At 35.9% G+C, this 288358-nt stretch overlaps 1 protein-coding gene across 2 annotated transcripts; it reads right to left on the bottom strand.

Annotated features, from left to right (window-relative positions):
• Window positions 1–127209: 127209 nt before the first annotated feature.
• Window positions 127210–286875, bottom strand: KCNJ3 (potassium inwardly rectifying channel subfamily J member 3). 2 transcript variants are annotated; one of them, XM_004276799.3, is made up of 3 exons: window positions 286173–286875; window positions 275517–275733; window positions 127210–130820 (listed from the first exon to the last, which is right to left on the bottom strand). In XM_004276799.3, the coding sequence occupies exons 1-3, from the start codon at window positions 286872–286874 to the stop codon at window positions 130234–130236; spliced, it is 1506 nt and encodes a 501-aa protein (XP_004276847.1). In that variant the 5' UTR covers window position 286875; the 3' UTR covers window positions 127210–130233. The 2 variants fall into 2 exon arrangements, with proteins under 2 accessions (XP_004276847.1, XP_004276848.1); XM_004276800.3 differs by lacking the exon at window positions 275517–275733.
• Window positions 286876–288358: the final 1483 nt, after the last annotated feature.

The raw sequence follows: 288358 nt of genomic DNA, 5'->3' as shown, positions 1-288358 counted from the left end.
TTGAAAGGACTGATAAAAGTGAAATTTTTTCCTAGTGACCACATCACCTGACCTATCAATGAGTACAAATCCAGCTTTACCTCCTCTTTTACCAATCAACACTTCACCTGATCGATTACCTCATCTTGCACCAATTAACTAATCTTCCCCTCTTTTATCCATAAAAACTCTGAGCCCCTCTCCTGTAGTCAGGGGACATATTTGTATTTCTACCCGAATCTGTGTACTCCAAATTGCAATTCTTTGGTTCCAAATAAACAGTCTGCCTCTTTAACTGGTTTCTTGTTTTTAGATTGTCAGATTAGAGGATGAAACTTTTGGTTATATAAAAAGACCCCCCAAATAGTATTCCACTTACCAATCTGAATCTTGTACCCACTGAATAAGATAAAGGAGATTAAATAAGAGATCAAAATATAGTTGTCGTTCCAATTAAAAGCTAGATATTAGAGAACATTAATTATTTCCAGGACAAATAAATTTACCCACCCACCCAGTCCTAAGTAGTACTGGGTAGGGGTATGCCTCTCAAGATGAGACCTGCCCCAAGAGTTGTAGAGAAGGATGGCTGTGTCCTGCAAGCAGCTTGATCCCCAGAGAAGAGGAAATGCTGGCCTGTGCATGATGAGTTTCAGCTGATCAGAAAAGCCATTCTTTTCCTCCAAGGAAAAATAAGAGTCATAAAGGGAATAGTTATTATTACAGACACTTGCTCCATTTTTAAGGAAACATTTGAGAAATGGAACAAACATTATCTCTTAGAGAAAAAAACATAACATCTATATGTATGTATACAGATATATGCATGCAAATACACACATGTGCATACACACACGTATACAGGCAGTTACAATATATTGTAATAAAGACTCCTACAGTGAAGTATATGCATATCATTTCACCAATACCATAACTGTTTTAACTATTGTAGCTTTATAGTAAGTTCTGAAATTAGGTTAATGAAAGTCCAGACTTTTTCTTCCATTTTAAAATGTTTTGACTATTCTAGCTTCTTTGCTTTTCTCTAGATGATAGATTGACAGATAGAAGATAGGTAGAAGATAGATAGATAGATGAGAGATAGATAGATAAACAGATAGATAGGAATATGATATATGTAGATGATAGAATGATCTATATATATTTATCTATCAATAATCAACTTGTTATGCAGAAATTTCTGGAATGTAATTTTTATAACTGTATTGTGATACATTTGATATGGAATAAATTGCCCATATCTAAAGTTACAATTTGATACATTTTATAAAACTGTAACCACAATAAAGATAATGGAATTATCCAACACTGCCAAAAGTTTACACATGATTCATGTTAATTCCAACAACACATACCTCCCGGTACTACCATATTTTCCAAATATAAGGAAAAGTCCTTGAGCTGTAAAAACTCAGCATTAATTTCATTTGTATAAATGAAATTCCTAAAGGTTTGAAGGCAAAGACATGGAGACTTTCATGTGGAATTTGGAAAGACTGAGAAAAGTCAGCAAAGGTGTATTTCTAACAGACTGGGCAGTATCGTCAGCACACATACCAAAGGGTAGCCATCATATACCTGCAAAAAAACAAAAAGACTGAACCAAGGTATCTAATTCCACAGGATTGAATGGGTTCATTTGTTTACTTATTATTGTTGAAACCATGTTATAATTATCTTTGAATCTGAAGGGCTTTCTCATAGTACCTACCACAATTCAGGTTCTCAAGAGGCAACTAACTACTACTAACTAACTACTGAATTTAATTGTCATCATACAAAACATTTTATGACTAAAATCAAATAGGATTTATAAATATGATGGTAGTATTCCCTGGAAGTTTTATAATTACAGACCCTGATTTTTCTCCAGATTTTAGGTATAATTAGACTAAGGTGGGAAAAATTTATCATAAAATGACTAAAATTAATTGCTTACATAACATAGAATCTCTCATAAGTCAAGTTTCCATCTTTGTCCTCAAGGGGCTTTTGAATGAAACATTGAATAACTTAGACCCAAAATAATATAATATAGTGAGCTTTGGCTAAATCATCTTATAATAAAAGAAACACATATAAATAATAGTTAGATCATAAGGCAAACATACAAATAAATATAGACGGGGAAAAATATATCAACTATTTAAGTTAATAAGATTGCTATGAGTCAAAGAAGAAATGGAAACAACAGGGCATACAACTTTTATGCTAAAACAAAAAGAAGTATCTCAGTTTTGTTAAAATATATTTTCCTGAAATTAAGTGTTTAAGAAATTTGATTGCATAATACTTACACAAAGGCCTTGATTAAATGCACAAATACTGCTTTGAGTAATAATTGGATGCTGCTAAAGCATATGTCCCTCAGCTTTGTAAGGCAAGTGATTTTACTGAACCTGAGGCCTAGTAAGAATTCGTATTAGCAGTGTGAGTGTGTATAACTGAAGACCCATCTATTTTTTCATATATTCTTTTTCCATCAATACATTTTTTCAATAGTTATTTCTTATGTTCCTATTCTAAGACTGGCATTATAATAAGAACTTAAAATCACCCTAGTTTTATAGTATAGAGTAGAAAACCTTTCTGATCTTGACAAGGGGAGGTAAATTTTTGTCTAAGATGTTTATTTGATACTGTTTTTAAATACTGTCATCAGTTTTAAGCTCAATCTATTGAAAGCATATTTACCTTCTCATTTATCCAAAATAGCATTCAGAAACAGTTGGAAAACCCCAGAATCTTGGACAGTTTTTCATTTTTCCTCACACCATTTCAAGTAATTGGAATTAATACAAATGTTTACTGCTGAGTACAGTGTGTTGCTGGGCAAGTTAGTGAGCCATGGCTACATATTACAACTTCTCAAAAATTAAATCAGATTATTATTTCCTTGAGAAATCAATAGTGTTTAGGATGATTATAATTCTTTTTAGTAGTGATGCTACATATATATATACACTACTGGCTACACAGAGACACAAAAAACAAAATACTTGTAGGGGAGGTGAAGTTTTCATTGTGTCAAAGGCAATTGGTAGCACACAAAAAGCTAGGCTAGAGAGGACCTTTAAGACGGTGGAGGAGTAAGATGTGGAGATCACCTTCTTCCCAACAAATACATCAAAAATACATCCACATGTGTAACAACTCCTACAGAACACTTACTGAACGCTGGCAGAAGATGACAGACTTCCCAAAAGGCGAGAAACTCCCCATGTACCTGGGTAGGGCAAAAGAAAAAAGAAAAAACAGAGACAAAAGAATACAGATGGGACCTGCACCAGTGGGAGGGAGCTGTGAAGGAGGAAAGGTTTCCACACACTAGGAAGCCCCTTCACTGGCAGAGATGGGAGGTAGTTGGGGGAAAGCTTTGGAGCCACGGAGGAGAGCACAGCAACAGGGGTGCAGAGGGCAAAGGGAGGGATTCCCGCACAGAGGACTGGTGCTGACCAGTACTCACCAGCCGGAGAGGCTAGTCTGCTCACCTGCAGGGACGGGTGGGGGATGGGAGCTTAGGCTCGAGCTTTGGAGGTCAGATCCCTGGGGTTGGCTGTGTGAACACAGCCTGAAGGGGGCTAGTGAGCCGCAGCTAGCCGGGAGGGAGTCTGGGAAAAAGTCTGGAACTTCCTAAGAGGCAAGAGACCATCGTTTCGGGGTGCACAAGGAGAGGGGATTCAGAGCACTGCCTAAATGAGCTCCAGAGATGGGTGGCTATCAGCGTGGACACCAGAGACAGGCATAAAACGCTAAGGCTGCTGCTGCAGCCACCAAAAAGCCTGTGTGCAAGCACAGGTCACTATCCAAACCTCCCCTCCCGGAGCCTGTTCAGCCTGCCACTGCCAGGGTCCAGTGATCCAGGAACAACTTCCCTGGGGAAACAAACAACGCGCCTCAGGTTGTTGCAATGTCACACCAGCCTCTGCCACCACAGGCTCGCACCGCATTCCGTACCCCTCCCTCTCCCCGGCCTGCGCAAGGCAGAGCCCCCTAATCAGCTGCTACTTTAACCACCTCTGGTCTGGGTGAAGAACAGACGCCCTCAGGTGAACTACACGTAGAGGTGGAGCCAAATCCAAAGCTGAACCCCAGGAGCTGTGGAACAAAAAAGAGAAAGGGAAATTTCTCCCAGTAGCCTCAGGAGCAGATTAAATCTCCATAATCAGCTTGATGTACCCTGAATCTCTGGAATACCTGAATAGACAACGAATCATTGCAAAATTAAGACAGTGGACTTCAGGAGCAACTGTAGACTTGAGGTTTCTGCTTCTAATTTTTATGCTTATCTTAGCTTAGTTTTTAGCACTTGTTATCATTCATGGATTAGGTTATTGGTTTGGTTGCTGTCTTTTTTATTCTTTTTGCTTTATTATTCTTTTTTAATTTTTTTATTTTAATAATATATTTTTTCATTTTAATATTTTTTTATTTTATTTTACTTTCTTTTTTTATTTATTTCTTTTTTTTTTTTCCTCCCTTTTCTTATGAGCCGTGTGGCTGACAGTGTCTTACTGCTCTGGCCAGGTGTCAGGCCTGAGCCTCTGAGGTGGGAGAGCTGAGTTCAGGACATTGGACCACCAGAGGCCTCCCAGCCCCACCTAATATTAATTGGCAAGAGCTGTTCCAGAGATCTCTTTCTCAATGCTAAGACCCAGCTCCACTCAATGACCAGCAAGCTCTAGTGTTGGATACCCCATGCCAAACAATTAGCAAGACAGGAACACAACCTAACCCATTAACAGAGAGGTTGCCTACAACCATAAGTTCACAGACAACCCAAAACACACCACGAAAAATGGTCCTGCTCACCAGAAAGACGAGATACAGCCTCATCAACCAGAACACAGGCACCAGTCCCCTCCACCAGGAAGCCTACGCAACCCACTGAACCAACCTTACCCACTGGGGGCAGACACCAAAAACAACGGGAAATACGAACCAGCAGCCTACAAAAAGGAGACCCCAAACACAGTAAGTTAAGCAAAATGAGAAGACAGACAAATATGCAGCAGATGAAGGAGCAAGGTAAAAACCCACCAGACAAAACAAAGGAAGAGGAAATAGGCAGTCTACCTGAAAAAGAATTCATAATAAGGATAGTAAAGATGATTCAAAATCTTGGAAATAGAATGAAGAAAATACAAGAAATGTATAACAAGGATCTACAAGAAAAAAAAAGAGCAAACAAACAATGATGAACAACACAATAAATGAAATTAAAAATTCTCTAGAAGGAATCAATAGCAGAATATGAGGCAGAGGAACGGATAAGTGACCTGGAAAACAAAATAGTGCAAATAACTACCACAGAGAAAAATAAACAAAAAAGAATGAAAAGAATTGAGGACAGTCTCAGAGACTTCTGGGACAACATTAAATGCACCAACATTCGAATTATAGGGGTTCCAGAAGAAGAGGAGAAAAAGAAAAGGACTGAAAAAATATTTGAAGAGATTATAGTTGAAAACTTCCCTAATATGGGAATGGAAATAGTCAATCAAGCCAGGAAGTGCAGAGACTCACATACAGGATAAATCCAAGGAGAAACATGCCAAGACACATATTACCAAAGTATCAAAAATTAAATACAAAGAAAAAACATTGAAAGCAGCAAGGGGAAAGAAACACATAACATACAAGGAGTCCCCATACAGTTAACAGCTGAACTCACAACAGAAATTCTACAAGCCAGAGGGAGTGGCAGGACATATGTAAACTAATGAAAGGGAAAAATCTAAAACCAAGATTACTCTACCCTGCAAGGATCTGATTCACATTCAGTGGAGAAATTAAAACCTTTACAGACAAGCAAAAGCTAAGAGAATTCAGCACCACCAAACCAGATTTACAACAAAGGCTAAAGGAACTTCTCTAGGCAGGAAACACAAAGGAAGGAAAAGACCTACAATAACAAACCAACAGCAATTAAGAAAATCATAGCAGGAACACACATATCGATAATTACCTTTAATGTAAATGGATTAAATGACCCAACCAAGGGACATAGACTGACTGAAAGGATACAGGAACAAGACTGATATATATGCTATCTACAAGTGATCACTTCAGACCTAGGGACACATACAGACTGAGAGGATGGAAAAAGATATTCCATGAAAACGGAAATCAAAAGAAAGCAGACTAGCAATTCTCATATCAGACAAAATAGAATTTAAAATAAAGACTGGGGCTTCCCTGGTGGTGCAGTGGTTGAGAGTCTGCCTGCCGATGCAGGAGACGTGGGTTCCTGCCCCGGTCTGGGAAGATCCCACATGCCGCGGAGCAGCTGGGCCCGTGAGCCATGGCTGCTGAGCCTGCGCGTCCAGAGCCTGTGTTCTACAATGGGAGAGGCCACAATGGTGAGAGGCCTGTGTACCTCAAAAATAAATAAATAAAGACTGTTACAAGAGACAAAGAAGGACACTACATAATGATCAAGAGATCAATCCAAGAAGATATAACAACTGTAAATATTTCTGCACCCAACAAAAGAGCACCTCAATGTATAAGGCAAATGCTAACAGCCATAAAAGGGGAAATTGACAGTAACGCAATAATAGTAGGGGCCATTAACACCCCACTTTCAGCACTGGGCAGATCAACCAAAATGAAAATAAATAAACACAAGCTTTAAATGACACATTAAACAAGATGGACTTAATGGATATTTATAGGACTTCCATCCAAAAATAACATAATACACTTTCTTCTCAAGTACTCATGGAACATTCTCCAGGATAGATCATATCCTGGGGCACAAATCAAGCTTTGGTAAATGTAAGAAAATTGAAATCATATCAAGCATCTTTTCCAACCACAATGCTATGAGACTAGACATCAATGACATGAAAACAACTGTAAAAAATACAAACACATGGAGGCTAAGCAATACAATACTAAATGACCAAGAGATCACTAGAAGAAATCAAAGAGGAAATCAAAAAATACCTAGAAACAAATAACAATGAAAACGTGACACCCAAAACCTATGAGATGCAGCAAAAGCAGTTCTAAGAGGGAAGTTTATAGCACTAAATTCCTACCTCAAGATAGAAGAAACATCTCAAAAAAACCTCTAAACTTACACCTAAAGCAATTAGAGAAACAAGAAGAAAAAAATCCAAAGTTAGCAGAAGGATAGAAATCATAAAGATAAGATCAGAAATAAATGAAAACCTCATGAAGCAAATGATAGCAAAGATCAAGAAAACTAAAAGCTGTTTTTTGAGAAGATAAATAAAATTGATAAACCATTAGCTAGATTCATCAAAAAAAGAAACAGAGAGAAGACTCAAGTCAATAGAATTAGAAATGAAAAAGGAGAGGTAACAACTGACACTGCAGAAATACAAAGGATCATGAGAGATTACTACACACAATCATATACCAATAAAATGGACAACATAGAAAATATGGACAAATTCTTCAAAAAGCACAACCTTCCAAGACTGAACCAGGAAGAAATAGAAAATATAAACAGACCAATCACAAGCACTGAAATTGAAACTGTGATTAAAAATCTTCCAACAAACAAAAGCCCAGGACCAGAAGGCTTCACAGGCAAATTCTATCAAACATTTAGAGAAAAATTAACACCTATCCTTCTCAAACTCTTCCAAAATATCGCACAGGGAGGACACTCCCAAACTCATTCTAGAAGGCCACCATCACCCTGACACGAAAACCAGACAAAGATGTCACAAAGAAAGAAAACTACAAGCCAATATCACTGATGAACATAGATGCAAAAATTCTCAACAAAATACTAGCAAACAGAATCCAACAGCACATTAAAAGGTTCATACACCATGAGAAAGTGGTGTTTATCCCAGGAATGCAACGATTCTTCAACATATGCAAATCAATCAATGTGATACTCCATACTAACAAATCGAAGGAGAAAAACCATATGATCATCTAAATAGGTGCAGAAAAAGCTTTTGACAAAATTCAACACCCATTATAGATAAAAACCCTCCAGAAAGTAGCCAAAGAGGGAACTTACCTCAACATAAAAAAGGCCATTTATGACAGACCCACAGCCAACATCCTTCTCAATGGTGAAAAACTGAAAATATTTCCACTAAGTTCAGGAACCAGACAAGGTTGTCCACTCTCACCATTATTATTCAACATAGTTTTGGAAGTTTTAGCCACAGCAGTCAGAGAAGAAAAAGAAATAAAAGGAATCCAAATCAGAAAAGAAGAATTAAAGCTGTCACTGCAGATAACATGATACTATATATAGAGTATCCTAAAGATGTTACCTGAAAACTACTAGAGCTAATGAATGAATTTGGTAAACTAGCAGGATACAAAGTTAATGCACAGAAATCTCTTGCATTCCTACACACTAATGATGAGAAATCTAAAAGAGAAATTAAGAAAAGTGTCACATTTATCATTGCAACAAAAAGAATAAAATACCTAGGAATAAACCGACCTAAGGAGACAAAAGACCTATATACAGAAAACTATAAGACACTGATGGGGCTTCCCTGGTGGCGCAGTGGTTGAGAGTCAGCCAGCTGATGCAGGGGACATGGGTTCATGCCCCGGTCCGGGAAGATCCCACATGCCGTGGAGCAGCTAGGCCCGTGAGCCATGGCCGCTGAGCCTGCGCGTCCGGAGCCTGTGCTCCGCAACAGGAGAGACCACAACAGTGAAAGGCCCGTATATCGAAAAAAAAAAAAAAAGACACTAATGAAAGAAATTAAAGATGATACAAACAGATATAGAGATATACCATGTTCTTGGATTGGAAGAATCGACATTGTGAAAATGACTATACTATCCAAAGCAATCTACAGATTCAATGCAATCCCTATCAAACTACCAATGGCATTTTTCACAGAACTAGAACAAAAAACTTCACAAGTTGTATGGAGACACAAAAGATGCTGAATAGCCAAAGGAATCTTAAGAAAGGAAAATGGAGCTGGAGGAATCAGGCTCCCTGACTTCAGACTGCAAGGTATACAATGGAGAAAAGACAGCCTCTTCAATAAGTGCTGCTGGGAAAACTGGACAGCTACATGGAAAAGAATGAAATTAGAACACTCCCTAACACCATACACAAAAATAAACTCAAAATGGATTAAAGACCTAAATGTAAGGCCAGACACTATAAAACTCTTAGAGGAAAATATAGGCAGAACACTCTGTGACATAAATCACAGCAAGATCATTTTGACCCACTTCCTAGAGAAATGGAAATAAAAACAACAATAAACAAATGGGACCTAATGACACTTAAAAGCTTTTGCACAGCAAAGGAAACCATAAACAAGATGAAAAGCCAACCTCAGAATGAGAGAAAATATTTGCAAATGAACCATCTGACAAAAGATTAATCTCCAAAATTTACAAGCAGCTCATGCAGCTCAATATCAAAATACCAAAAAACCCAATCCAAAAATGGGAAGAAGACCTAAATAGACATTTCTCCAGAGATGATATACAGATTGCCAACAAACACATGAAAGGAAGCTCAACATCACTAATCATTAGAGAAATGCAAATCAAAACTACAATGAGGTATTACCTCACACCAGGCAGAATGTCCATCATCAAAATATCTACAGACAATAAATACTGGAAAGTGTGTGGAGAAAAGGGAACCCTCTTGCACTGTTGGTGGGAATGTAAATTGATGCAGCCACTATGGAGAATACTATGGAGTTTCCTTAAAAAACTAAGAATAGAACTACCATACAACCCAGCAATCCCACTACTCAGCATATGCCCTGAGAAAACCATAATTCAAAAAGTGTCATGTACCACAATGTTCATTGCAGCTCTATTTACAATAGCCAGGACATGGAAGCAACCTCAGTGTCCATCAACAGATGAATTGATAAAGAAGATGTGGCACATATATACAATGGAATATTACCAGCCATAAAAAGAAACAAAATTGAGTTATTTGTAGTGAGGTGGAGGGACCTAGAGTCTGTCATACGGAGTGAAGTAAGTCAGAAAGAGAAAAACAAATACCGTATGCTAACACATATATATGGAATCTAAAAAAAGTATGGTTCTGAAGAACCTAGGGGCAGGACAGGAATAAAGACTCAGACGTGGAGAATGGACTTGAGGACACCGGGAGGGGGAAGGGTAAGCTGGGACGAAGTGAGAGAGTGGCATGGACATATATACACTACCAAATGTAAAACAGATAGCTAGTGGGACGCAGCCGCATAGCACAGGGAAATCAGCTTGGTGCTTTGTGACCACCTAGAGGGGTGGGATAGGGAGGGTGGCAGGGAGACACAAGAGCGAAGGGATATGGGGAATATGTATACGTATAGCTGATTCACTTTGTTATACTGCAGAAACTAACACAACAAAATAAAGCAATTATACTCTAATAAAGATGTTAAAAAAAAAGAAAAGCTAGGTTAAAGTCGGGTATATACCTATTACGAATAAATCAATGTCATATGTATTAGCAGTGTTTTCCTCATGCTGGTTTTAGAGCACTAAAGCAAAATTAAAGCTCTTAAATTATTGCTGCTGGAGAGCAACAACAACATTGAAAGCATCTCTTCCCTATGAAAGCCTAGTTTCTCCAAGGCAGATTTTTTGGTTTAGCCTTAAAATAAATAATTTCGATTCTTCAGGCAATGACCTCTGAAAAGCCATACTGGAGTCACAGAAGGTAACTCTATTAAAATTGCCAATTGGGCTAATAGCCTGCTCTGTGTCATATGAAACAGTGCTTTGTGAATTAAATTTCTCTGCTGATATTTTTAGCTGAGTCCATCACTGAAGGAGGATCATTCATCTCTTATACCAACACAGTTTCCGTTTTCTATCTTAGCCTAGAAATCAACTGAAAGTGATTGAAGGAAATAGAAATTCTATTTGTGCCTATAGAAGCCTCTCAGCAGTTTTGGCAAACAATAGAGAAGGCCTTCAACAGTCTGATCTTATCCTACCTAGCCAATAGTTCCCAACAAGTCCACACTGCAATCATTTATTACCATCAGAGTGATTTCTTTGCTGTCCTCCAACTGACAGATGAATTTCCATTCCTGTACTTTTGCTCAGTGTTACATTACCTTTGTTTGACATTCAGTCTAATGAGGCAGTGTAATGAAGTACTTAAGAGAATTCACCCTTAATCCAGACAGTCTGAATTTGAACCCTAAGGCTACTCAGTATGCTTTGACAATCACCCATTTTGAGACTTTTTCCACATCTGCAACACAGAGATAATAATATTACCTTCTCATAAGTTTAGGGTGAAAATTAAATCACATAATATATGTGAACATTTACAAGTAAGGCCTAGCACACTGTAAATGTTATGAGTGTTTATTCAATTATTAGTTCAAATTTTCCATCTTCCAAGTGCCAACTACCAAATATTTTTTTCTAAATACAGTAGTCCATTCAGACTTTGACTTCTGAATTTCTAAAGCACTCTGACAATACCACATGCATGTACTTAGTTATTTGCTAATTGTTTCATATATTTCATCACTATTTATGCAAAGAAATTATTAGCACTTTAAGTTGATAAATTTTCTTTTATTTGTTTAACTAAAATTAGCCCAGTGCTAGAAAAATAATAGACCTAAATTATTTTGTATTAGTCGATTGATTTATAAAGCCAGATTTATGAAATTGAAATCTACATTCCATTGCTAATGACTAGAAAATGTCAGCTTGCTGACTTTTGATGCCCCAATATCCTGTTAAGCCCATTGGTACTTTTATTGCAAAAGCTCTATTTTGAATTCAATAATTCCATTTTTCAATATTTATATTTCTGGGCTTGTATTCTCCATGTGCTCACTCAATATGTACATTATTTCCTTTAAATAATGTTAATAATAGCTGTTTCAATATTCTTTTATGCTAATTTCCACACTGCATCATTTCCTAAACTATTTTTATGATTACTACACCTAGTTATGGGTTATGTCATTATGCTTCTTGAAATAGTAGTAAGAAGTTGTGGATATTACGTTGTTAGCTAATAAACTAATATCTATTCTCATTTAAAGAATGTTGTTACTTGTGGTTTCTCCTCAGACTACAGGAAGCTAGCAAAAGCATTGCTTGCATTCTTACAGCCAAACCAACCAACAACGTGGGACAATCTTGGACTCCCACAAATTTTCTACAACTGGTCATAAGTTGGAGGTCACAGGGAAAACAACTAACCTGAAATCCAAGGGATGGCAAGTGTCTGCAGTGAAAGACAAGAGATGAGCATTTACATACCTGGGACAGATATATCCAGATAGTAGTAAGAATTCAGGTAAAAACATTAATGAGTTGGTAAGTGTAGTGTGCAGGCCAGCAAAAGAATATAGAAACCATAAAGGCCACAGATATAAGGAAAATACATATCCACTTACAGATTCTACTCACAGGAGCTCACAAGAAAACATTGGTGACAGGAGAGATATAGAACCATTTGTGGTTCATGCCTTGGGAGAGGAATACCTGCAGCCATGGGAAAACAATACCACTCAACCACATTCTTTCTCCCTTTTCTCCCCTAGAGAAAAATATCTAACCTGAGGAAAGGGGAAAGGAAAAAAACACTTTTTCCTATAGGTACTGGTAAAAATCCTATGCATCTGCGAAAAGTGAACAGAAAAACATTCTCTATATCTGGTGAATGTGAAGCCTGTATGCTGTCAACTACAGCTGAGGGATTGGCAAAACCACTGAAATGACCACACTTATGAGGTCCAGAAACACAGCGTTTGCCTTAGACTGAAACTTATCCACAACAATAGAGAATACTTCCCATCCCCACCACTAGGGTAAAAACACTGAGTAACAAGCAACAATGTAATATTGCAGGGATATTTATTAGAGCATGTAGATTTTTCTAAAGTGTGCCACAAAGGAAAAATCTGAAGCTTAGTATAAAGCAGATGTTGAGAAAAATCCTGTCAAACTAATACACGTTACAAACAGAGGTACTGCAAAAATAATTTGAGGCTTGAAATATACTATAAGAAACCATACCAACAACAAACCCTAAACTCGGCTCAACCCTTGGCTAGATTGTGCCAAATTTAACACCAAACGTCTAGTAGAAGGAAAAGTTTGTCCATTTCATGAAACAAAATATAGTTAGGTCCTACAAAAAAGGCATATCCTATGCCTTTTCACTGTCTTGCAATAGATGCTTTACATAAGGTGTCCAATTTCTAGCAAAATTTTGAATAATAGAAAAAAAACTAGAACAAAACAAACCACAATACCAAGAGACAAAGCAACCAACATAACTAAACTCAGATATGACATACATGTTGGAACTATCAAGAAGAGGAATCCTGAAATAACTGTAACAATACGTTAAAGATTCTAACGTTTAAACTGAGCAACATGCAAAGCCAGATGTATTATTTCAGGAGAGAGATGGAAAATATAAGAAAGAATCAAAGGGAAATGCTACAAATAAAACACATAGAAACAGAGATGTTAAATGCATTCAATGGGCTTATCATAGACCAACACAGCCAAGAGAAAACAAGTGAACTTGAAGACAGGAAATATAAATTTCCCAAACTGATACACGAAGAAAAAAATAAAGCATTGAACAAAGCACTCATTCATGATCTCTAGAGCCATGTGATGATAAAGAGACCAGTTCTCCAAGAAGAAAAAACAATCCTGAAGTACCTGAATCTTTTTTTTTAATTTACTTTATTTATTTATTATCTTTGGCTGTGTTGGGTTTTCATTGCTGCGCATGGGCTTTCTCTAGTCGCGGTGAGTGGGGGCTACTCTTTGTTGTGCTGCACGGGTTTCTCATTGCAGTGGCTTCTCTTGTTGTGGAGCATGGGCTCTAGGGCACAGGTTCAGTAGTTGTGGCTCACAGGCTTAGCTGCTCTGCGGCATGTGGGATCTTCCCAGACCAGGGCTTGAACCCATGTCCCCTGTATTGGAAGGAGGATTCTTAACCACTGCACCACCAGGGAAGCCCAGTACCTGAATTTTAAAAAAGAGCATATACATCTCTGAAATAAAAACTGAAAGAACCAATAGGAGAATCAGAAAAAGACACAAACAACTATGGAGATTCCAACACTCTACTCTCTGTAATGATAGAGCAAGTAGACAAAAATCAGCAAGGTTATAATGCACTTGAACAACTCTTTCCAACCAATGTGACCTAAGTTAAATTTATAGATTTATACATTTATAAAACACTGGATTCCAAAACACCATATTCATATTCTTTTCAAGTGAAAATGTTGAACATTCACCAAGGAAAATCATATTATTGGCCATAAAATAAACCTTAACACATCTAAAAGGAACTTATTCAATGGTATGTTCTAGTTTCATAATGGAATAAAACCAGAAATAAATAACAAAAGCATAACAAAAAATTTCTTTTATTGTGGTGTATCACATTTAATAATTTGAGTTATGTTGAACCATCCTTGCATTCCAGAGAAAATTCTAACCTGCTTATGGTTTATGATCCTTTTAATGTGCTGTTGAGTTTGGTTTTCTAATATTTTGTTTAGAATATCTGCATCTATTATTTATTAAAGATATTGGTCTGTGGTTTTCTTTTCTTGTAGTGGCCTTATCTGGCCTTGATACCAGAGTATTGCTGGTCTTGTTAAATGACTTTGGGAGTGTTCCCTCCTCTTCAATTTTTTGGAAGAGTTTGAGAAGGACTGGCATTAAGTCTTCTTTAAATGTTTGGTAGAATTCACCAGTGAAATCATCTGATCCTGTGGCTCTCTTATGTTAAGATTAAAGACTCCAAGTCTCATTGCGCTCCAGTAGCTGTACCACCTTTCCTTATCCTTATTATATAAGGGAGGTAACAACCTTCCCTCTTTTGCTTGCCTTTGTGGGTGTCAACAACCTAACACTCTGTAAATAGTCTCTTCGTTAAAATTTCTTTATTTAAGCTATCTCAGTGACCTTTTCTTTATTGTCAGAATCCTGACTGGTTTACTTGCTAACTTCTTCTATGCCTCAAGAAATCTGCTTGTTTTCTGCCCAAATTATATAGCCCCAGATATTCAGTTGACTGAATCTTTTTCAAGTCACACTCAAAAATGAACTTCTAATAAAACTTTTGTTTAAGGAACTCTTACAAAATACCTACAATTATTATTTTCTATAGGAGCATACTTGTTACTTTCTTTACAACTCTTATTTTTATCAGGAATTACCTTATTTTCTTGATCGTCTGTTCCCTTACTCTTTACTAGTATGCACATTTTCTTAAAACTGGAATCTTATCTCTCATATTTATTTCTGGCTCTGGAGTTCCAGTACTTAGAACAGTTACTGACACAAAGCAGGCACTCAGTAATATAAATGAATGAATGAATAAATACTTTACTAAATGTATTCTTTATGGTGATATGCTTCAGCTTTGGATTGATTTTTTGTTATTCTTATTTTATTTAAATTTCTTTGACAATTCTTAATTGGGGCAACTCTTTCCTTCCTTTTTAACATATTATATTCATGAGTATTTAAAAGTTTAGAAATTTTCTTTCTGTTAAAATCAATACATATCAGGTATGAAAGAAACTTGGGCAAGTCAGCTGTTTGAAGATATCTATAATAACATGGATCTCTTTATGGGGTTTTATGAATTTTCTTTAACCAAAGAGTTCTTGGGATTTCAATAGTTCTGATGCTATATAAATATTCCCTAGGTCAATACAAATGACATTTATTATAAATTGTGGGATCTTTGTTGTCAGCTAAACCAAGATGATAAATAAAACTTTTTATGGCCTATTTAGAGCTTTTTTATTTTTTAAAGTTTTTATATTTAAATAATTTAAAATTAATGGAAGAGTTGTAAAGATAGTGCAGAGTTCCTGTAAGCCCTTTTCATAGTGTCTTTTAATGTTAGCATCTTACATAGCCATGGTACATTTATTAAAACAAAAAGTTTGACATTGGTATATTACAACTAACTAAATAATCAGACCGAATGAAGATATCATAAGGGTTTTTTTCAATCTTTATTTTCTTAGAGCAGTTTTAGGTTCATAGTAAAATTGAGAGGAAGATACAGACTTCCCATATGTCCCCTGCTACACATGTGTAGTTTCCCCAATTATTAACATCCCCCACCAGAGTGATCCTTTTATTTTTTTTTCAATCAATGAATCTACCTTCACACATTATAATCACACGAAGTCCATAGTTTGTATTAGGTTTCACTCTTGTGCATTCTACAGCTTTTGACAAAAGTATAATGACATATTCACCATTGTAGTATCATACAGAGAAGTTTCATTTTTCTAAAAATTCTCTGTGCTATGCCTAGTCAATCCTTCCTCCATGCTAACCCATGTCAACCACTGATATTTGTACTATCTCAATAGGTTTGCCTTTTCCAGAATGTCATTTAACTGGAATCATACAGGGTGTAGCCTTTTCAGATTGGTTTCTTTCACTTAGTAATATGCATTTAAGTTTCCTCCATATTGTTTTCAAGTCTTAATAGCTCATTTCTTTTTAGTGCTGAATAACATTCCATTGTTTGGATATCCAGTTTATCCATTCACCTGCAGAAGGACATCTTTGTTGCTTCCAAGTTTTAGCAATTATGAATAAAGTTCTTAAAACATCCATGTGCAAGTTTTTATGTGGACATTAGTTTTATTGCTCTTTGGGTAAATGCCAAGAAGCATAATTGCTAGAGTGTATGGCAACTGCCAAACTGTCTTCCAAAGTGGCTGTATCGTTTCTCATTCCCACCAATGAATGCGAATGATAGCAACAGTTTTTACACTATTGTTTTTTCTATCTCAGGATCCAATGCCAGATATGGCATTGCTTTTTGCTGTCATTTTTCTCTTTGTGACATGTTCTTAGTTGTGTCTTGTCTTTTATGACCTTAAAAATTTTGAAGAGTACTGGTCAGGTATTTCATAGACTCTCCCTCAATTCCAGTTTCTCTGATTGTTTCTCATGATTGAATTGGGGATAATATGATAGAGATGAAGAGCCCTTTTCATCCCATATCAGGAATGCATACTTTCAACATAACTTACTTTTGGTGATTTTAACCTTAATTACTTTGCTAAGGTGATAGCTGCCAGATTTCTCCATTATGGTTACAGTAAATAAAACTTTTAATCATAACAGGTGCTTACTTTCGGATAGGCAACGTGAAGTATGTAACAAATAAAATAAATTTTTATTCTTGAACCAATATGTTGATATTGTTTTATTTTTTAGTATAACCATGAGTGACTATTAATTTCATTGTAATTCCTCCTATAGCTTTCCTGAATAATTTTATGGGCTGAACTCATAATGCAAAAAAATAGACTAGAGGAACTCTTAAAGTCCTACTGCTCATCTCATATTCTACTACTACAGTGGGGAGATGGATGAAAAGGAAGGAGTAGAACAATTCAGTTTTTTATTTAGTTTTGAAAAAGTGAAAGTCAATAAAACCACTAGGGTAATTTTAGCACAATGTTTAATCAATGTTATTAACATTTATGTATTTTGTTAACTTTGTGTTAAGAAAATTTTGAACAAAGAAAATGTTTTCTTTGATGCTTTTTACTCTCATTCAGTCTCTTTTTCAAAGTATCTCATGCCACTGAGTTGCCACTGGCCTGGCCAAGAGCACTCACTCTTTGTGGCAGACATTTCCCAACACCATAATCATCCCTCAATTTATCCAAAAACATTCATATACATATGGATACATAGCCAGGCTGAGCTCAGAGGTGTAATGAAAATTATATAATATGTAATCAATATTTCCTAAGAACTCACAATCTAACTCAAAAAACAATGGCTATTCAAGAAAGGAATCAGTAAAACCACAATAAAGAAGATGGAAATTAAGATATGTCTTTTACCTAAGTGGAGAAAATGATATTTAGGAAGCATGGTTAAAACAAACAGGATGTAGAGTAGAGGAGGGAGTGTAGCGTTGAAAAGCCAACAGAAATAATAGAGACTTGTTACATTAAGTACAGAATTAAAAGTATGAGATTTTTCGGAATCATTAATCAGTATTGTATGGAGCAAAAATTAAGTTCTTAGTGATTTTATTTCCAAAGGATCTTCATTTTTGTAGCTAGTTAATATGATTAATAAGGTTTGTCAATGGGTGCTAATAGCTATTCTATGATGTGTTTGTACTTTTAGACAGTGATCTAAATAAGTAGACGTAATGAATGGAATTGAATATCTGAGAAAATATCCTGGATTTTGTTGTATCCATCAACAGACTTTAAGGAATATCCATTTTATCCAGTAAATTGACTAGCCTCATCCATTAAATGTAAATCAATTCTCACTAATTATTAGGTACCTCCAAACACCAGAGATGTAAGACACTGATCCTATATGTCTAAAATTTTATCTCACTTCATATTAAAAACTTCTAATCCAATACAGAATTCAGAATTGTTCATGTTGGAAACTTTTCAAATATTCATTAAAAATGAAAAATAGATATTTCAACGTGAGGTACATGATTATAATCTCATTAAAATTGGAGATTCTTATCCTTTCCCCCAACATTCAATTAATTAAATTATTTTAATGGCTCTCTTTTTGCAGTCAAGAGCTGAATCACCATACTGCCTGATAAAAAATGTATTAGGTATAAAAGTTTTATGCTCAAAGTTCAACGTGAACATGTTACAAAGTTACTAATTAATATACAATATTCTGATTGACAAGATTTCCTCCTATGATGTCAACTAATCTGTCCACATTAGTTTCTAAATGTCTAGTTAAAATATTTTTAGATGCTGCACTTAAATTACCTCTTTAAAACTAACAGACTGTGAGATTTAACAATTTCTTTTTTTTTTTTTTGTGGTACGCGGGCCTCTCACTTTTGTGGCCTCTCCCATTGCAGAGCACAGGCTCCGGACACGCAGGCTCAGCGGCCATGGCTCACCGGCCTAGCCGCTCCACGGCATGTGGGATCTTCCTGGACTGGGGCATGAACCCGTGTCCCCTGCATCGGCAGGCGGACTCTCAAGCACTGCGCCACCAGGGAAGCCCAGATTTAGCAATTTGTGATGTAAAAATCTTCCAAGGTCCATAGAAAAATTTATTTATAAAGCATCTTCATAATGTTATCAAAATGCTTTCAATAAAAATTGTTCAGCCATTGGATCATTGCCCACAACCTTTCACATAGGGCATTTAGATGTTTATTTTCAGTTTATTTATAATTATTCTAAACACTGGGTTAAGTGAAGTTTTCTTCTTTACTGATTCATTTGTTTATTGATTGATTCATTCATTCATTCTGTGTCTATTTTTGATGTTGAGTATAGAGAAGCTCTCATGAAAGAACCACTTCAGACCTAGAGACACATAAAGACTGAAAGTCAAGAGATTGAAAAAATATTCCCTGCAAATAGAAATCAAAAGAAAGCTGGAGTAGCAATTCTCATATCAGACAAAATAGACTTTAAAATAAAGACTATTACAAGAGACAAAGAAGGACACTACATAATGATCTAGGGATCAATCCAAGAAGTACATATAACAATTGTAAATATTTATGCACCCAACATAGGAGCACCTCAATACATAAGGCAAATGCTAACAGCCATAAACGGAGAAATCACCAGTAACACAATCATAGTAGGGGAGTTTAACACCTCACTTTCACCAATGGACAGATCATCCAAAGTGAAAATAAATAAGGAAACACAAGCTTTAAATGACTCATTAAACAAGATGGACTTAATTGATATTTACAGGACATTCCATCCAAAAACAACAGAATACACTTTCTTCTCAAGTGTTCATGGAACATTCTCCAAGATAGATCATATCTTGGGTAACAAATCAAGCCTTGGTAAATTTACGAAAATTGGAATTGCATCAAGTATCTTTTCCAAGCACAACGCTATGAGACTAGATATCAATTACAGGAAAAAATTGGTATAAAATACAAACACATTGAGGCAAAACAATAAACTACTAAATAACCAACAGATCACTGAAGGAATCAAAGAGGAAATTAAAAAATACCTAGAAACAAATGACAATGAAAACACGACGACCCAAAACCTATGGGATGAAGCAAAATCAGTTCTAAGAAGGACGTTTATAGCAATACAATCCTACCTCAAGAAACAAGTAACGTTTCAAATAAACAACATAACCTTACACCTAAAGCAATTAGAGAAAAAAGAAGAACAACAACAACAAAAAAAAACCCCAAAGTTAGCAGGAGGAAAGAAATCATAAAGATCATCTCATAAGTAAATGAAAAAGAAATGGAGGAAACAACAGCAATGATCAATAAAACTAAAAGCTGGTTCTTTGAGAAGATAAACAAAATTGATAAACCATTAGGCAGACTCAAGAAAAAAAGGGAGAAGACTCAAATAAAAAGAAATAGAAATGAAAAAGAAGTAACAACTGACACGGCAGAAATGCAAAGGATCATGAGAGATTATTACAAGCAAATCTATGCCAATAAAATGGACTACCTGGATGAAATGAACAAATTCTTAGAAAAGTACAACCTTGCAAGACTGAACCAGGAAGAAACAGAAAATATAAACAGACCAATCACAAGCACTGAAATTGAAACTGTGATTAAAAATCTTCCAACAAAAAAGCCCAGAACCAGATGGCTTCACAGGTGAATTCTATCCAACATTTAGAGAAGAGCTAACACCTATCCTTCTCAAACTCTTCCAAAATATAGCAGAGGGAGGAACACTCCCAAACTCATTCTACGAGGCCACCATCACCCTGATATCAAAACCAGACAAAGATGTGACAAAAAAAGAAACCTACAGGGCAGTGTCACTGATGAACACAGATGAAAAAACAGAATACTAGCAAACAGAACCCAACAGCACATTAAAAGGATCATACACCATGATCAAGTAGGGTTTATCACAGGAATGAAAGGATTCTTCAATATACACAAATCTATCAATGTGATACACCATATTAACAAACTGAAGGAGAAAAACCATATGATCATCTCAAAAGATACAGAGAAAGCTTTTGACAAAATTCAACACACATTACGATAAAAACCCTCCAGAAAGTAGGCACAGAGGAAACTTACCTCAACATAATAAAAGCCATGTATGACAAACCCACAGCCAGCATCATTCTCAATGGTGAAAAACTGAAACCATTTCCTCTAAGATCAGGAACAAGGCAAGGTTGTCCACTCTCAGCACTATTATTCACCATAATTTTGGAAGTTTTAGCCACATCAATCAGAGAAGAAAAAGAAATAAAACAATCCAAATCAGAAAAGAAGAAGTAAAGCTGTCACTGTTTGCAGATGACATGATACTATACATAGAGAATCCTAAAGATCCTACCAGAAAACTACTAGAGCTAATCAATGAATTTGGTAAAGTAGCAGGACACAAAATTAATGCACAGAAATCTCTTGCATTCCTATACAGTAATGATGAAAAATCTGAAAGAGAAATTAAGGAAACATTCCCATTTACCATTGAAACAAGAAGAATAAAATACCTAGGAATAAACGTAGCTAAGGACACAAAAGACCTGTATGCAAAAACTATAAGGCACTGATGAAAGAAATTAAAGATGATACAAACGGAGAGATATACCATGTTCTTGGATTGGAAGAATCAACATTGTGAAAATTACTATACTGTCCAAAGCAATCTACACATTCAATGCAATCCCTACCAAACTACCAATGGCATTTTTCACAGAACTAGAACAAAAAATTTCAAAATGTGTATGGAAACACAAAAGACCCCGAATAGCCAAAGCAATCTTGAGAAAGGAAAACGGAGTTGGAGGAATCAGGCGCCCAGACTTCAGACTATACTACAAAGCTACAGTAATCAAGACAGTATGGTACAGGCACAAAAACAGAAATATACGTCAGTGGAACAGGATAGAAAGCCCAGAGATAAACCCACGCACATATGGTCACCTTATTTTTGTTAATGGAGGCAAAATATACAATAGAGAAAAGACAGTCTCTTCAATAAGTGGTGTTGGGAAAACTGGACAGCTATATTTAAAAGAATGAAATTAGAACACTTCCTAACACCATACACAAAAATAAACTCCAAATGGATTAAGGACCTAAACGTAAGGCCAGACACTATAAAACTCTTAGAGGAAAACATAGGCAGAACATTCTATGACATAAATCACAGCAAGATCCTTCTTGACCCACCTCCTAGAGAAATGGAAAAGAAACCAACAATAAACAAATGGGACCTAATGAAACTTAAAAGTTTTTGCACAGCAAAGGGAACAACAAACAAGAGAAAAAGACAACCCTCAGAATAGGAGATAATATTTGCCAATGAAACAACTGACAAAGGATTAATCTCCAAAATTTACAAGCAGCTCATGCAGCTCAATATCCAAAAAACAACAACTGAATCCAAAAATGGGCAGAAAACCTAAACAGACATTTGTCCAAAGAAGATATACAGATTGGTAACAAACACATGAAAGGAGGCTCAACATCACCAATCATTAGAGAAATGCAAATCAAAACTACAATGAGATATCATGTCACACCAGTCAGAATGGCCATCACCACAAAATCTAACCAAAATAAATGCTGGAGAGGGTGCGGAGAAAAGTGAACCCTCTTGCACTGTCAGTGGGAATGTAAATTGATACAGCCACTATGGAGAACAGTATGGAGGTTCCTTAGAAAGCTAAAAACAGAACTACCGTATGATCCAGCAATCTCACCACTGGGCATATACCCTGAGAAAACCATAATTGCAAAAGAGTCATGTACCACAATTTTCACTGCAGCACTATTTACAATCACCAGGACATGGAAGCAACCTAAGTGTCCATCAACAGATGAATGGATAAAGAAGATGTGGCACATATATAAAATGGAATATTACTCAGCCATAAAAAGAAATGAAAATCAGTTTTTTGTAGTGAGGTGGATGGACCTAGAGTCTGTCATACAAAGTGAAGTAAGTCAGAAGGAGAAAAACAAATGCCGTATGCTAACACATATATATGGAATCTAAAAAAAAAAAAAAAGGTTCTGAAGTACCTAGGGGTGGGACAGGAATAAAGACGCAGGCATAGAGAATGGACTTGAGTATATGGGGAGGGGGAAGGGTAAGCTGGGACGAAGTGAGAGAGTGTCATGGACATATTTACACTACCAAATGTAAAATAGATAGCTTTTGGGAAGCAGTCGCATAGCACAGGGAGATCAGCTCCGTGTTTTGTGACCACCTAGAGGGGTGGGATAGGGAAGGTGGGAGGGAGACGTAAGCAGGGGGAGATATGGGGATATATGTATATGTATAGCTGATTCACTTTGTTATAAAGCAGAAACTAACACACCATTGTAAAGTAATTATACTCCAATAAAGACGTGAAAAAAAAAAAAACAGGGTCTCATCATATGCTTCTTGAAGCTATATATATATAGTGTGTGTGTGTGTGTGTGTGTGAATTTTGATACTGATGTATTTTGTCTTCGTGGATGTACACATATGCTTTCAGATGAAAGGTTACAATCCAATATATTTTCTCTTTTCCTTTTTTTCAAGAAAAATAATAATAAATTTCAGTGCCACGTGTAGCTATCAATTTATTGCAAGTGCTTCAAAACATTTACTGTCCCTGTGTTTTATAAATGTATTCCATTTTGGTTAAACTCTTAATTGTTTCTCAAAACGTATTTTAACATATGCGTTCCTCAAAGTCTCCTTGGAATTGAATCAATTTTAAACCACACAAACACAAATACTTAAGAAATTAAAGCACTACTTATAGATAATAGTGACATAAATTGGAATTGATACATACTTTTTTGTATGTGAAAAGGGGAAGTAATATCCCTTTCACACATAAAACAGTAGTATTAGGTAAAAATTAAATTTCAGATAGTTAATTATAAATAGAGACTAATGGTTAGATAATATGAAAATCAATTTCAGTGCATTAGGACAGTAGCATTATGGAAATCAAATCAAAGAAAAAGTAAGAAAAGTATGGATCAATTTATAATAGAAAAAAGTAATAATTAGGAAGTTTTAAACTACACACATTTTATTAGAAAAAAATAATTTAGAGGACTTTTAAATTTTTCACTGCAACTTTTTATTCTTTTTCTTTTTCTCTCACTAAAGGATAGTACCAATGCAGCTGTGAGATAAATTTGAAAATTTCTTGTTTAAAGCAAGAAATTGGACAGGAACATTTTGTGAACCCAGACATGAAAGCCATCAAAGAAAACTCTAGTGGAAAAGTATAAGATACTAGTTTCTCAAGCTCTGTGAAACCCAAAGAATTTTCATAGGCTTTATGACCTGTAGGGATCAAAGCTAGAATTAATTTTTAAAATTCTAAAAGAAGAAACCCTGGGTCTTGTGATCTTCACCCTAATATGACCTACTTAAATCAATATGTTACTAGACATAACCAAGTACACCAAAACACCATATGATTTTAATTTACAGATGCATCCATTTACATATGTGTGCTCACGTTTTAGTAGGAAGTATGTGAAAAGAGAAGAAATCCATAATTATGCATTATCTGAATCAAGATAAACAGAACATGGTTATCAGGGACACAGATAACATGGTTGTTTTTCTATTTATTAATTCCCTGCCAAGAATTTAGACTTTAATCCTCTCCATGGGCCCACAATTAACTGACTTTTTCTATTACTCTGATGCTTCATTTTCCCTTCCCACCAGAATGATGCATTGGTGAGTACTGTTCTTAGTCCCCAGGAGATTAACATGATAAGACTTCCATGCTTACATCATGGATCAAAACGTCAGGAGCCAGAAATTGATAAATCAACTTACTAACGGTTGTTAGTTTCTCTAAAGCAAAACCATGCCAGCTTTATTCAATTAGCCCCATGCAAAACATCACTAAAGATATGAGTCCATTATCATTATTAAGCATACCTTAAACATAGTTTTACTAATATTTGGGATCCACAGGCAGATTAAAAGGGTACATAATTTAGAATATTCACAGTTGCAAATTGAAATTAAAAATGGAAATGTGAATAATTATATTGTCCATATGGCACAGCTGAAGTATGATTTTATAAGATTAAATCTTGTATAGGGATGAAAAATGATAAGCCAGTGTTATTATTATGAGCCACACAATAACATATGGGATGTAGGCCAATAGCATCACTCTAAATCAGCCTTAGAATTTTATAAGCCACTGAATGTCACAGATGGAAGCTGTTATTCATTCCACCTGCTTGACATGATAAGCTATAATGATAAAAGTTCAGAAGTAGAATTAAAATGAAGACAGATAAGCCTGCTTTGACTCTACTGACTACAATTTTTGCTGATGCAGTGGTTACAGAGGCCAGAGGCTCCCACTGATCATCAGGCTATGACAAGATGACAGTGCATTAATTTTAACAAAAATTTCATGGGAATCTACTTTCATAATTTACATGAATAAACATGATGCTCATATAATCCTCTTTGACGCAAAGATCCTAAAAATAAGAAAGCATGTCTGGTTATCTCATCTCTATCTGTCTATCTATGTATCTATCTATATTTAAGATTAAAACAACTGGAGGAAGGGACTAGCAGTTTCTTGTTAGTTGTTTCATTTAGGATATTCTTTTTCATTTTTCTTAAACTTTTATACTGTGAATCCATGCTTATTATAAAATATTGCAATAATGCAAAAATTTACAGAGAGAAAAAGCAAACGTGTACCTTCTTTCCCTTTCACATGACATAAATCCAAGCCTCACCCCTCTCCTTAAGTAATCTATATATACATAAAAATACATACTATACATATACTTTTGCTTAAGTACACATGTTATTTCCCCTCACATAAATAGAATTGCATTTTATTTGTGCATTAATAGACACAAACATAATTTTGTACTTATACAAATGATGTTGTATTATATATACTTGTCTTTAACTTGCTCTTTTTATTCAACAATATAAGCACATAAAGATGATATTTGTTAAAGCTCTGTATAGTATTTCTTATGAAAGAGTTAAGAGCGTTAATTTAACCATTGCTTTACTGAATAACTTTACTTTTATTTTAATTATTCACTATCATAAACAAGTTTTGGAAGAAAATTATATATACATATAGATACAGATAGATATAGAGATGTATGATGACTACACATATGAATGTGCATACACAAAACACACACACAGTCAAAAGATGTTTCCTCACTTGCTTAAAGAACACAGAAAATTCCCATTGATATATAAGCTGTTTTTTCCCTCATTTTCTCTTCTAGTCCGACTTTCTATATGCATATTGATACACCAGTAGTACATACCTTAGATTTTTGTATATTTATAATGTTCTAGTATATAGATAAGAAAATCTATAGTTTTCTATTTTCAAAATTGTAGTGGTTATCATTGCATTTTTATTCCTCAAGATGAACTTTGGAGTTTTGCTTGAGATTACATCTTTATGTTACATTAAAGATCTGAGTGTTCTACTATGTTGATATTTGTCATCCAGATATGTTTTTCAATCATATTTTAATTTTTTCACAAAATTGTATATATTTCTTCATTTATTCTTATATATTTTTGTGAGGTCATGAAAGTGATGATTTTTCCTGTTATAAATTTTTTTTTCTGTTATAAATTTTTACTTGAGCTTTGATCGTGAATAAGACTTGTTTATTTTTATTGATCTTGAAACTAACCAATTCCCCAAATTCTCATATTTGCTTTAAAGATAGCTAAAAAATAAAAAAGCTACCAGAACTAATAAGTAACTTAAGCAAGATTGCAGGATACAAGGTCAACACACATAAATTATATTTCCTTATGCTGACAATGAAAAACTTGTAAATGGATCAAATGACTCAGCATGTTAAACCCGTCAATTCTCTCCAAACTGATTATCACAATTATGATCAATTCCCTCCTAGCAGGATTTTGATACGTATAGATAGGTTCACTTGAACATTTATATGGGACAAGAATGAACTAGAATAAGATGTCAAGTGGACAAAACAATTTTAATAAAAGAAGATCAAGTTGGAGACATCATGCTACCTGAATTTAGTACTTACTGTAAAACTATAGTAAATATGAAAGTATGGAATTGGTAAAGGGATAGACATGTAGATGAATAGAGAAGAATAGAGTCCGGAAACATACCTAAACAAATATGGCCAATATTTTTTTTAACTACAAAAGCAAATAAATAGAAAAAAGATTGTCTTTTCAACAATAATGTTGGAACAGTCTTATAGTTGGATAAATGCCAAAAAAAACTCAACCTAAACCTCCTACCTTATACAAAAATTAACTCAAAATAAATCATAAGTCTTATAATAAAATGTAAAACTAAAGAACAATATGTAAAAGAAGAAACTTTATGCCCTTCGATTAATCGAAGACTTCTTCGACAAGACAAAGTAAAAAAAAAAAAAAAAAAATTGCTTTGCTAAATATGGTGTAAATAGAAAAGAAAAGAATAAGTCACAGACTGGGAGAAAATATTTGCAAATTACATATCTGACAAAGAATTTGTACCTAGTATATATAAAAAGCACTCAAAACTCCAGGGGAAGAATATAAACAACTATTAAAAAATGGAGAAAATCTTAAACATACACTTGACCAAGGAGTATAAATGAATGTAAAATAGCACTTAAAATTATATTCACTATCATTATATATTCAAGAAATGCAAATTCAAACCATGATGAGATGCTGCCATTTACCTAATAGAATTATTTAAAATATATATTATTGACAATAGGAAATGCTGGTGAGGATTCAGAACAGTGAGAACTCATATACTGTGAGTAAGAATGAGAGTGATACAGCCACCCTGGAAAGGAGATTGGTAATGTCTTAGGAATTTAGAGGTATACTTACCCCATGACCCAGCAATCTCACTCTTAGGAATTTACTCAAAAGGAATAAAAAATTATATGCTTACCAAAACCTGTATATTCATGCTCAAGGCCACTCTATTCATAATTGTCAAAAACTGGAAACGGTACATATATCTTTTACTAGCAAGGGGATAAACTGTGGTACATTCATGATAGACTATGATCCTGTAATAAAAAGTAATGGACTATGGATACAGCAACAACTTGGATAGATATTAAGGGAATTAATGTGAAAAATGTCAATCTCAAAAGGTTGTACACCATATGCTTCCATTTATTTGACATCCTGAAAAAGAGAAAACTATAGTGATGGAGAAGAAATTAGGGCTTGCCAACATTGAGGGGTTGAGGGAGAACATGACTGCAAAGGGGTAGGTAGCATGAGAGAGGTTTTTGAAGAGACCATAGAATTGTTCTGAATTCTGATTGTGGTAGTCCTGAGCACACGGACTTATGCATGTGTTAGAATTCATAAAAGTCTACACTAAAAAATATGTTAATGTAAAAAAATTAATTCAATTATAATAAGCTCTAAGGGGAAAGGAAATTAAAATTCTTCTCTCTTCCATTCAAAAGATTTCCTCCTGCATAAGGTCTCATGGGATACTTATTTCATATGTTGTGAACAGTTTGACTTCCTTCCTTTGATATGCTCATACGTTGGTAACTAAAGGGATAACGAAATCATTTTAACACTGTGAAAGGAATAAATGGAAGTGTGAATGGCAGGGAAGAATAGGTAACATCCTCTGAGTGCCTACATACCAGGAACTTAAAATGAAAATATTTCTCAGTTTCAATTAATGCCCCAAGATTATAGGCAGCAAGTACTCTGTGGCAGACTATTTTCAAAAATATATATGGCTATAAAGATATTTCCCATGTCATTTGCTCTTTATTAAGGTCACCTTGCCACTCCCGCATCAAGAGATGGTGTTTTTCTCTCCACCACCTTTATCAAGCCTGAACAGGCCATATTACTGCTATAACCAGTAAAATATCACCCAAGATTCTGTGCCAGTTCCAGATATGGTCCCTAACAGCCCTGGCACCTTCTGCTTCCTGTCCACTGGAGCCCTCAGACAACTCTGGCCTGAGCTGCTACTTGACACAAACCCATGAGCCACTGCAAAAAATAATCCTCTAGCTAAGTCAAATAAACCGCAGAATCCTAAGAGAGAATAATAAATTGTTTCTGCCACTAAGTTTTGTTAAATTGTATTAGGGAACTAGAACATACTCCCTTCCTCCAAACTGGGACTAGATTATCTCTTCAAATATGTACAACTAACTGTGTGACCTGCAGCTAACTACCCAATTCCAGCCTATAAAAGAACTTGGGGGCTTCCCTGGTGGCGCAGTGGTTAAGAATCCGCCTGCCAATGCAGGGGACGCAGGTTCGAGCCCTGGTCCGGGAAGATCCCACACGCCACAGAGCAACTAAGCCTGTGCACCACAACTACTGAAGCCCACATGCCTAGAGCTCGTGCTCTGCAACAAGAGAAGCCACTGCAATGAGAAGCCCGCACACCACAACGAAGAGTAGCCCCCACTCACCACAACTAGAGAAAGCCCACAAGCAGCAACAAAGACCCAACACAACCAAAAATAAATAAATAAATTAAAAAAAAAGAACTTGGAAAGATTAAGAAGTAAGGGACAAGGGAGGGAATTTCAGTAGAGAGAGTTGTCAATGGGCTTCCTCCTAAGCTCAGGCCTAATCAAGGAGATTCCCAAAAGGCCAAGAAGAGGACGTTATAAGTATTCTCATGAGTTTGCAGGGAGCAGTAAGAAGGTCACGGTAGATATGTGTCTACCTCAATCCTGAGCAAAAATTCTAAAGGGAAAGAAGTTTGAAGTTGGCCTATAGCAGCAGCATGAAGGACTGTGAAAAGGACATAATTCTATCCCATTAACAGAAAGTGAAATATTTGTTTCATATGGACTAGGTGTCTGAATGTCTGGAGGGAAAGCGGGAGGGAGAAAGAGACATTTTCAAAGCATGAACCATGTCCCATAAATGCCTGTCATGCCCAGAGTGTATCTCAGCTAACCACAACAAATAATATATTTTATGTCTTTTTTCCTGAGCCTTTCCTTCACTTTGGCCATGGAGGAGTGAAGAGTAATAGTTAATGGAAGGTGAGAGAAGAGCTTGCAGATTAGAGATGAAACCTATTGTACTCTTTCTCCACCTCCCGCCCCTATTTCCATGTTTCCATTTCAAGTTCCTGCCTTAAGTAAGTCTGAGCTAGGAGAGAAAGAAGATGCTACAGTAACATAAACTTTGGAAGTTTGATTATTAGGTGGAACATATATTTTAATTATGGAAATGAGAGTAGCTTTTCATCTTGAAATTCTGAAGGGGATTTTTTTTTTCATTATCTGAGAGTGACCAGAAAAGACAGGAGTCTTTCCTAGATTCCACCCAAGGATCAGGATATATTGTGTCAGCATGGACAGAGAATAAAGTTGTTTACTGTTCATCTTATGAGTCTCACTTGTTTATGAGTTTGGTTATAGCTAGGATGTTTTAGGTATAGTGATACTTTATTTATTTGATTCTCAGAAACACTCAGTAATGTAGTCATTAAAATCTTCATGAGAAAATCTGAAGATTGGGGAATTCAACGGCCAAAATGTTATAGTTAAAAGATAGCAAAGGCAAAGTCCAAGCATGCCTTTCTGAGTCATGTAGTAGGACAGCTCATTAGCTGTGGCTCCTGGCACATCCTCTCTAAGCATTATATAGCAGGAGAGGACAGACAGTGGGAACAGCCTCTTGTTTAAATTAAGCCTATTCGGAATTAAGATCCTTAGTAAGCTAAATACTGTTGCTCTCAACTGGAAAAGGCTTTTCTTTCAGCTTTGCATGTATAAGAATGGTGACTCTTTCTTGAAATCTAGACCTTGAAAATTTTTTTAAATAACAAAAAAATTAAAAATTTTTATTGTGTATTTCTTTCCTTAACGATAGTTATTTGGTTTGAGATATTTCACTTTCTTCTTGCCTATTTAGTATTAGTTAATGTTGCCTTTTTTTAATTCAATTTATTTAAACTAAAAAAGAAGTTACTTTTTGAACTATACTTGCTTTATTTTTAGAAATTCCTTTCCCTTTTGTTTAGCATATATAATAACTTTATATTTTAAAAAAAGCTTCTCCTCATTTATAACTTCCCATGAAATACTTTTTATTGAAGATCATGTACATCTAAGAGATATGTGATTCCCATATGATATTTAACCTAAAATTCTTACATACTTTGTAGTCAGAGTGGCTTTAATGGTGCAATTTCTTGTCACCCGGCAAAGCCCTCAGGCTGATTTTGTTCTCCTTTCCAAACTGGAAAGATTATTTTGGTAGATGGCTTTCATTCAAAATGAGTGACAAAAGATGAAATGCAGATATTCCTAGAGCATTCCCATTTGCCCTTATCCATACAAGGTACACTTGACTTCTATAAAATGCTTTCTTGAGAACAGAGACTTGGAAACGGGCACATAGGTGAAAGGCAAAGTTCTGGGTACTGAAAAGTAAGGTAATTTCTAGGGACCAATAGAACTCAGGAAGGGGAAGCTAGGTTTTGAAAAATTAACTTCAATTCAAAATATTGCTAAAATTTTGGAAACTTTTGGTGGCTAACATTAAACTTCTTTTAAAAATCTTCTTCTTCTTCCTTTTAGCTCTATTTCTCTAATGTTTTCCCTTTTCTTCGTGTTATTTCTGTTTCTTATCTATGCCTTAGGTCTGTCATTAATATTAAGCAGCATCCACAGTCATTGAATTTCAGGAATTCTGCATTAAACACATGACTAAAGCTGCCCTACAAGTTTTAATTTTCTTTTTTCATGAAAAGTTAGTACTTGAAATTGATTTTGAAACATTTCTAAAGGAGCTTTATGGAGTTTGGTTTCTCAATTATAAAATGAACTTAATTTTATGTACATGCTTAATTTACCCAGTAATTGTAGGTGGGTTATTTGTAATAATAAGAGAGAAGAAAAATAAATCATCTTTGTGACACCTTTTGTTCTGTAAACTAATCCTGACATTTACTTGAAAAGGCTTCTCTGTGGGATAAGTTTTGCAAAATCATCTTCTTCATTGACTTATTTTGATTTTCTCTTGAAATGTCTCATAGATTTTCTTCTAAACAGACTAAATACACCTTGTCTCCAAAGTGGATAAATCTAAAACATTTCTGAACTCGTTTTACATAAACTAATATGTTGGACTAATTTAATTTTGTTAAACACAAAGGACGAAAATAAAGAGTACTTTTACAATTAAAATTTTTAAGAACAAATGTCAAAAAGCTCTTAATCACCATCTAAAAATAGAATAAGTTATCTTTAAACATCTTGCACATTCCTAAACTATGACTGGTAGGATATTAGCATTAAGTCTTGAGACAGGAAAAAAAAAATCTTTGAAAAGGGGCTATATGTCATTCTTCAAACAATTATATAAAAATAATAATAAAATGTTCTATTTCACTTCTAATGGTAAGTGCTAGGAAAAAATAAAAGGAAAAATATTTGCTCTTTTACATGAGAAATTTAAGTCTAAAAGCCATGCTATAATTTTATCCCTAAACTTATAGGGATAAAATGAATAAATAAAAGTCATGACATTGGTTCAGCTCTCAGTTAGTGGGCATCAATGAAACAGATTTAGCCAAAAGGAAAGCTGAAAATCCTTTGCATACCACAGCAAAACATTTGGAAAAACAGCACTTAGATCAAAGGCTTACAAAGTCCCTACTGAGTGTGAAATTGTAGAAGTGGTTGGAAAAAGAGTTACTCTGTTGGAGAATGTTGGCTTCTCCTTGCTACTTTTAACAAGGTATTTCAGAAAGCAGTGAGGTGATGGAATAAATTAGCAGGTCTGCAAACAAATTGAGGACAACATAGAGGATGCAGACATTAAGCACTTCCCAGGCTTGGAAAAGCCAATCGTTCCTGCACCCCAAACAGCAGAAAAAAAAGAATGAAAAAGACTTTGAACAATAAACACTCTTATGGGACAGTCAAATGAGACTAAAGAAAGGCACTCAGCTTTGTGGCAAGAAGAAAATCAAAAGGGTAGCATTTAGGTTGCTTCCATGTCCTGGCTATTGTAAATAGTCCTTCTATGAACATTGGGGTGCATGTGTCTTTTTGAATTCTGGTTTTCTCAGGGTACATGCCCAGAATTAGGATTGATGGATCATATGGTAGTTCTATTTTTAGTTTTTTTAAGGAACCTCCAAACTCTTCTCCATAGTGGCTGTATCAATTTACATTTCCACCAACAGTGCAAGAGGGTCCCCTTTTCTCCACACCCTCTCCAGCATTTATTTTTTGTAGATTTTTTGATGTGTGTGGTGATACCTCATTGTGGTTTTGATTTGCATTTCTCTAATGATTAGTGATGTTGAGCATCTTTTCATGTGCCTCTTGGCCATCTGTATGTCTTCTTTGGAGAAATGTCTATTTAGGTCTTCTGCCCATTTTTTGATTAGGTTGTTTGTTTTTTTGATATTGAGCTGCATGAGCTGTTTGTATATTTTGGAGATTAATCCCTTGTCAGTTGCTTCATTTGTAAATATTTTCTCCCATTCTGAGGGTTGTCTTTTCATCTTGTTTATGTTTTCCTTTGCTGTTCAAAAGCTTTTAAGTTTAATTAGGTCCTATTGGTTTATTTTTGTTTTTATTTTCATTACTCTAGGACGTGGGTCAAAAAAGGTCTTGCTGTGATTTGTCAAAGAGTGTTCTGCCTATGTTTTCCTCTAAGAGTTTTATAGTGTCCAGCCTCACATTTAAGTCTTTAATCCATTTTGAGTATATTTTTGTGTATGGTGTTAAGGAGTGTTCTAATTTCATTCTTTTACATGTAGCTGTCTAGTTTTCCCAGCACCACTTATTGAAGAGACTGTCTTTTCTCCATTGTATATTCTTGCCTCACTTTGTCATAGATTAGGTGACCATAGGTGCATGAGATTATCTCTGGGCTTTCTATCCCGTTCCACTGTTCTATATTTCTGTTTTTGTGCCAGTACTATACTGTCTTGATGGCTGTAGCTTTGTAGTATAGTCTGAAGTCAGGGAGCCTGGTTCCTCCAGCTCCATTTTTCTTTCTCAAGATTTCTTTGGCTATTTGGGGTCTTTTGTGTTTCCATACAAATTGTAAAATTTTTTGTTCTAATTCTCTGAAAAAGTCTTTGGAATGGATAAAGAAGATGTGGTACATTTATACAATGGAATATTACTCACCCATTAAAAGGAACGAAATTGGGTCATTTGTAGAGATATGGATGGACCTAGAGACTGCCATACAGAGTGAAGTAAGCCAGAAAGAGAAAAGCATTATCGTATATTAACACATATATGTGGAATGTTGAAAAATGGTACAGATGAACTTATTTGCAAAGCAAAAAATAGAGACACAGATGTAGAGAACAAATGTGTGAACACCAAGGGGGGAAGGGGGTGGGATGAACTGGGAGATTGGGACTGACATACATACGCCACTGGGTATGGAATAGATATCTAGTGAGGACCTGCTATATAGCACGGGAAACTCTACTCAGTGCTCTGTGGTGACCTGGATGGGAAGGAAATCCAAAAGAGAGGGGATATGTGTATACATATGGCTGGTTCACTTTACTGTGCAGCAGGAACTAGCACAACATTGTAAAGCAACTATACCCCAATTTAAAAAAAAATAAATATATTTTTAAGTGTAGCCTTTCCTGTCAATCCTATGGTTTCAGATGGCTTCAAAGTATGTGCCATTAAGCAAACAGAGAGAGGCAATGGCAGAAAATAAGCAAAGAAATAAAGCAAGCTTAAGAACTATCTCTAGAAAATAACTAGATGTAGGGTTAGAATCACATAGAAATATGTAAGAAGCAGAGAAGTAGAACACTATTAAGATTTAAAAAAATAAACTATTAAAATATACCTACATGTAGAAAAAATGCACAAATTATAATTGTAAGCTTGATGAATTTTATCAAAGTTAAAAAAATTTCCTATATAAACAGCACCCAGAGGAAGAAACAAAATGTTACCTGCACCATCAGAGTCTCTGTGCTCATATTTATATAAATAAAAGAAATAAATATTATAAAATATATCTTGGGACTTTTTTTAATAGAATAATTTAATATGGAGTTACTTATATCTTTTTATATTTATTTTCTAATACATATCCTTTTTTCTCCTTTTTTTATTGAAATATAGTTGACTTACCATATTATGTTAGTTTCAGGTGTACTACATAGGGATTTGACATTTGCATACCTTATAAAATGATCACCACAATAAATCTAGTAACTGTCTAGCCTCACAGAGGTTATTACAATATTATTGACTGTATTCCTTAGCTGTATATTACATTCCCATGGCTTATTTATTTTATACCTGGAGGTTTGTACCTCTTAATCCCCTTCACCTATTTCTCAACACCACCCCTCTCCTCTCTGACCACCACCTATTTGTTGTTTGTATCTACAAGTCTGTTTTCCTTTCGTATTCTTCATTTGTTTAGTTTCTTTAGATCCCACATATAAGTGAGATCATATGGCAGTTGCCTTTCTCTGTCTGACTTATTTCACTTAGTGGAATACCCTCTGAATCCATCCATGTTGTAGCAAATGGCAATATTTCATTTTTTATGGCTGAGTAATATTCCATTGTGTGTGTGTGTGCATGTGTGTGTGTGTGTGTATACACCACATCTTTATCCATTCACCTGTTGATGAACACTTAGGTTGTTTTTATATCTTGGCTACTGTAAATGAACATAGGGATGCATATATCTTCCTGAATTAGTATTTTTGTTTTCTTCTGGTAAATACCCAGAAATGGGATTGCTAGATTATATGGCAGTTCTATTTTTAAATTTCTGAGGAATCTCCACACTGTTTTCCATAGTGGCTTCACCAGTTTACATTCCCACCAGCAGTGCAGGAGGGTTCCCTTTTCTCTACATCCTAACCAACACTTGTTCTCCTCCACCACCTTGGCCACCTCCCTCTAATATGTATGTTAAAGTCTTCTCTGGTTTGCCTTTTTGTATATAAAGACAATGATGTTTATATATATATATATATATATATATATATATATATATATATATATATAATTTCTTTGACTAGGATAAGACCAGTTAGACAGAATTTGTAGATATATATCCTTTCCAGTAGATCATAAGTTAATCTTATTTAATATGAAGCAAATATGTCTTAATTGATTCTTCCTTGTTAAACAACAATGAAAGAGTGAAAAAGCAAGCCTGTTCATTTTCAGGAATTGTAGTAAGTGACCATGACCAGAGCAGGATTTATACCCTCCTGGTTGCATCATGAGCTTTGGGCAATAGTCCCTCATATCCCTTAAACGTAGAAGAGTGTTACTCCCCAAGACGGCCATAAATTACACCTGGAATGAATTCTGAATTTCAATTCTGAAATTGAAGTAGGAATTAATAAAATACCCTTTAGGATCCCATAAATACACTTAGATTCCATATCTGTGTATTCAAGATATGGAATCTAAGATATTCCATATCTGTGTATTTTTTTTCTATATTTTGCTTTAAAGTTTTATATTTATCTCATACTATATAATAAAGTAACAACAAAAATCAAAGAAGAAATCCATTTTACTGTCATCCTACCAATCTATTTAGTCAATTCCTTATTTTTTCCATCTTTCCTCCCATGAGTTGTGTTAGTTTTTATGAGAAAATATTGAGAAAATATGTCTCCCATACATTTAAACTTAATAAAACTAGAAGGACCAAATCAAGAAATTTAATTTTAAAATCAAAATTTTAAATTAAAATTAAATCCATTTTATTTCTACATTTTTTTTTAGTTGACTCAGTGAATATTATAATAGATTAGATAATCGACCATCTTCTTAATAAAAGTGGTAACCCTGGAACAGGTTAACATGCAAGTTCTTGAAGGTTTTTAGACAACTGTCTTTCATAGTTTAGGTAAACCCTTTGTTGAAATCAGGGAACTGGATCAGATAATAACTAGTTAGAAATCATGTGATGCCTACTACAAGCAGAGAATACTTTTGATGCGATATAAAAATTAGGGGTTAAAAGCTTTGACTCCAGTTGTATTCATATCTTGTCCACTTTTCTAATCTTCTAAATGTAAAATTCTAGGTATGAAAAAAGTGTAAAACTTTTATAAATGCAAACCTGGATATTTTAAAACAGCTACCACATGCTAAAATGATAACAATTAGCAGTTGTCACATTCAAAGTGTTGGAGAAATATTAAGAAGTTAGTGTATCTCTTTAGTGCACTTTGATGAAACGCATATCAAATAATATCAATAGGATTTTTCACTCCTTCAAACTACAAAGAAAATTTGTCGCCAGACAATTTTCACAGCTCTAATTACAGCACTCCTTTTGCAACTCTATAATTAAGAGTGAACTACAATTTTCCTTCCTACTCTCAGCTGCAAAAAATATATAAAATAAAATTAAAATTTTAAGTAAAAAAAAACTTGTTCTGAATTTAACAGGGTATTTATTTCTTCAGTTTTCAGCCTATTTGCCACCAAAATTTTGCTGAAATCAAATTTAAATCATTCATATATGGTTCTAATTAGCAGCAAACGTCAGTCTTTAAAAAATGTAGGTTTATCCCAAAATGTCAACTTCTGGTAATGTCTATGGTATTTTCCAGATTTCTATGTAATTATTTTCCACAGTTTATCTGCATGAATCAATGTGCCTACAAATAAAATACTTGATCTCTTTTCATTCACTTTTTCAAAGGTTTGTGAATGTTCTCCTATTTTACAGTGTTATGTATTTATAATTCAGATTAATTGCAATTATTTAAAAATTCTATGATGCTTCAGACATTTCTCCAGCTAATATCTTGATTCATTTTGCAAGTGGCTCCTAGAACTATGGCTCCAGGTATTCTGGAGCACAATCTCTGATGCACATTTTTCCCCACATACTGAATAAATTTGCAAATTTTGATATATTTCCAATAAGCGGTACTCATTTATCATGCTTTGCAAAATGTTTAACCATGCAGTGTGATCCATTGGTACTGTGTATGTATGTATCTATACGTACATGTGTGTATGTATATGTGTGTGTGTATGTGTGTGTGTGTATGTGTGTGTGTGTATATATATATTTACATACTTCACTGTCCAGGCTGACATTCATTTAAGACATCAGAGGGAAGTACCTGTAGCCTCATTTGTAGTCCTGGGAAGTGACAGTTTTGTATCACTTCCTCCAGGGATGAAAAACTGGAAGACTTTGCAGCCCATTGTTTAAAGATACAATTGTGAGAATCACAACTAGCTGACAATCATCAACAGGAAGACACTGGAACTCACCAAAAAAGATACCCCACATCCAAAGACAGAGGAGAAGCCACAATAAGACAGTAGAAGGGGCACAATCACAGTAAAATCAAATCCCATAACTGCTGGGTGGGTGACTCACAGACTGGAGAACACTAATACCACAGAAGTCCACCCACTGGAGTGAAGGTTCTGAGCCCCACGTCAGGCTTCCCAACCTGGGGGTCCGGCAACGGGAGAAGGAATTCCTAGAGAATCAGACTTTGAAGGCTACTGGGATTTGATTGCAGGACTTCAACAGAAATGGGGGAAACAGAGACTACACTCTTCGAGGGCACACACAAAGTTGTATGTGCATTGGGACCCAGGGGAAGGAGCAGTGACCCCAGAGGAGACTGAACCAGACCTACCTGCTAGTGTTGGAGGGTCTCCTGCAGAGGTGGTGGGTGGCTGTGGCTCACCATGGGGACGAGGACACTGGCAGCAGAAGTTCTGGGAAGTACTCCTTGGCTTGAGCCCTCACAGAGTCCGCCATTAGCCCCACAAAAGACCCCAGGTAGGCCCCAGTGTTGGGTTGCCTCAGGCCAAACAACCAACGGGGAGGGAACCCAGCCCCACCCATCAGAAGTCAAGCGGATTAAAGTTTTACTGAGCTCTGCCCACCAAAGCAACAGTCAGCTCTACCCACCACCAGTCCCTCCCATCAGGAAACTTGCACAAGCCTCTTAGATAGCCTCATCCACCAGAAGGCAGAGAGCAGAAGCAAGAAGAACTACAATCCTGCAGCCTGTGGAACAAAACCCCACATTCACAGAAAGATAGACAAGATGAAAGGGCAGAGGGCTATGTACCAGATGAAGGAACAAGATAAAATCCCAGTAAAACAACTAAATGAAGTGGAGATAGACAACATTCCAGTAAAAGAATTCAGAATAATGATAGTGAAGATGATCCAGGACCTCGGAAAAAGAATGGAGGCAAAGATCGAGAAGATGCAAGAAATGTTTAACAAAGACCTAGAAGAATTAAAGAACAAACAAAAATCCATGAACAATACAATAACTGAAATGAAAACTACATGAGAAGGAATCAATAGCAGAATAACTGAGGCAGAAGAATGGATAAGTGACCTGGAAGACAGAATGGTAGAATTCACTGCTGCAGAACAGAATAAAGAAAAAAGAATGAAAAAAAATGAAAACAGCCTAAGAGACCTCTGGGACAACATTAAACACAACAACATTCACATTATAGGGGTCTCAGAAGGAGAAGACAGACAGAAATGACCTGAGAAAATATTTCAAGAGATTATAGTCGAAAATTTCCCTCACATGGGAAAGGAAATAGCCATCCAAGTCCAGGAAGAGCAGAGAGTCCCATACAGGATAAACCCAAGGATAAACAAACCGAGGCAATAGTAATCAAATAGGCAAAAATTAAAGACAAAGAAAAATTATTGAAAGCAGCAAGGGAAAAAAGACAAATAATATACAAGGGAACTCCCATAAGGTTAATAGCTGATTTCTCAGCAGAAATGCTACAAGCCAGAAGGGAGTGGCATGATATACTTAAAGTGATGAAAGGGAAAAACCAACAACCAAGATTACTCTATCTGGCAAGGATCTCATTCAGATTCGATGGAGAAATCAAAAGCTTTACAGAAAAGCAAAAGCGAACAGAATTCAGCACCACCAAACCATCTCTACAAAAAATGCTAAAGGAACTTCTCTAAGTGGGAAACACAAGAGAAGAAAAGGACCTACAAAAACAAACCCAAAACAATTAAGAAAATGGTCATAGGAACATACATATCGATAATTACCTTAAAAGTGAATGGATTAAATGCTCCAACCAAAAGATACACGCTTGCTGAATGGATACAAAAACAAGACCCATCTATATGATGTCTACAAGAGACCTACTTCAGATCTAGGGACACATACAGACTGAAAATGAGGGGATGGAAAAAGCTATTCCATGCAAATGGAAATCAAAAGACAGCTGGAGTAGCAATACTCATATCAGATAAAATAGACTTTAAAATAAAGAATATTACAAGAGACAAGGAAGGACACTACATAATGATCAATGGATCAATCCAAGAAGAAGATATAACAATTATAAGTATATATGCACCCAACATAGGAGCACCTCAATACATAAGGCAACTGCTAACAGCTATAAAAGAGGAAATCGACAGTAACACAATAATAGTGGGGGACTTTAACACCTCACTTACACCAATGGACAGATCATCCAAAACGAAAATAAATAAGGAGAAAGAAGCTTTAAATGACACAATAGACCAGATAGATTTAATTGATATTTATAGGACATTCCATCAAAAAACAGCAGATTACACTTTCTTCTCAAGTGCGCATGGAACATTCTCCAGCATACATCATAACTTGGGTCACAAATCAAGCCTCAGTATATTTAAGAAAATTAAAATCATATCAAGCATCTTTTTTGAACACAATGCTAGGAGATTAGAAATCAATTACAAGGGGAAAAAACCGTAAAATACACAAACACATGGAGGCTAAGCAATACCTTACTAAATAATGAAGAGATCACTGAAGAAATCAAAAAGGAAATCAAAAAACACCTGGAGACAAATGACAATGAAAATGCAACGATCCAAAACCTATGGGATGCAACAAAAGAAGTTTTAAGAGGGAAGTTTATAGCTCTACAAGCCTACCTCAAGAAACAAGAAAAATCTCAAACAAACAATCTAACTTTACACCTAAAGAAACTAGAGAAAGAAGAACAAACAAAACCCAAAGTTAGCAGAAGGAAAGAAATCATAAAGATCAGAGCAGAAATAAATGAAAGACAAACAAAGAAAACAATAGCCAAGATCAATAAAACTAAAAGCTGGTTCTTTGAGAAGATAAACAATATTGATAAACCATTAGCCAGACTCATCAAGAAAAAGAGGGAGAAGACTCAAATCAATAAAATTAGAAATGAAAAAGGAGAAGTTACAACAGACACCACAGAAATACAAAGCATCCTAAGAGACTACTACAAGCAACTCAATGCGAACAAAATGGACAACCTGAAAGAAACCGACAAATTCTTAGAAAGGTATAACCTTCCAAGACTGAATCAGGAAGAAACAGAAAATATGAACAGACCAATCACAAGTAATGAAATTGAAACTATGATTAAAAATCTTCCAACAAACAAAAGTCCAGGACTAGATGGCTTCACAGGTGAACCCTCTCAAACATTCAGAGAAGAGCTAACACCCATCCTTCTCAAACTCTTCCAAAAAATTGTGGAGGAAGGGACACTCCCAAACTCATTCTATGAGGCCACCATCACCCTGATACCAAAACCAGACAAAGATACTACAAAAAAAGAAACTTACAGACCAATATCACTGATGAATATAGATGCAAAAATCCTCAACAAAATACTAGCAAACAGAATCCAACAACACATTAAAAGGATCATAAAACATGATCAAGTGGGATTTATCCCAGGGATGCAAAGGTTCTTCAATATATGCAAATCAATCAATGTGATACACCATATAATTGAAGAATAAAAACCACATGATCATCTTAATAGATGCAGAAAAAGCTTTTGACAAAATTCAACACCCATTTATGATAAAAACTCTGCAGAAAATGGGCACAGAGGGAAGCTACCTCAACATAATAAAGGCCATATACAACAAAACCACAGCAAACATCATTCTCAATGGTGAAAAACTGAAAGCATTTCCTCTAAGATCAGGAACAAGACAAGGATGTCCACTCTCACCAATATTATTCAACATAGTTTTGCAAGTCCTAGCCATGGCAATCAGAGAAAAAAAAGAAATAAAAGGAATACAAATTGTAAAAGAAGAAGTAAAACTGTCACTGTTTGCAGATGACATGATATTATACATAGAGAATCCTAAAGATGCCACCAGAAAACTATTAGAGCTAATCAATGAACTTGGTAAAGTTGCAGGATACAAAATTACTGCACAGAAATCTCTTTCATTCCTATACACTAATGATGAAAAATCTGAAAGAGAAATTAAGGAAACACTCCCATTTACCACTGCAACAAATTGAATAAAATACCTAGGAATAAACCTGCCTACATAGACAAAACACCTGTATGCAGAAAACTATAAGACACTGATTGACAGAAATTAAAGATGATACCAACAGATGGAGAAACATATCATATTCTTGGATTGGAAGAATCAATATTGTGAAAATGACTATACTACCCAAAGCAATCTACAGATTCAATGCAATCCCTGTCAAATTACCAATGGCATTTTTTACAGAACTAGAACAAAAAATTTCACAATTTGTATGGAAACACAAAAGACCCCGAACAGCCAAAGCAATCTTGAGAAAGAAAAATGGAGCTGGAGGAATCAGGCTCCCTGACTTCAGACTATACTACAAAGCTACAGTAATCAAGACAGTATGGTACTGGCACAAAAACAGAAATATAGATCAATGGAACAGGATAGAAAGCCCAGAGATAAACCCATGCACCGATGGTCAACTAATCTATGACAAAGGAGGCAAGGATATACAATGGAGAAAAGACAGTCTCTTCAATAAGTGGTGTTGGGAAAACTGAACAGCTACATGTAAAAGAATGAAATTAGAACACTCCTTAACACCATACACAAAAATAAACTCAAAATCGATTAGAGACCCAAATGTAAGACCGGACACTATAAAACTCTTAGAGGAAAACATAGGAAGAACACTCTTTGACAAAAATCACAGCAAGATCTTTTTTGATCCACCTCCTGGAGTAATGGAAATAAAAACAAAAGTAAAAAAATGGGTCCTAATGAAACTTCAAAGCTTTTGCACAGCAAAGGAAACCATAAACAAGACGAAAAGACAACTCTCAGAATGGGAGAAAATATTTGCAAACAAATCAATAGCCAAGGACTAATCTCCAAAATATATAAACAGCTCATGCAGCTCAATATTAAAAAAAAACAACCCAATCCAAAAATGGGCAGAAGACCTAAATAGACATTTCTCCAAAGAAGACATACAGATGGCCAAGAAGCACATGAAAAGCTGCTCAACATCACTAATTATTAGAGAAATGCAAATCAAAACTACAATGAGGTATCACCTCTCACCAGTTAGAATGGGCATCATCAGAAAATCTACAAACAACAAATGCTGGAGAGGATGTGGAGAAAAGGGAATCTTCTTGCACCGTTGGTGGGAATGTAAATTGATACAGCCACTATGGAGAACAGTCTGGAGGTTCCTTAAAAAACTAAAAATAGAATTACCATATGATCCAGCAATCCCACTACTGGGCAAATACCCTGAGAAAACCATAATTCAAAAAGACACGTGCGGGCTTCCCTGGTGGCACAGTGGTTGAGAGTCTGCCTGCTGATGCAGGGAACACGGGTTCGTGCCCCGGTCTGGAAAGATCCCACATGCCACAGAGCGGCTAGGCCCGTGAGCCATGGCGGCTGAGCCTGCACGTCTGGAGCCTGCACTCCGCAACGGGAGAGGCCACAACAGTGAGAGGCCCGCGTACCACACACACACACACAAAAAAAATAAAAAGACACGTGCACCCCAATGTTCATTGCTGCGCTATTTACAATAGCCAGGTCATGGAAGCAACCTAAATGCCCATCGACAGATGAAGGGATAAAGAAGATGTGGTACATATATACAATGGAATATTACTCAGCCATAAAAAGGAATGAAATTGGGTCATTTGTTGAGACGTGGATGGATCTAGAGACTGTCATACAGAGTGAAGTAAGTCAGAAAGAGAAAAACAAATATCGTATATTAATGCATATATGTGGAACCTAGAAAAATGGTACAGATGAACCAGTTTGCAGGGCAGAAATTGAGACACAGATATAGAGAACAAACGTATGGACACCAAGGGGGAAAATCCATGGGAGGAGTGGGGATGTTGGTGTGATGAATTGGGAGATTGGGACTGACATGTATACATGGATTTGTATAAAATTGATGACTAATAAGGACCTGCTGTATAAAAAAATTAAATAAAATTTAAAAATTAAAGAAAAAAGAAGCTTTTGCTTACACACACAAGTTATTTTTTTCCTTAGAATTTGAATCTCTAAAACATTATGGTGATGATTATTATATAACAACCCCAAATAGTTAAAAGCCTTCCTAAAGTGGCTTATCATAATTCTTTCACATATTCTAGTGAGGGAATTTATTTTTAAAATATCTTAATAATAAAATCAAGCATGCAGTTGTTATAAATGAGATCAAGATAGGTTGATAAGTTGCAACAAATATATTTATTCTGTGTAATGCATTTGCATTTATAGATATGAACTAAAATAGCCATTCCCTTATTAGAACTTAAGATTGAAATAAGAAATGAGGTTTATTTTCTTAACTTTCAGAATTTATTTTCTTACTATAACTATGTGAGCATGATTGCAACATTATCCCAAATGAATTGTTCAGTACTTTCACTGATGTAGTAGTTATGTGCTTTAAATATTTTGCAAAAATTCTTGTTAACAACTCTCTTATTTTTGCTCCTTTTACTTATTTTCAGCCAATAAAGCCAGGTGAAGCACTAATAATAATAAAAAGAACAATAGTTCGATGTTAACTTCCTGAATTTGATGGTTGTATTACAGCTATCTGTGAGAATGTTCTTGACCGTGGGATTTATATACTAAGATGTTCTGTGGTGATGAAGCGTCAGGTTGGCAACTTATCCTTGAATGGTTCTGCAAAAAAAAGTTTATTTTACTGTCCTTGGATCCTTTTGGTAAGTTCGAGGATGTTTTCAAATAAAATTACTAATAAAAAAAATATAATTGTGAGCCCAGAAGGATCATCTGCAAGCTAAAACAGAGAACCTCTTTTTAACACTGAATAATATTCCTTTGCCTGGATATATCACAGTCTATTTATCCATTCACCTATTGAAGGACATCTTGGTTGCTTTCAAGTCTTGGAGATTATGGATAAAGCTGCTACAAACATCCATATGTAGGTTTATGGGTGGACATAAGTTTCCAACTCATCCCAAAAAATATCAAAGAGCCAGTTTGCTGAATCCTATGGTAAGAGTATGTTTAATTTTGACTGCTAAACTAGCTTCCAAAGTGGTTGAATCATTTTGCATTCCCACTAACAATGAATGAGAGTTTCTATTGTTCCACATCCTTACAAGCTTTTGCTATTTTCAGCATTGCACAATTTGGTCATTCTGATAAGTGTGTAATAGTATCTCTTTGTTGTTTTAATTTACAATTCCCTGATGACATATGATGTGAAGCATCTTTTCATATGCTTATTTGCTATCTGTATATCTTCTTTGGTGAGGTATCCATTTACGTCTTTAGCCCATTGTTCAACCAGGTTGTTTGTTTTCTTATTGCTGAGTTTTAAGAGTTCTTTGTACATTTTGGATAACCATCCTTTATCAGATACCTTTTGTAAATATTTTTGTCCAGTCTATGGCTTGTCTTCTCATTTTCTTGACACTGTGTTTCGTAGAGCAGGAGTTTTTAATTTTAATAAAGCTCAGCTTACCAATTATTTTTTTCATGGATCAAGTCTTTGATGTTGTATCTAAAAAGGCATCACCATACCCAAGATCATCTAGGGTTTCTCCTATGTTATCTTCTAAGAGTTTGATAGTTTTGATTTTTGCATTTAGGTCTATGATCCTTTTTGAGATAATTTTTTTGCAGGTGAATATCCAGTTGTTCCAGCATATTAACATATTTTTAATGGGTTTTTTTGTCATAGTTTCAACTAAGATCTGTTCATTTAATTAGCAATACTTTAGGTAAGCTAATATGTATTGTCATTTTTAGTAGGAGAATAATTTGATACAGACTATATGAACTAAAACATATTTATGGCATATATATATACATAAATACATATATATTATCTATTATATATATACATGTATATACATTGGTATACACACAGATTCACTGCTTAGAAATATTTAAATATACTTGTGTGTCTACCAAGTCCATACTGAAAGATTTTTGCATGTTTTAAAACTTCGCTTATTTCTCCACGCAGTCCTTTTTCTTCTTAAGATACCTCACACAAAGCTCTAAACACAGTGTAGCTCAATTAAGGTAAATGATTAGCAGCTAATCACATGCTTCTGAATATCTGGGTGACACATTCACTCTCAGCGTTGTTCAAATGGGAAGTATCTTACTGAATATTTTACCTACAAACAATTCATATGTCACTCAGAATATCTTTAACCTAATCTCAGATTCTTTTCTTTCACAATTAGTAATAGAAACTAAGTCAAAAGGAGGATGGCAAGTTTTCTACCTATCAATCATTTCCCAATCATAGTGTGCTTATTAAATGAGATTATAAACCTGAAAGTATTTTGAAAAGTGCTAAACAAATGTTAATTATCATTTTCAGAAATTTCTGCTAAATTTCAGCTCTGCTACCTAATTAGATGCATGACTTTGAAACATCCCTAAAATGATTGCCTAGATCTGGAAACTGTTTCTCAAACTTTTCCTATGTCCGGATCCTTCTTATTCTTCAAGTTTCACTTTTATGATCACCTCAGGGAGGGCTTCCATGACTCTCCAAAATAAATTTGTTCCCTCGTATTATTCTCTCCTATGGAAACTTATTCTTTTCTTTACATGCCTTATTGTACTTTGATAGTATATAATTTTTTTAGTTTTCTTATGGGATTATAATGTCCATGAGTCTTTTTTTTCACTACTGTATCCACAACACTAATCACAAGGCCTGGCTCAGAACATTTGCCATTAAACATTGCTATGACGACCAAATGAGATTGTTTATGTTAGAATGATTCTTAAACTTACAGAAACAGACAAATTTAGGGTGCAATGATTACCTTGAGGAATTAGGTTCAAGACGTTAGTTATCTCCACCCTACTCTCCACTGACCACCCTCGTTATGAGGTACAAAGTGCACCTAGGACCCGAACCAATAAATGAATGTGTTTTATCATTCTGCTCTTTGGCTTAATATTCCAATGTGCAATCACAGGAGAATACCAGGATCATGTTAGGAATACCTTTCCTAACATGAGAGGTAGGGAGATGAAAGAGAAGTGAGACCTGGATTCAAAGCAAGACTACTGGCCACCATTGCTTATCCCCCTTGAGCTCTCATAACTCAGAGAGGGGAAAAAAATACCTAGAGTACAAACACCAGTTAATCTGAGCTTTTATGCACAAATGAAATTCATTCTGGTTTCTTATAATCTCTTCTACTTTGGAAATGGCTTATTATACTCCTATTCAGATATGAATACCATACATGTTTCCATTCTGATCTTGTCTGGATCATCTTCTTTGGTGGCTGCTTCGGATACTTTTGTGTATTTCATACTAGTACAAAGATATAAAAATTGAAAATTTTCAATATCTCTCTATAATTGCTCAAGTCTTGGCTTTATTACTGAGTCTCCATCAAAGATATATACACATAGTATGGTTTTTCCTGTTAGCTATCATACAGTTTGATATCAGTGCTGCAAGTTGAGGAATCTCAACTCTCCTTTATTTCTGCAAATTAACTGCTACTGCTATCTGCTAGCACCAGAAATGGATTTTTCTCTATTTTACATTATGTAGCAGAAAAAGGGAAATTACATAAACTACTGTGGGTTTTGGAGGTCAGGGGACTATTTACCAGATCAGGACTACAACATTAATCAAGGCTGCACCGTTTTAGGGTAACTTCCTCTGTTATAATCACAGGCACCATTCACTATCCCTAGCTGAACATACAGGAAATTGTGTTTAAATTTTTATTCCTATTTATATGTTGGCAGATGTAGATCTTTTAGTCAAAATTAAATGCATAATTTAAGGCAAGGAAACATAATTGAATCCAAGAAAAGGAGATATCACTTGTGGTTTGTAGGAACAGGCAATGCTTGTTAGAAATGGTGGATGGTGATATTTAATCTGGAATGTCAAGACTTATGAGATCACAACAAGTGTACATCAAGATGAGGAATATTCTAAACATATGAAATAAATGTCTCGTGCTTTCCTTTGGGGAAATACAATATCCAATTTAAAATATAAAGAAGAGCAAGAATAAAGAAGGACATAATGGTACTTTGAGTAGTGACATTTAAAATAAAAAAAAAACAATGGATCCCTGCTACGTTTTGAGCAAGAGATTGGAACAATTAAAGCTTTAGCAAAATCGATCACACAGCTATGAATTAAAGTGAGAAGCAACCAGAAACAGAGAATTGAAATTTTTCGATAGTCAAGAAGTTAAGTAATAGGGCCAGATTAGAATGGCTAAACCGGGAATTGTGGTTGTCCAAAAAGTCTAAGTCAGAAGAACTCCAAAAAGATTTTTCACTAGGAAGGTGAAGCTCAAGTTCAAATAAAAGTAAAGATCAAATTTCATAATTTTGATGAAATTTTTATGTTCCCACAAAATGAAGCATTTAAATTTCCCATCAGTTGACAAATGACAGTAATTCAACAATTTTTATTAATGGAGACACAATGCCAAAGTATACTATTGTGTTCTGAGGAAAATATAATTGAATGCACAAAAGAATGATACACAAATTAATTGAGACAAGATGACAGAAATGGAAAAAGCTGTAGACTGAGAATCTGGAGATATTTTTTCACAAATCAGTATAAGCTTTCATGGACTTTGATTCCTTATCTATATCATAATAAGTGTGGATATGCTATCCCACATAGCTTGTTTCAGCTTTCTTAAATTCTGTAATCCATGACTCAAGAATTGTGGATTTCAAACTAAGTACTCTCTAAGATTGTTCCCAGCTATAATTAATTATATTTTCTATACATCTAGATTTTTACATGTTTTGAAATTTTAAAAATCTCCAGTTTTCTTAATTATAGTTAAATTTACTGATAGTTGGATGAAGTTTCATTGGTAGTACACACATATGGGAAAAATGCTTTGAGTTGATTTTTTCTACTATTAAGTTCAATCATGCGCCCCTCCCTTAACTTTATTACATTACAGTTGACATGCAATGAACTGTGCATATTTAAACTATACAGTTTGATATGTATTTACAAATCTACACATCTGTAAAATAATTATCACAATCAAGATAATGAAATATCCATCACCTTAAAGTTTCCTTGGGTCCCTTTCAATGGCTTCCTCCTGTCTACCCCCCACTCTATCCCTAGGCAACCATTAAATGCCTTTCTGTCACTAGAGATGTATTTCTATTTCTAGAAATTATATAAATAAAAGCAGAAAGGATATGCTTAATTTTGGTCTGACTTCTCCACTCAGGATAATTATTTTGAGATTCATCTATGTTGTACAATGTATCAAAAGCCAGTTCCTTTTTGTTGCTGAGTAGTATTTCACTGTGTGCATATACCACAGATTGGTATCTATTCAACTTTTTAAGGACTTTTGAGTTGTTTCCAGTTTGGGGATACTGTAAAGTTTCTGTGAATATGTGCGTACAAGTATTGGTAGTGACATATACTTGTAGTTGCATTGTTCTCAACAAGTAATCTGTCAATCTTATTTTTGTTCCTCTATATGTAACATATTTACATATGACTGCTTTTAACATGTTCTCTTTATTAATTACTGAGTATGTGCAATTTTAATATAATGTACCTTAATTTAGTTTCTATCATATTTCTTGTGTTTGGCATTCATTGAGAGTTTTGGATCTGTGGGTTTATAGTTGGCATCAAATTTGGGAAAATTTTGGTTACTACTTTTTCATATATTTTGTTTCCTGACCCTTCTCTCTCTCTTCTCCTTCCTTTGTATTCCTCTGAGAGCTTCAAATGCACCTATGTTAGGCAGCTCAAAGTTATCCCAAAGGTCACTGGCACTATTCATTTTGTTTGTTTTTATTCTCTCTCATTCTCTCCCAGTTTGGATCATTTCTATTGCTATATCATCAATTCCACTAACCTTTCCTACACTATGTAATCTACTATTAATGCAGACTATTTTCCACCTCACACTGTATAGTTTTCAATTCTAAAAGTTGAATTTGGGTTGTTTTCTTTTTAATATCTTTTCTATAGATCCTTAAGTTTTGGAAGAAATGGATAGCCGTTATAATGTTGTTTTAATGCCATTGTCTGCTAATTCTAACATCTTTGTCAGTTATGGGTCAGTTTTCATCCACATTATGATTAGCATTTTCCTGTTTCCTTTTATTTTTGGTAATTTTTGAGTGGATGTCAGAAACTGTTAAGCTTACCTTGTTGGGTTTTGAATATTTTTGTATTTCTATAAATCTTCTTGATCTTTTTGAGACAAAATTAAGTTTTTTGGAATAAGTTTAAACCTTTTGTGTTTTGCTTTTAAGGTCTATTGGTCAGAATCAGAGCAGTGCTGTCTTTAAACCATGCTGCCTTTACTTACTCTCCCCAGGTATCCTTGTCACCGTGAAAAAATGGGGTGTATCACCTAAGAAAAGCATGCCTAGCAGCCAAACATTTATATGTAGAAAGTCAAAATCAGTTCATTGGAATGCACTTACCATGATAATGTCCATTATCATGTGGAAATATGTGAAAAACATATTTCCAAATAGAATTAGTGCAGAATATGAATTTGAGCTTATAAAGATAGATTCAAATGTTGCCTTAAGTTGTTAAACTTTCCACTATGTCTTAAACATGACTCAATTTTTTTTTTCAATTTGCAAGCATTTCTTTATTCTCTGAACTTCAAACTGGTTTATTTTCATGCACATTTACCACAGATTTTTTTTTTAAACATCTTTATTGGAGGATAATTGCTTTACAATGCTGTGGTAGTTTCTGCTTTATAACAAAGTGAATCAGCTATACATATACATATATCCCCATATCTCCTCCCTCTTGCGTCTGCCTCTCACCCTCCCTATCCCACCTCTCTAGGCGGTCACAAAGCACCGAGCTGATCTCCCTGTGCTATGCGGCTGCTTCACACTAGCTATTTTACATTTGGTAGTGTATATGTGTCCATGCCACTCTCTCACTTCATCCCAGCTTAACATTCCCACTCCCAGTGTCCTCAAGTTCATTCTTTATGTCTGTGTTTTTATTCCTGTCCTGCCCTAGGTTCTTCAGGTTTTTCTTCTTTTTCTTCTTTTTTAGGTTACATATATATGTGTTAGCATATGGTATTTGTTTTTCTCTTTCTGACTTACTTCACTCTGTGTGACAGTCACTAGGTGCATCCACCTCACTACAAATAACTCAATTTCGTTTCTTTTTATGGCTGAGTAATATTCCATTGTATATATGTGCCACATCTTCTTTATCCATTCATCTGTCAGTGGACACTTAGGTTGCTTCCATGTCCTGGCTATTGTAAATAGAGCTGTAATGAACATTGTGGTACATGACTCTTTTGGAACTATGGTTTTCTCAGGGTATATGTCCAGTAGTGGGATTGCAGGGTCATATGGTAATTCTATTTTTAGTTTTTTAAGGAATCTCCATACTGTTCTCCATAGTGGCTGTATCAATTTACATTCCCACCAACAGTGCCAGAGGGTTCCCTTTTCTCCACACCCTCTCCAGCATTTATTGTTTGTAGATTTTTTGATGATGGCCATTCTGACTGGTGTGAGGTGATGCCTCATTGTAGTTTTGATTTGCATTTCTCTAATGATTAGTGATGTTGAGCATCCTTTCATGTGTTTGTTAGCAATCTGTATATCTTCTTTGGAGAAATGTCTATTTAGGTCTTCTGCTCATTTTTAAACATGACTCAATTTGAAAACCACTTTCTTTTCTACATTAGATTGAGTCAAATTTGCTTTTGTTAAGGTGAAGATCACTGCATCTACTGTGGGCTTGGAAATAATGTTAAATTCCAAATACCAAACTGACTTCTTCAACACATTTATAAATGTTTTACAAACCATATAAGCAATCTCAAACATTTTTGTTTGGTTGAGTCCTTACTGTGCACTTATGATTTTTGTGACACAAAGAGAACTTTGGATGACAGATATTACTATCGGATTTTAGTTCAGTGTTATAATTTGTAAAGCCCATTCATGCTTTTCTGTATTTGATTCTACAACATTAGGAAACGCCATAATTTTCTTAGAGAGGTTGCAGACATCTGCATTCCATGGTATTTTCATGATACTAGATTGTCCTTCTTGTATTTAGAGATAATGTTACTGGCTACTAACAAGGCTTCAAAGAATCTTGTGTCCAGAAGTTCCCTTTATATCACTCAGAACTCGCTAGTGCTTTTCTAATAACAATGCAACAGTGACTAAGTAGATTGTTTTGCTTGGGGTATTTGCCTCTATGTTTCTTGGAAAAAGTTTCTCTTATCCATTTCTTTTTTGAAAACTAATGTCCATTCAAATTGTTATACTATAAAAAGATTACCTGTGTACTTTGAAACTGATTTTTTAAAGTTTAAACATTTACTTGATGAGGGGGGAAAAAGAAAATGCATATTGTTTAGGAGAATTGAGTTTACAAATGTTTCATATAGTTTTCTGAGTGTTGGAATTTTTATGAATAATTAGTTGCCCCTGTTGTCATTTGTGATGTTTTTGTGTGATCGTTATTAGATAATACTTCTTTCTATATTATTTATATATTTTTTCAAGGAAATTAACTTTCCATACTTAATGTAAACAATAATAGCATAGTAATTTATATTAATGTTATTGAATTAACATTTGTTCTTTTTAAATTGAAATTCTCATAAGGATGTCTGATAAATTTGGAAGCCCGTATAAAATATACATATAGTGTTTGACTTGATTATGTTTTCATCTATAACTTATTTTCTTATACTGTTATTATAAAAACTTGAGTTTTAAAATGTATATAATTTTAATCATTTATTTAAGGTAACAGAAGCCATTGTGTTCTTTACAAGGGGTAAGCAAATTAGTTCTTAGAGACTATTCTTTGCATCAGGTTGAATTGGTATGAATAGAATTAGACAATTTATTATCAATGAAGACACAGTGGATCATTTTTTAAATGTTGTGGTTCTGACGAGAACTGACCACCCCGTTTCTTTGAAGCATTTAAGATTGCTTAATTCCACTGTGAGAGCTCCTGTGGATGTCCAGGGCAGCATTTTTTTTCTTTAAACATAGGTTTAAAATAACAGATGATATTGAGAGAATTGAAGAAATAATACAATCATAGAGACAAGCTTTGAACTTTGCCTTGTGGGTTGGACCTGAGGAGACATTAACAGTATATACAGGTAATTCAGGAGTGTAGAATGAAGAACAATATCAATGGAATGCACACCCTTTAAGAGACTACATTAGAAAAGCACTGGTATTGGAACCAACAGGGAAGTAGTGTCTCGCAAGCGTCCATAATGAAACATATCACAACTATCCCTGAAAAACCTGTAAGGTAAATGGAAAAAGAATACCTGCTGAAATTTAGAACTGCTACTAAGTACAAGAAGTCTTTTCCACTAACTACAAAAATATCAGATTCAGTTAAGAAAAACAACTCCACCAGATATGAAAATGGAGAGCAATTCTTTGACGCTAAGGATTATAACCCTTAGGTGATCAGAGCATTGATTTCCAGATTCCAAACCGAACTCAGTACTTCTGTTTGTAGACTGATTGATTCTAAAACCTGAGGTGGCCAGGGTCGGGGAGGGCACATACGTGTGTAGGTATGTAGGTGTATGTTGGGAGGTAGACTTCTGATATCTTTAAGTGCTCCAGCATTTCAAAGTGGTGGAGTACAAAATTGTAGGTACAGAAAAAGCACTTCAGAGGAACAGAGGGAAATTAGATAAATGCCTTCTGAGACCTGAAAATTTTTCTGGGAGATCTGCACATCAACCTTCCCTCTACCACCCCCAGCTATATTTCTAGGAAGAGGATTTAACTAGCACATGCATGGATAGTAAGTGAGGCCACAAAAAATCAATAAGAAATGCTGGAAGACAATGAAGAAATATCAGTTGAAATATTTGTTCTATGTACATACAATTTTATATCCTTCCTAGTTGCTTTTCTAGTGTGAAAGCAGTACTTGGACATTTCCAGGAATGCAAAGACTTAGGGAATACATATTCTCTAAGAGAATAACGTATGTCTCTCAGGGTCAGGGCATGAGGAAACTCAGGATTTTCACTTCATCAAAGCAAAAAAATTCTCAGACTTAAGTAAAAAAAAATGCAGACAGTGATCTTTAAAAGCCATCAAATATTTCTTTTTCAGTAAATCTGCAAATATGACTAAAATGGAAAACAAAAGTAAACAATTATATTTGAAGAGAAGAAATGTCATAGAAAAAGTTGTGATCACAATAATTTGGATATCAACTTTCAAAGTATGTTAACAAATACTGAATAGAAAGATAAAACCAAACTTAATACATTTACACACCTTCAAAATCATAGGTGAAGATAAATGACAGGTAGAATAAGTGATGGTGAAGAAAGAGGGAGAAAAATTGTATCAGAAAGCAAGAAAGAAAAGTTCCAATAACCTATCCTCCCTCCTCAAATCCATGGGACAGTACACAATAAATATGCTTTTAAAGTAAAATCAGAAGTACATAATACCACTATCAAAGTAAGAGAGTTGAGGGTATTCTAGATGGAGTACAGCAGATGACTGTAGACTGAGAGCAAAGTCTACTCAACAGAACACAGCATACTACCCTAAACAGAAACCAGAAGCCAGAGGCATTTAAATAAAAGAAGAAAGAAACAAAAGAAAGAAAACATGAATAGTAACGAAACACATTTCTCTCCTAACAGAACTCTCAAGAGAACCAGGAAGAGAGGAAATAAAGGCTGGCAAACATGAGATATGGTCAAAATAAACTTAATTGAATATGACTCTCCCTACTCTCAGTAGCAGCAGACTGGAGAACAGGGACCCAAGCTAAAGAAGTCAGCACTGCTCTCTGAGGTGGGAGTTCTGACCCTACACTCTCAGAGTAAGCATGGGAGCTGGCGCCTGAGAATCAGAGCAGTGCCCGTGATAAGTCATCCAGTATACTCTGTCTCCTATCCGACCCTCTCTCAAATAATCACCTGAGAGCTTTATTATAATCAAAAGCCACGGGGGATAAAGAGCGTGACTCCGGGCTTCCCTGGTGGCGCAGTGGTTGAGAGTCTGCCTGCCGATGCAGGGGACACGGGTTTGTGCCCCGCTCCGGGAGGATCCCACATGCCGCGGAGCGGCTGGGCCCATGAACCATGGCCGCTGAGCCTGCGCGTCCGGAGCCTGTGCTCCGCAACGGGAGAGGCCACAACAGTGAGAGGCCCGCGTACCGCAAAAAAAAAAAAAAAAAAAAAAAAAAAAAAAAAAGACCGTGACTCCTTAGAGCTTAAGAAATAGAGTCCATTTTCCAAGTCTATGATTCACTCCCCTCTCTGCAAGTACAGGCAAAGGCAACCACTCGTCTTTTCAGAGATGTTGCAACCGAATCAAAGAGACTAATCAATATGAACAAATTGAAAAACTAAATCCACAGGAACAGAATTAATAGAAGAAAAGCCTATATTAAAATTAGTAAAATGAATATTTCAGGAGTGATTCAAGGAAAAAAAAATCACATTCTGAAATTAAAGCCAGATCCCAAAATCCAAGAAGAGCAAAACGAAACAAAACAATCTTAAGCACATAAAACTGAACCACTTGTTATTCTTGTTACTGCTGTTTTTAGGATATTAGATCCCCATCTCATACCTTACAAAACAACCACCTTAACAGATAGAATGTTGATGAATTTTTTTTAAGTAAACTATACAATAGGGAACTTTCAGTTAAAGGTTTCTGTGTCGTGATTATGTTGCAGGAGATGTTACGTTTTATGAAATGTCCGGAGCATCCAAAATCCAAATCCAAAAGTTAAGCTGTGTCCACCATCAGCCCTCACTGCGCAAAGGCAGTGACCCTCTAGTGGAGAAGCCTATTCAGTTTCTGCTGTTTAATCCATAGCCATCTTTATTTGTTGGGGTTTCTCCCTCCCCCATTTCCTGAGGTTTCTCATGATCATTTATTATACGGAGAGTGAGGGTGGGTGGAAGATGGCCATTCCCACTGAGCCATTTTACAAATGAGGTATCTCCTTGATTAAGCCTGCAAAATGTTCTGCTAATGAAAGAGGAATCTCTCAGGAAAGAGATTAGGTTTTGCTTAATTCTCAGGAGTCATTTCTTTGGAATTTTGAATGAGAATTTGGGGTTGACAATCATAGCGGAAAAATAACTTGGCCTAGGAAGGTTCTAAAATTCCTCTATCTTGACAAATTATGTTAGGGCTCCTGGGCATGCATTTTAAAGATGAAAATAACCACTCAAACTATCCTAACTTCAACTTCAAAGAGGGCCAAGTGAGGACAGTTTGTGTTTGGACTGAACTGGTCCCGTTCCTCCTACTCACCATGTGCATTGTCTTCCCTGCATACCTGATTTTTTGAGGAAAAAAAATCGTTCTAAGGAGGAATGGCTAGAGAAGAATAAAACTTTGTCACTGATAGTTAATGTACTCTGAATAAATATCTATTTCTGTATTTTTAAAATATCCACATGACGTGGGTTTGTAATGAAAAATCTTTAGGAACTAAAAAGTGAATAAAAGTATCCATCTGTTTAATGATTGCTTGTATTATTTTTGGTTAAGTAATATATATATATACTTATCCATATTCATGCTCCTCTGATGATGTCTTCAGAAAAAATTTAGACTCTTCTGTGTCTAGAAACTTAATCAATCAGTAAAGCTAAATTGATATATTTCTTAAAAGTAGGTATGAAAGAATATATATGTATTAATTTTGTTTATTTATGGAGGTTTTAATTACTTCCTCCTTTAAAAATTTACCAATTAAAATATTTCTATTTCATTTTTTATTTGTTTTCTAGTTCTTAGTTTAAAAATATAATAATAATTTTGCATTTCCACGTACAGCTTTCAGCATATCTGAGATCTTTTTACTGAACCAGGGAAAAAGACAATTCTATGGTTTGTAGGTGGGTATATGGAGCATTGGGAAGGCCCTTTATGAGTCTTCAAAGGGGTTATTATTCAGAACTTACCCTTGTTAGTTATTATTCTTATGAGTTGCATGTTGCCCCATAGGGATGAGCATTAAAGAACTTTTTTTTTCTTCTTCTTTTTTAATGAAGGAAACCTGGAATACATGGCAGGGGGGTGGGGGTGGGGAAGAAACAGACCTAGAATGGAAAAGAATTCCAAGTGAAAGAATGTGGTAGAACATATAGAGAAGAAAGGAGAACATGTTTAGCCATTAGACTAACTGCAAAAAAAAAAAAAAAGAAAAGAAAAGAAAAGAAAAGAAGAAAGAAAAAAGTTCAAAACAAAACTACAGTAGAGAGAACTAATCTGACAGTAGATAATCTCCTGGAATATCCTCATATGTCACTGGTAAAGAGCAGGGAGGCAGGAAACCAGTTTGGATATCCAAATCACTTTTAGCATACTTTCTTTTGTTTCTACGTGTAAAAGCAGAGAGTCAAAGAGAGCATCTGTCTTTCAATGCTGCCAGTTAATAAGAGCATGGTGATGGTAGGCAGACCCAAGGAAGATGATGGAAGTGGTCTTCCCATCACTCACTTTGTTTGCTGGCACCTTTCAGTTTCACTCTTACCAACATTTCCTTCCTGTGGCTGAAGGAAAAGCTAATCTCCCCCCAAAAAGAGAATGAACATTTTAAGTCTCATCAAAAATATAAACCCTAATGTGAAGGAGTTTACCCACTGCCTTCTTGAAAGAAATCTTTGGCAGACTGAGGATGGAGAAAATAAGAAAGGAGTATAATGCAGAGTGTCTGGAGGGGTTGGAGTGGGAGGGCAGCCAGTGTGACTGGGGAGAAAGGCAGAGAAAATGCAAATTTGAATGCCAAAGATAAACTTGGCTTATATCTAATTCTGCCTAAAGTGAAATAAACAACCTCATTCCGAGCACATGAAACATCTGATCACCTTGAGTTGAGAAACTGCCTAAAAAAGGCACATGGTCCATGCATTTACAGAATGTTAGAAAAACATTTCTATCATCCTACATTTGTTTTTTCTCTTTACCCTAGAAAACTGTGGGATCCTCAATTCAACCATCTCTAGGCTCTGTTTTACAAAAATGCATATTACATGGCATGCTTCCAGGGTCACAATTTCCTTACAAAAATTCTCTGATCTTGATTGTCTGTAGAGATTTGGAGATTACAATACTATTGTAAATTCATTCAATTTACTCACCTACTCAGAGAGACATAATGCACTGGCATTAATTCATTCCCATCCCAGAAGGAAGGAAGAACTACGGAAAATAACATCTAAACCAGCTGGACCCAATGACTAGGCTATCTACTGTTTCAGTGGTTTTATCAATTTCTGATTGAGTCTTTGAGTATTGCAGTTTAAAATCTAGTTAGTACTTTGTCGCCTATGGTGTAATAGATTTTGGAAGCCTATAATAGAGGGTCTCTAGAATGAATTGCTATCACGTTCATTGTCCCACAGACCTTCTCTAATTCTGTCAAATCACCTGCTGGATTCCAATTTTCTATTATTCATTTTTTCTCACTACTTCTTCAGTGAGATATCTGACTTCAGTCCAAATGTTTTGCAATTCCAACAAAAAGAGCTTGAACCTACGATAAATCATGGGAGGTTAGCAGAGGAAGAAAGGACCTGCAGCCTTGAACCGAGACTACTTTAGAAGTACACTCAGCAATACCATAGAATAATACAGGAGAATAAAAGGAGTAGATTGTTCCTAGAACTAAGAAGTTTTTAGTTCTAGGATCCTTTATGAATTCTTACGAGTGCAGGCCTCCGTTTCCTCATGCCATAAGCCTTAGACAACAAGTAGAATATAAACTATAGCAACCACCCCACATCTTGAACTTGCCTCTATTCCTATACACTAGGTTTTTGGTTTGGAGAATGAACATCCATCCAGTTGTCCAGTCTTCAAATTATAGGAATTATCTTTAATTTCTTGGCTTCTTTCAATTTCCATGTCCATTCAGACATCGTTTTGTCAATTCCCACTCCCACATATCTCTATAATCCAGCTCTTTTCCATTTTTACTTCCACTTCCTTAGTTTGTGCCCACCTCATCCATTACTTTGATTATTATAATAGCTTTCTACCTGGACTCCCCTCAAAGTCTCATTCTATGCCTACAGAACCTTCAGGCAGAGTGTTTTTTCAAGGAAAGAAGTTAATTGTAATAATCTCCTATTTTAGATGAGCCACAAAGCAACAATTTCAAATATAGCAAGCAAACCTAGTCTTTTCAGGATCTGGCTTGTACCTATTTCCTATAAACATCCTTACATATCCCCATGTATGCCTTAACATCCCACATTTTGCTAAATGAGTCATGTTCTCTTTTGCTGGCTCTTCTGCCTGGAATATTTTTCATCCTCTTGTCAATTTAGCAAACATATACTCATCCTTCCAGCTTCATCCAGGTATCACTTCTTCAGTCAAGCCCCACTGGAACCCTTCTCCTCAATCAGGGAAAAATAACCCCACCTCTTGGCCTTCCAAGAATTACAGACATAATTCTACTAAATAGTTCTTATGTATTTCAGTAGTCACTCCGCCTCCCCAATCTTATCCATGGTTTTAATTTTCTCAGTTTCAGTTACCCACAGTCAACCTAGGTCTGAAAATATTAAATAGAAAATGCCAGAAAAACCAACTTATAAGTTTTAAGTTGCTTGCTGTTCTGAGAAGTGTGATGAAATCCTGCACCATCCTACTCCATCCCACTTGGGATCCCCACCCATCGTCTGCTCCTGACATCCAACCACTGCCGTCATCATGGCTCAATGATTCAAGATCACCCGAAGCAAATGATCCTCCTTATGACATATTGTCAGAAGGTCACAACAGCTTAACACTATATCACAATGCCTATGTCACTCATCTCACTTCATCCCATCACATAGGAATTTTATTGTTCTACATTATCACAAGAAGAAATGTGAGTACAGTACAATAAGACGTTTTGAAAGAGAGAGACAGAGACCACATTCACATAACTTATATTACAGTATATTGTTATAAGTGTTCTATTTTATTATTAGTCATTGTTATTAATCTCTTAGTATGCCTACTTTCTGAATTAAACTTCATCATAGATATGTACGTATAGGAAAAAAACATAGTATATATAGGGTTTGGTACTATAAGTGGTTTCAGGCATCTACTGGGGGTCTTAGAAAGTATCCCATGTGGACCAGGGAGGACTACTGTACTAAAATTATTCACATGTGACTTTCTCTCCACCAGACTCGAGCTATATGAATTTAGGAACTACATCTTACTCTTCTTGGGTTTTGACACAGTCTTCCTTGATATTAAGAATGCCATAACTACACTTGTTAAGAGTAATATCTGAATTCTGTACAAACTTAAGGTATTTTTGCAGATACAGTCAGCCTTCTTATTCATGGGTTCCATGTTGCCAGATTCAACCAACCACTGATCAAATATATTTGAAAAATAAGATTCCAGAAAGTTCCAAAAAGCATAACTTGAATTCGCCACGTGATGACAACTATTTACATAGCATTTATATTGTATTCAGTATTATAAATCATCTAGAGATGATTTAAAATATATGGAAGAATGTGCATAGGTTATATACAATTACTATGCTATTTTATATAAGGGATTTAAGCATCTGTGGATTTTGGTATCTGCAGGGGTCCTGGAACAAATCCCCTACAGATACCAAGTGACAACTGTGCTATGGCTTTTAAAGCTAGTTTCTCTTAATCATGTATGTTGTTTCAAATATTTTTTGGATCTCTCTTATGAATCCCTATATTTTGATTTCTTATTTTTATAAGCTTCTTAAGAATGACAGTCCTTTAAGGTGCACTGTTTTGTTCACACAAATCCCACCATAGCATCAGATTTTTGTTGACTCTCGGAAGATGCTTGCTGAGGTACCTGAATGGGACGGTGTTAATAATCAACACTTCCAACCACCCTAAATTAGAACTGGCTCATGAGAGAGAAAGTGAACTTTAAAAAGATGTTTGCCATTGAATCATCTGGTAAGGAGCCATTTCTGGAAAATAATCTGTGCTAATGAGAAAAAGAAGTGAAGAAAAAGTGGGATGTGGGCTTTGATATTTTCAGCTTTTTGTTTTGCTTTCAACAAGGTGTCTCTAATCCTTGTTGTGAATATTGTATATGCTGTCTGGGTCTCATACCCTGAGAAGTGCAAACAAAATCATGCCAAGCCATGGCATGTGACATATGTGGGAAGAATAACCTAAATCATTAACTTAAAGGAAATTACCTCTGGAGACAGGTCTGCTGAAAACAAAAGATACATTAATTTGTTTTACTACTTTGGACATGCAAAGCTCCAAAAAGAACATTGCAGACTGAATAAACAAGCAAAAATAAGGTAAGCCATGAACACATAATTTCAATTATTAGCCATCTGTGTGTTCAGGCCGTAGAAAGAAAGGGTTAGAGAATACCAACTCCTGTCTCTCAAAAAAAAAAACAAAATCAGAAACATTAGCCTGCACCAACAAATAATAGGGAATTTTTTAAGCCAAAAATGCCATGAATTTCAGCAGACTGAGTGTAAGAAAACTTGTCATTTATAGCTTTAGCTTCAAAAATTTTCACCCTAATCAAAGTAAGAAAACCCAAGCCTTTCTGTCTCTCCCCACTCATCTTTCCCTTTACATTTTACAAATAAATAAATAAATTAGTAGTTATTAAACCTGCTTTAATATTTAACGTTGTACAATTTTTGCTTCACTGTACTTATTCCCTATAGATAAATAAATAAAACACATTAGAATCCATTCTTCTCTCCTTACATGAACTATCTAAATAAAAGTAAGTATCCCTTTTACCCCTTTGTCATTTCATTTTGTGCCACAAACTGTGCTATAAATCATATAATCCCAGAACACACTGAAGCATAGCTAATACTTTTGTATTCAGAAACAGCCTCACCTTTTAAAGTAAAAATAAAATGAAATAGTCTCAGATGTGTCTTTTAGAATGCCAATACTTTTCCATACTTGTTATAGACCTCTAAGGTAGTTTGGTGAACTTCTTTTAGTGTTATGTAGCACAAATACAAGACAGTTTAGGTAATGTTTTTTCCTGATGAGGTGATCTGTTAAGATATAACCATTTCAATTTATAGATCTGGGATGTTGATGGATAACTAAGCTGCACAATAAGTCACTAAAATCAGGTTGTTCTTAGCTGTCCTTATCTGCCTTTATGAACAAAAGCACAGGTTGATGGTATATTGTTGTGCAGCAGATACTGTGGTTTTGTCATCTACACCCCATCTCTGTGAGAATAAAGGACCTTCATGAACAAAAAAACAAAATTGTAATTCAGTTATTAGGCCCATAACCTTTATCTCTGTACCCTCCAAACAACATTTCTGTGCCCTTAACTTCCTGGACAATCTTAACCTCATCTTTTTATTAAACTTGAAGATGACGGAGATTTCCTTTTGTTAGTCATTCCTAATACCATCACACCAGCACATATCAATACATGCACAGAGATAACTGGTACCTTGTGCTTACACAGTAACTGACATGGAGGTCTTGTAAGATATATATTACGTATTGTTCCCAATTTACATTTGTTCAGATGAGAAAACTACCGCTCTAAAAGTTATGTAACTTGACAGACATCACCAGGTATAGAAGTGGTAATCACAAGATTTGAAAAAAAACTCTTCTTTTTCTTTTAGACCTGCACAGTCTGATATGATAGCCACCAGCCACATGTGACTATGGAACACTTGATATACTGCTAGTTTGAATTGAAATGTGATATAAGTGCCAAATACGTATCAGATTTTGAAAACTTGAGATGAAATAGAAGATGTAAATTATCTCATTAATAATTTGTATACTGCATGTTGAAATTAAATTTTTGTATATTGGTTAAAATAAAATATAGTATTAAAATTTATATCACCTGTTTATTTTTCCTTTTTTATGATGTGGCTACCAGAAAAATTTGAAATTCCATATGTGGCTCACATTTTGCCTCATGTTATATTAGCATTGGGCAACGTTGTATTAGATAGACCATATAGACAATTTCTCAGTTGATTACTGCCTTTTTAAGAGAAGTTAAACACATTTTTAAAAAGCAGATTGTGATTCCAGACTCAAACTTACAAATATACTCCTTTTTCCATACAATAAAGCTGATCACACTTAAAAGAAATTCACTTTCCCAAGAATATGCTTCCCTGTTTCAAGCCGCAGAGACATCACATTCTGTGCTCTGTGTGGATTTCTTTTTTCTCTGAAAGGACTGTACTGTGCTATACTATCGAGTATCATCTGCATGCCTGGACGACTTCTCCAGATAATCGAAGGTGTCTGGAAATACATTCTCATCTTGGGGGAACAGCACAATAGTTTAGTGGCTGTTCTCACACTTTAGTATACATAACAATGATGAGAGAATCTTGTTAAAATGATAAATTCCCAGGTTCCTACTCCCATTGAGTTTGATCCAGGTAGTTTAGGCGGTAGGTGATATTCATTTTTTCAGACTTCCCAGGTGATTCTGATGGATAGAGCCTGTAGACTACCCTTTGGGAAGCCCTTCTGTAGAGAAAGGGCCATGTGTGCATTTGAAAGCAAGAATATAAATGTCTCAACAAATGGTGTTGATGTTGGTCAGCAAAATCCACGTCTTATTTTTCTGTATTTTTTGTAAGACTACCTACACATTTATATAGCCTCAACAAAAATCAGTAATGTTAGGAAATAGAAACTAAGCAGAGTTGGAATGATTTTGTATACAAAGGTTTCGAAGCCCTGAATTTGTTGTAAAGGACAAGTCTTTTATAATTCCTTAAATTCCAATTTCATCATCTGTAAAATGAAATCAAATTACTTGCATCACTATAAAGTGTGTAAAATATGTTATAAATTATTGATATTTAAACTTTATACACCAATGATAATTTAATTGGATGAGCATCTGGTAAGAACCAGTATATAACTTTCACTGTAGCTTGAAGAAAAAATGCAATCTAAGTTAAACATCCATCAGCATTCCGATATTTATTCTCTGACTATATTCAGACTATACATAAGGACACCTTTCAAAAAATGAAACGGGCGCTTCCCTGGTGGCACAGTGGTTAAGAATCTGCCTGCCAATGTAGGGGACACGGGTTCGAGCCCTGGTCCAGGAAGATCCCACATGCCGCGGTGCAACTAAGCCCATGTGCCACAACTACTGAGCCTGCACTCTAGAGACCACGAGCCACAACAACTGAGGCCAACGCACCTAGAGCCCATGCTCCACAACAAGAGAAGCCACTGCAATGAGAAACCCATGCACAGCAACGAAGACCCAACGCAGCCATTAATTAATTAATTAATTAATTAATTTAAAAAAATAAAAAGGGAAATCTCTTTTTAAAAAAAATGAAATGGGAGGGCTTCCAGGAAGATGGCAGAAGAGTAAGATGCGGAGATCACCTTCCTCCCCACAGATACACCAGAAATACATCTACACGTGGAACAACTCCTACAGAACACCTACTGAACGCTGGCAGAAGACCTCAGACCTCCCAAAAGGCAAGAAACCCCCCACGTACCTGGGTAGGGCAAAAGAAAAAAGAATAAACAGAGACAAAAGGATAGGGATGGGACCTGCACCAGTGGGAGGGAGCTGTGAAGGAGGAAAGGTATCCACACACTAGGAAGCCCTTTCGCGGGCGGAGACTGCGAGTGGAGGAGGGGGAAAGCTTCGGAGCCTCGGAGCCTCGGAGGAGAACAGAGAAACAGGGGTGCGGAGGGCAAAGCGGAGAGATTCCCGCACAGAGGATCAGGGCCGACCGGCACTCACCTCACAAGTCCGAGAGGCTTGTCTGCTCACCCGCCGCGGCGGGCGCGGCTGCGAGCTGAGGCTCGGGCTTCGGTCGGAGCGCCGGGAGAGGACGGGGGTTGGCTGCATGAACACAGCCTGCAGGGAGTTAGTGCGCCACGGCTAGTCGGGAGGGAGTCCGGGGAAAAGTCTGGACCTGCCGCAGAGGCAAGAGACTTTTTTTTCCCTCTTTGTTTCCTGGTGCGTGAGGAGAAGGGATTAAGAGCACTGCTTAAAGGAGCTCCAGAGATGGGCGCGAGCCGCGGCTAAAAGCGCGGACCCCAGAGACGGGCATGAGACGCTAAGGCTGCTGCTGCCGCCACCAAGAAGCCTGTGTGCGAGCACAGGTCACTGTCCACACCCCGCTTCCGGGGAGCCTGTGCAGCCAGCCTCTGCCAGGGTCCCGGGATCCAGGAACAACTCCCCCGGGAGAACGCACGGCGCGCCTCAGGCTGCTGCAACGTCACGGCTGCGTCTGCCGCCGCAGGCCCGCCCCGCACGCCGTGCCCCTCCCTCCTCCCGGCCTGAGTGAGCCAGAGCCCCCGAATCAGCGGCTCCTTTAACCCCGTCCTGTCTGAGCGAAGAACAGACGCCCTCTGGCGGCCTACACGCAGAGGTGGGGCCAGATCCAAAGCTGAGCCCCAGGAGCTGCGAGAACAAAGAAGAGAAAGGGAAATCTCTCCCAGCAGCCTCAGAAGCAGCGGATTAAAGCTCCACAAACAACTTAATGTACCCTGCATCTGTGGAATACATGAATAGACAATGAATCATCCCGAATTAAGGAGGTGGGCTTTGAGAGCAAGATTTATGATTTTTTCCCCTTTTCCTCTTTTTGTGAGTGTGTATGTGTATGCTTCTGTGTGAGATTTTGTCTGTATACCTTTGCTTCCACCATTTGTCCTAGGGTTCTATCCGTCCGTTTTTTTGTTTGTTTGTTTTAAATTTTTTTTCTTTCTCTTAATAATTTTTTTATTTTAATAACTTTATTATATTTTATCTTACTTTATTTTATTTTATCTTCTTTCTTTTTTTTCCTTCCCTCCTTCCTTCCTTCCTTCCTGCCTCCCTCCCTCCCTTCTTTCTTTCTTTCTTTCTTTCTACTTCTACTAATTCTTTCTTTCTACTTTTTCCTCCCTTTTATTCTGAGCCGTGTGGATGAAAGGCTCTTGGTGCTGCAGCCAGGAGTGAGTGCTGTGCCTCTGAGGTGGGAGAACCAACTTCAGGACACTGGTCCACAAGAGACCTCCCAGTTCCACATAATATCAAACGGTGAAAATCTCCCAGAGATCTCCATCTCAACACCAGCACCCAGCTTCACTCAACGAACAGCAAGCTACAATACTGGACATCCTATGCCAAACAACTAGCAAGACAGGAACACAACCCCACCCATTAGCAGAGAGGCTGCCTAAAATCATAAGTCCACAGACACCCGAAAACTCACCACCAGACGTGGACCTGCCCACCAGAAAGACAAGATCCAGCCTCATCCACCAGAACACAGGCACTAGTCCCCTCCACCAGGAAGCCTACACAACCCACTGAACCAACCTTAGCCACTGGGGACAGACACCATAAACAACGGGAACTACGAGCCTGCAGCCTGCAAAAAGGAGACTCCAAACACAGTAAGATAAGCAAAATGAGAACACAGAAAAACACACCACAGATGAAGGAGCAAGGTAAAAACCCACCAGACCTAACAAATGAAGAGGAAATAGGCAGTTTACCTGAAAAAGAATTCAGAATAATGATAGTAAAGATGATCCAAAATCTTGGAAATAGAATAGACAAAATGCAAGAAACATTTAACAAGGATCTAGAAGAACTAAACATGAAACAAACAACGATGAACAACACAATAAATGAAACTAAAAATACTCTAGATGGGATCAATAGCAGAATAAGTGAGGCAGAAGAACGGATAAGTGACCTGGATGACAAAATAGTGGAAATAACTACTGCAGAGCAGAATAAAGAAAAAAGAATGAAAAGAACTGAGGACAGTCTCAGAGACCTCTGGGACAACACTAAACGCAACAACATTCGAATTATAGGGGTTCCAGAAGAAGAAGAGAAAAAGAAAGGGACTGAGAAAATATTTGAAGAGATTATAGTTGAAAACTTCCCTAATATGGGCAAGGAAATAGTTAATCAAGTCCAGGAAGAACAGAGAGTCCCATACAGGATAAATCCAAGGAGAAATATGCCAAGACACATATTAATCAAACTGTCAAAAATTAAATACAAAGAAAACATAATAAAGACAGCAAGGGAAAAACAACAAATAACACACAAGGGAATCCCCATAAGGTTAACAGCTGATCTTTCAGCAGAAACTCTGCAAGCCAGAAGGGACTGGCAGGACATATTTAAAGTGATGATGGAGAAAAACCTGCAACCAAGATTACTGTACCCAGCAAGGATCTCATTCAGAATTAAAACCTTTACAGACAAGCAAAAGCTGAGAGAGTTCAGCACCACCAAACCAGCTTTACAACAACTGCTAAAGGAACTTCTCTTGGCAAGAAACACAAGGGAAGGAAAAGACCTACAATAACGAACCCAAAACAATTAAGAAAATGGGAATAGGAACATACATATTGATAATTACCCTAAATGTAAATGGACTAAATGCTCCCACCAAAAGACGCAAATTGGCTGAATGGATACAAAAACAAGACCCATATATTTGCTGTCTACAAGAGACCCACTTCAGACCTAGAGACACATACAGACTGAAAGTAAGGGGATGGAAAAAGGTATTTCATGCAAATGGAAACCAAAAAAAGCTGGAGTAGCAATTCTCATATCAGACAAAATAGACTTTAAAATAAAGCCTATTAGAAGAGACAAAGAAGGACACTACATAATGATCAAGGGATCGATACAAGAAGAAGATATAACAATTGTAATTATTTATGCACCCAACATAGGAGCACCTCAATACATAAGGCAAACACTAACAGCCATAAAAGTGGAAATCAACAGTAACACATCCATAGTAGGGGACTTTAACACCCCACTTTCACCAATGGACAAAACATCCAAAATAAAAATAAATAAGGAAACACAAGCTTTAAATGATACATTAAACAAGATGGACTTAATTGATATTTATAGGATATTCCATCCAAAAACAACAGAATACACATTTTTCTCAAGTGCTCATGGAACATTCTCCAGGATAGATCATACCTTGGGTCACAAATCAAGCCTTGGTAAATTTAAGAAAATTGAAATTGTATCAAGTATCTTTTCCAACAAAAACGCTGTGAGACTAGATATCAATTACAGGAAAAGATCTGTAAAAAATACAAACACATAGAGGCTAAACAATACACTACTTAGTAACGAAGTGATCACTGAATAAATCAAAGAGGAAATAAAAAAATACCTAGAAACAAATGACAATGGAGACACGACGACCCAAAACCTATGGGATGCAGAAAAAGCAGTTCTAAGAGGGAAGTTTATAGCAATACAATCCTACCTTAAGAAACAGGAAACATCTCGAATAAACAACCTAACCTTGCACCTAAAGCAATTAGAGAAAGAAGCACAAAAAGAATCCAAAGTTAGCAGAAGGAACGAAATCATAAAAATCAGATCAGAAATAAATGAAAAAGAATTGAAGGAAATGGTAGCAAACATCAATAAAACTAAAAGCTGTTTCTTTGAGAAGATAAACAAAATTGATCAACCATTAGCCAGACTCATCAAGAAAAAAAGGGAGAAGACTCAAATCAATAGAATTAGAAATGAAAAAGGAGAAGTAAGAGCTGACACTGCAGAAATACAAAAGATAATGAGAGATTACTACAAGCAACTCTATGACAATAAAATGGACAACGTGGAAGAAATGGACAAATTCTTAGAAATGCACAAGCTGCCAAGACAGAATAAGGAAGAAATAGAAAATATGGACAGACCAATCACAAGCACTGAAATTGAAACTGTGATTAAAAATCTTCCAACAAACAAAAGCCCAGGACCAGATGGCTTCACAGGCGAATTCTATCAAACATTTAGAGAAGAACTAACACTTATCCTTCTCAAACTCTTCCAAAATATAGCAGAGGGAGGAACACTCCCAAACTCATTCTACGAGGCCACCATCACCCTGATACCAAAACCAGACAAGGATGTCACAAAGAAAGAAAACTACAGGCCAATATCACTGATGAACATAGATGCAAAAATCCTCAACAAAATACTAGCAAACAGAATCCAACAGCACATTAAAAGGATCATACACCATGATCAAGTGGGGTTTATTCCAGGAATGCAAGGATTCTTTAATACATGCAAATCAATCATTGTGATACACCATATTAACAAATTGAATGAGGAAAACCATATGATCATCTCAATAGATGCAGAGAAAGCTTTCGACAAAATTCAACACCTATTTATGATAAAAACCCTGCAGAAAGTAGGCATAGAGGGAACTTTCCTCAACATAATGAAGGCCATATATGACAAACCCACAGCCAACATCGTCCTCAATGGTGAAAAACTGTAAGCATTTCCACTAAGATCAGGAACAAGACAAGTTTGCCCACTCTCACCACTCTTATTCAACATAGTTTTGGAAGTTTTAACCACAGCAATCAGAGAAGAAAAGGAAATAAAAGAAATTCAAATCGGAAAAGAACAAGTAAAGCTGCCACTGTTTGCAGATGACATGATACTATACATAGAGAATCCTAAAGTTGTTGCCAGAAAACTACTAGAGCTAATCAATGAATTTGGTAAAGTAGCAGGATATAAAATTAATGCACAGAAATCTCTGGCATTCCTATACACTAATGATGAAAAATCTGAAAGTGAAATCAAGAAAACACTCCCATTTACCACTGCAACAAAAAGAATAAAATATCTAGGAATAAACCTACCTAAGGAGACAAAAGACCTGTATGCAGAAAATTATAAGACACTGATGAAAGAAATTAAAGATGATACAAATAGATGGAGAGATATACCATGTTCTTGGATTGGAAGAATCAACATTGTGAAAATGACTCTACTACCCAAAGCAATCTACAGATTCAATGCAATCCCTATCAAACTACCACTGGCATTTTTCACAGAACTAGAACAAAAAATTTCACAATTTGTATGGAAACACAAAAGACCCCGAATAGCCAAAGCAATCTTGAGAACAAAAAGCAGAGCTGGAGGAATCAGGCTCCCTGACTTCAGACTATACTACAAAGCTACAGTAATCAAGAGAGTATGGTACTGGCACAAAAACAGAAATATAGATCAATGGAACAGGATAGAAAGCCCAGAGATAAACCCACGCACATATGGTCACCTTACCTTTTATAAAGGAGGCAGGAATGTACAGTGGAGAAAGGACAGCCTCTTCAATAAGTGGTGCTGGGAAAACTGGACAGGTACATGTAAAAGTATGAGATTAGATCACGCCCTAACACCATACACAAAAATAAGCTCAAAATGGATTAAAGACCTAAATGTAAGGCCAGAAACTATCAAACTCTTAGAGGAAAACGTAGGCAGAACACTCTATGACATAAATCACAGCAAGGTCCTTTTTGACCCACCTCCTAGAGAAATGGAAATAAAAACAAAAATAAACAAATGAGACCTAATGAAACTTCAAAGCTTTTGCACAGCAAAGGAAACCATAAACAAGACCAAAAGACAACCCTCAGAATGGGAGAAAATATTTGCAAATGAAGCAACTGACAAAGGATTAATATCAACAATTTATAAGCAGCACATGTATCTCAATAACAAAAAAATAAACAACCCAATCCAAAAATGGGCAGAAGACCTAAATAGACATTTCTCCAAAGAAGATATACAGACTGCCAACAAACACATGAAAGAATGCTCAACATCATTAATCATTAGAGAAATGCAAATCAAAACTACAATGAGATATCATCTCACACCAGTCAGAATGGCCATCATCAAAAAATCTAGAAACAATAAATGCTGGAGAGGGTGTGGAGAAAAGGGAACCCTCTTGCACTGTTGGTGGGAATGTAAATTGATACAGCCACTGTGGAGAACAGTATGGAAGTTCATTAAAAAACTAAAAATAGAACTACCATAAACCCTGCAATCCCACTACTGGGCATATACCCTGAGAACACCATAATTCAAAAAGAGTCATGTACCAAAATGTTCATTGCAGCTCTATTTACAATAGCCCAGAGATGGAAACAACCTAAGTGCCCATCATCAGATGAATGGATAAAGAAGATGTGGCACATATATATATAATGGAATATTACTCAGCTATATAAAAGAAACGAAATTGAGCTATTTGTAATGAGGTGGATAGACCTAGAGTCTGTCATACAGAGTGAAGTAAGTCAGAAAGAGAAAGAGAAATACCGTATGGTAACACATATATATGGAATTTAAGAAAAAAAATGTCATGAAGAACCTAGGGGTAAGACAGGAATAAAGACACAGACCTACTAGAGAATGGGCTTGAGGATATGGGGAGGGGGAAGGGTGAGCTGTGACAAAGTGAGAGAGTGGCATGGACATATATACACTACCAAATGTAAGGTAGATAGCTAGTGGGAAACAGCCTCATAGCACAGGGAGATCAGCTCGGTGTTTTGTGACCGCCTGGAGGGGTGGGATAGGGAGGGTGGGAGGGCGGAAGACGCAAGAGGAAAGAGATATGGGAACATATGTATATGTATAACTGATTCACTTTGTTTTAAAGCAGAAACTAACACACCATTGTAAAGCAATTTTACTCCAATAAAGATGTAAAAGAAAATGAAATGGAATGGATATTTTGAAAATATATCACTTAGTTAAAATCTCCCTCTCTTTCTCAATAGAGAGAGAGAGAGAGAGAGAGAGTGGAAGGGGAGATAGACAGAGATAGAGAGAGAGAGTCATTATATTACATTATATTGGCCCTAAGATGGTCAATTATTGATCTTTCTGTCCTTTGGCATTTACTGATATCATCTGTAAAATTCATACGAGGGTATTTCCAGATCCCAAAGAAATCTGACCTTTGCATTATTCTATAGTCAATTACTAAATTTTTCTATTTATTAAAAAATGTCAGTGGAATACTGAATTGACAAAGATGTGGCATGAGTATGATGCAATATACCTGACCAATTTCCGATAATGAAAGATCAGTACACATAACATAGAAAATGTAAAAGTTACTCCCTTTATGTTAATAAAAGCCACTAATCCATCTCCTTTCGTGTGTTATCCATCAGATCATAGGGAGCCAGAAAATGGTAAATTATTAAAGCAATTCTTTCTCAAGCATCATTTTCAGGATAATTGAGAGATATTAATGTGTAAGACATTTTACTAAGTACATTACTATGAGAAAGCAAAAGTCACAGTCTATGCCTTACAGCATAAAGCCTGGCAAATGCAAGGCCTTTGTAATATAATCAGCATTTATTAAACGATTGATGAACAAGTAAGTAATAAATGAACAAATACAAATGTAGCGAAATATCTCTGTCAAAATTTGGGAGAGGACAGACCCCTAACTACCAATGCTCTCTTATCAGTGTATATGAAACATTTCTTCTCAGGTGTCAAGAGCTCTCCCTATGTAGCTGGAGGAAGAATTCCGAAGGCCAAGTTTAATTGTCATAGATACCACTATGTGTAAATATCATGGCAAAGGCTGAAGATTTTTGTAAATTCCAGAAAAAACTCCACTTGCCAGCTATGCAAGTGGGGCCTGAAAATTAAGGAGAATGCACTTGGAATGTCAGGTTAACAATAAAAAAACTAGACGACACAAAATTTAGAAGGATGGGATGCAAATCTTTCAGCAGGTAGTTTTTCACTAGAGCAGAGGTGCAACAATATTCAGTGCTTAAATTCACACATTAACAGTAATTAATAGATATGCCACCAAAGTCTTGTCCAGGAAAAAGACTGATAGCATCAGGATAAAGCAAAAGGGAAACTAACGAAAGGGGGTCCAACATTTGTTGAGCACTTATGTGACCTTTTGTTCTGCTTATCTCAATTAATCCTGATACCAACAGAGGGAATTCCCTGGCAGTCCAGTGGTTAAGACCCCGCGCTTCCACTGCAGGGGGCATGGGTTCGATCCCTGGTTGGGGAACTAAGATCCCGCATGCTGCGGGCAGCCAAAAAAAATGCATCCTCTGATACCAACACAGAGAACTATGTGTTACTCTAATTTTTCAGCAAAGGAAACTGAGCTCCTAGATTCTCAACTACCTAACAAACCCATATGATAAATAAATGATGGAGTCAAAACACCATTTTAAATCTGCAGTTTCCTGTGCATTTTCTTCTCACCCTGCTATCCCTCATGGAAGAATATTGCTTCAGAGCTAAATGAATAATTCTTAATGTCACTGATCATAGTTTAACTTCCACCCAATTCAAGGAGCCTCTGGTGCCTTCTAATATTATATGCCATACTGAAAGAAGAAACCATTAGGAATAGGAAAATATCCTAATGTTCAATCCAAACGAACTCTGCATTCCTAAACAATGTGGAAGATGGAGGTTCAAGCAGGATGAGTCTATGAAATGTGGAGATTTTAATGATGTGGGCAGAACAATCTATCAGAGGAGCCACCTACCTGCCATGAATCCCTATGCTGATCACATGCCTTTCACCACAATAAATTAAAGAGGTGAGAGGAAAATAAATAATTAGCACTTTGGCCAGTTCCAGTAGTTTTTTCTAGCTTTATGCTTGTTTTCATTTCACAGCAAGTTTGAAACTATGAAAACAATCATAAAATGAAAAAGAACATTTAGTTGAGTGCCCATAAGCTGTTCACATTCTGTGTTACTTTTGTGCAGTCTTTAAAGAAAGAACCTACTTTATTAAAATGAAAGAGAACTTTGGAAAAGAATACTGGCATTTATCTTCAAGAGGGAGAAAAGCCAACTGCTCTGAGAGGGTAAGCCTTAGAGGAGTTCTAATTTGGACAGGTGAGAAAAGGTACATAATGATAGAAACTGATAGGACTCTAGGAACTGTGGGAAGCCGTGTCTTTGGAAAGTAGATACCGCTGTGCAGTGGATACTGAATCTCTGTGAAGAGATACCTGGAAATCCCTTACCATCATGCTGAATTGAACTATTCTGGAACTGACAGAAAGTGCTGTCTATGTAAGCAAATCGTACTCTGACTACACCTCCCGTCTGCAGTGTTATTCCCCCTTAATTCCCTTTTATTCTGCAACGTACCTTGGGAATATCTCTGTTCTTGAGCTTGCCATACTTTATAGGAATCATTCATTTATGTGCTCATCTTCTCCCATTAACTCCTGAGAGCAATGACCATATTTTATTTATTCATTCACTTGATCTTCAAAACCTGGAACACAACGCCTGGCACAACTGGAACATAGTACTTTCAGCCACCAACTTGCCCCCTCCCCATACCCACATAGACAGTCCCCACTAAAAATCCATGGTCTGGGTCCTCAACCACATCCCTCATTCCACTTTACACTGTCTTCATGCTTCCATGAACAACTTGGCTCCTGTTCTATTGTCTTTCTCTTTTGTCTGTTGTCTCACATGCTCTCCCCTTACACTTCATACTGCATTAAAAATGATCTTTTTCAATTATGTTCCACTCAGGTTGGTACTTATGATTTGAATTAGTTTTAGTTTGCCTACTTGGGAGGGCATTCCAGCTTCATCCACCCTGAAACTATACATGAATTGGCCCACAGATTTAGCATCAGTGACCAGGCTTGCATTATTCATGAGGCAACCAGACATATAGTTGGCACTCAAAAAATATTGCTAGCTAAGTAAATATTTTAAATGCAGGGGACCTTACAAGGACCAATGATGATATCATACAAGGAATAGAAATTAAGATTGACCCAGTTCAATAATGTGCACCTGACATCTATAAAGAAAAAAAAGCTTAACTTACAGTCTCAAAATAATTTTAAAATATATTGGTCTTTCTTAATATACTAATTTCAGAGAGAAATTTAAAACACACACACATAAAGCAAGACAACAAACTCTGACATCATTTTTGAAGATTGCTATGTTCAAACACAGCGAATTATGATATGAATTAAAATCTAAATTAGTTGTAATTTGCATGGTTTCACAAAGCCTCACGTGTAATTCCCAGAGCTGTAAACAACAGCATTCTCAATAAGGGTGCATCAAGCCCATTTGGTTTCTAGGCTGTCCCAGTGCTTGTTTTGGATTTGTTCACACACAGATTCAGATGCATTTTAATCTCCATCTCAGCCCATATGGTCATCCCTTGAGCATTCAGAATAATTCTCAGGTACACAGTCACTCAGCTCTAAAACAAAAGTAAGAGCATGTCAGGCATGTAACTTATTCATCATCTTCAGTATAGTAATTCATGGACCTCAAAGAAAATGGTACAAACTCTAGTGAAGCCTATTAATTTCCAATTCCATCTAATTGCAGGATCAAAAGGTGCCTCTTCTCCCAGTGTCAGGGTCATGCACGGTGAGAGAATGGATACTAAGAAATGCTTTCACCACGGAGCTGGGGTAGGAAGCTTCCATCTGAGTAGGAGTTCAGGATCTGTTCTGTGATTTCTGTTGCTAGGCGACTGCTTCCTTTGTCTGCTTTGTTCAGAACAGTTGCTTTATTTATACTTCGTTTAAATGATGCAGATCATAATGTGAAATTATAAAAGAAAATAGGGGAAAAATTTATATTAAAATTGTTCCAGGGAATTTGTAATTCTGTATGAAAACTAATGAATGTTGATGCAACTAGAGTTCCCACGAAAAAACCGAAGGACCCATAGGTCCTTCTACCAGATACTTTTGGAACAGGCTATATAATAACCTAAAGTTAACTTTTGGTATCACCTATGATTGACCAAATTAAAACCATGAACCTAGGCAATAGTTAAATAATATAAAATACATCATGAGGGCAGTCTTTGGGGAAAAATAACATTTTAGTGTGCGATGTTGAAATAATTTGGAGATTAAAGTGTGCTCAAAATCAAAAAATAAACTGAGAAGCATAGAAGACAAGTAAAAAGGCTAAGGGATACAGGAGAGGAAAGGTATATTCATAAACTTTCCAAAATTTGATAAACCTTGAAATATGTTTGTAATAAATTTTCCTGTAACTCTGATCTGCACATGCTATAAGAATTGAACTAAATATATTGATTGACAAAAATATCACCTTTAATCTATCCTACATAAATTTTTTAGATTGTTCTGAATCTATTATTTTAAATGTGATTTTTTAAATGAAGCAAAAACAATGGACATGCTCTGATCATGTTGTTACTTAAAATTTGCCAGCGGCTTACATATTCATTCCTCTTCTCATTAGATAGTTCTTCATTTTTTTCTTCACTCATTAATAGCAATAAACCATCGAATACCTACAAGGATCAGATATTTTAACACTTTACAGATCTTTTTTTTTTTTTTTTTTTTTTTTTGCAATACGCAGGCCTCTCGCTGTTGTGGCCTCTCCCGTTGGGAGCACAGGCTCCAGACGCGCAGGCTTAGTGGCCATGGTTCATGGGCCCAGCCGCTCCATGGCATGTGGGATCTTCCCGGACCGGGGCACGAACCCACGTCCCCTGCATCGGCAGGCGGACTCTCAACCACTGCGCCACCAGGGAAGCCCTACAGTTCTTACTTCATTTGATCTTCGAATGGTCCTATAAGAAAGTACTGCTACTATTATCATCACCATTGTATAGATGAGAAAAATGAAACATAGAGGTGTGAAATGACTTTCCTGGAGGTATCCAACTAGCAGGTGGAAGATCAAGGATTCAAACCCGCATACTCTAATGTGGATTCCACCTGCTGAGCCACCAATTTATGAATTGTGATTTTTTTCCACCTGTGACATGATTTTGTGATTGACTACTTTCTCTCTAGATAAGCTCCTTGATTTGGGTTTTCGTAAAATAACCAGCTAAAGGAATATTGTCTATCTCCAATTACTTTTGTTCTCAAGTCTACGCACCATGGGTTGTAAACATTTGAACTGCTGCATTCTGGTTATAATAAGCCTCATCTAAAATGACCATACGTGGCATTAATTTTCATGCCTTTCCCACTGTTGACTACAGTCTTGAGTTTTCCTATTCTTACTGTAGACTAAATTGCTTGCATATTTATGAAAGTCTTCAGGCCCTTGGTTTCTCCATTATATAGAAAAGTGTTAAATAAATACTAAGAATTTAAGACAAAATACATAGGTGCAGACTATGTGCAAAGTGTATGGATATCGTGGCTAATGAAATTTGGGCTTTTTCTAACTTAAACTGAGGTCCCAGGATGATTTTTTTAATGCCCCCATACTTACAACTTCTTTGTTTTGTTTTGTTTTGTTTTGTTTTTAAAATTCTACCTCATTATTATTTCCTAAGAAAATAGGAAACATTTTTGAAGCAATAATAACTCCGGTGTCATAGCGGTATTTGTTACTCTGATGACTAATAGGCCTTGAAACTGAGAGGAGCACTTCACTCTTGCCCTAAGCAGAGGCATTTTACTGAAAAGGGAAACAAGAATGGGAAGAGCAGAGACATTTTGATGCCACTGAGATTTGTTTTTTTGAGACTAAACTTCAATAGAGGTCCATCTTGCTTTACTCTATATGCAGTTGGAACCTGATAAGATTTTCATCTCAATAGTTCTCAAACCTTGGGTCCCAGACAAATAGAGAACAGAGTCTCGAGGTACACTGTTACCACTTGTTTCTTCATTGAATAGAAACAGAAAAGACAAAACAAACCAAGATGTACTGGCGAAGATGAGGGGACATTAAATATCCTTAAGGCTTGTAATTTTCATGTGATTCCATCCAATGTTATTTTAAACCACACAAAGGTCATTTCAATCCATTTACAAATTATACTTGTTAGAGTACAAATTCTTTTCTCTATCAATAAGATACTTAAAATAAAGTAATAATTATTATTGTATATATTGTAAGAAAATTATTATTATTCCTTAAGACTGCTCTTTGGAATAATGCACTTAGACAATAGACTGTGTTTTATATAAAGTAATCATTTTAATATTTTCATAGTTCCTAAATAACAATATTCTAAAAATATTACTGTTTTTAAATTGAAGTATAGTTGCTGTACAATATGATATGTTACTGGTGTACAATATAGCGATTCACAATTTTTAAAGGTTATACTCCACTTATAGTTGTTATAAAATATTGGCTATATTCCCCGTGTTGTACAACATATCCTTGTAGCTTATTTTATACCTATTGGTTTGTACCTCTTATTCCCCTACACCTCTGTTAACCCTCCCCCCTTCCCTCTCTCCACTGGTAACCACTAGTTTGTTCTCTATATCTGTAGGTCTGCTTCTTTTTTGTTATATTCACTAGTTTGCTATGTTTTTTAGATTCCACATATAAGTGAGATCACACAGTATTTGTCCTCCTCTGTCTGACTTATTTCACTTAGCATAATGCCCTCCAAGTCCATCCATGTTGCTGCAAATGGCAGAATTTCATTCTTTTTAATGGCTGAATAGAATTCCATTATATATATATATATATATACCACATCTTTACCCATTCATCAGTTGATGGACACTTAGGTTGTGTCTGTATCTTTGCAAATCATGCTGCTATGGACATTGAGATGCATGTGTCTTTTCAAATTAGTGGGGTTTTTTGTTTGTTTGTTTGTTTCAGATATATACCCAGGAGTGGAATTGCTGGATCACAGTTTCGTTTTTAGTTTTTTGAGAAACCTCCATACTGTGGAGGTTGGAAAAGACAAATTACATTCCAACCAACAGTGTACAAGGTTTCCCGTTTCTCCACACCCTCACCATTTCTTGTTTGTGTTGTTTTTGATGATGGCCATTCTGACAAATGTGAGGGAAAGGCAGCAGAGCTTATCTTCAGGAGCCCCACAGGGCTGGGGGAAAGGAAGACATCCCTCTTAAAGGACGCACACAAAATCTCACATTCATGGAGACCCAGGGCAAAAGCAGTAATTTGATAGGAGCCTGGGTCAGACCTACCTGCGGGTCTTGGAGGGTCTCCTGGAGAGGCAAGGGGCTGGCTGCAGCTCGCGTTGGGGACATACACACAGGCGGCCGCCTCACTTGGGAGCTCCTTTCAGCTGAGACACTGGAGCAGCCGTCATCGTGGGCGCCTCCTTGTCGCTCATTAGCACCGAGACCTAGCCCTGTCCAACAGCCTGTAGGGCCAGTGCTGAAACGCCTCAGGCCAAATAACCAGTAGGGTGGGAATACAGCCCCACCCACCAGCAGACAGGCTGCCTAAAGACTTCCTGAGCCCACGGCTGCCTCTAGACACGCCCCTAGACACAGCCCTGTCCACCAGAGAGCCAAGACCCAGCTCCACCCGCCAGTGGGCAGGCACCAGCCCTTCCTGACAGGTAGCCTGTACAAGCCTCTAGACCAGCCTCAGCCACTAGGAGGCCGGCACCAGATGCAAGAAAACCACAATCTTGCAGCCTGCAGATCTAACCACAGAAGGTCAGGCCCTATCCTGGGACCAGCTGGGCCCAGTCCTTGCCCACTAGCAGGCCAATGCAAGCGTTAGGACACCTGGGACCCCAAACCCAACTGTCAGAAATTGGTGTCCCCACCAGCAATCTGATACCAGCTTTTGATCTTTGGGCTCTGCAGCCAGACTCCAGGATCCTGCTCTGCCTGCCAGGAGTAACCTCAGGACTTGGCTTCACCCACCTGCGGGCGGGCAACAGGCCCAGAGGCTTCTGAACCCTGACTCCACCCACTAGTGAGCCAGCACCAGCTCCAGGGGCCCCTGGGCTTCTGCAGACAGCTGCCTTGTGATCAGGCCCTGCTAACCAGCAGCCAGCAGCATAGGCACAAAGTGGAGATAGGCAATCTTCCCGAGAAAGATATTAACTTCTAATACATCGAAGTATCTCTTTCTGAAATAAAATGTGTAATATATGTTATAAAATAACAACTCCAACAATAAATGTATTTTTTAGTTCACTATGGCACAGAGAACACATAGGGTTCAATCAAAGAATAGAGGAGTGTACTACAAAAGCCTGTTATCAGATAAACAGAGTCTCAGTGTTTATTGACAAGGAGAGGCATGGGTAAATTAGAGGGCATGCAGGAAAGGAGGAATGAGATTTGAAATTTCTCATGTTTTATAAAGACATTAGAGTTTTGATCCTAATACTTTAGAAGATTGATTTGGGTAGAAGTTTCTCTCCATTGTATCACATCATAATATTAAATGACTGCAAGGGCCATACAGCGTATCAAAAACATTTGGATTAGGCTAGGTATTAAATAATACAAAGTGCTAATCCTTTGCATAAAGACTTTCACATCTGTTATCTGCACTTAGATTCATAGTCAGCCCACTGAACATGAACTAGGGGGTCATTTTATATAGCAATATGGAAAAAATAGTTCATTTAAATAAATAATAATAACAATAAGAAGGAATACTCATATAATACTAATTTATATCAAGTACTACTCTAAGATCTTTTCTATACATTGACAAATTCAATTTGTAAAATAACCTACAAAGTAGATACTCTTTTATCCCCATTTTAGAGATGAGCACAGAGCAGATGCGTAATTGGTCCCAGGTCACATAGCTATTAAGTAGTGTAGTCAGGATTGGATTAGAACCCATACAGCCTGGTTCAAAGGTCCAATTCCATTTATATTGATCTTACTCATTGATTTTGACTTTATAATAGTTTTCCCTTCAAATAATTAATGAGTTGTCCTTTTTTAAAAAAATATTAATTTAAATAAAATTTTATTTATGTCTGACTCTTACCAACTTTTTCTTAGAGACTCAGTAGCAGAACCAAAACATGATTGCTAAGACTTGTATTCCTTAAGTGTAACTTGATATCACAAATGAAATCACTAGAATGTAGGCAGCCACCTCTGTTCAAAAGACAGATCTACTGAACTTAATAAAATATGTTTCTGTATTATCATACATCTTCTTGTTAAATATCAAATTATCTTTAATTTTATAAGACCAATTGTAGGCAAATAATAGCTTAACTTCAAATTATAATGTTAAGAAAAGGAAAAAAAGCAGAAGATTATGACACAGATATTTCAGCAAAACAGATTATTTATATAACACTATCTCTTCTATGTCTCAATTAAGTGCCCCACTTATGATGTGTGTGATTAGATATTTAAGCAATGAAAACTGATTATGGAAATGCAGTGCTTCCTCATACCTGTCAAAACGTAACCATTCAAGATTCATAGGCAATATCTGAGTTTATATCTTTATTCTATATTTAATTTTTTTGGATTTTTGCTTAATTCATCCCATATTTGCCTTTTCCCCACCTTAGCACAGAGTTATAGTGAGAGCTAACAGCACCTTGAGCAGCTGATGATAGAATAGCTCAAGCTGCTTTTTGATCTCTGATTAGTATAGGATCCCTAGATGAGAAATTAAATTAGAGTTAGACTAAAAGAAATTGTATTCTAGGTAAATAAAAGCTTACACTATACCACAATATTGCAACCTGTCTATACCTCGGAAAACAGAAGAACTAGAAACAATTCCAAATGACCAATAAGTTGAGAATTTACCATTTGTTAGTTAAAATTACCAAAGAATTGTACTTTGTACTCAAGAGACTTTGTGCTAAATATAGTAGCTGTGAATATCAAATCAAGTAAAGATGCATTGCTTATTTATATTTGGACCCATCAACTGGCACAGGATTACATGTGATCCATCATCATTTAAAACCATTGTTTTATTATATAAGTTTCAGGTTTACAGCATTAAAATTCAACATCTGTACACACTACAAAATGATCACCACTCCAAGTCCAGTTACCAAACCATTTTAAGTGTTAGATAATCAATAGTATTTTTATCATATTGAAATGCAACGTCTGTCTAATTCTAAAAAGAGGCAGTCATACACCTGTAAGTGTTTAAACTGATAGTGTTTACTGGTCTATAATGAGGCTGTGCAAATAGAAAGTGTCACCTGTGATAAATAATAAATTCATATTAGTTGAAATATAAGAAAACACTCTATGCTGGTAAGAATGATTAAATTTGAAATACTGGGGTGACTATGAAATGTGAATTCTCTATCCATTTTTGCAACCCATATTATCCCTAATTTTGACTTTTTGTCTAACTGGGAAAATTAGAGTTTCTATCATTTTTTAAATTTCTGGCAGTTTTCTATAGGACAAATATGCGAATTTCATAGTAATTTAAGTACATATCACCAATGTTAATAAAAACAAAAAATTAAAACTCAATTCAGAAAAATCTGTTTTTTAGATACTCTTTGACAGAATCCAGGTTTTTTGTTTTGGGGGGTTTTTTTTTGGGTTTTTTTGCGGTACGCGGGCCTCTCACTGTTGTGGCCTCCCGGATGCTCAGCAGCCATAGCTCACGGGACCAGCCGCTCTGCGGCATGTGGGATCTTCCCAGACCGGAGCACGAACTCGTGTCCCCTGAATCGGCAGGCGGACTCTCAACCACTGCGCCACCAGGGGAGACCCTCGTTTTTGTTTTTGTCCACAGCCAACCAATTAGAAATAATTACATGATGATCTTAGAGATAACTGGATTCCTCCTTGGAACATTGTTATTCTTTTTTCATATTTCTTAGTTATAAGCTCCGTGCCTCCAGGATTTTTAAAACTCGGTATTTTAATGATCGTGGATTAAAACCACAGCTATTTGGCACACAGAGAAGGTTTAATGCATTGTAGGAGGTACCATCAGCATGAACAGCATGGGTGAGCTTTATTAAAGTACTTTTGCCACAATTTGCCTATAAAACTCAAGCTATTCTTAAACATTAGGCCTAATGTAGGTTGCTTTCTAGAAGTGGAATTCTTTGCAAAATTTCACAGTGCAAGTCTCTGCCCTGGGCATGTCAATGGATTTAAAACAAACAAAAGAAATAGGAACAACAACAACGAAAAAACCCTCTTATTGTTTTAAACATTCTAATATTCTTCCTGTCTATATTTTCCATTTTTTCATAAATATATGTTGCTGCATTTAAATGGAGACAAATTATATTTTTAAAAAACGTGTTACTAAATTACATGCTTTTGTCCTGCAGCATGTGTTCGATCCAAGCTTCATACAATTTTTCAGTTTTAGCTTACATCTGGTATTCTACATTTGATAACCCCATTTTGCCATAATTAAGTCTGGTTTTAGGAGATTCTTAAAAAGTTAGGTGATAGCACTAGATAATAAACAGATTGGACCCAAGTGATTTATGATAAACTTTTAGATTGATCTGGTTCTTGAAGTCAGATTGAGTCTTACATGTTCATCAGACTGAAATTATCCTGAATTTACCACGTTAGCTTTCTATATGGTATAGATTCTCACAGCATTAAAGAAGCAGGTTGTTCTTTAACATTGTACATTTTCTGATAAAGCTTTTGGATGGGTGCTTAATGTAGGATATGGGAAAAAAAGTAAGGAAATAGAAAATCAGAGAAAGAGGATTAATTGTGTCAATTCACCTTTCTATCTACCTTTATATAGAGTTCACGGAGCATGAAATGAGGGGGTGTCTGATTTGTCCTTGTGGATACCTGCTGGAAAGCATTGTGTATTCAAGGATTGATTTTTGAATTTGCAGTAAAGAGGTTAAAAAGGAAGAACTGAAATAAAATGGTAGCATGAGGCACTTAGATAAAATTTAAAGAAGAATTTTACAATCATATTTAAGTAAGTTTTTAACTTTGTAAAGCTGAAAGGTAAATTACTAATCCACATCTCTCCCAGCCTAACCAAAGAAGATGGGAGTGCAGAGTATTAGAAAATCTATTGCCAAGAACAAGTGGGGTTTGGAAGCAGTCTGTCGTCCTATGCTCTAGAACAAAGAACCTACGGCGTAACAGAACTGAGATGCAATGGGAAGTATTGGCCTCAGGTTAGTAGATTCTGTCTAAAGTTTCCCCACTTCCTTGGTTCAAATATCATAATCTGTATGCTGGTCAAAGAACAAGAGCCCTTCCACATTTTTTCTCTTGTCATTTACCTTATTTCCTAGTGCGGGACCGTATTCTGATATTTTTCATCTTTATTGGGACATTCCTGTAATCAACACAAACTTAAATTTGGTTCTAAATAATGCTGTCCAAATGCTGAAATGATACAACCTTTTCCCTTTACCCAACCCTGAACTCTTACCTATAAAAGTGGTTCCTCTAAATGCCTGAAGCCAACCTGTTTGGAATTTTTGGTTTCCTTTTTTGTTTTTAGTTTCTCTTATCCTTTTGGATCTTAGTTTCCTTCCAGAACAGAAGAGGTCACCTGTCCCACTCTGGTGTTTCTCCTTTTCCTTTTGCTTACTTTTCCCTCAAGTCACCATTCCCCTGTGGATTTTCAGTACTCTATGTCTGACACCAGCCTACCTACAGTGAGAAACAGTAATTATGAAATCTTATTGTGATTATTTTCTTTTCCGGGGAGGTTATTAAAGGATAGTGATCTTACATTTGTGCCTTCTCATCAATAAAAAAGCAACAAGCCTCTACTGGTCAGTTCTATATGAAGAATAAAATAGTATGCTTTTTTTTATTCTTAGTCTCCCTAAGCAAGATAAAGTAGTAAGCTAACAATAATTGGAAACCCAACACTACTCTTAGGTGTAAAATAATAGCGAGAATTAAGTCCGCTCCCTGGGGTAAGCTGGTAAGAAGGAATAGGGGGAAAGAATACTGTGTTAATTACTGATTTGCCATCCCAGGAACACTAACCATAGTACATATGTTACCTGTTTACATGATATCTTGAGGCCTGACCCAACCTTTTTGACTTTTCCTAGAAGAGTGGTATTGGAAAATTTCCAGTGTCATTTACACATAATTGAAAAAGAGTCCAGATGTTGAATCCAGCACTAACATATTAATTTTTAAAAAAATTTTATTGGAGTAGAGTTGCTTTACAATGTTGTGATAGTTACTGCTGTACAGCAAAGTGAATCAGCTGTACGTATACATATATCCCCTATTTTTTTTTTTTTTTTTTTTTTTGCGGTACGTGGGCCTCTCACTGTTGTGGCCTCTCCCATTGCGGAGCACAGGCTCTGGATGCGCAGGCTCAGTGGCCATGGCTTACGGGCCTAGCTGCTCCACCGCATGTGGGATCTTCCTGGACCGGGGCATGAACCCGTGTCCTTCGCATCGGCAGGCGGACTCTCAACCACTGCACCACCAGGGAAGCCCTATCCCCTATTTTTAAAATTTCCTTCCCATTTAGGTCATCACAGATCATGGAATAGAGTTCCTTGTGCTATACAGTAGGTTCTCATTTAGTCATCTGTTTTATACATGGTAGTGTATATATGTCAATCCCAATTTCCCAATCCCTCCCACCCTCCCAAAGGTATGGTAGCCATACCTTTGTCCTCTACATCTATGTCTCTTTTTTTTTTTTTTTTTTTTTTTTTTGCGGTACACGGGCCTCTCACTGTTGTGGCCTCTCCCGTTGCGGAGCACAGGCTCTGGACGCACAGGCTCAGCGGCCATGGCTCACGGGCCCAGCCGCTCGACGGCATGTGGGATCTTCCCAGACCAGGGCAAGAACCCACGTCCCCTGTATCGGCAGGCGGATACATCTATGTCTCTATTTCTGCCTTGCAAATAAGTTCATCTGTATCATTTTTCTAGATTCCACATATAAGTGATATTATACAATATTTGTTTTTCTCTCTCTGGCTTACTTCACTCTGTATGACAGGGTCTAGGTCCATCCACGTCTCTGCAAATGCCACAATTTCATTCCTTTTTATGGCTGAGTAATATTCCATTGTATATATGTACCACATCTTCTTTATCCATTCCTCTGTTGATGGACATTTAGGTTCCTTCCATGTCTTGGCTATTGTAAATAGTACTGCAGTGAGCATTGGGGTGCATGTATATTTTTGAATTATGGTTTCCTAAAGGTATATGCCCAAGAGCGGGATTGCTGGGTCATATGCCAGTTCTAATTTTAGTTTTTTAAGGAACTTCCGTATTGTTCTCCATAGTGACTGTACCAATTTACATTCTCACCAACAATGTAGGGGGTTCCCTTTTCTCCACACCCTCACCAGCATATATTGTTTACAGATTTTTTGATGATGGCCATTCTGACCAGTGTGAGGTGATAATAATTAGTGATGTTGATTATCTTTTCATGTGTTTGTTGACCACTGTATGTCTTCTTTGGAGAAATGTCTATTTAGGTCTTCTGCCCATTTTTGGATTGCGTTGCTTGTTTTTTTTGATATTGAGATGCATGAGCTGTTTGTATATTTTGGAAATTAATCCCTTGTCAGTTGCTTCGTTTGCAAATATTTTCTCCCATTCTGAGGGTTGTCTTTTTGTTTTGTTTATGGTTTCTTTTGCTGTGCAAAAGTTTTTAAGAGTAATTAGGTCCTATTGTTTTATCTTTATTTTTATTTTCATTACTCTAGGAGGTGGGTCAAAAAAGATCTTGCTGCAATTTATGTCAGAGTGTTCTGCCTATGTTTTCCTCTAAGAGTTTTATAGTGTCTAGCCTTACATTTAGGTCTTTAATCCATTTTGAGTTTGTATTTGTGTATGGTATTAGGGAGTATTCTAATTTCATTCTTTTACATGTAGCTGTCCAGTTTTCCCAGCACCACTTATTGAAGAGACTGTCTTTTCTCCATTGTATATTCTTGCCTCCTTTGTCATAGATTAGGTGACCATAGGTGTGTGGCTTTACCTCTGGGCTGTCTGTCGTGTTGCATTGATCTATATTTCTATTTTTGTGCCAGTACCATACTGTCTTGATTACTCTAGCTTTATAGTATAGTCTGAAGTCAGGGAGCCTGGTTCCTCCAGCTCCATTTTTCTTTCTCAAGGTTGTTTTGGCTATTTTGGGGTCTTTGTGTTTCCATATAAATTGTAAATTTTTTTGTTCTAATTCTGTGAAAAATGTCCTTGGTAATTTGCTAGGGATTACATTGAATCTGTAGATTGCTTTGGGTAGTGTACTCATTTGCACAATATTGATTCTTCCAATCCAAGAACATGGTATATCTTTCTATCTCTTTGTGTCATCTTTGATTTCTTTCATCAGCATCTTATAATTTTCTGAATACAGCTCTTTCTCCTCCTTAGTTAGGTTTATTCCTAGGTATTTTTTTTCTTTTTGTTGCCGTGGTGAATGGGATTGTTTTCTTAATTTCTCTTTCTGATCTTTCACTGTTAGTGTATAGGAATGCAAGAGATTTCTGCGCATTAATTTTGTATCCTGCAACTTTACCAAATTCATTGATTAGCTCTAGTAGTTTTCTGGTGACCTCTTTAGGATTTTCTGTGTATAGAATCCATATTCATTTAGAAGAATATGGGACCATAGAGACAGCTGAGCAAAGTTACAATTTTCATGAATTTCTTTTGTAGGTGGCAGACTGTGCAAATGCACTGCCCTCTTTTCAGCCACAAAACCTTCTTAAAAGTACACAGAAGGAATAAATTCATAACAGCAAAGAGAGTGAATAGGAGTGACTATTATAGAATAGGATTTTTTAAACTTCTAGAAAATATAAACCAGAAGCTACTGCATGGATGCTAAAGAGGTAGGGCCATGTGACTGTTGGTGAGAACCCAGCAGAGGATCGAGGTTCTAAAATTAGCATGTATATGCAGTGAAATGAAGGTCTGTCTATGAATTAACTGGATTACTCAGGGACAGTGACATTAGAATGAAATTCAATGTGAGCATGCTAGTGATGAACAATATTTGCCTAAGCAAAATATTAAAGTTATCCTCAAATTTCAGAGCCAAAGTATAGACATAGATTTAACTGTGATCAAGGCTATAATGTAACATTAATTACCTTGACAATGTAAGCTTAAAAAGAATAAAGACAGTATATGGAAAGGGGGAAGAAAAGGGAAAGAATTTTAGAGACACTATCATTCTCATATTCAAAACAAGGATGTCAATAAATACTTCAAAGTGACTAAAAGAATACATAAAAATGCAATTATAATATTTAAAGTTAAGTAAGCAATAAGTACCAATAAAATAATAATATAACTATCAAACACTGAGAAGATGAGAGGGCAAAGAAAGAGGAGGTAAAATGAGATAAATCATTAGCTTTATAAGAGCAGTCAAGAAGTATTGCCTGAAGTTGATGAAATAAAAAAATTAACATAAAAATGGTTCTGAAGAACCTAGGGGCAGGACAGGAATAAAGATGCAGACATGGAGAATGGACTTGAGGACATGGGGAGGGGGAAGGGTGAGCTGGGACGAAGTGAGAGAGTGGCATGGACTTATATATACTGCCAAATGTAAAATAGATCGCTAGTGGGAAGCAGCCGCATAGCACAGAGAGATCAGCTCAGTGCTTTGTGACCACCTAGAAGGGTGGGATAGGAAGGGTGGGAGGGAGACACAAGAGGGAGGAGATATGGGGATGTATGTATATGTATAGCTGATTCACTTTGTTATACAGCAGAAACTAACACACCATTGTAAAGCAATTATACTCCAGTAAAGATATTTAAAAAATTAACATTAAACAGCATTATCTGTAAATATGGAAGAAATCACTGAAAGAAACTAAAACACAAAGACTGTTAGAATTTTGCCTCAGGATAGGAGCACTGCAGTTGGAAAAGGTGGTCTTAAAGACATGATCTTAACCACAAACTCTTCTAGAATATTTGGTTGATATTCATTACATTTATTATGACAAACTAACAAAATCAGATTTATTTAACTCCTAATTTAGGTTTGACTCTAACATTTATTCTTCCTAAGCCACAGTTTTCTCAGGTCAAAATGAGCTAATGAAGGTAAACTGCTTAGCATGATGCCTCTTATCTAAAAAATAAAACACTTTTCATTAATATGGTTCTTCCCTTTATTAACATCATTTTCATTTTCTTGGGTGGCAAAGTGGTTGGTAGAGAGGAAGAGAATAAGTAATAAACGATGTGGTTATATATTCACATTATCATAACTAGTAAACCAGAACTCACTACTAGAAATAAATCCCAGATATTGGAAACCTGCGAACAGGAAAGTTCCTGCTATCTTGTGTAAGACTTGTGTAAGAATCTACATGACTGTACTCTATAAGCAGGCTGTTCTCGGATTTCTCTCTCTATCATTAACACCATCACAGAGTTTCGAGTTGTCCTAGGCAGATATATGAGCTGGAAGTAAGCATTAACACAGTGGTTGTGAAGGGTTACCACACCTCCATTACTGTCTAACTTGTTAAGCATGGAGAGGACTCAAGCCATTCTGATTCATTTAATATAATTTTTATGCAACCTACTAACAGGAAATGATATTTTCAATACTGCTTCAAATTTTTACTTGAAGTGCTTTCCATTTATTAGAAAAAAGAACTTCCGGTTTTTTAATGCATTGTTGTATTTAAGTGTAGGAGGTTTTGAATGGAGATGACATTAATTATAAGTAAGGCTAATTTAACAGATGGATAATAATGAGATACACTGAATCACCAACTGAGAGAAAAAAACACACTTGAAGAATGATGATAACTATTCACTGGTAATTTGTAGGTTATGTGTCTAATATTTTCAATAATCAGCTTTAGAATACTAGTATCTTTATTAGGTAGTGTATCTGTATTAGGTAGTTATATATATGTGTGTATAAAATGTGAGTTATGTTTATAGAGTAGCCCCCCCTTATCTGTGGTTTTGTTTTCGTGGTTTCAGTTATCTGCGGTCAATTATGGTCTGAAAATATCAATTGGAAAATTCCAGAAATAAACAATTTGTAAGTTTTAAATTGAAGGCCAGGCCTTTCTGAATAGCACGATAAGATCTCATGCTGTCCTGCTCCTTCTGCCTGGGACCTGAATCATCCCTTTGCCCAGTGCATCCTGCCCATTAGTCACTTAGTAGTCATCTCGGTTATCAGGTCAACTATTCTGATATCTCAGTGCTTGTGTTCAAGGAACCCTTATTTTCCTTAATAATGACCCCAAAGTGCAAAAGTAGTAATGCTGGCAATTCAGATATGCTAAAGAAAGCAATAAAGTGCTTCCTTTAAGTGAAAAGATGAAAGTGCTCTACTTGAAAAGGAAAGGAAAATAATCATACGCTGAGGTGGCTAAGATCTATGATAAGAACAAATCTATCTGTGAAATTGTGAAGAAGAAAAAAGAAATTCATGCTAGAAGATGGTGGAGTAAGAAAATCCTAGGCTTGTCTCCTCCCACAGACACACCAAAATTACAACTACATGTAAAGCAACTATCTGTGAGAATAAGCTGAAGACTAGCAGAAAAGATTTTTTGAAACTGAGGGTAAAAAGAAAAAGCCACATTGAGATGTTTAGGAGCAGTGGCAACATGGTCTCACTGGGACCCACACCCCTGGTACTATGAACCACAGGCAGGAGGGGTGCATAGCCTCAAAGGTCCTCCCTGGACAGTGAGGGCTCTGAATCCGACATCAGGCTCCCCACCTTGGGGACCTGCACTGGGAAGGTGAACCCCCATATGTCTGACTTTGAAAGCCAGCAGGGCTTACATCTGGGAGACCTGGAGGGCTGTAGGAAATGATGAATTTGCACTTGAAGTTCGCATTCAAAAACTCACTTGCTCCAACCCCCAGTACAGAAGCAGCAGATAACAAAGTTCCTGGGTCATACGTGAAGGTGCACACATATAATGGAAAATTTTCAGCCTGAAAAGGGAAGGAAATTCTGGTACATGCTACAACATGAATGAATCCTGTTGACATTAAATAGTAAGACACTATACTAAGTGATATAAGTCATTCAGAAAAGGACAAATATCATATGATTCCACTTTATAAGGTGCTTAGAATAGCCAAATTCACAGAGATGATTCAAGTAGAACAATGGTGGCTAGGGGCTGGGGAAAAGGAGAGTGACACTTTATTGTTTAATGATTATGAAGTTTCAGTTTGGGAAGATGAAACGTTCTGAAGATGGATGGTGGTGATAGTTGCACAACAATGTGAATGTGCTTAATGTCACTGAATTATACTCTTAAATTTTAAAAATGGTATATTGTACATTATGTATGGTTATGCATAATTAATTTACCATAATTTTTAAAATTAAATGAAAAATTGAAAAACAAACCTGTTTAGAGGGTATCTAAACATGTATCAAATCAAAGGAATTTTTCTGAGATGATTATTTCTTAAAATATGACATTTTAATTATGGAGAGGGATTTGCTATTGCTCTAAACAATCATCAATATTGTAGTTCGCACAAAATGGAAAATATGTTGCAAGACATCCAAAAAGGAGTTGAAATTGACTTTCTCAGAAGCTATTCTTATTTTAAAATGTTTTGCATTTATTGGCATATAAGTCATTAAAGCTGTGGAAGAAACACTCCAAATGCGGAGTCCAAAAAATAAATTTTAGATAGAAAGGCATAGCAAATGCATAATCTAGTACAGACAATTATAACTCTCAGAACTCCAAATTTCTAGAATGAATGTTTGTATCTTTTCTCTCTGCTGGGATTCAGCCTGAGGCCCTGAAGGACATTAAAACTTTTTTTCCTTTCTGAACACTCCTCTGTTTTATAATCAAAAAATATTTATTCTGGGCTTCCCTGGTGGCGCAGTGGTTGAGAGTCCGCCTGCCGATGCAAGGGACACTGGTTCGTGCCCCGGTCCAGGAAGATCCCACATGCCGCGGAGCGGCTGGGCCCGTGAGCCATGGCCGCTGAGCCTGCGTGTCCGGAGCCTGTGCTCCGCGACGGGAGAGGCCACAACAGTGAGAGGCCCGCATATCGCAAAAAAAAAAATTATTCTGCTATATAGCATTTATTTTAAAACTTTTATAACGTATATCTGGATAAAACAAAGCTACCTTTCTTTTCTAGTACATTATGACATCTCTCAAAACAAATGATCAAACTTATAAACTTGTTCACCTAAACAACAGTGAACAATGTTTTTGTGAAATCCACTTTATTGAGGTATAAATTGCATTATACAAATTGAATCCGTTTTGAGTTGACAGTTCAAGAGTTTTGTCAAATGCATATACCTTTTAACCACTAACATAAGCAAGATATAGGAGATTTCTATCCCCCAAAATCTTTCCCCAACCCTGCCCAATTAATTCTAACCCCCTACTGTGGCCCTGGCAACAACTGATCTCCTTTTTATAACCATAGATGAAATTGTATAACATGTTCTGTTTGGTGTTGAGCTCCTAAAAGTAGAGAACTTTCTGGAAGAAGAAGAGATGTGGCAGAAGGGGAAGTCAGGGATATTTGAAGCACCAGAAGGACTTGACTTGCTGTTCTGAGGATGGAGGGGCTCAACATTACATCAATGCAGATGGCTTTAAAGAGCTGAGAGAGGCCCCTAGCTGTCAGAGGGCAAGGGAACGAGTATGTCAGCCCTACAGCCACAAGAAACTGAACTGTGCCAATGACATGAATGAGCTTAGAAGATTCTCCCTCAGACAAGAAGAGCCCAGGGAGCCAACACTTTGATTTTCTCCTTGTGTGGCCAAGAGCAGAGGAATCAGTAATGCTCACCTGGGCTTCTAACCTACACATCTATAAGCTAACATGTGTGTTTAAGCCACAAAGTTTGCGGTAATTTGTTACAGCAACAGTAGAAAACAAGTACAACATGTAAAGCAAAAAGAAGAGAAATAATGATAATTGTAGGAATAATTAAAATAGGAAAGGACAAAAAAAAGAAATAACAAAAAAATGGAAAAACAAGCTTCTTTGAAAACACTGATGAAAGAGAAAAAATTAAAGTGAGACTGACTTAGAAAACAAGAAACCTACATACTCTTAGAAACATGAAAATAAAATACTAAAAACTTAGACTAATAGATATCTAGATTTATTCAAAATTATTATATTTAAGAAGGTGGTTTGGGCATAAGTTTAGAAAAACAAATAATTAGAACACGAGTCAAAAATAGACACAAACATATACAGTGACATGTTTTATGACCAAAGAAATACCACAATTTAGTGGAGAAACAATAGTCTTTATCAAAAAATGGTGCTCAGTCAATTATATATCTATTAAAAAAAGAAAACAGAGCAAAACTCTGACCATTATCTCAAACCATGCATAAAAGTTAATTAGAGATGGATCTTAGACCTAAATGTTGATAATAAAACAGTAGCTTGCTAGAAGAAAACCTAGGGCAATAAATTCATAACCTTGGGATTGTAATGATTTTTTAAGCAAGACACAGGAAGTAGTAACCATAAAAGAAAAACAATTTAAATAGCCTCTGTTCATCAAATGATAATAATAAGAGAATAAGAAGGAAAATCAGAATTGCAATAATATATTTGAATAAAATATATCCATAAAATTATCCAGCATGCATGGAAAAATATGTGCAACATCATTAGTCATCAAGGAAGTTCAAAGTAAAACCAGGAGATCATTATACCCCATCACAAAAGCTATAATTAAAAGGGCTAATGATACCAGATGTATGCCAAGGAAGAACATCTAGAACTCTTGTACATTTCTGGCAGGAGTTTAAATTGATATAAACACTAGAAAATTGGGTGCATATATATATATAAATTTATCATCATACATTTATGACTAGTGTATATGTCATTCTTCAATAAAAAGTTAGAAAGTAATGCTTGAGAGAGACATAGTTATATGTAGTTATAAGAAAGTATTATAAACTACATTACAAAAATAAATTTGAAAAATAAAGAATTACTTCCTTAATCTAAATTGTGCGTTTTAAAAACTGAATCAAGAGGATATTTTTCTCAATGCAATTAATTAGCAAAAGAAATTTAGGAGGTTTAAGGATTGAAAGAAAAAAAAACTGTAATTATTCATAGATGTTAGATTTTTAAACACAGAAAAATTCAAAAACAAAAAAAATCATGAAAATTCATGAGAAATTCAGCAATATCATCAGTTATAAAATTTATATAAAATTAATATATTTTATATGCCAGGAACAAGTTAACATAATTTTTAAAATCCTACTCTAAATACCTAAATTACTATAACATATCTATAAATAAGGAAATCAAATGTCCAACATCTAAATGTATAAATTAATAAAGCTTTATTAAAAGGCATGAAAGAAAGTAAAGAATGAGAAATACAACATTTTATGGAAAAATTCAACACTTTGGAGATAATAATTCTCTCCAAATTACTCATAAATTTAACGTAGCTCCAAAAGAAATACCAGCAGGGTTTTTCATAAAACTTACCAAGCTATCTAAAAGGCATATAAAGAAATGCAAGAGTAGCCAAGACAATTTTAAAAAGTAATAAGTAACAGGAACTTGTCCATCATATTTCAAAATTTATCAACTAATTAAAACAATGTGGTTTCAGAGTAGTGTTAGCCAAGTATATAGTTGTGCTACGAAATAGAGAGACTAGTAAAAGACACACAAAAAATTCATGGCAATGTGGCATAAACACACCTCTGAATATTTTGGAAGGTGATTTTGGCAGAATGCTATGCATCAGCAAGGAAAGGACACACTCTTCCTATAAATGATACTAGGACAACTGGTTCTCCATATGGAGAATGATAAATTAGATACCTACCTCATACCATACTCAAAAATAAGTTCCAGATGGGTTAAATACCTATACATAAAAAGAAAACATTGCAACATTTACAAGAAAATAAGTAAAAGCATCTTTGTGACATCAATGCAGAAAGATTTTTTTAAAAAAAAAAAAAGGACAAAATTATCCCTATAAAGTTAAAGGAAATCTACAGTCAGAAAAATATTTGCAATGCATATAACTAATGTAATTTTGGTAGTCATTCTCCTTGTGGAAACACAACATGTACACAAGAAGAGTTGTAAAGAATGCTAGGTGTAGCATTGTTTGAAATAGTGAAAAGAAGTGAAACTTGGAAATAATATAAACATATATATTGATACATATATGTGTATATACACGTATGTACACATATGTATACATTTTCATGGTGCCAAGTTTAAATACAGTTTTATTTAAGACATTGCATTTTCCACTTAGAATAGACTGATTAAGATGCAATGCTATTTGTTACAAATTTGGGTCCTTCAGTGTTTTATTGTGTGGAACAATGTTAAATCTATGCTAAGGTTGACTTAACTCTTCAGTGGTGGGCCCAGAGGAGGCCACACCAGATGGAAGAACTCCACCACCGGGGAAGTCCCCTGGCCTGCCTCCTGTCCTCTGGAGTTTGGTAATAATGGAATTGCAGACTTTCTAGCTCTTTCTGCAACTGTTCAGATTCTTCCTTCTCTGGAGTCTGATTCTTTTCAAGCCAGTTGATGATTTCATTACACTTATCAAGAATTTTTGTTTGTCCTCATTGTTGATCTTGTCTTGAAGTTTTTCATCTTCAACAGCTGCTTTCATGCATAAGATTCAAGCAAATTCTTGGAAAACAATTTTTCCTGCTGCTTTTAACCTTTAGCTTTGTACTTCTCAGCTTCCTCGACCATATCCTTGGTATCTTTCTTGCTTTTAAACGTATACATGTATATATATATATGTATGTATATGTATATGTATTCTACTTGTTGAAGTACATATAGGATAAACACACACATACATATGCATATATATATTAATCGATATATATATATTTGTGATAAAGCCATAAACTGTAAGACTATTTGAATTAACTAATCTGATTTTTATAATACTCATGATCTAAAAGAATACTTACTAAATACATAGCAAAAGGGCAACAGAACTGTGGAGAAAAAAAATAGATTTAAAATTTATGCATAATGCTCTACTTTCATGAAAAATTTGAAGCAAAATTATATATTAACATTTGACAAATATTAGTGGGGCATACATGGATTCAGTTATATTTTATTCTGTATTTTATTACTATTGTTATTATTAATTTTCAAAGTATCAAAATAAGAATACTTTATGTCAGGCTGCATCTCATAATTGATGTCCCTTTACCTATTTAATTTGATAGTTTCTATTTGAATCAACAGCTACATATAAAGGGTCTATTCTGTGCAAATTTATTTGCAAAGAGTAAGCATTACATATAAAATATTATCTTCATTCTCAAGCAATACTACATCATTATAAGTGATAAGTGTCATGAACTATGAAATATAAATGTATGACATGAAATGCAATGATATATGAATATGAAATATAAATGTAATAGGGCAGAAGAAACTGACACAAGTGAAGGCAATATAAATGTGCACAAATTTGTAATCTCAAATAAGCCTCAAAAATCAAAGAATTTGAAAAGAGCAATCAAGTGCATTACAAGAAAAGGAAACTAGATAAGTCAGCAAAGTGAACATTACTAGGGTCTATTTAACGAGGAGCTTCATTTAAAAGGAACAGATTTTGTATTCTGGAGCAAAGTGAGAGATAACCAGGGATTTAAAAGATGGTATTAGACGTTCATGGGTCTTGAAACTTGTCAGAGACGTTAGTAGTTGATGTGTATATATTTCCTAGTTTCAACAAATTTAATCTCTCTTTATAATTAGACTTTATTTGATTGGTCCCACAATGGGGGTGGTTCCAGAGAGGCTGAATTCTGGTATCAACTTATTGTTGTCCAGAAGCTTCATCGTCAGATACAGGCTAGTTCAGAATGAGAACGAGGATGATGCTTCTACCCTTTAATAATATAAATCCTGCCTAACTTTCTACTCCCCAAATCTGTTTCCCATTAGAAATACAGATCTGTATCTCAGTGGAAGTTTAATAATTTCCTGATTAAAGGAGTCAGAGATTATTCCAAAACAGTACAACGTGGTTGAGTTGGTCAGAGTGTGTTTTATCTCCTGATCTTTCCTTCTTCCTGGACTTTTATGAGTTTATATCTGATTTGGACATTCCCCAGGTCTTCAGAAGTTCTCCAACATAGTCTTCCCTAATTTCCTCACTCCCCACCCTCTTGCTGGTTTATACTAGGAATGAACTTTTTTTCTTTTCATATAACTATGACTCTATATCTTCCAAGGACAGTTATAGATGCTTTTACTCTGAAACCAGACTGCCTGGGTTGGAATATGAGTTCTGTTAGTATCCATACAACCTCTGGCAATTTACTACATTCTTAGATTCTCGGTTTCCTCGTTATAATAAAAGATCTATCTCATAGGGTTTTTTCTGAACATTAAGTAAATTAATACCTGTTAAGCGCTTATAATAGACCCTGGCACATGGTAAGTGCTCAGAATAATTAACTGTTTGCTGTTTTTCCATCTGATATTTCTTTTACATTTCTTCCGGTAACCTCCTCTTATTTGTTTGCTCAACCTGATCTGAATATTTATGTATAGTATGCCTGCAGATTAATGCAAAATAGAAAGGTAATTTTAAATTAAATTTGGTTTCAGAATATCCATTTCTTAAATAAGCATTTTGTTCCTTAAATTTTAGAGTAAGAGTTGTTAGAAAGTTCTCTACTCCTTGTGTTGCATTAATTGAAAAGGGATTCTAAAATTAGAAAGCACTGCATAATTAACTGTAAGAATTCTAATAATGAAATAACGCAAATATTGACTTACAAATTTAAATAATAAAAATATAGAGCATTGGGCTTCCCTGGTGGCACAGTGGTTGAGAGTCTGCCTGCCGATGCAGGGGACACGGGTTCGAGCCCTGGTCTGGGAGGATCCCACATGCCGCGGAGCAACTGGGCCCGTGAGCCACAACTACTGAGCCTGCGCATCTGGAGCCTGTGCTCCACAACGAGAGGCTGCGACAGTGAGAGGCCCGCGCACCGCGATGAAGAGTGGCCCCCGTTCGCCGCAACTGGAGAAAGCCCTCGCACAGAAACGAAGACCCAACACAGTCAAAAATAAATAAATTAATTAATTAATTAATTTTAAAAAATAGAGAGAGAGAGCATTACCACCTCCAAAGCATTTATTATACCACTGATTTTTCATCATATTATTTTAATCCTTGACAATAATCAAATGTCCTCAATTATAATGATATCTGTCATATTGCGAGTTCCCAAAGGATGGAAAATAGACTATCTCATTTTAGAATTCTCTGCCCTCTGAAATGCTATTGGGGATTGGCCATAATCATAAGAAACAAAGAAGGCTATATGAAATCTATTAATCAGAAACACCTACCCAAATTTTATAAGCACTATGGTTATTTTAATTTAATGCATCTTAAGTCATGTTTCTTGGAGTATAATTTACATAAAGTAAATATCACCTTTTTTTAAGCATGTGGTTCAATGAGTTTTGCCAAATGAATATACTACTGAAACCACATCATAATCAAGATACGTTTTCATCACCTCAAACTTCCATCATGAACTTTGTACTCATTCCCTCCACCTATCCCAAATCCCTGGAAATCACTGATCTAATTTCTGTCTTTATAGTTCTGTCTTTTCCACAATGTCTTATAAATGCTATCATAAAGTATGTAGCCTTATAAATGATTTCTTTCACTTAGCCTAATGCTTTAGTGATTCATTGATATTGTTGCATATATCAGTAATTCATTCCTTTTGATTATTGAGAAGTATTCCATTGTATAGAAAAACCACATTTGTTTATCCATTGCATGTTGGTAGTCATTTGGATTGTTGCCAGTTTTGGCAATTATGAATGAAACTGCTATAGCTATTTGTGTACAGGTCTTAATGTAGATATAAGTTTTCATTTCTCTTGGGTAAATACCTAGAAGTGGCATTGTTGGTTCATATGTTGTGTATAGTTAAATTTATAAGAAACTGCCAAACTGTTTTTCAACGTGCTGTACCATACTGTTTTCCCAAAACAATGTAGGAGAGTTCCAGTTGCTCTGCATCTTCACCGGGATTTGGAATTATCAGTTTTTCTAAATTTAAACATTACAGCAGATGTGTAGAATTATCTCATCATGAGTTTAATTTGCATTTCTTTCATGACTAATTATGCTGATCATCTTTTCATGAGTTTATTTCCTATGCATATATGCTCTTTTGTTCACATCTTTAGCTCTGTAATTTGTTGGGGTGTTTTCATTTTTATTATTGAGTTGTAAGAGCTCTTCATATAGTTTGGATAAAAGTCCTTTAACAGATATGTGTTTTGCAAGTATTTTCTGCCATTCCACTGGCAGAAAATATTTTTTTACAGTGTTTTCTGAAGAGCAGACATTTTAAATTTTGATAAAGTTTAATTTATTAGCTTTTTCTTTATGGTTCATGTTCTTTTTGTTCTAAGAAATATTTGCCTAACCTAAGGTACAAAAACTGTTACAGTTTTATGTTTTACCTTTAGATCTATGTCTTCAAGTTAATTTTGTATATAATGTGATGTAAAAGTAAAAATTTACTTTTTGCATATGGAAGTTCATTTATTACAGCACCCTTTGTTCAAAAGACTATTCTTTTTCCCTTTGAATTAATTTGACCCCATTGTCAAAAATCAATAAACTTATATATGTGGGTATATTTCTGGACTCTGTTATGTTTCACTGATACATATGTCTTTCCTTTTCTAAAACAACACTGCCTTGAATTCTCTTAGGTTTTCTTTTTCTGAAATGTTTTCATTTACAGCAAGTCTTGGGATTTAATATTCTGTGTTCTCCAATTTATTTGTTAGTTTTTAAATTTGCTTTGGCCGTTCTGGTGTTGTCCATATAAATTTTATAATTGAATGGTCAATTTCTACAAAAAAAATTCAGGAAATTGGTTGAGATTGCACTGATTCTATAGACCATTTTGGAAAGAATTCGATATCTAAACACTATTTTCTTCCAGTCCCCAATCATGGTACATATTTGCATTTACTTAGGTCTTCTTTAATTTATCTCCACAATGTTTTGCAGGTTTTAGTGTAGAAATCTCTAAATCTTCCATCTTCTCTATATTATTATAAGAAGTATTGTTTAATTTCAATTCCCAATGTCTCATTGTAGTCTTCAAATAAAAAATCTTATATTTTCCTGTCCAAGCATGATGTTCCTGGGTAGGTGGGGGATGGAGGTTAATGCACAAAAGGAGGGACTATAGCTAACTTCATAGAGAATCTATTTATAAAGGCAAAATTTAAAAATAATAATATATGAAGCCCATTATAATTTTCTATTATCTTTTATAAGTCTACTTTAACAATGAACTCAAGATGGAAACTATAACAGTTTACATACTGGTCTTAGTTATCCTTCTGTGACAAAAGGTCAAAAATGGTCAGCAGTGGTAGGTTATTATACCAAAAATTTTTTTTAAGTCTACATTATCTCTCATTCAAATATAAGGCTTTAACATGTGAATAATATCACATTTGTATTCTAGCATTTTAACAAGTAATAACATGTTTTTGAAGAATCCACTTCCATATTTAGAAATTGATAATGAAACACCCTAAAAAATAAAAGTAATGCAAAAATTATGCAATAATCTGCCAGAACTTTGAGATAAAATTCTCATCAATCTAGGTGTGAAATAAAGTAAAGTAAAGTAATTACTTTACTTTATTATATATGAATAAACATCATTTAAGAGTTTATCATATTATATATGAATAAACATCATTTAAGAGTTATAAAAATAGCTGTCCAGCACCACTTATTGAAGAGGTTGTTTTTTCTCCATTGCATATTCTTGCCTCTTTTATCAAAACTAAGGTGACCATATGTCAGTGGGTTTATCCCTGGGCTTTCTATCCGGTTCCATTGATCTATATTTCCGTTTTTGTGCCAGTACCATACTGTCTTGATTACTGTAGCTTTGTAGTATAGTCTGAAGTCCAGGAGCCTGATTTTTCTTTCTCAAGATTGCTTTGGCTATTTGGGGTCTTTTGTGTTTCCATACAAATTGTGAAATTTTTTGTTCTAGTTCTGTGAAAAATGCCAGTGGTAGTTTGATAGGGATTGCATCTGTAGATTGCTTTGGGTAGTAGAATCATTTTCACAATGTTGATTCTTCCAATCCAAGAACATGGTATATCTTTCCATCTGTTTGTATCGTCTTTAATTTCTTTCATCAGTGTCTTATATTTTTCTGCAGCCAGACACTATAAAACTCTTAGAGGATAATATAGGCAGAACACTGTATGACATAAATGACAGCAAGATCCTTTTTGACCCACCTCCTAGAGAAATGGAAATAAAAACAAAAATAAACAAATGGGACCTAATGAAACTGCAAAGCTTTTGCACAGCAAAGGAAACCATAAACAAGACCAAAAGACAACCCTCAGAATGGGAGAAAATATTTGCAAATGAAGCAACTGACAAAGGATTAATCTCCAAAACATACAAGCAACTCATGTAGCTCAATATCAAAAAAACAAACAACCCAATCCAAAAATGGGCAGAAGACCTAAATAGACATTTCTCCAAAGAAGATATACAGATTGCCAACAAACACATGACAGAATGCTCAACATCACTAATAATTAGAGAAATGCAAATCAAAACTACAATGAGGTATCACCTCACACCGGTCAGAATGGCTGTCATCAAAAAATCTACAAACCATAAATGCTGGAGAGGGTGTGGAGAAAAGGGAACCCTCCTGCACTGTTGGTGGGAATGTAAATTGATACAGGCACTATGGAGAACAGTATGGAGGTTCCTTAAAAAACTAAATTAGAACTACCATACGACCCAGCAATCCCACTACTGGGCATATATCCTGAGAAAACCATAATTCGAAAAGAGTCATGTACCACAATGTTCATTGCAGCTCTATTTACAATAGCCAGGACATGGAAGCAACCTCAGTGTCCATTAATAGATGAATGGATAAAGAAGATGTGGCACATATATACAATGGAATATTACTCAGCCATAAAAAGAAATGAAACTGGGTTATTTGTAGTGAGGTGAATGGACCCAGAGTCTGTCATACAGAGTGAAGTAAGTCAGAAAGAGAAAAACAAATACTGTGTGCTAACACATATATATGGAATCTAAAAAAAAAAAATAAATGGTCCTGAAGAACCTAGGGACAGGACAGGAATAAAGACGGTGATGTAGAGAATGGACTTGAGGACATGGGGAATGGGAAGGGTTAACTGATACAAAGTGAGAGCATGGCATGGACATATATATACTACCAAATGTAAAATAGATAGTGGGAAGCAGCCACATAGCACAGGGAGATCCTCTCAGTGCTTTGTGACCACCTAGAGTGGTGGGATAGGGAGGGTGGGAGGGAGGGAGATGCAAGAGGGAAGAGATATGGGGATATATGTATATGTATAGCTGATTGATTTTGTTACAAAGCAGAAACTAACACACCATTGTATAGCAATTATTCTCCAGTAAAGATGTTAAGAAAAAAAGAGATAAAAATGTTGCGTCATAAAATAAAGATTGAGTTCAGTGGAAATATCCTACTATATATTAGTGTCAATAATTACATATTTGATCCTTCACAATATACATTTTTTGTCCATCTAAATACAAACATTTGGCTAATCTATATTTCTGAGGTCTGGGGGTATTATAATTTTATTTTCTGGCCCATATGACTCCACACTATTTTCAACTGAATGAGAAAATTACCTAAACTGTTCTGAAAGCTAAGATATGATTATGTTTTTATTAATACTTTTGTTTTGATTGAGGATGCTAGAGTTGTAAATCTAAATGTCATAAAGAAAATAGAAGGACAAAATTATGAAAGAAATATGAACAGATATTTCACTGAAGGGACTATAAGTTGGCAAAAAGAACATGAAAAAAGTTTGACATCATTAGCCATTAGGGAATGAAACCCTCAAGGAGATATCACTACACACCTATCACGATGACTAAAATTTTAAAAATAATGAGAAAAACAAATGGTGGCAAGGATAAATAGTGACAAAAACAAATGCTAGCGGGAAATTCTAGATAACTTATACACTACCGGTAGAAATGTAAAAGAATACAGATAGTCTGGAACACAGTTTAGCGGTTTCTTAAAAACTAAACACGCAACTACTGTAACTGTGTTGCATTCACACATGGAATATCATTTAACAATAAAAAATAACAAACTTTTGATACATGCGGTGAGTTGAATAAATTTCCAAACAACTGTGGATGAGAAACCCAATCCCGAAAGGTTACATATTCTATATTTCTATTGCTATAACATTTTTGTGATAACAAAATTATAGAACTGGAGAACAGATTAGTAGTCACCAAGAGTCAGGGACAGAGTGGACATATAAGGATGTGGTGTAGCTCTGAAAGGTCAGCATGAGGGATACTTGTGGTAATGGAAATGTTCTGCATCTCAACTATGTCAATGAACTCTATCTTATGCACTTGAAAATACAGCAGTAACATCCATTTATTGAAAAAATATATGTATATTTCAAGTATAAATTGAACAAGTGTAAATCTTATTGATCTGCAAAGACATTTGCCACGTGGATTTTTTACACTGTTTTTGTAAAGAGAGATGTTACTATTATATCATGCTTAAAGTGTTAATTTGTACGTGGCATTATTAATGTTATTAATAGTATCATTTATATTAACAACAACCATTCAGTTTTTGCATTTATTTTTCCCAACTACTATTACTAATATCAATGTTTCTTTGACGAATATTCTTATCCATATTTATTCATGCTTTCTTCCATATTTTTTGTGAGATATATTCTCATAGGAAAATTGCTTAGGGGCTAAGTATGTTCTAATTTTTGAAATATACTGCAAAATTGCCATCCAGTAAAGTTTGTCATAGAACCTTCCCATCAAAAGTATGTGAATGTTTCCATGTATCCAGTATTAGTAGACCTTGAGGAGTGGCCACTAGCCAGGAAACTCACTTTGACAAACCCAGTGTAAAATTGCTAGCCATTATTGTGATAGAGACTAAGGGTGTTCAAGTGATGAGAACTTTTTCAAGTTTGAATAACACAGAGTGAAGCAGAAAGATGGAAAGAGGGAATTTGCACTGCTTAAACACCTAAGAAAGAATTCAAGCCAAAATGGTGTAAAGTTAATGTAGTTTATGGACAGGTTGCTTTCTGCAAACAACAAATGATTACATTGCTTCAGATAAGTTAATATAACAAAAAATCATCTGTGTGTTATTGTCTCAAATTAGCAATGTGTTACATATTTTCAGCCTATAGTTTTGGGGAACATAATTCTGATGAGTTTAATTTTAGTGCCAAGTGATTCAGCCGCCAGGTTACATTGACCATGTCCCAATTCATTCCTCCTAGAGCTTCTCTACATGTAGCCATTGGGCTTATGTCCTGCTTTGCTCCACATTAGATCTGAGGTATTTTCTGAAAGCAAAGAGATTTTGAAAGGGACAGACTTACTGTAGCTCAGCAAATCCCAGTGAAGACAGAAAGACACCAACAGAAGCTCACTAGCTTCAAAAAAACATCATCAAGAAAAAGGCTTTAATTCTTCAAATGTAGTAGAAAACTTATTGATAAACAATCTAGAGTTTGTTATTCTTTATTTTGGATGGATATAGCAGTTTTAGTGGCTCAATCGCATACAAATTATTTAGATAATCCTAGAAAATAAATTTTAAACATAGAAGTTACCTTTATATCATTACGCTTCGAAAAATAGTTTCATGGAGTAGAGGGTGACATGCAGCTCACAAAGTTGTAAACACAGTCAGGTAGCCCTGGAATGTAATCCTGACTGAAACCATCCTTTTGCAGCTATGACATTAACAATCTATCACCTCTTTAATCTTTCTTTTCCTTATCTATAAAAGTCAAAAGAAAACCTGCCTTGCAGGGTTTCTGTGGTAATTATAGATAATGTTATATATAGTGCCTGACACAAGAAAGCTAATAAATAACTATTATTTACAGTGTCTATCATAAAGTTGGTCCTTACAGGTGATATCACCTAACAAGCTGAATTATTATTATGTACTGCATTATCTATGTCTGCCCACTAAACTGTAAGTTCCCTGAGTACAGAAACCATGTCTTACCTCTGTGCCCTATTATCTAACACATGGTTGTTACTCCGTAAATGTTTCCTGGGATCAAGGGGAAAATGCCTCAAATTCCTAAAACCACCTTAATGTCAGGTGCAGGGATTACCATAATCAATTTAAGGATATGAATAAAATGTTTCTATGAGTAAGGTAGCCCATATAGATTTTATGTAATTTGATTTACCACTAGTATAATATTTTTATAAAGCCAATCAATGTATCCAAAAAAAAAACCAAAGTTCAATTTTTATCACCCATTCTTATATGTAATTATTAATATCTTGGAGCCTTACAGCCAGGGTTTGATAAATGTTTCCGAATTTAATTGCATACGTGTAGCCAAATCTACCCCAACACTTTAACAATTTCCTGAACCACTTTTAATGTATCACGAAGAAGCTAAACTGTATATTAAAAATCGTAAAAGGAACATATTTTAAAACTCTATATATTACAAGATAATGGAGAAAAATGATTGTATTGAGAATCACAGGTGAGAAATCAACCTTGACCTCCCTGTATTTCTCTCTGATGATGACATAATGTAGATGCAATACTGTTGACTAGCGAACTGATGCCAGTTGTAGTTACTTCATATGAACATGCCTAAATGCTATCAGTCTCTTTGCTTACTATTTTTTATTATGTATTTATTATATTATATATGGTACATGTTATAACATAATACATTATTTGTTGCATTAATATTATATAATATTAAACTATTTTATATAATGCCAATTAAATATACATTTTTCTCATTACTATTGTATACTGTCTACTATTCACTTGCCTAAATAATCAGCACAGACCCACAAAGTATGAAAGTTTTGAGAACTTCCTGACCCTCATTTACTTTTTTATGAGTTTTAATTTACTCATCGCTTCTTCTATCACTTTATTCCTAACTTTTCACAGTATATCCTTGTGTATCTATTTGCATAGTCTCTAGCCTATCTGACCCCGCTCCCCACCTCCAGTAAAGTCTCTGCTCTTCATGAAGCAGGGCTCTCACAGTGCTGTCTTACAGACCTAAATCCTAAATGTGCCATATGGTTTATACTTCCAAGGTTCTGCTATAAAGATATATTTCAATGTGATGATTAATGTGATAAACTGTATTAATATGTTCTTAGGTAGAAATGGCAGGTGACAGTCCTCCTTGTGTAGGTCATTCCTATGCAGTTTTGAAGTGACCTTGTAGAGTAAAGGTCATCCACATTGCCGAGTGTTTCAGGCTATAAGGCAAGTGAAGTTAGAACCTCATGTCAGTTTCACCATCTATTCAACAGCATTTAGCTAGAAACACAGAAGCGGTTCTTTCCTCATATTTCCACATTCACAGCACCCAGACAATCATGAAGTTGAGACCATTTTCCCACTTACGTATTTCTTAAATCCCTTGTCTTCTATCCCACTAGCTTCCCTCTAACCAAGGAACTCATCATCATACTTTGCCTGAACACCCAATAGCTGCCTCACTGGTTCCTGGTACCTGAGTCCTTCTGTCATCATGTCTGTCAGGGAGACATCATGTAAATCACATCATTTTCACGCCCTTGTTCAAACTTCTTCAATGGTTCTCTTCACCTGAAAGAGAAATTTTCACATTTACTACATGGCATGCAGGGCCTTTGTCATTTGGCCCCCTTACCCACCACTACCACCCCCAAGCTTTATGCTACAGGAATTTATAATTCTTTGCAGTCTCCAAAGCACAATTCCCATTTGCATTACCATCTTTGCATTTGCTGTTCTTTTCTCAGAAATACTCAACCTGACTTACTTATGGAAAAAATCTTACTCTTCTTTCAAGTCTTAGGTTACTGTTGCCTGTTCTGTGACACTCTATGTTGCTCTTACAAATCAACCTAATATCTTCTTCGATTATTTTCCCACCTCTTCTCATACATTATTCTCATTATTATTAGTGTCTTTATAATTTTTAATTTGCATACCTATCTGATAAACTGCATACTTTTTTGAGGACGGGGATTAATTATTGTCATCACTGTGCTCCTAGACACTAGCATAGTCATAGTACATATTAGGAGCTCAATAAATATTTGTTGAGTATATGAGTGCATGAAGGCCCTGGACTACCGCTCACATCCTAATTGCATGTACTAATGGCTAGCTCATTGCCTAATCAGCCCATATGATATTTTTCAAGACCCAGGGATCCAAGGGAAAAATTAAAGTAGAAAAAAAGAAACATGGTCACTGTTAGTGACTAAATCATATTGCTGTGCTATAGAAACAATATTATCTAATATGTATCATTCAACATTTTCTAATAGATAATATTTCTAATATTTAATATTGTCTAATGCTTTCTATTCTGGGAAAGTTTCTAAAATATTTACATTCACATAGGTTAACTCAATTAATCTATAAGTGCTATAATTAGCTCCACTTTATAGATGGGGACTTGAGGGAATATTTCGTAGTTTGCCCGAGATCTTACAGAAGGTAAATGAAGAAGCAAGGATTCAAATCCAGGCAATGTAGCTTTAGAGATCTATCCCAATCACGTCACTATATCACTTTATAATTGGATGTAGTGTCACAAGATTTTGAGTCAGCTTGTTTCTAGGCCTGTCTGATGAACATTTGGTGAGTCCACTAGGAGTTATTTGCAAGACAGATTTTTTTTTTAACCTAAAAAAAGAATTAGAGAAAAGATTTCTGTGCTGAAGATAGCATAGCGCTGTCTTGGATAATAATTCCCCGGCAGGGGCAATGAACCTGTGCCTGAGGGCTTAAGGAGACACAAACACTAGGCTGAAAATAAAAAACTGTTTTTACACCAGGCACAAGGCATAAAGAGCTCTCAGATCTCCAGATGAGAAATCATGAGGGATTAACATTTATCTCACTTCTGCATAGAGCACAGCATGGATCTGGCCTGTAGTGCTATAGGACTAGGCTTCTAAAACTTTAATGCACTTGGATACACCTGTGGCATTGTTAACATACAGGGAAGGTTATTCACAAAATAACATGTGAAACAACATACAAACCCCAAATTATCTACTTGAGTCTTTGAGTTGATTTTGACTTCCAGTGTTATTCAGAAACAACTGTGGGAAGTGGAAAGTTTTCCTTAAATCGTAAGTAAAATTTTGACAGTTTACATTTTCATGGCAATTTTGAACTACCAGTTGTGACCTCTGATAAACTAATTCTGACTTGAACCCCTCTCTCCATGAGCACTTGCTTTCTGCTTTACAACACTAACCTAGACAGGCAACTAAATCACTTTTGCTCATTTTTTCCCCAACTGTTGCATCCAAAGTTTTTAATGCATGGGAAATTTCAGTGAATATTTTGAGTGGTGAACAACTTTTATATGTCAGAAAAGCTTGCATGTCCAGTTATCCTTAAAACTTCTTTGGCCTCATCATAAGTGGGCATTTTTCTCTGGCCATCCTTCCCCAGAAACCCAGCCTTATGTGTCTTGTTGCCTGACTACTTCCCTTCCCACACTCCAATTTCTCCCTGCTTACAGCAAACTCCAAATTCCTTATTAGTGTTTTATGAATAACAGTATGGTTATTACTTTGTTTTGTACAGAACAAGGCATCAAAGGCCTAGACTTCCCCTCCCAGGGCAGTCAATCAAAGTACCCTTCCCAAATTAGAAACAATAAGTAAATTTTTAAAAATTCCTTCTTCATGGATTCTCTTGTGACAATAGTTAAAATAAATTTTTTACCCAAATAATAAAGAATATGCATTCTTTATTGTCAAACGTATGCATAGTACAAATCCATGTGTGTCACTAGGGTTTGCAAAGAAGAATCCCGCTGGCTCTCATTATTTACAAAGAAATTGTCTCTCACCAAGGCTTTAAAATCAGTTTGATTAATTTGTTTTTTAATTGATTGATCTTAGCATTTTAAATAAAAAATTTAATTATCATATTTATATATATATTATCAAGTATATTTAATTTACTTGAATAAAATCAGGTAACCACATACCAAATTGTTTTTATTTTCAGACAGTATTTTTCTTTTTTTCTTCAGTTTTGTTTTATTCCTCTTTATTCTTCTTCTTCACCCTATATTTGAGCCCTTATTTCCACCCTACTTGTTAATGAATGTCTTCCGGTACTATTCATTGGAATGGAATGGAAACATAAATATAATAGAACCATATACTCGTATACATATGCAGAAGAAGGGAGACCAGTCATCTTCTCATTCAGATACATCCAGGGAATACCTCTGTATAATCTCATATAGCTATAATTAAATCATTTTAGTGACTTTTATATTCGACATTAAAATTTATAAATGAGCAGAAAAGTGAAAATCTATTGAATGACGCTTTTCCAAAAGCAATGAATTCATTCCCAAGTAATCAGCAAAAGCAATCAGTAAAACCAGACCTTTTAAAAACTTAAAACTGGGCTTCCCTGGTGGCGCAGTGGTTGGGGGTCTGCCTGCTGATGCAGGGGGCACGGGTTCGTGCCCCGGTCCGGGAGGATCCCACGTGCCGCGGAGCGGCTGGGCCCGTGGGCCATGGCCGCTGACCCTGCGCGTCCGGAGCCTGTGCTCTGCAATGGGAGAGGCCACAGCAGTGAGAGGCCCGCATACCACCAAAAAAAAAGAAAAAGAAAAAAGAAATTAAAAAAAAAAACCTTAAAACTATTTCATAAAAGCCAACATGCAAATCATTAAGATAACTACAGAATTGTGTCTTAAAGGATCTCACCATACTTTGTGGACTAACAACCAAAAATTAAAATTGTTGGTAACTGCTAAATTTAGTAGTAGAAGGCAATTATGTTTTCTCTTGGACAGAAGCATTGATTTAGAGATCAAAGTGTTTACAACTATGTTGTGAACTATATATTTGGAAGACTCATTATGCTTTTCTCTTCTTTTTTCTTTTTCTTTTTTTTTTTTTTTTTGTGGTACGTGGGCCTCTCACTGTTGTGGCCTCTCCCACTGTGGAGCACAGGGTCCGGACACGCAGGATCAGCGGCCATGGCTCACGGGCCCAGCCGCTCCGCGACATGTGGGATCTTCCCGGACCGGGGCACGAACCCGTGTCCCCTTGCATCGGCAGGCGGACCCCCAACCACTGTGCCACCAGTGAAGCCCTTCTCTTCTTTTTAATTGACATTACAAGGTGAAGCTAATCTTTCTTTTGCTAATCAAAAATCATAAATACTCTTCTTACAGTTACAGCATTATTACAACGTCATAATGAGTCACAGGCATCATAAATTGAATGCAGAATGGTTTAATAAAAAAAGTCCTCTGCATGCTAGCCGTTATTAATAAGTCAGTAGGCACAGTGCCAATTAACCTCCATGACCTAAATGGAAAAGGAATACAGGTTACTTTTGGCTGTTAGAACAATGGAAAAGACTACGCTAACATGTCAGTCCATAGGATGATTATAGGAGGGAAAAAGGAAGATTTTTTTAAAAAACACATCAAATTTGCCAGAGTCAAATCACAGTTAATACATGTGTTTGTATGAAACTGTTTAAATAATGGCCATCTCATGAGCAGGAAAAAATGTTTCTGTTCCCTCTTTCACAGCAGTAACTCAATATTAGGAGAATAATACAGAAATTCACCATGGTTAGGAAAAAACTGTCTGATTTTATATCTCAATGCCTATTTCTGAAATCTCCTGATATCAAATTTTTGCGCAGAGCACGTCAGTGTTCTGTGTGTTGGGATGCCGGAAGGTAAACTGCACTGCAACAGAGGTCTTTACCAGAATCTCTAGTTCTAAATCTCAGCTTGGTCCTTGGCTTTCTTTTCACAGTAGGAAAAAGCACTAATAGTGCTATCTTAGCCTCAGAGGACAGATGAGACACACTAATCATTTGCTATTTATCCCTTGGGTTTCTTGCTAATAGATGCTCTGTAGTGCTGAGACCCTAACCTATGGTAACATCTTTCATTTCAAAGATGGAGTCAACAATAATAGTCTGGAGATAATAAGAGATATGAGGACAGGAGAAATGTAGAATAGGTGTAGTGAACAATATGTATTTGTATGTAATAATTATGACCCTGGGCAATTATACAGAAGAAGTACATCCAATGAAAGTTAGGTAAATTTACAAGGCAAACAAACATGAGGTTAATAAAGCTATTTAATCACACCAAATTTACATCTGACCTTTGTCATTTATCCAAAGCAATATAGTAAAATGCTCTAATCACTATTTCTGTTTTATTTTCAGCTCTGATTATGCAACTTAATATATTTCTTATACTGTATTTTCATGTCTGACAGAGTACACATTTTTCTCAGTTTATTGACATTGTGGTATTCCATATGGTTTATCCTCAATTTTTTTGGTTGCTTGGGACAGTCTTTTTGTTTGTCTGTTTTTTTACTCTCATGCAGTACACTGTATTGTGTTCCTTGCTAAAAGATTTTTTAAAAGGCTTTTTTTCCTTCATATATATTTCCAGGGTGTAGACTCAAACATAAAAATGCACAGTCTAAGTTGATTTTTGGTTTTATAACTCATTAATTCATTGTTATAGTTTAATAAGAATTTATTTGAATTTAAAAATTATTTTAATTTGCATTTCTTCCAATAATAGAAAGATTATCTGTGTTCATGTGATGATTTAGTTAGTAAATTCATCACATGAACACAGATACATAACACTGTATGCCTGTGTTAAATTATTCATCCACTTTGAAAACTTGCTAATTTTAAAGTTACAATAATCTAGACAGTCTGGTCATATCATAAGAATAGAGAAGTAGATCAATAGAACAGGTTTGATAATACAAAAATAAACCCTTACATTTGTGGTACATTGATTTTTCACAAAGGTGTCAAATCATTTTGGAAGGGAAAAGATGAACTTTTCAACAAAACGTCCTGGAACAATAAGATATACACATGCAGATATTTATATGTATCTCACACCATACACAAACATTAGCTTAAAATGCCTGACAGATTTAAATGCAAGAGTTAAAACTATAAAGATTTCGTAAGAAAACAGAAGAAAATGTTCATGACTTTGATTAGTCAAAGATTTCTAAGATGTGATGCTAAAAGCATGATCCACTAAAAAATACGATAGGGCTTCCCTGGTGGTGCAGTGGTTGAGAGTCCGCCTGCCGATGCAGGGGACACGGGTTCGTGCCCCGGTCCGGGAAGATCCCACATGCCGCGGAGCGGCTGGGCCCGTGAGCCATGGCCGCTGAGCCTGCGCGTCCGGAGCCTGTGCTCCGCAACGGGAGAGGCCCCAACAGAGAGAGGCCCGCATACTGCAAAAAAAAAAAAAACCCGATAAATTGGACTTCATAAAAACTAAAAACTTTATTTCTAAGGACACCATTAAGAAAATGAAAAACAAAAGGGAAAATAATTATAATTCAGATATGGTAAAACTATTTGTATCTTATATATACAATTACAATTTTGACCCAATAAAAATTAATAAAATCTTAAAATTGATATTTCATCAAAGAAAATATATACTTAGCCACTAAGCGCTATGAGAAAATGCTCAATGTCATTAGTTATTAGGGAAATGTATGTTAAACCACAATAAAATATCACTTTATGCCCTCTAGGATAATATATACTCAAACAGACAGTAGTAAGTGTGGTAAGGATATGGAGAAATGGAAACCCTCACACCTTGCTAGTGGAACTGTCAAATGGTGGACCCAATTTGAAAAACTGGTAATTCTCAAAATATTGAGCATAAATTTACACACAAACCAGCAAATTCACTTCTGGGATTCTTCCCAAAAGAAATGAAAACACAGGACCACAAAAAGATTTGTATGAGAATGTTTATTGCAGTATTATTCATGATACAGTAGCCAAAAACTGGAAGCAGCCTAAATGTTCATCAACAGAGTAATGGATAAACACAAGGTGATATAGCTGTACAATGGAATATTATTAATCAGCAATAGAAAAGAAGAAACTACTGATGTACCATGGAACAACATGGATGACCCTCTAAAGTATTATGCTAAGTGGGTGAATTCAGACACAAAAGACTGTATTTTTTATGATTCTATATATATGAAATATTCAGAAAAAGGCAAATCTGTAAGAGACAGAAAGGAGATTAGTGACTGCCTGCAGGTGGGGTTTGGAAAAAATAGTTACTGCAAAGGGGAGATCTTTGAGGATAATGGAAAGATTCTAAAATTGGATTAAATGACTCTTGCACAGCTTTGTGGATTTACTAAAAGTCATTACTTGAGTGTTTAGAATGAGTGAATTTCATGTAAACTGCACTTAAACCAAAAGGGTTAAAAACCAAATTTCATGTGAACCCCAAAGCATTACCATTGAATTCAGTGCAGAAACACAAAGTGTTTTGTGTGATATCATGAGTTAGTGATTGTAGCATAATCATGACTATGCATGACTTAAATGAATCATGCATGTCTTAAATGAATCACACGTGTCTCTGTACTTTTTAGAGGTTAATACCTGTATATGACTTTGCTCTCCAAAAATTCTGTACCTATTAAAACTTTGTTTTCTGTCTATGTTTACTAATACTTGCTTGAGGCTTATTTCAAGAAATATATTTTGGTGGCCTGGCAAGTTGGATTCGGAAGTGGGAGGAGAAACTGAAAATTTGGAGATAGGCGAGAGTCAGTTCACTGAGGACTGTGTTACCATGGAAAGGAATTTGAATTAATACATTAATTTGTCTACAAAGAATTTTAACTGCCAGAGCTACTCTTTCATTGAACATCAGTTTTATGTATCCTTTTCTTCCTATCATATATCTCTAAGGTAATAATTTAAAAGGACATAGAAAAAGAAATTACAATTATTGGAAGTTACCAAGAAAGATCTGCTTATAATATGCATATCTGGGAAATACCACATAAAATACATTTGTATTTCTGTATGACGTCGGACAGACTTTTTTAGAATACCCATTAGTGCCTTCAGAGTGATGCATCTTCTCAAGAGATGTATTGTTATCTATTTGGTGATTTAGACTTTGGCTTTGAAAAATCAGATAAAGGTCTAATGAAATATACTGAAAAAAAATGATGCATACTAAACTGAGTTATCAAAATATAGAGAGAATTGTCCATTATGGGTAGTATTGTTTATAGCCCCCTTTCTTTTATCTTCTGTGCAATTTTTTAAGGAGGCAGTTCTTAGATGTCTTATCTTCCAGGTATCATCTTTCCAACTTGGTATATTACATATAAATGGTAGCTATCTATAAACCCTATCTACCTACCTATCTATATATTGTGCTTTTAGAACAACAAGAGGCCTACCCACATATACTTGTGTGTGTGTTTTTTTTAATTATTGTGATTGCTTTGGCTTAAGATCTTGGCGTTGACAGAAAATGTCCTACTAAAAATGAAATGTGTTAGGTAAAGTATTTGGTCTTTGGCAACCAATAACTCTTTACCATTGAGTAGTGTATTTGTTTATCAGGAGGCCATAGTTAAAGATACAGAGAGACAGTAAACTTAAAGGATAACATCAGCTCGAAAGAACCACAATTTGATACCCCCCATCTTCCTTTTATGGTGTCCAAAGTTGAAATACACTTATAAACCCAATCTCTTTCTAAGTTTCAACAAAGACCGTAAAGATTGTAGCTTGGATCAATGGAAGGGTCAATTAAAACAAAATGCAAGATTTTTGCCTGTCCCCTCCTAATCACAAGGACATCACTTCTGGGGAAAGACAGGGTAAATTTCTTTTATTAAAACAGTGGCAAAGTTAAAAGTGTTGTTTTAGATGTAGTATTAAGATTATGCTGATCACTTAAAACAATCTGGAGTGTCTCATTCTCTATTCTCTGAAATTGCTTAATATTTAAATAAATTATTTCAAGACTGTTTGATAGAATTTATTAGAGAAACCATCCATCCATGGAGTTTTCTTTGTCTTAAGACTTTAATTTACTGGGACTTCCCTGGTGGTCCAGTTGGTAAGACGCTGCACTCCCAATGCAGGGGGCCTGGGAACTAGATCTCACATGCATGCCACAACTATGAGTTCACATGCCACAACTAAGAGTCCACATGCTGAAACTAAGAAGTCCACGTGCTGCAACTAAGAGTCTGCAGGCCACAACTAAAGATCCCACGTGCTGCAACGAAGATCCCTTGTGCCACAACTAACACCCAGCACAGCCCAAACAAATAAATATTAAAAAGACTTTAATTTACTGATTCATTTTCTATAATGATTATAGATTTATAATTTCTGTACATTTCTATGTCAATTTTGGCAACTGAAATATTTTCTAGAAAAAATTTCCATTTCATCTAAATCTTCAAAGGCATCAAAATAATGGTTCATAATTTCCTTTTCTTATCTTTTTATTTACTGCAGCATCTGCAGTGATACTCACCTCTTTATTCCTGATATTGTTTTGGTACCTACTTTTCCTTCTTGATCAATTTTGCAAGAGGTTGTCAATTTTTTAAATTTGCTAATAATCACTAATTTTTATTTGCTTTATGATTCATTAATTCTTGCTATTTTCTTGATTATTTTATTCATCTGATTTTCTTTGCTTTTATTATGCTCTTTTTAAATAGCTAACTTCTTGAGAGATATTCTTAGCTCATTAATTTTAATTACTTTCCTCTTCTAATATCTTCATGCACTTAAGGTATTAAATTCTCTTTTGCTTTAACTGCATTCTTAAATATAATCTAATCCCCATTACAATTTCTTCTATGAACGATGGACAATTTGAAGTGCTTTCTTAATTTTTAAACATATAAAAACTTCTGGTTTATATATGATAATCTCAACAGATGCAGAAAAAGCCTTTGACAAAATTCAACACCCATTTATGATAAAAACTCTCCAGAAAGTGGCACAGAGGGAACTTACCTCAACATAATAAAGGCCATATATGACAAACCCACAGCCAACATCATTCTCAATGGTGAAAAATTGAAAGAATTTCCATTAAGATCAGGAACAAAACAAGTTTGCCCAATCTCACCACTAGTATTCAACATAGTTTTGGAAGTTTTAGCCACAGCAATCAGAGATGAAAAGAAATAAAAGCATTTCAAATAGGAAAAGAAGAAGTAAAACTGTCATTGTTTTCAGATGACATGATGCTACTATACATAGAGAATCCTAAGATGTCACGAGAAAACTACTAGAGCTAATCAATGAATTTGGTAAAGTAGCAGGATACAAAATTAATGCACAGAAATCTCTTGCATTCCCATACACTAATGATGAAAAATCTAAAAGATAAATTAAGGAAACACTCCTATTTACCATTGTAACATAAAGAATAAAATACCTAGGAATAAATCTACCTAAGGAGACAAAACACCGTATGCAGAAAACTATAAGACACTGATGAAAGAAATTAAAGATGATACAAACAGATGGAGACATATACCATGTTCTTGGATTGGAAGAATCAATAATGTGAAAATGACTATCGTACCCAAAGCAATCTACAGATTCAATGCACTCCCTATCAAACGACCAATGATATTTTTCACAGAACTAGAACAAAAAATTGCACAATTTGTATGGAAACACAAAAGACCCCAAATAGCCAAAGCAATCTTGAGATAGAAAAACAGAGCTGGAGGAATCAGGCTCCCTGACTTCAGACTATACTACAAAGCTACAGTAATCAAGACAGTATGGTACTGGCACAAAAATAGAAATGTAGTTCAATGGAACAGGATAGAAAGCCCAGAGATAAACCCACACACATATGGTCACCTTATCTTTAATAAAGTAGGCAAGAATATACAATGGAGAAAAGACAGCCTCTTCAATAAGTGGTACTGGGAGAACTGGACAGCTACATGTAAAAGAATGAAATTTGTACACTCCCTAATACCATACACAAAAATAAACTCAAAATGGATTAAAGACCTAAATATAAAGTCAGACACTATAAAACTCTTAGAGGAAAACATAGGTAGAACACTCTATGACATAAATCACAACAAAATCCTTTTTGACCCACCTCCTAGAGAAATGGAAATACAAACAAAAATAAACAAATGGGACCTAATGAATCTTAAAAGTTTTGCACAGCAAAGGAAACCATAAACAAGACAAAAAAAACACCCTCAGAATGGGAGAAAATATTTGCAAACGATGCAACTGACAAAGGATTAATCTCCATATTATACAAGCAGCTCAAGCAGCTCAATATCAAAAAAACAAACAACCCAATGCAAAAATGGGCAGAATACCTAAATAAACATGTCTCCCAGGAAGATATACAGATTAACAACAAACTCATGAAAGGATGCTCAATGTCACTAATCATTAGAGAAATGCAAATCAAAACTAAAATTAGGTATCACCACTCACCAGTCAGAATGACCACCATCAAAAAATCTACAAACAATAAATGCTGGGGAGGTTGTGGAGAAAAAGGGAATCCTCCTACTCTGTTAGTGGGAATGTTAATTGATATAGCCACTATGGCGAACAGTATGGAGGTTCCTTAAAAATCTAAAAATAGAATTACCATATGACCCAGCAATCCCACTACTGGGCATATACCCTGAGAAAACCATAACTCAAAAAGAGTCATGCACCACAGTGTTCATTGCAGTACTATTTACAATAGCCAGGACATGGAAGCAACCTAAGTGCCCATTGACAGATGAATGGATAAAGAAGATGTGGCACATATATACAACGGAACATTACTCAGCCATTAAAAAGTAACAAAACTGAGTTATTTGTAGTGAGGTGGATGGACATAGAATCTGTCATACAGAGTGAAGTAAGTCAGAAAGAGAAAAAGAAATACTGTATGCTAACACATATATATGGAATCTAAAAAAAAAAAAAAAGGTTCTGAAGAACCTAGGGGCAGGACAGGAATAAAGACGTAGAGGTAGAGAATGGACTTGAGTATACGGGGAGGGGGAAGGGTAAGCTGGGACGAAGTGAGAGAGTGGCATGGACATATACACTACCAAATGTAAAATAGATAGCTAGTAGGAAGTAGCTGCATAGCATAGGGAGATCAGCTCGGTGCTTTGTGACTACCTGGAAGGAGGGTGGGAGGGAGACACAAGAGGGAGAAGATATGGGGATATAAGTATACATATAGCTGATTCACTTTGTTATACAGCAGAAACTAACACAACAATGTAAAACAATTATATTCCAATAAAGATGTTAAAAAAAAAAAGTTCAGTGGGCATGTATCTAAAACTTTCTGAGGATAGTTGGAACAGTAATTGCACACCCAGTACCATAGTCCTGGAAGAGAATGTGATGTAATTCAATACCAATATGTCCTCATTGGCATAGGAGTAGCTTCTATCTGGAAGATGAATATGGAACAAAAAATGGTTCTACACTTTGGCAAATAAGGGGTCACCTGTTTCCTGTAAACAATTAATGACAATCAAGTCACAGTATGTGGCAATCTATTCAAACCATTCAGTTTGTTTACATGGAGGCCTGGTGCAGACTAGAGTCACTGAATTTTCTGCATTAGAACTAGTTTCCTCTTCTAGACTCAACTAAAATTATTCTATGACCTGAGTGTCTCATTCACAGATAAATACAAAAATAGTCCTCCTCTTGTATTAAAAAATTATGAGTATTTTATAATTCTTCTACAACTTGCGTATTTATTTTGAAATCATTTATATATGTGAATGCAAACAGCTAAAATAATTATTGTAGTCTCTTTCCTCCCTCTCAAACAAAGAGTATTATTTCTACATTTCAAACTTTCTGGGAATGTGTATAAATATATGTACACCAAAATATATCAGGTCATTTATTATTTTTAAACTATGATCTAGTTATTTTTAATGCACTGAATAGGTATGAATTCTAACACTAATTAAAGCAAGTACTTGGAATAGTGATCAGAGATTCAGATGTTTTTAAACTACTTTGAGATGGAGTTTGGCTGACTTGCTTTCTTATCTTCAGGCTTCTCACTATTGTTTCCCATTTGGTTTTGGCCAAGTCAGCTACCAGTAAACATACTGAATACTCAGATAGTTCAGGAATGAATTTCTTCCAAGAAAGCACACTAAGTTGAAGAATTATTCTGAAAGAAAATGAAAGATAAACCTTTAATTAAAATTAAATCTATCTTAGTATGGCAAAAAAAAATGTCTGCCATGTTTATTTCACTTTTCACTATATATAAATTAAGCCAGGGTTATATGGTGAAACCGAGTGGAGGTTGGCATTTGTCTAACCCAACCAAGATACTCAGAGAATACACTGTATCTGTGCCCATCATTCCAGATATTGATTAGGGAGGTCAATTCAATTTTATTGAAATTTCAAATGATCTATATGATTTGGGGGACACCAAGATATATACCATTGATTGGCTTTGTTTTTATTTCTCTTTCCCTAGATGTGGTAAAAGCTATAAATTAAAACTGTAAAGCAGCAACTCTGTTTTGTATCTTATCAAAGCTCACACCGTTCCAGGGATGTGGTCTACATTGGTGGGTCACTATGCTGAATCCCAAGGTTGAATGAAAGGGTCAATGCAAGAACATTTATTTCTTTGAGTGGTGTCTAATAACAATCAAGATTTTATTTCTTTGCAAATAATTATCAGAAAAAGACATTTTGTTGCATAAATTTTAAATTCTAGTGATTTAACCAGTGACTCTTTAATTATTAAATTTTAAATAATGGAAAGTCTATAATATTATTCCAGACTACTCAAATTTATGTGCTGACACCAGATATTGCTTTTTCTGAAATTCCTTCTTGGATTAGAGATGAAAGGAGTTCTTCCTCTAAAACACATAGCTGATACAAAAATGACCTCTTGATTAGCAAGCTGACAATATTAAAACTGTTATATTGTTTTAATATTTGCTTCTTCAGAGTTTGAATTTTACCATCTTTCTTTAAATCAAGTTAATGCTCTTAAATGTATCAAGTGAATGAAAGAGAGGAAATACACTTTCAAATAACACTTTCCTTTGGGGACCAGTTCAGGTAATTTGGAGTGCTTAATTGCAATGGTTGAGAAAAGAGACAATGTTGTGAAAGTATAATGAGAGCTAAAAAGATCTGAAATTGTTGGTTGTTCTTTGGGGAATTTCTAGCATTTTCCTTTTCAGATAAGGGGAACTACATAAAATGATTTTCTTTTCTTCCCCCTACTTGCCAGGAGTGAAATATTACATTCAGTTATAGTATTTAAATTAACTTTACAGTAAGAATATGTTTTTTTGGTTTTTTTTTCTCATCTCTCTGTGTATTCAGTTTTATTTATATTCTCCTATAACATTTTGCAAGCCTCATAAATTCTGAGGGATGTAAGCTGTAAATAAAGTATAATGAAAAATATATTGGTTCCAATGAAATAAAAATTGTGGAGTTTATTTATTTATCCCTTGTGTATATTGGAAGAATGAACTTTTTAAAATACATATCTGATTCCATCGTCCTTTCAAAATCTTTAAAAGTTGTCTTCCACATAAAAACCCAACTATTTTTTGAGGGCTATAATATCTTTTATGAATGGGTCCCTACTTACCTTTCTGATTATCTCCTATATTAATGTACTCCATGATCTAATGTACCCCATGATCATACCCCATGTTCTAGTCTTTCTGAGCTACTTATATTTGCAACACATGTTTTCCAAACTCTATGAATCTATAACACTGCTTCCTTTACTTCTCCTTTTCATTATCTATGTAATTTCTCCAAATCTCTGAAAACACAATCCCAGTAACCTTTCCTGCAAAATGCTTTTCAAGATCCTTCCACCCTCTTTAACCCCACCCCAATCCCACACCTGATATGAATTAGATCACTTTCTTCCTCAGTGTGCCCGTAGTATCCTATGCAGTTATGCTTCAAAACATTCAGAAGTGTATTTTCATTAACAGTCATTTCTAACAAGTTTGAAAAGCTTTTATTACCTTCTATAACTCTAGTGTATATCATAACACCTACAACATAGTAGGCACACAAAATTGACCAAACAAGTGTTTATTGATTTGAAGCTTTTAAGATGATGGGTCTCTGTGGACGTGGCAACCCTGAAGTTAATTTCAAACTGGATGAGTGCCCAGAAAGTTCATGTCAATGGACAACAGGTGGTACAGATTCTGCATAAGGTAAAATTGATTCCATCATCCTCAAGTAAGAGCTCCCTTATATAAAAGGCATGCTTGACAATTTGGAAAATATTAATATAAGGTATTGGGAAAAGAAACAAGATAAAATATATAACCAGTGACTAAAAAATAACTTATGGATTGAGAATACATTATTGGTATAAATATTGGTCATTCGCAGTTAGTGCTCCATTCCAACTGTACCAACATTTGGTTCTCATCCAAGAGGGAAACTACCTGCTTCAAGACTAACTGTAATGTATACTTCTCCATGCAAACTTTTTTTTGTCCTCCAACTTAATCATCAATAATTATTTTATCCACTAACTAGCCTAAGATTTATCATTAATCTTACTTTCTTTAAGAAACTGTATATTTTATCACAGAATAGATCTCAATTTACCAAATATCTGCCACTTAAAGTTTTCTTTACTGTTAAATATCAACTCTGTAAGTCATCAAGAATGGAAAGTGTCTGACATTAAACATGAGTCAACTTAGTAAAAAAACCACAGGTGGATGAGAGAGTTCATTCACATGTCCAAATCTAGATATTTTAAGAAAAATTCTGAATAATGTGAAATACAAATCTCAGAATGTAATGTAATATAGTTTCATACTATAAATCTTACATACAGGGAAAGTGAGAGCCAGTGAAGTCAAACCTATACAAAAATGCAAGTCTATAATATAATTAATTGTCTTATTCTGTTAGGGGAAACACTGACTGAAACCGCCTGCCCTGGCCAGGCAAAGACAGTAACAATTTGCATGAGTTATCTTACGACAGAGATTGAACTAACAAGGACTAACAAGCCACCACCAACCACAAGAATACGGGAAAAGTCAAAAGGAGAAAGGAGACGCTAGTCCACATGTCCTACCAACACCCCAGAATCCTCCTCGCTGGAATCCATCTTGGCTGAGTGATTGCATGCACCACCAGAAGGTACCCTGAGTCATAATGATTGGCCAGAGACAATCCGGAAACTAATCCCATCACCATTAAACCCGAGACTGCAAACCACACAGCAGAGCAGTTCTGAGTTCCCTTACACTGCTGCTTTCCGCCTGGGCGCTCCTTCCCAATAAGGTCTCTTGCTTTGTCAGCACGTGTGTCTCCTCAGACAGTTCATTTCCGAGTGTTAGACAAGAGCCCACTCTTGGGCCCCCCTTCCTGCAACGATTCTGTGCACAATTTTCCTTTTAATACAAATAGCTTATGAAACCAAGAAGTCACTTCATCAGTGTAAGAGGGAGAAGAGACAAAAGTTGATTATAAAAACCAATCATTTATTTAGGAAGCTTTAACAAAAAAGGAAGCCATATATCTCATAGACTTTACAAGTCTTTATCACTGTAAGTCCATATCATTGTAATAATGGAATACTGGGTAGAAGACATGTTATCAACTTTGATTTATAAAAATAAAACTTCATCTACGTGACATTTTCTGATTTCCCCTTCTCATTCAGTCAGCCACTGAAACGTAAACCTTGATCAAAATACCAACTCCCATGGGCCCATCCAATGTCTCTGCATACAGTTCATTGTTCTTTTGGTTAAAATACAATGGAATTTATTTTCTAAAATTAATTTCTAGGTCACAAGCTTTCGTACATTTTAAGTGTCTATGTGGCACATATTTTTCTGCCAACAAATACTGACACTAGCTTTTAAGTTATGTACTGAAATTTAAATCCACCTTTGATATTTTTTAAGACCAAAGCATAGGACGCTAACCAAGAAAAGCAGACTTGATGTACAAGCTTAGATTCAGGACATTGAAGTTATGGACGTTATTTTCAATCTATTTAATGAAACATTGCTTTGTTGTTTTATTTTGTTTTTTCCACTTCTGTGAAGAACTGGAAAATAAAGCCTGGTCAGACATTTTCTCACAACTAGGTCAAAAATAGACTCCTAAGAGAATAATTAAATAATGTCTTGTTAAATACGTTTCTTCACAAGGAAGGACGTCATTAATGAAAATAAACGCTGCCCCTATTTTTAAATATACTTAGATATGGGGAAAAATATTTTGTTGAAACTACATTCTTTTTATATAAAAGGGGATAAGTAAGAAAGATTAGTGAGATAGAATAACAGTCCCCAATGAAATCCACATTATAATCTCTGGAACCTGTGAATATGTTACCTTGCTTGGCGAAAGGGACTGGCATATGTGATTACGTTAAGGACAGATATGGGAAGATTATTTTAGATTATTTACGTGAGCCCAGTGTAATCACAATGGTCCTTAAAAGTGGAGGCAGAAGGTAGAAGAGTCAGAAGAAGATATGACTATGAAAGAAAGGCACAAAGAGATGCAACTTTCTCGGCTTTGATGATGCAAGGAGAGGGCAATGAGCCAAAGAATATGGATGGCCTCTAGAAATTGAAAATATCAAGGAAATTAATTCTCTTCTAGAGCCTCCAGATAGAATTGCAGCCCTAGTAACGTATTTTTAGCCCAGTGAGACCCATGTCAAACTTCTAGCTACAGGCTGTGGGATTATACATTCGTGTTATTTATGGTCCAAATTTGTGGTAATTGATTATAACAGTGATAGAAAACTAATACACTTAAGCTGGCCTGTCTTCTCAAAATGGTAGATTAAATATAAGTATTTACTACTGCTACTTCCTGAAACTATTGAAACAATAGTAGAGGAATTTTAAAGGCATAGCAGGGAATAAAGGTCAGGAAAGGAGACAGTAGCAAGAAGAACTCCTGAAAGTTTGTTTAAAAAGCAGACTTTCCTTTGTTTTAATCAACTCAACTGGTCCTCAGAACAATGGCGGTCAGGTACCTCTGCTGTAGGAAGGTGATTAAAAGAGTCTTATCTGGGCAATGTCATTGACCTTAAAGAAGAAACCTAAAGATACTATCAATAACTTCCATAAATAGTCCTACCATGTCACTGAAAAGTGAAGACTACGTATGCTTGGACATACTGCATACAATTGCACAGAGCCTCAATAATCTTTTTAGTTGCCTCCATAGAAAATAAATTCAAAATCATATGTATTAAAAGATATTAGAAACAGAATGAAGGTAGAAGAAACATTTAAAACACACTATCAAAAATTTGAGAGAGCTAAAATTCTTCACTTATGATACAAGAAAAAGACCCTTTAAAAAAGGAAACCTTTAGAGAACAACAAAAAGTTCTTGAAAATTAAGACTACTCTGTGAGAAATGAACATCTTGGAAGTTAAGTGAAATCAAATAGATGGATATAAATGAAAGTCATAGATGATAAAATTAAGAAAATCTCCAAGAAAATAGAGAAAAGATACAAAGAGATAAATAAAAGAGGAAATGAGAATATTAGAAAATCATTCCAAGAGTTCTGACATCCAAATAATGAAAATTCCAGAAAGGAGGACAGAGGAAGATGGAAGGGAGTAAATAAAGGAAAAAAAACTTAAGAAAATTTTCCTGATGGGCATGAGTTTCCAGATTGAAAGCACATGGCAAAAGATTAAAATGGATGCACACTTAGGCAGAAATTTTGAAATTTTAGAACACCAGGGAAGATTAGAATATCCTATAAGTTTTAAGGGGAGAAATCAGTTTCACACAAGGGATTAAAACTTAATAGCATCAGACATCTCAATAGCAACACTGGAAACTAGGAGAAAAAGGAACAATGTTGCTGAAATTCAGAAGGAACGCCATTTCTACACTAGTCCAGACTCTTAATATTAATTATTAGGGAAGAATTAATTTATTTAAAGAAATCAAGGTTTCAAAAAGTTTACTACCAGGTTTTTTTTTCCCCCTGAGAAACTCCTGGAAAATGTGCTTTATCAAAACCAAGGATTAGGGACTTCCCTGGTGGTCCAATGGTTAAGACTCCACGCTACCACTGTAGAGGGCACGGGTTCGATCCCTGGTAGTGAACTAACATCCCACATGCCGTGCAGCATGGCCAAAAAAACAAAAAAAAGAAAAAGGAAAACCAAGGAGTAAACCAAGAAAACTGCATATTTACCATGAAACAGGGTTTCTATACCTAGAAAGAGGTGAATGGAATCCCCATGATGATGATAAAAGGAGATCCCAAGACAACAGCTATAAATTGAGAGAAATTTACAAAATTGAGCAGATCAGGATGCTTTGGTAGGGATTTCGTCAAGAATAGAAAACTGTTCCAATATTTCATGTGTTTGAAGAATTAACAGGAAAGTATTTATAATCGGAAAGGACGCTGTGGCTAAATTAGCGATAAGTACATGTATAAATAAGCAAAGAAAAAATGACTATCAACTCTAGGGAGGAAAAGGCTGTAAGGGTGAGTAAAATGATCAAAACATATGGGCTCAAATGCAGTAGAACTTAAAACACTGATAATTAATCTAATTAAAAATATGAAAACCATATAACAATATTGGGAATTTAGGGTAGGGTGTATGTAGTAGAGGTATGGTGGGCAGCAAGTTTTAGAAATAGAACCAGATCTTCATCTACCACAGTGTAAAGTAAACAGAAAATGCCCCCAAATGGAAAATCCAGAAGAAGTAATTGCATATCAGTAGAACCACCAAAGAGCGCAGAGACTACTCAGGTTTGTGGATTCTCTAAACAACCTGTCTGAGAATCAGTTTCTTCAAGTGTAAAATGGGGATAATCTCTACCATGTAGAGCTGTTGTGAAGATCCAAATACTATGTGCAAATCAGCATGCAAGTGATTGACTCGTGGAGCTGGGAAAGGATAAGCAAGAGTTATATTGGATACTGATCTTAGTAAGCAATGAGAAGAGATAATGGACCCTACCATATCTTTTGTTCATTGATCCTACACAGCCTGAATATTCAGAAACAGCCATGATTTGAAGAAAACTTTTCAGGTAAAAAAAATCATGATTTGGAAAAAAATTCTACTGGATGAGGAGGATCATCCTTTTTGAACTCCTCTAGGTCAGAAGCTACGGGAACTTGGCTTTGCAGATTAATTCTGTGAGGTGTCAGAGAGTTGGACATATGACATATTGAACTCATCTGATCTAAAATTAGGAAAACACTTTTTCTTTGAAACACTGTCAGAAAAAGTAACTGAGCGCTTTTCTAAAAGGTGATTTGATATTTAAACAAAATCAGGAAAACAGTGTATTTGTCTGCTTTACTTACTGTGGCTTTTGAGACTCAGGTTCAGCAAAGGGTAAGATGGTCATGAAGCTTCCTCCAAGAAATGCAGGTCTCAAATAATCTGTATTATTAAATTCAGGTTCCATATTGCTGAAGCATCTCACCAGTAAGGAGCCAAAATAAAAGTAACCCTCAAGGAATGACTTATAATGATTTAAGTTTTCAATCATTTAATCATTGATTTTTAGGAGTTAAAAGTCTTATGATAAACCAAATCAAGTAATGTGAGTAATTAACTCTTGGGAAGTAGAAAAATGATGAGCACGCTACAGAAATTTAACCCAATCCTATTTTGAAAGTTTAATACAGTTTTTATAAAACTGAACTTGCAGTATTGATTACATAAGTTTCTGCTTTTGTAACCTAAATGACCTTGTACATTTAAATAATAATAAAATGCATGCTGGGCAATGCAATTAGTTTGATGCTAATCTGAATATGTACAACAGAACTCAAGCACATACTCGGAATAGAGCTCACAGATGTGCTGTGCAGTCACACTGAACTCTCTTCATGGTATGAAATGGTAGAAACTTTCATTCAAATAGAATGTAAGCCACCTTCCCCAGAATCTCACTTTTCCTCCCAGAGAAATCATCCATTATGGTTCCATTCTATTTCCACAAAGTGGCTCTTGAGTACTGAGACACCTAAATATTTTTCAGAATATTTAATGCCATATATGGATGAATTTAAAACAGCATAAGAATTTCTTCAGAAATAATCAATAATAAAATATCCTTATTTTTAGTTTAATATATATTTACAAAAGCATATTCACATATTTATGAGGATATTTAAATTGAAAATAGGCATTATCAAAATAATTGTGTTTTTTTAATTTACATCATTTTGATAAACAGAATGAAATATTTTACCATGACAGGAGCTATACCATGAAAATCCCATTAAAAGGGACTAGTTTCTAGTTAAGTTGAATTATTCAGTTCAATGAACACATTAGATTTTGCTTTTTTTTTTTTTTTCAGTCACCACACTGGTGGGCTGAAAATTATCTTGACTTAAGTTGACTTTTACTCCCTTTGATGTGAGCTCTTACAAATTCCTGAAATGGAAACACCAGAGGTTTATTTTTTATTCAGTCAATAAAATGCATAACTTTTCACTGCTAGGAAAACATGTCATGTACAGATTGAACAAATGTTACAGGAAATCACTTTGATGAGAAGTCCTACAGGCTAAAATATATGAAACTGAGATGACTTTGCTTGGAATGACCAGTGTCAAAAAAATCAGCAAAATGAGAAGAAAAAGCAATTCTTTATTTTTATCCAAATATATCAGACTTCATAATTTAGTTTCAACAAAAACGTAGAGTCACCATATATCATCCAAACCAGGACATTATAAGAGTGAAAGGGAGTATTAGTAATAATTACACAGGTACAACAGATATAAACTGGAACTCTCCTGGGTAAACCGGGACCTATGATCAACTTAGCAATAGGGGTTAAACTGCAATTACATGCAGAAATCATACCTTTCCCATACATATGTGGGAAAGTTAAAGGAACAGCATTCACTAAGAAAAATTTGACAACAGTGGTTCTTTCTCATCATTCAGGTCTTTGTTCAAAGATCACCCCCTCCCTAAGCCAGTCACCTCTTCTAAAATAATCAATTCTTATTTCACCCAGTCATTTTCCATCACGTTACCGTTCTCCTTCCCTTAACTGATATTTTGACTCTGAAATTGTGTCATTTGTTTTTTGTCTCCCCTCCCCCCACTCCTACTGATATGCAGTGTTTGAATGGGCAGTGACCTCCTCTGACTTAGTCATATCCAAATCTACAGGAGCTAAAAATGCCTAGAACATTAAAGACATGCAAAAATTTTGTTGAATGAATGAATGAATATATTTGGAGAGTTTATTTTTGGTCTTATAATCCTCTTGGTGCCAAAAACAAATTAAAATGACTCTCTAAATTAAATTATGGCTCTGTTTAGTTTTAAGTGGTTGGACTAAATGATCTGTGCAGTCTCTTCCACTGATAATAAATATACTGTGACCCCTGGGTCCCCTTCTCTCTCTGCTACTATTTCATTTCCTATATCCAGTAAATAAGAAAGTTTGGGGGTAAGGGTTAGGGCAACCAGCTCTATTCACAGTGGTTGGATGCTCAAGGTTGATCATTTTGCCAGTAACAATTCCCTGGTATATGTTTGCACCTGCAGAATTTGGTTGATACAGAGGTAGCCAGAAGGTATTATTGTAGTCAATGATAGAATTGTTGATGTAATAATTTTCCAATACGAAAATCATCACAGGATTGCTAAAAACAATGGGAAATGGTGGGAGCCCAAACCAGCTATTAAGGATTTACAATTTATAAGGAGAAGTAGATTAATTCTGGACAGACTTAGATTGCAATACCCCAAAAAGCTTTATAGGAAAATCCATGATATTCTGACAAGAAGCACTTGTAAATTTTCATTAAAATCTCTGCATTTCAAATCTTTATTTTTCATGTGTTCTTCTGAGGAACAGTTTTGATTCCTACTAATGAGTCATAAATATCAAACCTTTGGGTTCAAAAAATAGTACTGCTAAAATTATTTTGGTGGGCCAGAGATCCAAGACACCAATAAATTGAGTGTTTACCGAAACAAAACAAAACAAAAAACTCACATGGGTAAAATATCTTCAAGTTATCTGATTTTAAATTCTCTCAGGTATATACAAAACATTCCTTCGGAATTGAGTGACAGGCAAGGGATGAAATAGGTTCCCCAGGTGAGGAAAAGAGTCTGTCCTGCTATAACAAGTGCCACAAACAGGAGAATGGCATAAAAAGAGACTCAATGAGACATACAGATTTTACACATAAAGACCTATCATCTGTTTCATTGTATTGTTTTATCTCCTCAAAGATAAATTACTGATTTTTAAAATGACAAAAGTTTGAGAAAAAGAGTGAAAATGTTACCAATTGACTCAGTTTGAAACAGGGACCATTAATTATGTAATTTCACACAGATTCCAATATATTCAATATAACTTCGCTACTGACTATTACAGTGATTCAACATTTGTTCAGAGCTCATATTTGTATTAGATCGTACGTAAAAGAGATTTCCAGACTTTAATCAGTCCAGGAAAGGACCAACTCTCAAAATGGCAATATTTATTTTTTCCCAGTACTAGCAACTTTTAAAAATCATAAGAAATTGTCAGCGTATTAGTATGCTTCAAAATTTACAAGTTAAACATATAATGGTTATATTTTTGCAGGGCCATAAGTAGCACAGACTTGTGTGACTCCCTCGTATAAAGAACAACTGAAAACCTTCCAGGACCTTAAACAGCAGAAAACATTAAATCAGATTTTAAAATGACAAATAATTTAAGGCTAAAATATTTGGTATTAATAATTAATGCCAGAAGCCTTCCTAGCCTAATAAAGTAAACATGCACAAGAACTACAACTTTGAACAAAACATCACAATTTTATCAGATATATGTATGTACGTGTGTGTGTATGTGTATGTATATATATGTACATATATGTGTGTGTATATATAAAACTATGTGTACACACACACACACATATATATATATAGTTTTATCACCCTGAAAGCTATCAATTCATGTTTGGCTTAATACGTATGTTAGAAATGTTGTGCAGGGTACTACCCCTTTAAATATATATATATACATTTTCCATAATATACAATATAAATATACCATATATAAATCATGCCATAAAACTAAATGTAAAATTTGCACATTATTGCATGCTTGATGTGATAATACATGCCCGTTAATAAGAACTTCCTTCTGATGTCCTCCCTTCACAACTTTATCTTTTGCACATTAGCAATACTTGAAAAGGAAGGTTCTCAAATATGTATATATGACTGGGGGAAAAAATGTACCTTTCAGATTCCTTAAAGAGGATTACCTCATCAGCCAAATATTGGACTATTACCAAATCAAACAGTAAATAATGCCTGAAGGGGTGTTTGGTTATGTGAATCTATCAGAGTTCATTTTTCTTAGTTTTGCCGGAAGATTCCCTTCCATCCTGGCTGCTCCTCCGGCCATCTTTTGAAGCTTTGGTGGCAAATCAGCCACTGACTGGCTCATGGGATCAGACAACATTTTGGTGGTTTTAGATACCAGTTTTTCTTCTGAGTTGCCAGGTACTGAACTTATTCGTTGAAGTTTCATGGGCAAATCACCCAAGCTGTAGGCTTTTTCAGAAGTTGTAGAACTCATTCTCAAGAGTTTTTTGGGAAAGTCTTCTCTTCCAGTAATTTTCTGCAGCTTAGATGGAAGTTTGGTACTAATGTCGTCTAGTCCATCTAAGCATTCCACAGAATTATGTCTTTCTTTGCTGTTAGTTATGGCTGGTGCTATTAAAGGGGACGACATAAGAAGCATTTCCTCCTGTTCTTTCACACTGTAAGGTGGCGTGGGGACTTCAAATGTTGCATGGAACTGGGAGTAATCAACTTTAAAGAATCCTTCTTCTAAGGAAATTACAGGGAAAAAACGGTGGCCCCAAAGAACTTCATCTTCAGTGTATGATGTTCGAGCTTGACAAGTCATCCCTGAAAGCAAAAAGGAAGTCCTTGATAAATTATGCATAGTAGAAGCACATGTTAAGGCATTTTGAACTAAGGAATTCATTTTGCTTGTTAACTTAAGAAGGATACTTAACTGCGTATCACTTTCCTCTTCTGTAGAGGAAAATATAAAAAGCAACACCTGTCTTACAGTACTGCTGTGAGCATGAAATAAAATTACACGTACAGAAATGTAAAACGAGCCAAAATAGTTGGCTTTTATAAATGAAAGCAAAGATAACCATCCCAAGTATTTGTTAAATGAATAAAAGTTGAAAATATTTCTATGTTGTATAATGTAAAGTCATTGTAGAGATTCCCTTCTTCTGGACCTTTAGGGCCAGAATGAACTTTTGTTCAAGTTTCAGAAATCCTATGCTAAAATCAGTAATCTGGGCCACTGTGATGTTGCAAGTTCTGTTCCTGCTATACAAATTTCTGAAACTGGATGCTGGATATAAGATGTGAAATGCTGCCATTTATATATTATGTTCCTTGGATATCATTTATCTTATGCTACTCTGATTAACTCAATTCTGTTCTCATTAATCATATGTTAAGACTAAGTTACGCTTAAATCAGTCAGCCTCTGAATATTCCTTTGACTGGAAATATATGAATAAATTAAAGCCATATATTACCTTTCAGTTTTATATTAGTCAAAAGGTACAATTTTCTATAAGTTGCAAAAGTCATTACTGTCCTCTACCTTTACTATCAGACATCTGTTAAAGGTTATTAAAGTGTAAAATAATAGATGAATTTAAAAAATGCATCTTTCCAATAGTTAAGTATAATTTAAACAAGTAATGACAGTCTTTCTTCTTTCATCTCTATTCTCCCTTTGTCACTTTATAAATAATTTCTACTGTGTTTAAGCCTGGTATAGTTTGGATACAGAGATATTCTGTATTTTTTCCTCTGACTAGCAATCACACATGCAATAAATTAAATCCTTCACTGAATCATTCCAAAATCTTACCTTATAATTATTATCAGTTCTATATTACCAGGGAATCAGTTGTTATGATATATATATTGTCTTTTTCCAGACAGCTTTTAAAGAAATTTATGTAGAAAATAAATGCCCATCTCAGGCACTATGTTAGGTGCTCTCTCTCCATATTATTTCTAATCATCAATACCATCTTGATAAGAAAATATTTTTATGTCTGTTTTAAAGACAAAGAGCATAATGCTCAGAGAGTTTAAATCTCTTGCCCTTCCTGACACACAGATCTAGGAAGTTGTAGAGAAAAGTTGGTATTATTCTAACTTCTGTTTTTGTTGTTGTTTTTACTTTGCCATGATGTCTCTATTATTTTAGTTGGGAACCTGATTCTAAACAACTTATCAATCTCACTGTCATGGTGGAAATCTGACAGCGACCCAATACTAGTCTTCATAATCATTATCATATCAGGAGTAGCACCCAGAAATATTTATATGTGAAGATAACAAAATTAGACTAAAAAGTGATTTGTACATTTTATAGACATGCACACAGTATCATTCTGTATTTTCAAACAGATTTCTAGTTTCTGACAATATTTCATGAGAAAAAATTATAGAACATCACTTATTTAGAGAAGATAAAAAGTATATTTCCCAATATATTTACTTGGTTTTATTTTGAGATGTTTAAATATTAAGCAAACTACCTGGAATAAAGAACAAATATTGATGTTTTTATCCATTAGTATATGAAACAATAAAATGAGTAAGTACCCTTTATTGTTTAATTGAATAAGTACCCTTTAATTTCTCTCCAAGAGCAATCACTCTCATGAATTCCTTATGTATACTTGCCAGTTCAGGGTATTAATTTATATAAATTTATGAAAAAGGATCACTATAAATGCATGTATATATTAAGAACTGAAGTAAATTAACACTATGAACTTTGTTCAATTATTTCTAACAACAGTAGATTACATATTGAAACAAAATTTGATTCCTATCACATTCTTAGCCCATATTTAGTGACTTTTTTCTTTACATTAAGAAAGGACTATGAAATTAAAAATAAAAATTCTGTCCCCATTATTTATCATTATAATGTACTGTGTTGCTGATCCCCAATGCCTACCCTGAGCTGTTTCATATGTAGTTATCAGAAGTCATAGAGAAGAACTAGAGAACCTTAAATGAAGGGAAAAAAATGGGGGAAATAAAATCTTGTAAAATTTTTACTTTGAGGAAACAGGATATTGATAATTAAGGTACTATGACATCTACAATGGAAACAGGTATTTCAAATGTTTGTTCATGTAAAAATACCTGTAAGCATTATTACTAAAATGCCAGTGGATAATTCTGACTGAAAAGGAAGGTAGGGATTTTATTCTACTATATGAAATTGACTTTACTTCCTTTCATAGCAAACTAATACTGGTGAGGCAACATTTTTATATAATTGAAAAATATATAAATTAGGCTTCCTATTACACTACTAAACAGCTTGTAAAAATCACTTAAAGCTCTCTGAGCCTCAGTTTACTCTTCTACATAGTAAGGATAACAATATCCTCTTACAAAGCTGTTGAGAGTTTGAGATAAGTGAAGTGTACAAAACAGTGTTTGGTATCAGGCAATGCTTCATCATAACTGCTTTTCTTTTTATCATTCTGTGGGTGATCATTTGCATTTCCTGTTTTCCCTGGAAATTAGTGATAATGCATTCATATAAGCGGAGAATTTTGACATATTAGTAATTTGTCCCATATTAGTAATATAGGATATTAAACTTAAAAATTGCTAGGTATCACATAGCAATTTTCTTTTGAAATGGTCAACTAAACATTCAAAATATTTCAAAACTACAGAAGAAGATACATTACTCATCTTCTCAATTTTTAGGGTTTCTCAACATTTTCCACCTAATTATCTAGAATAGCTGGGAAGACTAAGTATGGAAACTTGGGGTGTATTAAAAAGGCCTTGGCAAGGTGAGTGACTACAGTCTGCTATAATACTTTGGTAATGAAGAACATTTGCCAGCACTTTAACCTTTGTTTGTTCTTCTACTGTTCCTTTTACACTTTCATTAAAAGTAGGTAGACAACTATCAGAGATTTCCAATTCAACAACATCATCGTTTTAAAATCTGATTTCACCTCAGAATGTTAATGTGCAATCAACATATGGATAATGATATGGAAACATTATTAATTGTATAACAGGAAGATCTCTATGATGGTCAATCTGCAGTTTAGACAATGTGCTAAAATAAGATGTAATTGAGAAACTACTTCTTTTTACAAGTTATCCCAAAAAAGTAACACCCAAAATGGTGTTGAAAATATAGAATACAGACTTCAATTGAGAAGATTTAAAGTAAATATAATTGTTTTCTAAGAACATGAATATATTACAGTATTCTTCTTTCTAGAATGCTTTATCTTATGATACTACTTACTCTAAGCCAAATTATTTAAAATAATCCATGCTTAGATTCATAATTACAAATGCCATTTGAATCAAAATAAATGCAGGTAAAAAGATACTATATGATTGCACCTCCTAACTGGCAATGTGACTGTTTGCATGTTTTAACCAGATTCCAGGCTTGAACAAATGTGATGAAAATCAACACGAGCTCATCTCTGTGGGAACTGGCAAAGCAACAGATGCTGCTTTAACTGGAAATAGCTGGGACTTTTGAATCCTTAGATGAAAAACATTTTGCGAAAAAATGACTTATCCTGTGCCTTGATTCATGGACAAAGAAACTATATGTTGTTGTTTAATTTATTCCAAAGTAGTGTTTCAATTTAAAATGATAGAGGCAATGTAGTCTAATCTCTTTATTTTTGACTTTTCTCTTTCCTGATTCTGCCTTTACATCGTTAAGTTCATCTCCCTAACTTAATTGAACATTAATTCAAATAAGAAGTATGAAAGCTTTTTGAGTGAAAATGGCAAACTGAATTGTTATTTTGACAAGTCCTTAATTAAACTTTCAGAATACCTCTAACTCAGTTGTTTTCTATTGTTTCTTCTGAACAGAGATGGTGCATATGTCACCTACGTGAGATGAGCACAAGATGGTTAAATGCAGTATAACTACAGGCCAAGGGGAATGTCTGGATGCTGCGACACAGAAAATACCAAGCAATCGATAACTTCTGCACAGCAGAGGCTTTATCTAAAGCTTACTCAGTATGGAAGTTGCTGAGGGCGTGTGGGGGGGTGGGAAGTTCTCCAATCACATGGTGGCTGTAGCTGCACTTTATCATGTGTGCACTAAACAAAAAGGAAAATAAAAGCAAATCTCCTTCAAACGAGCCGTGTTGTAATAAGAATAATAGGTAACATCACTATAGGGCTTACTATGTGCCAACTATCTTTCTAAGCACTTTTTGGAATCTTCACAACTGTCTGAGGAAGGCATGTGAACCCCAGCTCCACCACTAATTAATACATGATCTTTAAAAAAACTACCAAATCTCTTAATCCTCAATTTCATCATCTGTAAAATTAAGGACCCCCCCCTACTGATTTCACCTGAATATTCTGAGAATTAAGTGAAATTATTTAATAGATATATATACAATTAAGTTATATATGTAACTTACATATGTAATTTATATATATATATATATATATATATATATATATATACACATTGCTTGTACAATAAAAATTGGTCATTTTCATCCATAAGTCCCTAAATACAGGCTACATAACTCTACAAATTTCATTTATACACATACGTACACACAACTGAAATATTTAGCCAAGTAATAATATCTTAAATCTGTCCCCTTTGTCTATTTTTTTCTTTGAATTGGCAGTGGTCTTTATAACTGAATTGACTACTAGCTTAACATGCACAGCATGGGCTATATCACAAAGTAATTTCCTAGTCCACCCTATGCACTGCTCTGAGGATTATTGAATAAGATCTGTAGCTGTGACTTCCCTAAAGCACTTCCAAAATTTCACCCATCCCCCTAGATGTAATAACTGTAAGGCTCACTTGGCATTCTCTGCATGCTCTCTATTGTGTTGCACTGAGCTGAACCCAAATTTAAACTATAAACTTTTTGAGGAAGCACATGATGTTTGGGACTTTTTTATCTTGTTTACAAAATACAAAGACCCCATGTACACTGCTGTTCAATAATACTAAGGTCATGGCACCAGGCTCTTCTGGGATATTGGTTGAAAAGCTAACTAAGAATACATAAATGGCTACCAGAAACTGCAGTTTTCAAAGAAATGGAATCTCTTCACTTTCAAAGTTCAACATATTTTGCTCAGACAGACTTTTAGTGAGGAGTAGAAGTTTCTGGCATACATTCAACCCAATATTATCCTCTATTATTTACAAGCATTTGGTCTTACAATGTGTTCTCAGACATCAGTTTGCTATTATTCCCTAAGCTAGGTCAAAGAAATCTAAAAAACTAAAAATAAAAACAAGAAGAAAAAGCCAATTATATTTGTTAGAAAATAGTTTAAAAAAAGAAAATAAAGTGTCAATAAGAAATTTAGCAATAAATGTTTCAAATGTACTACTTTAGGTTACTAAGTTCCCAGAAGAACAAAAGAAAAGAAAATAGACTTTTAACCATGACCAACAGAACAAAATGTTAGATTCCCAGAAAGGACTATAAGTGCAGGTGCTAAGGGTCAATGGCAGATGGACAATATGACAGGGAATTCATTATCATACTGCTGAAAATATATTTAAGAGAATCAAGGTAATATTAAGCAAAAGAACATGGGTTTTGAATATAAATGAGATTGTTGCTGTTTTAACCATACATTATTAGTAAGACCTTAGGCATATTATTTCAATGATCTGAACTTTGTTTACTAAAAAATATCAATAGTAATAAGGGATAATAACATATTTATAAGGCTATCATGATTATAAATAATACCTACTTAATGGGTCTACCATATATCTAAAATAATAAAGGTTCAATAAGTGGTAGCTATTATCAATTATTATTATTATTGGGGTTCCAGCTAGTTAAAAGGTCATTTTAGATATATTTCAATTCTTTAGTGATCACTTTCTTTCTTAGAATCAACTCAAGGCAAGTGAAATAATTCTCATCTTGTTAGTTTCTATTAACTTGATATAGACCATGTTGTCTATATTTATCTGGAGTATGAGGAAAGGCCTATATTACACACATAATGAACTGAGTCAATTCTAGCACTGTCAACCTGGCCTGCCCTGCACAAGTGTGACTAACTTTACAGTAGCAACTATTTCCCTCAAAATACAATTAACTTCTCTACTTTGTTGACAAGGCACTATCTTCAGCTCTCCACTCTCACTTCACACAGAAGCATTGCAGAATTTACCCAGCACACTTTCAAATGATTATAACTCCCTTACCCTAACTGTAGAAGTGTTCCACTCTTGCTTATCTTTTCCTCTCTTCCTTCATGGTACCTATTAAAACATACTTTCTTGCATTGACAATGACAGAAACAAAACAAAGTTACCAAAATCCATTCATGCTATTGTTTTCTCCTGTTAAGATATGATTTTTAGCTTCCAAAGCATCTTAATGGTATAGGTATAATGTAACCTAATTACTGTTGGGAAATATCCTACATTATAAAAGATATTTTTCAAAGGGAAAATGTAATAAATTTCTAGCTTAAAAGAAAACAGAACATCTTTCAGAAAACGCTGGAATTTAATCATTTTGGTGAACATTACCCCTAGTCATTGGGAAGAAAAACTTTTGATATATTATCTGAAGCAATACCACTTGTCAACTTTAAAAAAATATTGCACACAAATTACAGCAATTAAATGCTTAGATTAATCCATTTTAAAAGATATTCTTGGGCTTCCCTGGTGGCGCAGTGGTTGAGAGTCCGCCTGCTGACGTGGGGGACACTGGTTCGTGCTCCGGTCTGGGAGGATCCCACATGCCGCAGAGCGGCTGGGCCCGTAAGCCATGGCCACTGAGCCTGTGCGTCCGGAGCCTGTGCTCCGCAACGGGAGAGGTCACAACAGTGAGAGGCCCATGTACCGCAAAAAAAAAAAAAAAAAAGATATTCTTAAAACTTTGCTTTAAAATGTCACTCAGAACCACTTTCTATAATGTATGGGACTCAATTGTTTGTGTTCCCTTAAAATTCCTAGGTTGAATTTTCACCCTAAACTCTAATGTGATGATATTAGGCGGTGGGGCTTAGTAACTTTTGAATATGTGATATTTAAACTAAATAAATAAAATTTAGTCAAGAAATAAAAAACAAACCCCACAGTTACTAGCATGTCTTCCTAGTTCCTTCAAAATCTAGCTCTAAGTTACCACTATAGTTTTAGCTCTTTAAAAACCTTAACAACAATAACTACAACACAGCAAAATACATATGCCGGATCCTAAGTGTTTTCTATATGTATTATCATATAATTCTCCCCACCACTCTATGAAGTGTGTACTATTCTTTTTTCATATGACAGACAACGATACTGAGGTATCAGGAGGGGGAAGTAGCTTCTCCAATGTCACATGACAAAGGATGGTACATCCAGAGCCAGTTTTTTTAACCTCTATTCTATTCTGCTCCAATTTTCTTAAATGGATGACTTTCCTATTAGTAAGTACTGTTTTCCATGTATATTACTTGGTTTATGCTATTTCAACTGCTTAAAATGTCCTCTTCCATCTCTCTACCTGTTGACATAATTCCTCATATTCAAAGCTCAGATCAAAGTGTCATTAATTCTATGAAGTCTTTCCCGATTTTTCTATTTTAATTTATTGTCTTTTAAATGTGTCTTATTGTCATGCACGTATGCACAGGCACACACATCAATATTCCCTGACCACAAGGTGTTGTAAATGACATACATAATTGACTTCAATCAGTGATAATACTTAACATTTATTAACATGTTAAACATCTCCTTTCTGCCAGGCACTCTTCTAGGTGCTGAATTACCAGGTGCTATGGCAATGGACTGAAGGATCAACCTCTCGACCTCCATATTTAAACCTAGTCCTGAAAAATGAGTAGTAGTTTACCACATAGTCCACATCCACCATGTGAGAAAAACACATTCTGGGGTGGGGAAAGACTTGTGCACACATCCGGTTGTGTAAGGGCACAACCAGTTGTACTTGAATTTAGGATACAGTTCCTGTTTGTTCATTCATTACGGTTACAGACAAATATCACATTAGAATAAGCTTCTTAGGAGAACTCTTATCCACCTTGGCATCGCTAGTATCCAACATGGTGCCAGGTATTAGATGCTCAATGCTTTCTTGGGGAGAGACAGTAGAAGGAATGGAGGAAGAGGAAAAATGGGAAGGTTAAAATGGCAGTGCAGGAAAAGTCAACTTTTTGAATGAATCAGAGCTCCCATACCCATTAGTAATTTATTCACCACCAGTAGAGATTGTCGCCAACAAAAAAAGAAGGGATATAATTATTAATGAAATAGATATATGTCAATCTTGATTTTTTCTTTGCTTTTAAGGTGATGATCTATTAATTAGTTCAACACATGAACTCAAAAATTGACTTTGAAACATCTATACTAAGAGCTTCTTATTTTAATTAGTAAAGTAGGGAGGGAAGAATATTAAAATATATATAATCACTGTATAGAATATGAATGATTCTTGCACAAAGAAGCAAGACACGCTTGCTAATAATAAATCACACTCAGTGATAACCAGTCTGTTATCCACTGAAACCACTGTTTTCTCCTTACATTTTTTTGAAATTATACACTGACAGATGTACAACCAGATATATTTACTAGAAGTTAGATTTATCTGCATTTAACCGTTAAACCATACGATAATTAAATTACTTGAATATTTTGATACACTTGAATACCTGACCTCTAGTTAAATCTAAAGTTTTGAGGAAACTATCCCTTATGCAACTATAACTGATCACCTTAGAAAATGGAGCAAATTCATTTTTACCTGACAACTGAAAACTTATTTTCCCCTTAATTCATGAGACTGACTTTTTATATAGGTTGCTATATCATTTTCAATCACAAACTATATCTATTTCTTTAACATCTTCTTTGGCAGAAATTCAAATACATTTTGTCTGCTTGCAGGCTTAGAACAGAGCCTGAATAAATATTTGCAATTCAGCAGTTGTTCTGGTTCTATGCTTTTCAGTAAAAAGTCAGAGAATTTTGCTTGTAATTTTGCTGTTACGTTATTTACAAAGACTAAATGAAAAATAAAGTCCCTATAATTTTATGGGAACTATTACTGAGTGGCTTTTATTTTAGGTATGAAAAATGCCATATCACAGTAATAATCACAAAATATATGACATTTTAGCACATGTATTTTAAAGGAAAATGATTGGGTTGAACATGTATGTACAAGTCTTCTGAAAGAATTAATTTTTCTGCCATGAAATAAACAGATATTTCAAAGTCAAAATATTAAAAGTTTCAAAACAATGAGATATCACCTCACACAGGTCAGAATGGTCATCATCACAAAATCTACAAACAATAAATGCTGGAGAGGGTGTGGAGAAAAGGGAACACTCTTGCACTGTTGTTGGGAATGTAAATTGGTACAACCACTATGGAGATGAGTATGGAGGTTCCTTAAAAAACTAAAAATAGAGCTATCATATGACCCAGCAATCCCACTCCTAGGCATATATCTGGAGAAAAACATAATTCAAAAAGATTCATGGACCCCAATGTTCACTGCAGCACTGTTTACAACAGCTAGGACATGGAAGCAACCTAAATGTCCATCGACAAAGGAATGGATAAAGAAGATGTGGTACATATATACAATGGCACATTACTCAGCCATAGAAAGGAACAAAATAGTTTCTCATTTGCGAGACATGGATGGACCTAGAGACTGTCATACAGCATGAAGTAAGTCAGAAAGAGAAAAACAAATATCGTATAATATCGCTTATAAGTGGAATCTAGAAAAATGGTACAGATGAACTTACTGTCAAAGCAGAAATAGAGTCACAGTTGTAGAGAACAAACATAAGGATACCAGTGGGGGAAGTAGCAGGGGAGGATGAACTGGGAGATTAGGATTGACATATATATACTACTATGTATAAAATAGATAACTAATGAGAACCTACTATTTAGCACAGGGAACCCCAACTCAGTGATCTGTTGTGACCTAAATGGGAAGGAAATCTAAAAAAGAGTGGATATATGTATACATAGAACTGATTCACTTTACTGTATGGTAGAAACTAACACAACATTGTAAAGCAACTATACTCTAATAAAAATGAAAACAAACAAAAAATGTTTCCCTAAACTACATAGTTTCTCATCTCCTTGGACAGTACTTTAAATTATTTGAATTAAACAAAATAAAATCACTTAAAGTAAAAGTCAACGATATAAAAATGCTGAGGAAATTAGCATATGAGATGCAAATAGTAACTTCCTTAAAATTGACATTTCAGAAAGGAAGTGATAACAAAACTCTGTAAGTTTATGCTAACATATAGTTCAACTCCTAAGACAGCCTAGATTTTTTCCCCAGGTTTTAAGTAAAAAATGATCTGTCTACAGCATTCTGTTAAGGTATCCAAGATCTGGAGGCAAAATTCTCAACTGGCCTGGTGACCTTGTGGGGAAATTTTATTGTATATATGTTTGCAGAAAGTTTTGACATTTATGAACAGAATTATTTATATCATATAAAAGATGCTAAGATATATAATACATAAAACTGTCTAATATTCAAAGCCTTGTTAATATTACAAGGGTCTAAATTAGGACGTAATAACCAAGGTCTAAATAAGGAAGGGAAAGAGAAAGGAGAGAAGGTAAGTGAATTAATCCACTTGGAATATTAAGACTCAAGCTCTCTGGCCAGAGGCCCACTTAGGAATCATAAGATAGAATTAATAATTGGTAAATAAGAGGTTCATTTTGTGACTGTACATACCCACAGGTATCAATCTTTGTATAAGTCATAATTAGAAACTACTTTCTTATATATTCTACCTATTTTAATAGACTTGCAGCTACTGATGTTCATCCTTAGATACATCACTTTTTGAACAACAAAAACAAGGATTAGAAAATAACATCATGCAGTTATTTTATTTCAAGTAATATTTTATTCTTCCTGATAAACATTCTCAAAGTTAAACAAGGTTATATTTCATTCGATTGACCTGAAAAATATATGAAATGTGTATGATATTAACATAAAGGTATCCAAAATTATTCTAAGACTTTTATTCACTAATTTATGTCTTTATTTAACAAAACTTCCATAGGAAAAATGATATAAATTTGTCTGCATTTAGGGGATGAGTCAAGAATAATAGAAATCTTTTAAACAAAATCAAAAGGAAGAATATTGGTGCTATTGATTTAAAAAAATGGGAAAGGAAGCTGATTGGTGGGATGAGGTGTGGGCAGTAAATTTTGTTTCAGACATGTTATTATGATGTAATGTAGAGAGTCTATAACAATATCCTCTAAAATTTATGTACATATATTCTAGAGTCTATGCTAAAATATTTAAATGAATTATTATATTTTCAAAATCCCTGTGAAGTAGTTACTATCTCATTTTCAGCTAATAAACCTGCACCTAATAAAAACGGGGGTGGTAAAAGATCTGAATAAACACTTCATCAAAGAAGATATACAGATGGTAATTAATCATATGAAAAGATACTCCACATTGTATGCTGTTAGGGAACTGAAAAGTAAAATAACAAAGAGATACCACCATACACCTATTAGAATGGCCAAAATCTGGAACACTGACAACAGCAAATGCTGGTGAGGATGTGGAGCAACCAGAAGTCTCAGTCACTGCTGATGGCAATGCAAAATGGTACCGCCACTTTGGAAGTCGGTTTGGTAGCTTCTTACAAAACTAAACACACTCTTACCCTATGATCCAACAGTCAGGTTCTTCGGTATTTACCCAAATGAGTTGAAAATTTATGTCCACAAAAAATCTGCACACAAATGTTTATCGCAATTTTATTCATAATTGCCAAGGCTTGGAAGCAACCTAGATGTCCTTCAGTAGGTAAATGGATAAACAAACTGGTGTGTATCTACACAAAGGAATACTATTCAGTGATAAAAATAAATGAGCTATCAAGCCACAAAAAGACATGGAGTAAACTTAAATGCATATTACTAAGTGAAAATAAGCAAATCTGAAAAGGCTACATACTTTATGATTCCAACTATATGACATTATGGAAAAGGTAATGATGGAGAGAGTGAAAAGGTTAATCAATACAGCGTTTTGGGATGAACAGCTGATACACCAGGGATTTTTAGGGCAGTAAAACTATTCTGTATGATGTCTTTATATACTTGTCAAAACTTAGAATGCACAACACAAAAGGTGAACCCTAATGTAAACTATGGACGTAGGCTGACAAGGATGTGTCAATGTCGGTACATTGATTGTAAGTGATGAAGCCAGATTACTTCTGTTTTGGGAATTAACTTTTTCACACCTCAGGAGCCCATATCTATGCTTATATGCTACATTTCAACCATTTCACTATGCCTTAAAGATGAACCTGGGTACCATGATGCATATGGTGGGGAAAAAAAAAAAAACTATTGACAGAGATGTACTACCAAATCTGTTTTCTTTAACAATTTCTAAATTTTGATTATTAGAATCCATAAAGGGGTCTTAAACACTTAAAAAATGTTTAAAACATTACTTTTAAGGGTGGAATGAAAAATCACATAATTAAACACCCTATTTTGTTGTTCTTAAATTTGTATATTCTAAACACCCTGCTCACCACATTAGGCAATACCTAGCCTATTCACATAAGTGTAAGTTGGCACATCTCTCTTACTGTGACTGTATTTTATCTCCACAAAATGAATCGATGCAAGAAATAGGTATGTCTTCTATGTAGACTAAGCTCATTTTCAAAACCTAAGTTTAATGCCAAAGTTTCCTCAAACAAAGATATAGTTATGTAATCATTCTTTAAAAAATATAAACAAAATTTCCCCTCTTTAATTTTAAACCATCATTATTGCTCATACCATCTACAGGGGCTCCATTCCCTCTGATACTGACAGCTCCTAGTTATTTTAGGCTGTTCTCATGCTCTTTTTAATCTACTTCTTCCCTTAATCAATACATATACTCTTTTCTTAATCTTCCTTCAGACATGAATTCTTTAAGTGCATATAATATCTAATAAACAGTGGAAGAAGTAGAACTTATTATAAAGTATTTATCATATACATTCTAAGTCTAGGACTGTTATGAAAATATTCTAGGATCTTAATGAAGAAATGTTCCTATCACCATAAGAGAGAGGAAAATGTACATAGACTATTTTTCAAGAGAAACAGAAAGTAAACATTCAAAATCTCAATATGCCAGAGGTGGATTTAAGCTGATACTTATGCAGCTTAAGCATCAAGGACTTTCACTAGCACAAGTCCTTTTCACTTTCATACACTTGGTTTCATAATGTTGTATTCTTTCTTCTTTAGAAAGACCTCCCCAAATGATGCAAGCATCCATCCCTGCCTAGATTTGCACCCACAAAGCGCTATAACATGCAGTCAAAGCAAGGCTCAGTGACATAGACTGCATGCATAATCAAAAAGATTTGCCATTACTTTGGTGCAATTGTTTTATAATTTATCTGTTCTTAATATTTATTAACTTCGGAAGGAAATTACACATGCATACCTTTTATAGGCATGCCCTATTTCACCTCGAGTACACATCTTATCCGTACAAATTGCCCACTGAACACTGTTCTTCATCTGACATCATGTTTCCCCAGCCCAAAGCTAGCGCAGGAAACAGCCTTCCACAGCACCTGGCAATTAGCCTGAGGTCTCTTCCTCACAATTTCCATTCTTTGATTTCATGGAGAACTCAATAGATGTTTGTTATTAGTACTACTATTATTATCAAGATTTTAATATTAATTTTCAAGAACCAAGATCTTATTATACAAAACTATTTTTATAGTGAAAGGTTAAATTCTTTCATTTCCTTGGAATGCTGAAAAACCTCTACGTGATAAGAAGTATCTGGTGTTTTATATTGAGGGAAATTTGTACATATCACCTGAAAAAATGTGTTGCTCCACTCAGTGGGGGGTAATTGATGTGTATTATTCAGAGGTTGTGACACTGTCTGGCAGCGTTTTGTAGAAATCACCTTGACTGCTCCGTGGAGAAAATATCTGATCAGGGCAAGACTAAAACAAGTAGACCAGTTGGGAAGCTGTGTTAAAAGACAATGGCTGTGGAGATAGATTGAAAAGGCATTTAGGAGGCAAATTTAACAAGACTTGAAAACCGATTGGATTTAGAAGGTGAGAAAGACTGGATTTCTTATTTCATATTGTTATGAATGACGAAGATGGATGGACATACCATGAAATTTTACTTGTACTTCTCATAGGAAAGCGAAGATAAAAATAGTAAATTAAATCATACCCTTTTATTTTCTGAACTTTCTGATTAAATTTGTCTGACAGTTTTGTACCATCATGCCTGCCAACTTAGAGTCCTAGCAGCCAGTAGCATGAGAAAAATAATCATCCTCATCTAACCATGTGCCATTAAACTAAGAACAATTACTTCCAACTAAACTGTCTCTCCATTCTGCTAAGCTCAAAGGAAATGTTATGACTGAAATGTCTCCTCAAACCTCAAGTTTCTATATCTAGCATTAATTTCATTAATTATAGCTTCTTTGTTTTACTCCCGATCTGCTGACAAAGCACCAGCTGGGTCTCAGCCAACTAATTAGATTAAATACATTGAGTTTGAAATACATGAAGTGCATCTTAATGCAATTGTTTTTCCAAGGCTCCTTTCCGAACAAACAGGTATCAATAATCTTATAGTGATTTGGTGATGTTAAAATATAGTTTTGATGGAAGCCATTAACTTTCCTGTAATCAATAGAAATTTGTTGGAATACAGCCACGATTCACTGTTCCTTTTCCAGGAATATGAGAGCAAAATAGGCAAAGAAAAAATGTACTTTATTAAGAACTCTGACAAAGAATTATGTCTACAGTAAGCTGAACAATCTTACTAGCCTGAATAGCACAATTAAAGAAACTCAGAATAATTTGAGTTAGACAGGCCATAGGAAACATAATCTAAAACACTACCTTATGTCAAAGAGGAAAATTGAGGTACAGGAGCAACTTCCTGTAAAGGTGCCAGCCTCACCTATTTTCATTTATAACATGATTCAATTTATAGATGATTTCAACACTAGAAAAGTGAAATGGGAATGTGAGTTCAATGACCACCTAATTTGAACACAATCTAAAACAAAGCTTTGCTTTAAAATGAAGAGAGCTGTGATCTTATCTGCGTCATCCAGATTAATTCCATTCTCAGTATAGGTTTAATTACATTCTGAGTTACCTCTTATTTTAATTAACAGTTCTGGTTGTTAATAGAATATGTGAAGGGAACAGCCATCTGTCTCTCTCTTTACTGCCATCTTAAAATAATGTTTGTGTTTTAAACCTTGGTATACCTCTTCCGAGGTCCCATCAGCTACTTTCAACTAGGGCAAGGAGGCAAATAACAGAACCAGGATGGTATGGTGGGTGGTATAGAGGGTTTTTTAAAGTTTATTACTTTAGACCTAAATATTACATAAAATCTATTATACCTAAGACAGCATAGTTGGCATGACACATTTTTTAATACCGTGAATTGGTTAAGTAAATTCTACTTTCCACTGTCTTTTGTTTGAAAAATTCAAACTAAATATTTTATCCCTAAATCTATCTATCTAGCAATATAGAGCAAAAGTTCTTGATCTTGAAAGGATATAAGATTTTACATATCCAAAGACATGGACAAAAAGAGAGAGTAATAAGAGATTTCCCACCTCTGCTAGAGGCAGCACCATTCAAGGGAGCAGCTTGGGAGTGAAGCCTATGTCCTAACCTTGTGCTTCAAGCTAGAATAGAATAGCTCTGTTTTAACTGAACCAAGAGTCCATCTGAACTGCTGTTCTCATTGTCATTCCATGTTGACATTACTCAACCCTGATGGTACTAAAGAAGAATCTGATTACTTCGAATTCTTCAACCGATCTTCCCAAATCAATACCCAGAAATGCCAGCACTCCTCCCTCATCCAGCAAACTGATGATCTTAAACATACTGGAAACTTTTAACTCAAACTTCCTTTCTTTCAGCATTTGAGAATCTACCCTACTCTACCTTGGTTGTTCTTGCATGTGGGAAGTGGGCAGGGCTGAAGTCATTGGGAGTTCTACTAGGCTACCTAAAGATTTTGATATCTATTAAAACATTTGGGTAGGTTTTCCAAGGTTCAGGTGCATGAGGTTTTCAGAGGGTGGCTCTTGTCAATGAAACCTACACACCCAGTGATCATGTGAAAGCATGCTTTAAAATTTTTAAATGCATATGCTAACGGATAAGTAGTAGAAATTTTGAAAATGGAGTCATTCTGTTCTGGCCGTTTATATAATCTTCTAGGACTTAATTTAACACAACTAGAATGCAAATGTCAAACTCATGTCATCTAATTCATATGAAGGTTAACAGAGTATAGAAATGCACTCAGAAATGTGTTCTTGAATCTAACATATTGTTAGACTGTACTAACATATTACATGTTAGTGTGCATATATATATACATATGTTTTGTTATATATATAACAGAATATTATATATATAATATGGATATGGTATATATAACATACTAACATACTATTAGTCTTCTGACAGTCTGCTTATATTTTCTAAAATCTGAATTACAGAAAAAATATTGTCCTCTCCAGAATCTGATTATTAGAATCATTAATAGTGACATCAGAGAACAAGACTGCTTATTATGTTTATCATGAACTGTATGCCTTATAAAGTGCATTTATATTTATAAATGTCTATTAAAATCTACTAGATTGGAATATATTACACTGGATATAGCATCTATATTAAAAACCTAATTACGGGGCTTCCTTGGTGGCACAGTGGTTGAGAGTCCGCCTGCCGATGCAGGGGACACGGGTTTGTGCCCCGGTCCAGGAGGATCCCACGTGCCGCGGAGCGGCTGGGCCCGTGAGCCATGGCAACCGAGCCTACGCGTCCGGAGCCTGTGCTGCTCAACGGGAGGGGCCGCAACGGTGAGAGGCCCGCGTACCGCCAAAAAAACAAAAAAACAACTAATTACGCATGAAATCTTTTAAATGTACCTGTTTAAATAAAATTGATAATTTTGTGAACATATGAGAGCAGCTATACATTTCCGTCTTCAATTTGTTTACTCCTCCCCATTGAACCTCTGTCCTCCAAATATCATTATCCTGTGGGACACCTAGAGGTTTAGCGCCTGCTATAAATTGTATTTCAAGTAGGGGTCATCATTGGAAAGAGGCAATGGTCTCTTCATACTTGACAAGTAGAGAGAGTCATCAGCGTGAGCAGCCTATTTAGTAGAATATCTGTTAAGCTGACTTAGGAAAAATATCACCTTTCAAAAGTCTTAAGGGAAATTTCTCAGAGCACTGAGCCACAGAAAAGTGATAGATTTTATCAACACACAAGTCAACAGGAATGAGGGGCTCTTTTGAGAACTTCTTTAATTGAAGTATAAAAGAAATGTATAGCACTAGCCAAAAAACTAAGCCAAAAAGCAGCTCAGGTCTAGAACACTTTGCTTGGAGGAGTTAGGTTTTTCTCAGTAAGTCAAGGATATAAATTAATTAAAAGCTATGCTTACATTACACGATCAGAATGTGGAATAAAGGCAGATATATTAAGTTGGAAGGAGTGAAGGATTTGATTTGGCAAAAGGTTATCATCTTAGAGAACAGAACGTACCAGTAATAAAGGGAAATGGGGATCTTGGAGGCTCAGGTACACACACATAAAAGGAATGGAGATTTACACATTCTAACCTGTTCTTGAAAACGAAACTGTACAAGATGACCAGGGGCCCCTAAACCATGTATGCTGTTTTTGAGCAGTAATTACAAATGTATGCAAATTTAGTAAGCTATTCTGTTGCATGAAGTGTATCTGCTTTACATTAAAATGAAATTGCAGAAAATATCCCCCTAAACAAACACACACTTACACATATACAAATACATGTACAGGTAGGATTATCTTCAAAATAAAATGTCCAGTCAAAATATGCATAACAGAATTGGTACTCTCTGGACTCATCGTGCAGCATTTTCAGAGCAAGTCATGTTGCCGGAACCCATAATACCTAATCTAAATACCCTGATTATTGAAGTGCTCTTGTCAAAGAGAAAAAACTGTTCAAAAGTATCTACATGTATCTATTTCTAGTTCAATACAAAATTAACTTTAACATCTCTTATCTCTGAAAAACAAAGGTTAGTGACAATCCTTAAATTATATGTGTGGAAACAGTTTTTTATCTGTGTGGGATAGTTGTATCCACATTAAGTTAAATTAGCAAAACTCCATGAACTGACGTTGTAAATGAATATCTTCATCAAATTCCCTTTTATATAAATAAAAAGAAAATAACATAGGGTTAAAAACTCTATAAATATTTTATAAGTATCAGAAAATTTTCAGATGCTAATAACATTTTAGGAAAAAAATCTGTTGTTGGTCAAATGCTATGTCCTCTGAACTACTCTTTAGGGACATTTTCACATACCTCACTGGGCAAAGACTATTCTTTATTCGTCTGTACCCTTGGTAATGATCAGGTGAGTCTAGTTGCATTTTTGGCCCTCAAAAAACAATTCATGGATCTTGAGTACCCAAGTGACCAAGGATGATATGGGGAAGTGAGTCAGACCCTCAGTCAGTCTCTCTTTCTCTCTTACTCTCCCCTCTAATTTAAATATGTACCATGCCTTCCCTATAAGGCCAAAAAATAAGAGAGAAGTATTACTGAGAACGTTTTCAACAAAACAAATGGTGAGTGAGTTCATGTTAGGTAATTTTACCACTGATCTTTAACTATTAAAATTTCTGTCCCAGCCCTGTATTCTTGGTTGAGTGTGAATGTACGATTAAGCTCGTTTGTGATAGATGATGGCTAATGAAAAATCTTGCAGGGTCCTTGGGGCCCCAAGTCTTCATTCCCATGACTAACTCCTCAAGATTGCAACTTGCTACTTAACATTTCTCATATTTTAGTTATGTCATTAATACACTTATTCAAGCATTTAGGTATTGACCATTGTACTAGGCACTGAATACAAATCGATCAATAAAAGAGGTTTGATTCCCCACTCTAGTTGATATAAGAGTATAGCAAAGAATATATTTCTAAATACAACATTTCAATAAAATGTGATAATTTCCCTCTAGGAAATTCTGGAACACAAAGCTGAGGCACCCACTCAGGTCAGGGAAAGAAGGTCTCCAATGGTAGAGAGTACACAGAGGGATGATAATGAAAAGGTAAATTGGGAGGAAGATTATTCCAAGCCAAGTGATAGGAAAACTAGAGTGCCCAAAGGGGAAGCCAGAAAACACATCGAATATATTGAAGAAAACCAGTTACGGACAAACACAGACTATTAAAAATAAGGAAGCAATGATGACATACCAAATAAGTAGGTAGTAACGAGGTCATAGGCATGAAACCATACTAAGCAGATTGAACTTTAAGGGAAACACATAAGCACTGAAGAATTTTAAATGTGTCACATACCTAGCAGGTGATCACTTCCCTTTCAGAATTGTTTGATTTCCCTTTCAAAAATCTCCCTTAAGTAGATTGCACAGGACTGTTAGCACCAAATAATCCACATGACTATTTTCCCTTAAAGGGGTTTCACGTGTGGTTTACTACAGCCCTTTCAAGAAGACTCTATTACAGTCATTAGTTTACAGTAGTTGCTTTGGCCTGCATCCCCTGGAAGGTTAACTATAAACATGTTTTTGATATAAGCCATTTTCTAGTTCACAATTCCTCATCTGGTTTTCTTGTGGCTGGATTCTGCTTTCTGCTTTCTATACATGAAAATGCATATTTATGATCTGTGTCATAAAATTTAAAAATATACAGTTTCCCGGGCTTCCCTGGTGGCGCAGTGGTTGAGAGTCGGCCTGGCAAGGCAGGGTACACGGGTTCGAGCCCTGGTCTGGGAGGATCCCACATGCCGCGGAGCAACTTAGCCCGTGAGCCCAACTACTGAGCCTGTGTGTCTGGAGCCTGTGCTCTGCAACAAGAGAGGCCGCGACAGTGAGAGACCCGCGCACCGCAATGATGAGTGGCCCCCACTTGCCACAACTAGAGAAAGCCCTCGCACAGAAACGAAGACCCAACACAGCCAAAAATAAATAAGTTAATTAATTAATTAAATATATATATATATATACAGTTTCCCTATATTTTAAAATGCATTTAAATATTTCTAAATAGAAGGAACACCACTGTAAGCAAGAGGTATATCTTAAGTTCTTTATAGATTGTTCACTGGTTTTATTTCAGTGATAGACCCACAATGAACCTTGACTTTTAAACAGTTTTGAAAGGACTAAAATCTGGTGCAGTGTGACTTTGATATCTATTACATTAGGCATTCAAATCTTTGTTTAAAATGAAGGCTGGGGCTTCCCTGGTGGCGCAGTGGTTGAGAGCCTGCCTGCCAATGCAGGGGACACGGGTTCGTGCCCCGGTCCGGGAAGATCCCACATGCCACGGAGCAGCTAGGCCCGTGAGCCATGGCCACGGAGCCTGCGCATCTGGAGCCTGTGCTCTGCAACGGGAGAGGCCACAACAGTGAGAGGCCCACGTACCGCAAAAAAAAAAAAAAAAAAAAAAAGAAGGCTGATATTTAATATTTAAGGAGATTGGCATGAGTATTTCAAGAAATAAATAATTTTATTAATTAATATATTCAACCTTTATATTTAATTAATTCATATATTAATAATTAATATAACTTAAGACCAAATAAACTTTTCTCAAATTCACATTCCTTTAAAACCAAAGCAAAGAGGCCAAATACTGCACACCAAAAATCCACTCATTCATTCTACAATTATGTGAGTGCTTCCTTTGTGCCAAATACTAAAGGTCATCAGACCAGAGATAAATAAATAACACAAAACCCCTAATTCAATGGACATCACAGCCTTATATAGAAGCAAAATTATAAACAAATAGCTCACAAAAAAGCAATATGAATAAAGTAAGAAATATATGTACACATATTGAGATAACAGAAAAGAAAGTAATTAATATTGGTCTTTGTGGGTGAGATCAGAAACACCATTCAAGAAGAGAGACATATAGAAATTCCCTTGGTGATCCAGTGGTTAGGACTCCATGCTTTCACTGATGAGGGGGTGGGTTTAATCCCTGGTCAAGGAACTAAGATCCCTCATGCCATGCAACGTGGCCAAAAAAAAAGGAGAGACATATGAACTGAGCTTAAAATATATGGAAAACTTATATGATTGAGAGGGGCAATATAAGACAAGGAATGGATATGATATATTCAAGGTTTAATGAAAGCAGTAAAATTAGAGACAGGTGATTACATGCGAGAGACAAAGGCATTAGGATCTATGAGACCTTACCATATGTTAGGTCCTTGAAAAATATTTGTTGATTGAGGGGAAAAAAGAAAAGGTTGAATAAATAAAATCATGAATTATTACTGGACTTCATTCACTGACTAGATATGAGAAGTCTCTATGGTATCTCAGTCCACTTTACTTCACCCTGGCCTTTGTTTTCTATTCCCCTTCAATGTTCTAATTCTATATCAACATTAACTGTTCCTCATTGTATCACTGTCTTTTTATCTTTCAATTATTATTCATAAAATTACATTAGTGTACAGTAGGAAATGGATAAAAGAAAACTCAATGTTGCATATGCCTGATTTATATGGCATACTTTCTATTAGTGCTGTATCAATATTATTTTGCAATATAAATTGTGAAGAATCATCTGTTAAAGTTCCAAGCTATCAAAAAAATGGATATAATAGTATCATGTACTTCATTAAAATAATATCCTTCATGTTAGAAAAAATCCCAAACTTCAATATTTTCACAAAATATTCAATGCTAAATTTAACTTATAGACTCAGCTACTGCTTAGTCAAGCTAAAAGCATTTATAATAAAGTACTATGAACTGTTTTTCTACTACACCAGATTTTTTTATCCTACTCTTTATGGGTACGCTGTACACTCAAATGCTGATGTTTTTAGAAAAGATATTTTTGCTATACTAATTTGAGCAATTAAAATATAGTTTTAACAATATCTTATTAGCATATTAATTAAAATAATGATTCATTTACTTGTGGCAAATAGAACCTTACTTTTGTAATCTAATAGGTATATTCTGTTCCCATGGAAACATAGTATCCATCATTACAATACAATGTTCAGAAACTGTGCTACATGGAGTTTCAACTACAGTGGCTAAACTGGTTACAGTTCATCTTGTCAACGAAGCAAAGGCAAATGGAAAGAGACTGGTTTTCTGGATAACAATAAACGGACAGATTGTCTTGGGTCCAATTCTTCCAGTATATGTCACACTCAATATTTCATTTTGTCAATGACAGAAATTGAATAAAACATATTTAAATGGTGTCCTAGGTCAGTTAGAGCTGCTGAAATGTCCCAGTGGTTCAAGATAATTATAAGGCATAGAGATTGGAGATGAAAGTAGTATGGATACCTTCTTTAGTATTGTAGTGTTAATTTCACACAGTAAAAGAAGTAACAGACTTACTCCACCTCAGATATTTAAAAACCTGCTCAATTTCATTTGTAAACATCCGCAGAGATCATGCTCCAAACTTAAATACTGGAGTCAGAAAAATATTACACTGCACCTGGTTTTTAATGTTTTTGTGGAGAACAACATCATTAACTTTGATAAGTGGACTGTAGGTAGTGAGGAGTAACAGTGGCATGCTGAGGTGTTCTAAGTCCATAGACTAAAAAGTAGCATGATGGCAGTCTTTGGTGTAGTTCTGCCAGAGAGATGCACACTTATTTGAAAAAATCAGTGCATTCTTGTTTTCTTTCTTGGAAAGGTTTTGGTGCAAGCGTTTCCATCCAATGACTGAGGCTGGTTTTCCTTTCTTGAAATCAGAAAGCCATCCCTAGAAAGGAGGAATATAAAACTAATGGAATTTTGTTTAAAGTACTCTGCAGACAATGATTTGTAGATAACTTGATTTTGAAAGGATACAGGAAAATATTCCTTTTAAATATGTTCAACATTTAAACCATTACAGTAGATTACTTTCTAATAGTCAATTGCCCAGTAATTGTACAATAGTCAACTGTCCATGAAAATAGTGCACTTCAAGGGGATAGTGTCCATGTTTTTGACTCATGTGTCCAATATCATTTTAACCCACAAAGAACTTGGGTATTTTGAAGAATTTTCACATTCCAGGTCTTGGAAAAGAAATGCACAAGATGAAACTCTGACTTCTTGTGCTGAAAAACAAGAAAACTGTCAAACTCTAATCGAAGGAGGACCATCAAGATGGCAGAGGAGTAAGACGTTGAGATCACCTTCCTACCAACAAATACATCAAAAATACATCTACATGTAGAACAGCTCCTACAGAACACCTGCTGAATGCTGGAAGAAGACCTCAGAATTCCCAAAAGGCAAGAAACTCCCCATGTACTTGGGGTCCTGGTGCTCTGGCGGGTGTCAGGCCTAAGACTCCAAGGCGGGAGAGCAGAGTTCAGGACACTGGACCACCAGAGACCTTCCAGCCCCACATAATATCAATCAGCGAGAGCTCTCCCAGAGATCTCCATCTCAACACTAAGACCTAGCTCCACCCAACGGCCAGCAAGCTCCAGTGCTGGATACCCCACGCAAAGCAACTAGTAAGACAGGAACACAACCCCACCCATTAGTAGAGAGGCTGCCTAAAATCATAAGTTCACAGACACCCCAAAACACAACACTGGATGTGGTCCTGCCCACCAGAAAGAAAAGATCCAGCCTCATCACCAGAACACAGGCACCAGTCCCCTCCACCAGGAAGCCTGCACAACCCACTGAACCAACTTTACCATCTGGGGGCAAAAACCAAAAACAACGGGAACTACAAACTTGCAGCCTGCAAAAAGGAGACCCCAAACACAGTAAGTTAAGCAAAATGAGAAGACAGAAAAACACACAGCAGATGAAGGATCAAAGAAAAACCCACCAGACCAAACAAATAAAGAGGAAATAGTCAGTCTACTTGAAAAAGAATTCAGAGTAATGATAGTAAAGATGATCCAAAATCTTCAAAATAGAATGGAGAAAATACAAGAAATATTTAATAAGGACCTAGAAGAACTAAAGAGCAAACAGACAATGATGAACAACACAATAAATGAAATTAAAACTTCTCTAGAAGCAATCAAAAACAGAATAATTGAGTCAGAAGAACAGATAAATGACCTGGAAAATAAAATAGTGGAAATAACTACCACAGCAGAATAAAGAAAAAAGAAGGAAAAGAATTGAGAACAGTCTCCAAGACCACTGGGACAGTATTAAATGCACCAACATTCGAATTACAGGGGTCCCAGAAGAAGAGGACAAAAAGAAAGGGACTGAGGAAATATTTGAAGAGACTATAGTTGAAAACTTCCATATTATGGGAAAGGAAATAGGGAGTCAAGTCCAGGAAGTGCAGAGACTCACATACAAGAAAAATCCAAGGAGAAACATGCAAAGACATATATTAATCAAACTAACAAAAATTAAATACAAAGAAAAAATACTGAAAGAAGAAAGGGACAAGCAAAAAATAACATACAGGAGAATCCCCATAAGGTTAACAGCTGACCTTTCAGCAGAAACTCTGCAAGCCAGAAAGGAGTGGCAGGACATAATTAACATGATGAAAGGGAAAAACCTGCAAACGAGATTACTCTATGCAACAAGAATCTCATTCAGATTCGACGGACAAATTAAAAACTTTACAGACAAGCAAAGCTAAGAGAATTCAACACCACCAAAACAGCTTTACAACAAATGCTAAAGGAACTTCTCTAGGCAGGAAACCCAAGAGAAGGAAAACACCTACAATAACAAACCCAAAACAATTAATAAAATGGTAATAGGAACATACATATAGATAATTATCTTAAATGTAAATGGATTAAATGCTCCAACCAAAAGACATAGATTGGCTGAATGGATAGAAAAACAAGACCCATATATATGCTGTCTACAAGAGACCACTTCAGGCCTAGGGAAACATACAGACTGAAAGGGAGGGGATGGAAAAAGATATTCCATGCAAATGGAAATCAAAAGAAAACTGGAGTAGCAATTCTCATATCAGACAAAATAGACTTTAAAACAAAAACTACTACTACAGACAAATAAGGACACTACAAAATGATCAAGGGATCAACCCAAGAAGGTATAACAATTGTAAATATTTCTACACCCAACATAGGAGCACCTCAATACATAAGGCAAATGCTAACAGCCAAAAAGGTGAAATTGACAGTAAACACAATAATAGTAGGGAACTTTAACACTCTACTTTCACCAATGGACAGATCAACCAAAATAAAAATAAATGAGGAAACAAAAGCTCTAAATGATACATTAAACAAGATGGATTTAATTGATATTTATAGGATATTCCATCCAAAAACAACAGAATACACTTTCTTCTCAAGTGCTCATGGAACATTCTCCAGGATAGATCATATCTTGGGTCAAAATCCAGCCTTGGTAAATCTAGGAAAATTGAAATCGCATCACGTATCTTTTCCAACCACAACGTTATGAGACTAGATACCAATTACAGGAAAAAAATCGGCAAAAAAAATACAAACACATGGAGGCTAAACAATACACTACTAAATAACCAAGAGATCACTGAAGAAATCAAAGAGGAAATCAAAAACTACATAGAAACAAATGACAATGAAAACACGACAACCCAGAACCTATGGGATGCAGCAAAATCAGTTCTAAGAGGGAAGTTTATAGCAATACAATCCTACCTCAAGAAACAAGAAACACCTCAAGTAAGCAAGCTAACCTTACACCTAAAGCAATTAGAGAAAGAAGAACAAAAAACCCCCAAAGTTAGCAGAAGGAAAGAAGTCATAAAGATCAGATTAGAAATCATGAAAAAGAAATGAAGGAAACAATAGCAAAGATCAATAAAAATAAAAGCTGGTTCTTTGAGAAGATAAACAAAATTGATAAACCATTAGCAAGACTCATCACGAAAAAAAGGGAGAAGACTCAAATCAACAGAAATAGAACTGAAAAAGAAGTAACAACTGACACTGCAGAAATACAAAGGATCGTGAGAGATTACTACAAGCAACTATATGCCAATAAAATGGACAACCTGGAAGAAATGGACAGATTCTTAGAAAAGTACAACCTTACAAGACTGAACCAGGAAGAAATAGAAAATATAAACAGACCAATTTCAGACAAACACTGAAATTGAAACTGTGATTAAAAATCTTCCAACAAACAAAAGCCAAGGACCAGGTGGCTTCACAGGTGAATTCTATCCAACATTTAGAAAAGAGCTAACACCTATCCTTCTCAAAATCTTGCACGATATAGCACAGGGAGGAACACTCCCAAGTCACTCTATGAGGCCGCTATCACCATGATACCAAAACCAGATAAAGATGTCAAAAAGAAAGAAAACTACAGGCCAATATCACTGATGAACATAGATGCAAAAATCCTCAACAAAACACTAGCACACAGAATCCAACAGCACATTAAAAGGATCATGCACAATGATCTAGTGGAGTTTATCCCAGGAATGCAAGGATTCTTCAATCTATGCAAATCAACCAATGTGATACACCATATTAACAAATTGAAGGAAAAAATCATACGATCATCTCAATAGATGCAGAAAAACCTTTTGACAAAATTCAACACCCATTTATGATAAAAAGAACTCTCCATAAAGTAGGGACAGAGAGAACCTACCTCAACGTAATAAAGGCCATATATGACAAACCCACAGCCAACATCATTCTTAATGGTGAAAAACTGAAACCATTTCCACTAAGATCAGAAACAAGACCACTAATATTCAACATAGTTTTGGAAGTTTTAGCCATAGCAATCAGAGAAGAAAAAGAAATAAAAAGAATCCGAATGGGAAAAGAAAAAGTAAAACTGTCACTGTTTGTAGATGTCATGATACTATACATAGAGAATCCTAAAGATGCTACCAGAAAACTACTAGAGCTAATCAATGGATTTGGTAAAGTAGCAGGATACAAAATTAATGCCCAGAAATCTCTTGCATTCCTATACACTAATGATGAAAAATCTGAAAGAGAAATTAAGGAAGCACTCCGATTTACCTCTTCAACAAAAAGAACAAAATACCTAGGAATAAGCCTACCTAAGGAGACAAAAGACCTGTATGCAGAAAACTATAAGACACTGATGAAAGAAATTAAAGATGATACAAACAGATGAAGAGATATACCATGTTCTTGGATGGGAAGAATCAACATTGTGAAAATGACTATACTACCCAAAGCAATCTACAGATTCAGTGCAATGCCTAACAAACTACCAATGGCATTTTTCACAGAACTAGAACAAAAAAATTTCTTTTGTATGGAAACACAAAAGACCCCGAATAACCAAAGCAATCTTGAAAAAGGAAAATGGAGCTGAAGGAATCATGCTCCCTGACTTCAGACTATACTACAAAGCTACAGTAATCAAGACAGTATGGTATGGGCACAAAAACAGAAATATAGATCAATCGAACAGCATAGAAAGCCCAGAGATAAAGCTACGCACATATGGTCACCTTATCTTTGATAATGGAAGCAAGAATATACAGTGGAGAAAAGACAGCCTCTTTAATAAGCGGTGCTGGGAACACTGGACAGCTACATTTAAAACAATGAAATTAGAACACTCCCTAACACCATACACAAAAATAAATGCAAGATGGATTAAAGACCTAAATGTAAGGCCAGACACTATAAAACTCTTAGAGGAAAACATAGGCAGAACACTCTATGATATAAATTACAGCAAGATCCTTTTTGACCCACCTCCTAGAGAAATGGAAATAAAAACAAAAATAAACAAATGGGACCTAATGAAACTTAAAAGCTTTTGCACAGCAAGGGAAACCATAAACAAGATGAAAAGACAACCCTCAGAATGGGAGAAAATAATTGCAAATGAAGCAACTGACAAAGGATTAATCTTCAAATTATACAAGCAGCTCATGCAGCTCAATATCAAGAAAACAAACAAGCTAATCCAAAAATGGGCTGAATTCTAAATAGACATTTCTCCAAAGAAGATATACAGATTGCCAACCAACACATGAAAGGATGCTCAACATCACTAATCATTAGAGAATTGCAAATCAAAACTACAATGAGGTATCACCTCACACCGGTCAGAATGGCCATCATCAGAAAATCTACAAACAGTAAATGCTGGAGAGGGTATGGTGAAAAGGGATCCCTCCTACACTGTTGGTGGGAGTGTAAATTCATACAGCCACTATGGAGAACAGTATGGAGGTTCCTTAAAAAACTACACATAGAACTACCATATGACCCAGCAATCCCACTACTGGGCATATACCCTGAGAAAACCATAACTCAAAATAGTCATGTTCCACAATGTGCATTACAGCTCTATTCACAATAGCCAGGACGTGGAAGAAACCTAAGTGCCCATTGACAGATGAATGGATAAAGAAGATGTGGCACATATATACAATGGAATATTACTCAGCCATAAAAAGAAACGAAATTGAGTTATTTGTAGTGAGGTGGACGGACCTACAATGTGTCATACACAGTGAAGTAGTCAGAATGAGAAAAACAAATACTGTATGCTAACACATATATATGGAATCTAAAAAAAACTGGTTCTGAAGAACCCTGGGGCAGGACAGGAATAAAGACGCAGATGTAGAGAATGGACTTGAGGACAGGGGGAGGAGGAAGAGTAAGCTGGGATGAAGTAAGAGAGCGGCATTGACATATACACACTACCCAATGTAAAATAGATGGCTAATGGGAAGCAGCCGGATAGCACAAGGAGATCATTTCGGTGATTTGTGACCACCAAGAGGGAGGGTGGAAGGGAGACGCAAGAGGGAGGGGATATGGGGATGTAAGTATACGTATAGCTGATTCACTTTGTTCTACAGCAGAAACTAACAGAACAATGTAAAGCAATTATACTCCAATAAAGATATTTTTTTAAAAAAATCTAATGGAAGTGTGTAAAAAGACCACTGGAACCAGGTTGATAGGGTTAGTACCAATAAGAGATGGGTAATTACAGCATGAAAAAGAATAATTAGTACAATTAATAGAAACACTGAATGTACAAAAATCCATGAACTCATAATAATACTTAAGAACATATCTATCTATATAAATAGATATAGACAGATGCAGATATAAAGAGAGACAAAGTGTTCAAACGAACAAAATAAAAGAGAAAAAATAAAATTTCTCATTTTCATTGGAGGTAGCTGAAGCACCAACCCTTTACTATAAAAAATTGGTAATTAAATGGAAAATTTAAATTCAGGGAGTTTTGGAATGAATTGTGTCCCCTCAAAATTCATAAACTGAAGGCCTAGGCCCCCATACCTTAGAATGTGACTGTATTACAAGACAGGGCTTTTAAAGAGGTAAAGAAGGTTAAATGAAGTCATCAGCGTGGGGCTCTAAGCCAATAGGATTAGTGTTCTTATAAGAAGAGAAAGAGAAACCAGATGTGCAAGAGCACAAAGAAAAGGTCATGTGAGGACATGGTGAGAAGACTGCCATTTGCAAGCCAGGGAGACAGTGCTCAGGAGAAACCAAACCTGCTGACATCTAGGTCTTGGACTTGCAACCTCCAGAACTGTGACCAAAAAAAAAAAAAAATTAAGAGTGTTTTTAAGCCACTGAGTGCATGGTAATAATTTGTTATGGCAGCTCTAGCCAACTAATACACAAGGTAACTAAAAAACTCTAGTCATTAAGGGCAAATTTGTCTTTACAGTATCATTCCAGATATCAAATTATAAAAGAAACTACAAAATTAGAAAATTACCATGATTTTGCAACCCCAGGTGAAATAATGATTCAGGAAATGATCGTCAGTGGATACTAAAGTCATGAGAAAAGTTGATGGGGAAATTTACAATAGAAAAACCTGGCTGGGACCACCTGCATCCCTCAACCTATCTCCATCACTAAAGTGGAACAAGCAGACGTTATGTGTGCCCTGACGTAATATGACATTAAGTACACAGTAGTAGCTTTGAAATATTTTTGTCAAAAAGATAAACCTAAATTGAATTAATTTTTTGACTTTCATTTCCAGTTCTCAGAAAATACACTAGATGCAGGTCTATATTCAGTAAGACCATGAGGGAGCATTCAGACAAGCTCAGAATGTAGGACATTCTGCCCATCAATTGTTTTGGTTGTTTTACTTAGTTGACTGGGGGTAAGGGAGTGGGAGATTGGGCTGTATATATAAGGGACCCTTTGGCTTCTGAGGTTGAGGGGAAAGACATCAGTGAAAAACTGGTAAAATTCAAATGAAGTGTATAGTTTTTACCAATACTAACTTCTTTCCTTGGATCATTAAACTATGGTTATGTAAGATGGTAACATTAGAGGAAGGTGAGTGAAGGCTATTCTGCAACTTTCTGTAATATTTTGCAATGTTTCAATAACTAAAATTATTTCAAATTTGAAAGTGAAAAAAAAAAGAGACAATAAACGCAAAGTGCACAGTGTATTCGGCTCCTGATTTGAACATATCACCTGCAAAGGGACATTTTTAAAGACAATCTGGGAAATTCAAATATGAATTCAGTATTAGATATACTTAATTTTTTAGGTATGATAATGGTATTATGAATGTAGAAGAACAAATTATTTTTGGAAAAAAAAAACAAATATAAAGGACTTCCCTGGTGGTCCAGTGGTTAAGACTCCACGCTTCCCCTGCAGGGTGCACGGGTTTGATCCCTAGTCAGGGAAGTTCCACATGCCACATGGTGTGCCCAAAAAACAAATAAACAAAAAAAATAAATAAAATAATAATAATATAAAGGGGAATTCCGTGGTGGCTCAGTGGTTAAGAATCCGCCTGCCAATGCAGGGGACATGGGTTCGATCCCTGGTCCAGGAAGATCCCACATGCCACAGAGCAACTAAGCCCATGTGCCACAACTACTTAAACCTGAGCACTCTAGGGCCTGCGTGCTGCAATTACTGAAGACTGTGCACCTAGAGCCCCTGCTCCGCAACAAGAGAAGCCACCGCAATGAGAAGCCCTTGCACCGCAACGAAGAGTAGCCCCCGCTCGCCACAACTAGAGAAAGCCTGCGCTCAGTAAAGAAGACCCAACGCAGCCAAAAATAAATTAAAAAACAAACAAAAAAAAATACAGAAGTATTTAGAGATAAATGTTATGATGTCAAGGATTTGACTTTAAAATTCTACAGGAAGGAAAATTAGCACTGATTATGTTTCACTGATATTGGTTGAATCTGGGGATGGGTATATGGGAGTTCATTATAACATCCTTTCCACATCTGTGTTTGTTTTTAAAAAGTTTATATTCTTTAACTTTTGCTTGGTCATACAACCAGAACAGATTTCTGGGCTCATTCTCAGCCCCGTTCCGCATCGTTCCCTGGCTGTTTGTTGTTGAGTGCCCCAACTGCTTCATGACCAGTGAGGGCTGCCTGGCAGTCTCTGTGCCCACTATGAGGACTGCAGGAGAATCTCACAAGGTAATAAAAAAAAAGCTTTTGCAACTAAAATGCAAGTGCTATGGGATTTTTATTATATTAGCACACTACTGACAAACAAAATGTCAGATGCATCCATCATGTTGGTTGGGCTGACACAACAGAATACCTCATACTGGGTGACTTAAACAACAGAAATTTATTTTCTCAAAATTCTGGAGACTGGAAGTCCTAGATCAAGGCACCAGACAATTCAGTTCCTGGGGAGAGATCTCTTCCTGGCTTGCAAACGGCTACCTTCTCAATAAGGGCTCTTGTGTCCTTTCCTCTGAGTGTACGGCAGCAGGGGAGGGGGGGCTCGGGGGCAGAGAGAAAGAGAGAGAAAGAGAGAGAGAGATGGGGGGAGGGAGGGAGAAAGGTGTCTCTCTTCCTCTTCTTATGAAGCCAACAGTCCTACTGGATTAGGGTCCATCCCTCATGACTTCATTTAACCTTAATTACCTCTTAAAGGTCCTATCTCCAAATATAGTCACCTTGGGGTTTAGGGCTTCAACAAATGAATTTAGGGGCCGCAATTCAGTCCACAGCACATGTCAGTGGAATATTTGTTCTAACTCTCCCTCCACCACCAAGGGTGAGGGGACGAACATCTCTGAATGACCAAGCATGGCTCAGTATTTTAATATACGAACATGGAGGAAGAGACAATTACGTAAAAATGATGATTTCAGTATCTAACAGACATATTAAATAATAGAACTACTTAGTTGATGAATAAATATGACTTTGGTTGACCAAGTTTTACCTTTCATAAGTTTTCTTGTTGCCCATGTTCTGAATCCCAATTGGATAAATGTAACACTTATTTGAGATGTGGTCTGTATATAAAGTATAGAAACAACCAGACAATAAAACAAAGGTTAAAATAAGACAATAGCATGAAATTAAAGGGGAAAGATTTAGCAATTAAGAAGCACTTCTAACAATGAAATCTATTAGAGCAGGGAAAGTTCTCCTGGGGGAAGTATAGAAGGCTTATGGGCCAAGTCATTTCAAATAGACTAGACAAAATAATCAAAAACGGCGTTAAGAGAACAGTCTCTCAAGAGAAAGATAGGGGTGGGAGGTTGATTAGATAATGTAATAGAGCTGTCACATCTTTAAATGTCCATGATTCTAAAATTCTATATGACTTTTAGACAGTTTGATCACCCAGTAGAGACTTTAATTTCATTTTTTATGGCATATTTAATAGGTGAACTGCAGTGATCATGCAAGCTTGGCCTGGCTTGCTCTCTGGGGCTTGGACTTCTGGCACTGCAATAACTACAGCTCTAACATAAACCTCAATGAAACCAATAATTACTAAGTAATCCCTGTGCAGAATTTCCATCAGACATCTAAGGCTCATATCAGCACTGTTAATGTAGAATTATTGAAATTTAAATCAGAAGTGTTTATCCAACAGTGTGATGAGACAAAGTGACTTGAGACTGCTTATCATGATTAAGGCAGCAGATTGCAGGTTATTATTAGGATGATAAAGGAACATGAAATAAATGGGAAGAAAAACAAACATGGGTTCTTATTATCTGAGGGAAGAAAAAGATTGTATCTTGAATGCAATTAATGCACTAAAATGATTGTGGCATCCTCTTGTTTTCTCACATTAGTCACTTCTATAACTGAGGACCTGCATGGATATGACATAATGCCTCAGGGCCAAATGACTTGCCAGGAGAACAAAAACAAATTCCTGAGCTGTTTAAAACCTCTCACAAGGCTTTGTCTTTTAGATATGAAACTATTATTAGTGACGAAAGTAAAAGTCAATGAGAAATTGCAATAAGGATAAAGGACTAACTCACTTTAAATCCATATTTCAGAATATATCTATAGAATAATTATCCACACTTATATGAAAACGTCATCCCATGGAAATTTGTTTTTCCAAGACTTCCATAAACTGAAAGTTTAATGGTAAGTTATTTACTATAACATTTGCTGATGTATTCATAATTTTCTATTACTTTATAACCCAGAGTTATAAAGAATACTGCTGCTGGTCAATCAATACATACCTATTTACATTTATTAACTAGCACACATATAACTTATTACAGTCAATTTTTAGTTCTTTTATATTCTCAACAGTTCACATATCTTTAATAATATTTGTGGATGTGCTTTGTTTCCCCAACTCGAATATGACTTCCTTTGGCTTAGGAATCTCATTTATCCAAACACCACCTTGTGTGATTAGATAGATAGATAGGTAGACAGACAGATGGATATAGAGGTATAGAGGCATAAATATATGTATATGTAAGTATGTATCTATAGTTGTATCTATAGCTACATATAGATAGCAGGCTTCAAAATGTAACACACATGAAAAGTTAAAAACGAGTCAAAACCAAAAACAACTACGATTTCTTTTCTTTTGAGTCAGTGATAATCATACTGTAGTGTGAAAATTTTTTTAAATGTACAACTTTTTAAAACCTTTAAGTCCCACAATCAAGAGTCCGTTTTGCATAGCATTATGTACAGCAATTTTTTCTCATTTACTGTAGCTTTTATATCTTTTTGTTTGATTATGTTAACTAATTTACTCCCTTACACTAAAAATATTCTGAATTTCTCCTAAAGGATTCCTTAATTATTTCAATTATAAACAACTTCGAGAATCTACTATGTGCCAGGCAAAGGAACACCCTCATGAAATACATATTCTAATGGGAAGAGAGACAAAAGATAAATAATTGAATAACATCATGCTAGGCAATGATAAGCTCTTTGAGGAATAATAAAGCAGTGTGATAGAGTATGCATCCATATGTCGGGTGTCAAGAAACACCTTCCCTGATGGACAGATGTATAAATAAAGTGAGCAAAGGGAACCAGCAAAATATCTGGCAGAACAGGGGTTCAACAAAAGGACAGCAAATGCAAAGGCCCTGGGTGGGTGTAAAGTTGGCAAGTATAAACAACAATAAGGGGTCCTGTATGACTGAAGGGCAGAGTGTGAGGCTGTGAATGTTAAGAGTGAAGTCAGGGAGTCTGCTCATGTGGACCTTGTAGAATGAAGGGAGGAGACCAGGATATGAGGAAGACAGGAAGGGGATCTGTCCCCAGTCAAACCACATGAGTGCTTCAAATATGCCTACATGTAAGTACACATAAGGTCAAAACTGGGTTGACTTATACATTTTCCACCTATTCAGCATTGACTCTTTCTGGTGAACAAGGGCATGTATAATAAACCTATAAATCAATTACAAAGAAGGACACTGTTGAAAGCTGACTCTACAATCAATATTAATGTCTAATGCAGTTTTAGAAAGCAAAAAGAGGACATAAAGAACTGAATAAAATGCAGGAGAACCTATTTGCTATTCAATTATTAATACAGGTCTTTGGAACAGAATTAGCTGTTGATATTTTAAAAATTCCTGAGTACTCTCTATAGCAGAATTAATAACCATATATGTTTACCTTATTAGGACTGAGTTTAATTCAAAACATATATTGAAGAAGCTAAGAAGAACTTCTTCCTTAAGGAGAAAAAAGAAGGATACAGAAAACTAATTATATTGAAATATAGCTTTAAAGGAAATGTTTATATTGAATACAAGTCAAACAAATTAGGCAACTTTACTCTCCTATCTGCCTAACTCCTGGGGGCCACAGCAGCTATTCCTGCACTTTCAACATGCCATAAATACACCAGCCTTGCTTCTGTGGAAGTCATGGTGCTTACTTCAACTGTCTTACCTATTTATGGCTGTGATCTTTTCCAGAATTGCTTTCTGGCTCTAAAAGTATTTTGTTAAATTGCCAGTTTACAATAAATCCTTTTGTTACCACTGTATTCCTAGGATTTACAAAGATCTTAAAATGGTCCTGGGTGGTCACCTTTCACAATAATGCACCTAACATCACTGATTGTATATTTTCACCCAAAGGCCCTGGAAGGCATTTCTACTGAGATAATTATAAAAGAAATAGACCGAAAAGTGAGCAAAAATAATTTTATCAGCTTACTATATTGATTTCCTCCTTTAACATACTTTATTTTTATATTCTACAAATCACCATGGCTTATACAATTATTACCCCTGTACATTATATTAAGCATGATATATTCGAAAGCTTTGTAATTCATAAAATGACATTTGTCCCCTAGGAATGGAGCTATGTCATCTATGTCAAAAGTCACACAATTAAGTAAAAACCAAGAGAAATCACTCAATTTAGTTAAAAAAAAAAAGCTACTCTTTAAAAAATGTGTGCATCAGGTAATAATCTTGGCAGATGTTTTGAGGAAGTAATGACAGGATAGAAGAGAATGTGTGAAGACTGGAATCGGTGACACCATTTAGTTAAAGAGAAATGTAGTAACTGCACAGTGAGTGGCAACTGTGTAGACAGCACAACCAGTTGATCAGTATACACATTTTTAAAGCTACAAGTTGTGACTATTTATCTGGGGCATGTAAACCCAATTTTGAAACACACTATTATAAGGATAATGCATTTATCTCTGACACAGTCGGGGTATAATGCGTAGTTCTTTATATGTGAGGAAGATACCAGTTGACACCATTAGAGTTTGTAACTCAAAATCTCCTCCACTCTTAACATTTTGTCCTTAGGGCAAAAAGGTTGCATTTATAAGATCAATCACAAGAGTTACGCATTTCAGTTTCTATAGTGAAATTTGTTTCAACTTACTGGATGATGTCAACATCTAATACATGTTATTTCATATTTTGCTGAGAAAATTATAAAACTGACCCCAATTAATAACAAATGTATCTTGAACAGTGGCATATTACCATATCTATCTAAAGTTATGCTTTATCAGAATTCACCAAAGTAAGCAAACACATGTAAGAAAAAGGGGAAAAAAATGACTTAAATCTAGATCCTAATAGAAGTAAATTCTGGCAAATAGACTGTGGAAAGAATCAGACAATGGAAAGGTGACTCTGATTCATGATTCCAGAAACAAGTGGAGCCGCTCTTAGAGGACCATGAATATCATGCTCTCCAAGAAGAAACTTCATGGGAAACTTCATGTCAGCTACTCTTCAAGTAAGGCTTGTGGTTTGCACTTGGAAAAGACCACTGTGCCAGGCAGAGAGAAACTGGGGCATGGCTGAAAGCTGGTTACTAATGAGGGCACATAGGCTAGTGAAAACACAAAACAAAAAACATGGGACAGCAGCCCCTGCTGATGACTAAGTATACAAAAGAAACTCTAGCCATCTGAAACAATGCTTAGGGGTGTGAAATCCAGCTACTTGCTCTCTGTGTAACCTGGGTTAGTAAGTTAACTTCAATTCCTTACTAATGTCAATTCCTGCATCTGAAAAACAGGAATGTCGGTAATAATATTTAGCTTGTGGATACTGCCCGAATTAACGGAGACATTGAGTGAAAAGCAGTAACATATATGAGATACACAGGAAGTGCTCAGTAAATGTTAGTTTTGATCATTATTATTGATAATGTCCATAATATGTGTAATGAAGCTTTTATTGCCCCTTTTCCAGCTTCATTCACTGACTATGTCATATGTTAGGCAATCTGACATATGACATAGCGAAATAAAGTGTAGACAAGCTAATGTCTCTTCACCTGGGTTTGGGAGAACCAAATTAATCAAAACAAACTTTTGTAGAGCCCACATCAACTCCCAGAATTGTACTGTGCCTATAAGAACGAGAAAATAGAAAGATCTGTCAATGTTTAAAAAGATTCTTTAGTCTGAAAAAAGGGGGTTACCCTGGAGACTCAGAATCACTGTCTTACCATGAAACCAATATCCTACAAGAAATATGAAACAGCTTTAGAAAGTTTCTAATTTTCCTTAACAGAACTCAAAATATTCTGCAGCTTTTACAATAGAATGGTCATAATACACTAGGAAAGCTTGGATCGAGATTTTTTTTTAAGATTTCTTTAAAATTAAAAAAATACATATGCATATATAGAAACACATATATATGTATATATATATTAATTTTTGTCCTTATGCTTCTTTTTCAACTAACAAATAGGATACTTTCATTATCCTCCACACTGTGGCAAGGCAGTCTGTCAAAATTTCCTTGATTATATAAGTGCCTGTTTGATTCTACTGAGCTTTTGATTACAACTGCATTCATTTTAGAGATCAATTTAAGTAAAGTTTTACTTAAATTCTAATATTGGTTCTTCTCATCGAGGGTGATGACATTCAAATTTTCTTTTGTTTAATAATCAGTCTAAGGAATAAATAAATGCTACTCAATTATTTTTGTAATGCTCTTAGAATAGGTCCTAAATTTTTTTTCAAGTTGATTCAAGGTATTTTGTATTTTTCGTAAAGTAAATCGTTTTCCTCTTACAGAATTTTCTATCTAGTTGTCACCAGCAGGAAATGCTGCTAAGTGAGACTTTTCCCTTTGCCCATCAATTGACACCTAGGGAACAATCTAAAACCCAAGGAGGTTTTTAGCATTTTTTTAAATTTTTATTTTAAAGAGAATTTCAAGCAACAGGGACCAAACCCTTCCTCCAGGCTTATTAAGTGTGGCAGAATTGGATGAAATACCACCAGTTTATGTTGCACACCTGCAATTCTCCTTCTCCTATCCTTTTTCACTGACAGCTCAAAGCACACTGAAAATTGCTTCTTTCCTGGACATTTCTGAAACTTGAAGTCTTGCTGGAGCAACTCATGGTGATGGGACAAGAAGGGACAAAATGTGTGTGGGGGGGATGTCATGGTTAGCTGATAGGGGCCAAGCTACTGCTCTCCAAGGAAGTGATGCTGGGGCTTGAAACAATGTTGAAAACTATTCCCAAACACTCCTATCTTTCCTGAGGAACTACTTCATTAGCAGAGGCTCCCAAAGCATAAAAGCATAAGGAACCACTTTAGAGGCATCACTCTCTCATCCCTATCACATTTCATACAAGCTGTCTTTTTTTTTTTTTTCAGGTTCATTTGATATTTTCTTGCTTTAATATATATTTTAATAGACGTATAGTTGATTTACAATGTTGTATTAGGGACCTAATTAAATTTAAAACTTTTGCACGGTAAAGGAAACTAAACAAAACGAAAAGACAACCTACAGAATGGGAGAAAATATTTGCAAACAATGCGACTGACAAGGGATTAATCTCCAAAATGTATGTACAAATATATACAAATAGCTCATACAGCTCAATATCAAACAAACAAAAAAGGAAGAAAGAAAAAAGAAAAAAGTCAGCCCAATCAAAAAGCTGGGCAGAAGATCTAAATAGACATTTCTCCAAAGAAGACATACAGTTGGCCAAAAGGCACATGAAAAGATGCTCAACTTCGCTAATTATGAGAGAAATTCAAATCAAACTACAATGATGTATCACCTCACACAGGTCAGAATGCCCATCATCAAAAAGTCCACAACCTATCATTTAACACCTGCCATGTCTCCTATCTTTCTTTTGACCATGAATTTCAGATTTAGGTGTCCCCAAAAGACTCTTTGTCTTTCCCCACGGCCTTTCCCCACTCAGGTCCCTCACCTGAATCCAGGTGTCAATCAGAGTATACCTGGGTTTAAGTGAGTCTTTTACACTGTGCTTAGAGTACTGCTTGGAACATAGTAAATATACAGTTAAATTAATAAATACATAAAGGTTGAAAGGAAGTTATCCAGGCTTTATTCCACACAGGAAAAAACCTAGTCATCCTATTTCTGCTCTGGACAAGAGAATGCAAGAGACATCATAATAATAAACTCTAAAATAAGCTTTAACTTGGAATAGCGGAAGGACCACACATGACGACTGGCAAATAAAATGCCTTTATTCTGATAAAATTTTATAAGAGAGTGAGTACCAGAGCACTTGCCAGGAAAGTAAGTTTTATGTATTTATCTATTATAGTTTCTTTTTACAGATCTAATTAATAGCTTACTCACAACTGAGCTCAAATTAATATTTAAATTACATTTCCATCTAGTTAATTTTGGTTTGATTTTTATTTTTTTCTTCACGTGAACTTTATATTTTTGAACATTTTTCAAATAGTAAACCAACTGTTACAGTACCATTTAATGATTTTTTAAAAATAAATATTGATTTGAAATGCTAAGTTTAAGATATGCTGAATCTATTTCTGGGTCTTCTGCTCTGATTAACTTTTCTTTCTGTTCCTATGATAGTATTATTTTAAGAACATAATCTCTTAATTTCATAAATTGCTTTAATAATTAGCCCTTAATTTGGCCTATCCAGTAGGACATGTTTTTAAATGTGCTCTTGTCTTGCCAGTTTTTCTTACTCTTTAACCTTAATGTAGAGAACAAGTCTTAATCACCTTTAACCATATTTAGTGCCCTGTACATATATATGTGGTACGGAACTAAATTTTGGAAAAATATAAGTAAATAACATAAAAATGTAAGTTAAATAAATATGCATATATATAATACACATTTTTTCAATGATGTGAAATTTCATATTCATTATGTGAAATAGGTAATGTTATTTCTTTATGAAGAGTCATACAAAGGTATAAAAACTTGTATAAACTAGGTATGTAATACTAGTTCTTTGAATATCAGGTAAAGATAAAAATATTTTATTCTAGGAAGTATGTTTATTATTGATCTATATTAGCACACAGTCAAGAAGGCTATGGGTTTCAGTTTAAAGTTAATTTTTAAAAAAGACAGTGGGGGACTTTCAAGATGGCGGAGGAGTAAGACGTGGAGATCACCTTCCTCCCCACAAATACATCAAAACTACATCTACATGTGGAACAACTCTTACAGAACATCTACTGAATGCTGGCAGAAGACCTCAGACTTCCCAAAAGGCAAGAAACTCCCCACGTACCTGGGTAGGGCAAAAGAAAAAACAGAGACAAAAGAATAGGGATGGAACCTGCACCTCTGGGAGGGAGCTGTGAAGGAGGAAAAGTTTGCACACACTAGGGAGCCCCTTCACTGGTGGAGACAGGGGTGGGAGGTGGGGGGAAGCTTTGGAGCTGCGGAGGAGAGCACAGCAACAGGGGTGCAGAGGGCAAAGCAGAGAGATTCCTGCACAGAGGATCAGGGCCGACCAGCACTCACCAGCCCGAGAGGCTTCTCTGCTCACCCGCCGGGGCAGGCGGGAGCTGGGAGCTGAGGCTCGGGCTTTGGGGGTCAGACCCCAGGGAGAGGACTGGGGTTGGCTGCGTGAACACAGGCTGAAGGGGGCTAGTGTGCCAGAGCTAGCCAGGAGGGAGTCTGGGGAAAAGTCTGGAGCTGCCGAAGAGGCAAGAGACCAATGTTTCGCGAGGAGAGGATTCAGAGCACCACCTAAACGAGCTCCAGAGACGCGAATGAGCCGCGGCTATCAGTGCGGAAGACCAGAGAGTGGCATGAAACACTAAGACTGCTGCTGCAGCCACCAAGAGGCCTGTGTGCAAGTACAGGTCACTATCCACACCTCCTCACCCAGGAGTCTGTGCAGCCCACCACTGCCAGTGTCCCGTGATCCAGGGACAACTTCCCTGGGAGAACACATGGCACACCTCAGGCTGTTGCAACGTCACGCCGGCCTCTGCCTCTGCAGGCTTGCCCCACATTCCGTACCCATCACTCCCCGCGACCTGAGCCAGAGCCCCCTAATCAGCCGCTTCTTTAAACCCCTCCCGTCTGAGTGAACAACAGACGCCAGAGGGCGACCTACATGTAGAGGCAGGGCTAACACCAAAGCAGAACCCCAGGAGCTGTGCAAACAAAGAAAGAAAGGGATATTTCTCCCAGCAGCCTCAGGAGCAGCAGATTAAATCTCCACAATCAACTTGATGTACCCTGCATCTGTGGAATACCTGAATATACAACAAATCATCCCAAAAATGAGGCGGTGGACTTTGGGAGCAACTGTAGAATTGGGGTTTGCTTTCTGTATCTAATTTGTTTCTGGTATTATGTTTATCATAGTTTAGTATTTAGAGCTTATTGTCATTGGTTGATTTGTTTGATTTGGTTGCTCTCTTCCTTTATTTTTAATATATATATATATTTTTTTCCTTTTTCTCTTTTTGTGAGTGTGTATGTGTATGCTTCTTTGTGTGATTTTGTCTGTATAGGTTTGCTTTTACCACTTGTCCTAGGTTTCTGTCTGCCTGCTTTTATTTTATTTTATTTTATTTTATTTATTTTCTTAGTATAGTTTTTAGTAATTGATATTATCGCTGGATTTGTTTATTGGTTTCCTTGCTCTCTTATTTCCTTTCTTTAATATTACTTTTTAAATTTTAATAATTTTTTTAATTTTTCATTTAAAAACTTTATTTTATTTTATTTTATTTATTCTTTCTTTCTTTTTCTCCCTTTTCTTCTGAGTCATGTGGCTGACAGGGTCTTGGTGCTCTGGCCGGGTGTTAGGCCTGAGCCTCTGAGGTGGGAGAGCTGAGTTCAGGACAGTGGACCACCAGAGACCTCCCAACCCCACATAATATCAATCGGTGAGAGTTCTCCCAGAGATCTCTGTCTCAACGCTAAGACCCAGCTACATTCAATGACCAGTGGGCTCCAGTGCTGGACAACCCATGCCAAACAACTAGCAAGACAGGGACACAGCCACACCAATTAGCAGAGGGGCTGCCTAAAATCATAATAAGTTCACAGACACCGCAAAACACACTGCCAGACATGGTCCTGCAACCAAAAAGAGAATATCCAGCCTCATCCACCAGAACACAGGCACCAGTCCCCTCCACCAGGAAGCCTACGCAACCCACTGAACCAACCTTACCCACTGGGGACAAAAACAATTCCCAAAAACAATGGGAATACGAACCTGCAGCCTGTGAAAAGGAAATTCCAAACACAGTAAGTTAAGCCAAATGAGAAGACAGAGAAATACACTGCAAATGAAGGAGCAAGGTAAAAACCCACCAGACCAAACAAATGAAGAGGAAATAGGCAGTCTACCTGAAAAAGAATTCAGAGTAACGATAGAAGAGATGATCCAAAATCTTGGAAATAGAATGGGGAAAATACAAGAAACGTTTAACAAGGACCTGGAAGAACTAGAGAGCAAACAAACAATGATGAACAACAAAATAAATGAAATGTAAATTTCTCAAGAAGGAATCAATAGCACAATAACTGAGGCACAAGAACAGATAAGTGACCTGGAAGATAAAATAGTGGAAATAACTACTGCAGAGCAGAATAAAGAAAAAAGAATGAAAAGACTTGAGGACAGTCTCAGAGAGCTCTGGGAAAACATTAAACGCACCAACATTCGAATTATACGGGTCCCAGAAGAAGAGAAAAAGAAAGGCTCTGAGAAAATATTTGAAGAGATTATAGTTGAAAACTCCCCTATTATGGGAAAGGAAATAGTCAAGTCCAGGAAGCGCAGAGAGTCCAATACAGAATAAATCCAAGGAGAAACATGCCAAGACATATATTAATCAAACAATCAAAAATTAAATACAAAGAAAAAATATTAAAAGCAACAAAGGAAAAGCAACAAATAACACACAGGGGCATCCCCATAAGGATAAGAGCTGATCTTTCAGCAGAAACTCTGCAAGCCAGAAGGGACTGGCAGGACATATTTAAAGTGATGAAAGGGAAAAACCTACAACCAAGATTACTCTACCCAACAACGATCTCATTCAGATTCGACGGAGAAATTAAAACCTTTACAGACAAGCAAAAGCTAAGAGAATTCAGAACCAACAAACCAGCTTTACAACCAATACTAAAGGAACTTCTCTAGGTAGGAAACATAAGAGAAGGAAAAGACCTACAATAACAAACCCAAAACAATTAAGAAAATTATAATAGGAATATACATATTGATAATTATCTTAAACGTAAATGGATTAAATGCTCCAAACAAAAGACATAGACTGGCTGAGTGGATACAAAAACAAGATCCATATATATGATGTCTACAAGAGACCCACTTCAGACTTAGGGACACATACAGACTGAAAGTGAGGGGATGGAAAAAGATATTCCATGCAAATGGAAATCAAAAGAAAGCTGGAGTAGCAATTCTCATATCAGACAAAATAGACTTTAAAATACACTATTACAACAGACGAAGAAGGACACTATATAATGATCAAGGGATCAATTCAAGAAGAAGATATAATAACTGTAAATATTTATGCACCCAACATAGGAGCACCTCAATACATAAGGCCAATGCTAACAGCTATAAAAGGGGAAACTGACAGTAACACAATAATAGTAGGAGACTTTAACACCCCATGTTCACCAATGGCTATATCATCCAAAATGAAAATAAATAAGGAAACACGAGCTTTAAATGACACGTTAAACAAGATGAACTTAATTGATTTTTATAGCACATTCCATCCAAAAACAACAGAATACACTTTCTTCTGAAGTGCTCATGGAACATTCTCCAGGATAGAACATATCTTCAGTCATGAAACAAGCCTTGGTAAATTTAAGAAAATTGAAATCATATCAAGTGTCTTTTCCAACTACAACATTATGAGACTAGATATCAATTTCAGGAGGAAAAAAATCTGTAAAAAACACAAACACATGGAGGCTAAACAATATGTTACTAAATAATCAAGAGATGACTGAAGAAATCAAAAGGAAAATCAAAAAACACCTAGATCAAATAGCAATGAAAACACAACAACCCAAAACCTATGGGATGCAGCAAAAGCCGGTCTAAGAGGGAAGTTAGAGCAATACAATCCTACCTCAAGAAACAAGAAACACCTCAAATAAGCAACCTAATCTTACACCTAAAACAATTAGAGAAAGAAGAAAAAAAAAAACAAACACAAGTTAACAGAAGGAAAGAAGTCATAAAGATCAGATCAGGAATAAATGACAAAGACATGAAGAAAATGATAGCAAAGATCAATAAAATTAAAAGCTGGTTCTTTGAGAAGGTAAACAAAATTGATAAACCATAATCCAGACTCATCATGAAAAAAAGGGAGAAGACTCAAATCAATAGAATTAGAAATGAAAAAGGAGAAGTAACAACTGACACTGCAGAAATACAAAGGATCATGAGAGATTACTACAAGCAACTATATGTCAATAACATGGACAACCTGGAAGAAATGGAGAAATTCTTAGAAAAGCATAACCTTCCAAGACTGAACCAGGAAGAAATAGAAAATTTGAACAGACCAATAACAAGCACTGAAATTGAAACTGTGATTAAAAATCTTCCAACAAACAAGAGCCTAGGCAGATGGTTTCACAGGCAAATTCTCTCAAACATTTAGAGAAGAGCTAACACCTATCCTTCTCAAACTCTTCTAAAATAGAGCAGAGGGAGGAACACTCCCAAACTCAATCTATGAGACCACCATCACCCTGATACCAAAACCAGACAGACATGACACAAAAAAAGAAAACTACAGGCCAATGTCACTGATGAACATAGATGCAAAAATCCTCAACAAAATACTAGCACACAGAATCCAATGGCACATTAAAAGGAGCATACACCATGATCAAGTGGGGTTTAACCCAGGAATGCAAGGATTCTTCAATCTATCCAAATCAATCAATGTGATACACCATATTAACAAATTGAAGAATAAAAACCATATGATCATCTCAATCGATGCAGAAAAAGCTTTCAATAAAATTCAACACCCATTTATGATAAAAACTATCCAGAAAGTAGGCATAGAGGGAACCTACCTAAACATAGTAAAGGCCATATATGACAAGCCCACAGCCAACATCATTCTCAATGGTGAAAAACTGAAACCATTTCCACTAATATCAAAAACAAGACAAGGTTGCCAACTCTCACCACTATTATTCAACATAGTTTTGGAATTTTAGCCACAGCAATCACAGAAGAAAAAGAAATAAAAGGAATCCAAGACGGAAAAGAAGAAGTAAAACTGTCAGTGTTTGTAGATGACATGATACTATACATAGAGAATCCTAAAGATCCTACCAGAAAACTACTAGGCTAATCAATGAATTTGATAAAGTAGCAGGATACAAAGTTAATGCACAGAAATCTCTTGTATTCCTATACACTAATTATGAAAAATCTGTAACAGAAATTAAGGAAGCACTCCCATTTACCATTGCAACAAAAAAAATAAAATACCTAGGAATAAACCTACCTAAGGAGACAAAAGACCTGTATGCAGAAAACTATAAGACACTGATGAAAGAAATGAAAGATGACACAAACAGATGGAGAGATATACCATGTTCTGGGATTGGAAGAATCAACCTTGTGAAAATGACTATACTACCCAATGCAATCTACAGGTTCAATTCAATCCCTATCAAACTACCAATGACATTTTTCACAGAACTAGAACAAAAATTTTCACTATTTGTATGGAAACACAAAAGACCCCAAATACCCAAAGCCATCATGAGAAAGGAAAACAGAGCTGGAGGAATCAGGCTCCCTGATTTCAGACTATACTAAAGCTACAGTAATGAAGACAGTACGGTACTGGCAAAAAAACAGAAATGTAGATCAATGGAACAGGATAGGAAGCCCATAGATAAACCCACACACATCTGGTCACCTTATCTTTGATAAAGGAGGCAAGAATATACAATGGAGAAAAGACAGCCTCTTCAGTAAGTGGTGCTGGGACAACTGGAAAGCTACTGTAGAAGAATGAAACTTGAACACTCCCTAACACCATGCAAATAAATAAACTCAAAATGGATTAAAGACCTAAATGTAAGGCCAGGCACTATATTACTCTTAGAGGAAAACATAGGCAGAACACTCTATGACATAAATCACAACAAGATCCTTTTTGACCCACCTCTTGGAGAAATGGAAATAAAAACAAACAAATGGGACCTAATGAAACTTCAAAGTTTTGCACAGCAAAAGAAACCATAAATAAGACGAAAAGCCAACCCTTAGAATGGGAGAAAATATTCACAAACGAAGCAACTGACAAAGGATTATCTCCAAAATATACAAGCAGCTCATGCAGCTCGATATCAAAAGAACAAACAACCCAATCCAAAAATGGGCAGAAGACCTAAATAGACATTTCCCCAAAGAAGATATACAGATTGCCAAGAAACACATGAAAGGATGCTCAACATCACTAATATTAGGGAAATGCAAATCAAAACTGCAATGAGGTATCACCTCACACAGGTCAGAATGGCCATCATCAAAAAATCTACAAACAGTAAATGCTGGAGAGGGTGTGGAGAAAAGGGAACCTTCTTGCACTGTTGGTGGGAATATAAATTGATACAGCCACTATGGAGAACAGTACGGAGGTTCCTTAAAAACTAAAAATAGAACTACCATATGACCCAGCAATTCCACTACTGAACATATACCCTGAGAAAACCATAATTCAAAAAGAGTCATGTACCACAGTGTTCATTGCAGCTCTATTTACAATAGCCAGGACACAGAAGCAACCTAAGTGTCCATCAACAGATGAGTGGATAAAGAAGATGTGGCACATATATACAATGGAATATTACTCAGCCATAAAAAGAAACGAAATTGAGTTATTTGTAGTGAGGTGGATGGACCCAGAATCTGTCATACAGAGTGAAGTAAGTCAGAAAGAGAAAAACAAATACCGTATGCTGACACATATATATGGAATCTAAAAAAAAAAAAAAGGTTCTGAAGAACCTGGGGGCAGGCCAGGAATAAAGACACAGAGGTAGCGAGTGGACTTGAGGACACAGGGAGGGGGAAGGGTAAGCTGGGACAAAGTGAGAGAGTGGCACTGACATATATACACTACCAAATGTAAAATAGATAGCTAGTGGGAAGCAGCCGCATAGCACAGGGAGATCAGCTCGGTGCTCTGTGACCACCTAGAGGGCTGGGATAGGGAGGGTGGGAGGGAGACGCAAGAGGGAGGATATATGGCGATGTATGTATACATATAGCTGATTCACTTTGTTATACAGCAGAAATTAACACAGTATTGTAAAGCAATTATACTCCAATAAAGATTTAAAAGAAAAAAAAGAAAGACACCATTGACCTCTCTGCTTCTGATAGAAAAGTGGTGAATAAAAGAAAAACCCCAAGCCAAAGCTTTCTATGGTAGATGTTGCTGAAACAAAAACCTGACTACTCTGTCGATCCAATGTTACTTATTCTCAGCCTTGTATGCATGTTTCTGATAATTGCTTTTGTAGACAATTCACTTTGCCTCTCAATTTGGCAATTAACCTGATTATCTTATGTAATTTGCTTACTGTGTAGTCTAGCGCTGTTTAGGCGATAATCATTCGCCCCTTTTCCCAGTTTTCTGCCTATTGAAATGAAGTCCTCATCGATCTGAGATATTGGGGAAATCCCTCTCACCCGGTCTTACTTATCTGACCGGGAAGATCAGAAGAAAGAACCGGGTGACTTATCAGGAGTTGAAGGTTTTCGTCCTGCTGCCCTTCCTCAGCTATGTGGTAAGATGCCCACTCTGGGCAGGGTTGCCTGCAGTACCTAGAGATGGTGAAATAAGCTGATGGGGGAGCATGAAGCAACTACTATTCCAATCTGCTTAGCCAACGCCAGCTACATCACTGTGACCTATGAAACTAAACTGTGTCATGTGTTTAGCTTTCCAGACAACTTATCCACCTACTTCTGACAATGATACAACATTTGCCACAAAAACTGCCCAGCATTAAGCCAGCAGTCCAGGTATTTGGTGGACATTTCACGCTTCTCGTCATCCTTAAATGCTATTGTCATTAAGAAGTGGCGTGGATTTTGAAAAACTACTCTGAAAAAGGTTTTTTGTTTTTTTCTTTTTTTGCGGTACGCGGGCCTCTCACTGCTGTGGCCTCTCCCGTTGTGGAGCACAGGCTCCGGACGTGCAGGCTCAGTGGCCATGGCTCACGGGCCCAGCCGCTCCACGGCATGTGGTATCTTCCCGGACCGGGGCACGAGCCCGTGTCCCCTGCATCGGCAGGCGGACTCTCAACCACTGCGCCACCACGGAAGCCCCTGAAAAAGATTTTTGATTGCACCTCCCTCACCTTCTTCTGATCCACACACCTTAGTAAAGGCAGTTTACTAAATATGGCAGTTTTCCCAAATAGTTCATCTTTTCTTGGTCATCTCTTGGGTAACGATGAGGACCACAGGGTTGAGGAGTTATATAGACCTCTTTTTGAAACTTTCAGATCCCGTCGTATCATTCCTGCCCACAGTGCTTCTTTTTCTCCTCTAATAACAGCCTCAGGCCAGCTTGGCAGGTAATTTCTGAGTGGCAGCCTGGCCAAAATGTGGCCTATGGAATTCAAACTTAATTCTGGTTCAGCCACCTGAATTCTATTCTTGGGTTGCTATGGTCCTCAGGTCATAAAGATAATAATCACTAGGTTGAATACACTGATGTCTGAGTCCATGACAGAGACCCATGTGAGGCAAGGGGGGGTGTTATTAATGCATCTGAAACCCTCTTCCATCTGACACTCTGGATGAAAGGTCTGGATGCATGGAGAGGATGGTTAGAGGAAAGGTGAATTTATAGTTACTGGAACAAGATATGCTGATTTTATAGGAGTACAGGGAGAGTAACAATGCCAACATCTGGGGAGGGATCACGTTAGAACTCAGGAGGTTCAGAGCAGGGAGGGACATTAATGATCTTTCGCCTTTACAAGCCATTCTGGAGCCTTCGTCACAAAAAAAGAAAAACAGCCAGGTACACTCTCCCAAAGGGTAGTAAACTGCTTACATGTAAATGACTCCTAGATCTGCCATTTCCCATGAAATGGTCGTGACCCTGACTTGATCTCCAGGTTCTATAACTTTAGAGAGAAGTCAATCAGAAGCATGAGAAGGTGGTCCCAGCTCCTGCAGCTCCCAGGCAAATGCCTTTCAGCACCTCTAAGTGTCTCCCCACCTCCATTCCCATCTCTCTCACTAGGTTATTCCACGGGATGGATGAGTGCCACCTACCTGGTATGTGGTTTAGAAAAATACTATAGGTCAGACTGACTGCCTTCAGACAATCCTTCTGAAGACACAGGCTGAACTAGAATTGGGGAACTTAAGATTTACCAGCTGGCCAGGAGGCCACGTTGGAAATACTGTTACCCTGTGTCCCCTGACTGACGTAGATCATACTTGGGGTGAACAAGCATTGCAATTAACACCTTCCTTCCAGGGGCACCATGTTTGCCTCTGGGACTGTACTAGTTCTGTGGAAGCCAGACATTAACTTGTCTGTAAATTGCTTTGACTTGTACCTTAGGAGTGGTCATAAGAGCCCTTCAAGTGTTTAAGGAAACACTACCAGTGGATCATGTAGTTCTCAGATGACTGTGGAGATTTATTGGGAATGGGACACCCTTAGTTACATGGGAAGCTCCCAGGAGGGATGAATGATTGACGTCTGGTATATTTACTCATTGGGTAGTTATCCCTACAATAGGAGCCATCCAATTAGGAAAAGTGGTAAGAACTGTGTCCCTAACTTTAGATGAAGTCATCAATGATACTACTTTGAACATAGAAGGTATTTAGGTCAGTTTCAACTCACTGGCCAAGACTGTTATGGAAGATTGTTCTACAAATCCTTCTTTCAGACCAAGGTGGAACGGGTGAAATCCTTAATACACCTCTGTACCTGGAGTAATTCCTCTGAAAAAAAGAAAGGTTAATGCAGAGACTTAAAGAGAAAGTTGTGTGCCTTTCTAAAGTATATATATACTCTGGTTTTTATGGAATTTGTTCAGCTGGCTGAGTCTGGGACGACCCTGGGGGTCATGTTTGAGGTCAATACTGCAGGTTGGCTCCATGCCGCTGCTTGGAGTCCTGGCTTTAATTAAATGTTCTATGAGACAAATGGAACTAATATAGGTCTAGTCTCTTGATCAGATTAACCAGAGTGGCCCACAGGGTGAAATATTCATGTAAAAATTTGAATACAGATAAGAAAGTGTAGGGTTAAAGGGTATTTTGAGGGGAGAGGCAGTGTGCCAGGACTCTGAGCATCCCTGCATGTTCTTGCTGAGTGTGCCAAATGCAGAATTTATCCATCTCCTGATATGGAGCAGTTTTTCTAGTTAGTCACAGAAGCAACTAAGTAGGCCAAGTCCACCAGACTGTGACAACCACGTAGCTGCTTGCTCTCCAGTGGAAGAGGGATCTGCTTTTCTTCCATGTGCTGTGATATTTTCTGATTGCTCAAAAAGTACTTGTCCCTGGGTTCCTCAGCTGTGAAACAAACCCACTGCATGTGCAGCATCTCTCTGGGCCCATTGCATGGCCCTAATGGGACATGGGAGGCATGGGGGACAGACAAATATGCTGATGCTCATGCTGCTTTCTGTGCCATGTGTAATAAGGTCCATTGTCTCCAATTGAGGAGTCTTGTGCCTTCTGCCAGCACGCATGTAATGGTGGTCAGCTGGCTTGTTAGCTTGCAAATAGGGTAAAATCAAGTTTCAGAACCTTCACAGTTCTTGAGAGAAACAACATTATTTTGAATGGGATATAACTGTATTCTATTTAAACATCTCTTCATTGTCTTCCAAAAAAATAACCTGAATACGTCCTTGTAATTCATAAAAGGCACACTAGCTATAAGGTAGCTGGACTAGAATTTGACCCACAAATATGGACACAGAACACATTTTTAACTACTTTCCTGTATTTCCTTGTATGTTAATGTAGTTTAAAAACATTGGAATATTTTGCATTTTATTTAGTAAATTTCCCATGTGTGCATTATGCAATCCTGTTTATAGCTCATTAAACATCAACTTTTTCAAAGTCCTATTTTCTAAACTGGTAATCACTTTATTTAAATTTGACAAATATTATCATCATTCTCTTTAATTTGTATATGATATATAAACTTTTTTAAAACAAACTATGTAACTGCAACATGCCCATGTTTCATATCACATTCTGTCATTTGAATAAAGCAAACAGTTAAAAGGAGTTTGATTCACTATTAAAAATATTTATATTATAGTCCTTTCATTGCAAAACTCCGGAAATCTAGATACCAACAGTTTACAAAGTAAAAATACACTCTTTCAGTTACTTCTTACAATTTGTAATTCATAGGATGAGGCCACTTTGAAATTATCCCTGTACTACCATTGACAAATTAATCAAGAAGAGAAAAAGACAAATTTAAAATCATTTCAAAGTGTTATTCATATGTTTTCTGAAGCAGAAAAAGAAAAAAATACAGATACTTACAGATACCCTATTTTGAGTACAAAATAAGTCATCTTCATAAGACCTCTACTTCATCTTCGCCCAAGGTTCTTCTAATCCTTCCAGGTTTCTGCTCCTATCCAGCCACTTACACCATTTCAACAACAGAGCCACCACAGACTGATGGCACCACCTCAGGAACGCAGGAGGAAATTATTTTGCCCCAAATGTCCATCACTTCCTTTCAGTCCTCTCTTTAGTCTGTTATGTCAGGGTTTGTACAAAATACTGCACATTCAGCCCTATTTTTAAAAGTCTTTTCCCAGGTATTAAATCCACCTCTTTTGTACACATACCTATAGATTATGACTTTTCACATGCATGCATGTTCCAATTGCTGAAGGGACTTCCTAGGAAAATTGTTTGTTCTTCTCAGAATTCCTTTCATTAGTACTTCAAAAAAGGTCCCGCTTTAGGGCTTCCCTGGCGGCGCAGTGGTTGAGAGTCCAGCTGCTGATGCAGGGGACGCGGGTTCATGCCCCGGTCCGGGAAGATCCCACATGCCGCAGAGCGGCTGGGCCCGTGAGCCATGGCCACTAAGCTTGCGCATCTGGAGCCTGTGCTCTGCAACAAGAGAGGCCACAACAGTGAGAGGCCCGCGTACCGCAAAAAAAAAAAAAAAAAAAAAAAGTCCCTCTTTGGAGTTTTATATAGCTCCATCTAACACTTTATTTCCTCTGTCAATAGTTGCTTTTTGTCAAATTTAAATAAAAGTTATTTCTTATCCTCATGTTTTGAAGTCTGATTTGGAAATGAACTTTTGGAAGAGAATCCATTTGCAATTTGAGAACTGCCTAAAATTTTATATTAAAATATAGAAAAACTCAAATGATGTAATAATGGAAAACTGATAATGCGTGATTATTTTTTATTATAGCCTATTTCTGCTTAATGTTAAAACAGGTTAGGCCAGGACCAGATGGCTTCACAGGCAAATTCGATCAAACATTTAAAGAAGAGCTAACACCTATCCTTCTCAAACTCTTCCAAAATATTGTAGAGGAAGGAACACTCCCAATTTCATTCTACAAGGTCACCATCACCCTGATACCAAAACCAGACAAAGATATCACAAAAAATTACAGGCCAATATCACTGATGAATATAGATGCAAAAATCCTAAACAAAATACTAGCAAATAGGATCCAACAACACATTAAAAGGATCATACACCATGATCAAGGAATGCAAGGATTCTTCAATCTATCCAAATCAATCAATGTGATACACCATATTAACAAATTGAAGAATAAAAACCATATGATCATCTCAATAGATGCAGAAAAAGTTTTTTGACGAAATTCAACACCCACTTATAAAAACTCTCCAGAAAGTGGGCATAGAGGGAACCTACCTCAACATGATAAAGACCATGTATGACAAACCCACAGCAAACATCATTCTCAATGGTGAAAAACTGAAAGCATTTCCTCTAAGATCAGGAACAAGACAAGGATGTCCCCTCTTGCCACTATTATTCAACATAGTTTTGGAAGTCCTAGCCAAAGCAATTGGAGAAGAAAAAGAAATAAAAGGAATACAAATTGTAAAAGAAGTAAAATGTCACTGTTTGCATGTGACATGATACTATACATAGAAAATCCTAAAGATGTTCCCAGAAAACTCTAGAGCTCATCAAAGAATTTGGTAAAGTTGCAGAATGCAAAGTTAATGCACAGAAATCTCTTGTATTCTTCTACACTAGCAACGAAAGATCTGTAAGAGAAATTAAGGAAACAATCCCATTTACCATCGCAACAAAAAGAATAAAATACCTAGAAATAAACCTACCTAAGGAGGCAAAAGACCTGTACTCAGAAAACTATGATACTGATGAAAGAACTGAAAGAGGACACAAACATGTGGAGAGATATAGCATGTTCTTGGATTGGAAGTATCAATATTGTGAAAATGACTATACTACCCAAAGCAATCTACATATTCAATGCAATCCCTATCAAATTACCAATGGCATTTTTCACAGAACTAGAACAAAAAATTTTACAATTTGTATGGTAACACAAAAGATCCTGAATAGCCAAAGCAGTCTTGAGGGAAAAAAATGGAGCTGGAGGAATCAGACTCCCTGACTTCAGACTATACTACAAAGGTACAGTCATCAAAACAGTATGGTACTGGCACCAAAACAGAAATATAGATCAATGAAACAAGATAGAAAGTCCAGAGATAAGCCCATGCACCTGTGGTCACCTAATCTATGACAAAGGAGGCAAGAATACACAATGGAGAAAAGACAGTCTCTTCAATATGTGGTGCTAGGGAAACTGGACAGCTACACGTAAAAGAATGAAATTAGAACACTCTCTAACACCGTACACAAAAACAAACTCAAAATGGATTAAAGACCTAAATGTAGGGCTGGATACTATAAAATTGTTAGAGGAAAACATAGGCAGAACACTCTATAACATAAATTATAGCAGGATATTTTTTGATCCACCTCCTACAGTAATGAAAATAAAAACAAAAATAAACAAATGGGATTAACTAAACTTAAAAGCTTTTGCATGGCAAAGGAAACCATAAACAAAACAAAAAGACAACCCTCAGAATGGGAGAAAATATTTTCAAATGAAGCAACTGACAAGGGATTAATCTCCAAAATATACAAGCAGCTCATGCAGCTCAATATCAAAAAAACAAACAACCCAATCAATAAATGGGCAGAAGACCTAAATAGACATTTCTCCAAAGAAGACATACAGATGGCCAACAAACACATGAAAAGATGCTCAACATCACTAATTATTAGAGAAATGCAAATCAAAACTACAATAAGGTATCACCTCACACCTGTCAAAATGGCCATCATCAAAAAAATCTAGAAACAATGAATGCTGGAGAGGGAGTGGAGAAAAGGGAACCTCAAACATTTAAATTGGTACCACCACTATGGAGAACAGTATGGAGCATTCTTTAAAATGTTAAAAATAGAGCTACCATATGGCCTAGCAATCCCACTCCTCGGCATATACCTGGAGAAAACCAAAATTTGAAAAGATACATGCACCCCAATATTCATTTCAGCACTATTTAAAATACCCAGGACATGGAAGCAACCTAAATATCCATCAACAGAGGAATGGGTAAAGAAGATGTGGTACATATATACAATGGAATATTATTCAGCCATAACAAGAACAAAATAATGCCATTTATAGCAACATGGGTGGACCTAGAGATTGTCATACTGAGTGAAGTAAGTCAGACACAGAAAGGCAAATATCATGATATCACTTATATGTGGAATCTACAAAAAGGGTACAAATGAACTTGTTTACAAAACAGAAATAGAGTCACAGATGTAGAAGACAAACTTATGGTTACCAGGGAATAAGGGGGGGGAGGGATAAATTAGGATATTGGGATTGACATATATACACTACTATATATAAAGTATATAACTAATAAGAAGCTACCGTATAGCACAGGGAACTCTACTCAATACTCTGTAATGGCCTATATGGGAAAATAATCTACAAAAAGAGTGGATATATGTATATGTATAACTGATTCACCTTGCTGTACACCTGAAACTAACACACAATTATAAATCAACTATACTCCAATAAAAAGAAACAACAACATGTTAAGAACATGTCAAACGTTGGCAAGCATTCCTCCAATTGGGAACATGGTTTTGAGTGTAACTTATCCAGATTTCAACCTCAACATCATTGTTGTTTAGTATGTGCACATGGATAAACTCTTCCATTCTCTCCCTCTGGAATTATTCATCAGTAAAATGTGGATAACATCTACTTTACAGGGTTGGATGCTACGTAAATAGCACCTTGCATGGTAGCTGGCACTTACTCGTCACAGCGGAGTATATTTGAGCTATTATTATCTCATGAGAAATTCAGCAGAAAATTTATCATGAGAATATGGTGGGATATGATTTCTCCTTCGTCCTCAGTTACTTGACCACTTCTCTACGTTACAATAATGTGAAATATCTGCTAGAAAATCTGGAAATACAGAATTTTTGCAAATAAGGACAATGGAGGAAATAAAGAAAAGCCTGTGTGACTGACGAGCAAAGCACATGACATGATATCAGAAATAGCTCTGCAGTAAATTTACTGATTAGATTTTTAGCTAAAACTTGCACTTGTCTGTTAAGTTGAAACCCTTATAACTATTTTCTTAAAGGTATCCCAGAAGCCTGTACACAGTCAGAATCAAATTCAATGTTCACTAACTGTCTTTAGTGCCACATGATGTGTTGTGCTATTTTTCATGTATCATCGTTCACTGCATCTGAAAAACTACTCTTTGGAGTAGGTATTCTTTTCATTATTTTATAAATAAAACCAATGCTCAAAAAATAAAATGTTTTGAGAAAAATCCTAGCTAATAAAATGCTAGCCCTCTAAATTTTTAAATAGCCCTAATAACCCTGAAATAAATCTTTCTTAGAAATATAAAAGCTTTAAAAAATACTTTAATATAGAATGCACTGAAATACTAAGATACTATCACAACTTTTAGATTTTGTAATCTTTCTTGTGTTCTTTTTAATTTTTCCTGCAATTCAAAAATAATATTTAAAATAGAATAATTTTCATAAGAACAGCATTATTATTCATCTACAAGGTAATCAGCATTATTTACTAATTTTGTATTATACTTCAGCTCAAATGTCACTATTAATTTGACTACATTTCCTTTTCATGCCACAATACATCTGTTTCTATAGGCATCTTGTTAACGAGATGCTCTAATTAACTATTTTCACTCTGATTTCAAATACATGACAGAGGATAAAAAAAAGTCAGCACACCCCCATGTGAAAGTACGCATTTTAGTAGCCAGAATTTAAATCCTAGGTTTCTGAAGTTATGATTAAGGAGATACAATAATTTAGTTCAAGAATGAAGGATAAAATCATGATTAAGAACCTGTGATCCAGATCTTCTAAGTTTTTCTCTGAAGCTCTCTGCTCAAAAACACTTTGGAGATACACAGCTCCAAACTGGCAATAGTAACTGAAAGTATGTATGAGATAACAGAACCAAGTCACAGCAGGGACCAGAACACCAGGCAGCACAACTCTGCTCCCTCCCCCCGGCCATACTGAATCATGCCTCCCCACATGGCGACTCTTCTTCTGTCCCCACCAGAACTTTCTATAGACAAAAAGACTACAGGCACAGTACAGCTGAAGAGTTGTTGTCAAAAACAAAAAACAAAACCCCTTTTAAAACCCTGATAACATCACATAATGGGTAGCAGGTTCTTTCTTCAAAGACACATATAAACATTTACACACTGGCCCTGACTGAAATACAGTCAGAATCAAATAGTCAGAGCGGGATCAAATTCCAAAGCAGCAGCATACACATCCAAACCACATTCATACATACTAAGAAGATGGGGCTAAGTTTAATTTTCGAGGTTCTGCTTTGTTTTAATTCTAGGTATAATACGAAAGGGGGAATATTGCAGGAGCCTGGGAAAACTGAGATAGGTAAACACAAAAGCTAACAACTGATATATGTGTTGTTCTCTTTTAAAGCTGAGTAAACAGAAACAATAAGTAAAAACTCTGTTATCTATACATAATCGTTAAAATTAAGAATAAATTTGCTAACACTTAGAGTTAGTGTTCCTCTTACTAAATTCTCACTATGTGCTAATTATTCTTTAAAATATTTAACATATATCCATTCATTTAATCCTAACGACAACCCTCTATAGTCAGTGGCATTCTATTTCTATCTTATAGATCAGTATAATGAAGCCAAGTAAGTTACCAAGTTAAGGTAAGTGACTTGTCCTTGGTCATGCAGTGAACACAAGTGGGCAAAAGTGGGATTTAAACTCAGGCATGTGGCAGAGTACACAGGCTTAACATTCACTTTATCTTCTACATCTGAGGCTTTAAAGAAAGTGAGAATGTCTACAACAGATTCTAAAAACACTACTGGCTGCCTCCTCCAAGTCATGTGGGATACAGATAGGCAGGAGGCTCTTGGGGACAGGAAGGTCATGGGAGCTTGCTCCTCTGACGGGGATGATACCAAGTGTCCTGCTTTGCACAGCCATCTTTTAATTAGGCTTTTATATTTTTTTAAAATTAAAACATAATCTACACAACAAGCCAAAACTTCCTCTAAAAGGCACTATGGAAAAGCACTACAGTAAAACAAAAAAATAGTTTTTAAATAGGATTCAAATATACTTTTGAAAATAATTGTTTGGTATTATCAAAGAGCATCAAGCTCTATGAAACAAGAAAATGGGCCACAAGGAGAAGACAAGCTAAGTTGAGCAAGATATTATAAAAGAAGTTGGCAGAAATAAGGGGAAAATGCAAAATATCCTAAATACTAAAGCTCAATTAAAATCCATATCGAAGGCAATAAAAAGCAGAATTAGGAGAACCTACTGTATAGCACAGGGAACTCTACTCAGTGCTCTGCGGTGACCTAATGGGAAGGAAATTCAAAAAAGAGGGTATATATGTATACGTATATTTGATTCACTTTCATATACAGCAGAAACTAACACAACATTGTAAAGCAATTATACTCCAATAAAGCTGTTTAAAAAATTAATTTTAAAAATAAAAACAAATTTAAAAAAACCTAAATTTTTAAAAAGAGCAGAAATAAAAACTGAAAATTAGTGATGTAGAGGAAAAACATAAGTATGCTGAACATAAAGAAGAAAGTCACTGAAAAAAAAGCTACAGTAAATATAATAGATATGAGGGAAGTAGAATGGTGGCGGGGGGGGCCAACCTGAACCTATAGATCAAAATAAGTCACTGAACACTAGACAAACATAACACAAATGAAGGAATATGTATATATTTTCTTGACCTGTTTTTGAGTTTCAATGAAAGCAAGCTTTTTACTGTAGAGCCCAGATATTTGCACTGCTAATCCCCCTGCCACTTTCAAGACTTGGTATAAATGTCACCTTTTTGTTGACTCTGTCTTGACTATCCTATTGAAAATTACAACCTACTTCCTACATGATCCCACTCTGCTCTGTTTTTATTTATGCTTAGTGCTTAGCACATACTAATGTACAATATAATTTCTTATATATTATGACTAGAATATAGGCTTCATGAGGGATTGGAATTTTTTGTGCTATTCAGTGATAAGTCCCAAGAAGAGAGAACAGTGCCTGACACATATTATGTATCAGTTAAGTGTTAGCTTTATTAAGGAGTAAAATGCCCAGGAAGGGGTCAGAGGGCAGGACACATACACAGAAATATCAGGTTCCAAGAACCTACACTTGGAGAAGAACCAGAAAAGTGGCTGGTATGGTAGATGGGAGTCAAATAATGAGGAAGAGGATTTTATTCTAAGAATTCTGGAGACAGTTCTAGAGACAATAGGATTTACATGTTGAGTTGTCCAAGGTAAAAGAAGAGTGGATGTTTGAATCCAACAAGCAGAGCCTGGGAAACATCTAGGACCTGACCACATTATTGGCTTCTCTATCCATCCCCTTCTTCTATGCCACCCTCCCACAAATTTGTAAAATCATACATAGAATCCTCAAAGACGCCAATCTTATGTATTCAGCCCTCTTTTTTTCCCAGCCCAGCGTACACGTATGCATGCACACACGCATTCACCACACACACAGTCTGTTTCTCAGCCACAGCAATCCTGCTCACCACACACCAAATTTAAGACACATGGTTAAACTTTGAAGGTTCCTAGACAAAAGTTCCAACACTTTAATTATGTGAACTCTTCCCAAATACATCTAAAATTCAGGGCAATCTCAACAAGGTTTTTTTTGTTTTTGTGGGTTTTTTTTTTTCTTTTTTGTAGAACTTTTCAAGTTGATTCTAAAGTCCATCTGGAAGAAAAAACTGTGTAAGAACAGCCAAGATATTTCTGGAAAAAGTAGAGTAATAAGGAAGGCTAGCCTTTCTTGATATCAAAACATACAAAAGGTTGCAGTGACTAATATAGTGTGGTTTCAGTGCAGAAATAAGTCAATGAAAAACAATAAAGCCCATGAATATTGGAAGCTGAGCATTAACATAAATGAACTATGACATTTGTTGCAACTTCATTTAATGTTAAAAAAAAGTAGAGACAACCTAAATGTTCAACCTAAGGGAGATGGTTAAATAAATCATCATACATACCATAAAATATGGTATATAGGGAAGAATGCCCACAATATATCTTTCAGGAAAAAAAAGCAAGTTATAGTATGATATTAATGGACATGTATATATGTATGCATGTGCATATATATATATACATAGATACATACATATAAAATATGTTCCCATTTTTATAAAATAGTAACACTAAAACAGGAACAATAACAAAAATAAATGTATTTGCATTGTATGCATGGACATGGCTAAAAACGCCAGAGAACACACTAAACTGTGAACAATGAGGTTTGGGAAAGAGCGACTTCACTTTTTATTTTACAGAGTTCTGTGTTACTGGAAATTTTAAACAAAGGACATATTTCATGTTTTACTTTTGTAATTAAACGTATATCTATACATGTATCATGGTATCAAATTTCAGGCTTTTTGAAGAATATCCATTATCTAATTTAAGTCTCACATCAACTTTGTGAAACACAATCACACATGTTAATATTCAATTTTACAAAATGAGTGAAGAAGTCAGAAGATGCTCCTAGGGTGTAATGGGAATGCTTAGGCACCGGAAAGGTGACAGCTGCCTGTATATGCCAAGCAGCTAGAACATTAGGTGATGCATAGTATGTCTCAGTAGGTGCTCAATGACACAAATAAGAGACAGATTATATTTATAGGCCAGTAGTCTAAACATCTAGTTTGAGGCTTTAGATGAGGCTTTTCCTTCTCCTACACCCTGAGCAGGTGAGCCCTTTCTAGACACTCCAGAACAGGCTATGTGCCTTTTGGTCATCAGTGTAAATCTGGTTCGAGAATGGGTGTAGAGTAGACTCAGCCAGCTATAGCCACAGATCCTGAAGAAGTATTCTGAAAAGACTTTTCTATCTTTTTTTTTTTTTTTTTTTTTTGCGGTACGCGGGCCTCTCAACGTTGTGGCGCCTCCTGTTGCGGAGCACAGGCTCCGGACGCGCAGGCTCAGCGGCCATGGCTCACGGGCCCAGCTGCTCCACGGCATGTGGGATCCTCCCGGACTGGGGCACGAACCCGTGTCCCCTGCATCGGCAGGCAGACTCTCAACCACTGCGCCACCAGGGAAGCCCAAGACTTTTCTATCTTTAAAGGAAGAGTTTACACAATTGAATTTATTGTTCCTCCTAATAAATATATTTGATGACTCTTAAGTACCCTTCCAAATTTTAAGTAGTAACAGCAAAAAAACTAACAAAGTATTCAGTTGATAACCCAGGTAACCTACTTTAAATGGTGTCTGCACAGAGCCATTCAACTCTGCTATATAGTATCTTTTTTCATAATTACTATCACAAATTATTATTTCATAATTATTATTATAATCTTTTAACACATGATTTTAATTCAGTGACTCAAAAATGAGTGAGCAACACAGACTTCCATATTAGCTTTTCAAATATTAAATACTTTGCCTGCATTTGATGGAAAAACACGACCCAGGAACAGCAACTGAGTAAGGACCAAAAGGTGTCACTTCATTGAACAAGGTGGCTACTGTTTAAAAGACACAAAACAAGTAATTATGTCAACGTATCAGTGAATCACTGGGAGAAAATAATAAAGGCAGCTAACTGGGATACTTAAACATTGTCTAGACAACATAATTGGAAAAATTGCATTTTTTCCCTTTTGCATGAAGATACTCTGCAGGATATTTTATATCCACAGAAATCCACAGAAGTTCTATTGAGTATCTACCTGGTTTGGCATCTTTTCTTTTCTTACTGTATATCCTGAGTGCCATTCCTAAAATGAGTCTCTTTTTTATAAATCTTCTACCTAGAAGATAGACTTCAATTACTTCAGATAACCTCACACGATTATATAATTCAGCACTATATCACAATCTTTGTTCAGACACTCAGCATAGTTTGCTGTTTAATCCATAACCCATGGTATGCAAGTGATAGTAGGAGAAATGCCAATGAAAAATTCTGCAGTTTAGTAGAAAATAACAATGGTCCAGGGTTTTGTGAATTAGTCTGCAAGGATATTCCAAAGGATGCCCTTCCCCTAGAATTTGAGTTACTGACATTCACACTCCAATGGGGAAATCTAATTCCTCAAAATCCAATTTCCCAGGTAGAAATCCAATTATTTAAGTCTTTCCTTACTCTGTAATGATGCTTTGGGCTCCACACTGATTTAACAGGGAGGATAAAAAGAAAATCACCTCACAAATAAATGCAAAAATAAAACACCAGGGTTTCTTTTATTACTCCAAAAAAAGGTCTGCTTTTCAAGAGTCTAAAGAACAAAAATACCAATCATAACCTATTTCATCTAGACAGGTAGCAAATCAATATTATAAAGCACTTAAAAGAAAGACTTTTAGCCTACTAGATTGGCTCTGGAATACTAAATAAAAATGCCCTTAAGAAGCTAAAAGACTTGAAAATTTTTAAATAGGAAAAAAGTTATACATGAAGATAATAAAAAAAAGAAACAAATTGAGTTTTGGCATTTAAAGTTTCTGAAACATTTATAAAAAGAAGTATAATAAAGAATATTATTATATTAGAATAGTGAAATAGCCATAGGGAATTAATTTTAAGTGTTGATTGCCCACTAAACGAGAAGCAATACATATATATATATACACACACACATACACACATACTCACTATACACACACTCACTATACACATACATGTATATATGAACACCTAGTATGTAATATTCATATATACAATAGGCAGTAAAATATAATTTCAGCTTCAAAGAGACAGTTTGACTTGATTTTTATTTTCCTAATTTGAGATGATAGATTTATGATCTCCAATTTTATAAAACACTCATTTTCCTCTAAAACTGTAGAAAATATATAATTGTACACCAAGCCAATTAAAGGAGGAACGAGAAAGTCAACATAATAGGCTTCCTTAGGCATAGAACATGTGAAGAAAAAAATTAACAAAATTGAAACAGGTTATGCATAGATGAAATCAGCATATATTTTTCAATATTATAAATCTGAATATAATCTAGTAAAGTTACACGATGTCAACCAAAGTTACTTACTGTAGAGCATTGATTTGTGACAAGGGACATGCATGTTTCTGTTCAACTATGCATACTCATTTGCTAAAGTTAAAATATAGGCTTCATAGAGAAAAGAAAATTATGGTTGTTCGAAAAGTAGATTCTTCAAAATGGTAGTTTCGATCAGATTATTCCCAAATACTTGCAAATGTTACTAAAATGATAGCCTTCCTTGATGAAGTGTCCTGTGTAACATTTCTCCCTTAGTATTACAGACCTGTATCCCTGGCTTACTGTGAGTTTCCTGATGGCTGCAACATTGTTTTATACTCATTTTTATATCCCATTACACAGTGGCTAGCATGCAGTTTGGGAATTAGGAAAGAAAACAATACATTGCAATCATTCTTTGATAGGGAAAGTGCTAGGCTTTTTAAAATGGATATCAACACTGCATCATTCATTTATATTTCCTGAACATCTACTACATGCTGAGTATTGTTTACAAATTTATGTCAACAGAACTAGGCACAAAATTACCTTTGATTGAAAAGAATGAGAATTCAGAAGATTTATTTATTATTCAACAATATTTAGTGCTTCACATAAGTGGAAATATTCATCAAAAGTAATGATTACACTTGTTCATAAATGAGATCCAGTATGACTTTGAGGGCAAGATGCCACTTGGCAGGTTAATCCCCTTTGCTGGGGAAATGAAAAAAGAGAATGTAGCTGTGAGTGCTCTTCTAGATATATTTATTCCTGGATCACTTTTTTTCCTCCACTCAGTTGTACTGCAACATATTGCACACTGCTTTAACTTGGAACAAGCACCAACTTCAAAATTCAATTTGGAGAACCTTAAAAATAGACTGAACATATCATGACAAATCAAACGTTTTGAAATAACACTGTTGGCAAGGTGGCTTTTACTTAAAATTGAAAATGTTAACATTTTGCAAGAAGGTGAATTATTTTTCTTGGCAGATATGTTTTAAAGAACATTGAAAGGAAATACTGAATAAGAACAAAAGTTTCTAAAGTAAAATCAGTTCTCTTAAAGGAAATAAAAACATCAAAGAGAAATGACAACAAAATATATATTCTCTCCTATCTGACAAAAACAACTCAATCTGAACAATAGCTTCCTATCAATAAAGCAACAGAAGTTCTTACTTAGTGGCCCAAGATATAAATTTATATATAATCTGATTCTCCCAATTAGATTTGAACTGTCAGCTCCCAATTCAGCAAAACCAAACTTTCCTCATAGATAAGCTTGGAGGCATTTCCAGACACCTCCACCTTACACTGCTGGAAGAGAACACACAACAGTCCCTGAAAATAGCAAGGCACTTGCTTCATGAAAAAAAAAAAAAAAAAAAGAATTACCATAATGTCAAGGCTCAGAATCTGCAGTATGAGTGCCTAGAGGCATTAAATCCAATTACCTATGTTCAAATCATGGCCATTTCTTGTGGTACTATTCACTCATTTATTCATTCAACCAACAAATATTTGTTAAATGCCAGGCTCCTTGTACTAGCTGCTGAGCTTACAGACATATGTACTAAAGGTTAGTCACCAGTTTCTGGAAACTTAAATCCCAGCCCAGCTTCTGTGTGTGTGTGTGTGTGTGTGTGTGTGTGTGTATTTAAAAGAACTATCCAATAGCCAATACTTGGCAAACCTAAAATTTGAGACGCTTAAGATGATAAATATTGTATGATGCAATGCTCTCATTCAGAAGATTTCTGTTTATAGGTTTTAAATGACAGATACTGCTTTTTGAAATAACTTTAGAAAACTTTATGCATGTAAGGAATATAATAAAGATTGAGGATCGTGTAGTCATGGTAAAGTCTCGCAATCACATTTTTCTGAATTTTTATGGTATAGTATAGTCCTAGAAATCATGATTTTAAAAAGATGTGAAAAGGCAGAGCACTCGAGCACCGCAGTGTTCCTCTTTTTCATCTGCTCAGATATATGCGTACGTTTCCAGCTTTCACCATAAATTGATGAGCGTGTGCCTGGAAGGCACAATCCTGATGGATTTTATGCAGTTGCCTTTGATTACTCAAAACGATTCAATGTCATCAGTGGATGTTTTCCACGGAGCAAAAAGAAGTGGTGAAAAGCAGACTGCAGGTATTGAACTGCCTCAAAGAAAGGGGAAAACACAACGCAAGCTCACCAATATAATTCTTATGATGTGACTTGCATTTTTCATTAGCTCACTTATTTCCCCAAGAACTTGCAGTCTTTTACTTTCAACAGCCATGATATGAATCCTTAGAAACTATACTATATTCTGAGGAAAGAAAAAATTGAGTCAGCCCGGTGCCTAAGTTTAAACTGACCATTTTAAGAAGCACTTTCCAATGCTCTATTTAGTACAACTCTGGGTTTTCATTTCCAATAAAATTTCATTTTATTTTTAATTCCGTTCTGAAAAATTATGCTAGGAGTTTGTGATAAAGAGTTCCTTTATCTTTTTCCTATTCCGTGATTTTGTTTAAAATCATAAATGGCAACTTTGTTCAGAAGACCTTTCTCTATTCAAGTGGGTTGAAGTATGGTTGACAGCACGATAAACTAAGTTAATATTTTAAGATAGAACAGTCATGTCTAAAAACACACAAATAACTAAAGGAGAAATAAATAAACAAGATCAATCATTCTGTGAGGCCACAAGACCTCTACCTTTGTCCTCGGCTATGATCAAAATACAGAATGGTTTTTCAGGCCAATACAATCACTTATCTGTGATAGACTGATTTAAACAAAATCTGCATTGCTCCAAATAGAATTTTACACTACTTAAATAAGTGTGATTAAGTGCTAGAAGCAGGAGAATTCACATTGAAATAACTATATGAGCTCATAAGTTAGCCTGTCACAGCTCCATGGATTCTCACAGAAGACACAGGACTCCTGGATCGAGGACAATTAACTTTATTACTCACAGCAAAATCAGTAGCCAAAGTTTGAGCATCGGTGCTCTAGTTCCCTGAGCCCTAAATTCCACAAGGTAACCGAAAGGTCTATGTGGAGTTGTAAGTGCAGTGGGACATGCCATCAGAGAGGAACTCTGAGCTCAGGGAATCCTCTGCTCTTACATGCAAGCAGGAGGTGAGTTTCTGCTCTGCCCAGAGGGAGACCAAGTCTAGTTCAGGACTAAGTGATGCACTCCTAGGATGCATTTCCCTACTTTTCAGAATCAGCAGCTGCATAAACAATCCTGAGAAGGGGCATAGGTAAAGGATGGTTTGGCACATTCTGCAACACATGTAAGACGTCAAGTGGACCACGGTGGACTGCTGTGCAACAGATCTGAAAATTGATTTGTATGTACCTACAGTTGGGAAGCCCTATAAACTAAAAATGAAAAACAAACAAACAAACAAACTCATAGAAAAAGAGGTTACGAAAGGTGGGGGGTGAAGGGAGGGGAAGTGGAGAAAGGTAATCAAAAGGTACAAACTTCTAGCTATAAGATAAATAAGTACTAGGGATGTAATGTGTAACATGGTAAATATTATTAACACTGCTGTATGTTATATATGAAAGTTGTGAAGAGAGGAAATCCTAAGAGTTCTCATCACAAGGAAAAAAGGGTTTTCTATTTTTTAATTTTGTATCTATACAAGATGATGTTCTCTAAACTCACTGTAAAAAATCATTTCATGAAGTTTTGTAAATCAAATCATTATGCTGCACACCTTACACTTATAGAGTGCCGAATGTCAATTACACCTCAATAAAATAGAGGAAAAAGAAAGAAAATATTTTAGATTGAGAAATCTAAAATACATAACAAGCCAATACCAAAAAAAAAGTTCAAGAAAAAACTGTCCACTTCTAATTCCACTTTGCCTTCTGAAGAAGCTGCATAAGGACTGGAGCTTTTATTTGCTTTTTAGATTAATTTAATCTCAGGGAGTAACATAGAACCTGGCCCGTAATTGCAGGTTTAGATATTTTTAATGTATTTTTCTCGAATGAATAAATAAATTCTGTTTGCCAGTGCATTTGTCCCATTCTATTAGGCATCTTGCTGATTAACCATTTTGATCTGGTGTACTTTCGGCTTGAATCACCATCCTTGGCTGTGAAAAAATGTGACTTGTTCTTGTCAAATAATACTAAAGGCTTTCTGGTCTCTGCTTGGATGCCCTGGTTCCCAGACCCCTGCTTTAACTCTCCTGCCTTTATCTCCCTCAGAGCTTTTAGATTTCTGTTCTCTACAGTTGTACTTCCTTACTTCCTATTCTACCAGCTCTGACACCTATCCATATTGGTTAAAAGAGCAGATTTCTTGGTCAGAGTCTAGTTTCAAAATCTGATTTAGTTAATCACTAGCTGTATGAATTCAGACAGGTCCTGTAATCTCTCTTCGACTCACATTATTTAAAATGATAATAATATAATCCACCTCATGAAAATTAAATGAGGTAAAGCATGTGTCAACAGTTCGCTGAACAGGATGGACTCAGAAAGTTCAACGAGCAATAAGAAACTTTACGTTTTTAACATTATAGTTTTCCAAAATGAACTTTGTATGCCCCTTTCCTCCTCTTCCCTGGACAGAAATTGGGGCACATACTTTTGATTTTTAACCACTTTAAGAAGTTAATTAACAAGCAGTTCTTATATTACATATTTTAAACTACTAAAACTTTAATCTTAACCAATTGAAACTGCAATACTGCCCTAGATCAGGCACAACTAATAATTTCCAGAGGCCGACAGTGGAGGCGGGACTTCCCTTTTTTTTGGTATTCTTCCCTGTGTTTTCCCCTCCTCCTTTAAGTTCCACCTCCTCCTAGCCTCTTATCACTTGACATCTTCTGACTCCCCAGACTGAAGAAGGTGAGGAGAAACAAGAGGATAAGTTCAAAGTCTTATTTAACTAAGGCTGTCGAAATCCAAATGCTAGTCATCTCTATTGAGGTACTTTTCTGATTTATTCAAAGATCACCCTCTTACCTTGCTGGGGTCCTCCCACTATCCCATTCCGAGGCAGAAGGAGCAAAAACTCCCTAGCAGAACCCTCCGGACTCTTACTCAACTCCTGCTGTACATTCCAGAGAGCTTTTCTCTGCTAGGACCACCACCTTTGGAGGCATATAGATTTGAAAACATATGCCTTCTAATTGGAAACTCATCCCCTCAAACCCCAGAATCTTAGTAATCAAAAAGAAGGAAACACTCTTAAATTTTATGATTACCCTTATAAAGCTGTTTGAGTTTTCTGAAGGGGGGGCAACTTTCTGCAAAGTACATAACCTCACAACAAAATTACAGTGAGAAATGAAAGACAAACGAAATAGCTAAATGTTAGTGTATCTATCATCCTGCCTCGCTAATCATTCATTTGGCAAGCCTCAGAGTAATTTAAGAGTGTCCATTTCAGGACGAGTATTAACAGGAATAATGAAAGCAAGTGGAGGAGATAATTGAAGTTCATCCAACAATATAATTAGGAAAACATCAAAAGTGTCAGAAGAAGGTACAAGTTATGTTTGGTGCCTGTTGCTCTATTTCCCTAGTAAGTGGAGGAGATAATTGAAGTTCATGCAACAATATAATTAGGAAAACATTAAAAGTGTCAGAAGAAGGTACAAGTTATATTTGGTGTCTGTTGCCCTATTTCCCTAGTAATTTGGTTGTCAAAGTTAGATTCACTAAAGTTCAGGTTTGTTCCATACATGACTGTATTACCTGTGAAGGCAAAATAGGATATCTTTTTAGTTCTTTGTATTTCTTTGTGTAATTTGGTCAACCTGTCTTGAAAGTTGTGCTATTTTTGGACTTTTGTCAGAATACTATCTGGTATCTATCTGTTCATGAAAGGGAGCCAAGATCATGCCCCATGATTTCAGTGGTATTTATGAAACAGATCAGTTGCCTTCCCCTTTTCCTACATATAGTAAAACAGCTGCTTGTTATTGAACAGACTGGATGGAACTTGATTTCTCTGAATTTCTAAAATATTAGGATGTATTATTAATAATATTCTCACTAGAGAATTCTGATCACATTAGTATTCATTTTATTTACTTAAATTTTGCTTCAAATGCTCTCTGTCACAAATCTTTATTCTCTCCATCACACTGCCTTTAAATTTTTTTCTTCTACCTACCTATTTATTTTGAATATCCAAAGCCTTTCCTGTTTGGGCTCTTCAGTGTCAAAATTACACATTTCTACACAGAATGTCAACAAAGATTTTAGATTCTAGAGGACAATGTGGAATACCTGGGTAAATATACATATCCATAATGCTGAGAACAGAGGATAAACAAAATTATTTTCTCTATGTATGCTTTATGGCTAATTCTTCATTTTGTCAGGAAGAGTTTATGTTTTAATAAAATAATGATATCTAACCTTTGAATGGTGTTTTGTATATTTCAAGGCTTTTTTGAATGCATTATCTCAACAATCAGAGCAGGCTTCTATCCCTATTCAAGTCTATTACGATCATAACACGTAGAGTTAGTATTTTCCAAAGAAAGTAATTCTAGTTTCCAAGATCCCTTTGCTCCTCTTTTCCAATAAAGCCTTTCGTAAAGCAAACTCACACAATTCAGATTCCTAGATAAAGTAAATATGTATCCTTAGTGTTTTCCTCATATAAGAGCCCCATGATATTCCAACAAACAAAGTAAATTCAAAGAAATAGTGGGTTTAATTTCCTCTGGGGCCAAAGAGTTCTTCACTTTAGCCTGATTACTATTAGGCCCTAGGTACACGGTAACTTCTGGGCTTGCTGGTTAGAAAGAAATCTAATACTCAGAAATCCTTGTGCTTTTTCTTATTGCAATATTATACAACTAAGAAAAAGTCTCAAGCTCTTTATGTCAAAGCTAAAGCTAGAAGTCCCAGCAGTGAGATTTTAACAATTTTGTTTTCATTTTTTATATTGTTCTATTTTACTTTTTAAGTAAATTTTAAAAATCATGCTTGAAAAAAGAATTGGTGTTTGAGGAGGTAAGCAACAGTTGTCTGGAAAATTTATGTATGCACAAATCCTTATTCTCTAACAATGTTGAAATGAATAATGATGTGCTTAAAGTATAAAGATTTCAAGAATATAGCAGGTTACCGTCTCCAAAATTATTTATCACTTTCACACTTGAGAGAATCACTTCAACTGAAGAATGCTCCTAGCATGTCTTAACTTGCTGTTTTTACTCATATAGAGTATACTTCCCAGTCTGATTTTATCAGAGTTAAGGGTATTTGAGTGTATCTACTCCAGGAGATAGTCTGAAATTGTATCTTTGCATTTCCTAGAGCTGCAAACACAGTACTTTTCACATAATGAGTACTTAATAAACATTTTAAAAACTGAATTGAAACCAAAGACAAAAAATGTACCATTTTCCACAGAAGTAATATATTTTACAAAATGTAAAATAATCTCTGAGCCTTCAGCTAATTAAGGGTTATGAAAACAATATAACACAGGACAACCAATAACAGCAAAAGTTAACATTCACATCAACAAATATTTGACGAATCACGAATCACTCTAAATCAAGAGAAGATAACATAGTTTCGTTTAAAACCCTCTTATTCACACCAAGGCAAATTTTGGATAACATGTTTTCTCCAGGATTTCCCCATTTTTCATGGAGCATGCCACCTCACTTTTTGAAAATTATCCTTTCAAATATGTTTGACTAGTTGTTCTCCTACTTGAGTTAAAAAATATCTCAAACTCACCTAGAGATATCTTTTCCTCAATCTTACAGGTTATAGCAATACTAATATCAGAAAACATAAATATATTTTAAATTAATATTTTAAAAATAAGAAGAACATGTAGCCATGCAAAACACTTGTCTATTATAAATGTCACCAACCTCCTCAAATTTTCCCATCAATATTTATATAAAAGACTACGTTTGCTAGCAGACAAGCTGTGGAATCAAAGGAATAAGAGAAAATGGCAAAACATCCATTTAGATGCAAGAAGAATTTATACAGTACATTGCTTCTTCTGTAAAATGAGAAGACTGCCATTTTTCTCAATTGTAGCCATACAGCACCACAATTCAAATTCTAGAATACCAGCAGTCTGTGGTGTACACCAGGACCACTCATGAGTTCATATTTAAGTAACCCCTATCCACCCAAAAGCAACTGAATACAATAATTTGTAGTTTCTTTATTATATCTTCTCAATATTTCTGTTCTGCCTGGTACACATTTTGTATGAACTATATTCATGTAGATTGTACTTACCTTATTTATCAGTAAAGAATATAGATATGTGATATGTGTGTGTTTCTTCTTACTCTCTCTGATTGGCCTCCTTTACTGTATCTTAAATATTGGTTATCTTCAAGGCTCTTCTCATCTCACTTTCATGCATTTCATGGCAATATCAGCCACTCTCTTTTTTAAATTTCTTAACTTTCCAAACTGAAGAAATGGTGTGGACAAATGCCTAAGTCTTTTCCTGAACATTCTTCCCTCCACTCAAGGAGTTTTTTGACCAATTAACACAAGTATACTTTGGATTATATTACAAGGAAGGGTAAGATTACAGTCATGAACATCTTTGAATCTCATTTAGTTGGAAAGCACCGTGGAATGATAGTTGGAATACTTGAGATGACCACCAAAGGATATATGGCTTCTCAAAAGGCAGATAGAAGAAGTTGTTTACCACTTAGAGGGAAAATCATGGGGAAAAAAATATGAATGCAGAAGGACACAGTGTAAGTTCAAGGAACCTGAGAAATACAGGTTGAATAGTGGGGAAAGTATGCCACACTTATCTACATCTAAATCCACCCAGATATGGCTTTTGTATCTATTAAATTGCTCGTCATGAGAATTGGACTTGGGGAAGTTTGAGAAAACTGAAAGAATAAGAAGAGGTAAATAGGGACTTCCCTGGTGGCAAAATGGTTAAGAATCAGCCTGCCAATGCAGGGGACATGGGTTCGATCCCTGGTCCGGGAAGGTCCCACGTGCCACGGAGCAACTAAGCTCATGTGCCGCAACTACTGAGCTGGTGCTCTAGAGCCCCTGAGCCACAATTACTGAGCCTGCATGCCACAACTACTGAAGCCTGTGCGCCTAGAGCCCGTGCTACGCAACGAGAAGCCACTGCAATGAGAAGCCCGTGCACCTCAAGGGAGAGTAGCCCCCGTTCACCACAACTAGAGAAAGCCTGTGCACAGAAACGAAGACCCAACGCAGCCAAAAATAAATAAAATAAAACAAATAAATTTATATATAAAAAAAAGAAGAGGTAAATAAACACCTCTGTAATGCTTGGAGCAGTCACATTCATATCTTGCTCCTAGTTCCCTAGGGTTTCTAAGCAGCATCCAATGGTTGCTGTGGTGGGGAAAGGGGAAAGGCAAAAGGAGGGAAGAACAAACAAGGTTGACTCAATCCCTGGTGCGGAGCAGTTCCATAAAGATATGTTGAAATTCTACTGAAGTTTTATTCAAAAAGACAGTGAAAAGGGCAAATAAGAGAAAAAAGTATTCTGAAAATCAATTCTTTTTCCAGAAAGCATGCTGGGAGAAAGAGCCATTAGTGAATGGAGGAGCTGGAAAAACAACAAGAGGAAGACAATGCAATGTCAGTAACATTTCATGTTACAGAAAATGCAAGGAGAATGAAATGGAACCTTAATTCCAAAACAGAATACAAAAAAATGTTTCCTTCATGTTCCAAGTATGGAAATCTTTTTCATCTCAATATATTTTTTAACTGTTTTTAAATTGACATACATTCTCTAGAGTGGCAGAAAAGACATTTATTTGAAGACTCAAAAAAAAAAAAAAGCCAAGCAATATCACCAGTTGTTCCCACTTGATATCTCGAGTCCTCTAAGTTGTATAGTAAACTAAATTTGAAAATAACAAATGAATATTCTCTGGTTTATATTTGCAAACATAACTATTAAATCTTCTGCTTCCCTTGTAACATATGCATTATACTGATATACCATGGCTAATTCATCCTTGGTTTGCTCTTCATTAAAAATAATACACTTTCCCACCAGCAGTGCAAAAGAATGGACTTGAGGATATGGGGAGGGGGAAGGGTAAGCTGTGACAAAGTGAGAGAGTGGCATGGACATATATACACCACCAAACGTAAGGTAGATAGCTAGTGGGAAGCAGCCGCATAGCACAGGGAGACCAGCTCGGTGCTTTGTGACCGCCTGGAGGGGTGGGATAGGGAGGGTGGGAGGGAGACGCAAGAGAGAGGAGATATGGGAACATATGTATATGTATGACTGATTCACTTTGTTGTAAAGCAGAAACTAACACACCATTGTAAAGCAATTATACTCCAATAAAGATGTAAATAATAATAATAATACACTTTATAATTCAGCTTTTAGAAAATACTGTGCTAAACAAAGGAGTATATATATTTTCCCGTTTCATTCACTTGACTAAAATGAAACTCTTTTTATGATAATACCTTTATTAATGATGCACAGCAATCTTGATGCCATCAGAAAAGGTTTTGATTTGTTTTGTTTGGGCCAGTGTAATAAATAACAGAGGAATCTTGAAAATATATCTGCACCTCAATGGTACAAAATACAACAGCATTGAGTACTAAGAAACAATTTGACTGACTGGAAGTAACACGGGGAATGACATTTCATTCCTCATATAAATGGTGTCCAATAACCAATTGTTAGTTTTGTAGCTTTGGTGGATAACATCATTGATCCAAAAAACATTCCTCATGTCTACTAATACCCCATAAATGAGTAAAATATCTATAACTTTGAGTAATTTTTTTTCAGAAAGGGCCTTTAGTGTCCCTAAGTTCCCAAGGGTCTATAGAAGGAAAATTTTATAACTTTCTCACATCAGTTCTTAAAGTGAGGGGATAAAAAGTAAACACAATTTTCTAACTAGTGGTCATTTCAGTTCTAAATATATGGAGTCAAAACTCTATTTCAAAAGTTTCCATCATATTTTTAAAATAAGTTCATTCTGAGTGAGCACAGCGATTATATTATAGTCAATCCATTTCCTTAGATGACATTCATATCACAACAGGTAATCCTAAAAGACAGATACCCATCAATTTCAAGATTGAAACTTTGAAAGGAGATGGTGACATTTCAAAGTTGGTCCAGACATTTAGTCATTAGTCTTAAATTCATTTGCCCTAAATATGATTCTTAAAGGCTGAATTGCATTTTTTTATATAAATAATTCATGTGCTGAAGCCCTAACTCCCAGTACCTCAGGATGTGACTACATATGGAGATAGGCACTTTAAATACGTAATTAAGTAAAATGAGGTCATTAGGGTGGGCCCTACTCCAATCCGACTGAAGAGGAAATTCAGACACAGAGACCAAGGATGAGCACAGACAGATGAAATACTATGTGAGGACACAGTGAGAAAGTGGCCATCTGCAAACCAAGGAGAAAGACCTCAGAAGAAACTAAACCTGCCAACAGCTGGATCTTGGACGTCTAGTCTACAGAACGGTTAGAAAATAAATTCCTTTTGTTTAAGCTACCCAGTCTGTGGTATTTTGTTATGGCAGCCGTAGTAAACGAATACAATGATTTTACCACACATCTTTACCATTTACATGAAACTGCACATTTTATTTAATCATCAAATATTCTCTATGAGAGAACAGTTGATAGCAACATTTGGAGTAGGTTTCACTAACATAACGTTGACTTGTATTATCTGCTCTTAGCACACTTGGGTCACAGTCCAGGAAAGCTCTCCCACACCTAGTCCTCCTCTTCTCCCTCCTCCCCACCACCAGCAATTATTCCAACGGCAACAAAATCTCACTAGTGTGTTGTAGGCACTATTCTAAATGCTTTACATACTGAATCACTTCATTCTTGTGGTTCCACAGTTACTGTGATCATTTTATTAACTGGGAAGTAGACACAGGGAGGTAGGTAACTTGGTCAAAGGCACAAATCCAGGCAGCCCAACTGGGACTTTTTTTTTTTTTTTTTTGCGGTACGCGGGCCTCTCACTGTTGTGACCTCTCCTGCGGCGGAGTACAGGCCCCGGACACGCAGGCTCAGCGGCCATGGCTCACGGGCCCAGCCGCTCCGCGGCATGTGGGATCTTCCCGGACCGGGGCACGAACCCATGTCCCCTGCATCGGCAGGCGTACTCTCAACCACTGCGCCACCAGGGAAGCCCGACTGGGACTATTTTTGACACCATAGGGTTTAAAAATAGCACTCTGCCTTTTAGAAAGTGAAGTTGTCTTCCATTTTGGCTTTATTATAAAAGCCAAATCTTTTATAAAAGTCATATCTGTTTTCTACTCAAAAGTTCTTTTTTTTTCTTTTATATAATGTCAATAACTTTTTGGTTCAGATAGATAAGCTAAATATAAATTTTGTCCAGTTTAGAAGTGGTCATAAATAATATTTGTGTGATAAGTGAAAACTTGTAAATATTAAACATTGTTTGAAAATCCTTGGTAACATTACCAATTGGAAAACCAAATTACCCTTGCCACAGTTATTGCTATATGATTAAAGTAATACCTTAAAATTTAATGAGGTATATTATGAACTTCCAACTTTATCTCCCATAAAGAAAAAAATTTTAAAAATGGATTTTAATTTAAAGTTTATAAAATGGAAAGAGTACCAAACTCTTCCATCATTTGTTCATATATCCAAGTTGAATTTCATTACGATATGTGTTTGAGAAATAGTGTACTGCACCAAATCCAATAAAAGAGTAGTAATCCAAACACATTCCAAGGCTGTAGCATACATAGAATTTAAACTAGGCATTTAAAAAACAGAATAATTGAAATAGTTACTAATGAGTTTCTTGTATGGAAAAGAAACACTGTGTCTTATAGTTCAGAAACCTAGAGTAGGGGCTTCCCTGGTGGCACAGTGGTTGACAGTCCGCCTGCCGATGCAGGGGACACGGGTTCGTGCCCCGGTCCGGGAATATCCCACATGCCGCAGAGCGGCTGGGCCCGTGAGCCATGGCCGCTGAGCCCGCGGGTCCAGAGCCTGTGCTCTGCAACGGGAGAGGCCACAACAGTGAGAGGCCCACGTACCGCAAAAAAAAAAAAGAAAAGAAAAGAAACCTAGAGTATAAGCTTACCTGAGTTCAAATATGACTCCACCACTTTGTAGCTGTGAGATCTTGGGCAAGTTATTTAACTTCTTTGTGCCTCATTTTCCTCTGCTCTATAGGGATAATCTAGTGTCTACAGAGTTTTTATGATGATTTAACAAGTTAACATTTATAAGTCACTTAAAACTGTGATTTAGTCATGGTATCTTCTATATGTTTTTTAAAGACATAGAAATATTATAATTTTGTGGTTAATCCAGGAAGTTAGTGGTGGCAGAAACACATGTACTGAGGAGCTGTTCTCTTACTGTGTCATGAAAAACTGTATTCCTATGTTTCCTTGTCTCTGTCTGATTCCAAGTGAAACAAAAAGTCCAAAAAACAAGGAACAGATCTGTGAACATTATTTAAAAAAAATCCTGAAATCATGCAAAATGCACTGGGGGATGCAGATAAAAATCTTTTAACGTCTGTGCCTATTCCAACGCTCTTGAAATCCAAGCCATTTTTGTTGCTCCAAAGTCGCCTCCGAGTGTTTCTTCACCAAAACATGCTAAAAGTACTCTTTCATGATTTAAATGTGGAGCTCTTCATTCAAAAGGCATATGAAACTTTGGCTGAAGTAATGTAAGTTTAACCCTTATTCTCATTTTGTATTTTCACACACCCTGGTCAACTGAGAAAGGAAACAAAATAAATGGAAATACCTTGTAGATGACTGATCTGAGTAGAAGACTATAAGAAACTATCTCTCTTCCAAATCTTTCACTGAGGCAGATTGCAAGGGAACATTTTATTAGTTCCCATGCATGGCACCAGACAGGCAGTTGGGGACATAGTTTTATTAGCAGATAGTTTATCATGTCATTTTGCCTCCATTTTCAGATCTGTAAAATGCATGCTGGAGGTGAAAGTGTGTGTGTGTGTGTGTGTGTGTGTGTGTGTGTGTGTGTGTGTGTGTGTGGTGTGTGTGCACGGGCTTTGTAGACATATGAATACTTATGCTATGTTTCGCAACAGTTTAAAATGGATGTTTCACCCATTTTCAATTGCATGTAGAGTAAATAATTATGGCTAACATTTGTCTAGCACTTACCATGAGCCAATCACTGTCCTGAGTATCTTAAATATATTAATTCATTTAATCCTTTCAACATCCTTCTCAGATAAGCACTGTTACTATCGCTACTTTACACATAAGGAAACTGAGGCATAGAAAGGATAAGGAACTTGCCCAGAATTACATGGTAAGCAGATAGCAGAACCACATTTAACCAGGTATTCTGGCCCCATAGTTCTTCTTCTCAAGCACTATGGTGCTTCTTTAAACTACCTCATCAGGTAACACTAACCAATAATCACTATGCACATGAGCAAGAAGAAGCTCCTAAGATATCACAAATTAAACAATAATTTGCTTAATTCAGTTTCACTGACAGGCCAAATAATCACAAGAACAGCTTAAAAGGCACAAAGAATTATGTATCCATTTGAGAACATTTCACAGAACTCAAAACCACTGAACGTTCTGCCCAGCAGTACACACCGGTTCACCATTGTGAGCCTGACCCAATACAACACTGAATAAAAGCAATTGAATTCATTAAGTCTCTACTGAGCTCCCACTAAGTATAAGGTAGGCAAAGTGGGAGAAATAAAAAGTCACAGATGAGTTGCACACTTAGATCATTCATCTCTATATGTAGATATAGCTACAGTAAATAAATTATGATACAGTTCAGACAAGTAAGAAGTATCCAAATATCTATTTTTTCCTTTAAGACCTATTTTTATCTTATTATATCTTCAGTAGCCAAGAAGCAAGCCAATCAGAAGCCAAGACCTTGAGTGCTATGGAATTCTATCATTTCAGTAATTAAAATGCATATTATTACTTAAGTACAAATTTCTAAACAGAGTCCTCGTGGCTAATTCTTGCATCTATATCTTTGTTTTATTCTTGTGTTGCTTCTTTTTTTCTCTAGACTGTTTTTACTGTCAACAAAAGACTAAAATTCAAAGGTTTTTGATGTTTTACTACTAATGTAACACTTGTAATCTGCATGTAAATAATTGAGCACAAGATTGTAGGGAAAAAGTTACAGTCATAAGGCTCATTGATTTTCCAGGGTGAATTAATTTCTTAGTGCTGCTATAACAATTTACCACAAATTTAGTAGTCTAAAACAAATTTATTACCTTACAGTTATATAAACCAGAAATCTGAAATGGGTCTCTCTGGGATAAAATCAAGGTATCGTCTGGGCTGCATGCCTTTCTGGAAGCCGTAGAGGAAATTAATTTCTTTGATTTTTTCCATCTTCTAAAAACTACCTTAATTCCTGGGCTCATGGCCCCCTTCCGTCTTCAAAGCCAGCAATGGTTATCTGAGTCCTTCTCACATTTCATCACCCTGACACTGACTCTTCTGATTTTCTTCTCCACATTTAAGGACCTCTGTGAATACACTGGACCGCCTCAAATAACTCAAGATACTCTCCCTAATTTATTTATTTATTTGGGGGGAGGGTGAAAGGAAGGATAGCTTTATTGAGGAAGCCGGCAATCCTGGGGATAGCTTCTAAATAGATGTGCATAACATATATGAATAATACTTATGGATAAAACAAGAACATCACAACCACAAACCTCCTGTAGCCCACACCTGAGAGACTGTACAAGCTGGAACTCAGGTGTCTCTCACTGGACCCATCCCCTCTCCCTCCAGCTAACCCACTTCAGCAATAATCAGGTTCTTCTACTCCGTCCCCACTTCCGTTGCCTTGATCTGAAGCCCATCTTCTTTTTGCTCTCCCTGTTCACTATTACCAGTCTTTTCCTCTTCTAACATCCTTCCCACTGATGACAGTCAGTTCCTATGACGTTAATCCTATTACATCCCCTCTGACTAAAATAGTTCTCCATCACCTACAGGATAAAACTAAGTCATTTGAGAAAGTAATCTGCCTCAGTATCCAGCAGTCAAATCACTTGACACACAACCCTCTCTCTCACAACATATACACATACACATGTGCACATGGGCACACACACACACGCGCACGTGCATACACCTTTCCATATTGAAATACTTATTGTGCACATTTGCCAGACCGTCTCCTACCTTTGTACCTTTTTTCCCTTTCATAAAAATCCCTTCTTTGTGTGCCTCAAAAACTCCTTTTAGTAATTCGGTTCAAATATTTCCTCATGAGTAAATTCCTCCCTGGCCTTTCCAAGGTAGGATTTTCCTTTTCTGTATCCCCTTATATAACAGCATATATTACTCTATTAGTGAGATTATCACATTACGCTGGAATATGTGTTCCCACATTTCTCTCTCTCTCTCTCTCTCTCATACACACACACACATGCACACACACGCACTCCTCTTGCCTCTTCTCCTCTCTTCCCCTCTCTCTCATTTCTCTTCCTCTCTGGAATTTGATCCCTTCAAGAGCAAGAATGGTACAACTATCACTTTTCAATCTATTCAACATGTAACTGGAGCTTTTGGTGGCACTTAATAAATATTGATGAAATAAAAGTAACATTATAATAATAACTATCACTTTCCAACATCCTTCACCATGCAGAGCTATAAAAAGTATCAGGTCACTGGCAGTGAATGGGAAAGTGGGGCATAGTGAAATAGAAACAAAAGATAAAGAGAATTTGTCAAAGTGACAGAAAAGAGGAAGATAACTTATGACTTTCACAGGATTGTTGACAGTTGTCTGGCTTGCACTGGGTCAGTAATTTTTGACGGCAGACAAAGTCAACTCATGCCCCAACTGCATCTTCCCAATTTGATGATGATGATGGTGCTTGTGTGTGTGTGTGTGTGTGTGTGTGAAAACTGGTTGAAAAGACTTTTGGAAAAATTTCTTTGGAACATTTAGAAACTGAGTGATTGGTATGTGTGATGTCATTTTAAAATAAAACATCAGAACATAATTCCACTCTTCTGAAAATCTAATTTTTTTAATGTGGAAGGATTTTTTCCTATTTATTGCCAATGGATTACTACAAAACAAAAATATACAAGACATAAAATAATAAAAGTTTAATAATCTTGTGGAACATTGTTAAACATTTAGTACTGTCATCTCTTTCCAGTATTATCAGCATTGAACTATATCTTCAGTGAGACTAGGATATTAATTCAATATAATCAAGAATAATTTTGTAAAGTACTTATCTGTCCTTACTGAATCATATTGTAGAGATATGATCACGTAATTGAAAGAATGTTTCCTGTATTAGGTACGGAAAAAACATGTTTTACCAAATATTATGGTTGAAAATTACCATGAAATGTCTGAAATCTTCAGTTTCAAATACACTAAATTTAATTAAATAGTTTATAAATTAATTCCTTAATTATATGTATGTCAATATATTCTGTGCACTTCTTTATCATGACCAACAGTGAGCAACTGCTTTTATTCAAGTTCCTTCCCCATCTATTCTCTAAACTTCCAGGCAGAGAGGGAGGATGAGAAAGAAAAACATGAGAGAGTTGAAGGGAAGAAGGCCTAAGAATTCCTTTCTCCTGTTCCATTTAAAAATGCTCATAGAAATTTTTTTTCAGTTTGCAGTTTGCTATGAACTGCAAAACAAAATAAGAAAAAAGCAAGCTCAGCATTTTGAAGAGAATTTTCGTCTATCTCATAGACAAGTCAAGTGTACCTAAACTCCATTGTCTCCCTCCCTCCTGGTACTTTTTCCATCTCCCCAGGTTGCCCTGGTTTAAAGTCTTCTCCTTTCAATGTTATGCAATTACTTATGCCCAGTCATTTAGCAGAAAAGTTCTATACAATTCCAAAGGGACATATACTGAATTCCCTTGATTCTAAAATGAATGTTGTGTTACATAACGACATTAATAAAATGTATTTTAATTCAATTAGTATATTTAATAAAATCTTATGTGATTATTTTTAATGTTTACTTATAAAATATGCTATAAATTCAATCTTGAATTTTTTAGCAGTAGTAACTTTTAGGAAAGAAAAAAAATGAAGAATTTATGTATTTAGGAAACATCCAACATAGAAAAAGATAGACACCCAATTCTGTGAAGCAAACAGCCCTGTAATACAGGAATATGATACAAATAACATAGATGAGTGGTTTAGCAAAAACTCTTCTACAAAATACTGGTTCCTGAATAACAAAATAAACTGACCAAGCTTTTTTGAAATTATTTTTTAAAATTTCACCCAACAGGAAAGACACTGTTCTGTGATATTCAATAAGTATTATAAAGAAGGCAATTCTTTTATCTTAGAAGAAATAAAATTTAGCAAAAATAAAATTCAATGAGAGAGGTTAAAAAAGAGTAATAGCTGCATGGGATGTTCATTTGAATTTAATAACAAAAAAGTGCCTGATTATTATATTGTCATTATAAATGCTAAAAATAAGTGACATCCTTAAAAGCTAATCATGGTTTCGAAAAATTACTTTGCATTTGCTTTTGCTAACATGTTTAGAATTCTAAGTTCTAATTACAGAATTGCTTCAACATATTACTTATAAAATTGGTAATTTTAAGCAGGGTACCTGGTTTCCATCAACTGTTAATTATAGTGTTCCCACCTGATTTCACCATTTCATCAAAATATTTGCCCCTTTATTACTACAGTTAGTTTTTTATAATAATGGAAGCACATAATGCTTTAAAAAATAAATATTTCTCCATGAATGATTAATTTAAATAATTAAATCCTAAAATAAGTCAAAGATGTTGCAGGGAGTTATAATATTAGTCATTTGTGAATATAAAACTCTAAACCAATCAATTCTCTTACTTTGAATGTTTATATTATTGGGGTATAATAAAGATTGTACTGTATATAAATATTTGATACAAAATATTAAATTTACTCATCTGACCATAAACTACTTCAAGTTAAAACACTGAAGAAATGCAAATGGATAAGTATAGCCTTCTTTATCCAAGTGCTGTTAAGTCAGTGTTGGAGATGAAATGAAGCAGAGTTTACAGACATGGATATTAGTTTCCATCTGAGGGAACTAGTTCTACTCTAAAACATTTCCTTTAAAGCATTTGTCCTGGACCAGTGAGTTTTTTTTGGTTTTTTTGAGGATATGTGTCATTCCAGAAATTATGTGCTTGAAAGCAAATTATGATTGGCAAATGATAGAAGGTATACTTGGAAATAATTAGAATATTAAAGTTTAGTGTCCAAAATTTTTTAATTTAATAAAATCGGAGACCAATATCCATCCTTGGCCAACTTAATGTGACAAAACTACATTTGATGACGTTTTTTGCAGCTCACTGGGATGCCATAATTGGAAATATGAACTCTTAGGAAAGGACAGAGTTAAAGAAAACCCTCTAGCAATTATGCATTGGTGGTATTAACAGTTGTATAGTAAGTATAAAAATAGCTGAAGACTAATGAATTTGTATCTAAAAATTATTCTCTGACAAAGTATTAAAGAAATAATGTAACATCTCATAATGACTACACAAATGTTTTTAGCAGGCATAATTGACATATTAGGATATGCTCTCAAGTATGAATATTAGACATTCAGTCACTTTAATAACCCTTTAAAACTTTTAAAAGTGCATAAAAGAAAAATATGCAACCCCAAAGGTCAAGGTCTGAATTATTAAAATAACATGAAAATACTAGTGATACCACATCAGAAACAAAAGGTGTTAACTGAAACACGACTTCACATAACTCTTAGCTCAACAGTTCTTGACATGTGGGAGAGAAATGAATTTGGCAGCACCACGGATCTGCTCAAAACCAAAATGTATTCCAAAGAAGCTCTGGAGCACAAAATCTCTCCCCAAACTCTAGGTACCTAATATTCTAATGCTTCCATTAGACTACTCCCGAATTCCTATTTTAAGAATCACACTTAAGCTAACTACCTAGTACAATGGCCCATGGTCCAAAAATATGCCAGATTTAACAACCATCCCTCAGACACACTCTTAAAATTCATCTTTTGGTGCTAATCTCAGCAGTTATCAAAACAGAAAGCAATCCCATGGCGTCATGCTTAGAAGAAATTCAGTAAATTATTCAAGGAGGTGCTTATGTATTGAAAGCAAAGACTACATTAAAATAAGTATAAATCAATTAATATAAATTAAAAGTTAATTGCAATTGTTAAAATATGTCATTTACCCCATATTGAATATAACTTTGAACCCAGAACCTCTTAGTCCCCATGTTTACTTCACTTTACTGCTTTGTCCCAATCTGTTCACTGGAATTTGCCACCGGACTTCCTAAAGGCCGATGATCTGTACATCAAAAAGCACTAACTATCCAATGATTTTCACAGGAATGATAATAAAGTAAATTTAAACTTGGAAATATTATTTTAACACAATACTGAGTTAGTATAAGTGTTTTCGAAAAAGAAATTTCAACACATTTGGTTAACTGCACAGTCGAATAATTATAACTTTCTGAGCTTTTTTAGACACCGAGATTGGTAAAGGCAAGAAGGCTTGAAAAGACTGCCACTGCCATTTCTGATCCGAACTACAAGAAATGGCCTCTGAAAACAGAAATCTAAGGATAATAATTCAGAATGATTCTCAGCTTTCGCATTGCTCTGATTTTCTGAGGTAAAGTTTAAAATCAATCAAGTATTTTAGACGTGTTTTTACTTGCCAAAGTACACTTTCTTTTCCACCAATTAAGGGAAAGTAACAAGGAAAGTAAAAGGTTAAGATTACCATTCATCATCACACCGTCAAAAACCATATTTCAAGAACAAAAGCAACTGTTAACGTAGATTTTATATTACCGTGTTTCAACCATTCCAAATTCCATGATGCACTTTTAATACCCATGAATTGTACATTACAGTTTTCTTTATTCCAGGAGTATGCAACAAATTAAAAAATAACTGAGATAAGAAAGAAATTGTTACCATAGTCATTCTCAGCTTTTATCTCTGTTCTCTCTCTTTTTTCAATGTACTATCCCAGGGAGAAAAATAAATGTAAGGAGATGGGGATAGGGGAATGAGACTGATCCACTGAGTATATTATTTGGTATATAAAATACGAAAACATTCCTGCATCTTTGCAAACAATTTTAAAATTCTTTATCTCTGTTTAGATTTCTCCGTAAATTCAAGTTTTCATTACAGACAATTGGTTAATGTCAATGTTGGCTTATGACCTCACTCAAAACCAGTCATCTTTCTCAGTGTCAGTTTATGTATTTCCAGCATCCTGACACAGATTTTCTTTCACTTCCATCTTGGTATCTGTTTCCCAGCACACATGGGCTAAATGTCCACGACCTTATGTGGTTTCTCTTATTAATCCCAAACATAAACAAGAGTCATTCAAACTAGTATATTATTCCTGATACTTTGTAACAAGTCACCCTTTGTGTGAAGCCACCACTAATTTTGTGCTCCAAGTTCTTTATTTCGTAACTGGTGTAACCCACCTTGCTAGTATCAGTTTATCCCGTAATGATTAGAGGAATCCACCACCTGATCTCAGTGTAAGGCTATGGTCTTGCCATCAATCAATGGCATTGTCTAGTACCTAGAGTCTACTTTCCTCTTGAAAAGTGTTTGTTTCTTTTCCACTGGACTCTCAGAACACTGTGACCATGTTGGATACAGCTGACACCAACTGTAATGGAGAACAACGGCTTGATAAATGGCCCAAGGTATAACGGGTTCTACCTTTTGGAATACACTACCTCTCAATTCCCAGAGTTAGGTCTGTCCTATTCTGCCTCCTTACCTTTATCTTTCCAGCTATCTGACCCCAGTAACTTTAAACTTTCATATAGATTCCTTCTTATTGCTATCAAGTTAGCTTTCCACAGCCTCATTCCACATTCATCAAGCAATCTCTCAATATTTTTATCTAGTACTTTCATAACTTCATTTCTTATATTTGATATGTTTGCAATTTACCTCATGTATGTGAGCTATAGATTCAAATTTATTTTTTTTCCAGACGACCATTTACTTGTCCCAGCATCATTTATCAAAAGCCCTGTATCATTTATTAAAAAGCCCTGTTTGTGTGTGTGTGTGTGTAATAGACTAAACGCTTTTTTTTTCTTTTTTCATCTTCTGAACAAATTACTTTTAACGAATAACCTTTAAAATTTATCTTCATGAGGCTTATTGTTTATGAAAGGAAATTTAACATTTATTTTATCACAAATTTATCACATCAACTAAATTCTGCTGACACCTTCAAAAGTATGGTTTCAGTATTTTGCTCTAAGGGAGCTGTCATCCAGAGACTAGAGTAGGGAAAAGCAAAACTCCTTCTAATAAACTAGATAATGAAAATTACAGGATCTTTATGATTCCTAACCTAACCCTAATTAACTACCTCCCCAATATTTCAAAACAATAACAAGAACAATATTTTAAAATTAATCAGTCGTGAAATGAATAAAGTAACAAAACACAACCCCCTTAAGTCAGAAAATCATCTAATTAGAAATGGTACAAAATAATCACGATAAAATAATTCATCCTTAAAACACTGCAGGCAAGAAAGAGATAAAGAAAAAAAATTTAAAAACAGAGGCAAAAAAAATCCTATTTCTCAGTTCCTTCAATCTGCTATATACACTGCTTCCAGTTTCCAAGAGCTGTGCTGGAGCAGAATATAGGACTAGGAAGATTTCACCAACATGAATTCTACTCATCTTTCCAAGAAGTCTCAGTGACACAAATTCTTAACTAATTTGTTTGGTGCACAATATCTAGAATTTCAAAGAAGACTGTTGAGACAGCTGTGAAATGCAAAGATATGAACTAATGGAAAGTACATGAGAAAGCGTAAAAATATTATATTTTTGTAAATATGTTTAATACTGAGAATTGTAAATTATTGAATTTCCTCGAAGTATGGAACTCAATTCAAAATTTCATCTCTCACTGTAGTACATTTCCAGAGCTAGTGATAGTACAAGTCTGTAGACATAATCACAATTAAAAATTTCTTTTAAAAGACTTCAATTTATTACTGAAAATTTATATATTATTATTTCATATTATTCCTCTATTGGCATTAAAACTACCAATAGAGGAATAATATGACTAAGCAAAGTTTATTAATAGTTTCAGGATTCATAAAGCTTCCCTTCCACCCATATCTGCAGTAATTCATATAACCACAGAATGTTGGGATTGCTATATAGAATCTATTACAAATGGAAAGAATGTCCAAGCAATTAAATAGGATTTGGATTTTCAGCTAAAATAAATTTGCTTTAATTATAATGGCATTTATGCAATCTATGGCACAATTTAGTAAAAGTTATTGAAAAAGCAAAAGCAAGGAGATTTGGAGTTTAATTAAAAGTGACAGTTAAGGCCCATTCCAAATAACTTCCTACAAGAACCTTACCTAGTACAGCCAAGATATTAATAACCTACGAGCAGCTTAGTAACCCTCTGGTAGATACAATGATAAGGTCTAACACATACTTAAGATAATAGCTCAGTTTCAGCATTAACAGACACTCCCTATGAAAATGAAAACTATAAATAAGAATGGATTATTTTCACTAAAATTTCTACTTTGAGTAACTTAGAAAATCCTCTAAAACCAATCTCATTTTCTTTGAGGATTGAGCTTTAGCATAATGGCAGAAGAAAATTTGCAGCTCATATCCATCTTAAGTTTCTTACCACATATTCTTTTACAAGTCATAATGATGTATCATGTCAGAAATATATTATAGTCTGACCCTTTAGAGTACGTTACTGTTTATATAAGGAACTAGAAACTGGTGTCAATTTTTTAAAAAAGTGTTTAGAATGAAAATGGTTAAATTGGCAAATGCAGAGATTTCCACACTTTCTTTCTTCATTGTTCCCTTCCTGTTTCAGTAATTTTTCCATTACCCTTTTATCCAAAAGAAATATCTACTTATGCTGTTCATTAAATAGTTAAATACAAACAACTTACTCATTATTTACGTCCTTAATAACTTGGTAGGCATTTGAAAAACTAGTAACATAAATCAAAAGAAAAATAGCATTTTATTTCATTCCTAAATAACCACAGGTACTTACTCTTGGCACGTGCACACCTGTTTGGCACCATATCTCAAATCCTGTAATCACTTTGAACATCACTACCTCCATTTTCTGTTCCACACTAACCTTCCTTCTGGTAATAGCTTTATATCACAGCACTGTCGAAAACCTACCCTTCACAAAGATATGACATCATCAAAAGTAATGTAATGCAGTCTAATGTTAAAACTGAACTAAGCTGAGCTAGTCGTTTGCAGGGTTTATGGCAAATGTTACTGTATTTTCCTTGAAAATGTAAAATATTCCACAGCCCCTGTGAGTTCAGTGGGGTACCTTGGCACATGGTTTGGGGAACCACAGGGCTAAGGATGAATATAATCACAATAACAAAACTCAATGTTGGCACTCTAGGGATCACAAAGAATCATTCATTTCAGGGGATTCCCTGGCGGTCCAGTGGTTAAGATTTCGCACTTTCACTGCCATGGGCCCGGGGTTCAATCCCCGGTCGGGGAACTAATATCCTATAAGCCATGCGGCCCAAAAAAAAAAAACACTGAAAACAAACAAACAACAAAAAAAGAATCATTCATTTAAAAACTATTAATTTTATGCAGTAAGAAATGAACATCAAAGATCATTAAGGTGACAAATGCATATTGAGTGCCTGCCATATGTGGGCAGCAGCATGAGGCACTAGGAATATGGTGCAGAACCAGGCAGAAAAAGTCACTTCCTTCCTGGAGTTTACATTCTAGCAAAAACAACTAATGCAAAATATCTAAATAAATATTCATGATGTCATTTTATTTGTGGTAAGTGCTACAAAGGAAACTGACAAATAGCATAGGCTGATTTGAGAATAGATAAGGGTGGAGGGAGTCATGTTACTTTAAGGGGTCCAAGAAGTCCTCCTTAAAAGAAGTAACAGTTGCAGTAAGCACTAAAGCAGTGAGTCTCAACGGAACGTGAGTTTGCTCCCCATGGGACATCTGGCAAAGCTTGAAAACATTTTGGTTGTCATGACTGGGAGGGACGCTGCAGGCGCTCTAGTGGGTAGATGCCAGAGATGCCGCAAACATCCTACAATGCATAGCACAGCCTGCATGCACCACCACCCTGACAAAGAATTATCTGACCCAAAATGTTCACGATGCTGAGAAGCTTTTAAATAGGTATGTATGTGGGTGTGTGTTTGGGGTCAGCGGGGATCAGTGGGCATCCCAGGAAAAGGGAACAGCACGTGCAGACTCCTAAATAGTAAGAATATAGTGCATCCACTGAACCAAGAGAGGGCTCGTATAGATGGAGGCTAGTGTAAACAATTGCAAATTCTCAAAATTCGCTCAAGAAAGGTAGGGGAAAATGTGATCAAAAAGGCTATTCTGTCTGAATAATCCTTAGGGTAAAAGGAAGAAGAGATTAGTGGCTGTAATTTTAATTATTCAAGGAAATGCCAGGCTGTATGTAGTATTCAACTTTTCCTTCTGCTGTAAAATGTGACACAGCGAGGAAAATAAGTTATCTACACAAAGGCCTACACAGTGATTAAATGGCTGTATCACGGCTTGTGTTGGTCTCTGAGCAGCTGTGAGATTCTACAGTTGATCAAGCATAACTTGGTCAAACCAAAAAACCTAAAGGGACAAAGAAAGGAGGGCATTTTATGATCAGAAATGCTTTCACCCTTTAGCTTCCATTTTAAATGATTACTTTCATTACTTTTAACACTGGTATTTCTTTTATCCCAGAATATAATTGATATAGTTACAGTATTTTCATACTTAATTTGGTGATGTAGTAAGCTGACAACAGAAACTGATGCCACAACTGAGTACAGAGAGACTCGTTGTTTAAACGACAGCTTTGGATAATCCAGGTGGGATCCCCATACACCAGCTATAAACCGTCAGACAGAGGCTATGATAAGCAGAATACACTCTTTAAAAAGTCCTCCTAATACGAGCAGCTGCACAACAGCGAAGAGAAAGAGAAAGGATGTGGTTTTCTATTAAACATCTAGTTTGTATGTGATAGGTTTAGAGCTAAATCTTCTCACTGGTTTATATTCAGCTTCTCAAATATCCTCATGTTAAGGCAGAGAAAACTGAGGCCATACAAGAAGTCACCTGTCCAAATCAGACTAGATTCATTCTGGTCATGGCATAAAAAAGAAATTAGAAAGGCACTGTATAACATATTTAACCTTTTAATAACCAGGTGAAAATCTCACAAAATTGATTGCCAGAAGTGTAAATCCCAAAGTTACTAATATAAATGTACTGGACTAGGTATTTTCATTACTTTATTTTATCATCACAACAGTTTTGGAAAGCTTTGGAATTGTCCTCGTGTTACAGATGAAGAAACTGAGGCTTGGAGAATTAAATAACCTGCCTGAGCAGATAATTCAAGGTAGAATGGGGAATTCTCTGCACTTTCAGCAGACCATCTGCAGGGAACCCTTTCCCACCCCTCCCCAACCCATTTCCTCCAAAGCTTCCCAGCCTTCTCAATAACCAGTGGAGGTTACCTACAATATTTTTCAAGTCAATATGAAGTTTAATATGACAGCCACAGTTAGAAAGGATCTCATCCATTTTGATTTTCAATTTGTTTTCTCTTTTTGATACTATTTCCCAATGTGCAGGCCTCCAGGATTAGAGACCCTCTTACCATATCCCTCTGTGTTATCTCTTGACTGTTTATATACAAAATCCTATTCGTTTCTGCCAACAACCCTTGGAAATAGGAAATATTATCAATCCTGCTGCACAAAAAAATGGAAACCAAGTTCCCAGGAGGTGAACTGGTTTTGCTGGGGACACTTTTGTAAATAAATAACTGTCAGGTCTTCAAACATCTAGTCCGGATCTCACTTACAACAAGTAACTGCTTCCCACAGCCAGTTACAACAAGTAACTGGCCCACTCTCTGGGGGGCATGTGGATACATCACCTATATACACTTGGTAAGACTGAATGAACCTCTAGATCAATCTCACCAAAATAAAAAACTTTTTTTTTTGCGGTACGCGGGCCTCTCACTGCTGTGGCCTCTCCCGTTGCGGAGCACTGGCTCCAGACGCGCACGCTCAGCGGCCATGGCTCACGGGCCCAGCCGCTCCGCGGCATGTGGGATCTTCCCAGACCGGGGCACGAACCCGTGTCCTCTGCATCGGCAGGCGGACTCTCAGCCACTGCGCCACCAGGGAAGCCCAATAAAAAACTTTTAAAAGTAGATACAGCATTTGTTACTTGATACATAATATTAAAGGTATTTTCTTCCTCACACTGAATCAGATCAGAGCCTTGCAAAGCAATTTCTTCAAAAGGCATATTTGTTTCCTATTTCTGCTGTAACAAATTACCACTAACTTAGTGGTTTAAACACAAATTTATTATGTTACATGTCTGGAGGTCAGAAATATAAAACCAAGGAATTGGTAGGACTGAGTTCCTTCTAGAGGCTCTAGGAGAGAATCCATTCTTTGCCTTTTCCAGCCTCCAGAAGCTGCCCACATGCCTTGGTTTGTGGCCACATCAACCTAGTCTCCTTCCATCAGTACAACTCTTTCTCTACCTCCTACCTTCCTCTTTAAACTATAAGAACCCTTTAAGTGACATTGGGTCCATCTGGCTAATCCACGATCATCTCCCCATCTCAAAATCCTTAATTTATACATCTGCAAAGCCCCTTTTGATGTGTAAGGTAATATATTCACATGTTTGGGGGATTATGACATGGACATATTTGAGGGGCCACTTTTCTGCCTACCACAAAAGGTAAATTTTAAAAAGCAAGTATAATAAATAACCATATTTTACATAATTCTCACAAGCTCTGAGGCAGTTATTTTAAGAAGTTTAAAAAAACCTAATCTGATTCACATTTAATGGTAAAATCTAGACGCACTCCTTTCAAAGTACAGAATAGTAATAAAGTCAAAGGATATCATCTATTTTATTCAGTATACATGAGTGTCCTAAAAAGCATAATAAAACAAGAAAAAATATTGAAAACATATAAGGATGGGAATATTATGAAGATTATGAGTCTCTCCAAATAAATATTATGAAAATTTCAAATATCCCCAAATAAATCTAAAAGTTCAATGAAATTCCAATCAGCATTCCAGAGAGTCTTTTTTCCAGAAACTGATAAGCTGATGTAAGTTTTCAACACATACAGTGAAGTTAAAAAAAAAAGCAAGTAGCAAATTTACTTGCATTTTAAATATCAACAGAATAATCAAAATTTGTTTTTATGGATGCATACAGATATGATGAAAATAAAAACCTGTGCATGGTATTGATATATGTCATTTCAGAATAGTAATTTCCTTGGGGAAAGGAGAATGTGGAAAGAAAAATGTAGTTAGGTCTTAGCGATTTGTGTTTTTAAAACACAAAATTTCAAACAAACATTTCAAAATGTAAACAATTGTTAAGATTGGATAGTGGACACACAAATGTTTCTTCTTACCCATATGTTTGAAATATTTTATAAATAAAATTAAATTGAAATAGAACCAATATGAAGAAGGCCCTTAAAGTATATTGCAAAAGGAACCAGCTCAAATGGCAAATCAATGGACTTTTAGAACCACATTGATATCAGAAGTGCAACATCCTTCTGGTACCTCTGAAAGTCAGTCATCTTAGTCCAAACACTAGACTGGGGTGCAGTTCAACTGTACAAAGGACTAAAATTGACAGTAGTGTCCCAGCACTGTGAGTTTGTTCCAAAATTCAGCCTAATTCCACACAAACCTGGGCTTTACAGCCACGAGACTCACTCTGGGTTGGCTACAGACAAGAATGTTATAAAAGAGCATTTAATGGAACGATGAGGAGCACCATCTGTTCGTGAGTCAGCAAAACCAGGGAATTTCCATCATCTATTTTAATTCTTTGCTTATGAGCCTTGTTTTACTGCTGTCAGAGGCCTCTAGACAAACTCAGTCCAATCAACAGTGTAAGCTGCAAACTTAAAATCACTTAGCATAATGCCCTGAAGAAAAGGCTAAAAAAAGAGCTGTCAAGACAACCTAGAAGTACCCTTTTCTTTACAACTGGATTTTTGAGCAGTTAAAATGTCCTCTTATATATTCAGCTTATTATTTAATCCAATTAAGAGAATCGGCATTTGTTTCATGGCAAAAAAGAAGCTTTTCCCTTTGTCACATCTCACCTGTTGTCCAAGATTGCAATCCCTCCAGGGACACCCAACAGTACTAAGCAAATGTACTTGGTTAGAAATAGCTCGGACATCACTACCTTGTGTGCTTTATGTCTTTAATTTGTATTCAATTGCATTTCAAATACTACCACTTCTCTGGAAGTCAAACTTGATATAAATTCTGAACAATGTTGCTGACCAAGTGCCATCCTCCCCACACTAAAATAATTCTGAAATTCTGAAGGATTCCCCACCAACATCCCTGCAAAAGCACTCTACTTAGATGTAGGGAATAACTGTCAAAAGATTCTCTATTGTCAAGAGATTTACAAAAATGCCTCAAATTAAGAAAACTTACTTAGTCAAGATTATATTCAATAAGCTTGAAATGTTGAGCATTTCTCCAACTTTAAGGGGAGAATTTTTAAGGATACCATCAAAATTGGAGATTAAAACTAAGCTTGCAAAATAGAGTGAAGTATCCAAATCTTTCTTCTATTTCATACTACTTAATAAGATCTCATGTGAAGAGGGAAAAAAAAGCCAAAATGTGCACATTTGTAAGTTGGGAGATACAGAGACGAATATAAGAAGAGAAAAAGGGCAGAGTTTACTTGGTTGGGTGAAAATTGTATTTTAAGCTCCTATTCCTACTTTTGATAGTTTAGAGGCACTATTTCTGATAAAGGAACAGCCTGAACCAGATGTCGCAATACTAAACCTTCTTCCCTCAAAATATTCACTTCACTTATTATACCGCTCTGCTGCTCACAAATACAAAATCAGCAGCTTTCCTTAGTTGCTCATCCAGAAAGTAAGAGCCAAAAAGAAAAAAAAATGAGGAATGGAAAGAACATTCTGTTGCATTCAAATATGTTGACTTATATTCTTCATTTGTAATATTTTATCTATTAATATGTTGTATTTCACTCTAAAAAAACTCATACTTGCTGTGAAAATATTTATATAATGCCTTGTCATTTAAAAGTACCTTTTAAATTCATTATTAATGTGTTTCTAGTGGCCAATGAAGTCATCATCATTTTTCTTTTTACTTATTTAATTTTCAAGGATAGAGAAGCCTAGAATTGTTCAGTTTTATAACTTTTCCAAGATCATATAGTTCCCCAGTAAATCTCAGAGAAAATCCTCTCACATATATCTTGGGCTCTTTCTACTATAAATTTCTTAGAATTTACAAATTTTAACAAATTCTTTTGTCCTAAATATTAAATTAAAATGAAAATAAAGGTATTTGTTCTCTTATACCACATAGCATATTTAATAAAAAATGGCACTATGAACATAGAACCTTCTACAGAAGCAGTTTTATAGAAATCTAATGTATGGATTTCTAATACATAAAAATATGAATTTATTCAATATTCACTGAATTATCAAACATGAGTCACAACTACACTAGAGGATATCAGCTCTTGAGTACACAGTACAGTGTTGTTTTGACAAATAAAATAACATGAATATAAAATGCTTAAGATAGAACTTTAAATATAGGAGGTGACTAAAATATATGATAATTGCTACAATCACCATCATTATTATTTATATTCATAGGTAATAGCTAACTCCCTTTGGTACTGGTATCAAGTCCCATTGTATGTACACAAAATGAAGAATATAAGAAACTTGTAGAACAGAGGCACCATCTATATCTAAACATGAAATTCTCATTGACCTGAAGTGAGGAAGACAGAGATTAGATTCTAGGATTGATCAAATACTGATAATAAGGAGGCATGTACCATGTATGCTATTTATATAAAGATATAAACTGTCTGGAAATCCAGGAACCATAATGTAAAACTGCTGAAGACCATCAGAATAAAAGTAAAAAGTGAAGGTCCTCAAAGTGACATCTTTAGAGGCAGATGGTGTAGAAGAACAATAGCACACTTAAAACATAACAGAATTGGTGACAGAATCTTCCAGATATCTATAGCTATATTAATTATCCCCAATTCACAGATGAAGAAACTCTAGGAAAGTTTAATTAACTTATCTGATATCAAAAAGCTAGTAGAAGCCAGAGGCAAACTCCAAACCCAAACTGTCCAATCTATCTCACTAACCTTTAGATTAAATTATGTTATATTTTTTACATTTCTTTTGTGTAATTTCATTTCTATGTAAACTTAAAAGCAATAAAGAACATGTTTGGATTCAATACCAAACTATAAGGGAAAGCAGTTTTCTGTGGAAAAATAACACGAGTGAGAACATTAGGATGAAATGTCTACCTCTGCCTTCAGGTTTTATGAACATAAAATGTTGACTACGGAGAGAAACAATCTAATATACTCCACCAAAAATTAAAATTATTTGAATTTGAGTAATTTTTGTGGCCACAAATATTCACAGGGAGTCTTAATCTTTTTTGGTATGAATTGCTTAGGCAGAATAATGTTTGTAAATGCATAAAATATCAGATTAAATAAAATATTCAAATAATATTTAGCATCAAAACTCTAAAAAGAAAACCTATGTGACAAAATTTGCCATACAAAAACTAGGCAACATTTTGAATTAAATGAAAAATCCAGAATCAATAATCTAAGCTTTCATCTCAAAAAGCTAGGAAAATATGGTAACCCAACTCAACAAGAAATAGAAAAAAGGTAAAAAGAATGTTAATAAGAAGTCAATGACAAAAGTGGCAAATGTTAATAAGAAGTCAATGACAAAAGTGGCAGACCTTTATTGAGGGAACCTCAATAAAGTCAAAAGTTTATCTTTTGAAAGTCTTTTAAAGTGTTGATAAATCTCCTGCAAGACTGATGAATTAAAAATGGAGAAAATACATCTTACCAGTTATAGGAATGAAAAGAGAGGCATCATTATAGATGTTGCAGATATTACAAAGATAATGCTTGTAATACTTGCATCAATAAATTTGACAACTTAGAATAAATAAACAAATAATTGACAAAATTGATACAAGAAAAAGTAGAAAGTCTGCATAGTGCTATACCTGATAAAGAAATTACACTTGCAACCTAAGTTTCCTTCAATGGATAAAGGGATTAAGAAAATGTGGTAGATAGATAGATAGATATCGAGAGAGAGAGAGATGGGAAGAAAGAAATGATGCAACCAACAAGGGCTTAGTTTCCAAAATATACAAACAGCTCATACAATTCAACAACAAAAAAACAAGCAACCCGATCGAAAAATGGGCAGAAGATCTAAATAGAACTTTTTCCAAAGAAGACATACAGATCGCCAAAAAGCACATGAAAAGATGCTCAACATCGCTAACTATTAGAGAAATGCAAATCAAAACTACAGTGAGGTACCACCTCACACCAGTCAGAATGGCCATCATTAAAAAATCTACAAATAACAAATGCTGGAGAGGGTGTGGAGAAAAGGGAACACTCCCTACACTGTTGGTGGAAATGTAAGTTGGTGCAGCCACTATGGAAAACAGTATGGAGGTTCCTCAGAAAACTAAAAATAGAATTACCATATGATCCAGCAATCCCACTCCTAGACATATATCCAGACAAAACTATAATTCAAGAAGATACATGCACCACTATATTCATAGCAGCACTATTCACGATAGCCAAGACATGGAAACAACCTAAATGTCCATTGACAGATGAATGGATAAAGAAGATGTGGTACATATATACAATGGAATACTACTCAGTCATAAAAAAAGAATGAAATAATGCCATTTGCAGCAACATAGATACAACTAGAGATAATCATACTAAGTGAAGTTAGTCAGAAAGAGAAAGACAAATACCGTATGATATCACTTACATGTGGAATCTAAAATATGGCACAAATGAACGTATCTACAAAGCAGAAACAGACTCACAGACATAGAGGACAAGACTTATGGTTGCCAAGAGAGAGGCGAGGTGGGGAAGGACAGACTGGGAGTTTGGGGTTAGTAGATGCAAACTATTACATATAGAATGGATAAACAACAAAGTCCTACTGCATAGCACAGGGAACTATTGAATATATTCAATATCCTGGGATAAACCATAATGGAAAAGAATAATTAAAAAATGTATATATGTGTATAACTGAATCACTTTACTGTACAGAAAAAATTAACACAATATTTTAAATCAATAATACTTCAATAAAAAATAAATTAAAAAAGAAAAGGAAGGGCTTCCCTGGTGGTGCAGTGGTTGAGAGTCCACCTGCTGATGGAGGGGACACAGGTTTGTGCCGCGGTCTGGGAAGATCCCACATGCCGCGGAGCAGCTAGGCCCGTGAGCCATGCCACTGAGAAAAAGATATAATGGAATACTAGTCAGCTTTAAAGAAGAAGAAAACCCTGCCATTTGCAACAACATGAACGAACCTGGAGGGCATTATGCTGAATGAAATAAGCTGATTTCACAGAAACAGAGAATAGAACAGTGGTTGCCAGGGGCTGGAGAAGGAGGAAATAGGGTGATATAGGTCAAAGGGTATACATTTTTAATTACAAGAGGAATAAATCCTGACGATCTAATGTACAGCATGGTGACCATAGTTAATAATATGGTATTGTACACCTGAGAGTTTCTGAGAGTAGATCTTAAGCATTCCAACCATGAAAAAAGGTTAATAACTATGTTAACTATGTGAGGTGATGGGTGTGTTAATTATCTTGGTCCTGGTAAACATTCTACAATGTATACATATATCAAATCAACACAGTGTACAATTTAAATACATCCAATTATATTTGTGAATTATTCCTCAAAAGATTAAGATAGCAACACTGCTTCAATAAAAACTCCAGACCCAGATAACTTCACTAGTGAATTATATTGAACGTTTAAGGCAGAAATAATATCAATGTTAAACAAATTCTTTCAGATAGAGAAAAGGTCTTCCCAACTGGTTTCATAAAGCTGGTATAACCCCATAACCAACTTGCCAAGGGATGGATGGATATTAAATACATATATATATATATATATATATATATATATATACACACTATATATATATACATGAAAAGTCCTAAGTAAATTCTAAATCAAATTTGTCATTATATAAAAAGGATAGTATATCACATATTGAAGTATTTATTGAAGGAAAGTTTTATTCAAGGTTTACTGAAGGAATGCTAGGTTGATTAAACATCCAGTAATCAATGTGACTTAGACATCAATGGAGTAAATGAAAACAATGACTATTCAGTAGATGCAGAAATAGTATTTGATAGAAGTCAACACTTATTCTTGACACAAACTAGAAATAGAAGGAAACTTTGCAATTTTTCTATTAATCTAACACTATTCTAAAATAAAAAGTTTGTTTAAAAAATATATTAGTGGAAAGACTAGTAAAATTCAAATTAGGTATGTAGTAAGGAATTATTGAGTTAATGTTTTTTCTGGTTCTCACAATTATACTATAGTTATAAAAGATATTAACATAAAGAGAAGCTAGATGATGTGTAAGTGGGAATTCCCTATATTATTTATGTAACTTTTCTGTAAATATAAAATTATCTCAAAATAATGTTTCTTAAAAGAAAGAATAAAACAAATTTCATGGATAAATAAGCAGCTATGTATCATAGTATTGACATAAATATATTAAAATTTTTTTCGAAATATCATCTGAACGATGTTTAAAATCTGTCAATATATTAATGCCAAAATTTTTCCTCTCCCCCACCCCACCCTTTCAGTAGCCTCTGGAAGCCTTTTCCACCTCCATTTTTTCAAGGTTTTCAGATACACTATGTTTTCAAAATGCCATTTTAAAATTGTGAGTAAAAGGCATTCACATGGTTAAAACAAAACAAAGAAAAAAAAATGTCTCCCTGGAAATTAAAATTTGGGTGGAAGACAAGGTATTTATGCTCCAGTGCTGAGATCCAGAACTAATACTACAATGAAGATGATATCTTACCATCCTAAATCCAAGTAAAGGCAACAATAAATAAAGAAATAACAAATGAAATAAAGGAGACATTTTCACTAATGTTAGTGTCAACAAAATTTTAATAAGCCAGCTTGCTATTTCTAAGTGGCTTCAAGTCAATCAGAAATTCTGCTATTAATAAACATTACATAAATAAACATTTATGGGGCATCTAACTAATATAACCTGTATTGGAAGCATGGGGAGCTGTCATATTATTGGCCTTTGACCTCAAAATTATAGTTTTAGCAGACCATTACAAAGAATATTTCAATAGCTCAAAAAGGCTTGCTACAAAAACAATGGTCATTATATTATAATTCACTAGACAAAATTTGTGTGCAATAAGACAGGATTAAGGACTTCATCTGAGGTCAGTAACAGTACTAATCAAATAGGATTGCTGTTTTAGGACAATAACTGGTACATAAGAACTGTTTAATATTACTTCTATTAAACTGTCTCATATACCGATTAGTTACATCTATTAAATGTTTTAGACATTATAATTTGTCATATTTCATGTATGTTTTCTTTACGACTGCCATTCATCTTTTAACTCTATTCATGATGTTTTTTGCTACAAAAGTTTTAATATGCATCTAGTCACATTTACAACAGCTTCCTTTACTTATTACACTTCTATATCCTTACATCCAATAGTTTCAATAGAATCCCAAACTTCCTAACACTTCATGTCTTACTAGAACAATTAGTATCCCAATTTTACAGTTGAGGAGACCAAGGTATTTAGAGGTACAAAGGTTTATACAGGATCTTACAAAGAGTAACTATTTCAGAAATGTTTGGACCTAACAAGCAATATGTGTTTGAAGAACTTTAGGAACTTAAAAAGAGTAAGTATTCAGGAAAGGCTACTGGTTAGCCATTACCATGATCACCATTATTATCATCAAATGAAGTTTCATAATATTTCCTATTCCTGCAGTTAAGGATACGCCAAATAGATAATTTTTAGTAAACTAATATTTTACATCATAGAGTTTAGTTTTAACTAGAAACATCTCTCTCCATTTCTTTAAGTTTTTTATATCTTTCTATAAAGCTTCATACTTTTTGTGTATCTTCCACCTTTCTTAAATTTATTCATATGTATTTTGCAGTGTGTGTGGTAGTTTATATTGTTATTATGAATGGATTTGATTTTCCATCACATTTCTTAATTGGTCATTGGTGTTGTAAAGGAAAACTACGTTTTTTGTTGTATTAATTTTTTAATGATAATAGTATATTTTAAAAGAAAAGTAATCTCAGTTTGAGTACACCAATATGTTGTTTCTGTATTCAAGATTATATTTTGTTCTGCACTCAAGATAACACCATGCAATTTTGTTTGCATGGATAGTTATAAGAAGGAATTAATTGAAATGAAAGAAACTATATTTCTTTAAATGTATTAAAAGCAATTTTAATAGATGTTACAGGCTGAACTGTGTCCCCCCAAAATTCATACGTTGAAGCCCTAATTAACTCCCAACACTTCAGAATGTGACTATATTTTCAGATAGCTTTTAAATGAGTAATTACATTGAAAAGAGATCACATATGGGCCCTGCTCCAATATGACTTATGTCATAAAAAGAAGAGATACTAGAGGCAGACACGGAAGGAAACCATGTAAAGACACAGGGAGAAGATGCCCATCTACAAGCCAAGGTCTAACCCAGCTGAGACCTTGATCTTGGTCTTCTAGCCACTAGAAGTGTGAGAAAATAAATTTCTGTTCTTTCAGCCACCCAGTCTGCAGTACTTTCTGAGGCAGCTCTAGCAAACTAATGAAATAGAAGCAAACAATTAAGTCTTTTATTTTTTTCTGGAAAATATAATTCTATGATTTTACTACATATTATGAGAACTCATTTTAGTCTTTCAACCTTTTACAGTGAAATGTAACAAATACATAGAAAGGAGTACACAATAAAGATGTACACTAAGTACCCTACATACGAACGGGTTCCATTCTGAGAGCACACTCGTTAAGTCCAATTTGTTCGTAAGTCCAACAAAGTTAGCCTAGGTACCCAACTAACACAATCGATTATGTAGTACTGTACTGTAATAGGTTTATAATACTTTTCACACAAATAATACATAAAAAACAAACACAAAAATAAAGAAAACATTTTTAATCTTACTGTACAGTACCTTGAAAAGTACAGTAGGACAGTACAACAGCTGGCATACAGGGGCTGGCATCAAGTGAACAGGCAAGAAGAATTACTGACTGGAGGGAAAGGAGGTGGGAGACAGTAGAGCTGAAGGATCGTCAGCAATAGGAGACGGGAGGGCAAGCTGCACGTAACAATGTACGCCAGACACCTGAACTAACTTACATGACTGGACATGTGAACGCATGTTCACATCTTTGAAAGTTAGCAACTTGAAGGTTCATATGTAGGGGACTTACTGTACACTGTAGCTCAATGGATGCAAATCACATAAGGTATGTTCTTTGTATGGAAAGCAATTAAGATAGATATTAATAACAAAGTTTAAATTGAAATGCCACATATTTGGGAAAATTATGAAATGAATTCTAAATACCCTAGCTTAAAAATGGTTAGAAAATAGAAAATATTTTTATATTTAATGAAAAACTACCTTATCCAAATTTGTGAAATAAAGCTAAAGCTTTCCTTAGAGAGGAATTTGTATCTTAGAGGGAAATGTGTAACATATATCTGAAAAGAAAAACGACTGGAAGTCAGCAGGCTAAACTTCTATCTCAAAAAAATAGAAAAATAAAAATTCATCAGAGCCTTATAATTTTAAAGCAATATGGATGGTAAAGAGTTTGTGCCATTATAATGATCGTATATGAAGCTCAATTTGCCAAGTTCCAAATACGAATTTTCAAAGTTTATTTGAAGAAAAATAATTCCTTATCACTGAAGGCAAAAGTGAAAAACACTCATTTCTCGCTAGAAAATAAAGGCAATTATGAATTTTTTTTGTCATTCTAGCTACACAGCTTATATATCTTAGCATTCTACTCATGATCTATGAAGAGTTGCAATGAAGAGGAAACTAGCAAAGGCCTATGACTAATAACAAATCCACAAAGGTAAATCAAAGCCATGTCTTTAATTAGTTCTATCTTGTGATAAAGTTGTATAAGAGGCAGAAGCATCCACGGGATTGAGGATAAATTGATAATGTAGTGTTTTCACCATTGTTGCTTACGTGTTTGTCTATTTATTTATGCCAGGCTGACATGAAACAATGGAATTAGACCACAGTTCAGAACCTATTCCAATAAATGGTATAATTTCAAGGTAAGAATTCCCAGAAAGTCACATATAAGGAATTCTAATCAGTTTTGGAATATGTCACCATTGTATTAAGTGAAAACAAAAGGTTAAGTTTTTTAAAGTTCCATAATTTACACATTTGTTTTGTCTGAAAGTTTGTTCAGTATAGATATTTTAATTATATTAGCAATAATTAGTATTACAATACTATTATGAATTAGCAAAGCTTATAACCAAACCCTATAGATATTGAAGCTAAGAGGCTTTGTTAATTAATCACCTGATTAATTATAGCAGCATAATATAATTGTGCTCAAATAAAATATAAAGAAGGTCTTTACATGGCTCTTTTCCATTTATATGCTGAACATATTTATATAGGTCTACTGTTAAACATTATTCAAAGGGAGAAATATGAGAAAAAGATAACTTCTGAAAATGTAGCATCTTAATTGGATGTTAAGAGTTTTGAGTCTATAAAAAGGTAGTTGAGTGAATATTTATTTAGTGGCTAACATATACTCATCACCGTACTCTCAGAAATAATCTGTTCCCATTTTAGATGAGAGAAATAAGTATTAGAGAAGTTATGTTTCTTTACCACGATCATAACACTAAGCAAAAAAACCAAAAACAAACAAACAAAAACAGTACTCAATGACAGTTTAAAATACAGAAAAGCAAATGATAAAATATCTTGGGTTACAACCCTCTGAGATGAGTTACATTCTTGTAGAGTTCAACAGTTTGGGGTTATGTTTATGCAACATTATGACAATCAGATGCAACCAAAGATTATTTTACTTGTTTGTCCACAGCATACTCGCAGAACATTGACACTGACAGAAAACTGGGGAACCATCCTGAGAGTTGGCAAGCTAACTACCTTCATGAACCATGATAAAGCAGATCTCCTGAAACTTTTGAGCAAGTCCAACTTTTCCATGGACGTACAGATGAGCCTGCTACAAATGTAGATATCTGAGAAAACTTTAATTTTGGGGGGGGTCATTTGGTATCAACTAAACAGATTTAAAAGGTCTTTTACTTGTCGGTGAATCTGTTGTTTAGTGGTGAGTGGCTAAATTCCTAAACGATAATTTATACAAAATTAATAGCTTCTATAAGAACAGATTGACTTGTATGTTGACACGAATTCATCCCATCATTGCCCATTCCAACCCAAAATAAAAGCAGTGATTCCCTTTATGTAGTGCATCTGGTAACTTTTAAAAATGAAATGAAAATGACTCCTGCTAATGTTGAATAATGAAAATATTAATAGTTCTCCTTGCAATGAGTCTGGTTAGCTGAAACCTGTGCAGTGCTTTGCAAGCTACTTCATTTTTCAACACTGAGCTACGGAAAAGTCAAGCAGCTAACAGAGAATTGTTAATATGTCCATATCTGTAGTATACTTACCAAATGTCTTATCTCCTAAAATCATATGAAACAATTTGTGTTTCCCAGTATATCAGTCTTCACACTGAAAGTTATAGTTAAAAGAAAAATTTGAATTTGATCACTGCTTCCTGAGCACGTAAATCATTACTTATTCTATTTTCATCTGAATAAAGAAAAGTATAGGTTTCTAAGAAATTTGTTAATCAATGTAGTTTTCAATGTACTCATATTTCTTCTAAACTAGATCTTACAACTGAATGAGTTTGGTTCCAATATATAAGACAAAGGGCACCAGTCATCCTAGAAATGTCACATAGAATTGCTTCCTCACTTGCTCTCACTGGATAATATCATACACCTCAACAACTGGAAAGGAAAAACCAGCCTCTACCATAGAACCCACGTATAATTTTCGACTTTTCAGTTCTTAAAGGGGACTATCAAGGTGAGCTATCACACCTCTAAGATGCCAACACATCTTTTAATTTTTACAGAAGTTTTATTTGAAAGGCTACTGTACCTCCAGCACATGAAAGAGAAAAAAGAAAAAGAAAACAGGCAATCAATCAATTTTAATTTGATTTTAAAATAGGAGTCACTTTTTAAAAAATATTGTTTAAATAGGCATATGTGCAATAGGTGTGAATTTGGTTCATGAACTCAAGTGGAAGAAAAGTCAAGATATTATTTTTTTAAATCAAAACAATCTTATATGGTTTATTTCTTCTTGTCACAAAAGAGTGACAGAAAATTCTAACTTACTTCTGTATTATATTTTGGGGTGGGACGTGGTAGAGGCAAGGACCCTTAATGATCTCTAGGGATTTACCAGAGTCCCAGGGAGGCATATTTTATCCAGAAAACTTGAAGAAGAACTTTAAGTTTAGTGTGAACTGGTCACTGTGGGGATGTTCCCTAACCAAGCCCGTGTGTTCATTGAAGATGAGCTGCTTTCCTGCCTTGGGCACTGGAATCTCTCACCTTATTTCCCAAAGTCACAGTCCTTGGTATTTGGCTCCCAGTAGCCAAATATCACTCCATCAAACATCTGGCCTTCCTCTGGGGTTCCATAGGGTTCTGGGCTCAAAGTTTTACCATTTCTAAGACCTATAGCTTTAAGCCCATTTCTCTTGAGAAATTACCTTCATGTTGGGTTATTTACCCTTTTCAAATTCAAGCAACAGTCTCTTCTATCTTGTATCTGGAACAGGCATGAGATTGCAAGACTGTTTACTTGTAGTGAGGGTAGATGGGGGGTAGTGTAAGGAGAGCTCAGACTTTTAAGAACATTAATGTGGTGACTTACCACCCCACTTTACCCCCCTACTTCACCCCCCACTTTCCCACAATAGGGATAGAAAACAGATTAGATTAATTCTTCCCTAATGGGACCACAGCAACAACAATTAAAAAAATCCTGGACACTAATTTTCTTCTTATGAATATACCTTGTTGCATAAATTTTATTTTAAAAAAAAGATAAAAAGTGAAGTAGAACACTAATTGAATTTTCTCAATTTCCCCCTCAATAACTCTTTAGCCTTACAACTCTTCTATTTTGCAAATCATTCTAAAAGAACTAGAGAATATAGCCTTAATCACAATGATAAATGAGTAAAAGGAATAATTGTTAACAGCTCAAAAGGTATACATTTTATGACAAGTGTAATACTGACTTCTCAAGAGAGGCATTTTTTTTAATTTATTTATTTTATTAATTTATTTTTGGCTGCATTGGGTCTTTGTTGCTGTGTGCGGACTTTCTCTAGTTGCGGCGAGCAGGGGCTACTCTTTGTTGCAGTGTGTGGGCTTCTCACTGCGGTGGCTTCTCCTGTTGCAGAGCACGGACTCTAGGCACGTGGACTCAGTAGCTGTGGCTTGCGGGCTCTAGAGCACAGGCTCAGTAGTTGTGGCACATGGGCTTAGTTGCTCCACAGCATGTGGGATCTTCCCGGATCAGGGCTCAAACCCACGTCCCCTGCGTTGGCAGGCAGATTCTTAACCACTGTGCCACCAGGGAAGCCCAAGAGAGGCATTATTTTCAATTCACTTCTTACTTAATAGACTATAAAGTACAACTCTAAAGTGGTTTATGCAATGAAAAAGTACTGCAAGTTTGGTATGTACCGCCTGCTGCACAAGAGTAATGTTCTGGGGCTTCCCTGATCTTTCAATAGCAACAGCCGGAAGTAGTTTCCTTGCTAGAAGCTCTTACTGTCATTTTACAACAGGCAGACTAGATTTTATTTCTATGATCTGAGTAGTGTGCTGTTATTCTCATTTAGATAAAAACACTGTCCAGGGCTTCCCTGGTGGCGCAGTGGTTGAGAGTCCGCCTGCCGATGCAGGGGACACGGGTTCGTGCCCTGGTCCAGGAAGATCCCACATGCCGCGGAGCAGCTAGGCCCGTGAGCCATGGCCACTGAGCCTGCGCGTCCAGAGCTTGTGCTCCGCAACGGGAGAGGCCATAACGGTGAGAGGTCCAGGTACCGCAAAAAAAAAAAAAAAAAAAAAACACTGTCCATATAATTACGATGTAATAAGTTAGGAAATACATTTCACAAATGATTTTCCAGGAAGTTATAACAAGAAATATCTGAGAGAAGAGTTTGGTGCTTATGAATTTCCTATGTCACTTCAGCCATCTTTATGAACTTTTTGTGCTCACTGTCATTCCTTTTCAAAATAATAAATTTCAAATAAATATATATTATATGTGTGTATGTATATCCTTACCACCAGTATGATGAGGATAATATCATTACATGTTTTTATAATTTTTGTATATGTTTGTCTAAGAATCAAAAATTTCATAAATTTCTCTAGGAGGGAACCAGCTAATAGATTATATGATATACATTTTATAAATAAAGTAATTAAAGTTCAGAGGGACTTCCACTTCCGGGAATATATAGTGAATATACTTATCCCTGTTTCTCCAGTTAAGTACAAGTAAACTCCATGGACATTATATATAAAGCAAACACAAGACAACTGAAAAAGAAAAAGGCAAAATGGCAGTGGATCTCAGGGCCCAAGGAAAGACAAGGTAATTAATTCACTGGGTTTCCTTTTTACTTCATATATATCCCAGACTTGGAACAAAAGAACTCACAACCAAGAAACACCAATGGGCACAGATATGAAAAGCCCCAACAAAAGCTTCCTCCCTCTAGCCAAAGGAAAAGAAAAAGGATAGCCCAGCAAGATGGAAAGCTGTTAGGCAATAATCTTACTCCAGTCAAACACCACAGAAAAAACTTTAGCACTACCTTCACCCCTGTTCTGTCAGTGGAGACCACATGGGAGCCTGGACTTCTATATCCAGCTGGCAGTAACAAAGTATCCCCCTCACCCCCATGCTGTTATGGTAGTGTAAGAGGAGGCCTATTAGAGAGACAGAACTTTTACCAGTAACCATGTCACACCCCTCCACCTATACAGTCAGTGGAGGCCACCTGGGGAGAAGTAAGGTGGCTTTGCTGCACCTCCCAGCCTGCAAGGTATCAGTGGAGGCCTAGTAGGGGGCCAGAATTCCCACTCCTGCCCATCAGTAAGGAGGAGACTCCAATGTCAATGGAGGCTTAGTGAGAACCTAGATTTCTACTCATACTTTACCTTCCCCCATCCAAGCAGTGTCATCCAAGCCACCTAAACTAGAGGTTCAGAGACCCGTAAAATGTCTATTTGTCACTACAAGAAACAGAAAGGTCTCAAACTGAATGACAAAAGGCAACCAATAGATATCAAACCAAGATGACAAAGATGTTGGAATTATCTGAGAAAACACTGAGAGCAGACATCCTAAAAATGCTTTAGTGAGCAAGTGTAAAGACACTTGAAACAAATTGAAAAGACAGTCTCAGCAAACAAGTAGAAGACATAAAGATGAACAAAATGGAAATTTTAGAAGTATAAAACACAACAACTGAAATGAAAATTACCAGGGACAGAGAAGGACATTAATTAATGATAAAAGAACCAATCCACCAAGAAGTTATAACAACCCTAAATGTGTATGTACCCAAACAGCATAGATGAAAAATATGTGAAACAAAATTTGACAGAAATGAAAGGAGAAGTACACAAATTGACAACTATAGTTGGAAACTCAAAAGTCCCTTTTTGTACCATTGATAGAACAATTACACAGAAAACTAGAAAGGATATAGAACAAGTTGAGACATCAGCCACCAACAGGAGCTAATCAACATTTATAAAATATTCCACTAATGAACAACAGAATATTCATTCATTTCCAGTACCCACTGAACCTGTAACAAGATATATCCAAACATTGACAACCAAACAACACACTTCTAAATAATTCATGGGTCAAGAAGAAATCTCAGGGGAAATCAAAAAAGCACACTGAACTGCATGAAAACGAAAATACAACATATCTAAATTAGCTCAATACAGACAAAGCAACACTAGCGGGAAATGTATAGCACTAAATGCATACGTTAGCATAGAGGAAAGGCCTCCAATGAATACTCTAAAACCTTACCTCAAGAATCTAGAAAAAGAAAAGCAAAATAAGTGCAAAGAAGCCAAAAGGAAGGAAATAATAAAGATAAGAGCATAAACAATGAAAATAAAAACAGCTAAAAAAAATCAATGTTGCAAACAGCTGTTTTTTTGAAACAATCAACAAAATCAACAAACCTTTATCAAAGGTCTAACAAAAAAAGAAGGAAGGTAAACATAAACATCAGTAATGAAACAAGAGCTATCACTACAGACCCTGTAGACATTAGAAGTTTAATAAGAAAATATTATGAACAATTCTACACACAAAAGTTTGACAACTTGGATAAAATGAACTAATTCCTTAAAAAAACACAAACTAGCAAAATACAGTATGAAATGGAAAATATGAATAGCCTTGTAACTATGAAGAATTTAATTCCTAATTAAAAATTCTCAAAATAGAAATCTTCAGGCTGGTTTCACTGGAGAATTCTACCAAACATTTAAGAGGAATTAACACCAATTCTACATAATCCCTTCCAAAAAAATAGAAGAGGAAGGAAGGACTCTCAAATTCATTTTATGAAGCAAATATTACTCTATACCAAAACAAAAACAGTACAAAAAATAAAAGCCACAGGTCAATATCCCTCATGAACATAGATGCCAAAATCTCTAACAAATATAAGCAAATAGAGTTCAGCAACATATAAAAATAATTATAAACCATGACCAAGTGAGGTTTATTCCAGCGATGCATAGCTGGTTCAATATTTAAAAATCAGTTAATATAATCTACCACATTAGCCCATTAAAAGAGAAGAATCACTGCATCATATCAATTGATGCCGAAAAATACTTGACAAAGTTTAACACTCATTCATAATAAAAACACTCAGAAAATAGGAATTAAAGGGGGAAATTCTTCAACTTTATAAAGAATATCTGCAAAAATTATAGGTAATACTATATTTAATGTTAATAACTGAATGCTGCTCTTTAAAATAGAGAATATGGCAAGAATGTCCATACCAATAACTCATAATCAACATAGCGCTGGAAGTTCAAGCCTGTGCAATTATACAAGAAAAGAAAATAAATGGCATTCACATCAGAAAGAAATTTATAAATAAAACTGTGCTTTTTCATAGATGACATGATTTTCTATGTAGAAAATTTCAGAAACTCTACAAAAAACATATCAATAAAAATTCTCCTAGAATTAATAAGTGAGTTCAGCAAGGTTATAGGTATGTCTTAGTCCATTCAGGCTGCTATAACAGAATTATCTTAGAACGGGTGGCTTATAAACAAACAGTTCTAGAAGCTGGGAAGTCCAAGATTAAGGCACCAGCAAATTTGTTGTCTGGTGAGTGTCGTCTTCCTGGCTCAAAGATGGCCATTTTACCTGTGTCTTCACAAGGGAGCTCTCTAGGGTCTCTTTTATATGAACACGATTTCTGTTCATGAAGGTTCCACCTTCATGACTGAATCAAATCAAAGGCTCTCTCTCCAAATACCATCACACTGAGGATTAGATTTCGATATATGAGTTGAGGGGGAGGGGGAGGACATCAAATATTCAGTCTATATCAAGGTAGAATATAAATATTTTAAAAATCTATTTTATTTCTATATACTAGAAATGAACACATAGACACAATTTAAAAAGTATAATGCCATTCACAATCAATAAAAAAGGAAATACTTAGGAGTAAATCTAACAAAACACATACAGGATTTGTGTCCTGAAAAGCTATAAAATGCTGAGTGTATAAATCAAAGAATATCTACATAATGGGGAGACATATATTGTTCCTGAGTTGGCAGATAGTAAAGATGCCAATTCTCCCCAAATTGATCTATAGGTTTAAAGCAATTTGTATCAAAATCTCAGCAAGATGTTTTATAGACATAAGATTACTCTAAAATTTATATGGAAAGGCAAAGGAACTAGAATAGTTAAGCAACTTTGAAAAAGAATAGGATGGGAAGAATCTATCTACCTGATTTTGTGACTTATTATAAAGCTATAGAAATAAGACTATTTGGTTTTGTCAAAGGAATAGACACATATATCACCGGAATTGATTAGAGAATCAAAAAACAGATCCACACAAGTATGCCTAACTGATTTTTTTTAACATCTTTATTGGAGTATAATTGTTTTACAATGTTGTGTTAGTTTCTGCTGTATAACAAAGTGAATCAGCTATATGTATACATATATCCCCATATCCCCTCCTTCTTGCGCCTCCCTCCCAACCTCCCTATCCTATCCTTCTAGGTTTTTGATAAAGGTACAAAAGCAATTAAATGGAGGAAAGATGGCACTTGCAACAAATAGTGCTAGAGCAATTCAACATTCATTGGCATACATGGAAAAATGAACCTTGATCTTACACCTTATATAAAAATTAACTCGAAATTGATCACAGACTTACATGTAAAATGTAAAATTAAAAACTATTAGAAAAAAATAGGAGACATTCTTTGGGACCTAGGGCCGGGGAAAGAGTTCTTATACTTCACTCCAAAAGCACAGTTCATAAAGGGGAAAGTTGATAAGTTGGACCTCATTCAAATTAAAAATTTTTTCCCTCTGAAAGATCCTGTGAAGATGATAAAAAGTCTACAGACTGGGTGAGAATTTTTGCAAACCACATAATCAACAAAAGACTAACGTCTAGAATATATAAAGAGCTTTCAAAATTCAACATGAGCAATCCATGTAGTAGTGATGGAAATATTCTGTATCTTGACTGTTCCAATGTCACTATCTTGGTTGTGATACTGTACTGTAGTTTTACAAAAGGCTACCATTAGGGGAAATGAGGTAAAATGGTACATGGGATCTGTGTTACTTCTTAACAAGTACATGTGAATCTACAATGATCTCAAAATAAAAAGTTTAATTTAAAAAATTAAGGCTCAAAAATGTTAACTGGTTCTGAAATTGGCAAGAAAGATGCCCTAGCTGTTTCTTCTGAGTCACTCTGCCTGAGTTAATCAGACTTAGAATATAGTCATTCCTCAGTATCCACAGGTAATTGGTTCCAGAACCTCTGTAGATACCAATATCTGAGAGGTTTCTCAATTCCCTTTTATAAAATGGGTAGTATTTGCATATAACTTACCTACATCCTCCCATATACTTTAAATCATCTCTAGAGTACCTATAATACCTGATACAGTGTAAATGTTATGTAAATAGTTATAAATACAATGTAAATGCCATGGAAATAGTTGCCAGTGAGTGGCAACATTTTGCTTTTTGGAACTTTCTGAAATTTTCTTTTAATATTTTCAATCCATGGTTGAATCTGTAGATGTGGAACCTGTGGATATGGTGGGCCAACTGTATAGCACAGAACCTAAACAAAAGCTTGAAATGAGAGAAGTAATCAGGAAGAAGGGCTGATGGTTCTAAAACCGGCAGATCAATCGAGAAAAAGTCAAGTCAGAAGCAAGATCAAGAATAGGAGATCTCAGTCAAAAAGTAAAAGCAAAATGTTGTTTCCTGCCTAGACTATGGGAAAGCCAGAAAGCAGAACATTTGGAAACAGAAAATTGCCTGGGAGTTTCAAATACTTGGCTACCTTGCTCTTGATGGTACATAACTTACTTCACTTTTCACTGGTTCAAAGGTTAATTCCTACGTAACAACTACCTCTCTCCCTCCAGGGACCAGTCTGGTTCAGAAATCAATTAAGAGGGACTTCCCTGGTGGCGTAGTGGTTAAGAATCCACCTGCCAATGCAGGGGACACGGGTTTGAGCCCTGATCCAGGAAGATCCCACATGCCGCAGAGCAACTAAGCCCATGTGCCACAACCACTGAGCCTGTGCTCTACAGCCTGCAAGCCACAACTACAAAAGCCTGCGCACCCAGAGCCCATGCTCCGCAACAAAGAGAAGCCACCATAATGAGAAGCCCACACAATGCAACAAAGAGTAGCCCCCGCTCACCACAACTAGAGAAAGGCTGCAGGCAGCAACGAAGACCCAGTGTAGCCAAAAAAAAAAAAAAAAAAAAAAATCAATTAATGAACATTTATGCAGAGCCTACCAGAAATATTTAGCACTTGGGAAAGTCATTGCATAAAATCTGTCCTAAAGGATTTAAAAATGTAATAACAATACAAGTGCAAAATAGTTTATTATAAGTAATACCATTAATGAACATTAAGTTCAAGAGTAAATAGGTTTGCAGGATAGCACATTGAGTTGTTCCACCACTTATGAGGTATGTACCTTTGCACAAACTTTTGAATTTCTTTGAGGTTCTCAGCTTCTCCATTAATAAAATTAGAATATTTTAAAATACAGTGGTTTTATAAGGATCAAATGAGGTGACAGACGTTGATTACTTGTACAAAAGTCAATAAAAATCAAGTCTACATGTAAATCTCATGTCCCAAGTCTACATTATAGAAGGAAAAGATCATCAGGTTAGAAGATATTTGACTAAAGCTTATCTTCTTGTATTCTGCAATTTAAATTGCCTTACAATCTTAAAAAATAAACAACTACATTCATCACATTTCCATCTTAAAATATAATGGTGTGCTTTTTGAAACCAGTAAATCTGCTTTCTTTTTTTTCTGTACCTTTGAAAGGCAGGAGTTTGCCCAGATCCCCATCTTTTAGACTCATCCTGATTGAACCTGAAATATATACTGGACTTCCTAATGGAAATATCAAATAGAACTCCATTACAAATTTGAACAAGAAATTTATGGAGAAAATGATCCTTATGAGGCATGTCATAATTGTAGGGCAATTGACTGAGTCCTTGATTTTTCCTAACTCTAAGCTCAATACTATAAAGAACCAAAGAGGTATTCATGTTAATTTCTAAGCCCTTTTATTGGCACACTTACTCTATTATATATTTATTTATGGTATTTAGATTCATTGTTAAAAAGTCAAGATACTTTTATTGTCATATACAAAAGCCTATATTTGTAGATATATACATTTTATAGATCACTTTAGCAAAAGTGAAACTATTCTAAAAATATATATATAAATAACTGTTAAGTGGCAGCCTGGATGGGAGGGGAGTCTGGGACAGAATGGATACATGCATATGTATGGCTGAATAGCTTTGCTGTGCACCTGAAACTATAACAACATTGTTAATCGGCTATACTCCAATATAAAATAAAAAGTTAAAAAAACCCTGTAAGGTATAATTATAAATATTTAGTGCACACAGAAAGTTTGTTTCATGACAAAACAATACAAATAAAATATTCCAATCTGTAATGTGAATATAATCAGATACTTTTCATCAAAGCAAGGTTATTTTAGAAAACATAAGACATCTAAATACACTATCTTGCAATATATACGTAGATGTCTTTATTTTTTCCTTAGAAACCTACATAATCTGAAATCAGTAATTCAAAGCCAGCCTTTTGTGATTTTAATTTTAAAAAACTTTAAAGTAAGTTAAATAGAACCCACAGGTGACATATATGCAGCATGTCTTATGAGTAGCAAATCTCAATTCCACAATTATATTATGTATTCATCTTTATTTTATTTGTTGTTGATATCAAGATAGCTATTCACCATTATTCTCAAAGAGTCATTTGCATAGCATGTTATCTCCCTCCCATCCCTCACTCTGTCTCTCTCTGTCTCTCTACTGTGCCAATTATTTGTCAATTTTCTTGCCCATTTAAACAATCAGGTTGGGGGTTCAGTGTTCTCTTCTACTTTGGGACTGGAGAGGTTTAATTAACAAATTTCTGTTTTACTCTCTAACCATTTGATTTACCTCTGTAGCTTTATTTCATTGTTCTTTTCTTTTTTTTTTTTTTTCCTGGGGTGTGTGGGCCTCTCACTGTTGTGGCCTCTCCCGCTGCGGTGCACAGGTTCCTGACGCGCAGACCCAGCAGCCATGGCTCACGGGCCCAGCCGCTCCGCAGCACGTGGGATCCTCCCACACCGGGGCACGAACCAGTGTCCCCTGAATTGGCAGGCGGACTCTCAACCACTGCGCCACCAGGAAAGCCCTGTTCTTTTCTATTTTAAGTTGAATTCATTATGCCTTTTTTTATTTGCTAATAGGTACTATTAAGACTATAAATTTGCACACCACACAGGATTTAATTTGTGGAATTCTTGGTCATTTTGAATCAAATAGTCTGTAAATTTAGCTTGAATTATTTGAACTCAAATTTCATAAAGTAAATTGTTGCTTGTTTGATTTTTACATTTTCTAAACTTTTTAAATTTCCTGAGCTATAGATTGGGGTTAGTCAGGTAAAGAATATATCTTTTGCTATGAATTTTTATTTTTATTTCATGGTAGCAAGAAATGTGGCCAAATGAGCATCAATTTTGGAAATATTTTGCAACTTTCTCCATAGCCTAATGTATGTTTAATGTTTGCAAATATTCTATAAATCTATAAAAGTTATTCTCTTGGGCTTCCCTGGTGGCGCAGTGGTTGAGAGTCCGCCTGCCGATGCAGGGGACACGGGTTCGTGCTCCGGTCCGGGAAGATCCCACATGCCACGGAGCGGCTAGGCCCGTCAGCCATGGCCGCTGAGGCTGCGTGTCCGGAGCCTGTGCTCTGCAATGGGAGAGGCCACAACAGTGAGAGGCCCGCGTACCGCAAAAAAAGAAAATAAAAGTTATTCTCAGTAGGGTACCGTGGTCACTTTACAATACATATAATAAACTGAATTTGCTAATCTTCTTGAATAATATCTTCTATATATTACTTAGTTTTGCTGTTGTTTGATGTATTACTTTTGACAGAAATATGGTATCATTGTAGATTTGTCAAATTGCCCTTGTATTTTATAATTCATTTTTATTATTTTGTATTTGTTTTTGAGTCTCTTATATGTATTACCCAAAAGGTTTAAGCCCTATCTTCTGATGGACTGCTACGTTTAACAATTGTTTTTCTATTTGGTGCATTAGTCTCTAAATAATATATTACTTGATTTTTTAAAAATCATTGAGTTCATTTTACCTGGTACATCTTTGTCTATTCATTTGCTATAATAGCTTCATCTCCCTAACTGACTTCTCTTTGTCATTTTAAGCATCTCAGAGCTGTGTCATCTAAATTTAAGAGCCCCTTTCAAACAGGAAAAGCACCTCTGGTTTAGCAGTGTGGAGTCCTGAGGCTTCGATGGGCTTTGCCTGGCTCTTCTCTCAGTCCATACCCACATCATCTTTCCCTCAGCCCCACAGGAGAAAATTCTCACTTAACCTAAACAACTGTTCTCCCAGATTTATTGAGGTTACAAACACTGAAGCCAAGCAGAGGGGCAGAGGGGCCCACATGGACCACCTCTTCAGCAAACTGTCTTCAAGTATCCCTGTCTATCAGCCTCCCTAAGGGGAAGATTTTTGTGAGGTCCATAGGCAGCAATGTCTCTTTGCTCTGAAACAAATTTCAGTTTCGATATTTCTGTTCTGAATTTCTCTCCTCTGATTCCTCCCTTACTCCATTTCATTTGTTTTACGCACTTTAGAAATACATCAAAATGGCTTATTTACTGATTGTATCCTTTCCTGCTTCCCAGGATTCTTATATGGACTCACTTTTTTGCACATACATTTTTCTGTCATTTCCATGAAATTTGGACTAAACTCATGTTAAACCTGCCATCTGAAACCTCAAGTCAATATTCTAAGTTTTGTTTCCAGCTATGATTTTCCACATAGATATTGGGAATATTTTTTGCTCAAATTTTCATCCAGTTCTACCTGCTTCCACAGATTTGAATGAAGAAATGAGCATGTCCCAATATCAATAAAACAATTCTTATAATTTGTAACACAATCAATTCCTTGTCACCCATTTAAAGAAGACCAAAAAAAAAAAAAAAAAGTCTAAGGTTGTAGGTGAGCAAAACTTTCCATTAAAATACAATACTGAACAATGTTATAGCAAAGCTAAACAGAATATATTTTTATTTCTATACAGGATAGTTTGAATTAAACTTATCAAACAAATGTGGCACAAAAGGGGTTTATACAGTAACCTGGAGATAATTAAGCAGTGCAGCATACTGGTCACCAGCACATGGTCTAGAGGCAGACCGCAAGGGCTCCTATCTCAAAGGCACCATTGGTTAGCTGTGTGGCTTTAGGGTTAACCTCTCTGACAATTACTTTCATCATCTGTAAAATGTGAAAACAGTGTCTCCCTAATAAGATAAGAGGTTTAAATAATATATGAAACACGTAAAATAAGAACTAGGCTATAATAAGTGCTCAATAAATATTTCTTAAGATTATTAAAATATGTTTCTCAAAAAGTATAGAGGTAGCACTGACCAGAAATACAGACCATATATCCTCTCAACTTTAATTATTCCAGTTATAAGATTCTCTGGAAAGCTATGTCATAGTGAGTAAAATATTGTTATTAGGTACTCAGTACAAAAGCTCAAGAAAAATGACTGAACTCTTTGTCTTGGTCTTATTTGCAATTTGTCTTACTTTCTGTCTGGTAAAAAGCAGAGCCAGAACTGGTAGATTTGGTCAGTTCAAAATTTGTTGTTGATTTCATATCTTATGCCACAGTAAAATGATTTTATACTGATTTTATTTGAGAAACTTCTCAGTTTTTGATTACATAAAACTTAAACCAAAAAAAAAAAAAAAAAAAAACTATGAAGGAGATTAAAGAGTCAGTGCTAAAGCAGACTCAAGCAAAAACTCACCATCTGTAGCAGGAGGACTTCTTAAAACCCAGGGGTGTCTTCTTACCCAACTGTCAACACCAGGAATTACGCCAAGGGGACAGATGCTAAAATTGGAAAGTCTCATCTAGGGCATGACATCAGAGCTCTACAATTTCTCTCTAAAAAAGCATCAGTAATCACAACGGCATCAAAGTATTAAGGAGAAAACAAAAGCACCCTCCCTAATGAAGAATGGCTTCCATTAAATAGTTATACTACTAAAATTCTATTAACAAAAATGAACATATTGGTTTGTGGGATGGGAAGTAAAATCTGTATTGAACTAGTTTCCAAGAGACCAGGAGGTATTTTTTTAATCATTGGCAACAACAGGGAACATATGATCAATCAGGAAAATAATAATAGCAGAAGCCATGCTAAAAATAGTTTCCAGTGACAGTGCAGAGTTGAAGAAAAACAATAAAGAAATCTCTCCTGCTGTTTTAACAATACAGAGACAGAGACCTGATAATGAGAACTGATAACTCAAAGACAGCAGTCAGAATTAAAAATGAAAAACAATCTATAATTAATACCATTACATGGGGAATTTATGATCCAGAAACACAGAAAGCCTTCAGTAAAACCTATTTCAAGCTTACTCAAGTATTGTTGAACCTGGATTTTTACTCCCTTTAGATTTTCACTTCTATCAGAGGAGGAATTTGGCTTTTAAGATTTCATAATCTTCAGCTGTTTGACAACCAGGCTGAATCTGAAACTGTACTTGCTGACTGGGGCTTTAGTTTCTAAAGCAGAGCTCGCAAACTCAAAGAGTGTCAAGCAGGTAACACGAATGAGTGAGGTCAACAGTCGGAGGACTGTGGGAAACTGGAGAGAGAGTGACCCAGGGACAGAGAATGGCTGCTATTCAGCTTGGCACAATAAAGCAAGCCTGGTATTGTTGAATCTCATTTTTCAAGAAAAATTTTGAAAATCCATACTTCTATTTGAATCTCCAAGTTATATAAGTGTTCTTTTTTTAAAAAAAAAAAAAAGAAATATCAAGCATTATTTTAAAACTATGGGCATCATATACATCAATAAACTAAATCCAGCACACAGATTGCCAGATGGTAATCTCTAGAAAGGTCTCCATTTTAAGTAAACCTCATAAATGTAAAGAAAACTGTTTTGTTTGTTTTGCTTTGTTTGGGAAGTATGACGATATAGCCTTGCAAGCTGAAAATCATATGACTTTTTACATGAAGATAAAGCCCTGTGATTTGCAAATTCTGTTCAGTTTTTGTAAGTAAAAGATCTAAACTGGGTAAGAAAAACTGGATTATAAAGCTTTATTCAGCACCCCAATATCAGAAGTAATTCTAGATTCTCTAGAAATGAAAGGAAAAATGACAAAAATCTAGCTCTTATTTTATTTCTAAAAGGTAAAAGAACAATATAAATTTCTACTTGTGTTTTAGGTGACAAGAAGCACTAAAGTAACCCAGACCGGTTATTAGCTTATTCAGTGTTTCAGAGGAAAATAAAATCATTAATAAGGACTGTGTTTTAAGGAGATAGGAGCTACTAAAGACAGCTCTATAAAAGACTCAAATAAATAAATCCTCTTTTCTCTTTAAATATATGAGTAAAAACAAACACCACCAATAAAAATAATCCAAAGAAAAGAGTTAATAAAAGAAGTACCATAGGTGAACATTTTGTCAACTTCAAATTTTACTTCCCTCCAGGAAACCCTTAGTATCCACTTTTATTTCATTTCATTCTAAGGCAAATTGATAAGGAGATTTTCTTCCCATCAGTCAGTCTTTCCATTTCTACACTTCACTGCTTCTCATTTCTATTTACAGAGAAGAAAACTCACATACATGCCTATAAGACACAATACCATATTAGTCAGTTGCCAAATGCAAATGAAAATACTGAATTATTTCCCCAATGTCAAGATAAAGGCAGAAAGAACATATTTGTCAAAGGATACACTGAAGATTATATCTTGAAGTATTAGCCTGAGTACTCTTCAGTATATTTTTATGCGCATTCTCCCCTAAGACTGAAATACGAGGTCCCATGAATTAAGAGGTTTTCCACTCTGGTCGGTGAGAACAAGAACTCTCCCTGGCCATTTGTGATTTCTGGTTACTGGTCCCTCTAATCTTTTTCAGTGGTTCTTTCCCTCACCTGGGGTAGTTTCCCCATGCACATGAGCCTGAAGACTGTAGACCTCAGCAGATCTCCAAAGGTCTGTCTCTGTGCAGCTCTCTCCTCTGGAATATTCTTCCACTTTCATCTGTCTGGGCTCCCAGCTCCTTCCCTTCCCTCAGGGAAACCCCCAGGCCCCACCTGGTGCCCTCTCCCTGCACTGCAGTCTGGAAGCTGTGCAGGCACTAATTAAGCAGGGGCAGTTGTGGGCTCACCTCATTTGTTTTTTGTCTCTCAGGGATCACTGCCTTTCCTTGTCTGATATCCAATGTCCTGACAACTGTTGTCTAATACAGTGCATTCCCTTTTTAGATGATTCAGGCAGGATAGTATACTTTGTCTCTGTCACTCTGTTTGCATAGAAATTTTGGGGGTTTTTTCTTTCATATGTATAATTTTAAGAGTAAGAGTCTGATCTTTCCTCCCCACATTCATTACTCTTTACAGTTTCTATTCCCTTGTTAAATACACACATTGTAAACCCTCAGAATTAGTAAGTGGTACTAGCATAAGTTAAATAAGCATGGCTACAAGCAGAATCCAATGTTAGGTCTTTCTGTTTTGTTTTGTTGCTTTTTTTTTTTTTTTTTGCTGTACACGGGCCTCTCACTGCTGTGGCCTCTCCCGTTGCGGAGCACAGGCTCCGGACGCACAGGCAAGCGGCCATGGCTCACGGGCCCAGCCGCTCCACGGCATGTGGGATCTTCCCAGACCGGGACATGAACCCGTGTCCCCTGCATCGGCAGGCGGACTCTCAACCACTGCGCCACCAGGGAAGCCCTGTTTTGTTGCTTTTTACTTAGGACCAGTGACTCCCTGCCACTTTCTCCCACTCTAAAAAGGCAAGATACGCTGGCAGGAAGGTAAGATGCTTCTTATGGCTTTGAGTGTCTTAGTTTTGAAACAGGCTCTGGTTCTAGACATTAAAATGACCTGCATCAAGAGCTGCAATAATTAACTTTATGAGTTATTATACCAACAAATGAATGACAAGTTCAGGAAAACTCTATATAGTTTACAGCAACAAGAGAGAAAGAGAAAGGCACATAGGAAAGAGAAACTGCAAGAATGATTCAGAAGACACTGCAAATTTCCAAAAAGTAATGCCACGTACATTGTACACACTGCCCTAGGACATTTATGGGGACACAGTAGCCTTCTCCTAACAGTCAAGAATTATAACTTAAAATTCAGAATTGAGCTTATTATATATTTTATTGTATCAAATTAAAAGGATAGAGCTAAAATTCTAACCAGAATAACTTTCTATGAAACAGTCCAGGAACTGTCACTCAAAATCAAAATTTCTCAGTTTTCTTTTGCTTCTCTTAAAAGATATTATGGAGGAAAATGTGAAAGATACACAAACAGTGACTTTTTTCAGAAAGTTTGACTATTCTGAAGGAAATAAATATTAAAATGATAAATAAATGAAGCCATCTATGATAACATATAAAGACAAACTAAATTCTCAGAGCAATTAGCAATGTGTCTACATATGCCAAGTTCTGCTTTTAAAATGGATTTCTTAACATTCAAAGATATTTTGTACTTACATCAATAATTCAAGCAAATTTAATTAACTATATCCCCGATGGAAACAAAATAATGTAGGATTTTACTAAGCATATTTCCAGGGTTTCCCTTCATGCTTGGAGAAAAGCTGCCACATAATTATGTCTCCTCTTACCCTGTAAGGCTGATTGCCTTACAGTCTCTGGTGGTTTGTGTCAATAGGAACACAGATTAAGATATTCATTCCCGTGACCTGGAGACAGGCCCACAATGGGGTGCAAAGTCCGGAGAGCTAAAGCCAATGCTATTACTTGACTGAACATAAACGGAACCTGCTTATTGAACAACCTGAATTTGATGTGAACAGGAGAAAAAAGCTTCCTTTTTCTCTATTTTCTGCCTTTTAGTTCACTCTGTTGGATCCTGATTCTTCAAAGAATGACAACATCTCAACTTTCAGGGAGAGAACAGTCCCTTTATTGATCATTACAATTCACTTTTATTACTAAATGGCTCAGTCTTGTCTAAAATCAAACTTCAATGTCAAATTTAATTTTTGTTACTCCAAATCAGCAGGGGCATGTGGTCTGGTCCTTCACTCTCTCCATCGCCTCCCTCACCCTCTTTCCATACGCTGGTTCTGCAAAATTGGAAAGGCCAGTGGGAGTAGTGATTAGAAGCAGAGGACTGAAACACTGACACCTCTCTAGCTCCATCTCGTTTAACACAAGCTGGTTGTCCTGTTCTCCATTCTAGCAATCATTAGTTGCTGGTTCTTTCATAGGAGGTGTGTGTGTGTGTGTGTGTGTGTGTGTGTGTGTGTGTGTGTGTGTGTAGGCACTTCACAATTTCTTATAATTGGTGTTTCACTAATTCACACTGCCTTTGTGTGGGGTCAGGGGCGGTGAAGGGGACTGTAATTCCAGACCATGGGGAATCAATCATCCCAGATTTTCTTAACTCCCTCCAGCAAAAAGCCCTCTTGGGCAGGATTCCCTCAGGGGAGATGAAGCCCAGCCACTTCCTTTGGTATGCAGTGAGCTTTTGGCAAACTAAGGCATGCTTGCCAGGCAAAATTCAAGATACATTAGCCTTTTTCAGTCATGCAGAACTCTGTCATCTCAAGCATCGCCAGTAAATTTTCATGAATTTCCATGAATTTAGAAAATGGGAAGCAAATATTAGTTTATATAAGAGGTGGATTTATCATAAACATAAGGTAGTTTAAGCTCAGGGCCCTTTGGATGGGATCCTTCCAAATCTCTGAAAAGGGCTTTAGCAATATAGTCATGTAGTCAAATAGTTTGTAAATTTTGCAAAAGTAAATTTGCACAAAATTTTGATCTTCTCCAAGCACTCTCTGTGTTCACTTATGCTCACTAAACTTGAAGACAAACTCACGTCAGCTTCTAATAGGCACTCTCACTAGGATCTCTCCTCTAATCTTCTATGCCATAGGGATGAAGAAGCGCCCCAGGACAAAAAACTCTCCAGTAGACTGACATACTCTACATTAACACATCTCAACAATAGCCTACCAAATGAAAGTTGGGAATAAGGGTTAATAGTAACCAATTTTGCTATCTTTTTAAAAGTCCTACATAAGCATATGTAGCACTACCTTATAATGTAAGGCACTTATCACTTAGGAATTTCAGCTTTGGAACTTTGGCCTTAAAATGCAAAGGCAATATGGAAATTTCATGTAATTCTCTATTATTGTAAGCATGTACCTGAGACAATGCAGGCTTGCATTGCATCCCTTACTCAGGCTGTTTCTGTCATCCAAAAGACAGTCTCAACTTAAAACTGGTGAAAATATTCAGGAGGACACATTTAGTTTCTATTTTATTTTATTTTCCTGGGGGGGAGGAGGACATTTTTTTCTCTGTAAGGGAAAATGGAAAGAAAGCTGACCCTTCACTGAGATGTTTAGCATATCTCAATGAAAAGCAGAATACTGAAGATTAATTTTATAGAAGGTAAGAATCTATGCTTTTTAAATTTAAATGTGTAATTAATATAGAGTAAGAAAGAATCATTTGAGAATTAGGTTTAAGCATACACAGCCAATTCAGTGACAGTTCTACTACAGTAACTTAAAAAAAGGTAAAAAAAAATGGAATCTGCTAGGGTCAGAATCTGTTTCAATACTCAGTGGGTTCTTACCATAGGTTAACTGGCTGGTTTAGTCTCTAACTCTGTACAAGGAAAGTAGATTTTGAGAAACAAAATGTCTACATATCAATAGGTTAAACCAAAAATCAATACTAAAGCTTTTATTTGTTTGCTTTTTCTAATGTTGTGGCGGGCAGACTTGGCCTCTGTTTCCTAGAAATGCACTAAACATCTGAATTATTTTCCACTTTTAAAAAAAATCACTGATAAAAGCTAAATGTGATTCTGTACTTTCCATCCTTGATTAACCCCTGGTACTTTCAAGTGATCTGTAAATAATACATGCTTTTGAATGATATCTGGCCAGACTGTTCTTAGCAGGCTCAGAGCTACACACTGAATTTTGATGGGAGTTAGTGAAATAATGCAAAGCAGGCAGAAATGAACAGCTAATGGCTACTTGAGTTGCCAGACTGGCACTGCGTCCAAGGAAAACTTCAAACCAAGTGGTGATACAAAAGGGAAAAAAATGATTAGAGCCACAAATCTTTTTGAATCCTGTTCCAAAATATGACCCTGTAAGATGCTTTTATGTTTCTAAAGAGTCCACTGAAGTCTGCAATTGTCTTTCATTTATCTAAACACCAGTGGCTAAGAAATGTATGGCCTGCCATGAAGAAAAGGAAGTAAGGGTTGAGAAAGAGAAAGTCCATAAATACTATGTTAATTCGGAAACAATGACAAATTCCATAGCAACAAAATTGTCCTGGGATATCTAGGACATTTCAGAATTTCAAATACAAACAAATGCAGAATAAGACACAGCAGAAAAATTCACTTTCTACCAAGCTTTATCTCTACAAGCAGTCTCATGATGGCAGGAAAAAAAAATAAACACAAAGTGTAGTACTAGCACCTTTTAACCTATTAAGTAGGTATCTTGGCTCACCTCACAGGGTTTAAGTGGAGACTTTGACATGTAAAGGGCAAGATTTTCATTCTAACTTTTAAAAATTTATTTCATCGAAGAAATTATGCACTGCTCAAAATATTCAATTTCTAAAATTCTTCCAGTGGGACAAGAGAGTTGGAGGAGGTTTTGACCAATGCAATGGAGAGAGAATCTCCTAGGAAATGTCTTTTCCTAAAAACAATGTAAAAGTCTCTCTAGGAGTAAGCTCTGTTATCCTTCCCTCTTCCCTCCTCTTTCTGCTTTTAACGCTGAAATAATGTCTAAAAAATGAGGCAGCCAGGAGATTGGTTCAAGATGGCAGAGTAGAAGGACGTGGGCTCACTCCCTCTTGCAAGAGCACCAGAATCACAACTAACTACCGAAAAGTCATTGACAGGAAGACACTGGAACAACCAGAAAATATACCCCACATGCAAAGACAAAGGAGAAGCCTCAGTGAGATGGTAGGAGGGGCGCAATCACAATAAAATCAAATCCCATAAGCTCTGGGTGGGTGGCTCACAAACTGGAGAACACTTATACCACAGAAGTCCACCCACTGGAGTGAAGGTTCTGAGCCCCACGTCAGGCTTCCCAACCTGGGGGTCTGGCAACAGGAGGAGGAATTCCTAGAGAATGAGACTTTGAAGCCTAGTGGGATTTGATTGCAGGACTTCTACAGGACTGGGGGAAACAGAGACTCCACTCTTGGAGTGCACACACAAAGTAGTGTGTGCATCAGCACCCAGGGGAAGGAGCAGTGACCCCACAGGAGACTGAACCAGACCTACCTGCTAGTGATGGGGGGGGGGTCTCCTGCAGAGGCAGGGGGTGGCTGTGGCTCACCACATGGACAGGGACACTGGCAGCGGGGGTTCTGGAGGGTGCTCTTTGGATTCTCTGGGTTATCCTTCCCAGAGTCTGCCATTGGCCCCACCAGGGAGCCTGTGGCCTCCAGTGCTGAGTTGCCTCAGGCCAAACAACCAACAGGGAGGGAATTCAGCCCCACCCATCAGCAGACAAGCGGATTAAAGTGTTACTGAGCTCTGCCCACAAGAGCAACACCCAGCTCTAACTACCACCAGTCTCTCCCATCAGAAAACTTGCACAAGCCTCTTAGAAAGCCTCATCCACCAGAGGGCAGACAGCAGAAGCAAGAAGAACTACAATCTTGCAGAGTGTGGAATAAAAACCACATTCACAGAAAGACAGACAAAATGAAAAGACAGAGGACTATGTACCAGATGAAGGAACACGATAAAACCCCAGAAAAACAACTAAATGAAGTGGAGATAGGCAACCTTCCAGAAAAAGAATTCAGAATAATGATAGTGAAGATGATCCAGGACCTCAGAAAAAGAATGGAGGCAAAGATTGAGAAGATGCAAGAAATGTTTAATGAAGACCTAGAAGAATTAAAGAACAAACAAACAGAGATGAACAATACAATAACTGAAATAAAAAATACACTAGAAGGAATCAATAGCAGAATAACTGAGGCAGAAGAACGGATAAGTGACCTGGAAGACAGAATGGTGAAATTCACTGTCACAAAACAGAATAAAGAAAAAAGAATGAAAAGAAATGAAGACAGCCTAAGAGACCTCTGGGACAACATTAAATGCACCAAAAACTCACGTTATAGGGGTCCCAGAAGGAGAAGAGAGAGAGAAAGGACCTGAGAAAATATCTGAAGAGATTATACTCAAGAACTTCCCTAACATGGGAAAGGAAATATCTACCCAAGTCCAGGAAATCAGAGAGTCCCAGGCAAGATAAACCCAAGGAGAAAAACGCCAAGACACATAATAATCAAATTGACAAAAATTAAAGACAAAGAAAAATTATTGAAAGCAGCAAGGGAAAAATGACAAATAACCTACAAGAGAACTCCCATAAGGTTAAGAGCTGATTTCTCAGCAGAAATTCTACAAGCCAGAAGGGAGTGGCATGATATACTTAAAGTGATGAAAGGGAAGAACCAACAACCAAGATTACTCTACCTGGCAAGGATCTCATTCAGATTCGATGGAGAAATCAAAAGCTTTACAGACAAGCAAAAGCTAAGAGAATTCAACACCACCAAACCAGCTCTACAACAAATGCTAAAGGAACTTCTCTAAGTGGGAAACACAAGAGAAGAAAAGGACCTACAAAAACAAACCCAAAACAATTAAAAAAATGGTCACAGGAACATACATACCGATAATTACCTTAAACGTGAATGGATTAAATGCTCCAACCAAAACACAGGCTCGCTGAATGGATACAAGAACAAGACCCATATATATGCTGTCTACAGGAGACCCACTTCAGACCTAGGGACACATACAGACTGAAAGTGAGGGGATGGAAAAAGATATTTCATGCAAATGGAAATCAAAAGAAAGCTAGAGGAGCAGTACTCATATCAGATAAAATAGACTTTAAAATAAAGAATGTTACAAGAGACAAGGAAGGACAGTACATAATGATCAAGGGATCAATCCACAAAGAAGTTATAACAATTATAAATATATATGCACCCAATATAGAAGCACCACAATGCATAAGGTAACTGCTAACAGCTATAAAAGAGGAAATCGACAGTAACACAATAATACTGGGGGACGTTAACACCTCACTTACACCAATGGACAGAGCATCCAAAATGAAAATAAATAAGGAAACACAAGCTTTAAATGACACAACAGTCAAGATAGATTTAATTGATATTTATAGGACATTCCATCCAAAAACAGCAGATTACACTTTCTTCTCAAGTGCACACAGAACATTCTTCAGGATAGATCATATCTTAGGTCACAAGTCAAGCCTCAGTAAATTTAAGAAAATTAAAATCATATCAAGCATCTTTTTTGACCACAACACTAGGAGATTAGAAATCAATTACAGGTAAAAAAAAAAAAGAAACACGAACACATGGAGGCTAAACAATACGTTACTAAAAAACGAAGAGATCACTTAAAAAATCAAAGAGGAAATCAAAACATACCTAGAGACAAATGACAATGAAAACACGATGATCCAAAACCTATGGGATGCAGCAAAAGCAGTTCTAAGAGGGACGTTTATAGCTATACAAGCCTACCTCAAGAAACAAGAAAAATCTCAAATAAACAATCTAACCTTACACCTAAAGGAAGTAGAGGAAGAAGAAAAAACAAAACCCAAAGTTAGCAGAAGGAAAGAAATCATAAAGATCAGAGCAGAGATAAATGAAATAGAAACAAAGAAAGCAATAGCAAAGATCATAAAACTAAAAGCTGGATCTTTGAGAAGATAAACAAAATTGATAAACCATTAGACACACTCATCAGGAAAAAGAGGGAGAGGACTCAAATCAATAAAATTAGAAATGAAAAAGGACAATGGACACCTCAGAAATACAAAGCATCCTAAGAGACTACTACAAGCAATTCTATGCCAATAAAATGGACAACCTGGAAGAAATGGACAAGTTCTTAGAAAAATATAACCTTCCAAGACTGAACCACGAAGGAATAGAAAATATGAACAGACCATTCACAAGTAATGAAATTGAAACTATGATTAAAAATCTTCCAACAAACAAAAGTCCAGGACCAGATGGCTTCACATGTTTGAATGTTTGAATTGTATCAAACATTTAGAGAAGAGCTAACACCCATCCTTCTCAAACTCTTCCAAAATATTTAGGAGGAAGGAACACTCCCAAACTCAATCTATGAGGCCACCATCACCCTGATACCAAAGCCAGACAGAGATACTACAGAAAAAGACAATTACAGACCAATATCACTGATGAATACAGATGCAAAAATTCTCAACAAAACACTAGCAAACAGAATCCAACAAGACATTGAAAGGATCATACACCATGATCAAGTGGGGTTTATCCCAGGGATGCAAGGATTTTTCAATATACGCAAATCAATCAATGTGATACACCATATTAACAAATTGAAGAAGAAAAACCATATGATCATCTCAATAGATACAGAAAAAGCTTTTGACAAAATTCAACACCCATTTATGACAAAAACTCTCTGGAACGTGGGCATAGAGGGAACCTACCTCAACATAGTAAAGGCCATATATGACAAACCCTCAGCAAACATCATTCTCAATGGTGAAAAACTGAAGGCATTTGCTCTAAGATCAGGAAAAAGACAAGGATGTCCACTCTCACTCTATTATTCAACAGAGTTTTGCAAGTCCTAGCCACGGCAATCAGAGAAGAAAAAGAAATAAAATGAATACAAATTGTAAAAGAAGAAGTAAAACTGTCACTGTTTGCAGATGACATGATATTATACATAGAGAATCCTAAAGATGCCACCAGAAAACTACTAGAGCTAATCAATGAATTTGGTAAAGTTGCAGGATACAAAATTAATGCACAGAAATCTCTTGCATTCCTATACACTAATGATGAAAAATCTGAAAGATAAATTAAGGAAACACTCCCATTTATCATTGCAACAAAAAGAATAAATTACCTAGGAATAAACCTACCTAGGGAGAAAAAAGATCTGTGTGCAGAAAACTATAAGACACTGGTGAAAGAAATTAAAGATGATACTAACAGAGGGAGAGATATATCATGTTCTTGGATTGGAAGAATCAATATTGTGAAAATGACTCTACTACCCAAAGCAATCTACAGATTCAATGCAATCCCTATCAAATTACCAATGGCGTTTTTTACAGAACTAGGACAAAAAATCTTAAAATTTGTATGGAGACACAAAAGATCCCGAATAGCCAAAGCAGTCTTGAGGGAAAAAAGCGGAGCTGGAGGAATCAGGCTCCCTGACTTCAGACTATACTACAAAGCTACAGTAATCAAGACAGTATGGTACTGGCACAAGAACAGAAATATAGATCAATGGAACAAGATAGAAAGCCCAGAGATAAACCCATTCACCTATGGTCAGCTAATCTATGACAAAGGAGGCAAGGATATACAATGGAGAAAAAGTCTCTTCAATAAGTGGTGCTGGGAAAACTGGACAGCTACATGTAAAAGAATGAAATTAGAACACTCCCTAACACCATACACAAAAGTAAACTCAAAATGGATTAGAGACCTAAATGTAAGACCAGACACTATAAACTTCTTAGAGGAAAACACAGGAAGAACATTCTTTGACATAAATCACAGCAAGGTATTTTTTGATCCACCTCCTAGAGTAATGGAAATAAAAACAAAAATAAACAAATAGGAACTAATGAAACTTCAAAGCTTTTGCACAGCAAAGGAAACCATACACAAGATGAAAACACAACCCTCAGAATGGGAGAAAATATTTGCAAACTAATCAGTGGACAAAGGATTAATCTCCAAAATATATAAACAGCTCATGCAGCTCAATATTAAAAAATCAAACAACCCAATCCAAAAATGGGCAGAAGAGCTAAACAGACATTTCTCCAAGGAAGACATACAGATGGCCAAGAAGCACATGAAAAGCTGCTCAACATCACTAATTATTAGAGAAATGCAAATCAATACTACCATGAGGTATCACCTCACACCAGTTAGAATGGGCATCATCAGAAAATCTACAAACAACAAATGCTGGAGAGGGTGTGGAGAAAAGGGAACCCTCTTGTACTGTTGGTGAGAATGTAAATTGATACAGCCACTATGGAGAAGAGTATGGAGGTTCTTTAAAAAGCTAAAAATAGAATTACCATATGATCCAGCAATCCCACTACTGGACATATATCCAGAAAAAAAACATAATTCAAAAAGACACATGTACCCCAATGTTCACTGCAGCACTATTTACAATAACCAGGTCATGGAAGCAACCTAAATGCCCATCGACAGATGAATGGATAAAGAAGATATGGTACATACATACAATGGAATATTACTCAGCCATAAAAAGGAACGAAATTGGGTCATTTGTTGAGACATGGATGGACCTAGAGACTGTCATACAGAGTGAAGTAAGTCAGAAAGAGAAAAACAAATATCGTATATTAACGCATATACATGGAACCTAGAAAAATGGTACAGATGAACCAGTTTGCAGGGCAGAAATTGAGACACAGATGAAGAGAACAAACGTATGGACACCAAGGGGGGAAAGCGGCGTGGGGTGGGGGTGGTGGTGTGATGAACTGGGAGACTGGGATTGACATGTATACACTGATGTGTATAAAACTGACGACTAATAAGAACCTGCTGTATAAAACAATTAATTAAATAAAATTCAAAAAAAAACACAGTAAAAATCTTAAAGATTTCATTTTTTAAAAAATCAAAAGGCTTTAGTTGATATTATCAGTGAAGTTTTATTTCTTGAAGGAGATTTTTTGAATGTCTAAGAAAATTATTTTTGAAATATGAACCATTAAGTTGCAGGATAATCTCCCAAGGGAAACACTAAAAGTCCAGATGAGTCATAAAAACTCTTTCAGAGTTAAGTAATACTTCTTCACATCTCAGCTCTACATTAAAGGTAGATATGTAGGATAAAAATAAAATGTAACATTTTACTTTATAAATAATGTAAAGTGAAACATTACATTTATAACACTAGAATAGAATTTACTTTCACCCATTACATCAGACTTTATTTGCCCAGACAGTTAAGATCATTTTCCAATTTGAAACTACACTGTATTGAGGCATGGCAAAGTTACCACGTACAGGCAAAAACCCATTCCTAGGGCACATGACTGCTGGTACAAGTCCAAGAAATGAAAGGTGTCAGTGAAGGCATTTTTCAACAGGTTATTTTCTACTCTCACTTTTGCTTGCAGAGTGAAAACCACTGCATGAGCAGGAAATGTATAACAACTTGAAGTTCAGTGTGGCAACACAATGAAAGAAAATCCTTGACCCCAAGGAAAAATGGACTTATCTATACCTATTTTCCCTTAGATCAATTTAAAATGTATTTTACTCAAAAAATAGGGCAGAATTTATCTATACCTAGCACTCACTGAACTAAGTTATCCTTATAATAGCAAAGATCAAAATATTATAATAATAGCAGCTTTTGGTTAATCTTAAGTGTTCTCATCAGAAAGCACATTTATACAAACACACACATCAACATTTTGTAAGTTCAGGTACTCATAGTATCTTCTTAGTTAGATATTGTCACTAATAGACTAATCTCCATAACTACAAAAATTGTCATTTTTATCTTCACACAAAGCTTTCATCTCATTTTAACATATATCAAATTTCTGAGATTGTATTTTTCTTCACAGAGTCATAATTTTATTTCTTAAGGAATTCTGAAAGACAGTTGGGGTGTTATTCAAAAGCACTCTCTAGAACTTAATTTTAAATTATAGAGTACAAATATATAACTGAATGAATTCAATATCTTCACAGATTTCTTCTAAAAAAGGTTTTTAAATTCCAATTCTAATTTGACACTTTATTTTTTATACCACACTGTAGTGGATCTTTAAAAGATCATGTTGAAGACAAACTCATTCTATGTATCTATATTTTTTTAAAGAATAAATTTTTGCAACAAATTTTGATTGAAAATAATAATTTAGGACCGTTTATTTTAACTAAAGTATTGAGCATATCTCATCTGATTTACAAAATTTACATATCGTATTGATGTAAAGCATTTTTCAAAAGCTAAAGAAATCCAAACCATACCCATTTTACTTATCTTTCTTCTCCCAGGAGGTACAAAATGAACATAGAAAACAATGAAATGAGAAAGACAATGTTATATACACTGCTGTTATTTATTTCACATACTATTATCCAGAGACCTTAGGTACAAATCTGATCATAGCGCTCTCCTGCTCTAAAACCTGTTATACCTTCTTTTTTGCCCAATAAATTGAAGCTCTGTCCCTCAGGCCTATCCACGATCTCCCAATACATTTCCAGCCTTACCTTTTGGGCTTATTCCGCTTCGTACATCTCACTCTTTAGTCAAAATCTGAATTTAGAAACTCTTCTGCTACATAGTCCCTGCATTCTGCACCCCCAGGTCTGCAGCTGCTTCATCTTGTGTCTTCTCCTTCATCTTCAGGCATCAAATTTCATCAAGGGCAACATGAAATTTTACATACTTCAAGTTTTCAACAAATCTTTTCCAATATCCTAGCCAAAAGTGGATGCTTCTTCAAACTTCCCCTAGCAACAGATTATCACTTTTCATCTGAATTACTGCTCTAACACCCTAACTGATCAACCCATCTCTAGTTTTTCCTGTTTAATATTTTTTATAAGGTCAACCAGAGTGATTTATTTTTCCTTAAAATGCAGTTATGATCATGTCATCCTTCTGCTTAAAAGTCATCTGTGGCTCCTCATTACTCATAACAATTCAGGGCAAAAACATAAATGACTAAAACTGCTACATTTTCCAGCCTTTATTCTTCCGCTGCTATCTCCTGAAACTCCTTTATTTCTCCATTACCCTACATATATTCTATCTCTAACCATGTGAATATCATTCAGTACCTTAAACAAAGCAAGTTTTCTGTTTCTGTTACACTTGAGGTCTCTTCCAACTTTGTTCACTCTTCCAATAATACTCTTTCCACCCCTCTTGGCCTAGCTAACTCCCTTATCCTTTCTAACCATAGGTTGTGGTCTTTACACATCTCCCACTAACATGGTTTATTTCCCAATTTACATTACTCCCACTGCCTGGGTAAGTGTTATCTCTCACTGGATCGTGAGTTTTGCTGGCTGCGGCCCTCAGACTTTCTTATTCATCACTGTGTACCCAGTGCCTGGAACACTGCTTGAAATACAGAGGTTGCTTAATATATAGTTGTCAAAAAATATGATGATCTCAATAACTACCAGTTGTATCGTATTTAGCCAAAAAAAGGACTTTGCAATGTTGTTTAAGACCAGGCCTATTTATAAGGCATATCTCTCTTTTTTTTTTTTTTTGCGGTACGCGGGCCTCTCAACGTTGTGGCCTCTCCCGTTGCGGAGCACAGGCTCCGGACGCGCAGGCTCAGCGGCCGTGGCTCACGGGCCCAGCCGCTCTGCGGCATGTGGGATCTTCCCGGACCAGGGCACGAACCCATGTACCCTGCATTAGCAGGCGGACTCTCAACCACTGCGCCACCAGGGAAGCCCAGGCATATATCTCTTGACTGGCCTTCCCCTCTACTCAGCTAGACAACTAGCTGATCTGATCTAAAATTTAAACTCTGGTAATAGGGAGAAAATCCTTGACATGTTTCAAAAAAATATAATCTCCATCATTATAAATTATTTTGAAGAAGGTAAGCAAGAATTGCATTTAGATAAGTGAATCATTGTTGGTGATGAGAAGAATGCCACAGTGAGTCAAAGTGCAAAAATATATTCCAGACTCTTCCACCAACTGGTTCTGAAAAGATGGGCAAGTTGTTTTACCTCACTGAATCAGAGTTTCCATTTCCGATTTAACTAGATTATCACTAAGGTGCACTTTATCTTTATAATACTATCATTCCAATTCTACTATTTAATTAGGTGACAGCTAAGTTTTAAAAATCATAAATGTGCCTTTTTTTTTCTTCCTCTCAACTTTCTCTGGTTCTGATAATATTATGGCTTCTTGTGTAAAGAAAAGGAAGAAATATGTTTCTTTGAAGCTGAAAATAGCATATTAGATTTAACCAAGCATATCCAAGCCAGGGAAGACATCATATTGGGCAGATATGATTAAATGATCAGTTCAAATAAGGTACAGTATTTTAACTGATATCTGTAGTACTGGTCTAGTAGAACCTGGAGTATAGGAGGGCACTCTGTAAATGTTAGTTCCCTTCTTTAGTAAGGTTTTAGACACATTTAAAAGATAAGCAAAATTCAGCTTGTTAGACTGAATTTAAACAATAGTAAATTACTGAATAAAAAGCAATAGACCATCAGTGTATTGCATAAGAGAGACATTGAAAGTTCAAGACCAAAGTCTGTCCTCGATTTTAGCAAATTGGCCTTAAAAACTTAAGGCTCTGAAACGTTTTGATAAGGGATTATGGTGAGTCACTACCATTTTGTAATTTACAGGCTATAAAATGTTAAACCCTTAACTAAATGAAGAGAATAATCCAAATAAGCTTAACAAACCTTTGCATTTAATGTATACAAATTAAAATGGAGGGTAATGAAGCATATTTGAAAAGAGCCACTGGGAGAAATGTAGTGCAAAGCAAAACCAGAAAGAAACAGATAACACATGTTAAAACATTTTTGGAACCGATAATGCTAATCTGAATAAATACACACATACAAAGAGGCTACATCATTTTCTCTCTGTATTCTCTAAGTAGTGCTGCCAAATACGGAAGGATTGGAGCCATTTCTGGGGAACTGCTGAATCAGGAGCATGAGTCAGAAAGTAAACCCTTAGCACCGAAAAAGTACTAAAAAAAAGTGCTGGGAGCTTATACACAGACATACACTCAGTTCCTAAGGTCGAAACGTTCTATAATCATCAAAGCACCCTGCGCTCTTCACTTCCCAAAGTTATCCCCTCATATTATGTGTATTTGGAAGAAAGTTCTCCTCTCATGGACTCGGATTTTACCTGTATCTAAATGTTGAGATATGCTACAGAGTTGTAGATATGCTACATGTGCCTAAATAGGGCTTTGAAAACTAACATCAGGACATTTTCCAACTTAAATGACAAGAAATCTAAAATAAAAATAAAATTAAACAAAATAAAATAAAAGGCCTAAATTAAATTAAAAATTATTTACAGGTGTACGAAAAGTTTGCTTGACAGTAATTTAGGAAGACTAAGATGCTCTTTCGTCAAAAGCCTTTAAGATCTTAATCATCCCTCTGAAATAGTCTAGACATCACTCTTCTTTGAACTAGGCAGCAGGAATGATCATAACTAGAGCTACTTTCAGGCTCATGAGTATATTTTTGGCACAAGACATTCAGCAAATACACCCCACCTATAACCAACACAATGTAGGTTACAAAGGTAAGTCATCCTTGGACAACAAAGAATTAATCGTCTTCCTTCCTCCCCTGCCCCATGCTGAGAGCTTCTCAATCTTGTAATGGCACTTTGTTACCATCATTAATAAATATTAAAATGCCACAGTTTATAAAATAACTTCATATATTTTTATTTTATTCAACATTCATTTTCAACTGCAACAATAACAATGGCAGCCATGACTTCCCACTTGAATTGCAGTTCTGAGCTCTCCTCTATGAGCTGAATGGGTCACTGATCTTAGCTCTTTTTCAAATAGAGCCTAGAACAAAGTAGTAACTAATCAAAGTGAAGCAATGCAAAGTGGGTCTAGAATCCTTACTTGTCAAGATAAACTCACTCTATCTGGATCTCAAATCTTACTCATTATCCATTTTCTATTAAAAGCATATTTCTCTTTAATCTCTGCAATCTCCACAATACTTACCCCAGAAAACAAAGCCCTCAAATAGTTTAGCTTTAATGACTAATAGCCTGCATTAGTCTTAGTGTAAAATTATGAAAAAAATTGTCCTTCTGAACTTTGCAGTAAGCATAATGATAATCCCTCTATGAAACGGTAAATACATGCATGCAGTGTTCTGGTCAAATCCATGTGTAGTGATTTCAATGATCAGAATTCTCTCCAGCAGTGAGTGGCACTAACATCCTTGTTTGGTATTTATATTACATCTTCACACAATGTTCCACAATAGCTATCACATCTTGTTCTTCCTTATCATGATGAATAGCAATGCATTTTAATCCATACTCTTGATTTTCACCGTTTTCCACCCACATTAATTTGCATTTGGCTACATTGATCAGCACAGTCTGAATCGACACAAAGCTTTATCTCTTTAACAGTTAAATCAGTGAATTTGGGGTAAAGCAGATTGCTCTCCATAATGTGGGTGGGCTTCATCCACTCATTCGAAGCCTGAATAGAACAAAAGAGTGTCCTTGCTGAACAACAGAGAATTCTCCAGAAGAATGCTTTCGGACTTCATCTGTACCATCAGCTCTCCTGCGTATCAAGCCTGCTGGCCCACACTACAGATTTTGGACTCACCAGCCTCCATAATTGTATAGGCCAATTATTTATAATATATACACATTCTAAAAAAAAAAACAAGCTTCATCTCTGAAGACTTCAGAAATTTAAAGAGCTATGTTCTCTTTCATTTTTACCACATGCCAATATGCTAAATTAGTCCAAAATATTTCTGCTGAGTAGTTAATTCAATAAATATTAGTGGCTTCACTAGCTGAAATTGAGTAGTTCTCAAACTTTAATGTTCTTAATAAGAATCATCTGGGTGCCTATCACAAATGCAAATTTCCTGATTCACAAACATCAGATATTTGAACACTGTAAGTCTAGGCAAAGGCTCCAAAGTCAGCATTTTAATAAGCTTCCCATGGGATTCCAATGCAGGTAGTACCAGGACTTCACCTTGAAAATCTCTGAAAATTACTTAGTTAATGTCTAAACTATGAAGTTCTGTGTCACTGGACCATGCCACATCTTAACCAAAACTGCTTTCCCCAATTACAATCCCACTTGCTTACATTTAACAATTAGCTTGATTATCTACAAGGTTTGCTGACTTCTTTTATCATATCTGCCATAGGCAAGATTGTGACAAATATAGTGTCAACCCTCCCCAACTCACCTCATCCCCAGTAATTTACCCATACCACCCTCCGGCACAACAAATGAGAAACTTCATTCTAAAATGCTAAGGACTGTATTAATTAAATATTCTATACAAGATAGCAGTGAAAATAATAGAGAAAATAACATGTGAAAATATTCTTTTTATGTATTTTTGAGGCTTCAATGTTGAATGTGGAAAGTGGAAAACAGTGGAGTAACTCCAATCATAAGTTTGAAAAGACCTATTCCATTACCAATGAAGCAAACTTCTCCATTAAATTGAAGTAGATATCTAGGAAGGCTTAACTAACATTCCTGACTGCTAAATTGGGTAACTAACCATCCCAGTTTGCTCGGAGTTCCTGGTTTAACACTGAAAGACTCATGCCCCAGAAAACCTTTCAGTTTCAGGTCAATGGAGATAGTTGGTCATCCTACTTCATGCCTCAATATTTAGGCATTCATTTTTTAAAGTCCCTGGAAAAACGTCTATAACAGCTATCAAAAGAAAATGATAAACTAGGATTTTATTTAGGAATTGTTCATTAAAAATTGCCTTATATAGAAAAACTATGTTTCTCAAAAATTTGAGTTTTATTTTGACTCAAATTATTGAAAAGGTATCTCTAAAAGAGAAAAGAAAACACAATTAAGAAATAATAAATATTTAAAAATATATATAATCATAGAAGTTACTTGGAGGAGGGTAGTTTGGGTTCCAATATATAGTGATCCACGGGTCATGGACTTTTACTTGATAAGGTAAGTTTTCTGAAACACCAGCAATTACTTTAAAAGGTAATAGCAATCTGGGCAGGAATAGGGAAACCAGAGAAGTAAACAAGACATCCCTGATTTAGGTCCTGACTACAACAGATACAAGGAGCTCACAGGCTAATGATTCAGAACCTGCAATAAGGAAGGATGAATAAAATTTCCAATGGTCAGGAGAGAGCTAGCTCATTTGCAGTAACACTAGGGGTTTGCCAGATCACTATCTTCTGAAGGATCATTAAAGTGTAATGATTAATTACAGCTCATAAAGCCAAATATTGTAGAATCATTCATAGAGGAAAATTGTAGACACATCTCAATTATTCACAAGCTGAGCTTCTGCTCTGTGATTTACTCATTAGGAAATTTCCAACTGTTTTTTTCACTAGTCAGGAGAAGAGTTAGTGGCTTGTTCGTGCTGTTTTATTTATTTTTCCCAATTTATCTTTTTGTTTCTCTGGGTGTCTCAGCTTCTTCTAAGTAGGGAGCGGAACTTCAATGGGAAGGATCTCGGAGCACTTTTCCCATTCTTGTTTAATTATAAGCAACTATTTTGGAACCAGAGGCCTTTTTCATTATTTTCAACAGTCACATAGTTGCCTGAGTCAGACGATTTCATGCAGGACCCAATTATCTCTGGTCTGGCCTACCGTAACAGCTAACACCTGGTCTGTCTCCAGTCTCAGCCCCACTCAATCCATCCTCCACCTGCAGCCAGAGGGATCTCTGAATCTTACAAATACAATCATGGCATTCTCCTGCTTCAAGTCCTTCAAGGGCTTTATCGCTTATAGGATTAGGTTCAAACCATGCCTCAAGGATAGGCTCATCTCCAGCCAATTCCCCTCCGCCTGTCCTCTACTCAGACCATACCAAATGGTTTGACTCCTCTAACAAAATGAATTCTCATTTGCTGTTCCTTGGGCCAGAATGCCCAGCTCTCCTTACCCTCTGTATGACCTTCTCCTTCACCTTCCTGTCTCACCTCATGCTGTGTCCTCTGCCGGGGGGCAGGGGGCTTTCTCAGACTCCTTAAGAACAAATCCATCCGGGACCACTACTCTAGGCCTATACTGTAGCGTGACATAACATCTGTTTGACCACATATTGCTAACACTCAATTTAGCTCAACTTCTTTCTCCCTTTGGACTGTGGACTTCCTCCTTAATCATCTTTGTACTATCTTACACCTACTATAATATGGATAATCAACAAGCATTTGTTGATCAATTTCCTATAAGAAAACAATTTATGACTCAGAAATCGAGCTTATAAAAAGAGAGCAACTCTATTAAAATCAGTTAAAAATAACAACAAACAGATCAGAAGTGTTTACTGGTATCTACTACTTTCTGCAACCTAGGATATACATTAAAAAAAAAATACAGCCTCAAAACAAAGTCCTCAGTCAATCTTGGCAGTTTACAGTTTATCTGGAGATGTAATAAAGCACATAAGAGATGAATGTGAAAAAATTATACATGTATATATAAAGAAATTATTTTAATAATAGTAGACAGACTACTAGGGACAGGGTTTTTCAAAATAGTGTGCTAATTATACAAGCAATTTATGCAAGCAATAAATTGGAAGCAAAATGAGCACTAGTGACTGAGAATTCATGAAATAAAATTCATAGCCAATAGATACCATAATTTCAACCTTGCTAGTAATCAAAAAGAATAAAATAATGTCAAATAGACAAAAATGAAACCAATTATAATATCCATTGTTGGCAAGGGTATGAGGAAATAGGCACCTTCATAGCCAGTTGTAAATTGGTACCAACTTTCTGTATAACAACCCTGAAATAGATATTAAAAACCAACAGATGTATATGTCCCTTTACCTAGGAATTCCATCTTTAGGAATTTATATAAAATAGTAAAGTTGGTGGTAAATAAATTAAAACTATGGACTATAGAGTATTTATCTCATTAAAAAGGAAATGCCTAAAAATTCCAGACAGGAGATAGGTAATAAAAATTAAGATAGATACATAATTGGCATACAATAAAGCCATTAAGATGAATGGTGTAGAACTGTAATTTGACATGAAAGATGTTAAAACATATTATACAGGGCTTCCCTGGTGGCGCAGTGGTTGCGAGTCCGCCTGCCGATGCAGGGGACACGGGTTCGTGCCCCGGTCCGGGAAGATCCCACATGCTGCGGAGCGGCTGGGCCCGTGAGCCATGGCCACTGAGCCTGCGCGTCCGGAGCCTGTGCTCCGCAACGGGAGAAGCCACAACAGTGAGAGGCCCACATACCGCAAAAAAAAAAAAAAAAAAAAATATTATACAATAAAGCAAGTTATAAAACAGTACGTGTAGCATAATATAACAATATATCTGAATACAGACACCTGAAAGGTTAATGACCAATACATTAACTGTATAGTAGCTGAAAATAAGAGTAAGGTTTTTATTTTGCATATTTGTATTTTTTCTATAATAAGCATGTATTTAATAGCCCCTTCATAGTAAAACACAGTATTTTAAATAAGTGATTAAAGGAAAGCACATGGACTAAAGTGCCCAGGGAAGACTGAACAAATATGGCAGTTCTTATGCCATGTAAGAGAAGACAGAAATGCTATCCTAGGTAGTGAATCCTAGGTAGTGAAAATGGTATTATTGCAGACATGGGAATCAACAGTGAGCACGAGTGTATGGACATTACAGTAAGCAGGGCAACCTAATTGTCTCAGGAAGGAACACATGCATTTTGACTGGCAGTCATTAGGGATTTTTGAGCACAGGTATATCATGATAGTAGTGTTGTAAGCACATTCACCAGGCAAACATTCAATAGTGCACAATCTGCATGTAAGCAGATACTAAATCCATTCCTGAGACAACTACTGTGATTTAGAAGTACTATTATGTGAACTCTCAGAGGAAGAGTTGAATTACAGAGACACCACTAACAGAGAGCAGAAGCCAGGTACCTGCTCCCTTGGAGCATTTACAATTGCTCAACCTCTACCTGAAATCCCCTTCAAAGCAAAGGGATTTGTTTTACTCAAGATACTGTGCTTGGGCTTAAATGTCACCTTCTCATTGCAGCCTACTCTGACTTCCCTACACTCCCAAACCCTCTTGCCTTGCTTTACTTTTTTTCCATAACACTTATTTTCTAACACTCTAAATGAGGCACTTCGTCATTTTGCTGTCTGATTTCCATATATGATTATAAATACCCACAAGAACAGGAATTGTGTCTTGTTAACTAATGTGTCCCCAGGGTCTAGAATACTGTTTAGCCTGTAATAGGTGCTCAACAAATATTGTGGAATGAACAACTTAATTGGGTATAAAAAAGAAAGGAAAGGGGAGGAGGCCTTCGACAAAAGAGCCATGATTAATAGGGACAAACGTTCCAGATGAGGATGTAATTTGAGGGTAAGATGATTACTTGGTATTTACACAAGTTGACTCTGAATTAAAATAGTGACATCCGAGTGGACAAATGTCCTGGAAATTGATGGCATATATAAAGCCACAGCAGGTGAGAGATTTCATAGCTTGAGATAAAAGAAATAATGAACTTGTGCATACTTTGTGGGTTCATTTTTTAAAATCGAGTATCTAGATTCAAGAAGAAAGAAGTCAAGGGCAGAGATCCAGGAAAAATTTATAAGAAGAGGGAGCCATGCAGGGTATAAGGAACACCTGGAAAATAAAAATTAGAAGAAACAGAAAAAGAGGGAGAGGGAAAATGTGGTGTCTCTGAATCCCAGAATGAACCTTGAGTATAAAGGAATAAATAATCGGATTACGTTTTTCATGAAGAAAGACCTGGACACGTTTGAGAACAAAGAGAGTCAAAGAGATTTTAGGTATTAGGTATAGTAAGTATTGGCGCTTGAGTCACAGGTAATAAACATGACGATAAAGCAGGTGCATTTGGAGAAGAATAAAGACATTTTCCTCACAGACACCAGCAAAGAAAAAGGGGATATAACCATGAGAAAAGGATAAGGAGAGTAAAAAAAATGTATACAAATTGAAGTGTCACATTCTTTTCGATAAACTAGGTGGAGAGTAGTAGGCCTAGGAAGGGATAGGACAGCTGGGACTGGGGGCATGGAAGGAGAGAAAAGGTCTAAAATAGATCCCATGGGGAGAGAGCCTGGGAGTGCAGAAAAGACAATTAAGAAGACTGCCAAATAGCAGCAGAGAGCAGATTGAAGTTTGAAAGCATCGGGTTCTAATGAGCCAAATCTGCAATGCTGTTTGCCTCTAGCAGTGTTCTCCCTCCCGGGAGAATCAGCAAAGAGAGCAACAGTTAGAGGTAACCTATGTTTAGAAATTTGCTACGTGAGCCGAGAAGCAAAGGTTATTCATGAAGAGGCAAATGTTGTGTTCCTTGTTGGAAGTGAAAGTCCAACTCATTGGAAGCAAAGAAGGCAACAATCCCTGAACGTGATCACTGAGGAGTATTTCCAAGGAAGTGGGGAAAGTAATTATTGTGAGTCCTGAGCTGGAAGCTGAAACTTTCAAGGAAATGAGAAATCTTCTAATTTTTCATCTCTCTCCTCACCACCACTACCACTCCTGCTGAGACTACAGGAAGGGAAGAAGCAAAAACTAAATGAGATCAGAAGATTCTCATCAGAGGACCGCAGCAAAGTGAGCAATTATGTGCCTGTCTTGGGGGCTGGGGACTGTGTAGGTAGTACTGTTAATAACGGAAAAGTGGTAACGGTCTAAACTTTTATGCATTCCCTAGGCATTGGGGTCACTGGGTTTTAAATAAACTACATGCAATCCACTAGGGGAAAAAAATGTGTGTTTTATTTTGTTATATAGAGTCTGAGATTACTAAATTATTACTCTAGCATTTAAATGCAGGCTTTGCTTTTGAATCGAATCCCAGCACTCGCTGTTGACGCGATCCAATCATCTGTAGTGCAGAGGTGCACCCACACCCCACCCCCGACCTCTCAGACTTCTCCTCACCCCACTCTCCACATTGTTCACTCTGCTCTAACCACCACCACCTTCTTTTAGTTCCTGGAATCAATCAGGCTGGTTCCTGACTCAGGACCCTTGTACCAGCTGTTTCTCAGCCTCTGCTGTGTTCTCCCTCCAGACAGGCCCAGGAGGTCCTTCTTGACAGGCAGGTCTCTGCTTAGGTGTCACCTTCTCAGAGAGACCTTTCCTAACCGTCAACCTAACCCTGGGATGCACTCTTTTTTCCATAACCTTGTTTTGTTTTGGTTTTTATTCCTGACACATTATTATGTGATAATACCTTGCTTATTTATTTTTTTGTTTTGTTTCGCAGTCTTCCTCCTCCAGTTAGAATATAACTTTCATAAGGAAAGGGATTCTGCCTGTCTTGGTCACCACTATATTGCCAGTATTTCAAATATTTCCAAGCACACAGCATACATTCAGTTATTTGTCTAGTGAATGAATGAATGATTTAAAAACTTGGTGTTTTAATGTTAAATATGATGGAAAGTTACATTGTTAACATTTAGTCACAAGCCTGTATAACAAAAAACACTGGAGCCAAAATAGTATTATTGATGTCTCAAAACATCACAAAAGATCATATTTGTCTTATTCCAAGCAATAAATATTGTGAGAAAGTATTGTGAATGGGAGGATAAAGGAGGAAACATCCTGAAAAATGAATCTAAATAAATCTCAGTATAACTTTAAATGATCATATGGACATAAGAATGTTTATGTTATTTTTACCAGACTCAGGGAGGTCTGAAAATATAGACAGATTTTTCAGAGTTTGAATAATGTGTGATTTAATCAGTTAGGGCATATACACAAACAAAATGTCAGATACATTTTCCACAAAATAAATTCTAAAAATTATTCATAATGTTTTTGCTGTTATTCTTGCTATACTAAATCTAGAAAACAGGCTTAGTTAAGAGGTTAAGAGGAGGCAGGCTTTAATCTTTTCTCCATAAAAGGCAATCTCTAAATAAGAAATTCAGTCTCCAGTCAAGTTTTCACATTTTCTGTGGAAAGTAGTCTCTGCCAGTTCATAATTAAAAAAAAAAAAAAAAAAGGGAGAGGGCAGAAAATGGTAAAATGAAATCTACAGTCCTAATGAATAATTTAATGTTACGAAACTCCAAATGACTTTATGTAGAATATCATTTACTAACCATGATCCTCTGAAATCTGATGAAGACACATCAATTAAGTCAAGAATACATAGGTGTATTTTAAAAACAACCTGATTCAATATTCCCTTAAGATGCCTATGTAGAAGTCAAAAATCAACAAAATATATAATGAATAAGGAAGCCTCAGACAAATCCAAATTGAGAGACATTCTACAAAATACCTGGCCTGTACTCTTCAAGTACATCAAGGTCAAGAACACAAAGTAAGGTTGAGGAACTATTTCATCATGAGACTGAGAAGACAAGTAAACAAATCAGGGCATAATCCTAAAACTGATGTTGAACCAGGAAAAAAGGGCTATGATGGAAATTACTGAGAATACAAGTAAACAAATGAGGGCATAATCCTTAAATTGATGAGCCAGGGAAAAAGGGCTATGATGGAAACTACTAGGACAACTGATAAAATGAGAAGGTAGACTATGAGCTAAATAATAGTACTGTATCATTGTTTAATATCCTGATTTTTTTCTTAATTGCACTGTGATTTTGTAGAAAAATTTTCTCATTCTTAAGAAATACACACTAACCAGAGATAAGTAGGAAAAATGGTTGGATGGATGGATGGATGGATAGATAGATAGATAGATAGATAGAACTAGTGAAAGATTTCTAAGACTGTCAAGTGAAACAGAAACTTTACTCATGACAGTGATTAGAATAATAATAAGCAATTAATAAACTATAACCAGCTGTGTCAAAGATAGAACCATATGCTTTAAAAATAAATCAGTAAAAAATCTGCTGTTTAAGCTCTAACAATGTATTTTTACTTCAATAAACGAGACAAATAAAAACTAAAATTTAAATGTAAAGATTTCTTGAACTAGAAGCCTTTATAAATTGGTTTCATTATTTAGCAATATATGATATTTTAGAAATATACTATGACATCAATTCAATTTTAAGTTCAAAAACTGGAGAATTTAAACCATGAAATTGTCCACAGAAATCAAATCCCAGATATAGATTGATGAATTAAGTCTTTACTCACTGTTCTCAAAAACCTTAAATTTAAACTGAAGCACTAATGATAATAAAATAATAGTAATACAACAGGTCGCTTCAAAGTGATTATTATATCATTCTCCTTTTAGAAAGATGAGAAAAAAAGTTTACGGAGATTAAGTATCTTGCCCAAATTTCAAATCGGTGTTATGTAACAGATGTATAAGATTACAGTGGCTTGCCTCCCCCTGCCCCTTGGACAAAGCTTTATATCAAGATGAGAGATTCTTTCATTATGTAAGGCTTGATATAAGGCTTGACTGTATCTATGCTATTGCCGATGTTACTTTCAATGCTATAGTTTATACATAATAACTAGCACTTTAAGATTATTAGAATGATATTGGTAGAAAAAAATTAAAAGCTAAATTATTTCTTGCTCTCTCACTACTTGTAGTAAGGGTAAAACTCAAGATAGATAGATATAATTATGTAAATATTCCATTATTAGTCTCAAGCATCCAGCAGGTTCCAAACCAACTGGCAATGCTTAGGCCCCAAATAATATACTCTGATTTATTGTTTCTTTCCTTTGCCAACCTTATTCTCCTCAGGCAGTAGCAAACTGTGGGTATTGCAGCATAGCAACGCTATATCACATCTTAAGAAGTAACATACAGCACATAGCTATACCAAAGCCGAAAAGGAAAATTTCTTTTCAAAAAATTTTTGGTCAAGGTTCAGCTGGGGAAATCTACTGACCCACTTTGAAATTAAAATGTTACTTTAGTGTGGTTCGCGCCCACCCGTGGGCGCGCGCGCGCGCGCGCGCACACACACACACACGGAATTTTCCACTGAGGTTGCATATAGTAGCATATTAAAGCTCTGTCAATGACACCCGAATCACCATCCCTAAGGCAAGAATACGCATGCTGAGTTCAGGTTGCTCACTAATTACCCTGAATTTATTTTAACCTTAAATCTTCTAAAAAATATATGATTATAGGAAATCCAAGTCTGCAGTTAAACTAGAACATCATAATCATTTCTAGGAGTCATCTCAGTTTCCTTTTCTTTCTTTTTTTGCAGTAAGTATTTCTGAGTTAACATTACAAATGCAATCATCACAACAGTAAATCTTCATTTTCAAAGCAGTATCAACTTAATGTTACAAAGAAATAACAGACAAGTCATTACTTTCATTATTGCGAGCTGAGACGTTTAGCCCAAACCATGATAGGTATTGTGCATATAATATAATGTTATTATGGAATAAAGAAACGTCATGATATATCTATGTTTTTACTTACCAGTTGTTTCCACAATGCCTTCTAGGATGACGACAATCTCGAACTGTTCAGTTTGCATGCTTCGCTGGGATAGGTCATAAAAGGGGCTTTTGGCATCAATCACGTGGCAAATCGTGAGGGGGGAAACAAGAAAAAGTTGATCTGCCCCTGTACTAAAACCTACATCCAGTTCAAGTTGATCAAGGGGAAGGAACTCACCCTCAGGTGTCTGCCGAGACTAGACAAGCACACAGAAAAAGAGAAGAAATCACCACTTGTACTGAAATTTGCAAGGCAGCCCAACAGTAATTTACATCATTGCCAACATTCTGCACTATCAATCATCTGCAACAAAATCCAAACAAATCATTATGCAGCTATGTTCTAGCAAATGGGCCGAAATCCCACATAGCTCATGCGGAACATACATGCATTATTTATAATACACGACTTACTATAATTACCAGTCCCTAACTCATGAGCTTTGGAGAAATGCCTGGTCCAACAATGGCTGTTAACACAAACTGTGGAACTAAGTGTATATGTGCTACTGCTTGACATAAATCACTAAATGATAATGCACTACACGCCAGATGTTTTTTCCTCCCAAAGCAAATAAGTAGGCAATTCTTACGGAGTTTGTTAAAGCTAAAAAAGGTTGATCATAATTTAAAAACAGATTTATTGCATTATTACAAAGCAAACATAGTAATTTATTTTTCCAGGACCTTTGAAAAGTAACAAATAGATAGAAACTAGAATAGAATAGTGAAGATGTTATCATATTGAATAATGTTATGTACACAACAGCTCACATAATAAAAATAAAGGCAGATGCTGTTAACTAGTGGCTTTCGAACTACTAGTAATAAACTGCATTAAAGTTATTTCTCTTTATTTTATAAATTGTAAAATTAGTCAAACTTTGTGCTCAACTGAATTTCTTTAAATCAAAATGCAGTTTAAAAACTCTGTATTAGACAAACTTGTAGTTTACTAAAACTTTCACATGGCAGTGGCACTCAGTATCAGTATAAATAGCTTAATTCAACAAACTGCTTGCATGCTAAAAAAAATTAAATACGATTATTAACAATTAGCAAACCATGAAAATAAACTTATCTTTCTTTTCTATTCATTTTTCATATATGTTGCTTATAAGGATCATGATAAGCAAATATTTATATGATGATGTTGATAAAATAAAAGCTGGGTTAAAAAAATCAGGGTGGAGGGAGGCTTGCTGCTGGTTGAATGGGGTTTGGAAGAATCCAGTATATTTTAAGAGACTCTTTGCAAAGCAAATTTAATAAACAAAACAGACTCTGCAACACTGGTCTGTCCAATGAATCGGTAGACTGAAGACAAAATCCTTACTTTCAGAGTTCCCGGAAAGACACTGGCTTTGTAAACGAGCCTGAAAATACTGAAAAATATGGTTTAGTAAGCTGTTCTCCACAGCAAAACAAAACCAGGAGTTCCAAGTTGGTGGCAAATTGTTACCGCAGCAATTGCAGAGTCTCAAAAGCAGAACTAGTCAATTAGAGAGGCTACTTTGTAATTAGTGATACTCAGGAGTTTTATTTGTGTAGAAAAAAAGTCCAATGAAAATATTGAGACTATTTTTCTTCTCTGCCTTATGACTAGTTGATTAAAAATTTAAAAAGAAGAAGAAAATGATTACTGACAAGAAAAAAAAAAACATGGAAAAACCTGATGGTGCAAAAATAAAAACAGCAGCTCTAACAACCAATGTTGGAGAAAACTAGTCATTTCTAAGCCAGTAGAATTCATTTAGCTTTCTATATATATTCTCAAATTGGTAAAATACAGATGAGACCAGCATCTTTGCAAATACACAGTTGTATAACATGTATTGATTAATGTAACAAAATAAAAGTCAAACACAAAACAAAAATAAATAAAAACAAAAAATCCTGGGTCATTGTTCTCTCACCTACTAAGAAACCGGTGCTATATAAACACAAGGTGGTATTCTGACATTTATAATTAATGATCAGAATTTGGGTCATTTTACCAACTATTCTAAGCTCTGCTTTTTCTGCATGAAATAAAAATATTCACAAACATAATTTTTAAACTCAGTTTCCCATTTATTTTAAAATAATTTCCCCCAAAGAAGATATATTTTTCTAATTTTTATATACGTACGCCAAGGCTAAAATTCATCTCCCTTACTTATATATTTGTTATTTATACTTGCACCTCATTCTTAGAGTAGCCATTAGCTTCTATATTCTCTGCTCATTCAATAACCCATGAAAAAGAAGTGGCCTAGAAACAGATAGGCTATCAGGAGAATGCCAACCTAGAATAAGAAATATTTTATTTTTAGCAAAGCAGTTAATTCATATGTAGGTAATTGAGACTTAAATATGCATGAATCTGTTCCATTAACGTCCATAACGTTCCAGATTCCACATTATCTTTCGATTTTAAAAATGTGTTCCATATACTCAAAATTATGCCTATACCCCTTCCCAAATGCTTTATATCCTATCCAAGTCTTGGCAGAAACAAAGTTGACAACTGCACCTATTTTGTGATACTATGGGGAAAATAATACTTCATTTCTTTGAAAGATGTTTTCCACACTTACATCTTTTTTCCGATAAGTGAAATTCCCTACTTATTCACTAAAAATTATTTTCCAGTGGATAAATTTAATCTTACTTTAAATGACACTGAGGTACTACATACAACCACAATTTTATCTTTCACGTCTTCTTCCTTTTTGTTAGGCCAACAGATATTTCAACTATCAATATGCTTACCTCCCTGATTTTTGTTTGCTTCTCTGACTCTGTAATAGACTGGGAAGCCTATTACTCACTGTGAATTAAAGAGAAAGCTTTTCTGTTTAGAGGAGGAAAGGGTGTTTGGCAGGTGCCTGGAGCACTGGAATTGTTTGAAGTCTGAGCTCCTGGGCAGAGCAAGGTTATCTTATCAATACTCAGGCAAATAGGATGTCCCAGAACCTGACATATCTCTACCAAATACATTTGCAGAAGCATGCACATTCTACTCTAGGTTTACAAGGAATTCTAATCTAGGCTTTTCTAATTCTGGGGCAATTCCAGAGATTTTTCTGGAGCAAGGGGGGAAAAGAAGCATATGTAAGTTATACTCTCTCAACTGGTATAAGTGGAGTTAGAGAACTTTTGTTCAAGGAACTGTAACACATACATAAAAGATACAAAGGAAAAAGAGGAGTTATGGATGTGCCTTTATAAAATTAAACTGTGATCTGTACCTTGAGTATGTAATAAATCAGTAGCAATGATATTTCATCCATTTCTAGTTCTCTTATTTAGATACCAATTACCATATTTCACCCAGAAATTTTGATAATAGGCATAAAAAATGTAGGTAAAAACCAATTTAACCTTTATTTATTATGTCATCTTAAGAATTATGATAAAAGAAGAAATCTTTCATTAGTAGAGCAGTTTGTCCCTGGTCTACATTATCTCCTCTTGTTCTATAAGCCTCCTAATTCCAAAAGGGAACACAGAACCATGACCTTTTCCTGGATAATATGTAAATAGATACAGTCGAGATCAACAACAATTCTAAACAATTGCTTAAGGTGAAGAGTGATACAATAAATTATTAAAATTTCTAAGGTTGACTTTACTTGATGAAATAATCATTTAAAATCTTGAAACTATTGAATAAATAAGTGGGGAAAAGGTGGAAGGGAAAACAGTTCATGGAAAATTGGTAATTCTTAAAAATTTAGAACATAATTTGAAAACACTAGCACTTGAGAATAACTTAACATACAACTTTTATTATCAATTGTATGAAATATTTTGGGGAAGGAAATAAAGATTTTTCTGCCATTTTAAAGACTTTCTGGTTGGTTGCATTATAGGAAATTCTGAGAGTTAAGACAAAACTCAAGGAACTCTAAGGCATAAAGTTTGTTTAAATTTAGTGTCCAAAAACATTATAAGTAGAACCTCCTGGATTTTTTGAAATGATTGTGTGCAATTTAGATTTTGGCAATAATTTCTAAGTTATTCTTTGTAATAAAAATATTGCTATTGAAAGGTAGTATTTCTATTACACACACTTTAATTATATGCCACATGGATATATGTCTAGAACTTAAGGTTTGTGCCTCATTTTATAGTTACGTGTACTAATTTCAAAGAAGCAGCTAATGTCAAATGACTTTGAACTCCCTTAGAGTCCAAAAAGGCCTGCAAGATAATGAATTACAACTTCTGACTACAGGTGGAAAAGGAATCAAAAGTCACAGATGCCTAGAAGGGATTATTATCATCATGTACTTTACAGACAAACAGCTTTCTTATTACAGATAAAGGACTGTAGCGTATGTATCCAAAGACAAAGACACATACACACACACACACACACACACACACACACACACACACACACACACACTCTGGATACACATTTAGAACTGCCCTTGGCATAAGGAGATCCACATTTCGCCATCCTCCTTCTGGGATATTTGTGATCAGTTGCCCACATTCATTCAGCAGGGACACACTTCACCAATACAATCAATCTCTTTGCTGCCTTTCTCCCATCTCTCCAACCCATTATTGTGTTCTAATTATAGCCATTGTGCTCTTTCCTAGCTCGGAGGGAAGCTAGGGGAATTTAAAAAAAAAAAAAATTTAATCTCTAACATCTGACTCTTGAGATGTACTTCTATAATATTCTAAGGCTTGATCCACCCCCCACCACCACCACCACTTTTCACACGTACCTACTGGAAAATGTAATGAGGACCAGTGGTCCAGAAAGGAAAACATAGTTGAAGACAGAGAGGGCAGCCCTTCTTGCCTACCACCTCCCCACCATTTTATCTGTAATGTCACTTCTCCTCTTTAAATGTGCAGTGTGTGTGTGTGTGTGTGTGTGTGTGTGTGTGTGTGTTGAATATATGCTGAAGTCAGAAATAAAATTACATGCAATGAGGTCAGAGTACTACGTGGAATCTAAAATTTGGAAATGAGCCAAAAGCAGGTACCAGTATGAAGAACAACAATGCCTTGTGACTCAAAGCATTTCTGGCAATGATTTTGGGACTCAGACCAAAATTAAAGTCAGGTAGAAGAAAGTGTGGACCTAGAATTTCATCTGGACTGTCTACAGTTGTACGTTTCTTTTGACTTCTTATAAATTTATTTATTTTATTTATTTATTTTTGGCTGCTTTGGGTCTTCATTGCTGTGCACGGGCTTTCTCTAGATGCGGCGAGCCGGCTCCTCGGTGCAGTGCATGGGCTTCTCGTTGCAGTGGCTTCTCTTGTTGCAGAGCACGAGCTCTAGACACGCAGGCTTCAGTAGTTGTGGCACGCGGGCTCAGTAATTGTGGCTCATGGGCTCTAGAGTGCAGGCTCAGTAGTTGTGGTGCATGGGCTTAGTTGCTCCACGGCATGTGGGATCGTCCTGGACCAGGGCTTGAACCTGTGTCCCCTGCATTGGCAGGAGGATTCTTAACCACTGCGCCACCAGGGAACTCCCCTCTTTTGACTCCTTAAGTTTGAAATTCCATCAATACACAGGTGGAAAAAAATATGACCAACATCAAGGCTAAAATAAAGATTTTTAATGCTAAGCCAATTATCCCATAAAAATATATTCACTTTTATGAAAAGAAAGTAACTTATGGATGGAATGTAATTTATCCTGTAATAAATTTTGTGAGGCTTCTATACTATTTAAATGAAAGAACAGCTTTATAATTCCTTGAGGACTTTTTATGGAATTTATAATAATAACTGTGGACAGGATTTGTAACCCTACTTGCACATTCCCCTCCTACTCAGCAAACAAACACCCTCAAATCCATCAAGTGCTTTTTCCTGCTTCTCTTCATCATTTGTTCTTACCTACTACTGTTTATTTTTGGGTCTTTATGTCCCTATTTCTGTTCACACTGTATTCCCCTGAGCACAAGCCACCCTGTCCTTTTCAGGAACCATATTAAAAATAAAAAACAAAACAAACAAAACAACATATTACTACTATTTAAAAGAAGAATAGTAATTATAGTCTTTAAAATGAACCCAAGTTCTATACCTATTACAGAATTACTGTACTTGTGTCAGAGAAGGCAAAGCTAGACTCCATAGAAACTGTACTTTCTTTTTCAAAGACATAATAAACCCACCTAAAAACACTCACTGACCATTATAAGATCTAGCCCTAAGAGTTCTGGGGTACTCAGTCTTAGACTCCTTGAATCTTTTTACTAACCACTTGTACGATGTTCAGAAGAAGAGTTTTTTAATAGATATTCACTTGTGAATTAATTTTTTAAAGGAGATAACTAATGATCTCAAGATTAAAACTAAAGTGCAAATTGACCAAGACCAATTGGAGAAAAGAGTCAGTCATACAGAATAGGGTCATATAGAGTCAAAACCGTAATTGCATTAAAGTGCAAGGTATGGAATGAAGGCAAACTAATAAATATATGAAAAAATCAGGAATCAAGTGGTCCAGGAATCACTGTGGTTAAAAGATTAACAAAATATTAAGATATATGAAAAAAATGATGAGCTTGTTAGTTTTGCAGATGCAATTTTGTTTTTTATTGCATCTGCACTGGATCACATTCATATGAGGAAACTAGATAGCATCCAATTCTGAGTATCCATATAAATGGAGAATAGAAAAGATGAGTATAAAAATAATGTATGTGATATATTAGAAGATAACTGGGCATCATTACCTTTCATTAGGTGAAAGTTAAGGGTTGCATAGCTGACATCCTAGGAAAGGAAGATGATGACTATATGCCATGAATAAAAATATGAAGATATAAAATTATACTTCCATGAGAAAAATTTAACCTTACCTCTTAATTTCAAAATATATATCTAACAATAACTGATTTTATGTTTACTTTATGTAAATAAGGTTTGACTGAGTGTCTATATATATATATACACACACATATGTATACATGTAACTGGGATGGTTTTTGGATAATAAGTGTGCAAATTCTTGAATAATGTATCAAAAAGTTTAAATCTTTCCCTAATAAGATGGAAGTCTAGGCCAGTCAACCATTAGTATTAGATTTGTAGGAAAGAGTGAGATTTCCAAATCCTTTAAACCCAACACTGAATTACAGGGTCCAATGTATCAACCATTAGTCTCAACTCCTTAATCCAAGCATTTTTATTAAAATTTTAAACTAGATGTCATATTAACTTAACATGACCTTGCTATTCATTAGTTCCTATATTTTAGGTTAAAAAAATTAAATTCAAATAAAACATCTTCATGGGGATGAAAAGAGGAAAAGAGAAAGAACATTCATCTTAAAAGAGCTTTCTAGAGCTGTATTCATAATAACATTATAAATTTTAAAGAATAACTTCCAATTATATTCTTAAATTTTTATTTAATCTGCTTTCTTTTTTTCTAAGTTAAAAAAGGACTGATTGCTCCAAGCATAAAGTTGGAAGATCTATAATTAAAAATTGAAATAAATTTCAGTATTTGCAAGCTTGGAAGATGGGAATAGAGTTGAAATAAAATTTGCTTTCATATAAGTTAACAACAATTAAAAATTAGAGAAGTTATAAGAGAAAAACTTCCATCAAGACACAGAATTCAAAAAAAAAAAATACACAGAAAACTTCACAGTAGCCAGGATTAGAAAGTCATATGCATGTTCTTATTTTTCTATTCTTTACAAGAATAGAAGTGCTTTAAATCATCAAATGTAATTCTTATAGTAATACTGATAAATAAGCTTTTATTTAGCAAATAAGAAAACAGCAATAGAAAAATATAAATGAAATTAAATTAGGTAATAGGAAGAACTCATATAGACTGTAATTACTGTTATTAAATATTATGGTTTTGTTGCCTTAAAATTCTATGTATTTCTCTGTATTAAAGATACATAAATTTTACATTTAAAATGTCAAACATGGGTTAAGAGAAGAAACTGAATATGTGTAATAATATTTAGTAAGGATGTATAAGACCACTATCAAAATATTACTGCTTTAAGATCTTGGTATAGCTTCTCTTTAAAAATATAACTGGCTGTTTTGGATCACTTCATCTCAGTCCCTAAAAGAAAATGAGAGTCACTTATTAAAGGCAAATCTTCCCTCTGATTTTGCCGAATGTTATTAGTTTCCTAATAAAACATGGCTCCTTTTAAATGAAGTCTAAGGAAATGACAAGAGCTATGAGAATTCATTTTAATCACCATGGCTACAGGACAAATCAACTTCAAGCAAACTACAGCAACTGGTTGGATGAAGAGCTGCCACTGATCAACCCTCTCCCCTCACAAAAAAAGCAGGACAGAATTTCACCGTAATTTTGTTTAAATATAAATTGACTCCACATGCCAATTGTTTTTACTTTTAGCACTGACATCTTCCCAACAAATCAAAAGTAAAAAGTTTTATAAGAACATTATACATATTGTTTTAATTAGATGTTTTTATCACCTTGTGTTAATATAGCACCTTGCTCCAAGTTTGCCAACAGTAGAAATCTTTTTTTTTGTTTGATCAGGACACTCCTTGTGGTATATGTGATACTTGCATAAAAATCACTATCAGTGTCCTGAACCACTGTAGACACTGGGTGCTTCAGATTCACTACAACTTTGTAAAAAAACAAAAACAAAAACAAGAACCTACTGTGTAGATTAATTCTAATTATTTCTGATTTTGTTAAAATAAAATTTGATAGTCTAAAAACATCTAAATATGTTTCCTCAAAAAGATATTTGTTTTAATAAACGTATTTATATGTTTGAAAAACTAGAGAACAGCAATAACTGACCTTTAAAGTCTAATTTTAAGTTTCCAATACACCAATCAAGATGATAAACTACTCTTCAGTAACAATCTCAAAGTGACACATGAACATGGATTCCACGACAGAGACTTTTGCACTACATTTACAAAGTGTTGCTGGTAGGCCTAACCTAAAAAGAGAGTTATATATCTTGTTCTATTCATAGAAATAGGCACATACAACAAACACCCCTGCAACAAACATGTCTACAACATGTTTAGCCTGATCCAAACAACTCAGTTCAAATGTGGTCCATAGCATGATACTAAGTTAAATTAAAAAAAAATTACATGCAGCCCATTGGAGTTAATTATAAAGAATATGATCTACTCAAATTATGTATTCACCATTATCTTAATTAACATATACAGCAGAACCAGGTTGAAAATTTTCCAGTAAGCTATACACAATTAGTTTGTTTACTGTCTGTAGCATAGTAAATATGCATATGATGTGGAGTGACAGGACAACTGAGCTGCTTTAAGTCCAACACTATACTGAGCAAGATGGTCAAGAATAATTAGGGTAAGACCTTGTAAATGAGTAATGAAAATGACACAAGAGACAAATTTTTTTTAAAGCACATTGGACCACTTTTAACTACCATATAAACTGAGGCTGTGTAAAACGATAGAGGACCTGTAGAGTAAAATTGAAATCTCAAAGGCAAAATCTCAACTTAAATATTTCAGGTTTTCATTTTATTAATGCTAAGTTCTGAATGGGGCTATGGTTCTTCCATGCAATCTCAGATAAATTTTTAAGACTGTATTGAGGTCATCTTTTCAATTTATGAACATTTGAAAACTAAGGCAAATCCCTCAAAAAGATGGATTGTAAAGAACACATAGAGAACTGGGCTCATATCCCTCATTCCTAGACTCTAATTGGATGAGTGATTAGAGTGGGCTTCTCTTCTTGTTTGTAGTGGTGCCCTCTAACGACTAGATGGACCTTGCTTTAATAATCACTCCATGAGCAATTTCTTTTAGCATTTACACTGCTGATGGTAGGAAGCAATCTTATTTAATGGATGCTGAAAAGCTTCAAGTGAAATCTGTAATTGACAAAGGCTTCATACAAACAGGCAATTAAGAATAAAATTAATAAGAGACTCTACAGGAAAAGCACTCACGCTTTCACAGAATATTTCTCTAGGAAAATATTTGGTAAAAATAAAACTTGAAAACAACCAGGTGTTGTTTTTCCACTTTATAAACTGCTTCTCTGGTCTGTGTACTTGTTAAAAAAGATGACCACAGATAGAGTTAGAATAAATGTTCTTGGGTCTGAAGGAATAATCCACCTGCTAAATACTACTAGGGGGAAAAAAAGAAATTAAAAAAAAAGAAAGAAAGAAAAGCCCTAAGTGAAAATTAAAGCAATTTCAGCACCTTTTTCTTCAAACTAAAAGCTGTTCAGTTTTAATACTTCAAGTTTACTGGAGTAGCCTATTGACAACAACTCAAAAGCTCTCCAAAGAGCAAAGCAGCAAGGGTAGGAAGGAGAATAGGGCACTCGTGTACCTCAGAGGTCCAGGAGCCAACACCACTCCGCTGGCGTTACTAGTCCAGAAAGTGACACAAATACATCCGACGAATATAAATAAGAATAAAATAAAATAAATAAGAGCACGAGAGTGGGTGGGAAAAGAACAGAACTGTCAGTTGTACTCTCTTTGCCCAGTCCTCCACGCCCTCCCCAGCTCCCAAACAAGGAAGTTTACCTGTGGCTTTAGGCAAGCCTAGGAGCCTGAGGGTGGCTCTCAGGTGAGTTAATTCCCAGGTTTGAGGGCTGGCGGTCGCCAGGTGGGGAGGGGGCGGGTAGCACTTACTTTGAGCAGCTTACAGCGTATCTGCGCGGAGACCATATGGCTGTTGCGCAGGTTGCCCACTCGGAACATGAGCGTGAGTTTTCCGTCCCTCATAGAGATCACCGCGTGCTCGCTAAACATCAGGGTCTCCGCGCGCTTCTTGGGCTGGGACATCTTGATGAACATGCAGCCTATGAGGAAGGCGTCCACGATGGAGCCGAGAATGGACTGGAAGAGGAAGAGGATGATGCCCTCGGGGCACTTGTCGGTGATGTAGCGGTAGCCATAGCCGATGGTGGCCTCGGTCTCGATGAAGAAGAGGAAGGCCGAAGGGAAGTTATAGACGTTGGCCACGCAGGGCGTGTAGTTGCCGACGTGGGCTTTGTTCAGGTCGCCCCGAGTGTAGGCAATCACCCACCACATGGACGCCATGAAGAGCCAGGCCACGGTGTAGGTGAGAATGAAGATGAAGAGGTTCCAGCGCCACTTGAGGTCCACCAGGGTGGTGAAGAGGTCCGAGAGGTAGCGGCTCGTCTCACTGCCCAGGTTGCCGTGCTGGACATTGCACCGGCCGTTCTTGTCCACGAACCGCTGTCGCTTCTTCTTGGGCACAAGCTGCTGCTGCGGGCCCTGGCCCGGCCCCTGGGGCTGCAAGCCCGAGCCGCTGGACGAGGTGGTCACTACCTGGTAATCGTCCCCAAATTTCCTTCGGAGTGCAGACATAATACGGAGGGGCGAGCCAGATTCAAACGCGAAGCGAAGGCGCAGGAGCCGAGCGCTGCAAACCAGCACCAATGAGGAGGTGGGAGCGGGAGAGAAAGGGGGGACGAACGCCTGCGTGCCCGGGGCGGGGGGCGCACCCGGCAGGTAGCTGCGGTCTCTGCCCCCCGCAGACGCCTCTCCTCCCCTGGGACGGAGGCTTTCTCTCCACGCTGAGTCTTAAAACAAAAAAAGTGTTCTCCCACACTCAAGGCAGGAGGGCTGCAAGGACCAGGAACCCGAGCGCAAATGTGCCCCCAAGCTTTTCGAGGCCTCTCTTTTCTTCCCTCACCACCGGCATCCCGGGGGCCCCCTCTTGCCTTCCCACAGCCCTCCTGACTCTCCTGCAGCGCTCCCAAACTGACAGTTTTAAGACTGATGGCCAACTCGCCGGGCTGCCGAAGCGGCGCTACCTGCTCGGACCAGACCCTCCCCCCCTCCCCGCCGCTTCCCGATCGCCCGCCCTGCGGGACGGCTCCCGGCTCCCTCCGGCGCTCCCGCCTCCTATCTTTTGGCCCAAATCCCGCCCAAAGGCATGTCTGCCGGGCACGGGTACAGCAGCCCCTACCCACGCCCTCCGGGCTCAGAGTCCCCGCTCCGGACTCCGGAGACGCGTCCGCCTGCCGTCCGCGGGCCGCTGAGTTTCCGCGGGCGCCACCGGGGCCCTCAGGCCGCCCCCGAGCGCTGCAGAGACGCGGCGGTGCGCTAAAGCCGAGCACTCACCCAAGGCGAGAGCGCAGGAGGCGGCGCGGCCGGCGGCAGCGGCAGCCTGGCCTCGCACTCTGCCCTGAAGGCGGTTTTCCTCGCCCCTACTTTTCCTGGGGCACCACGACGGGCGCCAACGCCGGTCCCCCAAGCTCCGCACCTTCCTGAGGGCACCGCGCTGCCCCCCACCAGAAGGATCCTGGCGCGCCGGGCACAGAACGACTTGGGAGCGGGACTCGGGGGTTCCTTGGCGCCGTGCTCTCCCAGCAGGCGACAACGGTGCAGCTGTAGGGGGTTTGAGCCTCGGGATGCGGGTCAGACTCTCAGGTGAAATACCAGCTCCGCTCCAGCTTTTCCTCTGCTTCACGGTTCCTGCCTTGTCCTCGCCCCTCCTCGGTCCCCCGCTCCCTGTCCGCGTCTCTGTGGCCCCGGTTAGATGAAGCGAGGCTCGAGCAGGGGGCGGCGGGAGAGCGGTGTGTGTGTTGGTGCTTGTGATCCGCTGCAGAGCCGCGCTAGCCCCGCCTGTCCCTGCCTTCCTCCACTGTTTCACCAGCCTGAATTGCACCTCCGCGCCTCAGTTGAGCCTGCAGTGTCTGGCAGCTCAGGAAAAAGCGAGCCCCTCCAATGAGAAGCGACTCTAAATCTGCTCCCAAAGGAACTCTCCTTCCTCGCCCCCCTGCCTCAGGCAGAAAGCCCCCAGCAAGCAGCAAATGTGCTCTTTGAAAGGAGAGAAGTACGATATG

The sequence above is a fragment of the Orcinus orca genome, chromosome 7 (assembly GCF_937001465.1).
Source record: "Orcinus orca chromosome 7, mOrcOrc1.1, whole genome shotgun sequence".
Lineage (NCBI taxonomy): Eukaryota > Metazoa > Chordata > Mammalia > Artiodactyla > Delphinidae > Orcinus > Orcinus orca.
Note: the sequence above shows the minus strand (reverse complement) of the source record. Positions and strands in the feature narration are given on the sequence as shown.

Bases quoted from the DNA above. Each gene is read 5' to 3' on its own strand.
- KCNJ3 (XM_004276799.3), bottom strand. From the start codon at position 286,874: ATGTCTGCACTCCGAAGGAAATTTGGGGACGATTACCAGGTAGTGACC. The intron at 275,734-286,172 runs GTAAGTGCTACC...GTGCTTGTCTAG, and splicing joins TACGCTGTAAGCTGCTCAAA to TCTCGGCAGACACCTGAGGG. The intron at 130,821-275,516 runs GTAAGTAAAAAC...TTTTGCTTTCAG, and splicing joins AGGCATTGTGGAAACAACTG to GGATGACTTGTCAAGCTCGA.